Source organism: Xyrauchen texanus, chromosome 20, assembly GCF_025860055.1.
Source record: "Xyrauchen texanus isolate HMW12.3.18 chromosome 20, RBS_HiC_50CHRs, whole genome shotgun sequence".
In the NCBI taxonomy this organism is placed as follows: domain Eukaryota; kingdom Metazoa; phylum Chordata; class Actinopteri; order Cypriniformes; family Catostomidae; genus Xyrauchen; species Xyrauchen texanus.
This window is the reverse complement of record NC_068295.1, coordinates 11,999,562-12,219,781: the sequence shown is the minus strand read 5'-3', so window position 1 is coordinate 12,219,781 and position 220,220 is coordinate 11,999,562. Positions and strand designations below refer to the sequence as shown.

At 38.2% G+C, this 220,220-nt stretch overlaps 7 protein-coding genes and 1 pseudogene across 15 annotated transcripts in view; 5 read left to right on the top strand and 3 right to left on the bottom strand.

Annotated features, from left to right (window-relative positions):
* Positions 1-36,218: 36,218 nt before the first annotated feature.
* On the bottom strand, positions 36,219-37,893 carry LOC127660314 (piggyBac transposable element-derived protein 4-like; annotated as a pseudogene).
* Positions 37,894-39,227: 1,334 nt separating this feature from the next.
* On the top strand, positions 39,228-76,251 carry LOC127660880 (thrombospondin-2-like). The gene is made up of 22 exons (XM_052151341.1): positions 39,228-39,489; positions 40,134-40,202; positions 40,535-41,088; positions 43,394-43,478; positions 45,384-45,577; positions 49,720-49,860; positions 49,962-50,055; positions 51,863-52,036; positions 57,384-57,560; positions 59,335-59,508; positions 60,210-60,337; positions 63,453-63,605; positions 66,118-66,336; positions 66,424-66,531; positions 66,882-67,041; positions 68,535-68,653; positions 69,233-69,467; positions 72,749-72,976; positions 73,066-73,337; positions 73,675-73,772; positions 73,866-74,005; positions 75,070-76,251. Exons 2-22 carry the CDS (start codon positions 40,136-40,138, stop codon positions 75,075-75,077), a joined length of 3,528 nt encoding a protein of 1,175 aa, XP_052007301.1. The 5' UTR covers positions 39,228-39,489; positions 40,134-40,135; the 3' UTR covers positions 75,078-76,251.
* Positions 76,252-85,581: 9,330 nt separating this feature from the next.
* Positions 85,582-128,514, top strand: LOC127660676 (proteasome activator complex subunit 4A-like). Of its 3 annotated transcripts, XM_052151034.1 has the most exons (47): positions 85,582-86,041; positions 88,061-88,201; positions 88,814-88,912; positions 89,911-89,967; positions 92,609-92,653; positions 95,049-95,198; positions 96,583-96,646; positions 96,751-96,825; positions 97,018-97,140; positions 97,353-97,445; positions 99,486-99,751; positions 100,208-100,394; positions 100,770-100,859; positions 100,964-101,028; positions 101,145-101,295; positions 101,455-101,553; positions 101,645-101,714; positions 101,807-101,874; positions 104,895-105,110; positions 106,513-106,670; positions 106,827-106,922; positions 107,348-107,403; positions 107,499-107,555; positions 108,230-108,285; positions 108,376-108,474; positions 108,567-108,629; positions 109,054-109,149; positions 112,421-112,552; positions 112,759-112,968; positions 113,257-113,393; positions 113,506-113,689; positions 114,223-114,331; positions 114,446-114,599; positions 116,067-116,136; positions 116,308-116,433; positions 116,664-116,816; positions 116,978-117,082; positions 118,210-118,301; positions 118,488-118,619; positions 118,714-118,922; positions 119,080-119,165; positions 122,100-122,228; positions 122,440-122,595; positions 125,305-125,467; positions 125,642-125,775; positions 126,330-126,464; positions 126,971-128,514. In XM_052151034.1, exons 1-46 carry the CDS (start codon positions 85,791-85,793, stop codon positions 126,462-126,464), a joined length of 5,607 nt encoding a protein of 1,868 aa, XP_052006994.1. In that variant the 5' UTR covers positions 85,582-85,790; the 3' UTR covers positions 126,971-128,514. The 3 variants fall into 3 exon arrangements, with proteins under 3 accessions (XP_052006994.1, XP_052006995.1, XP_052006996.1); XM_052151035.1 differs by lacking the exon at positions 89,911-89,967; XM_052151036.1 differs by lacking the exons at positions 85,582-86,041; positions 88,061-88,201; positions 88,814-88,912; positions 89,911-89,967 and adding an exon at positions 94,628-94,671 and having other exon boundaries at positions 92,630-92,653.
* A 486-nt stretch (positions 128,515-129,000) lies between these two features.
* gpr75 (G protein-coupled receptor 75) lies at positions 129,001-131,548 on the top strand. Its single transcript, XM_052151641.1, has 2 exons — positions 129,001-129,181; positions 129,511-131,548. The coding sequence occupies exon 2, from the start codon at positions 129,625-129,627 to the stop codon at positions 131,284-131,286; it is 1,662 nt and encodes a 553-aa protein (XP_052007601.1). The 5' UTR covers positions 129,001-129,181; positions 129,511-129,624; the 3' UTR covers positions 131,287-131,548.
* A 659-nt stretch (positions 131,549-132,207) lies between these two features.
* Positions 132,208-141,270, bottom strand: erlec1 (endoplasmic reticulum lectin 1). 2 transcript variants are annotated; one of them, XM_052151179.1, is made up of 14 exons: positions 141,004-141,270; positions 139,879-139,983; positions 139,718-139,798; positions 139,475-139,552; positions 136,042-136,096; positions 135,649-135,701; positions 135,348-135,571; positions 134,896-135,034; positions 134,495-134,656; positions 133,891-133,950; positions 133,650-133,768; positions 133,470-133,547; positions 133,308-133,383; positions 132,208-133,212 (listed from the first exon to the last, which is right to left on the bottom strand). In XM_052151179.1, exons 1-14 carry the CDS (start codon positions 141,130-141,132, stop codon positions 133,141-133,143), a joined length of 1,431 nt encoding a protein of 476 aa, XP_052007139.1. In that variant the 5' UTR covers positions 141,133-141,270; the 3' UTR covers positions 132,208-133,140. The 2 variants fall into 2 exon arrangements, with proteins under 2 accessions (XP_052007139.1, XP_052007138.1); XM_052151178.1 differs by having other exon boundaries at positions 132,212-133,212; positions 134,881-135,034.
* A 3,289-nt stretch (positions 141,271-144,559) lies between these two features.
* On the top strand, positions 144,560-154,644 carry agpat4 (1-acylglycerol-3-phosphate O-acyltransferase 4 (lysophosphatidic acid acyltransferase, delta)). 2 transcript variants are annotated; one of them, XM_052151044.1, is made up of 9 exons: positions 144,560-144,710; positions 147,422-147,640; positions 148,724-148,893; positions 149,081-149,242; positions 149,501-149,654; positions 150,104-150,206; positions 150,458-150,533; positions 152,137-152,235; positions 153,969-154,644. In XM_052151044.1, the coding sequence occupies exons 2-9, from the start codon at positions 147,463-147,465 to the stop codon at positions 153,990-153,992; spliced, it is 966 nt and encodes a 321-aa protein (XP_052007004.1). In that variant the 5' UTR covers positions 144,560-144,710; positions 147,422-147,462; the 3' UTR covers positions 153,993-154,644. The 2 variants fall into 2 exon arrangements, with proteins under 2 accessions (XP_052007004.1, XP_052007003.1); XM_052151043.1 differs by having other exon boundaries at positions 152,137-152,335.
* Positions 154,645-154,793: 149 nt separating this feature from the next.
* Positions 154,794-194,663, bottom strand: LOC127660677 (mitogen-activated protein kinase kinase kinase 4-like). Of its 5 annotated transcripts, none has more exons than XM_052151038.1 (27): positions 194,463-194,663; positions 181,643-181,818; positions 178,717-180,035; positions 177,802-178,050; positions 175,749-175,901; positions 174,237-174,394; positions 173,897-174,013; positions 172,838-172,937; positions 172,674-172,757; positions 172,209-172,472; positions 169,890-170,039; positions 169,282-169,443; positions 168,869-169,002; positions 168,673-168,751; positions 167,111-167,189; positions 165,322-165,424; positions 164,881-165,009; positions 163,317-163,411; positions 163,124-163,204; positions 159,504-159,695; positions 159,316-159,386; positions 158,732-158,848; positions 158,478-158,637; positions 158,211-158,333; positions 157,629-157,735; positions 157,077-157,256; positions 154,794-155,157 (listed from the first exon to the last, which is right to left on the bottom strand). In XM_052151038.1, exons 1-27 carry the CDS (start codon positions 194,483-194,485, stop codon positions 155,137-155,139), a joined length of 4,626 nt encoding a protein of 1,541 aa, XP_052006998.1. In that variant the 5' UTR covers positions 194,486-194,663; the 3' UTR covers positions 154,794-155,136. The 5 variants fall into 5 exon arrangements, with proteins under 5 accessions (XP_052006998.1, XP_052006999.1, XP_052007002.1 ...); XM_052151039.1 differs by having other exon boundaries at positions 165,322-165,421; XM_052151042.1 differs by lacking the exon at positions 194,463-194,663 and adding an exon at positions 194,089-194,235.
* Positions 194,664-203,276: 8,613 nt separating this feature from the next.
* Positions 203,277-220,220, top strand: part of kcnk1b (potassium channel, subfamily K, member 1b) — a 21,462-nt gene continuing 4,518 nt past the window's right edge. Inside the window, exons 1-2 of the mRNA XM_052151306.1 lie at positions 203,277-203,888; positions 213,592-213,987. Of these exons, the coding sequence (XP_052007266.1) occupies positions 203,534-203,888; positions 213,592-213,987 (751 nt within the window). The 5' untranslated portion in view covers positions 203,277-203,533. The remainder of the gene's footprint in view (positions 203,889-213,591; positions 213,988-220,220) is intronic.

Here is a 220,220-nt window from a genome sequence, read left to right as displayed (position 1 = left end):
TATATATATATATATAGATTATTATTATAATTTTGGGGTTTAAATTTATAAGGCAGGGTGACCAATAGTAACAGAGCTGCCAACCAATCACGAGTGATTTTTCTTGTTTAAATGTAGTGGTTCAACCAATACTGAGTGAGGAAATTCAAGCCATTCTCTGGCAAGGCGCGCGGCGCTGCTATTCATATGCTAATTAGAGCCATTCGCACCTCCCGCAAGCTCTCCACATACGTCATGGTTCGTTTCCGTCAATATGTGGCACAGACGAACGCAACGTTCACATGCTGTAAATTGTCGTTAACTGACAAATTATGGAGATTTCCGGCCGTTTATGGGGACGAAAATCCCACTTTTCATGCAGTGAGTGGGATGGCATGAGCCCGTTTTGGCTGATTGAAGATCAGACACACTGCTGCATTCTGGATCATCTGCAGAGGCTTAATTGTGTTAGCTAGGAGGCCAGCCAACAAAGTATTACAGTAGTCCAGTCATGAAATAACCAGACCTTGGACCAGGAGCTGTGCAGCATATTCAGAATGAAAAGGTCTAATTTTCCTGATGTTGTAAATCGTGAATCTTTAAGACCGGTTGATGAAATGTGGCTGGTAAAATTAAGCTGGTCATCTACCACCACTCCCAGGTTCAGAGCTGTTCTGGTTGGTGTTAGTGAACCAAGATGAATATTGAGGTTGTGGTCAACAGATTGGTTGGCTGGGAGTCATGAGGAGTTATGTCTTGGCCAGGTTGAGCTGAAGGTGGCAATCCTTCATCCAAGCTGAAATGTCAGAGGCAGGCAGAGATATGTGCTGAGACAGTAGGATCATCAGCCTGGAACAACAGGTAGAGCTTTGTATCATCTGCATAGCAGTGGTAGGAAAAGCCATGTGTCTCAATGATCAGTCTGAGTGATGTTGTGTTCAATGAGAAGTGGAGGGGTCCAAGCACTGATCCTTGAGGAACACCAGTGGTCAGTAGGTGTTACTTGGACACCTCTCCAGGAGACTTTGAATGATCTGCCAATGAGGTATGACTCAAACCATCCAAGCACAGTTCCTGTGATGCCCAGGTCAGAGAGGATGGACAGGATGATCTTGTGGTTCACTGAGTTGAAGGCAGCAGATAAGTCAAGGAGGATGAAGACAGGATGATTTGGAGATAGCTCTCACCAGTCACAGGGCTACAGCTACTGACAAGAGGGCAGTCTCTGTAGAGAGTCCTTTTTTGAAGCCAGACTGATGTATGTCGTGTAGGTTGTTCTGTGGGAGAAAATCAAACAACTGGTTGAATACAACCCTCTCAAGAGTTTTAGGCAGGAAGGGTAGGAGAGAGACCAGTCTGTAGTTGTTGACTACTGTGGGGTTGGTGCTGCCTGCCTTGTCAAATTCCTTATAATTTTTCACATTACACCCTGGATATTTAAATAAATTCAGTCTAACTTTTTCCAGCTGTAGGTTGTACACATTGTAACCTTCAAAGTGAAAATAACATGAAAATAATTCTGAACAATTATTCAAAATGTATTAGTCAAATACCTGGTTATGATAAGTGATCAGCCCCCTAAGAGTAACCAAACTTGCTCAGTTGCAACCAATCACCTTTCAGATCACATACCTGGCTAATTGGACCCCACCTGACATCAATTGTAGTGGCTGTTCCATTAGGATTCCATTACTAGTAGTGCTCCAGGATAAAGGCACAGGTTAGGAGGAGGGTACAAAAATGTTTCAAAGGTCCCTATTCCCCTGTGTATCATTCAGGCCAAGGGCATCGTTGTAGAATTTACTTATGAATGTCCTTGTGGCTGAGATTGATCGGTCTATGTATGTGACAACAATCTCCCAAGCTTTACACAAAAGTGGCGTGTATGGCAGGATGGCACACTAAGTCTCGTTTGCAAAAAATACTTGGATGCCATGTGGCAAACTGTTTTATGGTCAGATGAAACAAAAATGTAACTTTTTGGACTGAACTCCAAGCACTGTATTTGGAGACAACCAAATACAGCACACCACCCAGAACATACCTGTGACAGGGTGGAGGGAGGGGCCGGGTCGTGATCCTACACACCCTGTCCCTTATCAGGCTAATCAAGCCTCCGAGAGGGATAAAGGCTGACTGCGGATGGTGGTGCGAAAAAGAGCAGAGAGAGAGAGAGAAATTTTGTTTGTATTGTCAAGCCGGTTCTCGCCGCCTCCTTTCCATTAATCCCTTCACAATACCATACCTACTGTGAAGCATGGTGGTGGCAACAGTATATTGTGGGGTAGTTTCTCTTCAGCAGGAAACTGGGCAGTTGTTCAGGATTGAAGGGAAAATGGATGCTGCCATGTACACTCAATTCTTAAGGAAAATCTGTGGTCCTCTGCTTAACAACTGAAGACCAATGACCCTGACCACACTGCCAAAAAAACAACAGCATGGCTAAAAGATAGGAAGTTCAAAGTCCTTGAGTGCTCAAGTCAAAGCCCTGACCTAAATCCAATAGAAAGCCTGTGGATGGACTTGAAGAGAGCAGTCCATCGCCGCTCACCCCAAAATTTGACTGAACTCGAACAATTATGTAAGGAAGAATGGGCAAATATTCCCCAAATTAGGTGCATGATGTAGATACATATCCAAACAGACTGATGGCTGTCATTAAAGCAAAAGATAGTTTTGCAAAGTATTAAATCCAGGGGCATGATCACTTTTCAAACCCTGTCATTCTAGTTTTTTGTCTTTCATAACTACGGTGGCCCAGTAGTGCACAACACAACGAAATTCAAAAAGCAAACATAAGTTCACAACACAACGGAAACAAGCCACAACACAACGAAATAGCCACAACACAATGGAATAGCCACAACACAACGGAAATGATCCCGACCACTAGGGGACAGCGTCGGCACTAAAAAGCCGATATTTCCTCAGATTTTATTTTAAAATTATTATATAGGCCTAAAGGCGCACACATTCATTTTGACTGTCTGATCAGCCTCACGTTCTGTTCCTGTCAATCATACACAAGGTGTCAACCAATTATACGGCATGAGGGAGGGGCCGAGCCATCACACACACACACACACAGCGTCAAACTCAGAGGAGAGGAAAAACACATGTGAAAACAAAGAAAAAGCAGGAAAATGAGTCAGAAGCACAGCAGCATTTGGAACCACTTTAATGATGTGGACAATGTTAAAGCACAGTGTAGAATTTGCCAAAAAAAAAAATCGCATAAAGCCGGTTCTACGCACAACATACACATAAACTGTGCACCCAACTGTGAAGCTAGCGGAGCTTCGAGAAACAGCTTTTTCTTTAATATGGGTTCTAATATGTTCAGATTGTATTTGTTTTGAATGTTGTTTCTATACATTAAAAAGTTCTAATGCAAATGCTTAATAGTATTATTTTTTCATAACATCAATGCATTTTTAAAGAAATTGTGAGGCATTGCGAGTATGATTTCATTTAATAATTGAATTAGAATTGTTTTCACACCTATCATAGAGAAAACATTTTTTTTTTAAAGAGCCGTTTGTGAGCCAAAAGAGCCAGCTCTTTTCAGTGAACTGAGTCAAACGAGCCGACTCACGAAAAAGAGCCGGATTGCCCATCACTAATCCAGACCACCAGCGATAACGCATGGGAGATTGAGAGCAATTTACCGTTTCCGGAGACCACCTGTCCCCGTAGTGGTCAGGAGCATTTCCGTTGTGTTGTGGCTATTCCGTTGTGTTGTGGCTATTTCGTTGTGTTGTGGCTTGTTTCCGTTGTGTTGCGGCTTTTTTGCGTTGTGTTGTGGCTTGTTTCCGTTGTGTTGTGAACTTATGTTTGCTTTTTGAATTTCGTTGTGTTGTGCACTACGTTACTTGAATGTTGTAAGGCAAAATTTGTAAATAAAGCTGGGGAAAAAAATGTTTTTAATGGGTTTTGATTTCAGACTGCAAGACAAAAAAGGGGACTTTTCCAAATGGGTATGATGATTTTCTATAGGCACTGTAGGCCTACCAATCCTATTTTAAGAATATATAAGCTGCTGCTTCCCTACACCAGTGCCAATTCTTCCGGCATCTCCTCCCTATCCCCTCCATTATGGACAGCCCTCCAAATCAGTTTACCTAAATGTTCTCCAGGACTATATGAACCAGTGAAATTCACAAATCATTTATCAGAACAGGTAGCTAAGGAAACATGACACATTAAGGGCCTCAAAATGCATGAAAAAGATCACAATAATTGCATGTACATGAAACTATTATTCATTTGGCTACTAAACTAATGCATATCTAGTAAGCTTCTGTACAGATACATATTGCTATGAATGATTCTGTAAGGACGAGTCAAGATGAGTGCAGGGCATTTGTAGTTGCAAGTGTGGATGTGCGGGACAGTGTGAGAACATCCTGTCTAGAGGAGAGTCTTAAAGAGATCTGTCTGGTAGCAATACTTGTAAATGAGTTGTCCTTGACAGCTTTGAGAGGTTTAACTTCCAGGTAACCAGCTGCATACAGTATGACCAAAGCAGCAGGGCTCTAACTTGAAAAACTAAGGAGGGAGTCATACCATATGTTGGTATGTTACATTTGTAAAAACTCTCTTTTTTGGTTTGGTTTTAAAAGTGCAAGCAAAACATGACTTTCAATTAAGAGTTGGTAGAATCAGTAAATTGCTGCCTCGTTCAGCATATTTAAAAAAATAAATAAAAAAAAAAAACATTTTTCAACACATATTTACTAAAGCTAGTATCAATGCTCCAATAAGACTGTGAGTCCAGCAGGATGGCATATTTTCCTGATTGTATAACTCTTGTGGCTTTGGGCAGTGGCACTGTCAATTTTCTTTGTCTCTGCTCTCAGCTTTTCCCTCTGTAGGTCCACAAATCTACACATTTTTTGGAGACACCCCTCTATATCTGATATCATCCCAAAGTTTGGCAGCCAGCATTTAGATCTACTAATGCAGGATTTTCAGCTCAAATCCACATTGCTTTTTATTCTTTAATGCAAACATTCAGAGACAATTCAGACACAATTATGTCAACCCTTTATTTGGAAGTAGAAGTAATTGTATTTGTTCTCATAACTCCGTTAACTTTTCTTTTTTTTAAAGCATATAATCTCAAAGATCGCACATTTTCTTGGTGACTTCAAGAAAATCAAGGGATTTACAAAGGATTTAAATGAAAACATGATTTTTGTTTTTTTGTTTTTTTTTTTGTTTTTTTTTTTTCATTTTAACCTGGATTTAAACACATTTTTAGGATTCAGGAAAAAACTAAACAAGAGGACATAACATGAAGAAGAAATACTCATGATTCTGCACTATTTCTTGATGTAATTACAGTCAGTTACAGTTATTAATTAAATGAATGCAAATTTGTAATATTGAGCATGTTAATTTTGTACAAAAGGACACATTTCCTTGCTTCAGATTCTTTGAAAATTCGAAAATTGTGCTGGAATAACATTGATCATCTGGTTTTGCATAAACATTTGGTTTCCCCCACTGTATCCTTAGGCTCCCTTCCTTTCCTTACCTTTTTTTTTACTTTTGTATTAATTTCCAGTATTGGAGCTACATTTTCCATAAAATGTAAAGCTTTCCTCATATGTACTGTGTATTCTATGCATATCAGCAGCATATAAAGTGGGCTGTGAATTCATTAAAATCTACACTCACTGACCATTTTATTAGGAAGACTATACTCCTAATAAAGTGCATGACGTGGTCTTCTGTTGAAGCCCATCCGCTTAACGTCAACGTGTTGTGCATTCTGAGTTGCTATCTGAGTGGATATTTGAGTTACCGTTGTCTTTCTGGCAGATCGAACCATTCTGGCCGTTCTCTGTTGACCTCTCTCATCAACAAGGTGTTTCTATACACAGAACTGCCGCTCACTGGATGTTTTTTTGTTTTTGTTTTTGGCACCATTCTGAATAAATTCTAGAGACTGTTGGGCGTGAAAATCCCAGGAGATCAGCAGTTACAGAAAAACTCAAACCAGCCCGTCCAGTACCAACAATTATGTCATGGTTGAAATTCATGATCACATTTATCCACACTCTGATGGATGATCTGATCAACTAAAGCTCCTGACACATATCTGCATGATTTTATGCATTGCATAAGTTGCATGAAGTGGTTAGTGTGCGTGTGTGTGTGTGTGTATATATATATATATATATAGGTGCTACATTTCCATATATTGTATATTAATATTTGTGTAATTAGTGTTATCAAAACCCTTAGGTCACAAGCATAGTCTGACCAAATGCTTTAACCTCTTATAAGCTATTCAACTAAATAAAATGATTCTCTTTAGAGCTAAAAACACACAAGTAAACATGTCTACAAGATGAGCGTCCATTTGTCCTTCAGCTTTCTTTCTGAAGTCTTGATTTATGTTCCTTCCTTCCTTTGCATTCAGCCAGTTCACACTGCAGTAAATCAGGTTATGAAACCTCTGTCAGAAAGTAAAAGATTTTTGAATTCTTTGATTTATTGTCAAGTTGCTTGTAAAAACCATTTAAAAGCTAAAGTAAACTCCTGTGGTGCAAATGAAACAAAGATCCAAGACATCAGGATACATGGAAAATGTAATTCTTTCCTAATAAATTGATGCATTCTTTTTTATGTAGGTTAAGATATTTTATGATGGAAACTCTTTCTGCTTTCTTCATCAAAAAAATCTGATTCCCATTTCAACTCTATTATCTCTCATTGAAATGGGCAAATGTCTTCATAAATATATACTGTAATTAATCCTTTTATACCTCACACTAAATCAAAAATGGCTGTTCCCCTTCTGTCGCTCTCTCCACGTTGTGTCGGAGAAGCGACACTAGGGGTCTCTCTTGAGCGCCGATATCCACCTCTGATCTATGAAAAAAGGCCAATGAGAGTTGGCAGCCAGTATTTGCATGTCCCGCCCCCGGACATAGGGGTATTTAAGCGGCGCAAATACGGGAGTTCATTCAGAAAACTTCTTCGGAGCCGATGGTCTGTCTGCAGTTTGCTGCGAGTTACACACCACTATAAACGTTCCTGTTTCCTCTGACGATCTGCATGCTGTTGGATCTTGACGGCGCACAACAGCGGCTTTCTCCTTCACATTGCACGGCGTGCATTGTTGCCCCTGAGCTCTTCGACAGCGCAGACACACACACACACTGTGTATTAAAAGAGTAATTTCTCTAAAAGAGCAAACACAGCGGCGTTGAACGTCCTTTTAAGGACGCGTCTTTTTCAAGATGCCTTTCCACCCCTGTGTCGTTCCTGCATGCGGTAGGGTGCTTTCCGCTTCAGACGGCCACAGGCGCTGTCTCGTGTGTTTGGGCCGCGATCACACCGAGGCGGCGTTTGTGGATGGTTCATGTTCTCACTGCGAGAACATGACCATGACCACGTTGCAGTCGCGGCTTGCTTTCAACAGAAAGCAAGCCACCCCAGCTGCACCCCGCATTGCTCCTTCTTCCCACGGGATTGAGGACGGTGCGGTTGGCGCTGGGGGCGATTTGGGGGCGGCAGCGGGTGCAGTTTCGCCGGGTAACCCCCCGCGAACCTCCCGTTCCCCGACACGCTCGATGGAACCGTCTAAGCTCGCCTCACGGCCTGGCTGTCTATCCTCCCGAGTCCGAAGCAGATGAGCTCGCCGCTGCATCGGAGAGTGCAGCATCTGATGCCGAGGACTCCCCTGGACTGCCGCCTTCGGGCCAGCAGGCTGAGGCCGACGCTCAGATGTCCGACATGCTTGCCCGGGCTGCCATGAGCGTGGGGTTGGATTGGAACCCTCCATCCTCCCCACAGCCTTCACGGTTGGATGATTGGTTCCTGGGGCGGGGCACCGTTCGCAGCCTCGCATCCCCCCGGTTCCTTTCTTCCCGGAGGTGCTCTCCGCTCGTCTAGGTGCCACCCGCTCCACTCTCACCACCCTCGTCGGCGGAGAGCGCCACGGATACGGGGCGATTCCCCAGGTCGATAGGGCAGTTGCGTACCATCTATGCCCCGGTAGCCTTACCGCCTGGCGGGGCCGCCCCGTACTCCCATCCAAGCCCTGTAGGACAACATCCAACATCAACGCGAAGGCCTACAGTGCGGCTGGACACGCTGCCTCCGCCCTGCATGCGATGGCCCTCCTGCAAGTCCACCAGGCCAAAGCACTCAACATGCACGGGGGTGGACCTGATGTGCTGCAGGAACTGCGCTCAGCGACCGACCTCACCCTGAGAGCGACGAAGGCCACAGCGCAGGCACTCGGACAGGCGATGGCCACCCTAGTGGTCCAGGAACGCCATATTTGGCTCAATCTGGTCGAGATGCGTGAGGCTGATAAGAACCGCTTCCTGGACGCACCTGCCTCCCAGATTGGCCTTTTCGGTGACACCGTCGAGGACTTCGCCCAACAGTTCTCCGCGGTGGAGAAGCAGACGGAGGCCATCTCTCACATGATGCCCCGCTGCAGACCTGCCGCTACGGGCCCTGCCCCGTCTGCCCGCCGAGGGCGTCCCCCTGCGAAGAAACCAGCTCCTGCTCCGCCTCAACCCGGGCCCAGCTCTCAGCCCCAGCGTCGAGCACCCCGCAGGCGGTGCACGCCCCCTGTCTCACGAACCCCTCCAGGACCCGGAAGGCTCCCAAGCGTTCCTGAGACAGCCGACCCAGAGCCGAAGATGTTAGCTCCGAGGTGGTAAGACTGCTCCGTCCCCCGGTGGAGGGCCGGGAAGAGAATCCTTTGTTTTTTCATGTTTCCACACCCCTGACGGGGCTGTGGTACCCACATTCTCATTAACAGAGCTATTTCCTTTGCCTCTGGGTCACCTGGCCCGCAAATGCCGTTCTCACGGCAATCTGCTTTCAGATTACGACAGTCCCGGTACACCGGACGCGGCGATCCCGCCTTCCGCCTGCCCACGACTGTCCCCCGGCCGGCCGGTTCAGACGAGTCCAGAGGACGCCAGCATCAGACCTCCTCCTCAGTCACGAACCCGCCCCCTGCCGGGTGCGCGGAGCAAGGTAAGTGCTTTGAGTCTATTCTCAGTACCTCAGCCTCGGGCCGCAACGAAGCCGCCCGACGCTGCATTACCTGTTCCGCCCCACTGCGAGGCCCCACCGGGTACGTCCAAAATACTCGTCCCTTTGGTGCCCCTAGCGCAGAGCTGGGAAGCGTGGCTTTCGCTCCCCAATGCATCACGCTGGCTGCACCGGACCATTCGACTCGGTTACGCAATTCGGTTTGCCCGGCTCCCACCCCTCTTAGCCAAGGGCGCGGTAGAGCCCGTCCCTCCAACCGAAATGAGGAAGGATTTCTACAGCCCTTACTTCATTGTACCCAAGAAAGGCGGCGGCTTACGACCAATCCTGGACTGGCGAGTTTTCAATCGGGCCTTGTTAAAACTCCCGTTCAAAATACTCACGCAGAGAAATATTCTGGCTGGCGTTCAGCATCTAGATTGGTTCGCAGCGGTAGACCTGAAGGACGCGTACTTCCACGTCTCAATTCTGCCACGACACCGACCCTTCTTACGGTTCGCGTTCGACGGCCAGGCGTTTCAGTACAAAGTCCTCCCCTTCGGCCTGTCTCTGTCCCCTCGCGTCTTCACGAAGGTCGCAGAGGCGGCCCTTGCCCCGCTACGAGTAGCCGGCATCCGCAGAGACCAGGTGCTCCGGCACCTCAGCCGTTTGGGGCTTCAGGTCAACTGGGAAAAGAGCAAGCTCACTCTGGTTCAGAGCATCTCTTTTCTCGGGTTGGAGTTAGACTCAGTCTCAATGACAGCACGTCTCACGAGCGAGCATGCTCAGTCGGTGCTGGACTGCCTCGCTTCCCTCAAGCCAGGCACAGTGGTCCCTCTAAAACTTTTCCAGAGGCTCCTGGGGCATATGGCATCCTCCGCGGCGGTCGCGCCACTGGGGTTGATGCATATGAGACCACTCCAGCACTGGCTCCAGACTCGAGTCCCGAGACAAGCATGGCACCACGGCACGCATCGGGTAAGGATCACCCCCGCCTGCCTCAAAACACTCCGACCCTGGACAGACCTCTGCTTTTTACGGGCAGGAGTGCCCCTGCAGCAGGTGTCCCGACGCATTCTGGTCACAACCGACGCCTCCCGGTCCGGGTGGGGTGCCATGTGCAGCGGGCCATTGGAAAGGGGCCCCGCTGCGTTGGTACATCAACTGCCTGGAGTTGCTGACCATCCTTCTTTCTCTCAGGAAGTTCCTTCCTTTTAGTTCGGGACAAACACGTCCTCGTGAGATCGGACAGCACCACGGTGGTGGCGTACATAAATCGCCAAGGCGGTGTACGCTCCCGCCACATGTCACAACTCGCCCGCCGTCTCCTCCTATGGAGCCAGCAGCGACTCAAGTTGCTGCATGCCACTCACATCCCCGGCAAGCTCAACGTCGTAGCGGACGCGCTATCACGACAACGCCTGCCCGGTGGGGAGTGGAGGCTTCACCCCCAGTCGGTCCAGCTGATTTGGGAACGGTTTGGCAAGGCCCAGGTAGACCTGTTCGCCTCCCAGTAAACCTCCCACTGCCCGCTCTGGTACGCCCTAACAGAGTCTCCCCTCGGGTCAGACGCGCTGGCACACAGCTGGCCCTCGGGGCTGAGCAAGTACTTATTTCCCCCAGTGAGCCTTCTTGCACCGGTGCTGTGCAAGGTCAGGGAGGACGAGGAGCATGTCACGCTAGTGGCCCCCTACTGGCCCACTCAGACTTGGTTCTCGGAACTCAGGCTCCTCGCGACAGCTCCTCCCTGGCGAATTCCCCTGAGAAAGGACCTCCTCTCTCAGGGACGGGGCACGCTCTGGCACCCGCGCCCAGACCTCTGGAACCTCCATGTCTGGTCCCTGGACGGGACGCGGAAGAGCTAGCCGGCTTACCGGCGACCGTTGTGAATACAATCAACCAAGCCAGAGCCCCTTCTACCAGGCACCTTTACGCCCTAAAGTGGCGCTTGTTTGCAGATTGGTGTTCTTCCCGAACTGAAGACCCGCAGAGGTGCGCTATCAAGTCTGTGCTCCTATTCCTACAGGAGAGGCTGGACAGGAAGCTGTCCCCGTCCACCGTCAAGGTGTCGCCATTGCCGCCCACCACGATCCTGTAGACGGCAAGTCTTTGGGCAAGCACGACCTGATCCTCAGGTTCCTGAAAGGCGCCCGGAGGTTAAATCCCTCCCGGCCAGGCCTAGTTCCCTCCTGGGATCTCTCGGTAGTCTTGGCAGGACTCCAGAGACCCCCCTTCGAGCCGCTTGAATCAATTGGACTCAGGGCCCTCTCTCTTCCCTGCTGATCGTGCTCGCCTCTATCAAGAGGGTCGGGGACCTGCAAGCGTTCTCTGTCAGCGACACTTGCCTGGTGTTCGGTCCGGCAGATACGTCTGTGATCCTAAGACCGCGACCGGGCTATGTGCCCAAGGTTCCTACCACACCATTCCGAGATCAGGTAGTGAACCTGCAAGCGCTGCCCCGGGAGGAGGCAGACCCAGCCCTTCCGTTGCTGTGTCCAGTGCGCGCCCTGCGCATTTTCCTGGACCGCACACAGAGCATCAGACGCTCTGAGCAGCTCTTTGTCTGCTTTGGGGGATGGCAGAAAGGGAATGCAGTCTCCAAACAGAGGCTCGCACACTGGCTTATCACACCCAGGCCGTGCCCCTACCCTTGCAGGTCCGAGCTCACTCAACAAGAGGTGTTGCGTCCTCGTGGGCACTGGCCAAGGGCACCTCCCTAGCAGACATCTGTAGAGCCGCGGGTTGGTCAACACCCAACACCTTCGCGAGGTTTTACAACCTCCGCGTTGAGTCGGTTGCGTCTCGTGTTTTCTCAGGTCCGAGCCCGTAGAACTCGGTAACACGTAGACCGACCGGCCGGGTGGATCGCTTGCGCCCAGCGCCCTTTTCCTGACGTCAAGGTAAAGTAGTGCGCCTTTTCCCAGGGCTCCCACTCCGAAGTCGGGACCCTGGTCGATTCCTCCCCAGCCCTCCGGGTCCGCGGTTCAGCGGAGGAACTCGCCGACCCAAGCCACTGCGGGTATCCTGATGGCTACCCTGTACTGGTATAGGTGCTCCACAGGTAAAATAGAAGGCCTCCTGCGCGGACGCCCCCTGTGCGTATTTCCACGGTTCTGTCCCCTTACGAGCGGACCCCCGTGTCTCCCTTAGGCAGTTACAGCTGCCCCGGTCGCCGTGCTGTAGCAACTCCCCCCTTCGAGGCTGGGATCTACCACCGCACCATACTTTCCACACGAGCCCTAAGACGGCCGTGTGACGTGTCTACCACTTTTCCTCCCCAAGAAAAAGGGCAGGTGTGGTCTCCGCGAGGGTCTGGGTAAGACCCCTTCCCTATATGCGTGTAAGGGCCCTGGCCGTGATTGCTCTATGCGAGAAACATAGAGAGAAAAGAGGCCCAGCCAGGCTGGCCCGTTCCCATGTTGGCAATCATCGCCTTGTTCCCCTCCCAGGGTAACTAGGAGGATCCCAATGTTCTTATGGGGCATTGGGGAAGGGTACGTGCAGCCGGGTACAGACGATGCGTGGCACTGGATGAATCCCTGCCCGCCTCTGTATCGGCAGTTCACGTACACGGTTCAGCACATGGCAAGATTGGAATGGGTCCCCTAGTGTCGCTTCTCCGACACAACGTGGAGAGAGCGACAGAAGGGGAACGTTTGATTACGTATGTAACCTCCATTCCCCGAGGGAGGGAACGACACGTTGTGTCTTTCCTCCGCCATGTCACTGAACCGAGCCACTGTTGTGGCCGGACCATTTCCGGCTTCTCAGAAAAATCCTGAATGAACTCCCGTATTTGCGCCGCTTAAATACCCCTATGTCCGGGGGCGGGACATGCAAATACTGGCTGTCAACTCTCATTGGCCTTTTTTCATAGATCAGAGGTGGATATCAGCGCTCAAGAGAGACCCCTAGTGTCGCTTCTCCGACACAACGTGTCGTTCCCTCCCTCGGGGAACGGAGGTTACATACTTAACCAAACGTTTTCTGATAGCCTAAAATGGTGTCTTAAGTCGGTAGTTTTCTCTCAATTTTAAATGTTTTCATACAAGATTTAAAATGCTAAAAGGAGTTTGATTGACTACAAAACAAAGATCTAATTATACTGATCCTCTCATTTGCATAGAGCCTTGATGTAAACATAATACAAGTTCATTCATTTTAAAAGCACAACATCTCTCTCATCTTTGTCAGAATCTATCATCTTGCACTGATATAAACACAGCATTTATGAAGTGGACAACAGGCCCACATGAGTCTATGAGAGAGAGTTGGAAGAAACTCTGAAAGAAAAAAAGAAAAAACATTTTGATACAATGCTGACTCCTGCAGAGGTAACCTTCGTGGAGTTCAATTTATTCTGATGGCTTTGTACCGCTGACTGAACTGATAAACATTTATTTGCTGTATGGAGATGCTTTATCTCTAATCTATCTCAGATATTCAAATTCTGCGAGACTGGAAACGTTTGTAACTGAATATGATTTTTACCAGACCTTACAATATCGGCCAAACAATGATTTAATTTTGCCTTTCAAATTTCTGTAAAATAACTTTCAAAAGATTTGAATGTGTCCTTAGGCAGGTATGTGAATTTTACTCTTCAGAACACACTCCAAATTGCTTCCGTGACAGTTTCTTGTCACTCTGTAAAACCTGACTGGATACAATCCCACCTATGACAAAATAGTGATGTCATTCTTGTTATCCAGAGTCTATAAACTTCCAGGCACCATGTGGTGATTTGTTCCTTCTCCCAGCAGGACTGCGTGTCACAACACACTTATGAGACTTTGCTGCTGATTTATGACTGTCAAAAACTAGAAAGAAATTAATAGTCAGTAAAAATCCCTGACCTGATGGGTGTTGGTGGGTTTCCAGTAAACAAACTGGGGTTACATGGGGTTTTATAACTAAATTGCTAATCTTTAGAAGACCGTTATTCAAAGTGCAGGATGTAAAAGTTCAGAACATTTTTATTAGCAAATATAAATAAATGAAAACCAACAACTCTTATACTCCATCATTAGGGCAGCAGATGTGTTGTAATAAAATGTAACATTTCTGTTTTGTCTGTGGTTCTGATATATTCCTTAAGAAATTGCCTGAACAGAGCATCTGATAACTTGAAATGGCACATACTTTAAGTATGCACTTTTGAAATCAAAGGGATGATTCACCCAAACATTTTAATTCTCTCATCATTTACTCACTTTCATGCCATCCCAGATGTGTATGACTTTCTTCTGCTGAACACAAATTATGATTTTTAGTAGAATATCTCAGCTCCGTTCAATTTAAGTGAATGATGGCCAGAACTTTAAAGATCAAAGAAATCACATAAAGGCAGCAAAAAAGTAATCCATATGACTCCAGAGGTTTAATATATGTCTTCTGAAATGATGCAATCACTTTGGATGAGAACAAGATCAATATTTCTGTCCTTTTTCTCTTTAAATCTCCACTTTCACTTTCAGAAAGTAAAAGTAACATTGGAGATTTATAATAAAAAGGACTTAAATCATCTGTTTCTCACCATCACCTATTATATCGCTTCTAAATTACTTTTATATTTCCTTTATGTGATTTTTGGAGCTTGAAAGGTCTAGCCACCATTCACTTGCATTGTATTGACCTATAGAGCTGAAATATTCTTCTAAAATTCTTCATTTGTAAAAGAAAGTAAGTCATACATGATTTGATTTTTGGGTGAACTATCCCTTTAATAACTGCAAACATGCACTTAAGTTAAATTGAATAAAATACCTCATACTGAACTCAGCAAAAAAAAGAAATGTCCCCCTTTCAAGGCACTGTATTTTAAAGATAATTTTGTAAAAATCCAAATAACTTTACAGATCTTTATTGAAAGGGTTTAAACAATGTTTTCCATGCTTGTTCAATGATCCATAAACAATTAATGAACATGCACCTGTGGAACGGTCATTAAGACACTAACAGCTTACAGACGGTCGGCAAATAAGGTCAAATTTATAAAAACTTATGACACTAAAGAGACCTTTCTACTGACTCTGAAAAACACCAAAAGAAAGATGCCCAGGGTTCCTGTGAATGTGCCTTAGGCATGCTGCATGGAGGGATGAGAACTGCAGATGTGGCCAGGGCAATAAATTGCAATGTCCGTACTGTGAGACGTCAGTAAGACAGCACTACAGGGAGACAGGAAGGACCACTGATCGTCCTCGCAGTGGCAGACCACATGTAATATCACCCGCGCAGGATCAGTATATCCGAATATCACACCTGCAGGACAGGTACAGGATGGCAACAACAACTGCCTGAGTTAAACCAGGAACGCACAATCCTCAGACTGTCCGCAATAGGCTGAGAGAGGCTGGACTGAGGGCTTGTAGGCCTGTTGTAAGGCAGGTCCTTACCAGACATCACCGGCAACAATGTCGCCTATGGGCACAAACCCACCTTCGCAGGACCAAACAGGACTGGCAAAAAATGCCAGAAGAAAAGACTTCACTGACGAGACATGGTTTGTCTCACCAGGGGTCAGACTCACGTTTATCATCGAAGGAATGAGCATTACACCGAATCCTGTACTCTGGAGCAGGATCGATTTGGAGGTGGAGGGTCCACCATGGTCTGGGGTGGTGTGTCAGAGCATCATTGGACTGAGCTTGTTGTCCTTGCAGGCAATGTCAATGCTGTGCGTTACAGGGAAGACATTCTCCTCCCTCATTTGGTACCCTTCCTGCAGGCTCATTCTGACATGACCCTCGAGCATGGCAATGCCACCAGCCATACTGCTTATTTTGTGCATGATTTTCTGCAAGACAGGAATGCCAGTGTTCTGCCATGGCCATGGAAGAGCCCGGATCTCAATCCCATTGGGCACGTCTGGGACCTGTTGGATCGGAGGGTGAGGGCTAGGGCCATTCCCTCCCGAAATGTCTAGGAACTTGCAAGTGCCTTGGTGGAAGAGTGGGGAAACATCTCACAGCAAGAACTGGCAAATCTGGTGCAGTCCATGAGGAGGAGATGCACTGCTGAACTTAATGCAGCTGGTGGCCACACCAGATCAATTTCTGTTAGTCATATGTCTGTGAAACTTGTTCAGTTTATGATTTAGTTGTTGAATCTTTTTATGTTCATACAAATATTTACACATGTTAATTTTGCTGAAAATAAAAGCAGTTGAAAGTTTAAAGCAGCTGAAAGACATTTATTTTTGCTGAGTTTAGTTTTATCTCCTTAAAACAAGACATTTTTATTATTAAATTATTATTCACTCTGAAACAGGATGGGGTTTTTTGCCATTCACAGCTGTTGACTGGAACACTAGATGAAAAACTGGCTTTGTCTCATCCGGCTAAATTCTCTCTTCTGCTTTTAGTAGGGATCTATACATCCCCAATGGCCTTGTCCCAAGTCCACTGATGCGGCAGACTCTGCCTAATGAAAGTCTTACCTCAGTAAAGTTGAGATTACTCTGCTGGCGTGCCACCTCTGTGGGACCTACATCATGGACAGGAATGTGTGATTTCATAATTTCCGCCAACATTGACAACCTACAGATGTGACAACCCAGTCACGCCCTGAACAACGGAGCCAAAGACGCACCCTCAGAGAAAAGCCCATGTGAACTTTACATTACAGCACATGCTCTGAAACATTCACAATTACCTTCCTTTTTGGGGTAATATGCTTCATTATATGAAATCAAAATGTTGTTTTAGATATTTTATAGTTGAATTTGTACATTGTGGATGAGCAATATAAAATTGTTCTTTTACGAAACTGTACTGTCACTTTTTATTTGTGTAGAATAAAAACAGCCCACTTTGTAGCAATGCATTGTGCTACTGTGCTCTTTGACTGAAGGAAATACCAGTGCTTACAAAGCATTGAAAAACATTTTAGCTTTTGTTTAGCTGAAATACTGCATCAGAGCCACTTTGACATTGTAAATGATATAGAAGAATGTTAGTCTTTAATGATGGGTGGGATCCACTACAACAGCTGGCAGCATTTTGCATTTAGCAACTAACCTTTACAGACAATTGCAATGAGAAAACATTCTGCACCAGTTTATATTGACTTTCCAGTTATACATTAAATATACAATCTTACTGTATGTAAATGATATATGCATAAAAGTGCCAATATACACTGCCGTTCAAAAGTTTGGGGTCACTTACTCATTCTTTATTATAATTTTTTCTTCACATTTTAAAATAATAGTGAAGTCATCAGTGTTGGGGAGTAGCTAACTATACGTAGCGACACTACTAACTTAACTACATTTTTCAGTAACTTGACTGTAGCTCAGCTGCTTTTAAAACAGAGTAGCTTTTCCAGTAGCAAACTACTTTTTCCACAAAAGTAGCGGTGTAGCATGACCAAACGCTACATCATGTTGGTCAGATTATAACTAATAGCCTTCCTCATTGTGTAGAAGCCAAAGTTTTTCCAGCAAATGCACATTTCTGTCTGCTGATCAGAATCAGTCAGCATCATCTTCATTTGTAATGGCAGATCACAAACAAAAAAAGTGAATTACTGTCTACTACAGGTAAAGGTAAATCTGAAAATGATATAAGAACACCATTTTATTCTTCTATGTAACAAAGAATGTTTCAGACACTTTGTTTTCAATATATCATTCAACAGCATATTTACCTTTTACTATTTTAAACAAAATAATTCAAAAAGTTATTATTGCCTTTTGAGGGATTAAAAATGACTTTTTTCATTAAGGAGACAATTTTGTAATTTTTGGTTGATGTATTTTGTTCGAAGGGCCATACCACAAACTAATAAATTACTATTTTCAAAAACAACGTTTTTTTAATAAAATAAATAGTTTATATTGCCCATAGACTACTCAACTAATATGCAAACAGTAACATGTTGCAATATGGAATTTACACGTGTTTGTGCGGGTTTCCCTAAAATTCATTTTACAGTTGTTTATGAAATATGTAACTTCGCTTTTTGGCTGGGTGATATGTAACAAATATTTAAATGATAATCGCATTTATAATATCGTGATATCCGATTATATGGTCAATCCCCAAGGTCAGTGAATATTTTTGCTTTATTGATTGTGCTTTAAAAATTACTTAAATGTATTGAAACACAAAAAACTTAAAAGACATTTCTAAATTCAAATTGCAGTTTAAACTAAACGAAAAAAAAGCTATTAAAATAACAAAGTAAATAAAAATTCTTATACATAAACACCTCCCCAAATCCAAAAATATACCGTCTCCAGCGACCCCATTTGCCATCACGCAAGTATCAGTATGCGGCAACAGGTGCAAATTAAGACCTAAAGGCAATTATAACTGTAAAGATAATTATAAAAATCATCATAATAAATAAGCCTAATAAATCCCCATGTGTTCCCAAAAAATGCTGCCAAATGTGTGTTCTTATCAAAAGGGATTGTATTGCATTTTGGTAACAGTTTATGCTGCCCAATTAAAAGAAAATATCAATCAATATTTATTTATAAAGCACATTTAAAAACAACCATGGTTGACCAAAGTGCTGTACAAGGTAAATGGTTATTACAAGAAAATAAAACATACAAAGTAGATGTCACAAACAGGTCACAATAATTAAAGAGTATTGAAAGCCAAAGAGAAATAATATGTCTTTAGAGTAGACTTGAAGGTTGAAATTTAGGGAGCTAATCTAACATGTAGCGGTAGACTATTCCATAGTTTTGGTCCAGTGTCTATAAATGCTCGATCACCATGTTGTTTTGGTCTAGATCTTGGCAAAGAGAGTAAACCAAAATCTGAAGATCTCAGAGTTCTAGAAGGAGCATATGGCTGAAGCAAGTTTGACAGATATTTAGGGGCCAAATTATGTAGTGCTTTGTAAACAAACAGTAAAACTTTGAAGTCAATTGAAGTCAATACTTGACAGGAAGCCAATGCAAAGCAATTAGAATAGGTGTAACTGACTAGTACTTGCGAGTCGCAGTGATAAGTCTGGCAGCAGCATTTTGTACCAGCTGTAGACGAGAGAGGGAAGACTGAGAGACATCGTAGTAAAGAGAATTACAATAATCTAAACGACATGTTACCAAAGCATGAATAACAATTTGAAAGTTGCAAGTGGATAACAATAATTACTTTGGTGAGAAGGCGAAGAAGAAAAAAGCATAATTTTACAACCGCACTAATTTGTTTATCAAATTTTAAATAGTTATCAAATTGTACACCCAGGTTTCGGACGCATTGTGTTTTATATGGGGCAAGAGAACCTGGGTCGAGATCAACAGCACAAATTTCCTTAGGCGCAAATAAAATTATTTCTGTTTTATATTCATTAGGTTCAAGAATTTATTTGCAAGCCATAACTTAAATTCTTGCAGGCAGTCCAATAAGGCTTGTAAGGCTGATTTATTATTATCATTTGTTTTAGTGGATTATAGATCTGAGTGTTGTCAGCATATAAATGAAAAGCAATAGATCAAATTTTACAAAGTATTACTTTATGATTTAATCAGTTTGTCTTTTTTTCTTTAATACAAAGATACCTGTATATATAACTGAACCTGCAGAGATGCGTTCACAATGTGTAAGAGTGAACTGCTCCTTGGAAATAAAGCGAAACTCACAGCACCTCACGGGATGTCCGGAGATCATGTGCAGCATTCTCATAGATTAGATTATTCTTCCAAACACTTTTCAGTTGAATGAAAAAGAGAAAATTGATAACTCTTTACATGTGCTTGTTTCACGAGACAGGGTCCCGTTGCACGCCTTTGAACAATAACGATCACTGACGGCTTTTCTTTTGACTGTTCTTAAAAATGTAATAAAATGTGTGGTTTTTTTTTTTTTTTTTACTAACAGCTTGTGGCAGGGCGGATTAGCCTAATACGGGACCGGGTGTGTAGGATCACGACCCGGCCCCACCCTCCGCCCTGCCACACAGCTATTGACTTCAAGCTTTGCAATCGCACCAACACTTTCTGCAGGAAAATTATCTCTAGAAAGTTTTAAACGATCATGTGTTGGTGAATAGTGAGACACCTGGCTTCATTTTTAACAAAGAGCCACTTGTGGCTTGCGACTCATAGGTTCCCGACCCCTGATCAAGGATTACCATCCGTCCACTTTTTTTGGACCTGATCAAAGCAAACAAATATTTGTAGACAACCTCTGTATGTGACCTGTAAAGCTGGCACTTGAGAAACAAGCCCTGAGTCTTTATTCACATATTATCCAAGCTAAACTTTATGTGACAAGAACAAAAAATGCCAGCCCAAGGAGAATTTGTCATAAAAATTGGATCTTTAGGGAAGTAGATACCTGGCCACAGCAGGACTGAAAAGTCTGAAGTTTATTCTTTTTATTGTTTTTTTTGTTTTTATTTTAAACTGCTGTATTTAAATTTATGGCCATTATTAAATGTATTAGGTAATGTTACTATTCATTAAATAGTATTTAATTAATATATTCATTAATAAATGTCATTAGTGTAAATTTTGTTATTAATATTATTGGTTTGAAAGTAACATAAAAAAATATATATATTATGTAGCCTCATTAAGTAGCTTCAGTGTAGCCTGCTACTTTTTCGTTTGACTGTAGCTTAACTACTTAAAATTATGAGTAGCTTGTCAAACTACAGTTTCAAAGTAGCTTCCCCAACACTGGAATTCATCACAACTATGGAATAACAAAAATGGAATTATGGGAATTATGTTGTGACTAAAAAAAAATCAAAAGTAAATGAAAAAATATGTTATATTTGAGCAACTTCAAAGTAGCCACTCTTTGCTTAGAATTTGCAGAAATTGACTCTTGGCATTTTCTCAACCAACTTATTGAGGTATCATCCTGGGATCCTTTTAAAACAGTATTAAAGGCATTCTCTTCTATGTTGGGCACGTATTGGCTGCTTTTTGGCTGATTATTTGGTCCAAGTCATCCATTTAACATTTTTTAATTTAATTAAATACCATTTTTGTTTTGTAATGAAATAAATGAATATGGTGGCAGAGTTATATTTTTGTCTACAAAAATAATGTCAAACATTTAAGCATATGCCTTCAGATCAAAAGGTTTTTAAGATTACATTTAAGAACCAGTTCAGTCAAATGACCCCAAACTTTTGAATGGCAGTGTATGCTACATATCCTAATGTCTTCTAATGTAATTCTTGTATACTTCCATCTAAGTACAGCACCTCTGATTCACACTGCACATGACAAGTGGATCTTGTTCCATTGAAGTCTTCTGGTTTATGCCTTGTGTCTGGGCTTTATCACATTGTCAGACAGTTTAGGTAATTAAATATTGTTTGAATAAAGGGGGAACCGAAACTTCTTCTGTTCTGCATTGCCCTGTTTACTTTTAAAGTCCAAAATCTTTTGATTAGAGACATAAGGGAGACACATCAGAGTGTTACCATGAATTTTACTTTAAGGATTATTCCGGGTTCAATACACATTAAGCTCAATGGACAGCATTTGGGGCTTAATGTTGATTATCACACAAATTTATAGTGATGTGTCCCTCCTTTTTTTGAAGACAAAAAAGCAAAAATCTGGGTTACTGTGAGACACTTACAATGGAGATGAATGAGGACAATTTGTAATTTTTTTAAAATACTCACTGTTTCAAAAGTAAACTTGTTAACATGATTTTAGTGTGATAAAAGAGAGTGCTTTTATAAAAATGTATAAGCTTCACTTTTCTGCCTTTATCCTCCTGTGACCTGAGCATGACAGCTGTGTGCATTTTCCATTTCCCTTTTTGATTTGTTACTAGTAGCACTTAATATACAAACAAAAATAAATAAAATAAAAAAATGTTGAGCAAATAATTTTCCTAATAAGGTATGTCAACATATGTGGACAGTGGGACCAAGTTGTGAAACTTTAAATAATATTAAGTTATAGAAAGTCACTTTTTTCCATCAAATTGTTTATGTTTCCAGGAGTGATGGTTATTCATGTTTTTGAGACATTACATCAGAAATTAGCATAATTATTCTGATTCAAAGTAATGGTCAGCATCATCCAGTCACTGCCAGCCATGTTAAAATATACATTAGGCTATCAATTCTGAAGCTATGAACTGATTACCATTGTCCCATGTCTGCCAAACATGTTGAGTGTTCCAAACATCATCTGCAGTCTGAAACTGAACTTTTGGTCAGATTTTGGAGTGAATGGACTTAGCTGCATAGAAAGCTATATGATAGGGTGCCGGGGTAGCTCAGCAAGTACTGATGCTGACTACCACCCCTGGAGTCACGAGTTAGAATCCAGGGAGACCTGAGTGACTCCAGCCAGGTCTCCTAAGCAACCAAAATTTGCCCGGTTGCTAGGGAGGGTAGATTCACATGGGGTAACCTCCTCGTGGTCGCTATAATGTGTGGTTCTCGCTCTCAGTGGGTTGCGTAGTGAGTTGTGCGTGGATGGCGCGGAGAATAGCGTGGGCCGGATTGTGGTGAGTCATTATGCCACCACAAGGACTTAGAGTGCATTGGGAACTGGGCATTCAAAATTGTGGAGAAAAGGGGAGAAAAAAAAGAAAGCAATAGGTAAACTGCCTTGCTCCCTATTTAGTGACTTAAGCTCCAGTGTGCTGTCTGTCTGCACTGGTCTTAGAACAGTTGAAATGCACCTTCATTTCAAAAGACCCTAATATTGGTTAGTACTCCATAAAAAGCCCCATAATCAGCTTTTGGATGCATCAATTGATTCTCAATGTGAAAATGCACAGTGAATATGGGAATGCATTTACTAATGTAAATGAATAGAACCGTCTTGTACAGTGATAAAAAATATATATATATATAACAAAATATATTATAAAATTAAGAAATGATGTGTTCATTTTGAAAGTTATTCAAAATAACTAACAAGTTTTTTTTAGTTTTTTTTTTCAACTTTTGAGGGAATAATGTCCCAAAATCCACATATGTGGGCATTATGTTGATCAGCATGCTTACTGAAAATGAATACATTTTTTAAAGCGGCATATCAAATGAAACTAGAGATGCTACTCTTTACACCTAAACAGGTTTCAATGAAAAAACTTAGAGCTTTCTTACCAAAGGCAATTTTTAAATGTCAGAATGGAAATTGACTCTATTCTGTTGTCATGTGACTTGTGCGTCAGACGTTTAACCCTTTAATGACAGTCTAGAGTGTTCTGAACAGTATTCAGTCAGTTTAAATTCATTTAAATTATGCATTACGTAGTGCGAAGCCAAAATACAGTGTCCACGCGAGGTCAAACCCTCAAAATATTGGCCCCATTAAATTCAATTGTAAGTGCCTCACTGTAACCTTGATGTTTGTTTTATTTTTAAAGAAAATAATGGAAGGAACGAAAATATTTTTTGTGGTTATTAGTAGGGCTGTCAATCGATTAAAAAATGTTATCGAATTAATTACATGGTGTCCCGATTAATTAATCGTGATTAATCGCATATACAAATATTTGTGAGAAAGCCCCTCATATAACAATAATTCAATATATAAAGATTATACATATTTATATCAATATATAATTATACATAGTTACCTTTAAATATTTAAAAATGATATACATATAATCCATTTCACAAGTGAATTTGTCAGTCAGTTGGAGATTTATTATGAGGGCTTGTTGAAGAGCCTGCGTCAGACGTCTCGGGTGTGTTGTGTCATAAACAGAAAATGTTTAGTTCACTGTTTCAAGTTAAATATAGTTTAATACTCAATCTTTAAACAAATCTTGAGATTCCTTAGTTTGCATTTGCGCTCCTTCAAGTGTTTGAACGCAAGAACGTAATGCAAGTTTGTGTTGTTCTGCCTACTGATGTGTTTTCTTCACTGTATAAACTGTGCATTGCTAATACAGCTGAAATTTCACTTACTTCCCTCTGGAGTAAACAGGTGGTACTACAAGCTTGCATTTCTCAGGAATCTTCCTTATTATAGTGTGATTAATTGCGGCCATAATGGCTTCAAGTTTGAAAAAAGATGCTGAGAACTTCTGTCAAAAACAACTGGCAAAACTTAAGAACATATTGAGATTTCTTGTGAATTAGCCTTAAAATATCACCAACAAATACATTTTTAGAATTAAGGTCAAGTGGTTCTTTCATGCAAAGTGTAATTGTTCAGAGACTACATATTTTGTCAGGGAGTTTTTGGAAATGATCCCATTTATCAATCTGTTTAGACATGTGAGATCCTAGCATAAGGTCATGGATTTGATTTCCATGGAACACACCTACTAGTAAAATATATGCCTCAAATGAACTGAGGATTTCATTAGTTAAAAGCATCTGCCAAATGTAAAATAATTAAATAAATAAATGTTAAAGAGTCCATGTAAAGGATCTTTCTTCACTTTGTCGGTACAGGATGTAATTCATTTATTTTATGTGTTGTCGATGGGGTAGAGTGTTGAGCGATCTTTCAAAGGAGTTGTATGCACATTAATGAAGAGAGAAAGACAGAAATAAATGTGAGGGTATGAAAATGCATAACTCTGCCAAAGACACTTTTTGTTATTTTTATTTTTTCTTGAAATAAAGTTTGGTTTTATGCATGAGATATGTGAAAACTGCCAAATCTTTATTCACCTTCTTCACTACAGCTGCCACAAGAAGAGTTCCCAGAGTTCAAGGCTCTCACAAGCAGTACGGATGAAGAAATTCACTTATTATTCATATCACCCATATGGCGCACTAAAATGTTTGGTCAGTGTACGTGGAAGGCAGCTGCGGGATGATTCTCGTAACTGAAGTAATTTGATTGCATGACCTTTTGCCACTTGTCAAGTCTAACAAGGTCCAATTTTGATACTTTAGATTTATACTGCATGCAACGCTTTGGAGAGAGCTCTGAGAACTGTCTCAGCTCTCTGAATGGTAAGTTGCATAGATAAAATGATCACCAGACTGCCAAACTGAACACTAGATCAGCCTGTTTTGCTTGCTTTCCCTGCAGACAGTGACTGACACTGAAATTAAGAACAGATGGAAGCAGCTGGGGAACATGACATGACAGGGGAAGTTCAAACAAAGATATGACCATGAGAAAGCCTATGTGTCTGTTTGTGTGTGTTTGTGTAAGTGTTCAGGAAGCATACTGTACACCAACAGGCAGAAAAGGGGAATTTAAAGAGGTTCCCTGAGGCTCAATGATAATTTGAAACAATGATTCTTGCATCAAAAATCATGACCATTTTCCACCCTGTCTGTGGCACTTAGAATTAACCTTTGCCTTTAAGATGCATGTAAACGTTCTTTGTTATGATTGTTTTGTTTCTTTGCATGAGAAACACTGTTTACTTACAGGTTGCGGGCTTGCTGTTTGGTCCAGCTGGTGCTACTGGTTATATGTAATTCAAGACCCGATAGCAGTTGCTGAACACAGACGATTGCCTCTCACCACCAATGTTATTTGATCATAATCTTGACCAAGGGCATAGATTTGGATTGAACAGTGGGGGTTGTAGCGTGAAGCATTTATCCATGTTTCCATTGATAATGGTATAAATAAAGTTAAAAAAAATTGTACTTGCTTGCTTGGATTATTGGGGGGGGGGGGGTTACCTACCAGAGTCTATCCCCCTGATCTTGACTAACTGTTTTGGAGATTTTAGTCTTTCCCATTCAAATTGATTGGAGCTGTACTATGCTGCTTATATCCATAGAATACAGCTGCCCAGCAGCATTCCCAAGATGGCCGTCAAGTGGACTGGCTTGCATTGAAAGGGACCTTTGTTTGGCTACATGAAGGTTTGGAGAAAAAACAACATTAGTTATCCTACAATAAATTGTGATTGTACATTTTTAACTTAAATAAAAGCCATTCGAAGACGTGTGTCTTGCAAGAGATGTTTTCTTACTAGATGTTTTTTTTTTACATCTTTGATTTAATTTATTAAATTCACATCAACCAGGTCAATCTATCATTATTTCAGTTTGATTTAAACCATATAATGTTGCCGTTCCTAATATAGCTTTAGGCCAACTTGCTAGTAACTGTTTCATTCACTCTGCAAAGCCAATTTTTACTCAAAGTGCTACACACAGCCAGGAACAGCACAACGTTTGGTGAGCTCCCACCCCTTACAGCTTACTCTTACTGTTACTGTTGTTGTTAATATCCAACTGGAATAATTTAATTGTCTATTAAATTAAATATTAAATAATTGACAACAATGGAATAATAAATTGTGTTTCTTTTCCTCAAATTACACAACAAAACAAAAAAACAGCTAATGCACATGCGCATTCTTGAGTTGACTGACAGGTGATGTCTGTATTTAAATGGTGATTGGCTCTTTTATCTGTAAGGTGGGACCTCCTTTCTACATCCATTGACCGTTGGATGTTCCAGTTTCTCACATTCCTTTTAAATAGAAGTAACCTGTCTCTACTAAATAGTCTCTGACCATATTTATTTTTAGCACATCAGTCTTAGGGTTTAAACATACTGAAACTTAAGAGGTAGACATCTTTGTCCTGATGTGAAAGTAGATTTGAAGCACGTTTTACAAGTCAAAATGTTTAAAAGGATGATCACTGATTCTACTCATTGCAGACCTTTTTTTGAGACCTTTTAGCAAAGCTAGCAGGATCATGTCACGTATTATTACAAAAATGAGGGCTGTCAAGTTTTATTACAAAAAATTAGGGCTGTAACTACCATATGAGGGGTATGTGCCAGATTAGTAGGCAATATTGAATATTTAGTGTCTTCCTTGCAAAGAACAATCTAGAATGACTGCTAGATCTACATCTTCTTATATAAAAAGAGAAATTAGAACAATTTGTTTTTCAAAGTATAAATGAGAGCCAACAACATCAACTTTACAATAATGACTCCCTTATGGAATGGGCAATAATGCTATAATATCAACAACAGAACTCTATGACACTGATGAAGTTTTGCAGTTTGCTTCAGGGATATGGTAGAACAAGAACAGGGTAGTACTGTGAAATGGCCTGAAAGGGAAAAGAAGTACATGTAGAACAGAATGGATTTTTGCACTGGAGTCTCAAATTCTGAGAATGCAATGCAGAGGAAGAATTCTATTGTGGACTTTGATGTTTTTTTGGGGGGGTGGAGCTGAGAGGTGCTTCCAATTCTGACTGTTAGCAATGCAGCATTGCAGCACCTTCTGTGCCCAGGGACCCAGGGCCAGAGCTCCTCCCTCTCTAAATGTCCTATTCTCTCCCTTTCTCTTTCTTTCTCACTTTCTCTCTTTTTTGCATCTGCTTTGAGCAGAGTGAGAGAGTTCAAACACAGATTAATTTTACTATGCAGTAACTCTATTGTTCTTCATAAACACAGTAACTTTCACCAGTGTTCTAAGTGTCTTCAGGCATGGATTTTTCTGTGCAGAAGAAAAAGGAAATCAACAACTGGATGGCATTAAAATTTGTTCAGCATCATGGGTCACAAGTGTGACCAATCAGCTTGACTACTTTGTGTCTCATTCTGCATATAATTGAAAAAGGCTGAGCAGCTATAGTTCTGTTGGTTAATTAACACTTTAAAGGTTTTTTATTATTTTATATGTGTTCTGCGTGGAAGAAATTGCTTTTTAAGAACACGTTGTCTTTATGGTGTTTTAGATTTTGTTTTGTTTGTGTTAAAAACAATTATGATCTAGCAGATAGATTTGGAAGATTGAAGTCTCACAAAAAAAACTGCCAAGCTCTGGTCTCTTTTAGTTTCTGTGTACCCTTTAAATTTGTTGTGCCTACAAAGCCTGTATTTCATTCATTCAGTAGATCCTTTTTCAAAGCCATTTTCCATTTTTGTGACTCTTGGAAAAGACCTGATCAGATCAATTTTATAATCCACATTATGTAAACAGTTCCTTGTGAGACATCTGGATCATTCTGTCTGTGTACTGTTCACTGTGTGGGAGAAAATCTTGGTTGTTTAGTCTGATGGCACATCATTATTCTAAGTGAAGTGAAAATCTGAGATTTGTTTGTCTCTCTTTTGGTAAAATTCCTTAATTCTGATGCTCCTCTCTCCAACATCATAATGGAACATTCCATCTCTTGCGGGTTTTGGGTTGATACTTATGTAACCTGTTATCAAATGTTCAAGTATTTGAGTCTTATATAATATCACAGATTCTGAGGGTAGAACAATGATAATAAAACACAGAATCTGTGGCTTATGCAACCTCGGCATACCACCATTTAATTAAAAGTGGACTCAGTTATTTTTTCCTCATAAAAAAGTTCAATCCCTAAAGATTGTAATTTTGCAATATGTGTAGGAAATCATGTTCACTCACTTTAAAATGAAGACTTATAATATCAGTAACCTTTTAATAGCTTTATTCAACTTGGAGGTGTCAGTGTAAATCCAAGATGACACAAAGACAAGGGGGGGGTGGGGTTCTTAACAAAATCCATTGAAATGCTTGAAATACTGAAAATGTTTCACATTGTAAAGGTGGTCTTCATATCCATTACAAGCTGTTTTAGGAAACTGTCCAGTTGAAAGACTGGGTGTAAAGTTTGGGTGGCCTCTTAGGTGGAAGAGGATGGACCGGCATAAGGATCATGTATGAAATGACCACGCAGAGTGAGACGGCAGCATCAACATACAGTTTAACAACTATTGCACCAACATAAAGAGAACTTTCCTGAGACTAGAGGATCTTAGGGAAACTCTGTCAATGTCACACTAACCCAGTTTTAGAACACATCAAACACTAACATGGCAACACACTGGTGGAACAAATGTAAACAACCAAATTGATATTCAATATGTCAGCTGATGTAATAGCGTGCATGTTTATTCTACTCTGAATGAAATATCACTCTCTGGGGTTTGAATGAAACCACATTAGACTGACAGACTCAATGTATTTTTATGACAAAATAAGCATTTTGAATCAGTCGTCTGGTGTTTCCAGAAGAAATGTTTTCAAAGATGGTGCTTTACCTAGAACAAACCAATTTGACCAAATCATTAGTTCATGTCACGCAATGGATTTACGTAATGCTCAAGTAAACGATTGCAGGGTAAACTTGTATAGCGGTGAATGGGAGACCGCAGCATATATATTTTTTGCTTACTGGTTGTTCCAACAGCAAAAGAGAAAAATCCACTATTACACTTTCATAGCTTTCCACAAAACAAAACAAAATAGACAGCGAAGAAATACAGCGAGTCAGAAGAGAGAAAGAAGCCACATTTTCTGTTACTCCATCAGCAGCTGTATTAGAAACCTCATTGCAGTTGTGGTAACTCGTTTTTTAAAACGTATTCCACGGTAATATATAGTATTGCAAAGTATAATGTTATAAATTGCAAATATAAAAAGGTTTGCTAGTTTTACGCTGCTAAATAAGGAAGAAACATGTTTTCACAGTCTGTGAAAGGGGTCCATAGATCTTGGGTTGAACAGATCGAAAAACACAGCAAATATTCCATCCAAATATAAAATTACAGATAACAATGTCAAGAGTTACGTTGATTATATGCATGAAAATATCAGCTTGAAGACATTGTGACATATAGAGTTATGTTTGTCTTCAACTGGGACCTTATCTAGGCACTGAGTTATGAAAGCCAGATTACCTGATTTACTGTTTAAGCTAATAATACGTAATAACAGTGAACGTTACGCACAAGCGCGGCATATAAAGAAATGTACAAATCAGGATGTATAGTGTACTCTCTCTCTCTCTCTCTCACGCACACACACACGCACACACACACAAGCGCGTAAACAGTGAACGTTACGCACAAGCGCGGCATATCAAGAAATGTACAAATCAGGATGTATATCGTGTATTCTCTCTCTCTCTCTCTCTCTCTCTCTCTCTCTCTCTCACGCGCACACACACACACAAGCGCACAGCCACATAGCCAATCTTTTCTTACATACCAATCAGTTTGAAATGATCGGATAATTTTTGGGCCCTTTTGCTGTACTAGTCCATCTAAGGCTGCCGTAGACCTCCCTCTTGCAATTAACTCATATTTGGAATTAAAATCGAGCTTGGAAAAATTTCTTAATTCCGTGATTACAGACGCTGTCATTTTGATTTTGAATTTGGCGGGGATTAGGCATGTAGGCTATGCTAGCTGTGGTGTAATGACGTTAGCTACGCAAATGTCCAGGAATATCTTGATTTTAATTGGTCCATGTCTGATACGTAACGGAGATGATTACGGGCATAACATATTTACGTCAAAAGGCACAGCAGATTTGTGCTTTTTGCCGTACGTGTTAAAGAATACAGGATCGAAGTGCGCATGCGCAACATGGGTTTTCCGCGTGTCGTCTGCAATGAATGGACCGTAAAAGCACTGCTTATTCTACCATTTGTTTTTAGTTGATTATGCGTAACTGCTACATTTGTCATCATAACGTCTAAACAATTGGAATAACACACATATTGCATATATAAATCACAAGAATAAAAAGTAAAAATATAAATACAAGTTTATTATTTAATAAACATTTTATTTTAGAATTTTGGCAGGGTAGGCAGTGCCTAGTTTGCCTACCCAGACCGCACGTCAGTGGACCTTATTATAGTTTATGAACACAGATGATATCACATCGTCCTAGTTTGTACTTCTCTCTTAAAAAGTTTAATACAATGTTGTAATCACATTATACAGTATGTTTAAATCAGACTTCAAACAGACCTAAAATGAAGATTGCATGCATTTATTGTGGCAATACTGTGGCTGGGTAAGAAAAAGTGTAATAAATCAAAACAGTTTGTTTATTTTGGGCATTTGGAAAAGAGGCTGGCAACTTTCCAATTGTAATCACGTATATATAAAATTATATTATTGCTTGTGTACTAAAAACAATAATAGAAAATACACACTCACTTTCCATATTACAAATGCCCCAAAGCAGCTCTCTAGTGTTGAGAGCATTGTTGAGCAGATTTCTTCTGTGGCAGAGGTCACGTACCATAAATGTGACAGACCCTTGCAAGGTGGGGGCAGGGGGGCACGAGATTACTATGGGGTTTTTGCTTCATCTCAGTGAGTCAATTCTTTGTAAAAATTTCACCAAAAAGATTCGCTCAGTTACCATTTCTGTAGATTATCTTTAAGCGAGTAGGTGACAAATGAGCACCTTATACTTAACTAGCGCCACTAGCGCCAAATAATGGAATTGCAAAAATAAACAATGTTTTCAAAACAGCTTTCCGAATATGCCTCCTATCTGCCATTGATCAACTTACGCCATTTGTTAAGTAATGTTGCTGGGGCGGGTCTAAAACGGGTCACTCAAAACAAACACAGGAATCTTTCATGGCGCCACAAAGACACACAATGCCAGCGGCTCACTTAAAGGGATGCAAACAAACATACAGTTTACAGTTTTCAAGAAAATGAACCTACTGTACATACTTATAGTTGTCTCTGCATATTAAACTGGGATAGGGGAAAGTATTTTAACACTGAAAATGTTACATACTTCAGCTTTAAGAGTTAATAGTCAGTGAATCAATGATGCAGCCGATTCTTTACGACCGAAACAATGGAAGTGAACGAGAACGATTAAGCTGCATTCAAAAACATAGATTCGTTCACTCAGGTAAAGTGAAAAAGACTTGACAAAGTGATGGAAATATGATGAAAAGTGCATAAAATACAGACTACAAAGGTCCACAGTGGCCATGTTTACATGCAATTAAATAATCCGTTTACAATCCGAATGATAGGTCAATCGGATTGAAAAGCCTTCATGTAAACACAAAAATTATCCGAAATGTCCATTCAATTGAAGGGGGTGGTGTACACCTAAAATAATCAGATTTAAAGAAAAATATTAGCCATTTGAATACGACTACTTTCTAAATCGTATTCAAAATACCTTGCACTAATCTTCACGAAGCTACAAAGCAATCACAAAATGCATTATTAAGGGTACGCGGGCTCGCACTGAATATTCTGAAGGGCACGTATGTTCTTTCATGACACCACATAAAGCAAAAAAGAATGCTGTGTGATTCTTATTAAGCAGCAGATGCAAGCCGTGTTAGCTTTTATTCATTCGCAGGATTCGCAATTGTTGAAATTAACAATTACATTTTCACTACTTAAAATTCTAATTCTTGATATCAAGAATGTAATTTTCACTAGTGGAAATGCCAATTGTTGATGTCAATAATTACATTTCCACTTGTACAAACGTGTATTTTTGTATAAACATTACGTCATCACTCACAGAAATCACATTCTTGATATTATAAATGGAATTTCATCTAGTAAAAACCATAATTCTTGATATCTGTATTTTAATATTCACTAGTAAATTTTCACACCAATATGTCATTCTTTTCTTACTAGTAAAATTTTATTTTGATATAAAGAATGTAATTTCTACAAGTGAAAATGCCAATTTTTGATATCAACAACTGAATTCCAACTAACAAAAATTTCAAAAATGTATTCTGGTAATTTGCTTTTCACTATTTTAATTTCTGATATCTGTGATGTAATTGTTACATGTAAGAAAGTCTTTTTAGATATCATTAATTACACTCCAAATTATTGATATCTGAAATTCAATTTACGCAGAAAAATCTTGTTGCTAGGCACAAAACTGGTGCTGTTTCGTGATGTTGTTACTAATGGACATCATGACTGGGAGTTTAGTCTCATATACAGCTCTGGAAAAAATTAAGAGACCACTCCAAGTTTCTTAAATCAGAATCTCTACATGTATGGCTGCCATTCCATTCCAGTGTCGGTTGAATTTCTGCTTGAATTTTTGTGCCAGGAGTGGCATAATATCACCCAACAGCAAGGTCAACTCTTCCTAAGTTAAAGCATTAGTATTGTGTGGTTTAAAAATCTATATGAATTTGTTTTCTTTGCATTATTCGATGTCTGAAAATTCTAGAACTTTCATCCTTTTGTGTGTGTGTGTGAGCGTGTATTTATCACTTTGTGGAGACCAAATGTCCCCATAAGGATAGTAAAACCTGAAATTTTTGACCTTGTGGGGACATTTTGTCGGTCCCCATGAGGAAAACAGCTTATAAATCATACTAAATTATGTTTTTTGAAAATGTAAAAATGCAGAAAGTTTTCTGTGAGGGTTAGGTTTAGGGGTAGGGTTAGGTTTAGGGGATAGAATATAAAGTTTGTACAGTATAAAAACCATTATGTCTATGGAAAGTCCCCATAAAACATGGAAACACAACATGTGTGTGTGTGTGTGTGTGTGTGTGTGTGTGTGTGTGTGTGTGTGTGTGTGTGTGTGTGTGTGTACCGTTCCAACCCACCCACTTGTGTACCGTTCCAGCCTTCATAGGTGCTCGCTAACAGCATTTGTCCCTACAGTCTGTTAAGGCTAAATGGGGGATCTTTGTCTTTGTGCGTATTTTAATTTAATTTTAATTTCATACCAAAATGTCATCAAATTATAGTTAGCAATCTTTAACAATATTAAATCAATAAAATTTTATAAATTTAAGTTTTATTAATATTAGCTTAAGATCCCTCAATTATCGTGTTATGAAATTAATATATAACACGATAATGTTGGTTATTATAAAATAATAAGGTCTATTATTTTTAGTTAGATAGCCAAGATAATTGTTAGTGCTTTCAACAGGGCTTAGAGACTAAATTCAAATTTTTACCTTAAAAATGATCAAAATTCGAAGTAAATTCAAATTTTCGAGTCACCAGATATTTAAATTTATGTTGTTTCCTGAGACCACAAGATGGCGCAACTAGACAGATAAACCCGACAGCACGTTATTATTGAAAAGAACATTCCTGGCTGTTAAATTAGTGCATTCCATTTTAAACTAAAGTGCATAAAATAATAATAAAAAAACTAATTTAGATGACATGTTAGGCTTTTGTTAGGCTTTGTAATTGAATGTTTATGGCATCCATGCACAACTAACCACGCGCCCCACCAAGAGCGAGAACCACATTATAGTGACCACGAGGAGGTTACCCCATGTGACTCTACCCTCCCTAGCAACCAAGCCAATTTGGTTGCTTAGGAGACCTAGCTGGAGTCAATCAGCATACCCTGGATTCAAACTAGCAACTCCAGGGGTGGTAGTCATACAGTGTCTATACTGAGCTGCCCAGGCCCCCTCATTAATGTTTGTTAAATGTGATCAGTGTCTGCATTGCTAGCAATTTGCCTATTTCAGTCATCTAATCTTTCTTTTTTGTGTGTGTGCTGTATCAAAGAAAAGAAGAATATAATTGTAATTAATTTTAATCACTGATGTATCTGTAAAATAACATGACATCAGCCGGCTTGCAAAAAGAAAATACACAAAATGATTTACTGTCCTCAAGATGTCCCTCCACCCAGAGAATCTTAAAAAAGTTTTTTACCACGGCTGTCAAGGCACAAAGAGGGGCGGGAGAAATCGTCATTAAAATACCATAAAGTAGTCCATACAACACTATGCTTTTATATAGCCCCAGAAAGCTTGGAATAAAGTGCACAAGTCATATGGACTACTGGTATGATGTCTTTGTACTGAACCTTTAATAACGATTTATAGTATTTGTCCTTAATGAAGCTTGATATCTCATCCTCACTATAAACAGTTATTCTATGGAATAGATCTGCTTAAAATATCTATTTTTATGTTCCAAGAAAAAGTAACCGCATATGGGGTTTGAACAACATAAGGGTAAGTAAATGAGTGAGTAAAAGTACATTTTCCATTTTTAGGTGAAATACTCCATTAACTGGTGGCTCATTTTTTGGAGCACAGACCTGAAAAGGAATGTCTCAAAAGTATGTCTCTTTTCAAAGAAGACTCTTAGGAGATTATGTACAACATTCTGAATGAATTAAAGACATAAAAAAAAATTATTTAGAAACTTATTTAGAAATTAATTAATTAACTAAAAATACATTACTGTCCTTGTCACAACCTAAAAACTCAATTGAAGTCAGAAGTCACAGATCTTACCATGTTCTGATCTGAGGGTGAAAACACTACTTTGTGTTTTATCAATAATTTTCTTTCACAATGTGAATTTTCTATAAATAAAAAAAAGAGAGAGAAAGAACAAAAAAAAATTCCTTCAAAAGCTGGCCATTACAACATTCATTAAAGTAATTAAATATATTCACACATTTACTCTTTATCTTAAGCCTGATATGCTGAAAACAGCTCCGTTAATGTTTTCACATTCACAGTTATGACTGTCATACAAATCACGTAGGCTACTGTAATTACATATTTTCATTTCAAAACTGCGAATTTCGCACAAATGAGCATAGTTTTCACCCTTGGAAATTACTTACGGTTGGTACAACATTTTATTAATAAAACAGTGTTCAAATGTTGCATGTTTAGTGAGATATTAACATCTAACATGGCACAAACACTCTTAACCCTCCTGTTACCCTCAAATCTGATAACATTTTTTACCCACTGGGGTCAATTTGACCCCAGTAATTTAAACCTCCAGAATATGATTTTTTTTTTACAAAGGTTTGTGTCTCAGGTAATTTATGTCTTTGTTGACTTCTTAAGTAACATTTTAAATTGACATCCACCCACCACCCCCCTCCCCACCCCTTATACATCCAGAATACCCATTGCACGTATATGGACAAATTTACAAATCACCATAAAATCTTACTGATTGACCTAAAATTAGAAAAGTATATATATTTTTGGTGTTTTATTTGTTTTATAATATTTCTTAATAAGTATAGATTTTTGTAATCTATAACATTTGGAAAGAAAAACTATTTATTTTATCAAGGATAGTAACACGAGTTGTGTTTGGGGTCAATTTGTCCCCGGGAAAAACAAACACAATTTCAAACATTTAGAACGATTTTATTTTTAAACAGAACATCATTACAATCAAAACATCAGTAAGGAACACATAACAGTCCTTTTTGTTATCAAGGATTGCAACATACGTAATGTGTGGGGTCAATTTGACCCCAAGAAAACAAACAATTTTAAACATTCAGAAGGATTTTATTTCTAAAACAGAACATCACTGCCATCAGAACAACAGTAAGGAACACATAACAGAGAAAGAAAGAGAGAGAAAGAGAGAAAGAAAGAAAAAGATGGATTTACAAAACCACCTCTAAAAAGTAAATTTGAGCATTTTGTCAGGAATTGTTTTATGAGACTGTAAGTGCTTTATGCAAAAACTATGAGTTAGAATACAAACAGCATAGACAGAATATGAACAGCATATTGTTTTTTTTCCTACAGATCTCCATAAGGTACATTCCAGCCTTTTGTCTGCACTACTTTGCACATGATGTGCAGGAAGTGTGTGTGTGCTCCTTGCAGATGTAATTTTTGCATTTCACACAAGTGTTGCTGGTCTTGGTGTCATTTCTGTTGGGACAGACCTGGCACCTGCCACATTTCCTGCTTGCAGTTTGAACCAATGGAGTGTGCATCTCCATTTGGATGTCCTTCACAACAGTTGCAGCAGCTGTTGATGCTCTTGGAAGGCACCGTCTTCTCTCGAACTCGTAACCCAGCTGCTCCAAGAAAATTCTCCTTCGACTCAGTTTTCCGCTGTTCCAGTCCTTGTTTATTTCACTCCATAACACAAAGGCATTGTAGGCGCTCACATCAATGATGTTGAAGAAAATGACAAGTGGCCAACGGGCGGTCATGCGTCGGCAGCTGTAGGTGGCTGTAACCTTGTCCAAATTATCAACCCCTCCCTTTGTCTCATTGTAATCCAGCACCATTTGTGGTTTTCGGTCTTCTCTAGTGCTCAGAACAGCATCTTTGTGCATAGTGCTCATTAGCAGGACATTTTTCCCTTTCTTGGGGCAATAGGAGACGACAGTGGCCTTTTCAGTGAAGGCAAACATTGAAGATGTTACCTTCCTGTTCTTCATCGCAAGAAGCTCAGAGGGAAGTTCTGGCTTATTTTTCTCACTGTCCCCAACATGGTAACCTTCCTTTTAGCAGTTCTTCACCCAGGGCGTACGATGTGAAAAAATTATCGCATGTAATGTTATGGCCATTCAGTCCCTCAGCCATGTCTAGTACCACCCTCATGCCTTGATTTTTTTCAGGTGCTTCTCCAGGGGATTTACCCGTGTACACCTGCATATTCCAGGCATAGCTGGACTGTGCATCACATGAGGCCCATATTTTTATGCCATATTTGGCTGGTTTGCTTGGTATGTATTGTCTGAAAGGACAGCGCCCACGAAATGGAACCAGACATTCATCCACCATGGTGTGGGGGCCTGGATTGTAAAGAAAGGGTAATCGCTGGACCCACTTGTCCCATACAACCCGTATTGCTGCGAGTTTGTCACGCTCTCGTCTGCCCTGTCTTGTTTCTTTGTCATCAAAGCGTATGACACGGGAGAAAACATGGAATGTCTTTAGAGACATGGTGGCTGGAAATATTGCCCTTCCAGTGTCAGCATTCCAAAGGCTTGCTGTTGCTTCTCCTTTTGACTTGTAGACTCCTGCCAAAATGAGCAACCCAATGTAGGCTTGCAAGTCAGTCACATCAAAGTCTTTCCAACCTTCCCCATACACACGCCTACCCTCTAAGTTTGTCATTTCAAGTACATCCTTTTCAATTGATGGTGTGATGAAAAGATCAAATGCTGGTTTTATATCTTGGACATGGCTGACAGCATATCTAGTGGGCCCTGGAACCATTTTGATGACATTAGCAGCACTAAGTCTACCCTGTCGTTCAGGTGGTGAGCGGGACCATGATAACTTTCCATTTTTGGAAGGTAATGGGTTTGTGGGTGGTTGAGAGACAACAGGAGGGTCAACATTAGGAGTATCATTCTCATCTGAGGAGGATGCCTCATAATCAGGGTCCTCCTCAATATTATCATCGGTCTCAGATACATTCTCCTCTATGTCACTTTCACTGTCAAAAAACTGTGACAAAATCTCATAGACAGAAAATCTTTGCTTAGATGTCATTTTCAAATGAAAGAGATGGAGAACATAGAGAGCACACAGAGCACAAAGAGAAATGGTTTAGAAGGCTTCTGCTCATGCTTTTATAATGTTTGCTCCTCCCCTTTGTTTGGTAAACCATGAGAATTATGTTTTCCCCTCCCCCACGGCACGGGAAATATCAAAGTTCTCGCAAAAATTATGTTTTCCCCTCCCCCATGGCACGGGAAACATCAAAGTTCTCATGAGAATTATGTCCCATGTCATGTGAACTACTAGTGGTTCTCGCAATACTACAGATATGGTTATGTTAGGTTAGAGCCCTAAAACAGAGGGAAGTTTTTTGAATATAATTTTGAATATGTAAAATTGTAATGAACATTATAAAATTATAACATGTTATAGTGACCTCAATAAAACAACCAAAACAAATGTGTGTGAAATTTTAATATTTCTTCTGTTTTATACAGCTAAAAGAGCCTGGGGTCAAATTGACCCCAAGGAACACCGATGCTACAAAATGTGTACAGGACATTGAAAAAATATCAGCAGGTTAATTTGATGTTTACAGAGTTGTCCCCATTAAATTAGGAAAAGTCATTAAATCTGAAGCAAAAAAAAAAAACATGTTTTTACATACGTTAAACATTGAATGGGGTCAAATTGACCCCAAAGATAATAGGAGGGTTAACCTGAACTGCTTGCTTGCGCTGGAATGGATATAAATAATCCAGGACGTTCCCATATAGCTTCTTAAACGTGAGTCCCGCCTTCATCGATTTGATTGGCTATCTCATTTGACATTGACGAGCGGCGTTAGACTACTGAGCACGTTAAAAAATGAAACTTTTTAAAAAACATTTTGTTATTCCTGCAACAACTTAATGACAATTAAAGACAGCGGCGAATGTGGACTGCAGTAGAACAGCTACAAGGATATACATCACTGGCCATATTTGATTTTGTCTATCTGTGATGTTTATTGAACCGCGGGTTGGCGCGTTGTGCTCTTTTAGAAGAAGCCTCAACCGTCTCAATACGGTAAATGTAGGACAAGATAAGTCTAATATTATGGTTACATTTATAAGAAAATACTGCTGATTTGTTGGTGAGTTGTTGTCTAGAAGCATTTCAACTCCATTCTATCCATTGAGCACTTGCATCTCAAAGAGGGTATCACTCTTGCTTAAGCATCTGCCTCTCCACACACCTCTCTGAAAGTGCTTAATGTTCCTCTTCCCTTCGCTGTGGCTTTATGGTTGGGATTTGGACGTGAAAAAGTCACGGGAGGGGAGGGCGCGAGGTTTCAGTGCTAGAGCATTGGGAGGCTACCGGCATATGATATTGTAAAATGAGAATCATGTAATTCAGCCCCCTCAGCAGGTCCAGTTTTATATCGGAATATGACTGACATGTTCGTCCAGAAGCGTATATAGGGCTCGAGTTCAATAGTTCTAATCCCATTGAATTGAAAGTCGCGAGCCGTGTGGATGTTATAGGCACTGTGGATTTTAGTGTTTGCGCATCCAATTTCTCTTGAACTTTTTTTTTTTCTCAGCATTTTCTAGCATAGAGGACATATATTTTTTGCTATTTGAGTTGGATTGCACATCGCAATAGGTAAAAGTATTTTCTGTGGATGTTGCTAATGTTTTTGTTATATTGCTTTTGTATGTGGTATTTTTAAAATAGTAATAGTAACAGTTTTCTGGGTTACAGTGGAAAAAAAACTGTGTTCCAATGAGGCACTTGCAATGGAAGTGAATGGGGCCAATCCGTAAATGTTAAAATACTCACTGTTTTAAAAGTATTGCCACATGACGTAATCAACGCGTTTTAACATGATTTTAGTGTGATAAATTTGCTAATGAATCTTTTAGTTTAAAAGTTATATCCAATTTTACAACTTCGTTACCATGACGAAACAACTCTAAAATGACAGTAAAGATTTAAACAACTTTACTGCTCAAACAATACACAAGTTTTAACAGAATAATGAATGCTCCATAAATTGGCCCCATTCACTTCCATTGCAAATGTCTCACTGCAACCTCGACATTTGCTTTTTAAAGAAAAAGAGGGAGTGAAAGTAATTTTTTGTGGTAATCAACATTATGTCACATATACTGTCTACTGATCTTAGGCTAACATGTATAAAATTATTTTTTTAGTGGCCAAATTAAACATAAAACTGTCAATGTTGAACGTCATGTTTTCACAGTTTTTACAAAAGTTAAAGTTTGTTTTTTTGTATATTTGCTAAGTTATGATATTCAGGAGAAGTCTCTGCTTGCTGCCCTTGGTGTTACTATGTATCAGAGCACTACCTCAAGGTAAATTATTTGTACATGTTCCTAAATGTAGGATAGTGCATATTTTTCTGTTGTCATTGATTTTTACCATTACATCTACACAATATTTTCTGTGTAATAATTTTGTGCTTGATTTATTAATAGAGAGTCTTTGTGGCACTGGTACTCAATGATTGTGAATGATGCTTGTGAATGATCTTGACCTGATATGGTGCAACAGTTTTCTGAAAGCTTTTTTGGGCTTACATAATCATCTTGTAAAATGTATTGCATGTTCTCACATAGTCATCTGTAATTTATTAAAACCCAATGCATCTTTACTGAAATGCAATGTTCTGTTGACCCATTCAAAGATGGCCCTGTGGAAGATGAATCTACGTTTGACCTTTTTAAAATCAGCAGCATTAGCAGAAAGACAATTGGTGTCAAGCTTTTCAAGGGCCATGACTGGGATTCACCGGCATACCGTTTCATCCGCTTTGACCACATCCCTTCTGTGAACACCCTAGCCCTTCATCAGATCCTCAAGCAGATCCAGAACAATGAGGGTTTCATGTTTGTGGCAACAATGCGACAGGACAAGGGCTCCAGGGGCACCCTGATTGGCCTGGAGAGTCCCAGTGGGAGCCGTCAGTTTGAGGTTGTGTCCAATGGGCGGGCCAACACGCTGGATCTGGCCTACATGGTAGAGGGATCCCAGAATGTGGTGTCGTTTGAGGATGTGGACTTATCTGATTCGCAGTGGAAGAACATCACACTGTACATTCATGGAGAGAATGCTCACCTGTATGTGGGCTGCAGCCTCATTGACAGTGTGATCCTAGATGAGCCTTTCTATGAGCAGCTGTGGCCAGAGGGCAGTCAGATGTATGTGGCTAAAGGATCTATCAGGGAAAACCACTTCAGGGTAGGTGCTTTTTACGATAATGGATACTTGTTGGGTATCTAAAAGAGAATATCCATTCTGTATTATAAACAATCCTTAAAATTAGTTTTGTTGTTGTAACCTTATGTATTTAGGTTGATTTGGTGATGCTTGAATAAAACCAGTTAATTTAGATGCTACCACAAAAAGTTTTTTTTTTCAGTGTTAACAATGTGCTTCATGTGGTAATTTAACATCACTGAATCAACCTGAATACATTAGGTCAGTTGTTCTCAACCTTTAATGACTCATACATGGCCCATACATTGTCTAGACAATATTCGAAGCTCCAAATGTGTGTCTATAGATCAAAATACTTATTAAAATTCATTTGGTGATGATATAGGAACTGTTATATTACATGTTTTGGGCTTTATCATGCATTTAGCAAATTTCTACATTCAAATAATGTTATTGTATTTTAATATACAGTGCATATATAAAGTATATAAATGCTTTAAATTATTAATATTATTAATATTTGCACATTTGCACTCCTAACGACAAAGAAAAAAAAATAACTTTGCAAATGTATTCAAAAGAAAAAACTGAAATATCACATTGACATATGTATTCAGACCCTTTGTTATGGCACTTGAATTTTAGCTCAGGTGCATCCCATTTCTCTCGATCATCTTTGAGATGTTTCTACACTTTGATTGGAGTCAACCTGTGGACAATTTTATTGATTGGGCATGATTTAGAAAGGCACACACCTGTCTATATAAGGTCTCACAGCTGAAAATGCATATCAGAGCAAAAACCAAGCCATGAGGTTAAAGGAACTGCCTGCAGAGCAGGATTGTGTTGAGGCACAGATCTGGAGAAGGCTAAAGAAAACAATTTGGCTGCATTGGAGGTTCCCAAGAGCACAGTGTTCTCCATAATTCTTAAATGGTAGAAGTTTGTAACAACCAGGACTTTTCCTAGAGCTGACCGCCCAGCCAAACTGAGCAATCGAGGGAGTAGGACCTTGGTAAGAGAGGTGACCAAGAACCTGATGGTCACTTTGGTTGAGCTCCAGAGATCATGTGTGGAGATGGGAGAAACTTGCAGAAGGATAACCATCACTGCAACACTCCACCGATCTGGGCTTTATGGCAGATTAGTAGAGCCAGAAGCCTCTCAGTGCAAGACACATAAAAATACACCTTGGACTCTCAAACAAGATTCTCTGGTCTGATGAAACAAAAATGTAACTGTTTGACCTCAATTCCAACCATCATGTCTGGAGGAAACCAAGCACCGCTCATCACCTTCACAGTACCACCCCAAAGCTGAAGTACGGGGGTGGTAGCATCATGCTGTGGGAGTGTTTTTTAGCGGCAGGAACTGGGGGGCTGGTCAGGGTTTAAGGAATGCTGAATGCAGCAAAATACAGAGAAATCCTTAATGAAAACCTGGTCCAGAGTGCTCAGGACCTCAGACTGGGCCTAAGGTTCACCTTCCAATAGGACAATGACCCTAGGCATACAGCCAAGACAACGCAAGAGTGGCTTAGGGACAACTCTGTGAATGTCCTTGAGTGGCCCAGCCACAGCCCGGACTTGAACCCAATTGAACATCTCTGGAGAGACCTGAAAATGTCTGTCCACTGACGTCACCATCCAAACTGACAGAGCTTGAGAGGATCTACAAAGAATAATGTTAGAAAATCCCCAAATCCAGGTGTGCAAAATTTGTCGCATCATACCCAAAAAGACTTGAGGCTGTAATCGCTGCCAAAATTGCTTCAACTAAGTACTGAGTTAAGGGTCTGAATATTTATGACAATGTGATATTTCAGTTTATTCTTTTTAATAAATTTACAAAGTTATCAAATATCTGTTTTTTGCTTTGTCATTATGGGGTATGGAGAGTAGATTGATGTGATTATTTTGTAATTTTTTTTAAGCCTTTTAGGATAAGGCTGCAACGTAACAAAATGTGAAAAAAATGCAGTGATCTGAAAGCACTGTAATTCATTTTAAATAATCTTAAATCATCTTGAGGCCCACTTGGAAGTTTTCTGAGGCCACCCAGTCGGCCCGGCCCCTTGGTTGTGAACCACTGTATCAGGTTACACCAACAAAACTACTTTCATCATTGCCAAACTTAATGGGCTAACTTATTTAGTTTGAATTTGTTTAAGTAGAAGTCATCATTCTGTCTAAGCACCTTTACATTTGAAGTTTACTATATACTGTGGTGTTTTTAATCTGAATGAAGCAAATGACCATAAATGTACTAATTTTGGCTTTGCAATGGTCTGATGAAGTTACAGTATAATCTCTGTTTCATCTCACAGGGTTTACTACAGAATGTACAGTTCCTTTTTGACACCCCAATAGAGAACATCCTGAGACAAAAAGGTTGTGAGATCGCCAAACCTGGTAAGAATTCATTCATATCACCTATGGTTAGCATGAGAAAACCACAGATGTTTTGTGGAATAGCTCTTCTGTGTCTAATGTCATGAACCATGGCTTGTTTTTGCATACGAGTGATGTTTTAGGAATCACATTATGCTCTCATGATGCCTGTACTTCTGAGCACCCCAGGTTGCAGAAGTTCTGTTGGATTCACTGTCTGCAGTTCATGATCAAATTTGTTTTAAGAGGGTTGGTATGCTTTCCTTTGGATTCAGTTTTCATTTGCAGCTCTTTTGGTTTTCACATAAGTGGGACACAGAATCTGCAGATCAGAGCTGTGGACATTTCTGACCGTATTACATCATGTTTACTGGAAACGCTTGTGTTAGTTTGGTGGTATAAGGTTCAAGCAATGTGCACATGCCATAAAGTGGATAAAGATTGTCATGCTAATATTCATAGGCAGGGACTATGTCATAATGTAAGAAAAGGTGGAAAAAATGGAAGTACATACATAATTTCATACACACGTGAGATCACAATTGGTCGGTGGGGCAGACATTTAGTGTGTTGTGCCCATTGGTTGCCTCGTTGTGATATTGGGATAGACTGAGATTTGATTAGTGAATAATCTCATCCCTTCAGCTGATTTAATTTCATTCTGAAAGCTGTTTTAGACTATGACAAAAAAATGAAGCCTTGTAGGAGCTGTGCGTGTGAGCATTGTTGTTCTTTTTTATTATAACTGAAAAAGAATGCAAAGGATATGTGCTGACAAAAAGCTTCCATTTCCCTTTGGAAAATATCTAGAGAGAAATGCGTGCCCACACGGATGCATGCCAACAGCTGGAAGTTAGGATGGCAGTGCATTGGTCCCAATAAACTCGCCAGTGCTCCAGTTTAAGAGTGCCACGTAGTACTAAATAAAATACAAACGAAACTGTATCAAAGCCTGCCTAGAAAGTCATTGAAACAGACACATGCACACACACACACTTATTTTCCCAGCGAAGACTGAAACCCTCCTGAGATTTGAACGAGTTCAGCAGTCTCTTTAAAAACGTTGAAGCCTGCATGAACCTCACAGGGACCTCTGGAGATAGCAACATGGTTCCCTGATTTAGTGTCTCCTGCCTTCCATTAATATGCAGAAAATGTACAACAATGACCCCAAAATGGCTGCAGATATCTAATGGGAGTCTTGGCATAACGGACAGCATTCCTCTGCTTTTGCTTATCCCCCCTCCTTTTTTTTTAAGAAATGTCTTGAAAAATCACTTTCTTAAATGTTATTTAAATGGTCATCTGTTCAAATGTCTGAGTAACTTCTACACATTTATTACACTTAAGTTTGAAGTGTGAAATATGGTGATGTACTGAAAGTTTAGGATGTGGAATATCGACCACACATCTGTTAAGTGATTTGTTTTTTTGCTATATAATCCATGTATCCCATGCTGCTTTATTTTACTGTTTATCATAAATGCATGACTCACACGACCCCTCAAAAGTTGTATTTGTTTGCATTTTGCTAGCTGTTTATCTTTTTTAAATATGCTCAATACTTAAAGGAATATTTCACCCAAAAATGTATTCAACTTCATGTCATTCCAAATCCATATGACTGGAACGCAAATGAGGAATTTTAAAGGATGTCCCAATCACTGATTTCAATACAAAGGCAGTTGATAGGGACTCCCTTTAAAGCTTTAAAGGCACCGAAAGTGTCATGAAAGTAGCCCATGCGACTCTTACTTAATATTCAGAGTATTCTTAAGGCATACAATATGTTTCTGTGAGGAACAACCCGAAATGGAAGTTACTTTACAGTGAAAATTTTGACTTCTGCCGGGGCTGAAGTGTAGTAATAAATATATTTTTTTGTTAAACTACCCCACAATGACCCTACTTTCTTTTCTCTCCCAGAGGAAGTCAGTGTGGTAAATGAGAGCACAGAGACCGTGTCTGTCAGTACGGCGATGACCAACTTCATTGGGCAAAAGGAGAAACTGGCATCAGACTTGTGCGAGCGCTCCTGCGAGGAGCTCAGCACCATGTTCCAGGAGCTCAAAGGTCTTCGTATCATTGTGGGAAATCTCATTGATGGCTTACAGAAAGTGGTAAAGTTGCTTATACTTAGTGATTTCTTTATTATCAAAATCCCTTGTCAATAAAGGGTTAGTTTACCCTAAAATGCCATTTCTGTCTTCATTTACTCACCCTCGTGTTGTTCCAAATTTTTATTAATTTCTTCCGTGGAACGTAAAAGTATCTGTAAGGCAGAATGTAAGAGACTGACAGCCTCTGTCACCATTTACTTTCACGGAAAAAAGTAGTAATGGATGTGAATGGTGACTGAAGCTAATATTCTACCTAACTTCTCCTTTAGAAGAACACAAAAGACATCTGTAGTCTGAGATTGTAAACAAAAATGTAAAAAATTTTACGGAAGACAATTAAAACAAGTTTACAATTTAAAATGTTGTTTTTAATCAGATCCTGTAAGATTAGGAAAAATCATGAGGCATCAACCTGATATTTTAATGTTAAGTGTATCTTTCAATCTATTAAAATGGCCTTGGGGTCTCTCGGATCTCAAACAGAACATGAGGTTCAAGCATTTTCCTTCATAGTACATTTGGACATGACTTAGAGCAGCCCACATGAGTGAGCATAACAGTATTTCAGTCATGACAACTCGGAAATATTTAGCATGTTAATGTGAGTATGACGTATTGATAAGATATTGGTTTTGCTGACTAGATCTAATACAATGCTGTTGCTGAGCAAGTACGGAGATTTGCTACTGCTAGAACATACACAGACATACTGAGTTAAGCATGTGGACATGCTGCTGCTGCACTATTAGAAAAACACAAGACATGCTTGTAACAGTTCAAGGTTGGGAGGGGAAGGAGGACACAGGAATCTTGGGACTTCAACTCAAAGGTATGACTTTAATAAAGAAACTAAAAATAGCTTTTCAGCATAACACCCTTTAGATCATAGTTTAACAGAGTCTCTGTTTAACTGGTAGCTCTCTCTCTCCTCGTCTCTGGTGTGGTCCCTTTTATCGCTCTCCCCAGTGCTGACTGTAATCAGAAATAGGTGTTTGACATTATAGTGCTCAGGTGTGTGCACGCTTACCGCTTTATCTCCGGACGAACGCTCGACCAGGCCCCCACTGCCACAATACTGCATCAGTCATTGAACAATTAGACATAAATACAATCCCCCAACAAAAGCAGGGAAGCCGCAGAAACGCATGACACAAAACACAGCAGATCTACCTCCAAGACTTGTGTCCTGTTGCTGTTCCAAAGAGCCATGTGCACAGAGTGTATTCTAGCTACGTGAGCCTTGGCCAGCAGGCTGAATGGCATAACGCTAATGACCTAAATCTATATGTGTGCTTGGGTCTGCTTGGACAAATGGCTTAATACGGCTAGTGACCTGACTCAATGTGTACATGGAGCTGGAAAGCCCAGAGCATATTTAACTAGTGGCTAGCCAAGCTATGTGTGGATTTATTTAAACTAATAACCTAAAATAGTGATGTGTGCCAGATTTGGCTACAGCTTACCTTGATAAAGACATGCTTCTATGTGTCATGGCCAAAAGCAGACCTTACCATGCAAGTTGATAGACTAAAAAGCCCCAGCAACTACCTGAGCAAATAGCATTTTCAGAGAAAACTCACAGTGCGCTGCAGGTAAACTGGCTTACTTGCAACAGAGCAAATTTAAATGATAGGCAAAGAGAGAGTATGCAAGTTGTTTGGCTGCCTGATTATATGTCAAAGGATCTATCAGCTTACACCATGTAAGCAGATTGGCTTGACATATCACATGTGAGCGAGCTGATTGGCTAACAGATTACAAGTTCAAAAGACAGTTTATGCCATTCAGAGTGTCATGCCTGAACTTAGTTATATATCCTACAAATGCCTTTAATTCACAAACAACACTTTTCTCCTGAGTTCTTTAATGCATGCTGTAATTTAAAAAAAAATGTCTTAACTTACACTTTATCACAGATGCACTGAAGGACACATTATATCACAGCAGGTGCACTGAAGGTCAGATTATATATTATCAAGCATAAAATGTGGTTTGTAGATGTTTATAATGATTGATTATGATCGATAAGATGCATTCGCGAATGCACTTGCCGGCTATGCACACCATGGTGTTTACATGCAATGCAAGATGGGATTTCGAGTTTTTGATAGTAGCGTAGAAGGTTCTAAAAACATGGCGCTCCCACTTTCCCAGCACCGGAATTGGTTAGAATGAGTGAAGGACAGAATGGGAGAAGGCTTGATTTGATTGACTAGTTTGTATATTCTTTGTTTGATGTCAGAAAACATGGCCGCAGCGCTGCATCAAAACTATGCCAATCTGACGTTAATGGCTTTAAACTTTTATTTAGCGATTGTTTGAATGTTTGTACATAAAAATTAAGATATAGTGATATTGAAAAGACTATTTGAGCAGCTGGTTCATTATGACAACCGCTTCTGTCACTCTTTTGCTGGTAAACTACAGCATGAATGCAGATCACACTGGTTTGATTGTACGCATCTGAGCCCAGCCTAGCATAATCACAAAGGTTTTATCATATGTGTGAAAGGGTTAATGACAAAATAGATGCCTATAATGTTATTAAAGCTTTGCTGTGTTTGCATGTGTGTCAATTTTGTTGATCTGAAATTTGAACTATTTTATAACGCCAACTGTTCACTTAAAAATATTGTTTGGGTTGGTTGCCAATCTGTCATGGAGAATTTAATTACAGATTAAATATTTAATCTTGCTGCTTCTGATTGAAAAAGCAAAGCTCTTGTAGTCTAAATAGTACCATTAAAGGAATAAAGAGGCAGTGGAAAACGTGAAGATGTGGGCTTGTATATAATGGCTTGTTTTAGAGGGAGATAGGAAGTGTGAATAGGAACGAGTCGTGTCTGGCAGTGTTTAAACAGCCTCTTTAGCCTCCATTGGGAGCGTCTCAGCGATGAGGGAGTCTGGGCATAATCTCTGGGAAATCCAGCCATTGGATGCTGCGGGTCCCAGAGGCTCTTCCAGACTGTGTGGTGTTCTGTTTCACAGCCTAAAGCTCACAGCTACTACCTATGTATTGTGCTCTTCAAATACACACACATTAAATCATCAGAACACATTGACCCGTGTTCTGTTTTTCTTTTCTGTTGTATGTATTTAGTGTGCTTCAATAGTTAATAATGAAGTCATGAAAAGAATGTTTCCATTTTTTTCCTTTTCCCCCCTTTCACATTTTCTTCACTTTCTGTATGTTTCTGCTTTCTCAACTCTATGCTCTTTGCCACAAATACAACTTGTAGGAGTGGCATTTAAAAAACAAATGTTCGTTGTGTCTAGATTAGGGCTGGGCCGATACAATTTTATATTGATATATTGTATCAATACAATCCTTGTACCAATATTTTTATAGATTTAAAAAAAATATATATTTTCATGTCCTACAGTTCTATTATGAAGAAGCAGGTCATCTAAATAAGATCAAACTCTGAAACCAGCTTTTCTAAGTGCAGTCAGATCACGAGACAGATTGAAACTGAATCTGCACATTCACTATTTCTTTCATGGATACGCTGAGCCTATCTTATTCGAGATTGTATTATGATATTGTGACGCATCGTGATATATTGAATATATATATATCATATCTGAGATGCTTTGGAATACTGAGCTAAAGTCTAGATGGTAGCCCTTGTTCTGCAAAATTCTTGCAAGACTGACAAGTTTACAAAGATTGAAAACTGACTTACAATCATAAATTTTTACCATTCTAAAATTATTGCATTTGAATGTAATGACATAACATTCAAAATCACTTGCTTTATCTTTGAATGATGACTAACTCGATTGGGATTTCTTATCATTCATCTGAGCCCTTGTCTTTATCTATGTGTCCTCCTCACACTGTTGATAATATGCATTTAAATCTTTAAGAGCCACAGTTTTCAAGGCTCCCCATAATTGAGCATGCGTGAGAATTTTGGAGCCCAGGGGTTACAATCCACACATGTACCAAAGTTCTTTGGTCAGAGGTCACAATGAGAAAATCGTACCAGATTCCAACTACCAGAGCTTCTTTTTGTTAAAGGCCAAGGACATTGCTGGTGAATAACTAATTCATGTTGAAGACATTGATAGGACTATTGCCTCCTTTTGACCTTTTGCATTTGTCTATCTGTCTGTCTTGCTGTGCGTCTGATGGTTAGACTGAGGAGAACACAGTGATGAAGGAGGTGTTGGGAAACATGAAGAACATCAAAGACAAGCACATGTGCTGGCAAGACGGCCGTCTCTTTGAGAATAGGGAGGACTGGGTTGTTGACAGCTGTACGAAGTGTACCTGTCAGGTAGGCAGAACTGGTGTAAGATGGATGGATGAGAAAGCGCATAGCTATCAGCTTTTTGTTTTAAATAGTCTGGCTTTATGCTTTATGGCTTTATTCTGCAGGAATCAAAGATTGTGTGCCATCAAATCACTTGTCCTCCAGTAGCCTGTGCCAGTCCCACTTTCCTGGATGGAGAATGCTGTCCGGTGTGCCTGCGTGAGTAATATCTCAGACTCTCTCTCGGTTACAGTCTCTCTCACATCGTGGCCTGAATAATGTCACTTTTAATATCCTTTCTATTCTTTACAGTCAGTTCATAAAAAAAACAACCGAAAAAGAAACACAATGGATGTGGTAAAGAAGCCGTGTGACTCCTCTCTTGTTAATATGTGCTTAACCCAAACACTGAACTGAACTGCTGCTATTCTTATAGAGACAGTACTGTTTTAGCACTTTTACATGTCAATGTAAAGAGTAAAAATTATGCGTGAAAACAATAAGATGTCACGATTAGCAGAGGCAGGACACAAACGCAGAAAAACAAGGACCAGGTGGTAATCTCACAGATGGGCTGGGCTGGGCTGGGCTGGGCTGGATCAAGAATGGAAAAACACAGGACCGACAGGACAAGTGAACAAGACGAACTGGCACAGGACAGCGCATGAGGAGACTAAAATATGGAGAGAAATCAACAGGTTAACAGGCAGGGCAGGTGAGACAAATTAACTTAGAATGGGCAAACAGGGAGGCAGGGTATGATGCAGGACTGAGAGACATGAGGCAAAACAAAAACAAAACAAAGCCACATGCTCTCACAAAACACAACACCCGACTGGCATGAGTACGTATCGCCAAGACAATAAGGCAACATTCGCCCATGCCAACCAACAGACAGGATGAGAGAATGCATGGCAACAGCAGCAAAGCAATGCCATGCACTCTCACACTAGACAAAGCCAAAACGAGTCAAGACACCTGTGCCATCTAAGACAGAACTGACCGAACACCAGCACAATGGGAAGATGGCTCGCGACCTGGACGTGCAGTGCGAAGCATGCGAAACATGAATTGCGAATCGCGCCCGTGGTTGCAAGAGATAGACAGTGTACGGATCCCGACACCAGAACCAAAACCGAACCAGACAGGAGAGTCAGGATCCATACACCACGCTCTGAACATGAAACACTGAATCGACGGAAGCGCGCACTGCAGGGATGAAGCTGTGCGCTCACACAGAGACAAAAAATTGGATCCTTTCACCACAAATACCCAGACTGACAAAGTAACAGGATCCTGACATAAGCAAATCAGATACAATCAAATCCAAACTGGAAATCTGTTTAAATATCCAGTCTTAATTTAAATCATGTTTTTGTGTAACAAAATGTTTTAGTTGAACAGTTAATACAGCAATACTAACATGATGTGTATATTATTTTACTATTATTTCACTATTCTAAAATAGTCCATGCAAATTCAATGTTTCTAGCAATGAAAAAATAATATGTTTTTTACTGGTGCTGAAGCATATTTTCAAGCTTACAGCTAATTGGAACATGGTTAGTCCTCATTTTAAGATGACATGTGGCTTCCACACTTGCAGCATAGGCAATCTCAAGCCGTTGTGTCGCCACGTATTGTCTGTCACTTCTGTTATAAACAGTGTCATATGCATACACATAAACAGGCCAGAATTCTATTGAATATAAAAACGTATACAGGTTTTAATGATACAGAACTGTTATTGTTTGCCAACCGCACAGTTTCATTAGCCATGAGTAACAAGCATTATTGTATGTTCCCATGCTCTGAAGTGGGCTGAGTAAGATGATGTCATGTATAACTTGAGATCCACGACATCAGAGACAAAGAACAATGGTGCGTTTGCTCTTTAAATATAGTAGCAATGGGTGTGGTGGTGGTGGCAAGTGGCGGTTGGTGGTTGGGGGGGTGAATTGTGAAGGTTTGAATTGTGTTTGAAGATGCCAGCACTAAATATGCTTGTGTGTTTGTGTACATACAGCTAAAGACAGCGAGGATGATGGCTGGTCCCCTTGGTCTGAATGGACGCAGTGTACTGTCACATGTGGAACAGGTACCCAGCAAAGAGGCAGGTCATGTGACGCCACAAGTAACCCCTGCAGTGGCTCCTCCATTCAGACTCGCAGGTGCAGTCTGGGAAAATGTGACAGTCGGGGTGAGACAGCTTTACTTTCCTTTTTCTTTACACACTTTTGCTGAACACCTGCTGTTTGGTTATCTACTGATTTTGATAGCTTTTCCTGGAGGCAGTATTTGTGTCTGTTTTGTCCATAGAGCCTTAAAGCAAATCTAGGAAGAAAACCACATAAGAGCAGTTTGAGTGGTAATGGTTTTGAACCCTGCTGCTTGTGGTCTTATAAATGTGCTCCGTTACTCGTCTTGGCTGATTGGCAGCCATATCACCCTGCATCTCTTTCCTGGTTGCCCACTAAAGCTAAGCAGGGTTGAGCCTGGCCAGTACCTGGATGGGAGACCTCTTGGGGAAAACCAAGGTTGCTGCTGGATGTGGTATTAGGGAGGCCAGCAGGGGGTGCTCATCCTACGGTCTGTGTGGGTCCTAATGCCCCAGTATAGTGATGGGGACACTATACTGTAAAAAAGGCACCATCCTTCGGATGAGATGTTAAACCAAGGTCCTGACTCTCTGTGGTCATTAAAAATCCCAGGACACTTATTGTAAAGAGTAGGGGTGTAACCCTGGTGTCCTGGCCAAATACCCCCCCATTGGCCCCTATCTACCATTGTATTAATCTCCATCCCTGAATTGGCTACATAACTATACTCTCTCCTCTCCACCAATAGCTGGTGTGTGGTGTGGTGCACTATGGCTGCTGTCGCATCATCCAGGTGGATGCTGCACACTGGTGGTGGTTGAGGAGATTCCCCCTATACTATGTAAAGTGCTTTGAGTGCCTAGAAAAGCGCTATATAAATGCAAGGAATTATTATCTTCACCTTCTAACTGCAAGTGCACAGTTTATTCTCTCTGTGTTTTGTTTCTAGGTATTTCCAGAGCATCAGAGATCATTGTAATAATAGACGTAATGTTCTCATCTGAAAGGGTGTGTGTTTGAAAGAGTGTAGCAAAAGAAGAGTGAGGTCTCAAATGAAGCTGTCATATTAGGCTCATTTGAGATGCCAAATGCCTCACCTTGATAGTAGTCAAGATAAGGCGGTTACAGTCAGAGGTCAAAAACGAGCCGACAAGTAAGACAATTCTAACTTATTGTAGTAGACCAGCAATGTACATAAGCAAAGACAAATGCAATATTTGTATTATTTGTTGTTGATCAAGTGGATGCAATGCAATTTAAATACTACTGCTTTTAAATGAAAGTTTGGGAACAGTTGGTTAAAATGTACTAAGATGGCTAAAAATGGCTAAGAAAAGTGAAGTTATGAGAAAACGTTTCTCATTTGTTTATAGGTGCCACTTGGTATCTGATGCACCTATTATTTCATTACCCCCACATTATTTAACTATAAAAAAGTTAAATGCATGGGAATTTCACCAAATTCTCTTACATACTCGGGTCTTTAGCGACCTGGCAGTTTTATCTAGCACAAAATGCCTAGATTGTAAAATGGAAAAAAATATTTTCAAGACAATTAGAAAATAATAAAATAATATTTTGATGTTTTATTATTCATATATCAAAGAGAAAATGCAACAGAGCAGGACAAAACTAGAACAGGATTCATTACTTTCACACTGAAATTTCATGAGACGGAAAAGGAGTGGCTGTGGCTCAGGTGGTTGAGTGGGTTGTCCACTAATCGCAGGGTTGGCCCCAATTGCAGGCGTGAATGATGGCAGCTATGCCATCATTTGTGTGTGTGTGTGTGTGTGTGTGTGTGTGTGTGTGTGTGTGTGTGTGGGTGTGTGTGTGTGTGTGTGTGTGAATGAGTCACAGTGTAAAGTGCTTCGAAAACCGCTAAGGTTAAAAAGGCGCTATATAAGTGCAGACCATTTACCATAACTGTCTGTCAAACACATATTGAGCCACATGTGACACATAAACAGGGTTGGTATGGTTACTTTTGAAATAAATTCCACTACAGATTACAGAATACATGCTTTAAAATGTAATTTATAATATATTTCTTTAGATTACTTAAGGTCAGTAATGTATTCTAAATACTTTGGATTACTACTTCTGCACTGGTACATTTTTTTCACTTGTTTTGACTCTGCCAGTACAGTAAGACAAAATACACATGTTAAAAATACATTCTCTGAAAAAACGAAATATCTTATGCAGTGTTGTTTCTAAAACAAGATAAATCAAATTGATCTTGTTTTAAGGATTTTTAGACATTTTTACAGGAAAACAATACAAAAATTATTATCAAGAATACGATTTTTGCCCTAATATCAAAAGGTCTTACTAAAAAACAAATTATGGACCAACGTGAATTTTCTTGATAATAAAATATGATCGTGCCTGGGAACATGTGCATGTAAAGTGGCTAGAAATAGCATTTTAGCTTAGCATAAAGCTGACAATTAACCTACAAGGTTTATGTCTATTTCTTCTGCTCCAAACTTACTTCTCTGTCTGCTGGTATGAATGTGCATCATAAGAAAGTGTTTCACCGCTGTTCAAATGAACTTTGGATTGCATCATTTATATGTATAAATGTTTTCCATCTGAAAGGACTAAATGTATAATGAAACAAATGACAATAAAATGCAAAGTAATCTCTTCAGTAATAAAAATACTTTTTGAATGTAACTGTATTCTAAATACCAATTATTTAAATTGTAACTGTAGTGGAATGTTGTGTTTTAAATATGTATTCCCATTACATGTATTCCGTTACTCACAAAACCTGTGCATAAAATACAAATAAGTATTTTCTCATGCACTTATTGTGTCTAAATAGATGCACAACTTATGTTATTTCAGTAGTACACCCAAATGACAATAGTCATATCATACTGATCATGTGTTACACTAAGCTATAACTTACCTCCGTGTTGTTTCTTCATCAAATAGCAATGTCAAATGTAATCAAGTGAGTAAGAAATAACATGTATATTATGTATGTGTACACGCATTGTTGAAAATTCATTGTTGCACAGAAAATCAACGTGATATAGTATTTATTTCTATGAATATAAATTTATTGTAATAAACAAATAAATAGATATCCTTTGATAGTAAACTTTAATAGATATGAAATAATCAAAAAATATATAATTTATGGAAGGTAAAAAAAAAAAAACATACTTTTGCATTACTTTTGTGAGTGTGTGTGTGTGCTACACAATTCATAAGATAGGTATTGAGGAATACTAAAGAGTAGTGGTCACAGATCCAAAAAATGGATGAGGTACAAACAAACACTCACACACACGCACACACACACACACACACACACACACACACACAGAATATTACGGATAACGGACTAACATTTCAGAAAAGAATGAAACATCACAGTTGTTCTGTTCTAAGCCAATGAGCGTTATGTTTTAGTTTGCGCAACTGCAGCCGCCATACTGTTGTAAGAGTACTTTGGCACACATCAGCATGACATGACTTCACACAGTACTGTATTTTTTTAACTGGCATTCACACAGCGGTAATCAATGGTCATCGGTTCTGTGCAGATCTTGCTTATCTCAAGTTAGCGTGGCTGCTGTTAAATAGTCAAATTAATAAAATTTAAAAATAAAATGATATAAATAGAATCTGGCTTTCTGTTATATTCCAAATTTTTACCCTTATAAAAAAAAGAAATGAGGCAATCATTGACATCAAAATGTTTAATTTATTAAACTCCCAAGTTTAAGTTAATAGAACATTCATATTTTGATTTTGTATTACACATGCAGGTTAATTGCTCTTAACTTGAAATATTGAGTGAGCTAACTCTTTTTAATGGTACTTTAAACTTAACTCTTGTCTGAACTTAAAATTACCAACTTAAAGCTCAACTTAAATACTTCACGTAGAGAGAACCCAACTAGCTAATACAGCAAATGCTAGCATGCTGAATGCATGTTTATTAGCATGGTAGATGCTTTATGAGTAAAGCAATATACTTAAATTGTACTTGTCCTCAAACTAAGCACAATCTCCACTATTCACCATAATTGTTACCTCCAAAAACTTTAACATAACAGAAACTCTTCTAAATAAAAAACAATAATTAAACACTAACACGTTTCCCCCATTCATTCATCTTGCACAAAGACACATTATATAACACTTAATTGTAACATTTACTCTCCCTATCGAGTGCCATGCAAAGCATGCTGGGAAATATAAATCCCTTACCCAGTTTCAGTTAAATTTAAGTTCCTGTAAATGTAAAAAGACTACCAATCAACAATAACTCAAAACAATAAAACAATTCAGGTTACTTGAAATGTATACATTTTGTGAACTCAAAAGAAAGAATGTTTTCAAAATACTCATCAAGGTAAATTTATTAGAACTAATTTAGATTATTAAAATTTTCCCTACTCAAAACAAAAATGTTTTTTAATTATTATTAGGGTATTGCAGATAGGATTTCAGAATCTGTGCAAAAAACTGCTTGTTTTTCAATACTGTTTCCTAGTGTTCCTTTTGTTTGGAGCTTTTAATATAAGCCAAATCAACCAAGTATCACTGATTTCCATTCCCTTGAGGAATGCAACAAAACATAATACTGACTTAATTTTATGGCAGTTGGAAGACTTAGTAACAATATGGCTGCTTTTTCCTCAACTGTTGTAAATATTTACGAAGCATATATAAGCGGATATAAACTCCTGTCCCTCAGTGAGGGTAATGAACTGCTATTCATCACTCACTCTGCAAGGTTTTAATGAACGTCATATGGCTCTTTGTGGTGTACCAATTCAGGATTGCTCTGCTAACTCTGGCCTACGGCTGACTCAAATGTTTTTTTTTTACTGAAAAATGTTCCCAGCTGGTGCTTTGGATAAGCCTTTGTTGAAATTACCACTCTACAATATTCATAAGTAGCCATACCTGAAAACATCTTTGTTTTTTGTTTTTTTGTTTTTTTTTGTTTTTTTTTTTTTTTCATATTTACATATACAATTGCCCCAAAAGCATTTGGACACTTTTTATTTGAATTAGATAAAAATATACTGTATCAAACCAAGTGGCACCTATAAACAAATGAGAAACATTTTCTCATAACTTCACTTTCCTTAGCCATTTTTTAAGTACATTTTATCCAACTGTTCCCAAGCTGATTTTTAGTGAGAGTACGAAGTCTTAAGTTTACACAGGTGTCATAGCATTGTAATCATAGGTTCATCGAATTAAGTATGGACATGTTCCATGTAATGGGTGGTTGGTCCAGGTCATTGTTTTGTTGAGTTCACTGGCAGTATTTCTCTACCATTCCTGGACTTCATGCCTCTGTACTTACTAATGAAAATGAAAGATGTTGTTGTTTTGGGTATTTTTGTTGCCTTATGTAAGCCAGTGCATATGTCTTTAATAGACATGCCAACTCCTTGACTTTCATTATAGTTCGTCAAGATGGTGGTTGGAGTTTGTGGTCCCCTTGGTCTTCATGCTCAGTGACATGTGGAGAGGGGCAGATCACACGTATTCGCCACTGTAACGCCCCCGTACCTCAGCTGGGAGGGAAGGACTGTGAGGGCAATGGAAGAGAGACACAAAAGTGTGAAGCCAAACCATGTCCAAGTGAGTACTGGGAGCCATACAGTTCTCTTTCATTTGATAAATTTTACATGAATAATGACCGTAGGCATCAATTCACTTAGCCATTAGCCTGTGTCGTAATATATCATCACATTACATTTATGCATTTTTGCATATTAGACCTTTTCTTGCATAGCTAGACTTTTGACTATCATCATAAAGTCTTGCAATTATTCTGACCATTAACTAGGGCTGGGCGATAAAACGATAACGATATATATCGTGATAAAGAAAATCCACGATAAGCTTTTTCGATATTTATAGCTTGTCGCTAAAACACAAGCAGTTTGGCTTTCTCAGACTGTGTTTCCACTGGGGTGGACGAAATCCACTCAAAGGCATTCACAGTGCTCGGAGAGAGCTTGCTCCGCACCGCTATCAATCTTACGATCCACCTTGCTAGCATGACACTCGGCTTTCATAGGAATTATTTGAAAACTCTCTCAGCTTTGCTCACAACGCGCCAGTGGTAATGTAGGGTCAGACTGGATGAACTTGCTAATGCTAGCTGCCTTGCTAACAATTAGGTTGCATCGGACACCGGATTGATTCCATCCACACCACAAGACTTCATGACGACGGTTGTGCCCTCTCATCGTCTCTAGTGAAGAGCGCGACAGAACAACAGTGACATGAACAACAGCTCTGATCTTTCTGCGCTGTAATCTTGAATATTGTTCTCTGGCACCAAACATGCATCATATCTGCCCTGTCCCGCTCCGCACACGTTGCCTCTTTCCCCTGCATTTGTGTAGACATGAAGCGCCACATGAGTTAACGTGGTTTCAAAGCACCTTTCAGACCAAAACGTTTTTCCCTTCTAAATGTATCTTTATTAATCAGCATGATACGAGCCTTTAATAATAAACCAAATGAATAAACAAATACATTTCTGTTCTAATTTTGTGAAAATTAATTAGATGTCTGGAATGGATAAGGAAAGACTTAAATTATTAGTTGGTAGACTAGTCTCTCACTTTAATGAAAATATACAAATGTTTTTTAAAGTAAAAAAAAAAAGTTTTCTAAGTTTAATCTCAGGACACCCCTGAACCCCTGTAGTTCTGCGGATGAAAATGCCATGTTGATGGCTGATCGGTGTACATTCAAAGGCTCATTAACACCATTGTCGTTGTTCAACTTCAGAAGCCAAATTTGAAGCGACCAATTACAGTTGTTTTTTTTTTTACATGTCATTTAGAAGTGGTAACAAGAATAGACCAGCATGGGAAAAAAATAGTTCAAATAATGGCGCAACAGTGTCAGTCTGGGACCAGCTGTACAGAAAAATATTTATTTAGCGGAAATGTGTGTTGACTTTGTGATCAAGAATTACTGTTTGGCCAAAATTAATAAGTACTGATTATTTCACAAACCGAAAACAATGTGGAATATACAGTCCTGCCTGTGGATGTCTAGTTTACTTGCTACTAAGTGTCTCAAACAATCCAATTTTAATATGCCGTAAATTTAAAAGATTTGATGTCACAACCTGGCAAACTTTGGCAAATCCAGTGATCCTTACGCAGATGTTTTCAGTGCTATGTAAATATGAGCCAATCAGAATGAATTGAGTGTTTTTTTGTGTGTGCAATATGCATCAGACAGTCATTGAATGGACTGTGGGTGGTCCATGGGGGTGCAGCCTGAGGCTGAGACTATATTAGACCTATTTGAATAACGTGACTTTGGAATATAATCATACATTTTTTGTGTACTTAAACTTTCCAATTGAGATGATCACTTCTTCTTGTAGTTGATGGAGCCTGGGGCCCATTTTCTCCTTGGGCAATCTGCTCTGTCACCTGTGGGGGAGGAATGAGGACCCGATCACGTGTGTGTAACAGCCCTCGACCACAGTATGGTGGCAAGAAATGCCCAGGAGAGTCCAAGGATACTGAAGCGTGCAACAAACAGGACTGCCCTGTTGGTATGTTACCAGCAGACTCTTTTCATGGCTCACTCGCTCTGAGTGTCTTGTGATCTCTTTTCTTGACCTCTGTCTCATCTGTGTTGCTCTGCCACATCGTTACCTTCTGCCTCAGCTCAATCTGGTCACAATAAAACTTGCAGCTGCTAAAAAAGACCTAACTTTATTGTCCCCAGAGGGCAATTAATTGCACAACAATGGCACGTAAAAAGACAGACAGAACAAATATAAAGCAATTAATAAAATAACATAGCAGTGAATACAAATAAAAACATAATAAGTACAGCTCATCACAGAAATTCAGCAAATAAATAAATCATAGGGCAGAAATTCAACTTCGTTTAGATGTTTATAGTTTGGGTGTGACAGAGGCAATGTAAGGCAATTTTTATATTTATGTAAGATGAAACAGACTTATCTTACCAATACATTCTATTATATAAACTTATTGGTTTTAATGAATACAACTTAGTTTATTATATATTACTGCATATAGCATTGTGTCTAATGCCTTCATACTAAAATTTTGTTTCAAACGCCACATAATATGAGTCAAGTGAAGTTGACACATAGACACACACACACACACACACAAACACACACACTTTTCAAATTGTTCCTATAACTGTGTTATATAAATATTATCTTTGTGAGGACCAATTTTAATGTCTCACCTCTGTTTCCACTCTCTGCTCTCTCAGACGGTTGTCTTTCTAACCCATGCTTTGGGGGTGCTGAATGCATCAGCGCCCCTGATGGCTCTTGGGAGTGCGGGCCCTGTCCTGTCGGTTTCCGTGGTGATGGAACATTCTGTGAGGATGTGAATGAGGTACAAAGGGGAAAGAAAAATGCAATCAGTAGTGTGACAAGCAATTGCTATACATCATTACACACAATTCAACACAGATAGCATAGCCAAACAAAAATGGTCTTTCAGCCATTTAAACAAGAGCTCAACAGAAAGAAATAACTGCTTTCAGTCTTGCAATTCATTTATATGAAGACTTGGGGACATGATATAGCATGATATATATATAAATATTCTAAGTTTTAAATGTGGTCTCAGACTACTGGTCCACACTGTACACTGTAAACAGACAGATTTGTAACCAACAAGTCACAATGACTGAGAAAGTTATTGACAATTTGTTTATTGTTCTGTCTATTGTAAAAAAAATAATGTTTTGGCCATTGTTTGTCACACAAAGCTTCACGTTGTCTTGCAAAACTTCTTAAAGGAATATTCCTGGTTAAATACAAGTTAATTTCAATTGACCACATTTGTGACAATGTTCTTTAAAAAAGCTAAAATCGAGGTTTCAGTGTGGCACTTACAATGGAAGTGAATGGGGGGGGTTAAAGGCAGAAATGTGAAGCTTATCATTTTTAAAAGCACTTACATTAATTCTTCTGTTAAAACTCATGGATTATTTGAGTTGCTCGTCTTGGGAATGAAGTTGTAAAATTGGCTATAACTTTACACAGAAAAGGTTAGTGTGCAATTTTATCACACTAAAATCATGTTAAAGAGCACCTATTATGGTTTTTAAATGTGCCTAAATTTGTTTTAAATGCCTCATACAATAGATTTACATGCATTCAATGTCAAAAAACACTTTAATTTAAATTGCAGCATTACCTTTTTTCTCTGTATCATAAACGACTAGTTTAATGATCCGTTCTTAAGCATTCATTCTAAACTCCTCCTTTCAGAGAGCCTACTCTGCTCTGATTGGTCAGATGTCCCAGTCTTTTGTGATTGATCTGCAGCTTAGTGTAGTGTTTGAGGGTGGGTCAAAGCTGTTCACGAGCAGCCAATGAAGACAAGAGGTTGGTTTTTTGTTACCAAATTACGTAGGTTAGTACAGGAAGTAAGTCTGAAATGACTTTTGGGAGTCAGTAACACTGTCGTGCACTTTTTTTACATTCACAAACAGCTACAGTCAGGTCCATAAATATTGGGACATCGACACAATTCTAATCTTTTTGGCTCTATACACCACCACAATGGATTTGAAATGAAACGAACAAGATGTGCTTTAACTGCAGACTTTCAGCTTTAATTTGAGGGTATTTACATCCAAATCAGGTGAACGGTGTAGGAATTACAACAGTTTGTATATGTGCCTCCCACTTTTTAAGGGACCAAAAGTAATGGGACAATTGGCTGCTTAGCTGTTCCATGGCCAGGTGTGTTATTCCCTCATTATCCCATTTACAAGGAGCAGATAAAAGGTCCAGACTTCATTTCAAGTGTGCTATTTGCATTTGGAATCTGTTGCTGTCAATATGAGATCCAAAGAGCTGTCACTATCAGTGAAGCAAGCCATCATTAGGCTGAAAAATCAAAACAAACCCATCAGAGGGATAGCAAAAACATTAGGTGTGGCCAAATCAACTGTTTGAAACATTCTTAAAAAGAAAGAACTCACCGGTGAGCTCAGCAACACCAAAAGACCCGGAAGACCACGGAAAACAACTGTGGTGGATGACCGAAGAATTCTTTCCCTGGTGAAGAAAACACCCTTCACAACAGTTGGCCAGATCAAGAACACTCTCCAGGAGGTAGGTGTATGTGTGTCAAAGTCAACAATCAAGAGAAGCATTCACCAGAGTGAATACAGAGGGTTCACCACAAGATGTAAACCATTGGGGAGCCTCAAAAACAGGAAGGCCAGATTAGAGTTTGCCAAACAACATCTAAAAAAGCCTTCACAGTTCTGGAACAACATCCTATGGACAGGTGAGACAAAGATCAACTTGTACCAGAGTGATGGGAAGAGAAGAGTATGGAGAAGGAAAGGAACTGCTCATGATCCAAAGCATACCACCTCATCAGTGAAGCATGGTGGTGGTAGTGTCATGGCGTGGGCATGTATGGCTGCCAATGGAACTGGTTCTCTTGTATTTATTGATGATGTGACTGCTGACAAAGGCAGCAGGATGAATTCTGAAGTGTTTCGGGCAATATTATCTGCTCATATTCAGCCAAATGCTTCAGAACTCATTGGACGGCGCTTCTCAGTACAGATGGATAATGACCGAAGTATACTGCGAAAGCAACCATAGAGTTTTTTACGGGAAAGAACTGGAATGTTATGCAATGGCCAAGTCAATCACCTGACCTGAATCCGATTGAGCATGCATTTCACTTGCATGGAGACAAAACTGAAAGGAAAATGCCCCAAGAACAAGCAGGAACTGAAGACAGTTGCAGTAGAGGCCTGGCAGAGCATCACCAGGGATGAAACCCAGCGTCTGGTGATGTCTATGCGTTCCAGACTTCAGGCTGTAATTGACTGCAAAGGATTTGCAACCAAGTATTAAAAAGTGAAAGTTTGATTTATGATTGTTAATCTGTCCCATTACTTTTGGTCCCTTAAAAAGTGGGAGGCACATATACAAACTGTTGTAATTCCTACACTGTGCACCTGATTTGGATGTAAATACCCTCAAATTAAAGTTGAAAGTCTGCAGTTAAAGCACAACTTGTTCGTTTCATTTCAAATCCATTGTGGTGGTGTATAGAGCCAAAAAGATTAGAATTGTGTCGATGTCCCAATATTTATGGAATACTACTTTTGAAATAGTGAGTGTTTTAATATTTACAGATTGGCCCCCAATCAATTCCATTGTAAGTGCCTCACTAGAACCCAGATTTTTGCTATATATATATATAATTATTATTTTTTTTTTATTTTTTCTATTTTTTTTGTGGCAATCAATTTTATGCCACAAATGCTGTTGATTGAGCTTAACTTGTATTGAAACCAGAATATTCATTGATAAGCTCACTGAACCAATTTTATCTGTGACGAAATGGTATCAAACCTGGCCCACAAAAACCTAATGCCTTAAAAAAAAAGGTACTAATGCAAAGTTAAAAAATATTCCTTTTTCAAAAATGTTTCTTAGGATACCTGTTGGTTTTTTCCATCTTATAGTGTGAAATGGTGCCTGATCTGTGCTTTAAAGTTGGTGAATCACAACGCTGCGTCAACACAGACCCAGGATTCCACTGCTTGCCTTGCCCTCCTCGATACAAAGGTAATCAGCCCTTTGGAATGGGAGTGGAGGCTGGCAAGCAAAATAAACAGGTCAGTTACGCTGTCTACATACATACTGGATCAATTATTGCATAAGTACAAAACTGTGCTATTTTCTTGTTTTATGCATATTAGCCTGCTTAATCTGACAAGCTTTGACTGTGAATCTCAAATATGTGTATCAGGCTAACCGCATGTTCTTATATGCTCTTTGTGTGATTTGCATCAGGTGTGGTAGAGACATTTAGAACAAAATGGAAACTGCATGGAGGCAGAAGTGAATGTTTTCCATTTCTTTACTTACCAATGTTTGTTTAAGTCTGGTGGAGGGCTTAAAAGTGGTCTCATTGGTGACCGTCCACAAGCAGAAGTATGCATAAGATGCATATGTGATATTTTTGATATTCTGGGCCCTATTTTAAGAGCCCTAAGTGCAGCGTTATGCCATAAGTCCTACACGCTGTGTGTATGGCCATGAAGTTTTGATATTTTCGTGCAAGCATGCACTAAGTCTAGGTGCAAGCAAATTGGCGAAACTGCGTGCCAAAGCGCTAATGGGATGGGTCAAGTGCAATTATAGGGAATTAATCATTCTAGTAATAAATACGATTTAATAATCATTTTCATCTACTGACACACAGATAATGGCTAGTATTAACACAGATTGTATTGGAAATTATTTCACATCTACCAGTTGATTTTTAAAAATTATTTATTGAAACACGGAAAAATGAAACCAAAAATATTTACTTCAATCGAAAGTAGAATCAAAATAACGAAGTTGTCAAAATATAATACCAAATCCAAACATTTTACACTCTCCAACTGCTACCTGGTATTGAAAAAATGCTAATACAAATTAGATCATAAATACAATTGAAAAATAAAAAATTACTTAAAGATAGTTTAACACATAAATATATTTTTCATAAAATGGCTACAACAGTGATCGTCATGGACATAATTTTAATTTAAACACTGTGGCACTATTAAAACACTGGTTCAACCAATGAAATGAATTTGGGGCGGGACTATCTTTAGGCCAATAGAAGATGTGGGGAGGATTCTTGCAATCTGTTTGACAACAATCATTATTTTTGCCATTCCGTTTGGTGACTCTAGTGGCACAGAAAGTACACACTTCAATTTTAAATTTAAAGGAATGTTCCGGGTTCAACACAAGTTAAGCTCAATCGAAAGCATTTGGATTGTATTTCGACTCGTTCCTCCTATTCTTTAAAAAAAAAAATTGAGGTTCCAGTTAGGCACTAACAATAGAATTTATTGGGTTTTTTTACGTTAAAATACTCACTTTTTCAAACGTATAACCACAAGATATTAAGGATATGTGTGCAAATATGATTTTAGTGTGATAAAATCACTTACCAAACTTTCTGTGTACATTTATATAAAAACTACAATTTAAACAACTTTACAGTTCAAATAATACACTCGTTTTAACAGAAGAATTAATGCGTGTTTTTATACAATTTTAAGCTTTCTGTTTAAACCCTCCAAATATTTGCCACCTTCACTTTTATTGTCCCCATTCACTTCCATTTTGCTTCTTTTTTTTAAAAAATAGGAGGAATAAGTCCAAATTAATTTGAATTAAAACTAAATAAATAATCTACATTATGCTACAAATACTGTTGATTTAGATTCATTTGTATTGAACCCAGAACATTCCTTTAAGTGCTGCACTACACAATATCCTTTGCCATAAATAATGTTCTGCTTTCATCTGTGGTGGTGTTAGCATAGTGGTTAAGATCTGGGCTTGTCACCTGAAGGTAATATTGTCAAATTTATCCCCAGGTTGCTTCAGGGTGAATGTCTCTTTTGAAAGTATTCTGCAGACCACTTTTGGCAAAGCATGTATGCTAAATTAAAAAGTATTTCCACTGCTGTGGTCCATAATGGACGCCAACCATATGGATCTTACTTTTACTCAGGGTTCTGTCTCCCATTCCTCCAGATTTCTTGGAAAGCGGACTATTTGCTTTTCTGCCCAAAGATTTCTTTACGTCCGCAACTAATACGTTTTTCACAGACCTCCAGATTAACTTGTTTTGATCCAACAAGCTAGAGTAGTACATTTACAAAGGGGCTGAAAGGAATTGTCTCATAGCTCTATATATTTCACTGATAAGATCCATTTCAAATAAACTGCCCATTTGCACAATTCTGAAAACATCAATAGTTAGACAATTATCACAATTTGAGTCTAAAGTTTGTCTCAACATACCGTTAAAGGGATAGTTAACTCAAAAATACAAATTCTGTCATCATTTACTCGCCCCCAGGTCATTCCAAACACACATGACCTTTTTTTTTCATAGAACACAATGGAGATGTAAGGCATAGGATGTACAGTCTCAGTCACCTTTCAATTTCATTTCATATTTGTTTCCATACTTTAAAAGTGAATGGTGACTGAGACTATTCTGCCTCTTCACATTTCCTTTTGTGATCTACTTTTTGTAAAACATCTACTTTTTCTACATCTACTTTTTGTTAAAATGCTATTGAGTGTTGCTCAAGTTCATTCTCCTCCCTGTAGGTTTGTGAACCAGAGAATCCCTGTATGGACAAGACCCACAACTGCCACAGGTCTGCTGAGTGTATCTACCTCGGCCACTTCAGTGACCCCATGTATAAATGTGATTGTAAAATCGGCTATGCTGGGGACGGCCTCATTTGTGGTGAGGACTCTGACCTTGATGGCTGGCCTAATCAGAACCTGGTGTGTGGAGCTAACCAATCCTATCATTGCAAGAAGGTAACAGGGGTCCTTTCTTGTTTCCAGGTCTTGGCTACAAGATAAAATGTATGATAACTAATGAAAAAAATCCCTTTGCTTGTGCAGGATAATTGTCCCAAACTTCCAAACTCAGGGCAAGAGGACTTTGATAAAGACGGTCAAGGAGACGCCTGTGACAAAGACGATGATAATGATGGAATCTTGGATGAGGGGGTAGGCAAAATCCTTAAAGGGACAGACTACCCAAAACTGAAAAATCTGTACTCTTCATCATGTCATACTTAATCCGTATGACATTCATTCTTCTGTCGAACACCAAAGGAGATGTAAGGCAGAATTTTAGGGACTAACAGTCTCAATCACCATTCACTTGAAACTGGTGACTGAGGCTATAACATTCTGCCTAACATCTCCTTTTGTCGTATCATATGGGTTTAATATGACATGAGGGTGAGTAAATATTGACAAAAATTTCATTTTGGGGTGAATAATCCTTGTAATTACATTAAATCACTCTAAGGACATACGTAAATCTCTAATCTCTTTTTTCTTTTACGCTCCAGGACAACTGTCCTCTACTGTATAATCCCAGGCAATTTGACTACGATAAAGACCTTGTTGGTGATCGTTGTGATAATTGTCCATATGAACACAACCCTGCTCAAATCGACACAGACGGTAATGGGGAGGGAGATGCCTGCTCTGAAGACATTGATGGTGATGGTAAGAAACTACCAGCCACATTCCCATAGCAACCCACATATCAACAATACTCGTGCTGAGTTAATACTAAGGTTATTATTGTTAACAAAAACATTTACTATGACAAAAACTTGTTTTTTTAAATAAAAAATGAAAAAGCTTTACTGAAAAAATAAAAGTGGACTACAATATGAATGCAAAAACTCGACAAATTTATAGAGAACACAACTTTAGTTTTCGTATTTTCAATAAATTTTGGATGATCTTATATAAATCTCTCAAGCCTGATTTCTTGGTGTTTTCCGTCAAAATGAACACACATTTGTTTATGTAAAAATAAAAATAAGTTCATAATGCATTAATTAATGTTAAGATGTACATTTTTTGGGTAAGTATATAAGTAAATACCTGTAAGTAATTCATGACAAATGACTATTTACTTTACTATTTTAAAAATAGTATCAGATGACTTTACTGATTACTTCATCCAAAAAGTAATCACATTAATAATTATTTTTATTTTAAATTACTTTCTAAACTTTTACTCTAACTTTTTCTAAAAATGTTTTTGGTTTTCTGCTCAAATTCAAAATGTCTACAGTTTCTCATTCATTGTTTCACACTTTTCAGCTTTCACAGAAACGCTACCAGACGTACATATGAATACATATTTAAATGTGTTGCTTTAGCGCAAGTAATGAACATAAAATTAATGACTGTAATAGAAAGTCAGTAACTGTAATCTGATTACAAGAATGTGATGAAGAGGAGGAGGGCGGGGCTTGGAGTATGGCAGTTAGAGTGAGAGAGAGAGAGAGAGAGAGAGAGCCTAATGCAGCTGCAGTGTGTGTGTTTGTGTTCTGTCTTTTTACATTTTCATTAAACCATTATTTTGAATGTTTAGCCAGTTCCTGGCTCCTTTCCCATTTTAAACCTTGTTACAAAGAATTTAAAATGTAATATATTACATAATTAATTTTTTTATAAAAAGTAATTTTATTACAGTAACTAATTACTTTGTAATCTGATACACACAATGCTGGCTCTACCATTTATTAGCATATCTTTTAATGTTAAAAATGTACTAGTATGTTGGAATTAACAAAGTGCTGTAAGTGATGTTCATTGTTAGTTCATGATAACTAATCTATTTGTTAACTAATGTTAACAAATACAACCTTTTTGAAAATTTTACAGATAATATTGTGTGGTGTTATAATCAGAATCAGCTTTATCAGAATCAGCTTTATAATGGATGAAAACTAAAACTATTGTAAAACTAAATAAAAAATCACAAAAATAAAAACTATTTATGGGCCATTAAATCCAAAACACAAAACAAAATAAATATATACAGTATATTTCAAACTATAATAACTTGTATACACGCTGTATACATCTCAAAATGACCAAATATGTATTTATCACTCTAGGTGATACGTTGGTCTAATACAAGTAACAGGCCTCCTCCTTTCAGTGTAATGCTATCATCACTTTTTTTGGGTGTGTTGCAGAGGTTCTAAATGAGCTTGATAACTGCCCCTACATGTACAACAGTGACCAGAAGGACACAGATATGGATGGAGTGGGTGACCAGTGTGATAACTGCCCTCTGCTGCACAACCCAGACCAGGTAGAACACACACTTAAAAAGCACTGGTGTACACAAATAGCAGGGATGATCCATGTTGTTTTCAACTGGTTTGCTTCAGGGCCCATATTTTACATTGGACATCAAGTGGCTACAACACAGTACACAATATTTATCATACAAAAGCCAACAAATGTGGCCTAAAAATCAAACATTGAAATGTTTTAATATTACATGAACAGCATAGGCCCAGCAATATGCTAAATTATTAACGTGACGTACATATTTAGTTTAGTCTCGGCCGTATGTTCTTTTAGATTGTATACTTTCTTAGTATGAGTGGATGCCATCAATACATGTAACTAATTTGGCTAGCTTCTTCCAAGTGACATACATTTTTATTTTATGCCAAAATGCCATCAATTTTGATTGGACGCATGGCCTTTGACATCTACAATGAAAGAATCACTTTCTACCCCCTTTTAGCCTATTAAGCCAATAAGCCTATTTATTTTGCTATTATTTATTTGTTATTTTCTTGCTGTCCATCCATTACCATTGAACCACAGCTATAGATGTTTCATAATGTTTATTAACTGAGTAATTTGCACATTTTGACAGTCTGACTCAGATAATGACCGGGTTGGTGACCAGTGTGATAACAATCATGACATCGATGAGGATGGCCACCAGAACAACCTGGATAACTGTCCCTACATTCCCAATGCTAACCAGGCTGACCATGACAAAGATGGGAAAGGAGATGCTTGTGATTATGACGATGATAATGATGGAATCCCTGATGATAAGGACAACTGCAGACTGGTGCCCAACAAAGACCAACTAGACTCTGATGGTAAATCATAATATTGCTCGAATTATAGTTACATGTAAATAAAATAACGAAAAGAGATTCATTTTATTTTTACACACTGTGGAAAGAAGCATTCACACTCAAACAGACGCTCCCAACAGCAGTTATACATTCACACTATGGTCCTAATAAAGTGTCTGATATGGTCTTATACTGTTGTAGCCCATCAGCCTCAAGGTTTGACGTGTTGTGCATTCTGAGATGCTATTCAGCGCACTACAATTGTTAGAGTTATTATCTAAGTTACCGTAGCCTTTCGGTCAGCTCGTCCCATTCTGGCCATTCTCCATTGACCTCTCTCATCAACAAGGCATTTCCATCCACAGAACTGCCACTCATTGGATGTTTTTGTCACCATTCTGAGTAAACTTTATAGACTGTTATGCATGATGGTTTGAGAAATACACAAACCATCCTGTCTGGCGCCAACAATCATGCCACGGTCGAAATCACTGAGATCACATTTTTCCCCATTCTGATGGTTGATGTGAACATTAACTGAATCTCCTGACCAATATTTTCATTATTTTATGCATTGCACTGCTGCAAGATTATTGGCTGATCAGATAATTGCAAGAATAATTATGTGGACAGGTGTTCCTAATAAAGTTATCAGTTAGTGTATAAACGCTAGGACTTCATATAGAAGAATTCATATCATATATTCATATTCATATCAGTTAGGAATTGTAATTGCTCCCCATTCTGTTTGCTCACAAAAGGCATAAAATCGTAATTCCTCTCAGGTCCACAACAGCATGCCTAACTTTACATCTGTAAAGTTTCATGGAGCCAAAGCAATCATCTTTGATCAATTCATGTTTTTACAAGTTCAGTATACTGTGCCACTTTTTCCCTTTTTGTATCCATTGAGATTTAGACATGTTTTCAGCTGGAAAATGTATTTTAGTGTAACCAATGTCAAGCCAGATGATGTCACCCTCTCCTGAACTCACCATTTGCAAGTAGTTACTGGTGCCTGTGATTGCACACATCTCATAAGGGCTACCTGAATTCTTTTGTGTTGGTTGGAAAATGGAAACCTGTTACAGGTACAGTTAGAGGTCAGTGTTGTCAGATACTAACATACTTTTCCCACCTCATTAGATTTTGTTTATTTGATAGAGTCAAGATGGTTCCAAGTGGAGAAAATCAACTCTTACTGTAAAAACAGACATCTAAGCAAGAGCTGGCATCTGTGCAAAAGCCTACTTTTACTTTTTCCTCATATTTTTGTGCTAGAGTCTGGTTTTAATAGATTTCACATTTGAAGTCAGTCACATGTTCATGACAATGACATGAAAAGACAGCTGAGGTTGCTTGTTGTGGAGGACAGAGAGAGCTGGAGCTTTCAAGTGTACCTCCTTCAGAGGCAGTATTTTTCAGTACTGTATTACCCACAATTAAGCTTATATAAAAAACTTACAAAACTAAAAGCAAACATAACAAATACCAAATGTTTTTTGTTTGGTGCAGATCTCCTGCCAGTATTTAGACAATTTTGGATTCTAATTAGAATGTCTGGAGGGCAGATTTAACTTCAACAGATCTACTGTTACTACATTTGCATGGACACCAGAAAACATCTTATTGCAAGAAAGCGGGTTATTGCGAGAAAGCAGCGATCCACTTTACATGGACTGTATAAGCGGTTCTGTAAAGTAAGCAGCTTTCTCCACAGCAATGTAATTTCTCGCAACGCTTAACAAACATGGCATCCAAAGAAGACTGCTATTTTATTCTCCATAACTTTCCTTTATTTCCAGATATTTCAGAGTTGTTGCTGTGTTTGTTTCCATAACTTTCCATCATGACCTGCAGCGCAGTTGCGCTAAAATAATGGGGTTTCCCTCTTACGGAAAACTTTGAGATTCCCCCAATGTACGAGCGCATATACGCGAACGTGAAGGACAGTCTAAATTTTACATTGGTGTGTATAAATAGGTATAGTTTTTTAGTCTATGTGCTTTTCCCACTGTACTCCCATCCATCCATCCATCCATCTTCAACCGCTTATCCGAAGTCGGGTCGCGGGGGCAGCTGCTCCAGCAGGGGGCCCCAAACTTCCCTATCCCGAGCCACATTAACCTGCTCTGACTGGGGGACCCCAAGGCTTTCCCAGGCCAGTGTGGAGATGTAATCTCTCCACCTAGTCCTGGGTCTTCCCCGAGGCCTCCTCCCAGCTGGACGTGCCTGAAACACCTCCCTAGGGAGGCGGCCAGGGGGCATCCTTACCAGATGCCCAAACCACCTCAACTGACTCCTTTAGACGCAAAGGAGCAGCGGCTCTACTCCGAGCTCCTCACGGATGACTGAGCTCCTCACCCTATCTCTAAGGGAGAAGCCCGCCACCCTTCTGTGGAAGCCCATTTCGGCCGCTTGTACTCGCAACCTGGTACTTTTGGTCATGACCCAACCTTCATGACCATAGGTGAGGGTAGGAACAAAAATTGACCGGTAGATCGAGAGCTTTGCCTTTCGGCTCAGCTCTCTTTTCGTGACAACGGTGCGATAGAGCGAATGCAATACCGCCCCCGCTGCCCCAATTCTCCGGCCAACCTCCCGCTCCATTGTTCCCTCACTCGTGAACAAGACCCCGAGGTACTTGAACTCCTTCACTTGGGGCAAAACCTCATTCCCTACCTGGAGTACGCACTCCATCGGTTTCCTGCTGTACTGTACCCCCAGATATATTTTATTATTTCTGCTGCATCAGGAGAAATTAAACAGAAGCTGCATTCTCCAGGAGAAACCTGGGTGTGTTAAACCGCTTTCTCTTAATCCCTTGTGTGTGAAAGAAAGCCACTTTCTGTAAAAATCCTGGAATTAACCATTTCTTAAGTGCATGTAAACATGGTCAATACAAACTGACTCAATACAAAAGCTAATTTGGCCCTATTTTCTTTCTTAATGCATGTAAATGTACTTATTGTCCACAATTCATCAGTTCACGTTATTACAAATAAATAAAAATTGTCTTCACATTACCAAATATGACTTTCTGCACCTCTGAAATGACTTTTTGGCAGACATCCCTTGAATCCCTTTACTTTTTAACCCCTCCCTTCCATACACTCATATCAGTTCTTGTATGTACAGCCACTTTTCATAATCCAATCAATTCTTCATTGATAAAATAATGCCCGCCCTGAAGTTTTCCTTGGTGAATACCCTGTTGCACTCTGAAATACGTCAGATTAATAAAGTTAAATGGGTTGGGAACAGCGCTTCATGTTGACTTATGTAATTTTGTTTATCCACAGGGGATGGAAGAGGTGATGGATGCAAAGACGATTTTGACAACGACAACATTCCAGACATTTTGGACGTGTGCCCTGAGAATGATGCCATCGGTAACACTGACTTCCGCAAGTTTCAGATGGTGCATTTGGACCCCAAAGGAACTACACAAATTGATCCCAACTGGGTGGTCCGACATCAGGGCAAAGAGTTGGTTCAAACTGCCAATTCTGACCCTGGTATTGCTGTGGGTGAGTATGGGAGCATTCAGAAAAGTCTATCTGAATATGATTTTTACTTTATTGATAAAATATTCTTCAATGTTTTAATCACTCATTAGGTTTTGATGAGTTTAATGCTGTGGACTTCAGTGGCACTTTCTACGTCAACACTGACAGAGATGACGATTATGCCGGGTTTGTGTTTGGCTATCAGTCTAGTGGGCGATTCTATGTGGTAATGTGGAAGCAGATTACACAGACATACTGGGAAGAGGAGCCTTCAAAAGCCTTTGGCATCTCAGGGGTTTCTCTGAAAGTGGTCAACTCCACCACGGGCACAGGGGAGCACCTGCGAAACGCCCTGTGGCACACAGGGGACACTCCTGGACAGGTAAGACTCATTAAAAATGATCAGGAACACACAGAATCTACATGTGTAAACACCAGTCATTCACAAAGTTCTACACATTCCCTGCCCTTTGTGGGTTATTTACTAAATATGTAGGCTAATTTGGTAATGCTTTCAGCTATTAATAAGTGTATAGTGCTCTCAGACCTGTTTAAGACATTTTGGCCACATTTAAATCCATTTTGCAGAGTTCCACAGATTTTCCACCAAAATCAGTGCCGTAAATGTGAAAGATTCCATCTGGGCCTGCTTATAATTTACATCTATTAGCATTTATGGGAAGCTTTTTTAAAAGTAATCACTGCATGCACTTTGACAGGTCCGCACACTGTGGCATGACCCCAAGAATATCGGCTGGAAGGATTACACTGCTTACAGGTGGCATCTCATCCACAGACCCAAGACAGGCTTCATCAGGTGATTAACAGAAAGGTCTTAAGGGCATAGACAGACATAGTAATCATATTAAAAAGTGTGTATAGTTGATAGATCTATGTTCTTTTTCTCCAGAGTGGTGGTTTATGAGGGGAAACAGATCATGGCAGACTCAGGACCAGTTTATGATAAGTCACTAGCAGGAGGGAGATTAGGACTGTTTGTGTTCTCCCAGGAATTGGTTTACTTCTCTGATCTGAAGTATGAGTGTCGAGGTGAGTAGATTAGCATAACAGAACTTGAGCATGAAACTGTAAGGGACCGTTCACACAGAATGTGTTTTTGCGCCTGTCTGTCGATTGGACACTGTAACAGGGGTAAAATGGGTAAGGAGGAGGTGGGAACCAGCTGAACAGTCAAAATAATTTTTAATTAAAACTTCAAAAGACATGAACATAAACATACATGGCAGCTGCGTATGGCTCTCCCTCTCTCCTAAACTGCCGCATATGGCTCGACTTTATACCTCTCCTTGGATGATTTGCCCAATTGGAGGCCGGCTGCCCGCAATATCAGTCCGGCCCCGCCCTCCTCCTCGTCACACTCCTCCCTCCTTTGCCTCAGGCCAGGGAACCCCCAGGCATGACTTACATCAGAAAGGGGGGGGGGTGTTGCCTTTCTGGCTGCGCAGGCCGGCAGGCTTTCCCCTTTCGAGACCTGGGAGGGAAACAAGGGGAGGGAATAAGGGAAAGGGAAAGAGTGGGGCGGAGCGATAGTGAGAGAGAGAGAGAGAGAGAGGAGAGGGAGAGAAAAAAAAGTGCTCGCTGTTTCCCAGACACGCCGTCGCCTGGTCCTCGGCCACTGCTCCACCCTCAGCCGGACGACAGCCGCTCCTCCCTGGACGGACCAGAGCGAGTTTTAATGAAATCTTAAAAAGACATAAATATAATTTTTTTTTAAACGCAACTGCGTGTGGCTCTCTCTCCCAAACTGCCACATCCGGCTCGGCTTTATTCCTCTTCTCGGCTGATTAGCCCAATTGGGGGGCGGCCGTGTGCACTCACGGCCCGGCCCCGCCCTCCTCCTTGTCACAGACACTTTCACTAATCTTAAAACCTCAAAAACGAAGTGTTGGTAAGGTACCTTGTGTCTTAATCAGTGGCATAAGAGACAGGGTTTGAATTTGTTTCAACATTCATTTTTAAATAATACATGTTGCATATTTGATATTATTATTAGGTTGACAACTGCTTTATGAAAACAAGGCCTGTATTACCAAAAAATAGTCTGTTTATTCAATATCATCAAACTATTTTTTAATTATTTTTCTTCCTTTCAGATAACTGAGCAAGAAACGAAACAGAACCTGTAAAAGACTATGGCACAACAACACACTTGCACACTTTCTGACCAAACACTAAAAACAAGGACTTTGGAGGACCCCCAGCCAAAACTATCCTATAAAGGAGAAATAGTGAGCATATAGTATCAGACGCACATTTATAGGGATTCATCGGATAGCTGTTTCGTGCTGTCACTTAAGGTTTAGAACCCTTTTTAGAAGCTATTTGAGCTCAATCTTTTTTTAGTCAAAGGATGGCTTGTTTAATAGAACAAACAAACATACAAAGAATTTTTAGGATAACTAAATCTGTTTTACTTGCACAAGATTTTTGGACTTCCTGTGTATTGTTACATTTTGCTGAATTTTTCTTTGGATTTGCTGTTGTAACGGATATATCTTTTTCTACAACCCTTGATTCTAACAGGGGCTTTGGGTTTGAGCATATTGATGTTTTAGAGAGCTGTGAGATGAAGATGTTTATATTAAGACTGTATCATAATTACTTGTGTAAAGTATTTATATGACTCTTGCATTTCAGTACTAAGTTTGTCTAGTTTTTTTGTAGTGCTTTCAGAACCTAGACATTGTAAATACTAATTTATTTGTTTACACTTACAAAATTTGACTATTGCAGAAATAGAGATTTAAAACATTTTAATCGCTGTGCTTCTAGACATTTACTATGCAACTTCATGCCTATGCAGCTTTGTATCTTTCAGTAATTGATAGAATTATTTTCTAAATGTGAGATGGAAATGTGAGTATTTCTTTTTTGAGATATCACGCTGCACACTGCAATTGTTACTTTCAACACAAACTTGGTGGTCTTGAACCACTTTTTCATTTAGTGTCTTATTTTTATCCTTTTTATCAGAGCAAATGTCATGGGAGTGCATATGAAACTTCATAGGACAAATTGACTATAGTTTATATATCAATACGTACATATGTAAATTGTGTTATTCATTCAGTCCAGAATGTTGTTGAGCCTTCAGATTCATCAATGTGTTTGTCTTTTTTTTTCATAACCATATTTCATATTTTGTAAAAAAAAAATAATAATAATAATAAATAAAAAAAAGTTCAATGCCTTTTTAAGCAACATCTCCAGAAAACCTTGTAACGTTTTCTATAATTGTTCTTACCATTTTACTGTTGTTCTTAAATAAAAGGTTTACACACAGTTTTTTCCATTTAGGACTGGTGCTTTGGAATCTTTCTAAATACTGTAATGTACATCATTAACAATACAATTTATGTTCTAGCAATTACTTTCTACATTCACTCTCATAATTTAAAACAACTGCACAAATTTTCCTTTAAGGCTACAAGTAGTAGTAGGGGGCTGACAAATGGAAAGCATAAAAATTGTTTCCCTAACATGTGGAATCAGTTTTATTGCAAAAATATTCTTGCATTATTGAAAGGCTCCATACAAAGACAACTGTTACTCAACAACCTACTGTACTGACATTGTCCGGATACATTCCCATTTTTACATTGCATTTGTATAACATTTTTTCTGCATTTTTCTTTGTAAACCCATCTCAATTTTAATTTTTTTCTTACATTTAAGTGTTCCAAGTCTTTTGTGATCTCCAGGCGTCACATTCTCAATGTCCGCCTGGAGATTGGCACTGATTGGCATTTTGGGACTTGCAGCTGCTCTACAGCAGATGCCAAGGTACCATTAATATGCTGTAAATACATTAAGACCCAAGAGTGGTAAATGTGCATGTTTAAACAAGCCAGAAACTGGCTTCAATAGATAATCAAGTTAAAGGCATAGTTCACCCAAAAATGTTAATTCTTTCATTTACTCACCCTCATGCCATCTAAGATGTGTATGACTTTCTTTCTTCTGCTGAACACAAATATTTTTAGAAGAATATTTATTTCTGTAGGTCCTCACAATGCAAGTGAATGGGTACCAAATTGTGCAGCTCCAAAAAGCAGCATTAACGTAATCCTTAAGATTCCTTAAGTGGTTTAATACATGTCTTCAGAAGCTGATACATGATAAGTGTAGGTGAGAAACAGATCAATATTTGTAAGTATTTTTTTTTACTATAAATACTTCTCCCTGCCCAGTACGTGGCAATATGCATGAATAATGTGAATCGGCGTAAAGAAGAAGAAAGTGAAAGTGGAGATTGATAACTTAAATTGTGTTCTGTTTCTCAACCACACTTATATAGCTTCTGATTATATGGATTCAACCACTGAAGTCATATGGATTACTTTTATGCTGTCTTTATGTGCTTTGGGAGCTTCAGATTTTTGGTACCTATTCACTAACCACTTACTGGACAGGGAGGAGTAATTATAGTAAAAAAGGACTGAAATATTGAAATATAGTTTCTCACCCACAGCTATCAAACTGCTTCTGAAGATTTGGATTAAATCACTGGCGTCATATGGATTACCATTATGCTGACACTTAGTCATCATTCACTTTCATTATATGGGAAAAATTATGCAATGGAAGTGAATAGGCTGTCAGTCCCTAACATTCTGTCTAGCATCTCATCTTATGTTTCATGGAGGAAAGTCATGCAATTAAATAAATGGATGGAGTGTTCTGGACCCTGATATTTTTTATTATTTTACTTTGGGCCAAAGAAATCATCTTGCTTGTGATGTCAGCCATGTTCCTCGGTTATGTCATTGCAGACTTGGAAAGGGAAAATGCAGACTGCCCAATTTTTGAAGGCTGAAAGGGCACTTTCATTTTGCCTTTACATTAAAGCTGGATGGGTAATTATTGTGGCTATGCTTGACATTGCTGGTTGAGTTTCAGTTTGCTGTCAGAAATATTTGCTTGTCTGGGTGCAGGGGTCAAAGAGCTGCTCAAACAGTTCTGGTCAGGCTGGGAAGGGTCTCTCTCAGTGTTCTGCATAATCACATGTGAATGTGAAAACTAAAGCAGTTTCCACTGGACTGCAAGTTCAGTATCCTGGGAAGCAAGTAACAATCTGCTTTCATCTCCTGAACATAAACCAGCACCATAATGATATAGACACTAGTTACTGCTTGGGTAAACTCAGTAAAGAGATCTTTGCCAATGGTTCTCAGTTATATTAAAACACAAGGTTTTATCTTTGACATTCAGGCTTGTACTTTGACTCAATATGTGCTGAAATGTTTTGGAATTATTCTACTCACACATTGGCCTTATCAGGTTAATATTCAGTCCACCCATTGAGTTACAAATCTAATAATGAATAAATGAATAGCGGTTCAGGCTCTGTGGAAAGAACAGGGCTTCATGGAAGTTCATAAATTAGTCCTCCTAAGTTGTGGCATGCCAAAAACCCTAGTTTTTTCCAGAACTTAATTATTCTCCAACTGATTGGAGTGTGATTGGGGTTCTTTTGATTATTGGGGAGATTATTTTGAAATAAGTGTAAATAGTAACACAAAGCATCTTCTTTGCACTAAGCCCTAATTAAATACTAACATACAGTGTAACTGCAAAGTGTTTTTTAGAGTCCCATAGAACACCTTACACCTACCCTTACACATAACCCAATCTCTTGAGTATCTGTCTGGTGATCATGACACTGGTTAGGACCCAACTCTTTATGTGTCTATTCTGAACATCGATGACCGCCCCATTGCCCATTTTTAAATAAATGTCTGAATGAAACACTCTGTACACTTTTGTCCATACCGAGTGCTAATGTGAGATAACAGGGTGAAATTTAACTTCTCCAGTTAGTTTGATAGAAAGGCTTTGCAATGGCGAAATAGAGGCAAGAACTTCCTTTTCAACACAAAACCAGGGAGGGGCTCTCTCAGGTGGAAGCGACCATTGAGCCAAATGTCTGAGACCGAAGACATAATAATAAAACAAACTCTTGGGAAGGCCTAGCCCACCTATGTCAATTGGCCTATGCAGCTTACTGAAATGTAATCTGGGACATTTCCCATTCGAAATTAAGGACTTCACTATGCTATCAAATTTCTTGAAATAAGAGAGGGGGACATCTATAGGGAGAGACTGTAGCAGGTAGTTGAATTTTCGAATCATATACATTTACATTTATGCATTTGACAGATGCTTTTATCCAAAGCGACTTACAGTGCACTTTTTACAGTGACAATCCCCACGGAGCAACCTGGAGTTAAGTGCCTTGCTCAAGGACACAATGGTGGTGGCTGTGGGGATCGAACCAGCATCCTTTTGATTAACAGTTCTGTGCTTTAGACCACTACACCAATAACATTAACCTTCCCAATCATCGAAAATGTAATGAAGCCCATCTGCCCACATTGCTCGAAAACCTTTTTATTAAAGGGTCAAACTTAACTCGCACAAATCACACAAATTTGCTGGGAATAAAATACTCAAATACTTAATGAGCTGTTTGGGCCACTGAAAGGTGCCTGGCTGAAAAGCCGTTATCAGGCAGTACGCTGTCAGAGACAAAGCCTCGTATTTAGACCAATTAACTCTGTATCCCAAGAACTAAGAAAAGGAATTAGTAATTCTGTTGTGGCATGACTTAGATCTAGAAGGGTCAGAGACAAATAATAAAATATCATCTGTGTAAAGCAGAAGCTTCTGCACCACACCTCCTGCCATCACCCCTGGAAAATCATCCTCCTTTCTTATCGTGGCTGCTAATGGTTCCATGGCAACACAGAACAATAATGGTGGAAGAGGGCAACCCTGCTAGTAAAATAATCTGAAATTAATTCATTTGTTTGTACCGCCACTACCGGGTGTCTATAAAGTAACTTAATACATCCAATAAATGTACTCCAAAACCCATAGATTTCCAAAATCTTTTTACCCTTATCTCTTCTATGATATCAAATGTGTTTTCGGTGTCAAGTGTGATGGCAGCGACCATCAATAAAGTCTGATCATTCACACTGACCACATGATACTGATCATAGACCTTTTTAAGGATCAGACTGATCCGGGCTTGCATCATGGTTGGCGGAAGCTTTCCATTCTTTAATGATTCCATATAAACTTCTAGCAAAAGTGGAGCCAATTCTGTAGCATAAGATCTAAAAACCTCACCAAGCTCCTCCAAGGTTATCTCAGAATCAAGATCATTTTTTTTGCTCAGCAGTCAGTTTAGGGAGTTCTAATGGTTCCACAAAGTTTCTAATATCTTCATCAGTAGATGAAGACATGGAACTATATAAGATTCTTTAAAATAATCTGTAAAAATTTCACAACCAGCAGATTTCACTGAGGGAATGGTAGATAAAGACTCTCTCTGCTTTATATATCTAGCCAAAAGCTTCCCTGCTTTGTCCCCTGACTCAAAGTATGTCTGTCTTGCCCTGAATAGCTAAAACTCCACCTTCTGCAACAAAATAGTATTACACCTGTATTTCAATTGGGTAAATTCTCTTAGGCCATCAGATGGCATTTGGCGCTTCAGCTCTGCCTCTGCACTTTTTATATTCCCTTCCAACTCTACGAGTTCTCATGCTTTTGATTTTTTTCATCAATGAGGCATACTGTATGATCCAACCCCTAAGAACTACCTTAAGTGCCTCACAAGCCACACCCACAGAAGATACTGAGGACCAGTTGGTCTCCATATAAACATTGATTTCAGCCTTTAACATTTGTTGGAAATCAGGATTTTGCAAAAGGGATGCACTTAAGCGCCAACTATATGATTTATTTTTCTCTGTATGTGGCAACATCTCTAAACTCACCAGGGAGTGATCTGAGACTATGATATTTCCAATTGAACAGTCAGCAACAGAAGAAATGAGCGAATTAGATATAAATAAAGAATAATAAATCTAGAATAAATCTTATGGACTGATGAAAAGAATGTATATTCCCTACCAGATGGGTTCAAAAGTCTCCAAATATCTGTAAGACCACTATTTTTACACATCCTGTGAGCATCAATGTTGCTCTAAGGGGCTTACACACTTTTTCTTCACTATGATCAAGGACTGAGTCCATCAATAGATTACAGTCTCCTCCCAATATTATATCATGAGGGGTTCCAGTGGCCCACTCGGCTGCAACATGAGAATCACACAATGGCTTACTCATTCCATTGACTTTTTGAAGGACAATGCTTTTTGGGGATATGTAAATACTTCACGGACATCCTTAGCATCTATTCTCAATTTGGCCGGGAACAGCAGTGCAAAAGCGACCTTACGTTGATGTAAGAATTTCTTGTATTCGTAGAATCGATCATGTTTCTCTCTTGTTGAATTCGCAAAGTCTGGGAACAAGAAGGTTCTTCCAAGAAAGACTTCCTTTACTCCTCACCTCGCATGACACAAAATCTTTATCAGATGATCCAGAAATTTGTCCAGAATTGATCAGGCATGTCTCCCTCAGTGGATTGCTGAGCCGGAACTCTATGAGCTCGCTCGATTTCCAGTATATGGCCTGTTATGTCGAACAGACTCGGAAAGAGTCCGTCCAGAAATTCCACCATATTCTGACCCGCTGCTCACTTAATAATTCCAATAATTCTGACGTTGTTTCACCGGTTACGATTCTCATGGTCTTCTAACTTTTCCCAAATGTGTTCCAAGTCCACCTTGGTTGCTAGTGGTTTAGCAGTTAATTCCCTCTACGATGACTCCAGATAATATATCCGTTTCTCAGCATTCACCACTCTTGTAACCACCTCAGTGAATGAGTCCGCAACGAACTTGGTCAGGATTGCCGACATGTTCATCAGTTGATGCCGAATCTCTTTCACCTCACTGGCCAAATTGAGACCCGGGCTTTCGGCCTGCTGCTCGGGGCTTCAGCTTGAGCATGTAAGTGCCTTTTAATGTCTCCAGAGCTCAAGGATTTTGAATTCTTTGACATATTGTCTTCCTAGAACAGCTAAGAATCAGGGTATATCGAATCTCACCGGTTTATGACATAAAAAGTATTAAAACCAGCAAAGTGCACATAGCTCACCGTTCACAAGTCCGAACCTCGCATGGCACCACACAACTCCCTATATTAATTTTAACAATTATTTTAATTAGTATTAAAGGAAATATTAAGAATGGAAACAGGAAACATTATGGGGAAAAGTGGGACTAAAGTGGGAATTGAATCCCTGTTGTCCGCATAAAAACAAAGCTGAATTACACCATCTTTTCACACTGCACCATTGCAGCAACTGTAAAGGGTGCAGTTTGTCTTCAATTTCTGTGTTTCCACCAAATATTTTGAGTGCAAATAGCAGCACCTGTGTGGCAGGTGCTATATACACATATTGTAAGAAAATTGCTTTCTTATTTAAGAATGTGTAATCTGCTATTGCCCATTTACATTGTGGCATTGATAAAAGTATCTTTATCTAGATTTTGTGATGCCTTATATGCAGGGTTGGGAGAATTACTTTTGAAATGTATTCCACTACAGACTACAGAATACATGCTGAAAAATGTAATTTGTAATGTATTCTGTTAGATTACTCAAGATCAGTAATGTATTCTAAATACTTTGGATTACTTCTAGAAATTATGATCCAACGTGAAATTTCTTGTTAAAAAATATGATCGTGCCTGGTAACGTGTATGTAAAATGGCTAGAAATAGCATTTTAACTTAGTGTAAATATGACAAGTTACACAAGGTTTATTTCTATTTCTTCTGCTCAAACTTCAAACTTATTTCTCTGTCTGCTCGTATGAATTCAACACATCATAAGAAAGTGTTTCACCGCTGTTCAAATGCACTTTGTATCGCATCATTTATAAATGCTTTCCACCTGAAAGGACTAAATATTAAATGAAACAAATTACATTAACATCCAAAGTAATCTCTTCAGTATCAAAATACTTTTTGAATGTAACTGTATTCTAAATACCAATTATTTAAATTGTAACTGTAGTGGAATAAAGTTACTTATATTTTGTAATTTAAATACGTAATCCTGTTACATGTATTCCGTTACACCCCGGACCTGCTTATATGCCATTAATGCCTGTGTACATATACAAATTGACAAAACAGACAAATAGTCACTGTATATGTAAATATATTAATGAATATGATACAGATACATTCTCGTTTCATGCTTTGTGATAAAATAACGAAAAAGTAATATCATAATTCTGAAGACACAACTGATGGTCTAACGCTAACAGATAAGAATTCAGTTTCATAGTATTAATGACATTTGTACTAAAAGTGTGTTAAGGAATAGGTTACCTAGCACACTGGGTCAGTTAATTGGAGGATACTGAATAAAGAACATCGCTGGTTGTAAATGGATGAATGAACTTAACAACACTGCACTCGTCAAAGGAAACAACTGCGCTTGAAAATTCCGTGAATGTGAATGACGACCTCTACTGGTATTTCTTTCCCGTATAAATATGTATCTGTGAATGTGTGTAAAAGGCTTTTTACCTTAAGAGGCTTGAAAATACTTATTTTATTTACCTTATTTTCTGGCACTATTAAATACAGGAATACAATGTTAAAGTGTGGTTGTTGTCCTGTCTTTTTGGCTTAGAGACTACTGACTTTCGTCGGTATCAAACCACATTCCTGTTTTATGATGAAAACAAATAGATCTACAGAAGATCTAAATGTGCAGACCAGTCACGCAGAGCCTCACATGCCTTCTTATTAACTTGTTGACCTTTCAAGGGGCTTTTTGAGACCTTGTTGTTTACAGATCCCATGGACTGAGCTCTTGAGTAATCAAACTTTCGCACAGATGTCACTAAACATCACAGATTATAATGGCTACGCAATCATGACCGAGTATTAAAGCCAATACTTAGCTACTTATTTACAGCAAACAACATTCCTAATTGCCCAACAATCATAAAATATAAATACAGTTTGAGATGTTGAAATAAAACTACAGAATACGATTTCTTGTCTTTTGTTAGGTGTCAATTGTGCCATATCGAGAAACGAATTTATTAATCCTACCATGGAACAGGTTTTGAAAATTAATATTAATGACCCCTGCCATTCAATTGAAAGGGAACCAAGAATCGTCAGCAAACCCTTATCAATATTCATGTTCGAAACATTCCGATAGGAATGTGACGAAAGCGACGTCAGCAAAACCGTACTGATTTTCATAAGCAAATCTTGTGAATTTAGAAAACGTACAGTGCATATACAAAAAAAATAAATAAATAAATAAATAAATATATATATATATATATATATATATATATATATATATATATATATATATATATATATATATATATATATATATATATATATATATATATATATATAGGCTACTTATACAGCATAAAAAACAAGTGAACACAACTCAACAAAAATAAATAAATAAAATTGAAAATATAAAAAACACAAATAAATAATTACACCTTTAGATAACCCATATGTTTGCAATAAGTCAATACTTATTTTCAATAAAAAATACGTTTTGTTCGCTTCTTGTTTGAAGTAGAACCCAGGGAGTCAAAAAAATTATAATTTTAAATCATTACAGAAAGCCTTTTATAAAGTTGGGTTTGGAATCTTGCATTTCTGGATATAAAATTTTCCACAAAGGGTTTAAAGTTCGCTCACCCAAAAATGAAAATTCTCTCATCATTTACTCACCCTTATGCCACCCTAGATATGTATGACTTTCTTTCTTCTGCTGAACACAATCGAAGATTTTTAGGAGAATATCTCAGCTCTGTAGGTCCATGAAATAAAAGTTAGAAAGCACATAAAGGCAGCATAAAAGTTATCCATATGACTTCAGTGGTTAAATCCAAACCTTCAGAAGCGAGCTGATAGGGGTGGGTGAGAAACAGATCAATATTTCAGTCCTTTTTTACTATAAATTGTCCTCCATGCCCAGTAGATGGTGAGATGCACAAAGAATGTGAATCACAGAAAGAAAAGTAGAATGTGAAAGTTAAAGTGGAGATTTATTGTAAAAAAGGACTTAAATATTGATCTGTTGCTCACCCACACCTATCATATAGCATCTGAAGACATATATTAAATCACTTTTAATACTAATATATTTTTATGCTACATGTATATGCTTTTTGGACCTTCAAAGATCTAACAACCATTCACTTGCATTGTGTGGACCTACAGACCTGAGATATTTTTCTAAAAATCGTTTTTTGTGTTCAACAGAAGAAAGAAAGTCATACCCATCTAGAATGGCATGAGGGTGAGTACATGATGAGAGAATTTTCAAAAATTTAAAGTTTGTTCTTTGAAAAATCAAAAAAGAAAAAAAAAACACGTTTTTAAAACTAATTTGCATAAACATGATTTATTTAATATACATGAGCTTTGACGTCTCCATAGTAGGTCTGTAGGATTTGTTATTTGACGGTGGTGACAAGTTTTAAAACGCTGTTCCTGGATCTGTGCTTATGCACCATATACCCGGTTATGTTAGTTTCTGTATTTTGTATTGTTTATATGGAAATAAAAAAATGTGCATCATGTGGTGTGCGCTCACGCGGTCAGGTGGAAGTGACGCACTGTGTGAGGAGGGTGGAGTGTGTGTTTGAATGAAACGGATACATGAAGCGCTCGTACAGAAATACGATGCATAACAACAAGCTGTTCTCCTTAAAAGAAGTGCACATTTTCCTCAAGCGTTCAGAATCGAAAAGAACTTACAACAAGAAGATATCAGTGCTCTATTATGGTTTTGACATTTACGATATTTCTGTATAATTTATAATATTCTTGTCTCTTAATTCTCATTTTAGAAGCTCTTCTCTATTTGGAATATTTGCTTTTGTTTGTTTTTCATGACCGTCTCTAATGTAATCGAAGTGGAGGGGCCACATTTGGGGGAGTGTAATATGAAAAAGGAGGCATCCGAATTATTAGGGTTTGTTCCTCAAAAAGATATTGTTTACAACGAGCTTCTGCCTTACCAGGACAAATTAGACGAAGAGTCTAATGAAATCTTGGCACAGATCAAAGGAAACCTCAGCCGAGCCGTCCAGCTCAGGGAGGTATGGCCAGGTGTCTTATTCTGGACGAGGAAACTTTCCACGTAAGTATTTAGGAGGCATTAACGCGTCCAACATTATACACTCACCCGGAAATGATGTGTACCAAAAAAAAAGTGTTTTTTTGTGTTCCTAGATTGTGTGTAAAGTCACACGCTTAAATGCTCTGTTTCGTTTTAACATAATACACCAAACATATTATGTTCCTATTTAAAGTCAATGTGAGTGGAAACACTGAATTACCCCTTTGTATTTAGACTAGGTTAAAATAACTACATTGCGTTTTAAATAGTGCGCTAATCAAAGTCATTAACGGCGCAATTTGTTTCACTGTGTCATTTATTTTCAACTATGTGTCGTTGTTCAAACAAAGAAAAACTATTGGGTGTTCGCTTTTAGAATGATACACGAGATTTTAACCTGGGGTTATCCACTATCTTTTTTGTGTATAGTTGTTAAAGGGACAGTTCACCTAAAAATGAAAATTCTGTCATTTACTCACCCTCATGCCATCCCAGATGCGTATTAGTTTTTTCTTTTGCTGAACACAAATAAAGATTATTAAAAGAAAACCAGTCCATTCAATGCAAGTGAATGGTGACCAAAACCTTAAAGCTCCAACATCGCATAAAGTAAACAATAAGACTCCAGTGGTTTAAAACATATCTTCATAAGCGATTTGATAGGTGTGGGTGAAAAACATATCAATGTTTCATTCCTTTTTTTTACCGTAAATCTCCACTTTCACTTTAAGATTCTGAAAGTGAAAGGGGAGATTTATAGTAAAAGATTATTTAAATATTGATCTGTTTCTCACCCAAAGTGATTGCATCGCTTCAGATGAAACATATTAAACCGCTGGAGTCCTGTGTATTATTTTTAATGCTGCCTTTATGTGATTTTTGAAACTTGAAAGGTCTGGTCACCATTCACTTGCATTGTATGGACCCAGAGAGCTGAGATATTCTTCTAAAAATCTTTGTGTTCAGCAAAAGAAAGAAAGTCATACACATCTGAGATGGCAGGAGGGTGAGCAAATGATGAGAGAATTTTCATATTTGGTGAACTATTCCTTTAATAAATTATTACAGATTAGTGGCATAAATAAATTTTACCTTGACAACAACGTGATGTTTTGTTTTTTAACCCATGTGTGTTATAAAATATGCATTCATTGATGTAAGCTCTCATTGTGAGAGAAATTGACTGGATTGTAACAAGACATATTTGTTCAGTGATTGCAAAATGACTTGTCATGTTTTCCACACTCAATGCTATTTTAAGAGCACAACAAGCACAAACTGTTACTGATCAGATGACGTGTGACTCTGTGAGATGCAATACAGGGCTCTGTAAACAGTAAACAAACATGCACAGCAATACTCTACTGTATGCCATTCCAGCCACATGGGTAAAACAAGACACTTTGCATTCTTCCTTAGAAAGTGATTAATCGAATTTGTGGATTACATCACTTAACATCACAATCACTCTCGATGAATGTTTCCTTTGTAAATCCAGCATTCAATCCATTCCCATGTTTGTAAATGTCATGGCCTCAGTGCTGGCTGTGGTCTATGTATCTGTGCAAAGGTTAAGTGTTTAGGAAAGTGCTTTCTTCATCAATGCCATTCCAGAGAACATCCCAAAAACACACACTTGAAAGCCACAAGCATTGCCAGCCCGAGCACTGAAATTATGGTGTCTAGGTCTGACCTTGATTATGCTATTGTGTCAGGTTAGCCATAATAGCAATTTCCTTTTAATTGGAAAGCAAGCTTCAACAGCTAAATCTTGTAATTAAAATGATTTACTTAAAGTTATCACATGTTGCTTTTATGTATATACCTTTCAACATATGTCACAATAGTAAGTAAATAATCCAAAGCTTTCTTTTATTCATCAGTAAACTTGATGAATAAGAATTGAACTACCTATTTGTTTTTACACCATGTGCCTCGCCATCAAATCCGTCAATGGCGGTAAAGTGGGATACACAAAGTTTAAATGAAGGTTTTATCATTTAAATACTAAAACCTCTGCAATACTTCCTTGTCTTTCAGGTACATGAGATTATATGGGAGGAAATTCAGCAAAAAGGACCATGTGCTCTTGGTCAAGCTGCTGTACGAGCTGGTCACCATCCCCAAACTGGAGGTCAGCATGATGCAGAGCTTCACCCGTCTCCTCATCAACCTGCTGAAGTAAGATTGAATTCTTGGGCACACTTGAGTCCCCTGGGGATGACATCAAGACATGTCATTTTTATTTGTATAGGGCTTTTCACAACCCATGTAGTTTCAAAGCAGCTATACAGAAAATTAACCTATAATGTCTGTAGTCTTAATGTCCTCATTGTGTGGTTTGATGAAAAATGTGGTTGTAGATTATGCCCTATTATTTAGTATTTAGACCCCCAGTGAGCAAGTTTAACCTTGGGGGAAACCATGCTCACTGTGGGGGCCAGTTCCTCTCTGGTTAAACAGCATTAATATAATGCCAATGTTAGTCATCTATGTGTAGTACAAGTCATGATATAAATTAGTAAACTGAGTAAATGTTAGTGGACAGTGTTTAAACAAAATCAGAGATTATGTCACTAGTGTGGAGTATTTCTGTAGTAATATGAAAATTATTTAGCCATGCCTATAGATGTGACAAAATATTATATTATTATTCTGTCATTACAAAACGGACGGTTACGGTCATGGATGTTGATTAACTTTTAATGTTGTGTACTACAGTAAATTAGTCATGACTATATTCACATTATACTGTAGCATGATTAAAATCATGTAAATTGTTTTGTCTTCCAGGAAGAAGGAGCTACTTTCAAGAGATGATTTGGAATTGCCATGGCGACCCCTGTATGAGTTGCAGGACAGGATCTTGTACTCAAAGAATTGGTTTCCCAGGTATGTGCATTTCCTATTTACAGTAAACCATTCTTTATTTAACTTTATTAAAAAGTGAATTAAAGCAGCAATATTTTAACTTAAAGGGTTAGTTCACTCAAAAATGAAAATTCTCTCATGATTTACTTACCTTTAAGCCATTCCAGATGTGTTAGACTTTCCTTCTTCAGCAGAACTGAAGTAAAAAAAATTGTAAGCACATTTCAGCTCTTTTTGTCCATACAATGCAAGTAAACGAGTGCCATTAGACTGCTGGCCATTTGATGGTCCAAAAGGCATATTTAGGCAGCATAAAAGTAATCGACACAACTCTAGTCGATGAATTAATGTCTTCTGCAGCAAACCGATATGTTGGTGTAAGAAACAAATCGATAATTAAAACGTTTTATAATTTAAATCGTTGCTTCTGGCCTGTGCTGGATTCTGTTTGAAATGAACTAACTCTCACATTACATTCGTTCCTCTGTTGTATACAAAGCTGTCAAACATCACCTGTTTGTTTAAGTCAAGTCACTTTTATTTGTATAGTGTCTTTCACATCACACATCTTTTCAAAGCAGCTTTACAGAAGATCAGGCATAAACAGAAGATAGGACTGTAATATCTATAATGTGTTAGAGTCATCATTGTGTAGTTTGATCAAATACGATTGTGAATTGTGTTTAAAAATAAGTACTTAACTAATAATTGTGTTTATAATTAATAAATTATCAACAAGATATTATAAATAAATACAAAATACAAAACTACCCAATTGATTTGTTAACTGCATCTGTATTTCTACTGTATAAAACAGGCTTACCAGCAACACATGTGTTAGTCACATGCGGTCACCTTAATAACTTCCATTCCAACTGATTGCCTGTCACAAGTAGCATGCTCTGTCCTCTTAGTTCTTTGAACTGGTGGTGTTGATGTTGAGCATTACATAAAGAAATGTAGGCTTAGCAGAGAGGAAGTGCTGATTGTGCCTGTGTTTTCTTTCCTCTCATGTTCAGTTCTCTGCGACCACGTTCTTCCACTAAGTACATAATCGTTAAACTTGCTCAGAGATGGTAAGGAGCATGCTACTTTATGTCAATATATTGAAATGTGTACTCAGTAAATTTTTGGTTTATATTTGTTTGGCTCTTTTCGTCTTGGTGGTGTTTGACTTTATACTGACACCTACTGATGTGAATGCACAAAGTTTTTGATTATTAGGTGCTGCCACTTCACATTGAAGTTATCTGTTTGTCTTTTGTTTGTTCCTTGTCATCCGTCTATATTTTCCTGTCTATATTTTGTTTTTATTAATTAATACATTATACATTTATATAATATATTATGTTAATGCATTGTAAATTAAATGAATACATTAAAGGAATGGTTCACCCAAAATTAAAAAGTCTCTCTTTATTTACTCACCTTCATGCCATCCAAGATGTATATGACTCTTTTGCAGAACTTAAACGAAGATTTTTAGAAGAATATCTCAGGTAAGTATAGCTCAGGTTACTACAATGCAAGTGAATGGTGGCCAAAACTTTGAAGCTCCAAAAAGGCAGCATAAAAGTAATCCTTTCAACTCAAGTGGTTTAATCCATGTCTTTTGATGTGATTTTATTGATTTTGGATGAGAACAGACCAAAATATATTATTATATATATATATATATTTCACTATACATCTTGACATCAGCAATCTCCTTGGCAATCATGATTTCAAACTTGATTACACAAGCACTAGAAAGTGTAATCGAGCTTGAAAACATGATTGTGCTTAGAGACTGCAATACAAGATGTAACATGGAAAAAGAGTTGCATTTTGGTCTGCGATCCAAAACCAATTGGATAGCTTTGGAAGACATGGTTTAAACCACTGGAGTCTTATGAAATACTTTTATACTGCCTTTATTTGCTTTTTGGAGCATCACAATTATGGTCATCATTCACTTGCATTGTTTGGACCAACAAAGCTGAGATATTAAAAAAATCTCCATTTGTGTTCTACAGAACAGAAAGAAAGTCACATATCTGGGATGGCATGAGGGTGAGTAAATGATGAGAACATTTTCAATTTTGGGTGAACTATCCATTTAATACTTAAACAGATGTACGTATAGGTAGCTAGCTTCCTTTTACTGCTAAAGCTTCTGTGACGTCACAAACAAATGACAAAAATTCTGAGTTACAAACTTCCAATTACGAGTTCAACAAAGATGTGTTTTGAACTTAATTGAACTTAAATCGATCAGCCACAACATTAAAACCACCTGCCTTATAATGTGTAGGTCCACCTCGTGCCAGGCTAAACAGCACCAACCCGCATCTCACAATAGCATTCAGAGATACTATTCTTCTCACAACAAGTGTACAGAGCGGTTTTCTGAGTTACTGTAGACTTTGTCAGTTCAAACCAGTCTGGCCATTCTTTGTTGACCTCGCTCATCAACAAGATGTTTCCATCCACAGAACTGCCGCTCACTGGATGTTTTTTGTTTTTGGTACCATTCAGACTAAATTGTAGAGACTGCTGTGTGTGAAAATCCCAAGAGATCAGCAGTTACAGAAATACTCAAACCAGCCTGTCTGGTACCAACAATCATGCAATGGTCAAAATCACTGAGATCACATTTTCCTCCATCCATTCCACATGGTTGATGTGAACATTAACTGAAGCTCGTGGCCTGTATCTGCATGATTATATGCACTGCACTGCTGCCACACGATTGGCTGATTAGATAATCGCATTGATGATTGTTGGTGCCAGACATCTATGCAGAATAAATTGCCTTTTAATTAGGCTACGGATATGACTGTATGCCATTTAAACATATTTATCCAGAGAGATGTTAATTTATTTTTTAATAAAATATTTTTTAATGCATAAAAATAACTGAATGCACTTTTAACAAATAAGATGCACAGGCTGTTGGACATAAACTGTGAAACCCAATGCTGTTGTGGCTCGCTTCTGTCTGCTCTCACACCATTCAATAACACGCAAACACCTTGTATTGTACATTGGTCTTGAGTGCTCAGTCTGGTTGTAGCATCTGTTTCCACCCTGCTCCTAAGTGTAGACATCTGATACTCCAGAGTCTTTGCTGGATTCCACTACATGGGCTGCAGCAGTGAATCCCTGCTGAGGGTCACATTCTTTCCTTTTTCTGAGTCTAGAGGTAAAAGATTTCTTTGGCCCGTTTGAAATCAATGACAATCTGATTCAGAGGCCCTGTATGGGTGTCAAATATCTGCAGTTTTTGGTGGCACTTATTTACATTTGTTTGCTGTGTGATTTTTGGTGGGTTTCATGTGAATATGATTTGATGAATTAACCCCTGCACTTTAGATGCCGTAAAAGAGTGTTGATAAAACTTAAAAAGAACATTGTTGACCTGCTTCTAACCAGCATTTAGGTCACAGATTGGCAGTCAGAACCCAAAATGTCCATCCTTGCACAGCTATGATCGAAGATAACAAACCCAAAAAATTTAAAACTCAATTTCCCAAGGATTCCTCTGCCACTGGTCTCACCAGTACTTCCCCTTATGATGGACATTAAGATGGGTTTATAAAAAGAGAGATTTGTAATGCATGAATTGGTCTATCTAACAGCACTAGTATATTGGTATTCGTAGAATCGTTTGCATGGAATTTGAAACTGCTATTGTATTAAACGCTAGTCACTTTAAAGTGTCTTTTCCATTTTCAGCTCAGTGGAAGCAGTTCTAAAGGCCTTAATCAAGAGCTGCAGGCCGTAAGTACATTCTTCTGTTTCATTTTGATATGCCAGACACATATCTTAATGTAGAATTTTACAAATTTACTAGATACTAGATTACTAAACTGATTATTAGTTTACAGCAATATAACAAATTATTTCAAATCCATGGTTACTGTAACCAACACGCTCTGAGTATCGCACACTTTTCTTTATTAGTTGATCTCGATATGAGATTTAAGGGGTCATATACATTTTTTCCCCCTGGGGATCTCTAATATTTTAATGTAATGGCTAAAGTGTGTTTTTTTTTTTTTTTTTCGACCACACCCTTTTTCGACCTATAGAATTAACATAGTTTAGTGGCTGTGCCTTTAAGACTCCTATGTAAATGTTTTCATCTGCCTGACATCAGAAAGTTGCTGAAGTACAGAACAAGCTATTTTGCTGCTTAGTTTCAAAATTAGTTTTTCCAATTTTGAGTTTGGAAGTATGTTTTCATAGTACAATGAACACTGTTATAGGGATAGTTCACCCAAAAATTATGCCATCTTAGATGTGTATGACTTTCTTTCTTCTGCTGAACACAAACAAAGATTTATAGAAGAATATTTCAGCTCTGTAGGTCCTCACAATGCAAGTCAATGGATGCCAAAATGTTGGAGCTCCAAAAGCACATAAATGTAGCAAAAGTAATCTAAAAGTCTCCAGTGATTAAATCCATATCTTCAGAAGAAATATTATATGTGTGAGTGAGAAACACAGTGGTTCCTGTTCCTAGAGGCCCCCCAACACTGCACATTTTGTATATCTCCCTTTTTTGACACACCCAATTCAGGTCTTGGAGACTCCATTAAAGATCTGATAAGTTGAATCAGGTGTGTTTGATTAGGGAGATATCCAAAATGCGTAGTGTTGGGGGGCCTCCTGGAACAGGGTTGCGAACCACTGCTAAATTCTTCTTCCTGCCCAGTAGGTGGCGATATGCACACAAAAATGCAAATTTCCAAAAACAAGCAAGAATGTGAAAAGTGGAGATTTGAATGATAAAGAATAACGTTTTTTTAAGTCCTTTTTTACTAGAAATCTCCACATTCACTTGAACTCTTTGTTTTTGGCAATTCGTATTCTTCGTGCATATCGCCATCTACTAAGCAAAGATAAATATTTCTAGTAAAAATAACTTAAATATTGTTTCTCTCCCACACTCATATTGCTTCTGAAGACATGGATTTAACCACAGGAGTCTTATGGATTACTTTTATGCTGCTTTCATGTCCTTTTGGGGCTTCAAACATTTGGTACCCATTCACTTGCATTGTGAGGACCTGCAGAGCTGAATTATGCTTCTAAAATTATTTGTGTTTAGCAGAAGAAAGTAAGTCATACACACCTGGGATGACACATGTGTGAGTAATTGAGAGAATTTACATTTTTGGGTGAACTATCCCTTTAAACTCTCAAAAGATCAGAAGTCAAATTTGATTCTTTATTAAATGAACCCTTACATTTATTTTGCACATTTTCAATTATATTTTTAATTTTCATGATGTTTCATTACTTAAACAAGCATGCTTTGATTTTTAAATTACATCATGTCAGATATTGCCAGTTTCACTAGTCACAGCAAAGGGTGAAATAAACCCTAAACAGTTTTAAGTAGGTTAATCAACATTGTGTTGCACCATCACAATGGTATACATAAACACTTGTGTGTTCCCTATAACTCTTGAGTTTGTCTGAGGCTTTTAATCCTATTAAAAATTATAATTTGGATTTGTGGGAGTTTCCTGTCTCTGGAAGACAGACCCAGGACCAGTGCCATCACTACCTGCATGAGGTCAGAGAGGACTGTAATGTCCTCCAGCATTAGATTAGTGTAAATGGGATAAAATTGTGCAATACTGCGATATTTTTCCTCTATGGTGTTTTTTATTTCTAAGATAAATGGAAAGAGATTGCCAAAGACATTCTATATGGTGTAATGGCTTTGTTTCCTCTTTAAAACAGTCATTTTGAAAGACACTCCAGCAGCCATGTGGAAGTTATCTTGGGTGAGTCCATGTGAGGTTGCATGCCAAAAGCTTCTCTTGGGCTCATCTGGGATTAAAGAAAAGGTTATCATGTGTCTTGTCAGTGAAATCCATACTCTCAGAATGTGTAATTAAGATACTATTTTCAGATTGATAATGGGCTGCCCAGTAGATGATTGACTGAAACCACTGTGTGTTGTGAATATCTGTTTATTTTTGGGAGTCTCTATGTGGCTTAGACTGACGGACTGTAATACTTTTACAAAAGCAAATTAACTAGTTATCCAGTTAATCAATTTGTTGATGCAGCTTACAGTTTCACAGGGTTTTCAGCTACAAGTCAGTCTATGGTACGTCCTTATTTAAATAGCCAAGTTTGTGTGTGTCTGTTTGCACAGATATTTCCCAGAATCAGCAACACAGGAGATGCTGGATGAGTGGAAACCGCTGATGTGTCCATTTAATGTCACCATGCAGAGGGCAATGGGATACTTTGAGCTCTTCCTGCCCACCACTCTCCCCCCAGAGCTGCATGAAAAGGGCTTCAAGTGAGCACTGCATGAACCACATGCATACTGTGTTACCTCTCACAGTCACTCCCATTCATCTGTCGACTTGAATTAACTTTTCACAAAATAAACATTTAAAAATGTTCATTTTATCATTAGGATTTAATCATTTTAGATTTTTAAAAAGTACAAATTCCATGTATTTTAATAAATATGACATATTGGAATTGCATATATTATATTGCATAGATACTGTGTGTTTTATGACGTTTATTGTTTACATGCATAATTTGTACTATTTACAAGTATTTTCATTGATATGTTGAACAAGAGCTAAAATGGTACTCTCAGTTCAACCAGTGAGAGCGTATTAACAAGAGAGAACGTGCATGTTTGATTACAATTAAAGTAATAGTTCACCCAAAACTGAAAAATCTCTCATCATTTACTCACCTTCATGCCATCCCAGATGTGTATGACTTTCTTTCTTCTGAACACAAGAATGGTGAATGGTGACCATACCTTTAAAAAAGAACCAAAAAGCATATAAAATCAGCATGTAATCCATATGACTACAGTGGTTAAATCCACATCTTTAGAAGTGATATGATAGGTGTGGGTGAGAAACAGATCAGTATTTAAGTCCTTTTTTTACCATAATTTTCCACTTTCACATTCTTCTTTTGTTTTTGACGATTCACATTTTTCATGCATATTGCCGCCTACTGGGAAGGAAGGACAATTTATAGTAAAAAAGGACTTAAATATCTATCTGTTTCTTACCCACACCTATCATATCACTTCTAAAATAGTGGAAACTTTTACTCTCAGCAGTGAAAAGATCTCATAGAGTAAAATATTGATATCGAGATTCTTCATTTGAACAATGCGATAAAATGAAATCAATATTTTTACCCATCCCTTATTTTATTTTTATTTTAAGCCATAATTGTGATTTTTGTTAGGTTCAACATAGCAAAATCCAATTATTTTTATGTACCTTTTGAACCTGCTTGGGAAATCACTGAAATAGCCTATATCATGAAAAAAATCTTTATAACAGATATGAGGGACAATCATGATATATAGTCATATAGAATGATAAAATAATGCATATGTTTGAAGTTACATTTTGATAGGAGTATAATATAGTGATAAAATACAGACATTCAGAATATAAACTAAAGACCACAAACAATTTCCCTCTCTGTATAATAATAACAAACAATACAGGATATCTGATTTACTTTGTTTGACATAATCTCATATTTCTCTTAAAACTTTCAAAATAGAGGATATAAAAGTTTGATGGGGATTGTTCATAAAAATCAGCAATGTACCTGACATATATTGCATTATATGAGTTCATGGTCTTCTTGGAACTTTCCGTCACATACGTTTTGCTGTGTTTGTGTTTCTACAGACTTTGGTTTGATGATTTGATAAGCCTGTGGGTGTCTGTGCAGAATCTTCCAAGCTGGGAAGTGGTGAGTACAACTGATTTTGTCACTGTCAACTTTGAATTCCATGGATTTCTGCCCAACTCACTGATGTCACTATTTCAGTTTTAACCCTCTTTTATCTGTTCCAGCATCTTGTCAATCTTTTTGCACGACTGGCGAATGACAACATTGGTTACATAGATTGGGACCCGTATATACCCAAGGTAAGATGGTCATATGTTTAATACTTGCTGTGAAGGGAAAATATTAGTAGACTTTTTGTTTCTGTTCAGACTCTCATATGCACTGCTGGCTCTTCAGTCTAGATCTGATTTAGTGTTTGAAGGAGCAATGGTACTTTGTATAGCTTTCTTATTGTGATATTCAAATACGTTTCTTTTCCCCTCTCTCCCCAGATCTTCACTAGGATCCTGAGAAGTCTTAATCTTCCTGTGGGATCTAGCCAGATGCTGGTGTCCAGATATCTGACAAATGCTTATGACATTAGTCATGTGGTTATCTGGATATCTGCTTTGCTGGTCAGTGTAAAATTTCAGCACCTTCCTTTGAACATTGTGCTTTTAATTGCTATTAAAATATCTTTAGTTCTGTGACAAAACCAATTATTTAATGAATTTGCAAGTGTTTAACATTCCATTTCTATTCTGGTTGGTAAGCAGAAATTTTATGTGTGTTTAATTGTCTCATGTGCTGTGATCTTGGCTCAAGTATGAATGTTTGTGTATTTTAGGGAGGGCCTAGTAAGCAGACCCAGACCCAGCTCAGTGGCCTTTTCAACAGTATCGCCTCGTTTTTCCACCCCTCTAACCACGGCCGATGGCTGGTGAGTTACACAACAGAGAACTATAAAAAATAATTGTAGTGTTGTGGAATCAATGCAAAGCGAAGTGTAGCTATTTAGAGTTGCTAAACAACATTGCAATTAGAATTTAACTGAACTGCTAATTTACAGCAGCTTCGAAAGTGGCATATATTGCAGCATTCACGTCCTCTCAGAATTACTGTAATTACGAGATGGCAATTTGGAGATTCTACATGAAGCTCTTATTTTTTAGATGGCAAATCATAATGGCAAAAGAGATCCTTGTGTTGCTTTATTGTTGATGACAGTAAAATATTGAATCATTATTCTCTACTAATTAATTGACCTCTATATAAAGAATGTGCTCCAGGTAGCACTGGTTATAATAAAATTGCATGTATAACAAATATGTTTCAAGGTGAAGTGCTGTAGAAGGCCTACTTGTAGTTGTCAATGAACAATAAACTGGGATAGTAGAGTGTATTTTGACATAAAAAATATTACATCACCTTTAACTACCTTTAAATATTGAGGCCACTGCCTTACTTGTTCTTGTTTTCAAGAGTTTACTTGAAATTACAAGTTCTACGAAGACATGAGTGGTTTTTATTAGTCGTAATGTAGTAAATATGTTAATTCCGACTTGCCTTGAAGTTTCACTTTTGTTTTAAGCTCAAGTGTTACATGTTGCTAAGCTGTTATTGCACTGATGCCAGACTTCTCGTTAATTTGTTAGGAAATATCTTGTGTTTTCTTTTGCATCCAAGTTCGAAATTAAAAAGAGAAAATAATGAAATGAGTGCCTTTTATTTGTAATGTATGTAATTAACTAGATTATTCTTATATCAAATGGATGTATACCATTTTAGTCACTGAAACTCCTGCAAAAATAACTATATTGGGATATATACCATTCCGTGGTAATTGATTTTGTTCACACACCCCACCTACACATCAAAATGTAAGCATAAGATTTGACCAAGGTAAGAGGAGAAAAATGCTTGTGGAATATGCTGGAAAAGGATGCAAAACAAAAGATAATTGTGTGTTAGCCAACAGTCATTGATTTTATAGAACAAATATTGTTTTACAACATAATGATGTTAAACTGTTGAATATGAATATGTCAAAGTGATTTTTCATATAATTATTTTCCACTGGTCTTCAGTTACTATCTAGATTATCTCCCAAAATGTTTTAAAAGCCTCAGACATGAGACCCTGCATCTGTGTCTGTTTGAAACACAGCGCTGTTATCAACAATGCATGCCATTCTTTTTCAGATACATCATCTAACAGACCACAGGACAGCTTGTGTTTTTCATGGAAACGTGTTTTCATTGTCTCAGGGAGACATTAGTATCTGTTTTGAATATCAAGGCCCTGCGAAAGATTGTCCTTGTGTTGTTGTCATATTGTTGTGTCGACATTTTGTGCCCCCTCTCCGCCTACGGTTGATGAGATGTCATGGAACATCTGATTTGTTTTAAGAAGCCTACAGAAAGTGTTCTTCCTTTGATGCAGATGAATTGTATGGTTTGTGGTAGGCATCACAAGGTACAGAAAGTTTTATGGGATGAAGGAATGTGTCAATGGTCAACACACTGTCTCCTATGGAGATGGATTTGTTAAACAGGAAACTGAAAGTTGGAACAGTCTACAGAAGTCCTTCCTATTTTCTGTGCCTTTGATCAAATGGCATTTGTAATGGAGTTTTGACAATAAAAGCTCTGTAGAACAACAATTTATTATAACCCATCCACAAAATAATGTTTGCTTTTATTACTTGCAGGCCTTAATGACTCATTTGTCTCCTTAGAAAAATAAATCCTACATTTACTGACCCATTACCTATGTGCATGCAGAACGTTTGCTCAATCAGTCTGTTTCCCAGTTGTAATAATATCATTGTGGTTGGAGCCATGACAGAGCAACAAATGAAAATAAATAGATTGTTGAATTTTTTTATTGCAAGAAAAAATTATTTCCATAATATCTATCAGTTACAGACCTTTACTCCAAATCGATTTTACGGTTTTAAACGATTTTACTCCATCTCCAGATGAAACTCATGAAGCTCATTCAGCGTTTGCCTGCCAGCGTGGTAAGACGTCTACATCGTGAACGTTACCAGACACCGTCGTGGCTGAGTCCTGTTCCCAAGAGTCACCACCTGAGCGAACAGGACATCACTGACTTTGTGGAGAGCATGAAGCAGCCTGTCTTGCTGGCCATGTTTAGCAAAACTGGCAGTCTGGATGCTGCCCAAGCACTGCAGAACCTCGCACTGCTCAGACCTGAGTTGGTCATTCCACCAGTGCTTGAGAAGTAAGCGTTTGAGTGTTTATGAGATGTTGATGTGTTCATTGCTGAAAAAAACCCAGATTTAAACCAGCCTAAGATGATTGCTGGTCTTAGTTGGTTTAGATTAATCACAAGAAAGCTGGTCAACTGGTTTCCATACCTGACCAGCTGAAAACCCCAAAACCTAATTAAAACCAGCTAACAGACCAGCCTGACCAGGCTGTGAGACCAACTAAGACAAGCAAACCAGCTTAGGCTGGTTTAATCTGTTTTCTTTTTTTCAGCAAGTTTTTGAGTAAAGAATTTTGAAAGCAAATTCATTTTAAGAAAAAGTTTTGAGTTGTTCTAGATATGTGCCATCCTTAATCTTTATTAAACCCAATATTAGATTTTACAAATGAGTTTTATTTGGGGCTAAATTGGATTTGAACGGAGTCCCATACCTCATGGCATTACTCTTTTATCCTGTCTCATTTTAAGGACATATCCCGCCATGGAGACCCTAACTGAGCCTCACCAGCTGACCGCCACTTTAAGCTGTATGATCGCTGTGGCGCAGAGCCTGGTGACCGGGGGACAGAGGTTCCCAGAGGGCCCCACACACATGCTGCCTCTTCTCATGAGAGCCTTGCCTGGGGTCGATCCCAACGACTTCAGAAAATGCATGGTGAGTTTTACAAGATAACAAGATAATGGGCAAATAATATAATTTCAGTTAGGTAAAACTATGTAGATAAAAATTAATGAAAGTTTAGACTTTAATAAAGTCTTTTAGTCTCCTGTAATCTTAATTTTGTTTGTCATTTTTATTTGAAAGATTATTATATAAGCTATATTTTGTGTCTTGTTTAGTGGTTAGTGTTTTAAAAGCAAGTATGCACTTTTGGCACAAGTTATGCTTTTTGGCACCAGTTTTATATACATTTTATATACGGAGTACTGTATGCTCCAGTAAATCAGGGTGGTAGTGAGGACAGTATACCACAACAACATATGATCTCAAAGATGTCTGCATGTTCTCGATTTGTACTATTTCTTTCAGATAACATTCCAGTTAATAGCAACTTATGTTACTCTTGTGCCATTGGTGGACTGTTCTGCTGCTGTTCAGGGAAGAGATGACCTCACACAGGTGAGAGCCTGATGTCCAACTGTCATCTTTGTGTATGCAGTATATTTATTTATGTATGACTCTGTTCATTGATTTTCTGTTCTCTCTGTTTTTTTTCTTTGCAGGTGGAAAAAGAGCTGTGTTTAGCCTCAGCAGAGTTTGAGGATTTTGTTCTTCAATTTATTGATAGGTACAGAGCTCCGTGTCACATTGTCATATGTTGTATTTTAATACGTTCTTATACGTTGTATGCATTTGTATCTGCGTGTGTATCTCTTTCCCATTCTCCTTATGTTTTTTGTGTAGGTGTTTTGCACTGATTGACAGCAGTACTCTGGAACAGACCCGGGAGGAGATGGAGACAGAGAAAATGACTCATCTTGAGAGTCTGGTTGAGTTGGGCCTGTCCTCAACTTTCTGTACCCTCCTAACACAATGCTCTATGGAAATATTCCAGGTTAACACACACACACACACATACACTTGCACACAAGCAGACACACATTTTCCATACCTAAACTATGCTTCATAGAATTAAAGCCATCATCATAACACACATTTCCATAGTGCTATGACTATATTGTTACACCTGAATATATGTCCATCATTTCCACAGGTGGCTCTGGAAAAGATCTTCAACTTTGCCACTACAAATATTTTTGAGACTCATGTGGCTGGACGCATGGTGGCAGACATGTGTCGAGCTGCAGCCAAGGTCAGTGTCCTCAGCTTAACTCATGGACATCCACAGCTGACACTTTTAAAAGTTTGGCTAATCATTGTTTCTTTTATTCTTTTCCTTTCAGTGTCACCCAGCAGAGGCTCTCAAACTCTTTGTGCCTCACTGTTGTAATGCCATATTATACATCACAGCTAGTAAGTTCCACCTGCATGAGTGTGTGTAACTGTTAGTGTATTTGTTGTCCTTTTTGTTAAAGGTTTCTCATTAATGTACCATGCATTCTCAGATGAAGAGGTGTTAAATGATGAGGAGCTGGATAAAGGACTGATGTGGAACCTCCAGCTGTTGTCTGAGGTCAGTTCACCAAATTCTAGAGCTTTAAGCAGTAACCCTCATCAAGAAACACATCTACAATCTACACCTGGAAGTCCAGAAATCTATACCTAGATTTTTTTTTATTCTATACCTATAAATATTGAACACTATTTATATATGTAGAAATGTATATCTGGAAAACTATACCAAGAAATCCAGAAATCTATTTCTAGAAATCCATGAGTCTATAGTATATCTAGATACCTAGAAATGTAGAAGTCTTGTCTAAAACTCTATATGCAGAACTGTAAATCTAAAAATTATTTCCTAGAATATATCTAAATCTATGTTTAATCTATATCTAGAAATTTTGAAATCTAAATCTAGAAATTTAGAACTCTGTATTGAGAAACATTTGTAAAAATCTATACCTATAATTCTTGAACTCAATTCCTAGAAATCTATTTCTAGATATTTTGCAGTCTATACCTTGTCTAGAAATCTGTAAGTATACATGTAAATCTAGAAATCATCTATACCTAAACATCTAAAACTCTGTATCTAGAAACATATGTGTAGAATTCTATATTTAGAAATATGTACATAAAAATTCAGATATCAATATATAGAAATCTATTCTTGAAAATCTAGATATCTACAGTTGCAATCGAAATTATTCAACCCCCCTGACCAGCAATACATTCTGGTGATGTGAATTAAAACACAACTGAATCACATCAACTAAAGTTTTTAATAGACATTTGAGTAATTTTGAGAACAAAGATTTCAGTTTGCCCAATTTCTAAAATAAAAAATAACTAATTCTCTCCACAAATGTCATGTCAAAAATATTCAACCCCCAAAGTCAATAATTTGTGGAGCATACTTTATCCTCAAAAACAGCAAATAAATGTATCAGGTAAATGTTCTCAGGCTTCAGACACCTCTCTATTAGAATTTTTACTAATTTCTGATTAGCAAAATCTTCCAGCTCATTGACATTCTTTGGTTTCTGTGCTGCCACTGCTTCCTTGAAATCCCAGCAAAGGTTTGCATTGGGATTTTAATGATGGACTGAAAGGGCGATTTAAGTACATTCCACAACATGTCCCTGAACCAGATTTTGGACAACTTTGATGTGTCCTTGGTGTTATTGTCTTGCTGGAAAGTCCAGTGATCACCGAGCTTCAATTTACATACTGAAGGCATCACATTTTTCATGCCAAAATGGCCTGATACCTGAAAGCATCCATGGTGTCAGTCACATAGTCAGGATAGCTGTTTCCTGCAGCCGCAAAACACCTCCATGCTTGACTATGGGGATGGTATTGTTCTTGTCATCACCTTGTCATCTTTCTCCAGATGTACTGCTTACCCATGTGTCTAAAACTAATTTTTAGTTTAGTGTCATACGTCTATAGGGCAGTGGTGGCTCTGTGGTTAAGGCTCTGGGTTACTGACCAGAAGGTTGGGGGTTGAAGCCCCAGCACCACCAAGATGCCACTGTTGGGCCCTTGAGCAAGGCCCTTAACCCTATCTGCTCCAGGGGCGCCGTACCATGGCTGACCCTGCACTCTGACCCCAGCTTAGCTGGGATATGTGAAAACTAATAAATTTCATTGTATATATGCAAAAGAACTGTGTGTATAATGTGTGACCAAAATAAAGGATTCTATTCTATTCTATAAAACCTTCTTCCAGGACTCCACTGACCTTTCCTAGTTACTTTTTGAATATTCAGTCAACTGGAGTCATCGTTTCCCTTGAAGTTTTCCTTTCTTCCACTCATCAAGAAGTTTGCTGTTGTACCTTATTTAAAAAAGAAATTATGAATGGTCCTGCCAACTTTGTCGTTTGGAAATTGAAGTGCCTTAGAAATGTCCTTTTAGCCATGGTCTTTTCTTTTTAATGAAATAATCTCCTCTATTAGCTTTTGAGACAGCTTATTTTTATTGCATGTTTTTGCATAGAAATAAATTTTTGCTTACAACGTTAAACTTAAATTTTAAAACTTAAATTAGTGCCATTGCAGATTAATGACTTGATTTTGTTTTAAATCAATGACTTGTGTAGCCTTACCTATTTAAGAAACAGCCCCATGCAATAGGGGTTGAATAATTATGACATGGCTGTATTTGAAAAAAAAATCCTACTATTTAGAAATATTAGGTTATATATTCAGACTATGACTTTGAATGTGTCACTCAACTGATAAAGTTTAAAATTCTGGGTCATCAACAAAGCTTACCTTTTGAAAATACTTACTCTCTTGGGGTGGGGGGGGTTGAATAATTTAGCATTTTTACAGTCACAATCGCAACTGTACATGCAGAAAGTAAATCTAGACATTTTTAAATCTATATCAAGAAATTTTGAAATCTAAACCTAGTTCTAATCTAGAAAAATATATGTAGAATTCTATATCTAGAAATTTATATCTTTTTTTTGCAATCTATATCTACATATCAATATTTAGATATCTAGAACACTAGACTAGAAATCTGTAGGCAGACAGGTAAATCTAGAAATAATTTCCTATAAATTGATCTATGTTAGATTTATATCTACACATCAATTTCTAGAAATCTGTACATAGAAATCCAGAAATCTATATATAGTAATCTATTCCTGAATTTTTAGATATCTTTTGTAGAACTCTAGTCTAAAAATGTACATGTAGAAAGTCTATCTAGAAAGTCTATATCGAGAAATTTTGAAATCTAAACCTAGTAATCTAGATCTGTTATCTAGAAACGCATACGGTGTGTAGAATTCAAAATCTAAAAATCTATACATTTCTAGGAATCATATACAATTTCTAGGAAATATATATTTACATATTTTGCTGTATATACCTATATATCAATATCTAGAAATCTAGAACTGTGGTTTATAAATCTATGTTGATATGTATATCTGGAAATAATTTATTGGATACTTTTGAAATCTATTGCTTTAAAATCTGTTCCAAGAAATCTAGAACTCATTATCTTGAAATCTAATAAACTGTATCCAGAAATCCACAGTTCTTCTCCCTCTGCACACTTTGTTTTCTATAGGTGACCCGTGTGGGTGGTGATAAGCTATTAATCTACAGTTCTCAGTTGGTTCAGATACTACAGTTAACTCTGCATCTGAAAAGTAAGCAGGGCTACAGTCTGGCCTGTAAGCTACTCCATCACATCCTGCGCTCCATCTCCCTCATCTACCCCACTGATTACTGCAGTGTGCCTGGTGGCTTCCAGCAGCCCACTGACAAATACCTGCCAATCAAGGTCAGTCTCCAGTTGAAAATGAGACCATCGATTCAGCCATTGACCCTCTCATAGTGACACATGCCTCAGCTGTGCTCAGAATAAGATATGAAATATGATACTGAATGGGAATCAAAACTTTAATGCTGTATATACTTACTGTAATGCTTTTGACTATTAATAGTCAGAATACACGGAGTACTCCAGTGTATTTTAAATCATGTCTTTTAATTTGTATTGCCCGCTGCAATGTGGTCAACCAATAGAATGACAAATTGTTGCAATATATCCAGTGGCATAAAAATCAAGTTTGTTAATATTCAGAGTCTGGGCTGCAGAGCCTTCAGCCTGGTTACTGACATTCTTTTGGTCACACTACTCCTCTTGGAAACGACATTTTAATCAAGAGATTTTAGGCCCCTTGTACACCTGGTGTTAACACATGGCTGTACTGTATATGGCCACATCACATTTGTAGTGTGAGAGCTAATGCATCCTGATCCAACCCATACTACATCAGAAGGACCGCCTGCTAATGTGACAGATAATAATTGTCAAAACAAAGGTTTTTAACATTTCTTTGTGACACACGTTAATAATACCAGGAAAAACTGTCAGTCTGTATTGGCTGACCAGTCTAGAACAATATACGTGAATGGTATGTTGTCACTAGAAAAACAATGTTATTTTGGGACTAAATAAAGCTTGAATGTATACTTAAAAATGGCAAATAAATTTGAAGGTTTGGCTTAGTCTATAATCATTTTAATTACATGCTTTATTATAAGAATTAATCTTAAAATGTAATCTCAATTATTAATTACTTAAAAGGGAAGCCCCCACTAGAATATATTGCATTGTGTGTGCATATACTGTGGAGCGGTAGTGTAACCTGGCGACCCGAGTGCGATTCCCGCGTTATTACGCTGCTAATTTGAAATTTGCTCTGCTTGATAGTATTGTATTTGTTTGGAAAAACACTAAGCAATACACAACCAAGAAAATGCATATCCCTGCATCACAAAGAATTTCTGAACACCTTTTTATTTCCTTCTCTGAACTTTATTTATCGAAACTTGTTTAAAAAATAAAGAGAGATATACAAATATCAAAGAAGATTAAAAACATTTTATAATCTTGTAGTTTGTGCTGAAATTACTTCTTAAGATGATTTTCCTTACCGCTCCCTTTGCCATATACACTAGGGATTTGTTAGGCACAATTGTTTTTATTAAATCTTCTTTGTAACAATGTGTATTATGAACTGTGCTATACAAATAACTTGAATTGTATTCTGTATTTGAGACTAGATATTACAGTATCTGCCCAAATAAAGTTAATAACCATTTGTGAAATAAATCCTGTCATGGAAACTGATGTTCTACTGATTTTCCTCTCTCTCTTTCTGGTCTCTCCTGATCAGGACTGGGGTCGGCCAGGAGACCTGTGGAACCTGGACATCCAATGGCACGTGCCTAACATAGAGGAGACAGAGTTTGTCTTCTACCTGCTGGATCTGCTGCTGAAGCCTGAACTCCAGCGGCTGCAGAGACACACGCAGGGAGTGCAGGACATCAGCAGGTCAGACACAAAACACAAGGATCTGAGATCTTTTTGTTTCTTTCATAGACGTGGAAATATCATTTGATTTGATTGATCCACAAAGGAACTTTCAGGAATAAGAGAACAAAAACAACAATATGAGGACAGCTAATTTATTTTGTGTTGTCTCTTCAGGGATGATGTTTTGCAGAGTCTGTCTATTGTTCATCATTGTCTTTTGGGAGCAGGCAGCCTTCTGCCCTCACTGCATGGAGAACCAGTGCCGGATCTGTGAGTCTCTCTCACACACAAAAAATGCTACAATTAAAAATTAACTTTAGATTTTGCATCCCATGTGTGCCAAAAGTATGTTTTGTGCTCTTAAAATTGTAGTTCATCCAAAAATCCTGACCTAATTTACATTGTAGGTTGTTCCAAACCCATAATACATTCATCTATGTTAGAAATGTTAGCCTAAGTCACCATTCACTTTTATTGTTTGGAAAAAATATGGATGCATTGAAGGTAAATGTAATTAACATTTTGCCTAATATCTCCTTTCATGTTCCTTGGAAGATAATCATATGTGTTTGGAACAACATGAGGGGGAGTAAATGATGACAGAATTTTCATTTTTGGTTGAACGATCCCTTTAAACATTTGCGTTTTATTTTTTCATTTGTTTTGATTATAACATTGTAATGTTTCTCATATAGGATCAACAGTATGATTCAGCTGTATGAGACTAAGGTGTACACCGGAGTAGACTATGGTAGGAGAACCTCTTCTCGTTTTGAAACTCTGCACTGGAGATGTTGTATTGATTGATGATTAATCAATGGTCCATAATTATTTATTCTTTTGCAGACCTGTCTAGACAGAACTACAGAGAAGACATCTGTAAGGCGATTAGACCCCTTCTGCGTAAGAACTCACTTAAACCTTGAAAATTTTACAAACTCCAATCCTCTTCTTAGATGAGTGCTAAAACTTATATTAAAATCTTTTGTAATTCTAACTGTAGGTTTAATACAGCAGTTAGTATTTTTTAAGAAAGAAAGATTATGAAATAAATCTGACTGCTTAGTGTTTTTTTGATCAACCTTTTAACATTTAATTGGGGCATTTTTAAATAAAAAGGATGACATGCATCCAAACGTTTCTGTAGACTGTCTTTCAGGATATACACCAATCAGCCACAACATTAAAACCACCTTCCTAATATTGTGTAGGTCCCCCAGCGCCAACCCGCATCTCAGAATAGCATTCAGAGATACTATTCTTCTCACCACAATTGTACAGGGCAGTTATCTGAGATACCGTAGACTTCGTCATTTCGAACCAATCATGCCATTGTCCAAATCACTGAGATCGCATTTTGTCCCCATTGTGAAGGTTGATGTGAACATTAACAGAAGCTCCTAACCCGTATCTGCATGATTTTATGCACTGCGCTGCTACCAAACAATTGGTTGATTAGATCATTGCATGTATAATTAGGTGTACATGTGTTCTTAATAAAGTACTCAATGAGTGTACAGTATGTACAAGGTAGAGTATAAGATTCTCTTGAACTTGTTTTAATTTTGTCTCAACAGACCACACACTGGAACATTCAGAAGATGACACCAAATCCCTTTTCTCTATTATTACGGTAAACAGCATTTATGTCAGGTTTTCTCCAGCAAATATCAAGCTGACTTTTGTGTGAACGTGTACACTTGTCACTGTTTTCTCTCCATAGATTATCAATGACCTCCTCCACTTTAAAGGCACACACAAACATGAATTTAATTCTCGCTGGAAAAGTTTCAGCCTGGTCAAAAAGTCCATGGAGAATAAGGTGAGGTTGCTCAAGGAAAACACGTTTACTTTCTGTGTTCTAATCATTGACATTTACCATGTAGTTGACTCTTTTTCTTGCTCTCTTTCCAGCTTCATGGCAGTAAACGGCACATTAGAACTCTGCTAATAGACAGAGTCATGCTGCAACATGAGGTAACTGTTTATATTGACGTCTGGATCACATTTCACCCCCAAATTAAAATGTATATTTTTAAAAATTGTAGGAAGTAATTATATACCTTGAATTTTTTAAGCAAATGTAAATAAAAAATAATTACAGTAATTATTTTTACAGTTGTGAGAATAATGGGAAGTACAACAGCCAGACACATAATAAATAATGCAAATCTTGGTGGTCCTAAAATAGACTGTAAATTATTTTTTTAATTTGATATTTGGGGTGAAGTGTGACCTGAGGTTCACCATTTTATATGATGTAAAATATTTTTGGACACCTTTTCATATAAGAGTGTCTCTCACCGTCACATTCTAAGAACATTCCAAAGTGTTGTCAGGCTCTTAGTTGTTTTTGATTATGTGATTTCAGTTGTTAATGGATGTTATGTGCATGTTTCAGCTAAGAAATTTGACCATGGAGGGGTGTAATTACATGAGAATTCACCAGGACCTGATGAATGATCTGCTTAAACTGTCTACCAGCAGGTACAGTCAGGTATGATGAGGTCATAAACACACACAGACACGTGTATAAATATATATATAGACACTAATGGCTTTATTCACCAAATTGGCATTCAACTGATCACAATGTATAGTCAGGATATTAATAACATTTCTTTTTGTTTTTCTGTTTGATAAGTGGCTTTTTCTTTGCAATTCTTCCCATAAGGCATGCACCCCTGAGTCTTCTCTTTACTGTTACAGACAATGTTAAGCTTCATTTAATGAACCAAATAAATTTTCAGCTGTGTTTGATATAATGGCAAGTACTTTGCTAGTACCAAATTAGCAATTTAACATGATTACTCAAGGATAAGGGGTTGGAGTGATGGCTGCTGGAAATGGGGCCTGTCTAAATTTGATCAAAAATGAGTGATGAGTTTCAAATAGTGATGGTGCTGTTTTTTTACATCAGTAATGTCCTGACTATATTTTGTGATCAGTTGCCACTTTGGTGAATTAAAGTACCAATTTCCCTCCGAAACAGCAAAATGTGTACATTATTCCAAACTTTTGGCCACCTGTGTGTGTGTGTGTGTGTGTGTGTATATATATATATATATATATATATATATTTAAGCAATATCACACGAACAAGAATGCGATATGGCACTACATCAGAACTGCTGTGATTCGGCCGTAGTCCGAGTGCCGTAGGTAATTACAGCAGTGCTGATGTAGGGCCCATATAGCAGTGTGTGATATTGCTTATATACAACAGTTCAATGAACAAGTACATTTTTTAAAATTAGGGAAAACTGAGTATGGTCATAAAAAACGCATTTGTGCATGGAACTACTTTATTATGCGACCGATCAGAATCTGCCATTGCTGGTTCAAAACAAATGATGCGTCCAAGCCTCCGTTAGTAATTCAAAATGTTCACTTCAGAAATAGTATCATGGCTGGTGCTGTTTCTAACAAGTTATTGGATAAACAAGGATAGACACGTGCGTGTGTGTGAGAGAGAGAGAGAGAGATGGGAGCGTGTGCGATCACCTGTTGCCACACCCAATCAGAGATGCTTACAGCTTTTTCTCAGTGGAATATAGACGTCAAAGTGTGGTATTCCTCTCTATTTCGGGGTAGCTGGTACGCCAATGTCATTCACTATAGAAACAACGATGTCCTCTGCCATTTTAAACAGTATCCAATGTGGAAACTCACAGAGTGCTGTTCTATGTAAACAATGACAGATTCGCTTTAGGTCACCAACTGACCTAGGTCATTACACACAAAAATTGTCTTTTGCCACCACCTGCTGGCTAACATATGTAATTTCAAAAATATAGACAGTAACTCCTAACACATATGCACTACACTTACACTTTAGTTTAGAACAGCACGACAACAAGCGGAGTGATACACACAGTGAAGCATCTGAGTGCTGATGCTGTCACAACATCACTGCTCATGGAACGTCTCTCGTCCAATCAGATTCGAGGACCGGAAATAACTGTGGTGTGTTTTTATATATATATATATATATATATATATATATATATATATATATATATATATATATATACACACAGTGCATCTGGAAAGTATTCACAGCGCTTTACTTTTTCCACATTTTGTTATGTTACAGCCTTATTCCAAAATAGATTAAATTCATTATTTTCCTCAAAATTCTACAAACAATACCCCGTAATGACAACGTGAAAGAAGTTTGTTTGAAATCTTTGCAAATTTATTACAAATAAAAAATGAAAAAAAATCACATGTACATAAGTATTCACAGCCTTTGCCATGACACTCAAAATTGAGCTTGGGTGCATCCTGTTTCCACTGATCATCCTTGAGATGTTTCTATAACTTGATTGGACTCCACCTGTGGTAAATTCAGTTGATTGGACATGATTTGGAAAGGCACACACCTGTCTATATTAAGGTCCCACAGTTAACAGTGCATGTCAGAGCACAAACCGAGCCATGAAGTCCAAGGAATTGTCTGTAGACCTCCGAGACAGGATTGTATCGAGGCACAGATCTGGGGAAGGGTACAGAACAATGTCTGCAGCATTGAAGGTCCCAATGAGCACAGTGGCCTCCATCATCCGTAAATGGAAAACATTTGGAACCACTAGGACTTCCTAGAGCTGGCCGTCCGGCCAAACTGAGTGATCGGGGGTGAAGGGCCTTAGTTGGGGAGGTGACCAAGAACTCGATGGTCACTCTGACAGAGCTCCAGCGTTTCTCTGTGGAGAGAGGAGAACCTTCCAGAAGAACAACCATCTCTGCAGCACTCCACCAATCAGGCCTGTATGGTAGAGTGGCCAGATGGAAGCCACTCAGTAAAAGGCACATGACAGCTCGCCTGGAGTTTGGCAAAAGGCACCTGAAGGATTCTCAGACCATGAGAAACAAAAGATTTAACGTTTTGGCTTGAATACAAGCACCATGTCTGGAGGAAACCAGGCACCGTTCATCACCTGGCGAATTTAATCCCTACAGTGAAGCATGGTGGTGGCAACTTCATGCTCTGGAGATGTTTTTCAGTGGCAGGAACTGGGAGACTAGTCAGGATCGAGAGAAAGATGAATGCAGCAATGACAATCCTTGAGAGACATCCTTGATGAAAACCTGCTCCAGAGTGCTGAGTGAAGGTTCATCTTCCAACCGGACAACGACCCTAAGCACACAGCCAAGGTAACAAAGGAGTGGCTACGGGACAACTCTGTGAATGTCCTTGAGTGGCCCAGCCAGAGCCCAGTCTTGAACCCGACTGAACATCTCTGGAGAGATCTGAAAATGGCAGTGCACCGACACTCCCCGTCCAACCTGATGGAGCTTGAGAGGTCCTGCAAAGAAGAATTGGAGATACTGCCCAAAAATAGGTGTTCAAGCTTGTAGCATTATACTCAAAAAGACTTGAGGCTGTAATTGGTGCCAAAGGTGCTTCAACAAAGTATTGAGCAAAGGCTGTGAATACTTATGTACATGTGATTATTTTTTTTATTGTATTTATTTATTTATTTTCATTTTTTTTAAGATTTCAAACAAACTTCTTACATGTTGTGATTATGGGGTATTGTTTGTAGAATTTTGAGGAAAATAATGCATTTGATCCATTTTGGAATAAGGCTGTAACATAACAAAATGTGGAAAAAGTGAAGTGCTGTGAATACTTTCCGGATGCACTGTATATTAGAATCAGAATTGACTTTATTGCCAAGTAAGTTTTCACTTACAAGGAATTTGCATATTACCCAACAACAAAATTATAAGGTAATTAATAAAGAGTATCTTTCTAACCTCAGGTGAGGAGTAGAGCTCAGAATGTGCTGTTTACTGCTTTGGGAACCTACAACTTCTGCTGCAGAGACATAATACCAGCTGTGCTGGAGTATCTGGACCCACACCGCACTGATGTCACCCATCAGCAATTCAAAGTTAGTATCACATACCGTTTACAATGAATACTTACCAAAGAAAAGACAATTCTGCTTTTATGACACAAAACCTCTGTTAAACATCAAATGGGAACACATTTTGTCTATCTTTTTTTTTCTTTTTTTCTGTTCCCACCTCTTTATTTCCTATAAACTATCTTATTCCCCCCTTTTCACCTTCTCCCCACTTCCTCACTTTTTTTCAGGGTGCCTTGTACTGTTTGTTGGGGAACCACTCTGGGATTTCTCTTCCTAACTTGCAGTACTGGGATTGCATATCTGTGACATGGCCTGCCATTGTGCATTCTGGCATGAGCCCCTCCATGTCTCTAGAGAAACCATCAGTAGTCCGGCTCTTCGATGACCTGGCTGACAAAATCCACCGCCAATACGAGACCATCAGCATTGACTTTTCTGTAAGTTCAGAAAATAAAATTCACCTACAGTAAGCAAAGGAGGAATTTTAAAGCAAAAGAATTTAAGAATATCAAAACATTATGACCGATCAAACTTCATGGTCTCTCTGCATAAACTGAAATACGAGAGAGGATTTTTACAGTGAAAGATTACACACTTGAGCTTTTGCACACAAAATTATGAGCAAAGGCTGTTTTAATTAACATTTCCCATAAAAGGAAATAGACTGTTACAATAAACAGAAGTTGAAGTATTTTTCTTTACATTGATCTTTGTATTGTTTCCAGATCCCAGAAAGTTGTGTAGAGGTTGCTCTTGAACTAAATAAATCTAATAACCCAGAACCGACCCCTCGTGCGGCCTCTGGACAGGAGGAATTGGAGGGAATTCAAAGACAGCAACAGAAGAATAAAGACTCTGTGCAGTGAGTAAACACACAAAAACATGCATGCAACTATGCTCTACATGTTCATATCAAGGTAGACAGTCAATATACAGAAATAGACTTTTTTTCGGGGGGTTTTATATCCTGAAAGGAAATATGAGAAGCTAGTGGCGGATCTTTTGGACTGCCTCTACGAGAGAAACATTCCCTGGAAGTTTGAGCAGATAGCTATCGGCTTCCTCTCTCTGATGCTGAGAGGTGATCACCCCCTGCCATCCTCTGCTGTCCTGTTTTTCGTCCAGAGCCTCATTCACGACTCACTCTTAGTTCGCAATGTATGTCTTTGCATGTGTATCTCTATGTGTCTGTGTATATGGGTCAAGCCTACATTTGGTCCGCAGAAGGATAGTAAATCAGCCAACACTGGTTTCTTCAAACAAATTAATAAAGTGATAGAAAAGTATTATTTGTGTGTGGAACATTATCTTATTGTATAATGTATGTAAGTTTGATCAATGCACCTACTGAACATGAAGCAAAAAAATATCAGAGATCATGGTGTAAAAATCAGTTCGAATTTGACCAGTCAACACTCCCTATGAGGAAAGCAGCTTAATAATGCAACTACATAATGTCTTAATAAAAATCTAAAAATGAAAAAAGTTTTTGTGAGGGTTAGGTTTAGGGGTAGTGGATCGAATATATAATTATCTTACTATAAAAACAGTAGTAGTCAATGTCCATCCATGGTGGAAAACATTACATGTTTGTTTGTGTTTATACATATTGTCAAAATTATACTTACAAACTAAAGAGCAAGGAAAACTACAATTACATTTAATTCTGTTGTGTGCTGTTTATTTCCCAGGTTGCGATATCAGCAGTGAGTTCAATTCTGAAGCAGCTTAAGATACCTCACAAGAAAGTGGCAGTGAATCCATATGACATTTCTGAGCTCAAAAGCTCCCTACAGTTACGTGAGTACCCCAAAAACAAGAAAGAAAGAAAACAATTGTACATAATCTCACTAGTTGGACGGACTATTGCATGGCAGTTCAGTGCTGTAAATATTGTCTCCTATTGTTTATAAGGTAATGATGTTGGTCTAAGATGTTTGATGGCTGGAGACAGGCCTGATAACCAGTGGCTGCAGTATGACAGCAGCAGATTGCCGTGCTCCCAGCAGGACTGGGATGAATGCTGCTTTATCGAGAAAACCCACTGGGGTTATTCCACATGGCCACGGTACACGCATATACAATTTATATATTGAATTAGGACTAAAGCTGTTCTCAAGGCAAAGAATGGTCATATGTATAGTGTCAAGAGCATTATACATTATGCATTTACATATGAGACTAATCATAGAATTGCTTACTAAACTTGTCTGTGCAAAACTCAAATAACATACATTTTTGTACAGAAGAATTCATATAAGCTCTTTAATAGGCAGAGAAGCTTCACATTTTTGCATTTTAAAACCTTTGGTGCTCAGATGCCGTTTAACCCTTTAAGCTCTGGGAGTATTTTTAAAGATTTCCTGTTTCAGTGGCATACCCCAAATTAAAAAAACAAGGAGGGTCAAGTGTTTGGTATCATTGTAAAGAAAACGTTTCACATTTTTTAATTATATTAATTATGAGAGACTCAGCCTAAGCAAATGCTTAAAAAAATTAATTTCTGATTTGTTTTGTTCCAATGATGTCAACTTTAACTGAGTAAAGAAAAATGGTTGATACGACAACGCAACCAAAATTTGTAGCATTACAAAAAAAATTTATCTTAGTGTCCAAAAACATCTCCAAGTGTCCAGTTGCCTCTTCAAGCTAATAAAACATAATAATTAATTATACATGCAAACACAACAATGACGAAAGGTTTACATAGCATGCAGACATGATTTTAGAGATTTCACAGAATAGGTTTAATTCTGTGCCATCTGAGCCGTCTAGTCTGTGTCATGCACTTGGCGCCATCTCCTGGTGGTCATATGTAACAGTCACCAATCACATGTCTTTGTCCAAATATGGATGATTTTAGCACCGATTTGAACCCAGTCAGATTGTTTTAGCATTCCATGATGCTACATAGTTTCCGTTGATGTCATCTGATCCAGGAATGCTAACGTGCTTTCTGCACATATGCACATTGTGCATTCGTTTGAAAAGATAATCGATGGCGCTAAGTAATTATGTTATATTTAATTGTTTATTTTCCGTGAATTTATAAGTAGAAATGTGGCATATGAGCAACAGTAAAACAAATATTCTGGTTGTATTCTACTCTTTGAGGGCTTTCCAACAACATATGACACATGGCTATTTGATGACATTGATGTTTTTACAGATTACAATAATATGTACAGTGCAAATTCTGTAGTAAATTATCAAAATGGAACACTTCTGATTTGTCTGCATATTTCAAAGCACTTGTTCAGTTTTGGTCATAATGTGCTTTGTGAAGTATAACTTTTAAGCTTTCAAACTATACCTATTTTGCATTGGTCAAGACTAGTTTTTAATATTTTGACAAACAAATTTCTCACGTGCCCATGGCATCTTTTCTTAAATAGTTTCAAAAAACACTAAAAGTTTTCCAAATCAAATGGAATCTGAGCTGCTTTGGATACATATTGCATCAACCAGTTTGATCATTGGATTCTAAAAACTCTTTGTATGTCATGATTTGTTGAGGGGTTTTCTCTCTCTTTAGGAAGCTGATGCTCTATGCTCCTCCTGAGGAACAGCCCAAACAGGGCAAAACAAGAGAAGAGATGAATGAAGTAAGCAAATATTCAAACCTACCAACATCTACATCCAACAAAAACTCAATAGGCACTCTGATCTCTTTGACCAGTCAGATTTTTTTTCTCATCATAATTTCAGCTTTTAATTTTAGGTTGGCTTTTCACCTTATGTTTTAGGTTTGTTTATGCCTGTTTTCTGTGTTGTAGAGTGAACAGATCATATACGATCATTTCTTAGACCAGTTGTTTATAGATCAGCTCATCCAGTATTTATCTCTGGAGGACAGGAAGGGGAAAGATAAATTCAGCGCACGACGATTTTGCCTCTTTAAGGTAAGAGTTTTTAAAGACACAGAGCTAAACTATAATTTTTTAAACCCAATGACAGTAATGAATTGTAGACTGTATTCCAAGTTTATAAGGCAAGTCTTTAGCCCTGTTCACACTTACTCAAATGCCAGATTTTCTCTGAAAAATGTTTGGTTGCCTTATACCTGATAAATGCTTTTAGGAACTTATAATACAGTATTTTCATCTCTAATAATATCTTTTTGTTATAAAAGGGTATTTTTCGTCACTTTGATGATGCATTCCTCCCACTGCTGAAGCCTCATATGGAGCGTCTGGTTACAGATTGCCATGATAGCACCCAGTGCTGTGTGGCTGAGATCATCTCTGGTCTAATCAGGGGCTCCAAACACTGGAGCTACAGCAAGGTACACATGCACATAAACCTTATAGATTCTATACATTTAAACACAATTAAAAAGATAGGTAGGGGTCAGCAGTGCCAACATTGTCTTCTGTTTAGTGGTGGTGATACATGCCTGATAAACACTTGAACTTGACTCTGTATGTATGTATGTTTTTGTTACAGGTGGAGAAACTTTGGGCTCTACTCTGTCCACTCCTCCGTACGGCCCTCTCCAAAATTACCGTAGAGACATATTCTGACTGGGGCACTTGCATTGCCACTGCCTGTGTAAGAATACCTCCATCTTCCTCTCTTAAAAACATTCTCCCTTTTTTATCAGGGTTAGGTCTGTTCACCTGCTATCACTGTGTTGAAATCTGAGCCACTGATGCCAAGTACATTCAAAATAATTCATGAAATAAAAATGTAGATAATGAATGCATGTAAAAAATGTCCACTAAATAAACTCAATGAAGAATTGTATTTAATTTATAATAAAATTACTATAATTGATATGCACCAATACTCTAATACATTTTTTACCTACATATATTTTTTGATATTTTTTTTTAATGAATAGGGTGTGCAAAAAACTCACCTTTGGAACCCAGATTAATATTATTTGTTATTAAGTCAATATTATTATTATAATATGATATTGAATTATAATTGTTTTGAGGATTTTTTTTAATACAGTATTTCTTTCATATTTACTTCACCTGGAGCTTTTACTTTGGCACACATTGATAGTGCAGTTCCAAACTCTATTTGACAGTTTACAGTGTTCCTCCTTACAAATCTGTCACTTTCTGTCTGTGATACCTTGTTGCCTTTTTAGATTTTTATAATATCTTTAAACTGGTTCAAATTTTCAGAATTGCGTGAATGTGTTAACCTGCAGCACTTTGCCTCCACAATGCATGTAAACAGCTCAGAGACGGCTGAAATCAGCGTAACCTTGCATGAACACAAAATAACACGTCACCAGACATCCGGGGACACACGCAATTGCGTGGTGGTTAACACCACTACTGTGTCTGTGACTGTCATAGTACAGAATGACTAAGATGATTTTTTTATTTAAATAGATTTAGAAAAAACTATCAGCCGATTTATGTGTTATCTGCATTTCCCACCTCCTTAGTTATTGGTATTGGCAAGTTCCATAATCGGTCGACCTCTACCTGAAACAACTTAAAAATAACTGCACATGTTACAGCTATTAACTGTTGATATCATCTGTTGTTACTATCATCTGTATCTACTACCAACTGATGAAATCTTGCCACTCTTACTTGTGGGTCAACAGACAATGAGAACTCCAAATGTATCTGTTGGTTGTGATTGTGTGCACTAACTCATACGTAAATTAGGCTAATGACTGAAAATATGTGAAAATATTGCCCAAAAAACAGGAGAGCCGAGACCCACGAAAGCTACACTGGCTGTTTGAGATGTTAATGGAATCACCGGTCACTGGAGAAGGAGGCTCCTTTGTGGACACCTGGTATGACATCACGGTCACTACACACCACACTTCAAAATGTCTTTAAAGAATAATGAACAATTTTTGTGTTGAAGTTGAATGTCATGCATGAATATGCATAAACATTTTCCAAATTCCAAAAATGGGTACAATGTACCCCTCTCTCTCTCTCTCTCTCTCTCTCTCTCTCTCTCTCTCTCTCTCCAGTCGTCTGTATGTTCTGCAGGGAGGACTTGCTCAGCAGGAGTGGAGAGTCCCAGAGCTGCTTCACAGGTTACTGCAGTGCCTGGAGCCCAAACTTACTCAGGTCTACAAAAATGTACGGGAACGCATCGGAAGGTATGTGCTTAAACATGCATATGCACTCTAAATTCCATTTGTACATAAACGTAACAACAAAGCAGCCTGAAGTCTTTCCCCTCTGATTTCTCAGTATGCTCACCTACATCTTCATGATCGATGTGAATCTGCCTCACACTCGGCCCACCACGTCCCCGCGCATCGGAGAGTTCACAGAGCGTGTGCTGGCCAGACTCAAGCCATTAACGGAGGGAGAGGAAGAGATTCAGAACCATGTGATTGAAGAGAATATTGAGGGAGACCAAGATGAGAGGACACAGGCCATCAAATTACTAAAAACAGGTATGTTTTATCGTATCTTTATGTGCATGTAAGCTTGTTTGAGAAAATGCAAGAATGTGTGCATAAGTTTATGTTTTCCAGATCTATGTGGTTTCATTGAGACTGAAAAGTTTCCAGTTTACAACAGAGTTACAACAGTGATTTTTTTGTGTTTTAGTGTTAAAGTGGCTAATAATCAGTGCTGGACGCTCCTTCTCTTCTGCTGTCCCAGAACAGCTGCGCCTCCTTCCTCTCCTCTTTAAAGTGAGCGCCATTTTTGTTTGTATCTTCCTCAATTGCATGAAAAAATGTTTTTAAAGGGATAGTTCACCCAAAAACGAAAATTCTTATTATTTACCCTTATGCCATCTTAGATGTGTTTGACTATTTCTTCTGCTGATCACAAATGAAGATTTTTAGAAGAATATCTCAGCTCTGTAGGTCCATACAATGCAAGTGAATGGTGGCCAGAATTTTGAAGCTCCAAAAAGGAGATAAAGTCAGCATAAAAGTGTAGGATTCCAGTGGTTTAATCAATGTCATCTTAAGCGATCCAGTTGGTTTTGGGTGAGAACAAACACAATACACTCTACATCTTGCATTGCAATCTCTAGGCATGATCATGATTTCAAGCCCAATTACACTTCCTAGTGCTTGTCGCATGCGCAGGGTGCTAGATGGCACAATAGGAAGTTTAATCGACCCCAGGTGGTGCTCGTTCATAGACTGCAGAGACCGAGTTGGAGCATAGACCTGAAGAATTGAGTTGAAGAAGGAGGGTGTGGTTCCATTGGCTGAGTGAAATAGGGTTGTGTACAGAGAATTGCAGTAGTCCAGTATTGAAATTACCAGAGCTTGGACCAGGAGCTGTGCAGCATATTCAGACATTAATGGTCTGATTTTCCTGATTTTGTAAAGCATGAATATGCAAGACCGGGCAGTTGATGAAATGTGTGCAGTGAAATTAAGCTGGTCATCTACCACAATTCCCAGGTTCCGGGCTGTTCTGATTAGTGTTAGTGTAGTTGAACCAAGATGAAAAGTGAAGTTTTGGTTGGGTTGGCTGGGATCCCAAGGAGTTCTGTCTTGGCAAGGTTGAGCTTAAGGTGTCGTTCCTTCATCCAGGCTGAAATGCCCGAGAGGCAGGCAGAGATACGAGCTGAGACAGTAGAGATATTCTTCTAAAAATCTTTGATTGTGTCCAGCAGATGAAAGAAAGTCATACACATCTGGGATGGCATGAGGATGAGTAAATATTGAATTTTCATTTTTGGGTGAACTAACCCATTAAAGACTGAAAATGTAATAATTTACTTACCCTTATGTTGTTCCAAACCTGTTTGACTTTTGTTTTTTGTGAAAACAAAAGCCAGAATGCGACTGAAAGCCTCAGTCACCATTCACTTTCATTGAATCTTTTCTCCATAAAATGATAGTGAATAGTTACAGCTGTCAGTCCCTAACTTTCTACGTAACATCTCCCTTTGTGTTCCGTGGATTAAACAAAGTCATACGAGTTTGGAACAACAAATGGTACATTTACATCTACAGTGCATCCGGATAGTATTCACAGCGCTTCACTTTTTCCACATTTTGTTATGTTACAGCCTTATTACAAAATGGATTAAATTCATTTTATTCCTCAATATTCTACAAACCTCTACCTCATAATGGCAACGTGAAAGAGGTTTGTTTGAAATCTTTGCAAAAAATAAAAAATGAAAAAATCACATGTACATAAGTATTCACAGCCTTTACCATGGCACTCAAAATTGAGCTTGGGTGCATCCTGTTTCCACTGATCATCCTTGAGATGTTTCTACAACTTGATTGGACTCCACCTGTGGTAAATTCAGTTGATTGGACATGATTTGTCCAACAGTGCATGTCAGAGCACAAACCAAGCCATGAAGTCCAAGGAATTGTCTGTAGACCTGCGAGACAGGATTGTATCGAGGTACAGATCTGGGGAAGGGTACAGAAACATTTCTGCAGCATTGAAGGTCCCAATGAGAACAGTGGCCTCCATCATCCGTAAATGGAAGTTGTTTGGAACCACCAGGACTCTTCCTAGAGCTGGCCGCACAGCCAAACTGAGCAATCGGAGGAGAAGGGCCTTAGTTAGGGAGGTGACCAAGAACCCTATGGTCACTCTGACAGAGCTCCAGCATTTCTCTGTGGAGAGAGGAGAACCTTCCAGAAGAACAACCAGGTGGAAGCCAATACTCAGTAAAAGGCACATGACAGCCCGCCTGGAGTTTGCCAAAAGGCACCTGAAGGACTCTCAGACCATGAGAAACAAAATTCTCTGGTCTGATGAAACAAAGATTGAACTCTTTGGCCTGAATGCAAGCATCATGTCTGGAGGAAACCAGGCACCGCTCATTACCTGGCGAATACAATCCCTACAGTGAAGCATTGTGGTTGCAGCATCATGTTGTGAGGATGTTTTTCAGTGGCAGGAACTGGGAGACTAGTCAGGATCGAGGGAAAGATGAATGCAGCAATGTACAGAGACATCCTTGATGAAAACCTGCTCCAGAGCGCTCTGGACCTCAGACTTTGGGCGAAGGTTCATCTTCCAACCGGACAACGACCCTAAGCACACAGCCAATATAACAAAGGTGTGGCTACGGGACAACTCTGTGAATGTCCTTGAGTGGCCCAGCCAGAGCCCAGTCTTGAACCCGACTGAACATCTCTGGAGAGATCTGAAAATGGCTGTGCACCGACGTTCCCCATCCAACCTGATGGAGCTTGAGAGGTCTTGCAAAAAAGGAATGGGAGATACTGCCCAAAAATTGGTGTGCCAAGCTTGTAGCATCATACACAAAAAGACTTGAGGCTGTAATTGGTGCCAAAGGTGCTTCAACAAATTATTGAGCAAAGGCTGTGAATACTTATGTACATATTATTTATTTAGTTTTTTATTTTTAATAAATCTTTAAAGATTTCAAACAAACTTCTTTCATGTTGTCATTATGGGGTATTGTTTGTAGAATTTTGAGGAAAATAATGAATTTAATAAATTTTGGAATAAGGCTGTAACATAACAAAATGTGGAAAAGTGAAGTGCTGTGAATGCTTTCCGGATGCACTGTATATATATATATATATATATATATATATAAATGCCAAAAGAATTTTCATTTTGGGGGAACTATACTTTCAAGCCTCTCTCTCCCTCTGTCTATCTAGATTGCTCCTGTAGAGAATGACGACAGTTATGATGAGATGAAGATGGACGCTAAGACCTGTCTGTCTCTCATGTCTCAGGGACTGCTGTACTCTGAACAGATCCCACAAGTCCTCAGTGCACTGGAAGAGGTGACTGTACAGTTCTCACAAACACACGTACTAACATTGGCATCGTTTATAACATCTGTTCTAACATACGTCTCTGGTGATCTGATCACAAATGAACAGCTTGTTAGAGCCACACTGCTAAATGCTACACTTCACAAATGAGTCATGTCTCTCACCTATAAAGATGGTGTAATGTTTGATCTGACCAGGAGATGGTGCTGTGTTTTAACAGATCTCAAGGAGCAGCTCATGGCACGCACGTTACACAGTTCTCACCTACCTGCAGATTATGGTGTTCTACAATCTCTTCACTTTCCTCAGTGATGCCAAGGCTATCAGTGACGTAAGAGCGCTGGTGCTACGCCTGCTGGAGGACGAACAACTGGAGGTGTGTGCATACACCTACATACACACTTAAACATACAGGTTTGTTTCAATGCATTCTGAGAATGTTGACCTCTATTGTTTTTAAATTAAGCAAATTATATTTTTCAAAATCAACACCCAAGGCATTATTTGTGCCATTTATGAACCTTTTTTCCCTCCCGAGTGTTGAAAAACAAATGTACAGACACGCACACATTGATACACAACCAGAACCATTTTTTGCACAAGGGGCTGTTTACACAGGGTGCATTTAAAAACTCTTAGTCTTAAAGCTGTAGTATGTAATTTCCTCAACACTAGTGCCACCGAATGGAGTTTCAAAACAGCATTTCTGAATACGCCCCCCCTCCTGCCCTCAGGTCAAACAAAGAGATAGTCTTGCCCCAACTCGTGCCATTTGTAATGTTGGTGGGCAGGGTATAAACTCGCTCAAAAACTTTTTTAAGAAAATTAACCTCTCAGTTTCTTACTTCAGCTGTCTCTGCATATAAAGCTGGGATAGGAGGAAGTATTTGAACACAGAAAAATTTACATACTTCAGCTTTAAAAATGTGGGACTCATGCCATTGTTATACAATAATGCTAGACTGATATATCCGCTGATATTTGGCCATTTTGTGATAATCGGCATTGGCTGATAACCATGTTCACTTTGCTGATTAACATAAGTGTTTTCAACCCTATGTGACTCTTTCAAGTTTTTTTTTATTTATTTTTTTCAAGTGAATAGTGTTTTTATATTGTATAAAATAAGTGTTCGTTTCAATAAAAAATTATGTACATCTGATTTTCTGTTGTTAAATTGTATTATGTATATTAGCATTTCTATCTGTCATCGATATTGATATCCGTATCGGCATCGGACATTGAAAAACCTTTATCGGTGGATCACCAGTGATCATTTACATACAATCTACAAGCAAATTCTTTCTGTTTGTGTTGCCTATTCACACTTAAATTTACACATATTCCTTACAGACAATGCAAAGCTCAGACACACTGCTTGTGCTTATTTCTGTACTCTAGACAAATCTACGCAATTGTCCTTGAGCTCGGAGTCTGATCCTACTGATTTCATTTCTAGAATATGTTCATATTAACACCCATTCACGCTTGACCCCAGTGAATTAAGCCTGATCACTGTTAAGTATCATATACCTGATCAAATCCTCAAGCAAAGCAGCTGTTTGTGTGTTTATTCAATTCTTTCAGAAGGAAGGTCTAAGCTGAATCGACTACAAATAAGTGTGACCTACTGTTCATGTGTGTTTGAGTGTAATCGCTAAGGTTAAATGTGTCGAAGCACAATTACGTAAGCCACTGTGGTGAAAGAGTTCTTTCTCTCTTTTCAGTGATGTAGCACTCTTGTATTCCTTTCTTCTCTCTTTCTCTTCTTTTCCTTCCATCCCTCTTACTGTTACCATAGCAACTCCCAGGTGCAGCAGTATTCTGTTTCCATGGTGATAGATGTTCAAATTCCAGGGAGGACAGGAAGGGGAGAGATGAGGCTAAAGGGAGAGTAGAATAGGGTTGCAAGTGGAAGAAAACCACTTTTAATCATATAGCCTATTAAAGGTGGAGTACGTCATTTTAATCCAATACACTATTTGTCAAATTCCATGAATATCTCTTCACTGTCCAATAACTGTCCGTAATGTGTGTGCGCTGAAAAAAAATCTGGTGTTTGTACACAGCCCTAGCTATGTAAATGAGAAAATAAACAAAGTGGATTGGACCGATCCACACAACACTATTTCACGTGCATGAATTTTGGGGGGGGGGGGGGAGCTTCTTCTGGGGTGCCAATCCTTAAACATTAAAATATTCACTGTTTCAAGTGAATATAATATGATATAATTTCAAGTATAAGCACAAGACGTAAATATATGTGTATTAACATGATAACATTGCTTATTAACCTTTTCCATTTACAGTTGTATACAATTTTACAACTTCCTTGACATGACGACGTAATGTTGTAAACCCTAAAACCCTACAAAATAAAAGTTTTAATTTGCAGCTCAAATAATAAATTAATTAGAAGAATTAATGTAAGTGCTTTTATAAAATTATAAACTTAATATTTCTGCCTTTTTTTAAACCCTACAAAAATTGGCCCCATTCACTTCCATTGTGTCACACTGACCTCAAATTTTGCTGCTTATTTGTTTCTTTTTTTATGAAAAGGAGAGGTGTTTCAAAATGTTTTTTGTGATAATCAACATAAATACTGTCAGTTGTGCTTACATTGTATTAAACCTGGAATATTCCAATTATTATATATTTTGGGTAATTTTATTGTGCTTTCAGCTACTAATAAGAGTGTAGTTTTCAGCTCTGTATAATACATTTGACCATGTTAACATGCCGGTACATTCAACAGAATTCTGCAGACCAACTATGCAGAATTGTATTTTACAGAATTGCATTAATGCTGAGTCAGCTTGCTAAATTTGCTTATGCTCTCTTTTCAGCATGACTGGGGTCCTAATCTGGAACACTGTGTTGTGTTCTGTGATACAGATTGCATTGTTCTTCTATTTGACAAATTTCCTTGGCTTCTTTTCTTCAATCCCATCTGTACTTTATTTTAAGAAAATTCCCCACCCTTTGAATAACTGTCTGAATATTGGGCCTCAATGTTTAAGCCTGAATTGTACACATTAGTTTTTTTTGTCTTTCCTTATTTCTCTCTTTCTCTGTATTTTAGGTTCGGGAGATGGCCGCCACCACTCTAAGTGGATTCCTGCAGTGTAATTTTCTTAGTATTGATGTACCCATGCAGGCCCACTTTGAGTCCCTGAGCAAGACCCGTCTGCCCAAGCGCAATAGGAGAGAGCTGGGATCAGTGGTGGACACTATCCCTTCTGCTGGTAACACGTACACTTTTATACAGTGTGTGTGTGTGTGTGTGTGTGTATGTATGTATATATATACTTTTTGTCATTGAGATGAATGGCAATGGTCAAATTTACCTTAAATCACCCCATGTGTATTGTTATATATTATGGAAATAATTCTAGCTGAACCTGTTACTTTACCTGTAGACCTAGTGCGGCGACATGCAGGTGTGTTAGGTCTGAGTGCCTGCATCCTGTCCAGCCCGTATGATGTGCCCACCTGGATGCCCCAGATTCTGATGGACCTGAGTGCCCACCTCAGTGACACACAGCCCATAGAGGTTAGCACTCTCTCATTTACTTGTATGTTCTGCTGATTGCAGTAGTCAGGCGGTCCAGGCTTTGACTTCTTTGAAGGTCAAAGCCAAATGTATTCTTTGCAGTTGCAAGAGGCCAATGTTGAAACATGATATTTGATTGTTTCTGGATGTTCGATATGACTCAAACAGCTGTATTTTTGATGCACTCAAGGAAATGAACAACTGTGGTAGACTAGCAAAACAAAGTGCAATAGTCATAAGATAACTTGAGCTAAACCGAAGGCTGTGTGGTATAGGGGTCAACAAAGGGTAATTTTTTGTTTTGATTTAGAGCATAAAGTAATAGGACCAGACAGTTGCCTTAGATCTGGTCAGCAAAGGTCAGTTACTTATGAAGGATGACTCACAGGTTTTAATGCACCTTAAGGCAACAATTGTGGGAAGAGTTCAAATAGATGTAGAGAAATGGAGTTGTTGACTGTGGGAATGAGGTCAAGAGAAACCATCTTTGTTGCATCCTTGATTCCTTTTCTTTTTTCCTGTCTTATCAGTTTGTATATATTTGCACTTTCTAGATGACTGTGAAGAAAACCCTCTCTGATTTCCGTCGCACTCATCACGATAACTGGCAGGAACACAAACAGAAGTTCACAGATGACCAGCTGCTGGTGCTCACAGATCTGCTGGTGTCCCCTTGTTACTATGCTTAGGTCTGCTATAAATAAACACACATGCTCTGTTCAACAAACTAGTGAACTGCCTTGCTGTCTACTGCCTACATGGGCTCTTTACATACGCAGCAACTCTGTGCACCAAACAAATAGCACTCCTCATGCGAAACGAACAAGGGAAACTTGACTCACTATTGAGTTTAATAGATTTTAATAGATTTGTATATGTGATGCATTTTAAATAGAATTTAAAAATGCATCACATATACAAATTTTTTGAGTTGCGTGAATTACATTTATAATCCAGGCTTCGTTCATAATTTTAGGATACATGCAATGAATTTGGTCAAAACAAGGAATATTATTAGAAGGTAGTAAAATCAGTCATGCCTGCCTTTCGGAACTGCCATTGTGTCAGGATCATGACTACGATTCCTTAAAATGCTGCCAGCCTAGGCAACTCACTAGGTTTTGCTCAGGTGCACACATTCATAAATCTTTCATCTTCAGCCCCTTCTTAAGATCATATCTATTTTCTCTTACAGACTGATGCTACTGTCTGGTGAAGGGGAACTGTTTCTTACATTTGTCTTGATGGAAAGGCAAAGCTTATTTGAGTGCTTGAATCCTGAATTTGTTTGTATGTAATGTATGTGGGGTTTTTTTCACTCCGAATGTCTGGGATCAGACAATGTTACATATCTCAGACTGAATGTTTTTGGAGGACAGAATGTTCATAGTTTATTTTTGACTTTGAAGATAAAACATAAAGGGAAGTCGACACAAATGGGTAAACTAACACAAAGAAACAAATGGTAACATAATCAGAATATCAGTAGCCAATTGTGTCAGTCAGTTGTGATGTGTGAACGTGAAGTGTTGTATCAGTGAGTGTATGGATGCTCAAAATAAACAGCCAAACTGAAGCAGGGAGCTGGCAGACTGCCAAAGCAGCGGCCACCACTAGTGGTAGCACAGTGTTTAAATCGGTCACCGCAACAAGGCTCAGGTGTGCACAAACCATGCCCCAATCACATCAAATGAACCTGCATAGAAGAAAAGAAAACACAGACACAGCACTGACTGGATCGTAACAGGATATACTTAATATTTAAGGGGAATCTATTGCAGGTACCACTGGCCTGCATTATGTAATGTTATTGTACAGTTTGCAGTTTTTGCTTGTGTGTATGTGCAAAAGAGCAAGTGTGTGTGTGCAGAAGAGAATTTCTATTGAATATTATTGAAAGTATGGATTGTTATAGTCCATTTATAATGCAGTATTCTGCACTGATTTGCACAAGTATTATAATACTAGTAGTATACAATTTGAGGGGTAATCTGTTTGAAATCTATACATAATGTTTGTCAATGTTACATGTGTTTTAGCTCTCAGCACAATTAATTGCGAAAATTTTTCCTGAGTACATTTCCTTTTTGAAGTTATGCTCTACTTTTTTCCATGTGTATCTACATACAGTAAATGAGAGAGACGGAGAAAAAGTGAGATGAAGATTTGTATTTCACTTGCCTATAGTTGATCTTTTCAGTCAAAAACATTTGTATTTATTTATTTAAATTTGAACCAGTTGTCAGTTTTTACATTTAGGGTTTGCGCTTTGGTTTCCTGTACTGAGCCAGGTGTTTTCAGGAGATTCTATATGAATGTTTTTAAAGAAACTGTACAGTATACTGTCAAAGACACCTAGAAAAGGCACTTTGCATGTTAGTTTCCAACAGGAGTTACCAAGAGTTACTGTTTACATGTTTGCTCTCCTGCACATTTTTTTCAATAGCTACAGTTACAGATGGAACTTTTAAAATGTTTGACAGAAAACAATAGTTGACGAGTTTGCATAATAAGTGTAATTAACGCTGTCAAAATCATGTTATAAGCCATACAGAATTGAACTTTGGTCAAGTGGCAAAAGTTGCATGCCATAGAGGACACTTGTGTTGGTGTACTCTGAGATGCTAATGTTTGACTGATTCATCAGCAGTTGTTGTTTTTGTCATGATGTTCCTTATATAAATATTTGAAATACAAAAGTAAAGCCAAGAAATGTTTGTAATAAAGTGTGACAAAGCGGCATATATTATTGGTCTGTCTTTTTTATGCTTTTCCTCTATTGTTGCTAATGAACAATTTATATGTTTGGTCTACAACTGGATATCTTTTTACGTGACAGTTACACATCAGGTGAACTGACAGACTCATTTACATTTAGTTTCTCCTTGATGAAACAATACTATTTCCAAAGTGTCTTTATGAAGGAAGAGTCAATAGAATGACTCAAAATCTCTGTTCTTGTTTATTTATTTACAGTAACAAAGATATAGTTATATATTTAGAAAAATCCAAGCCATAATTATTATTATTTTTATTTAATTCTGTATCAATTACAATAAAAAATATTTATAAGATATAATACAAATATAAAACAATTATGTAAAGCATATCATAGTTAAATACAATTAAATAGAAAAACTGTTCACTCCTTTAGTTACCTTAGTGAGCGTCCTGTTCTCACGAGCACGCGCTTGCTGTCTGTTGTCGGGCTTCAATATGATTTCAGTGAGGCGCGCCCGCTCCTCTACTGCGCATTAAATGTACTCGATTTTTCATATTCATCATATCCTCTGATACAGAAGACGACTCTATTTGCAATTAGGATGTTTTTGACGTTCATAAAACTTGGATATTCACACAAATGTGGACAGCACGACGTAAAAATGTCAAACACAGAGAATGCATGGTAAGAAAATCATTTTTCTTCAAATAGAGAGAAGAGAGTGTCAGGGTTATTATAGTTGACGCGATCATTGGTTTTGAGAGAAACAAAACGGATAAAAAAACAACCCTAAAATTATGTGCAAATTGTTGCAGACGCGTATTAATTTATCGATAGATTTGTAAGTAGATGACGGGAGCGCGCGCACAAATGAGATAAGGAACAACAGACATCCCGATGCTGCATGTATATTTAAAGAGACTAGAACCGTGATCTTTTTAATTTGTAATATACTTAAAGCCTCATATTATCTATTACTGATCAGCTCTTCTTCATCCTCTTTGTCCTTGCAGTAGTCCAAAGAGTCTACCGTGAGGCAACCATACCATGGAAATGTCATCTCATTCTTGGGTGACCTAAAGGCGAGCTGGGCAAAGCTCTGAGGCTGTGACCACTTTGCGTCCCCAATGTGTACAATGAACAGCACTGCCTGGCCTTTGGACCTGGCTGAGTTTGTGAAACCTCGGGGCTTCAACAGCTCCCAAAGCCAGTCTGCTTCCACCAGCAGCTGGGCCTTGATCCACACAGCCACCCTTGCCTTGTGCTCCCTTATCTTGGTCCTCATCTTTTGTCTCGGTTCTTATGGCAACCTGGTGGTCTTCTTGTCCTTCTTCGACCCCACGTTCCGCAAGTTCCGCACAAACTTTGACTTCATGATCCTCAACCTATCCTTCTGTGATATGTTCATTTGCTGCATCACTGTGCCCATGTTCGCACTGGTACTCTTTCTGGATGTTGGAGATGCTGGTGGTGGAGTATCCAAGGGCTTCTGCTTTGCCTTCCACCTCACCAGCTCGGGCTTCATCATTATGTCCCTCGAGACAGTGGCTGTGATTGCCCTGCATCGCCTTCGCATGGTCCTGGGTCAGCAGCCCAACCGTACAGCCTCTTTCCCCTGTACTTTGGCCCTTACAGCACTCTTATGGACCACTAGTTTCACGCTGGCAGCATTGGTTACCTTGCGAGCATATCCCAAGAGCTCTGGGCCCTGCCTGCCCCACTTTGGTATTACTGGCAACAAGGCCAAGGTAGTATTATATGTGTACATTGCAGATTTTGCTTTCTGTGTAGGTGTGGTGTCCATCTCATACCTCATGATTGCCCAGGCGTTGCGGAAGAACGCACAGGTACGAAAGTGTCCCATTATCACAGTAGATGCAAGACGCCCACCTGCTCCTCACCCACCGTTCATAGCTGCTGGTTTCGAGGGCATGCAGTGTACAGTCCAGGTGCCCTCGCTTTACCGCAACCAGACGTACAACAAACTCCAGCATGTCCAGACGCACTCCTTCACCAAGAGGACCAACCAGCCCATAGTGCCTGGGGCTGCCACTGGAGCAACCTGCTGCCAGCTGGTTTCCACTGTAAACCTGGCAACAGCCAAGGACTCTAAGGCTGTGGTGACATGCGTGGTGATCGTCATCTCTGTGTTGCTGTGCTGTCTGCCACTGGGCATATCCTTGGTGCAGGATATGGTGTCACCAGAAAGCAGCTTCATTCATTACCAGTTTGAGCTTTGTGGATTCGCCCTCATCTTCCTCAAGTCTGGCATCAACCCGTTTGTGTACTCCCGGAACAGCGCAGGTTTGCGACGCCGTGTGCTCTGCTGCCTCCAGTGGCTGACCCTGGGCTTTCTATGCTGCAAGCACAAGACACGCTTGCATGCAATGGGCAAAGGGAGTCTGGAAGTAAATCGCAACAAGTCCTCGCACCACGAGACCAACTCAGCTTATATGCTCTCACCAAAGCCCCAGAGAAGGCTGGTGGATCAGGCTTGTGGGCCCAGTCACTCCCGGGACAGCATGCCTAGTCCTGTTGCCACAGCTGGACGCAAGCCCCGGCCCCCAAGCACATCTACGCCCATCAACACACGTATAGAGCCGTACTACAGCATCTATAACAGCAGTCCGTCAGTAAGACCTAGTTCCCCCAATTCCCTGCAGCCGGTCAACTCTCAAACCACTGCCTTTGCCAAGAGCTACATTGCTATGCACTACCACACCCACCAAGAGGTGCTGCAGGACTTTGACAGCACTTCGGCTCATCAGATTCCCATCCCATCAGTCTGAGTTGCCTTCTACAGGAGCTTCAGAACATTACACTACTTGCTCAGCATCCAAAAGGGAGCATTTAGTATTTGCTTGTGGTTTGCTACTGTTGTTTTGCTCAAGTGACAAAGCATATAATTAGGAGGTCTAACTCAGACTTTTAAAAGAAGTAACAGTCACTTTCCCCAAAGTGTTATTATTGCTGTTTTCTGGATTCAAGGGTGTTATATTTTTACATTGACACAGCATTTTAATGTAATGGTACTCACTCAGATAATGTATTTGTGGAAACATCAATTTTATATTTTAACTAATTAAATGTGTGCAAGTTCATCTTGCAATTTTCCATTTCTTTATTTTGAAATGAATCATTTAATAATGTACCACTGTTGTTTGCTCTGTCAAGCATCTCTTTTAAGCAAAGGATCAGTTTATTTTTTTAGAGCTGGACTACATATTCTGTGTGAACAACTCATCTAAGGGCTGCTAGCGCCATCTAGGTAAAGTCCCTTCTACTAATAAACACAGGCCTTATCAATTTATTTCTCCACAAGAAACACTATTTCTAATGTTATAATGACTACTGCTGCTGTAATGATTTAACCCAAGACAATATATTGCTTTGTGTTTCATTATAAAACTCATCCACTACTTGAAATATGCTTGGCAAACAGAAGCTTGCATGCAAAATTAATGCTAGTCATCCCCAATGGATAGTTCTCCAAAAAGTAAAAAAATATAATCATTAACTCACCTCATGTTGTTACAAACCCATATGAGTTTCTTCTGTGAACCAAAAAAATATGTTACGCAGAATGTTCGCTTCAGTCACCATTTACTTTTAATACCTTTGTCAATATAATGAATGTAAATGACTGTGGCAGTTTGCTTAGATGCTCTCATGTTCCAGAAAATAATGAAAATTATCCATGTTTGGTTCAATCGGAGTGCGAGTATGATGACAATTTCATTTAGGGTAAAAATGACCATTTCTGAAACTATCAAACATGACAATCATGTTTTATTAATTTGAACACATTTACAGACTGAGCAACATCCAGAATAGGTCAACGCAACTAAATAATAATCCTTCTTTAAAACTCTCTGCAGTTAAAACCTCTCGTTAAAGAGCAACCCTTCACCAAACATATTTTATTGTACAACAGGTGCAACCTGAAAAGTGAAAACCTTGGAAACAAGTCACCCAGGTTTAGTGGTTAGATTAAAGGGTCATCACAATTTCTGAAAAAAGACACAATGCTTTTCAAAGACCAGTTTAGTTACATTCACTTTCCTGTGCATAAAAGCATTTCCCCATGCAATTTGTATTTTCATTAATAGCTTCTTCAGAACTAAATCACTGCTTTTAAAAGCAATCTTTTTTTTAAACCATCTCCAACAGCACAGTGCTAGATGGCAGGCATTGAATTACCAGACGTTTGCCCAAATAAAAAAAAATGCATGGTTAAAACAGCTGAACCACTCATATATTGACTGACTCGAACAGAGCAAGTGAATAATTTGATGAGTGAATCAAGAATCTTTCCCATGGCAAAAACATGAAGAAAGTTGAAATAGTATTCTTCAGCAGGTTTGACATTTGTTAATAAAACATTGAGAATTCAGTCCCAGCTGCATCTCCAGGATTAAAAGGGTTTCATCAAATCTCCACCCTGTTTTAGTCTTCAAATAAAATAAATTGCAGTCAGTGAGGGAGTTGTCATTGTTCTCAAATTGAGCTCTGAGTTTCAGCATGTCGATCTTCATGATCTTTTGAGTTAGACATTAGCAGACAATCCCTCCCATCTTTCTCCATTGTATTGTTTGTTCTTCAAACTATTATCCATTCCTCCATCACAGTACCAATGATGTAGGCTAGCTAGGGAGAGAAAGAAGTCCATTCTCATCTGCAGTGTCCAGGATCTTGCATATTACTGGCGACTCAACCTATGGCAGAATGGTAAATATTAGAAAAGTTATTGTTAACAAAACACAATGTGCTTATCATGGATCTCATTAATGCCACTGTATTTGCCGCTCACCCCAAGAATATATTGACAGGTCTGAGGTTCCAGCATGTACACTGTAACAGCATGAGGTGACTCTGATTCCTTACACCTGAGACAGAACAAGTGAGTGTTATTGATAGCATTTACAGAAGAAACCTGAAAACATCATTGCAATATAAATTCTGAGTAGCTTACTTAAGCTTGACTATAACCTGTCTTGGTTTCCCTGTTAAATCACATACATCTCCATGGCCATAGAAGTGAGACACAACTCTGTTGAAGTATCACCATGACAACATATTATTTGACGTATTACTAAAATCTGTAACATTTATTTAAAATATCTGCTTGTATGTGAGAGAAATGTAATCATACTTCACTTTCGCTCCATCGTCTTTTGAATAAGATCGCGCCACATTCTTCTTGACCCAGTTCAAATGATCCTCGCTATTCCAGCTGCCTACCACCACAGTGTTCTTCCTCTGCTCTTTATCCTTCAACCAAATGCACAATATGGAATTTAAGGTCACTCAAAATGTTATGCTATACTGGAATTTGTTATATTATTTTAAAATTGTTCAACGATTTTACCACAAATTTGTTGTGTTTCTCATACCTCATGATACTGGTGGATGTGCTTTCCATAACAGAATTCATACTTCCACCATCCAACACCCTAGAAAAACACAAATGTGTGTAAATATGTATAAACTGTTAAAAAGAGAAGTATTTTTGGACATTTAAGCCATCCATAGAAATGTATTAATGTCACTACATTAGAGAGCACTATATCAAACCAAATGACTTTCACTTCCATCACTTTCATGCCATTCCAGACAAAGATTTTTAGAACAATATTTCAGCTCTGTAGGTCCTTTCAGTGCAAGTGAATGGTGACCAAACCTTTGAAGCTCCAAATGGCATCAAATCACATCTGGGATGGCATGAGTGTGAGTAAATGATGAGAGAACTTTCCTTTTTGGGTAAAGAATCCCTTTAAACAACCACAAAAAAGTTATTTTGAATATCTATATTTTTATAATTAAAAACCAAACAATCGTCTTTCTGTGAGATGTTTTGCTTGAAAAGTGTGCCATATTTCTTTCAAATAAATTCCTATTGGTTTGATATTTTGTTATCTAATGCAATGACATTAATGCAATTTCAAATGTGCCTTAGGAGTCCAAATACTTGTTGGGGCCAAATCTATCAATCCTCACCCCATGCAGACAGTATGAGCCACTCAGGAACTCCTTGATCAGCTGTTCATCAGTAAGACGAGAGATATGGGTGGTGCCAACGGTGACCTGAGATTGCCCGCCTACTGTCAGGGGCTTATGGGTGGAGGTATAGGCCTCCTCCTTCACTGCAGATGTGTCCTCCTTAGAAAGAGACACAGAGGGAAACGATACGTTTTTACTTATGTTTCGAATATGTGCAATGTTCTATTATTAACCAAGTCGAATGGTTTAGTTGCAGACCAAGTTTAACTATTAATAGTAGCAGTTTTCCCATTTCCGCCCCCTTTTCCCGAAGCAATATAAAACTATCCCACACAAACTCATAGTATAAATGTAGAGGATAAAGGGCATGTGTCTTTGCTCACCCTGGATCTCCTCACCTCCCTCTCTCTGCTTGAGCTGAACGGTGGTTTAAGGAGCTCTTCCTGCTCACGATCCATCTGGGAGAGACTCTGTGGCCTGAGAGGCGATTCACCCAAAGACTGGCAAAAGATGTCGTTCACTGGGGAGGACTTGAACCTGAGGAGAGGTGTGCGGGTTTAAACACAGAGGTCTATACTGTAAATGTACATAATTATGCTGCCTTCACATCGGGATTACATCTATGATGCCTTAAAATGCTGCATACTGTATGTACTGAATGTATGGGTTTTGAAACAAGAAGAGGTTGAGTAAAGTATAAGAGAACATTCATTTTTGGATGAACCATCCAGTTAAACTCCTGCTTATTCTTTTGTTCAGAAAATTATCTTGTTATTGATAATAAAAACATTTAGCTAGACATTTGTTTTGCTTAAACCACAGATTGAGTTGAATGTATACATGTGTATACCTGTATTTCGGATGAGGACAGAGTAGGGGCGTGAGCACCACCACCTCATACTGACAGGTGAGGACCTCAGCGATAGTTAGTATCTCATGTTTTGCCTCCGGGTGACAGACGTACAGCACTGTGGTGGCGCGAGGCTGATTCTGTCTCAGAAGGCATTCAGTCCCATGTCCCATCTCTACAGGATAGTATGGCGTCAGCTGACCCTCTATATTCTTAGTTGGCACCTGGGGACCCACGGAGATGTGTGAGTTACAAAAACAAAAAAACCTCGTTCTTACCTTCATATCTAAAACTCACAAACCTCAGTGTTGGTGTTTGATCCATCTGATTCAGAGTCCTTGGCTTTTTCAGCATCTGAAGAGCAGATAAGAGAGAAAACATTGCTGACAGAAGATGTAAAGCAAAATAGTCACTGAGAAATGTAAAATGAAATAAAAAATGTAACATTTTTCACACAAAACATGAACTGTCATCATTTACTCACCCATGTGTTGTTGAAAATCCATATTACTTTCATTCAACAAAAAAAAAAAAGACATGCTAGACAGAATGTCAACCTCATTCACTAACATTCTGCCAAACATCTCCTTTTGCTTTCAGAGAAAATAAAAATCATGGGTTTGAAACAACATGAGGCAGAGTAAATAGTGACAGAATTTAACTATCAACTCTAAGTATATAAAAAATGTCCAACCTGCACCATCATCTTTTTTCATAGTTCCCAGATAGTATTCCTGAGCACTGATCTTCTGAGGGACCAACAGAGAAAAAAAATCAGGTAGGACCAAACATGTCCATTTGCAGTAGGGCTGGGTACTGACAGACTTCCTGATTCGATTGCAATTCACAAGCTCTCGATTCGATATTGATTTACACTGGTGGCCAAAAGTTTGGAATAATGTTCAGATTTTGCTCATATGGAAAGAAATGGCTACTTTTTTTTTTTCACCAAAGTGGCATTCAACTGATCACAATGTATAGTCAGGACATTAATAACATGAAAAATTACTATTACTATTTGAAATAAAATGTTCAGAACTTCTTAAACTAATTCAAAGAGTTGTCTTCAAAAAATCCTCCATGTGCAGTAATGACAGCTTTGCAGATCCTTGGTATCCATGCTGTTTTTTTTACATCAGTAATGTCCCGACTATAATTTGTGATCAGTTGAATGCCACTTTGGTGAATTAAAGTACCAATTTCCTTCTGAAACAGCAAAATCTGTACATTATTCCAAACTTTTGGCCACCAGTGTATATGGATATATTTCAGTTAGAATGTCCCTTTTGCTTACATATGAAATACATTCTCTCCCAGCTAATGCTGTTAATCATACAGAGGACTTTTTAACTAGGTACATTATGAAAATATAAATTTGACTAATTATATTATATAATTTGTTCAATGAAGTCAGTGTATTCAATCAATAAATATAATACTGTATTTATCAAGCTAATTTAGTGCCAAAACAAAACCAGAACATTTTGCAAACAAACACAATCTGCTTTGCAAAGAAAGTCTCAGCTCTCAAACAAATAGAAAGTGATTTACAAATACAAAGTGAAATTTGAGAGAAAATTGAAGGATAGTTGTCATGTACCACTAGCTTAACAAAGGCACTGTGTTTAACAAACATAAAAAAAACCAAGAAAATACAATCTATTCTACAAATTCTACACAATGACTGAACAAATCCACACCACTTGTGTCACATGACTTTTGGCACAATTTTCTCAACTACTGTTTTGATTTTCTCACAAATGCATCAATGCAGATTTTTTCACAAATGGGCCGAGCAATCCTCTATCAAAACAGTAGAGGGTGCAGTGCTGTCACAAACATACTCTTTTCTTTCACTCAATTATGTTATTACTAGATATTATATGGTAAAAATATTATAGTAAAAACGAGATCCCCGAGAATGAGAAGGAATTATATCATAAATAACAAAATTTTCTAGTAAAAATATATTTTCTAATAAAAAACACATCTGATCTAGTAAAAACTAGAAAGGTTCTAGGATCCTTTGTCATTTTAACTAGATGATTTTGATGTGACAATGAATTGAAAGCTTATTAATATGCTTTATTCACTTATGTCAGTGGTACACTTGCTGCTCAGTATGGAATAACAGGAAGTGAAATCAGTAACAGCATTTGTAATCATCACAGCATTGTTAATTGAACTGATATCTTTATACTTTATAAGTTAAACCATTAATAAATGTTAACAGCTTCAAGTCTAAGGCTGGGTTTACTGATAAAGTTGCAACTTCTGCAACTTCAACACTGCATGCTTTTAAGGTAATTTAATGTTGTTCATTATTTACGATACACAGTGCTTAGTCCTGAAACAGATGATCAATGAATAAACAAATTATCTCTAAATTATGTGGAGAATTGGTGTAGTTCAATACAACACTGAGGCTCATCATTGTAATCCTGTTCTGTGTTCATCTGCTTCCATCCAAAGGAGTGGTCACTGAAGAGCCCATTATAACAATTAAATAATACATTTTATTAATCCCAATATAGCGGAGCATCAATACATATGAAACTTGTCTTTACCAAAGCCATAATTGTTTATTTTATTAAATAAATGTTTAATAACGTTAATAAGGACCTATACAAGATGATGTGCAATTTCCATGTTTGGCAGCATTATTATCCACTTTTCATGTTGAGGAGACAAACTCCTGGATATATTGTTAAAAGTTTCAGCTGTAGTTCAGCACCTTTGGACAAGACAGCTTGTCCACAGATTTTATTGGTGACAATATGTTGTTAATACTAGAAAGGATCACATTTTTTATATACAATTAGTGCTTAATAAATCCTTTAATATGTTTGTGGCAGCACTGCACCATGTAATGTTTGATAGAGGATTGCTCAGCCCATTTGTGAGAAAATCTGCATTAATGATTTGTGAGAAAATCAAGACAGTGGTTGAGAAAATTGTGCTAAAACTCACGTGACTCAGAAGTGGTGTGGATCTGTTCAGTGATGGTGTAGAATAGATTGTATTTATTTGTGAAATATGACGTGTGCTCATATCGAACAATTTTTATATTTGTAAAAACCTCACGTTTGTTAAGCCATTGGTACATGGTTCACTTTGTATTTGTAAATCGCTTTCTATTTGTTTGAGAGTTGAGATTTTCTTTGCAAAGCAGATTGCATTTGTTTGAAAAATGTTCTATTTGTTTGTTAAGATTTGGCACTAAATTAGCTCGATATATATTGCATATATTATATTTTTGTGATGAGGAGGAGGGTGGGGCCGGGCATATGCATGCCCAGTCCCCAATCGGGCCAAAGAGAGGGATAAAGACGAGCTGGATGCAGCGGTTCGCGAGAGAGAAACACACACACCAGCTGCATGTGTTTCTCTCCCTCGAACTGCCGCATCCGGCTCAGCTTTATCCCTCTACTCGGCTGCTTAGCACGATTGGGGACCGGGCATGCAGACCCTCCTCCTAGTCACAATTTTGTTACATGTTTATGGTTTAATTGCATAATTTGAACTGTTTACAAGAAGTTACATTGATTTGTTGTACACCTGCTTAAAACTGGTATTGTCTCTTTAAAGAAACCTGCTGTTCTGTAAAGAGCATCAGTAAATGAGAGCATATTAACAAGAGAGACTTGAATGGTTTTATCTCATCTGTGCTATGCCGATAAGTATTAAATGTTTATTTTTTGTTGTTTTTTATTAATACAATTGATTGTAAAGAACAGAAAGAGTTTTAAAAGAGACATTATTCAATGACAAATTGGTTGTGTGGATCTTGTCTTTGGACACACATGGAACAACTTTTACTCTCAACATGCAGTAAAAGGATCTCACTGCTGATTACTCCACAACTATACCATTTATTAATTCACTGGTGAGTGAAATCTAAACATTTACCAGCCAAATATATCCGTCTAATTGAATAGTGCAAAATTTGGTTGCAAATACGAGTGGATTCCTCTCATTGTAGTAGAGGGTTGTGCATGGAGTAAAAGATAGATCTTGGGATTAAAGAAACGATTATGAGATTGTTCAAATGAAGACTGTGATGCATCGCAAAATCAATATTTTATCCAACCCTAATTAGCAACATGCATCATAAAATGTTATTCTACCTGCCCCGTCTCCTTGTCCTCATGGTACTGTCGTACATACTTCCCGTGGCACACCTCATATGTCCAGTATGACTCAATCTGCAATGCACAGATGATTAAAAGTCAGTCGTGAGGACAAACTATGTAAATGTAAATGTAGTGCATTATAAGTATTATATCAGAATACTGGCGTTTAACTGAAATCCAACATTTTATTTGGAATGTAAAATAACAGGTATACAGAAACTGAGACATGAAACTCACTCTGTAGGAGCAGCTGCTCTGTTTGAATAACGGCTCCAGCAGCATGGTTGGGCTAGGCCCGCTGTAATCTTTCTCATTATCCTTCAAAAGAAACAAAGAACAATTAAACTAAAATAAAGTACAAACTGAAACAACACTCAAAGTAATAACTCTAACCATACCTCCTGGGTGCTGGGTAAAGACGGCAATAGGCACTTGTACTTCTCCTTTTCTGCAGTTGTCATAATAACATAGTCATCTTCTTTGTACAGGGCCCCTGACATTGGCTGTGAAGTAAGGAATACTATTGAAATCAAAGATGTAGTGCACACTTTATTTTGCATTGACAGTGGGGTCCAAGATTCTGAGACCACTTGTGAAAATGCACAATATAATACTAACATAATACATTTACGTCATTAAACGTTATATTATCAGCATAACAATTGTAGTGAAAAGCAGAAATTAAAAATTATTATTTTTAATTGTTTTACACATTTGCTTTACACCATGCACTGAGAATGGATTACACATATCTTGTGCAATTTTGTTTACATTCTATTGGTGCCCTAGAAATACTGTATAATCTTAAAAATGTAATTATAATTATTTATATTTTTTTATTGATGCCGACTTCCACCCCTGGTGTCATGAGTTCGAATCCAGGACATGCTGAGTGACTCCAGCCAGGTCTCCTATGCAAACAAATTGGCCTGGTTGCTAGGGAGGGTAGAGTCACATGGGGTAACCTCATTGTGGTCACGATTAGTGGTTGTCGCTCTCAATTGGGTGTGTGGTAAGTTGTGCTTGGACTGCAGAGAGTAGCATGAGCCTCCACATGCAGTGAGTCTCCGTGGTTTCATGCACAACAAGCCACGTGATAAAATACACGGACTGACGCTCTCCAAAAACACAAAGGCACTGGAGTCATATGGATTCATTTTATTTTTGTGTCCATGTGCTTTTTGGAGCTTCAAATTTTGGTCACATTCCACTTGCATTGTGTTGAACTACAGAACAGATATTCTTCTAAAAATATTTGTTTGTGTTCTCCTGAGTAAATGAAGGTGAATAAACGATAAGAGAATATTTTTATTTTTAGATGAACTATTCCTCACTCAACAATGCTGTCGGAGAGAATACCTATGCTTGGACAATAAATATACAACACACCACGAGAAATTCGGACTTAATCGAGTTACTGACGTATCAAGTCTGAACCCAAAACAAAACCGGACACATTCATCTGTAATGGAGCAACCTCAGCTTGTATTTACATCTGCCATATAGGTGATGATTTCACTCACCAGGGTGACGTCTGCCCCAGGCCAGTTGATTTTGAAGGGGATTTCATCCGAAAATACCGGAGATCCTGCACGGTTAGCAGACACTCCGACCCAAATGAGCCCCCAAAAGCACCGCAGAAACACTTGCATCGCTCCTACTCAGCCTCTAAAACCACTATCGGGTCATTAGAAAAAAGATAAATTAAAGAGAAGGCTCAAAACACGGTTTGTGTAGGTGACGGGCAGCTGACTGCTACTACTATGACAAGAGTTCAAACAGGAAGTGCATCAGGAGCTTGTCATTTGCCACGTCCATTTCCGGCATCAGACGGAAATTCCCCTCATCCCAAAGGCGTGATGGGGTACGGCAATATTAATGCTACAAAATTACTTGATTACTAAATATTAAAGACAGTTGCGGATCTACAAACGTGTAGCCTATGTCACACTCAATAATCGACCAATTAGTTGAGAAATCGTAAAACTATATTTATAAATGGCCGTTGTCATTCTTTTGGCTGACGTCATATTATGATAATTCATTTCCCGATTGTTAAATTGTTCGTTATTGTATCTGTTCAAACGCATGTTTAGAACGAGCTAATCATTTATTGTTTAATGGATAAATGGATTTCTCAAATGACTATTGAGAGCCTCCCAATAAAGTCTCCAAAAACAGTTTAAAAAGTGAAATAATCACTCAAATTAGCCTGCCTTGTACAACCCTTTATTACAAAAAATTACCATGGTAACCAGTCTCCACCAATAAACATAGTTACTAGAGTACAGTTGTAACACTTTTTGATCTTTTTTTTCCACATGAGATTATCAGTTTACCAACAAAAAAATATCAAAAGCAGAGATGGGCATTTTCAGGTCAACCCTTTATTACAACAAATTACCATGGTAACCAGTCTCCACCAATAAACATAGTTACTAGAGTACAGTTGTAACACTTTTTGCTCTTTTTTTTCCACATGAGATTATCAGTTTACCAACCAAAAAAATATCAAAAGCAGAGATGGGCATTTTCAGGTCTGCAACAAGCTGGCTGAGAAGGCTTATCCTTCTTCACCCTTCCTAAACTCACCACTTTTATTCCGGTGGGTTCAGTGCTACTCTTCTTCAATTTGGATGCACGCTGTAACATGTAAAGAGAAATATGAATTGAATATTTCCATAAAATGTCCATGTAAACAGCTTAATCTGAACAATGCATTCTCCAGGCACAGTCAATAGTGGGATTATTGCAGTCAAGTAAATGTAGCCGCTGCCCTAGAATGTTGTCAATGCCCTTATTATTAATTTACTTCATTCATTAATCAATCTGAACAGTTATACTATTGATGAACCATTTCTTGTTGCCTCCCCCATTTCTCCACACAAAGGGTTTGTTCAGTTTCTGATTCTGGGGAAAACTCCCAATCACTGTTAAAATAGCAGACTCAAACTGAAATAGGAATGACAAGGATGACAGAAGCCACGTGGACAGTGGATGCAGTGCCATCCTCCCTGGAGTGGTTGTGTCCATGGACATTGATTTAGTCCAGTGTAACTGGGATGTGTGCCATGGCCAACGACAAACCTCTCAAAACAGTTTGAGATGTATAGAGTTTGCAACAGGGCGATAGTTATTGGGGCATAATACACAACACTTATTTTGCACTGGGATGATGAGTGGTAAAGCCTATGGGGACAAAAGGGAGGTTACATCTTGTTCAGTGTCGGTATGTGGATCCTTGATTAAATCATGTATTTTCATAACAGGGGTCTTGCTGTTGCTTTTGATGCAAGTGGAGAGACTGGTCCTGGCAACATTTAGAGAATGTCAAAAGAAATGAAAGCTGAACTGAGAGCTATGAGAAGATTTAAGTTATTTAAAAGAATGGTTCACCCAAAAATTATTTATATGCACAATTATTTACTCGTGCCATCGCAGATGTTTATGACTTTCTTTCTTCTGCAGAACACAAATTAAGATTTTTAGAAGAATATCTCAGCTCTAGGTCCTCACTATGCAAGTGAATGGGTGCCAATATGTTAATGCTCCAAAAGCACATAGAGGCGGCATAAAAGTAATCCATATGACTCCAGTGGTAAATCAGTGTCTTCAGAAGCAATATGATAGGTTTGGGTGAGAAACAGATCAATATTTAAGTAACTTTTTGCTAGAAATTGTTCTCCTTGCCCAGTAGGAGGTGCATGCAAGAAGAATGTGAATCAACAAAAACACAAGAAGAATAATGTAAAAGTTAAAGTGGAAATGGATCCTGTGTTCCAAACGCCGAAGGGCACTTTGAAGGGCCATGTTGAAGGGTCGTTCCTAACTGAAGGGCTCATAAATAGCTCCTTCAAAGGGCCGTTTTCCGTAAGGTTCAACAGATGGACACTTCGCTAAAAGCAGACCAGAACCAGTTCATACATCACAAATATGGAGGTTTGCCAAGTGTAATTTTGTGTAAATTAAACCAGTTGCAACTGCAATCTGTTTCTATAAACAAAAACATGTAACATCTCTTAATATCCATAGTCTATAAAAGCTTTTAATTATTATAAAGATCGTTTTTAAATTATTTTAAACCCCTTGCGTTTTTTTTTTTTTTTGTTTTTTTTTAACTGGTTAATGCTTGTGTTATTTTAATGTAAATTTGCTGGATCAGTTATTCTTAAGGAGTTTAAATAAAATAATAATACAAAGTCTATTTATTTAATAAGCAATTTTTTTACTATAAATCTCCACTTTCAGATGTAAAGGGAAACAGACACCACATGTGACTTTCAGTTGTGAAAGAGAAAGTGGAGATTTATATTAAAAAAGTTAATTTATTAACTTAAATGTTGATCTGTTTGTCACCCACACCTATCATATTGTTTCTGAAGATGTTGATTTAACCAGTGGAGACATATGGATTTCTTTAATGTTGATTTATGTGATTTTCAGCTGTGATTGGAGCTTAAAAATGTTGGCACCCATTCAGTTGGATTGTATGGACCAAAAGAGCTGAGATATATTTCTAAATATCTTCATTTGTGTTCTACTGAAGAAACAATGTCATATAGATCTGGGATGGCATAAGGGTAAGTAAATGAAGAGAGAATTTTCATTTTTGGGTGAACTATTCCTTTCAGTCCTTTGTAACTAGAAATGCTCCTCCCTGCCCAGTAGGTGACAATATGCATGAAGAATGTGAATTGCCAAAAACAAAATAAAAATGTGAAAGTGGAGATTTATAGTAAAGAAGGACTTAAATATAAATCTGCTTCTCACCCACACCAATTATATTGCTTCTGAATATTTGAATTAAACCACTGGAGTCATATGGATTACTTTTATGATGCTTTTATTTGCTTTTTGGGCTTCAAAATGTTGGTACCCATTCACTTGCATTTGGGTTGTAAGCCTCACGTTATGGTGATGCCATCCAGTTGCCAACGTGCTTGGTTGGCAATTATATACAGCTGCTGGTCAAAGCGAATAGTGGAAAGCAAGCTGTGTAAGGACATTCTGGGGAGCGTTGGCTGTGGATAGAGGAAATGACATAATGAACGTCCCTGCCCACTTTCCAGTTGCTGTTCACGCAACGTCTTGGTGCCGGGGTGTGGTATGGTCTCACTTTCCACTACCAACTCTGGAATCTTAAAACACAATTCATTCACATCTCTCGGTGATCATTTTGGGCGACGCTCTATAGTTATGACCAGACGTCTGCACTTCATCTAAACAAAAGGTAAAATTTACACCTCGGTTTTGTCTTCTGGTGAAAGATGAAGTGATGTGCTGTGCGTTGTGGGCGACTTACAAATCAACGTAAAAGTGTGTTCGAGTTTTGTTTTCAGTAAAGTGTCTGTTCACTCTTGATGCTTGAGACATAGACAAACATAATTAATAATTGGACTGAAATGGGCATAAGAGATTTGTCTGCTGCCACAAATTGTATTTGCAGTGTATTTTAGAATGACACTCTTACTATTAGTGAGTAAACATAAATGTAAAGGAATAAAATGATTCGTTTTAAAGTTTAAATTAGGTCCATTTGGAAGTTTAAACAAGGCACACCCTGAATTGAAACCAATAGTACAGACGTCTGAATAAGACGCGTTTGTGATAAGTGCCATTCAGACCGAACACGTTCTTGCGCTAAAAAGTTAGACGCCACGCAACGAACTGAACGCAGGCGTCTCAAGTTTTTAAAAGCTGAAGTTCTTTTTAGCTTGGCACGGCGTTTAAAACAACGCGGCGCTCCTGCGCGAGAAGTTGAAAAAACAACGAGACGCATTGCAACGCATGTTTACACAGAAAACAAAACTGGATTAACGGCGCTGACAGACGAAAAACTAGTTTGGTGGGAACGGCCCCTCACGCACTTAACAAACGTATGTCATAACGCGCGCTGCGACGTCTAAATACGAGTTTTAAAGTAATCGTAAAAGTTGCATGGATTATTATAAACTCAGTGCGTGTAAAAATGAATTTATTAATATGAAGACAATGTGGGCACCCTAGAATTTGTATGCATTTCTTATTTGTTTTTCTTAACTAAGAAATAATCTGGTTCATTCTTTGTGTGAACATTTAAAACGTAGGCCTATGCACGAGTTCACATAAGACTTTTTAGAAGAAGAGGATATGATGGCCATGTTTGTTAATAGCTCACTGTTATGTGTGCAGAATACCTTTTTAAAAAAATCTGTATTTACTGAGTATTCCATATGATCAACATTTCACCCTAATTAATGGCCCATTAGTTAAAAAGTAGGACATTTAATAAACTAAGGGGATATCCTGTGGTTTGTACAAATGTTTAAGGATAGAATTATCTTGCTTTTTAGTAGATGGTGAAATGTTGACACACTATAGCCTAGTAGGTAAACACCACAAAAATACACATTGTGTCCATGGTTCAATAATTTCCCATAAATTAGACCTTGCCATCACCAGTAGCTGAGAGTATATGGACAACATTGCAGCCTCTTACTACATGTGCAGCTCTGTTCTGATAAGGTCACAGACAGCAGGGAAACTGTTAAAGTACAAATAATAAAATACATCTATCTTGCATAGATAAGATTTAAAAAATTGGACTTAAAAAAGGTAGGACATCCCATATCTTTTGTTGCTGATGTCAATTCTGCATTCAGTCAAACTCAAATAATCATAGGGATAGTTCACCAAAAAATGAAAATTCTGTCATTTACTCACCACCATGTCATCCCAGATGCGTATGACTTTCTTCTTCACACAAACTAATGCAATGCAAGCGAATGGTGACTAGGCCTTTCAAGCTCCAAAAATCCAAAAAGGAAGCACAAAAGTAATCCATAAAACACCATTGGTTAATCTATGTCTTCAGAATTGATAAAATAGGTGTGGGTGAGAAACATACATTGCATTCTGAAAGTGGAGATTAATAGTAAAAAAAAATAAAAAGGATTGAAATATTGGTTGGTTCCTCATGTGATTGCATTGCTTCAGAAGACATGGATTAAACCACTGGAATCATATTGATTACTTTTATACTTGCTTTATGTGATTTTTGGAGATCGAAAGGCTTAATCACAATTCACTTGCATTGTATGGACCTACAGTGTTGAAATATTCTTCAAAAAATCTTTGTTTCAGCGGAAGAAAGTCATACTGGGATGGCATTATAGAGAGTAAATTTGAATTTTCATGTTTGGGTCAACTATCACTTTGTGTTTAGGCTCAAATTCATCTGTCACTGGGATGTCATGATGTGCCTTCATCCTCAAAAACCATGAACAAAACTATGCAAGCCATTAGAAAATACGACCAAGACTACATTAAATGTAGGTTCACTGGCAACAAGGAAAGACGTGGTTTGTGCCGAACACAATGTTGTGTTGCCACTTGATGTCCAATGTAAATCCTGAAGTCCTGAAGCAAAACAAGTGGTCTAGCACTTAATAGCTACAGTACCATATTTCTTTAGGGAATATCTATTTTCTTGATGTTATTTTGATTATCTTGATTCTGATTCTAGGAAACCAGAAGAATAACAAAACGTTACAGTTGTGGAAGTTTCTAGGTATTTGACAGGACATTTAATTTAAAAATAAACCCTTTGATCAGGTTTATACAAAAAGCAACAGGACCAGTGGTTTTGGGAAATGTAAAAGTTAGTAAAACCAAAATATAGAAAGCTTAAAAAAAAATATCAAACCATTCCTACAACTTTCACATTGATGGGCAAAAATGGAACCGAGAAACAATATGAACTCTCTTCCCCTTTGCTGCAACCATACTATTTGAATACTGGCTTGGGTAGATTTTCATATTTCAAATACATTTTTTATTTTTTTTTTACACGTGCCACATCTTGGGAGATGCCATCTACATTTATTTATGAAAACAAGCCTCTGTTTAATAGGATGAAGTCACCAAACTGAATGTATATTTATATATTTTCCCTCTGCACAGGCCTCTGTTGAGACAAGGGACGTCAAAACTACACTATAAGGATGGGAATCCTTAAATTGCTGAAAACTCAGTTCCTGTGCCATCTCATTATCTGTTATGTGTTCCTGGTCAGTGGGTTTATAATCAACCTGCTGCAGCTTTGTACTCTTCCACTGTGGCCCATTAACAAGCAGCTTGCACGCAAGATCAACTGCAGATTGGGTTATTCCATTACTAGCCGTAAGTCCTGCAAAGTGGCCACCAGCGTAGTAATATTTCTGTCTTTACTAAAAAGCAACATATTGAGTAAAGCAACAATCAGAACATAGTATCAGATGTTTTAAAGACCCCAGGAAATTAAATTCAGAGTTTTCATGTCTGCTTGCTTTGAGGGCATCCAAATGCTATTGTATTGTATAATATCAGCACATTGTTCATACTGTACCACGAAGCTAGCTTAAAGGAATAGTTAATCCCAGATGTATATGTCTTTCTTTCTTCAGCAGAACCCAAACAAACATTTTTTTTAGAAGAATATCTCCGCTCTGTTGGTCCTTTCAATACAAACGAATGGTGGCCAGAAATCTGAAGGTTCTAAAAGCAGCATAAAAGTAATCGATAAGACTCTGGTGGTTAAATACATGTTTTTAGAAGCTATATGATTGGTGTGGGTAAGAAACAGATCAATATTAAGTCCTTTTTTACTATAAATTTCCACTTTCAGATGTAAAGGGAGACTAAACGGACGCCACATTTGACTGTCAGTTGTGAAAGAGAAAGTGGAGATTTATAACAAAAAAAGGACTTAAACATTGATCTGTTTCTCACCCACACCTATCCTATTGATTCTGAAGACATGGATTTAACCACCAGAGTCTTATTGATTCCTTTTATGCTGTTTTTTTTTTTATCTGTTTTTTTGGACCTTCAGATTTCTGGTCACCATTTACTTCCATTGAAAGGACCAACAGAGCTGAGATATTCTTCTAAAAATCTTTGTTTGTGTTCTGACGAAAGAAACTTCTACACATCTGGGATGGCATGAGGATGAGTAAATGATGAGAATTTTCATTTTTGGGTGAACTATCCCTTTAAGGAGGCACACAATATGAAACAATTATTTCCTGTTTAAAAAAACAGCACACACTGAGAGTGACAAAAAACAGGAAATTGTGATGGTTCTGGATATTGCAAATTATCTCAACGTCTATTTACATTCATTTTGAATGGCTGATAGAAGAAAGATGCACTTTTTTAATACCTTCTGCATTCCAAATAAATACATCATATGTTCAGTTGTCTTCTTTTTCTGTGTTTCCTCAGAAATGGTGGCACTGTTGGAATGGTGGTCCGGAACAGAATGTACACTTTACACAGATCCGGAAAGCTATCATCTCTATGGCAAAGAAAATGCCATTGTTGTCCTCAATCATAACTTTGAAATCGATTTTTTGTGCGGTTGGACCGTCTGTGACCGATTTGGTATTTTAGGGGTAAGACAAAAACAGCCCAAATGATAATAAATTGCCCTCTCTCAACACAACTAGTATTGTGATTCCAAATGAAATTTAGCTGCGATTTAAGTACAGTAGCTAAAAATGTATTGAACTAATACTAATTTCCATATTGTAATTTGACTGCTGTACTTTCACAATTGTTTTTGTCACATTTTTATTGCAGAGCTCAAAAGTGTTGGCAAAGAAAGAACTTTCCTATGTTCCTGTGATGGGCTGGATGTGGTACTTCCTGGAAATCGTCTTCTGCAAAAGGAAGTGGGAAGAGGATCGCAAGACAGTAGTGCAGAGTCTGCGCAACCTTTGGGATTACCCCGAAAAATTTTGGGTATATTTGTGAACTTGTTGTACAAATTGATGCCAATGGGATTTTACTAGATCTTTATTTTTTAAAACCACAAATTAAACGAATCATTTTTAGTTAAATGAGTAGTTCATGCCTTTCGAACACATATTCTGTTGGTTAACTATTCTTTTCACAAGTACCCTATATCCTTGTTATGGTTGACACATTACCGAGTCTTTGACTTTCCTTTGCTGTATTTGATTGGTGATGACAGGGCATGTTTACTTGATATATCTATAGTTCCTGTTGCACTGTGAGGGTACACGATTCACTGAGAAGAAGCACAAGATTAGTATGGAGGTGGCAGAGAAGAAGGGTCTCCCCAAACTCAAGTACCATCTTCTACCTCGGACCAAAGGCTTTTGCTTAATAGTCCAGAACCTACGGGGAACGGGTGAGAGCTACTTGACCTTTGAGTAATGAGGAATCTATAGGCTTTTTATTGATCCTTCAATGATTTTGGAAAATTAAGGCAAATCCCTCGGTTGATGGGATAAATCATAAATTAGTTGTCTCAAATTAGATGTCTCATAGTCAGAGAGTAAAGACGTTGACTACCACACTTGGAGTCATGAGTTAGAATCCAGGGCATGCTGAGTGACTCCAGACAGGTCTCCCAAACAACCAAATTGGCCCAGTTGCTAACGCGCTCAACAAGCCTTATGGATTGATGGTCTCAGACGCAGAGGCAACTGAGATTCGTCCTCGAGTCACTACACCACCAAAAGGACTTGGAGCGCATTAGAAATTGGGCATTCCAAATTGGGGAGAAAAAAAGATGAAGTCTTGATGACATATGTAGCCTGTGTGGACTCAATGAGTTGGTTTGTGTCTCCTCTGTAGTTACTGCTGTGTACGATTCTACACTTAATTTCAGAAACAACGAAATGCCAACTTTACTTGGAGTGCTCAACGGTAGGAAGTACCATGCTGATTTATATGTGAGGTAAGATTTTTTTTTTTTTAATAATAGAGATGTTCACCCTGCCGTTTCGGCAATATTTAACAGCATATTGTTCATTATGTGTTCTTTTGAATACTTTTCCTGATATAGGAAAGTTCGATATGCAGTCTCCATAGTCATATAAATATAATCAAATACATAAAATTTCACTTATGGCTTACAATATAAGTGTTACCAAGTCCATTAAAGAACTTTGCTCCTTTGCAAGATAAACCTTCATTTGTGTCTGTTAGGCGGATTCCTCTGGACTTAATCCCAGAGGATGAGTCGGAATGTGCAGCCTGGCTCCACAAACTCTATCAGGAGAAGGTAGGTGTAGGTTGAGGTGTTTTTGAAGTGGCATTACATTGTATTTCAATAGGACTTCTCCCTCTTGAAGTCTAGTCAGGGTTTTCAAGATCATAGAAAACCTGGAAATATCAGGAAATTGAAGTCATGGATATTGATACTGACCTGTTGATCAGTAAATCATTCTTTTGCTTCAGTTCTTGTCAATAAATGAGTAAAAAAATAAATAAATATCCAGTAATCAAAAACGCCTAGAAAAGTAATTGAAAAAGTTACGGAAATGCATTTGTCAAAAAGCATGGGAAGTGGGAACCATGTCTAGTGCAAGTACATCAGATGCCTTTGAACAAGAAAAGTTTAACCAGTAAATTTCCATGAGTTTTGATTGTCCTCCGCTCCTTAATTATACATCATTATGGCTTTCAAGTATTACTCTATGCAAAAGCAATTAATTGCAGATAAAATATATTTAAAAGCATAACTTGAAAAATGTGTATTTGCAACAGAAATATCCATAACTTAAGCTTTTATGAATATTCATGACTTTTCCAGTTGTTCATGATTACTTAAAGGGATAGTAAAATGAAAATTCTCATTATTTACTCACCCTCATGCCATCCCTGATGTGTATGACCTAATTCTACTGAACACAAACTAAGATTTTTAGAAGAATATCTCAGCTCTGTAGGTCCTTACAATGCAAATGAATGGTGATCAGACCATTTGAAGCTCCAAAAGTCACATAAAGGAAACGTGAAAATAATCCTTAAGACTCCAGTGGTTAAATCCATATCTTTAGAAGTAATATGATAAGTGTGAGTGAGACACAGTTTAAAAATCTACGCTTTCACATGTGGAAGTGAAAATAAATAGGCACCATATGTGGCTTTCAGATGTAAAAGTCGAGATTTAGAGGAAAAAAAGGACTGAAATATTGATCGGTTTCTCACCCACATCTATCATGAGTCATATGGATTACTTTTATGTATCCTTTATGTGATTTTTGGAAGTACAAATGTCTGGTAACATTCACTTTTATTGTATGGACCTACGGAGCCTAAATATTCTTCTAAAAATCTTAGTTTGTGTTCAGTAGAATTAGGTCATACACATCAGGGATGGCATGAGGGTGAATAAATGATGAGAGCATTATTTTATTTTTTGGTAAACTAAAACCCTTTAATATAGATTTTCTCCAAATATTCCAATTCAGATCAATTTGCTTATGAATCATTCATTCGAATCTGTGAATCAGTTCAGCTAATTCATTGAAAAGAACCAACTCAAAAGAACAATTTACCCAAAAATTGGACATTACTCTGCCTTTCAAGAAAGACTACATTACAAACACTACATAAACTGCACGAGCAATTTTTAGTCAATGAAAAGCATAGGGCATACTAGAAAAATATATATTTCAAACATTAAGTCAAAGTTTAGCAATTGGAAAACTAAAATAATTTTTACAGGATTTACATGACTGTTGGAACTAACCTTTTTGTTTTTTTTACCTCCTGGCTGATAATGGCTGTAATGTCACTTTACATTAATGGCATCTGTGTAACCACAAGTAATTATTTAGAATGTGGAAACTAATATGTTGTTTTTGTGTAATTTCTCACAGGATCAATTCCAAGAGGATTACAGACAGACAGGTCAGTTTCCAGGACCCACTATGAGCCCCCCACGCCGGCCTTGGTCCCTGCTGAACTGGCTCTTCTGGGTCTGTGTGCTGGTTTACCCTCTCTGCATGCTTCTGCTACAACTACTGCTGTCAGGGTCCACCTTCAGTATCATCTCTACATTTGTAATTTGTGTGGCAGGTACTTGGGGAAAAAGACAGTGGGAGGGTATTTTTATTTTTTTTTCCCCCCCTTGGTTATAATTAAAGCTTGTATATTAGCAAGAAAAATAAGGAAATAGATATGGAATTTAAACATTTAAAAGGCTAGTTTACCCAAGAATAAAAATAAATCTTCTGTGGAACACAAATGATGTTATGCAGAATGTTAGGGAAATTATTATTTTTCTTAATTAATTTAAAAGTTTGTTGTATCAGGGTGTGTTAACCATCCCTTCAAGATTGGGGTCTTCTGTGGTTGAACAACTAAGAAATTATGTACTGCTATTTTATTTCAATCTGGGGTTTTTTTTCCTTCAAAAAAATGTAATACATAAACGGAGGCTGAATAGGTGCTATAACAGTAAAGTATAAAGTATATCAACCACTTTTATGTATTGAATCTGGATCTGCATGTTGCTCTTCATAAGTGCATGGATGAATGGCACATTCACAAGTTTGCTCCAGCTGTTTGGAACTACTGGGTTAATTTTTTTTAACCTAGTACAATTTGATGTCGTTATATTTTAAAACCAGCATAACTAGAAAAATTGGTCACACTTTACAATAAGGTTGAATTTTAAGATTAGTCAGCGTGAATTAATAATGAATGGATACTCTTGCAGCATTTTTTTAATTTTGGATGTTCATTTCTACAAACTAATGCATTAACATTAAAATTGCATGTTAACAAGAACAGTAGTATATCAGGGTTCCCACTCTTTTCAAGGCACATTTTTCCAGGAAATTTACACCAACAGCTGTAACATTTAAACAAAACACACACACACACACACACACACACACACACACACACACACACACACACACACACGAGAGGTCATGTATATTGTGGTAATTGGATGGGATTTTTTTTTTTCTTCTGAATTCCATTTTCGAAAGTTTGAATTTCATTTTTAAATTAGACATAATTTTAATACTTTAAATCAAATGAATATTATTTACATTTTTCAACATTAAGTGCTGCACAACAGAACATAACAAATGTAAGCGATTTGTCCATTATTATAATATTACAGTAAACATGTTATTGTATTGTTCCACCCCCATTTCAATCTTTTATTTTAGCTTTTCAGTGTGTTTTTGGTAATTTCTCGCCTCCCGATAAGCAGTTCACTACATGACCCAGTGTGATTTAAATGAAACCTCAAAATGCTGAGATTGAATTAAATATATAGTTTGTATGTGCGGTGCATCTGGTAACAGCGCTATAAGCGAACTCGAATCATCTTTACAAAACAATGTTAGAATTAAAAAAAATCACCGTATATTTATATATTAAAAAAGTTTAATGTTCATCAATATTTTTTATATTGATAAATGCTGTAAAAATGGTTTGTTCATGATACCTATGCATTAATGTATTGCCTTATTGAAAAGGGTTACCGAAAAATCTATATTCACTATTAATTTTTCAGGCCTGGAAAACAAATTTTCAGGTTTACCATGCCTGTGGGAACTCTCTTTTGTCACTGATATAACAATAAATGATATCATGGACATTAGTGCTTTCAGACATTTTTAGTTATAAGCAGCATGCTAATGTGACTAGCTGTTGTACTGTGGCACTGACAAATCTTTCCCTTCATTTTCAGCATCAGTTGGTATGCGCTGGATGATCGGACAGACAGAGATTGACAAGGGTTCAAACTATGGGAACAAAGCTGTGCAGATGAACAATAACTAAGGAATTACTGGCATCCCAAAGCAACAAAATCATGCTACTGTGATGAGCTATTTACCAATATGAGGGTATTTTCACAACACAAGAAGTGGCAACACTTGCAAAGTGAAATTTGAGGAAGAATGAGGAACTCGGAAAAGTGATCCAGCCCCTGTGTATCTCGAGAGAAAGTCAACCTTTAACACACTTTTGACTCGCCACATATTCATGAACGAAACATGGAGGCCATTAAAAAAAAAATGGTCTGTTTATTAATATATTTTTTTTTTTTTTAAATATTGCAAACACTGTTGAAGGAGCAGAGTACCAACAACGTTGATGCCTGTGTAGAAGCTTGTTTTCTTTTTGTCCGAGTGTAGCAGCAGAAGGCGGAGTCAGACTGGCCTCTTCCCTCTAATTAATTGGTTATGCTCTCTCACACCCAGATCGTAAAGGCACACCATTGGCCAGCAGGAAGCTGGGTTGATGCAGCACCACTACTTATAGGCTTAAATATGTCTTGTTAACAGTGGGCTCTGCAGTAAGGCAAAATAAACACAAAAATACCATATTTTAACAAAAAAATTAAATCTCTACAGTGACTGTCAGTCCCAGGTCTGTATACTTTCTTCAATGAACACTCATTAGAATGTACGTACATACAGTCAGTCGATGTATTGCCAAACTCTAGCTCCATTCTCTGATGCTTTGTGCTGTCAAAGGAGAACATGTTTCTACAAGTCCCTTGAATTATGTAGTCTCCTTTAACTTGTATTCCCTGTGACTCAATCAACTAAATTCCTTTACCAGCAAAAAAGTGGCTATTAAACTTCAGCTTTACATTATGCTTTGTACAAAGTCCCTAACCATATTCTTACAGTATGTACAATACAACCCTCTTCTCCAAACAACCTTTTCATTCCATCCGCTCATGTGACTGTACATGTAAGACTTGCCCCCTTTAAGCAGATATTTTTTAGCAGATCAAGCTAAAAACCAGTCTTTTTCCTTTGTCTTTCACAAATCCAGAGTTCCTTTCATGCTGTGTGAAGTAGTGCTAGCATTTTTGTAAACGTTAAGATAATCCGATGACCTCCAGATCACTCTTCATCTGTGCAGACCTGTAATTAAGACATGAGATTGACGTGTGTCATTACTAAACTCATTCAACACTGTGTACACCTCATAAGTTTTTACATTTTTTTTGTAATCTGATTACATATAATCCATTGCTAACCAGCACTAAATAGGAGTGGTTCTCCACTTATAAATCCCAAACTGATTGCATTAGTGAAGTTTTAGTTCACAAATATAACTGGTCTGGGCTCCCCAATAATGCTGTTACTTAAGCTTTTATGATCATCTTAACGAACGTTCCTCGTTATTTTACGATGGAGCAATGCCTGTTTCCTAAACCAGCACGTAGCTTGCTCATTAAAAAAGTAGAACTTAAATGCTTTGTTATAGGAGCTGTCCAGTCCAAAGTTGCTGATCACTTTTGTAAATATGTTTGTAGCCTTGAGGCACCAAAATGTATTAACTATTACAGAATTTAATTACAGAAATAATTATGCCTTTAGTAAGATGGATTTTCAGATGGATTAATGAAAGTGATGCAAAAAAATGCATGTAACGTGAATCATAAACGACTGCCACGTAGCCTAAAGATTTTTGGCTGAAAACTGAAATGTACACAGAACAGGACTAAAATGACATTTTGGAATCAGTACTGAAATAATCTATTAATATTTAGACAGGTCTACGAGTATCTGGTTATAGTTCAAGGCACCGTGTACTTGTAGCCTTACTGCCATTATGCAATTTGTTACTGCCTTGTAAAAAGACTATATTTGAGCAGAGGAGGAAGAGAGAGAGAGGGAATATCTCATGGCACATTCTTACTCTAATCTACTCTAACTAAATTGTTATTATTTATAAGGCATATTTACGTTTTAAACTACATGGTCACATTACATTACTTATTTCTTAAATAATCTGTTTAATAAGAACATATCACCTTTCTATTGCAATTATACTCATCAAAGAAGGCTAATATAAGTTATTCTGTATTACATGTCTTGAAATTTAGAACGATCACATCACGTGCAGACTGCAGAGACTGCCTATTGATTTAAATCCATCCATCCATCCATCCATCGTCAACCGCTTATCCTGTGTACAGGGTCGCGGGGGGCTGGAGCCTATCCCAGCTAACATTGGGCGAAAGGCAGGGGACACCCTGGACAGGTCGCCAGTCCATCGCAGGGCCACACATAGACAGACATACACTCACCTCCACATCCACACCTAGGGCAACACCAATTTGGAGACACCAATTAACCTAGCCTGCATGTCTTTTGGATGGTGGGAGGAAGCCGGAGTACCCGGAGAGAACCCACGCAGACACGGGGAGAACATGCAAACTCCACACAGAAAGGCCGGGGCAACCAGGGTTTGAACCCACGACCTTCTTGCTGTGAGGCGACAGTGCTAACCGCTGCACCACCGTGCCGCTGATTTAAATCCAATTTCTTAAAAAAAAAAAATACAAATAAAAAAAGTATCCTCTGAAATTGTGGCTTTCCAATGATCAACATATATCAATGCAATTTATTAAATGTCCCATTGTCTTTGATAAACTGTGAAAGATATGTTAATTTATAAACATTTTACAAACTACTTAGATAATGATGCTTTTGGGAAACACGCTTAGAAATTAAGTACTATAAGTGCTACTAACGTCCCACTTAGTGCTTTGGGAAACCCAGCCCTGCTCTGTTACCACACATGGATACCAAAATTGCAATAATTTTTTTTATTTGCTGTTTAGACTACAAAAAACTAAACAGATGAGTTAGTTGTGCAAAAAATAGAAAATGTATATTCTGCCTGTCTGAACCAAGCCTAAAATTGCTGAAGGCAACAACGCCTGGTTGGATCTAATCTGGGCTCTGTTAATTCAAGTGACAGATTGGAAATGTGACCCTGTGAAACAGCTGAAGAATGAAACTAGCTCTATGTGAAGGAAGAATGTTCAGACCTTGACAAAGGGGTGGTCCAGCAGGGCACTGGCGGTCCACCGACGCTTGGGTTCACTCTCCAGGCAGTGGACCAGGAAGTCCTTCCCCTCTGTGCTTAGCTTTTCAGGAATGGGCGGCTTGTGGCCCATACCCACTTTGTACATGATCTGGAAGTTATGCTCATATTCATGCCAGGGTCTCTGAATAAAACAAACAGGATGGGGAAAAAAAGAAAAAGTTTTCTTCCTTTGGTTCCAAAAATTATGTTTTTCCACAGTTCACAAATTAAACCGTATAAATTTTAATACTGATGTCCAACTCCAAACTGAATCCAGTGTTATCATAATTTGTAGAAATCTGATTTTTCTTTTTTTAAAGAGCTATATCAGGCTGTCATGACATGGTTTCATTTTGTGTAGTTTAGGCATGTGGGCAAGCTCAAAAAATTCCTTTCAAAGATTTTGAGTTGAAAATGTCATGAAGCTGACATGTTTTTAAAGCAGTGCACAAGACAACAATGATGTTACAAAATAGTTGTCCATGAATGAATAAAGACCAAACTTTGTCTTTACCTTCCCAGTGACCATCTCTATTAAGACACAACCAAGGCTCCAGATATCAGCAGCACGGCCATGACCTACACCCTTTGCCCTAGTGATGACCTCAGGGGCCATGTATGCTAGATAGAAGTGACAGAGAATAATTATTTTGCTTTGGCAAATCATCAAAATGCTACAGATGCTGTTGATAAAGTTTAAAGGGATGGTTCACAAAAAATTATAATTCTCTCATTATTTACTCTTTACCCTCATGCCATCTTAAACTTGTATTTATGGGGTCCAAAATTTTCAAGCAGCATAAAGGTGATCCATACAACTCAAATGGTTTTAAAATGTCTTTTAAAGTGATACAATTGGTTGTATCGGTTCAGAAAACATGGATGGATTACCTTTATGCTGCTTGAAAGCTTTGGACTCCATTGACATACATTGTATGGGGGACCCCACCATGTGGGAACCCATATATAGAGATTTACAGTGAAGATTGTGGTTCAGAACAGTGTCCCTTTATTATGCAATACCAAAATACGATTCTGAAAGAATGAGATGCCCTCTTGTGTTTAAACCTGTGAACTACAACAACGACCCTCTCACCTGCAGTCCCCAGTGTGCTGTTCACTTCTCCAGGCATCGTCTGAGCATTGTTCTTCAGCTTCACTGAACAACCAAAGTCCCCAAGCTTTATCAGGCCCGATGACGTAAGGAAGATATTGGCTCCTGGGAAGTAAAATAACACTGCATTTCCAAATTTGTGTGTACTTGGTCATTGTAAACTGATCCAATAATGGCATTGGGTCATGTTTGGTAAGGAAAAGAGTAACTTAAGAGAGGAATCTTGAAGGATGAAGGATAAATGAAGACCTTTAATGTCACGGTGTACAATGCCATGTTCATGCAGAACGTTGATTGCTGTCGTGATCTGCTTGCTGTAGAGGCGGATGACGTGTTCCTGCAGGCCCAGTCTAGACACCTCCTCCAGTGTCCCCTCATCACAGTACTCCATGAAGATATACATCTCTTCCTGTAGGAGCCAATAAAAGGAACAAAGTGGAATACAATGCGGAAACTACCAAGAAACTTCAGGTTAGACATTGACATGAACGCAACTGTTTTACCCTGTGCAACTCAACACCAAAGTAGCGGACGAGATTGGGATGCTTGATTCCTTCAAAAATCTTCAGCTCATCGGCCGTTTCCTTTATGGTTTTGTGGTCATTGGGCTGAAACCGAATCTGAAAGCATATGTACAATTAATAGACTGTTAATCGTACATGTACAATAAAGTATGCTTTCGAACTAGTACATTAAAAGACCCCAAGAATGGAGTTTTGTGGCTTTGAATCCCTGTCTATTAGCTTTTAAGTCAACTATATGCTAGTCTATTCCTAAAAGTTGACAAACTGGGGAAAAAAGACCAATAATATTGCTAACAAAGATTTTTGTCCAATCAAATGCTCTCTAAAATGAGAATACCCCTCACCCAAAACCATTTGCAACTGACTACCTAAACTAAAGTCCATTTTAAACAACAAGCCCTTCGGAATGCCCCACCTTAACTTTCTGTTTAAAAGGTAATATGTCAACAGGATCTGATGAGGTCTTTAAAATGAACTTGACAGAAATAAAAGGAGACACTCGTGACAAATGTCTATACTTTGTCTCATGGAAACCACTGAAATGTCACAATTCCAGCAATTACCTCCTTCATGGCCATCAGTTCACCAGTGTCCACATTGATGCACGTGTAAACCTTTCCATACTGCCCTTCGCCTATCAACAGACAAAGTTTTCAATTCCAAATTTGGATTTCCAGATCAATTTCAGAAGTTTTCAGAAAATCCTACAAGGCCTCTGTTGCATGATGCATGGATACTGATAAGCACTCACCAATCTTGTTGCCTCTCTGCCATTTAAAGGTGACCTTGCGTAGGCCCACGTGCATGACGTTGTCATAGGACTTGGGGGTGTTGCACACCTGGCCGATGATGTTGCGCTGCCTCATGAGCGCATAGTGCTTGTCGTCGAATGCATGTATGGAGCGCCATACTGTCTCCATAGGGCTCTGACGGGCTGCTGTGTCTGATGGAAAATCAGAGTAAAGGGTCTCACATCAGAGAGGCAGTCATAATACAACTCTAATATAACAGGAAAATGTAACCGACTAATAAACTCTTGTCTTTTTATTTCTTCATTTTTTTCTTTTCTTCTTACATCATTTTAAAATAAACTTTCAAGTTTAATTTACATTTTCATGTAAAGCACTTTGAATAACCACTGTGTATGCAATGTGCTCTATAAATAAACTTGTCTTGCCTTGCCAAAGAATAACTAAAATGATTTAAGATTTACAATTGATAAAAAGTAACGGTTAATGTGAATATCATGATGATTTGAATGCACTTCTTATATGGCCAATAACTTTCATAAAGATTCATTTAAACTAGTGCCGCTGTCCATCCTTGTATCGCAATTTGCAAGTATAATAGTGTTTTAATAGCACCTTTAATTTAAACTTCCACAGCAAAAATAGCAATAGAGTTGGTAGTTCAAACTGTTGTTTTAAATGAATCGATTCAAAACTTTGATTCAATAATTCGTCCAGTCTCAGCATGCCATTTTTCAATTAAAATGTAGTCAAAAATATATGTAGGTATAGGGCTGTCACGATTATGAAATTAGGCTTAATTGTCAAACAAATAATTGCGATTATGGAGATTAATTGTCCGTTTTAGGGCTTAAACGATTATGTCCATTAATCGTCATACAAATTGTCATGCTTATGATTTATTTGTATATGTGCTTCAAAAACCTTTAGTCATTTATTCATATTTAACTTTTACATGATTTCCTTTAAGGCTTTGAAAACGTATTAATGAAATTTAAAATATTTTAAATATCAAAATATTTCAAAATACATAAAATATCTGTCTCTTTAGTCTTGGTCCATTTGGCATTTACACTGCTGTTGCAAGAACCCAACCAACCTGAATAGCTATTATATTATATTACATTATATTAAAATACACAATTGTAAAATATTTACTTCCATTTCACCCAGTATATATAGGCTCTAGGATTAAACACACGAGCCCTTATTTCAAATGAAGAAAGACCTTTGAGAGTCTGTTTCTTCCTTCTATCATCTCAGGCTCCTCAGTGTAATTTGCCGTGTTTCCACTATTGGGCCAAATGAGGGCATGCTAATATGTGCCAGGGCCAGTTGCTTTCCTCTGCACTTCTGGGGCTTCACTGTGCCTCCTGGGGCCAACGGCCATTGGCCCACCGATTACCCTTATACAAAACAAGGCTAACCGGGGATTGAGGTGGGTTCAATGACAAAGAAATGGCTTTCCATAGTTCTGTGAACTTTCATAGATGGTGTGTTGGACACTGTCTCACTGTTAGTGGAGAGACCACTCGGTACATCATGGCAGCTACAGTCGATGAGTTGTTATAAGTAATTTATCATGCTAGCTAGCTAATATTTACATTCAATATAAACTCGATATTCTAGATAACATGAAACTTCAGCTTGAGGCTCCCATTTGCTTGTGAAATGGGCAGAATGTATGATGTTGGCACCAGGTCGGCGTATTAAGGGTGGGTTTTAGGGCAATGCTGCGGTGCTATTGGCCAGATGGTGAGAAAGCAGATAGATTTTGGCCTTGCGGCTCGAGGTCTGAGGCTACTGGCCCTGACTGGTCAGTTGATAGCCTTGACTCGCACTGGCACGATAGTGGAAATGCGGCTACTGTGTCATTAAAACTACATATTAAAATTGCATGTATGAACCCACAATGACAAATAACATTTGCCATTACACGATAATTAAATTAAAGTGAATCCGGAGCGCTTTGCATTCACTAAAATCCTTGTTTATATTTTTGCGAGAACCTCCGCAGATGGCCCATCACAGCACTTCAAGTCTGGTTTAGAAGCAGTGCTGTAGTACTTGAGTCCGGCTCGAGTCACGAGATTCACTTGTTACATGGACTTGTTACAACAGTTAACTTTTGCATTCTGCCCTTTAATGGCATGAGATCACATGCACCATGTGCTATATATATATATAAAGAAATACTCATTGAGCTAGCCAGGCCCCATCGACTCACATTAGTAGAAAACTTACTGCACAAGTTTGTCTAGAACACACAAAGCATTTTTCAGAATCTATGTGGCAGCACATATGTAGAACATTTAAAAATATGTTGAACAAAATTGTAAATCATTATTATGAGTTACAATTATAATGGGGACATAAGATCACGTTGACCCATGTTCATGCATTTATGACAGGTGCAGTTTTACGTAGAGACGGAGACTTGCTCGTATGATGCCAGTTTATCACAAATGTAGGCTAAAACAGTTAAGCAATCCCTTGTTAAAAGGGCAAATATCCATCCATCCATCCATCCATGAAAAATCATGTGCATTGCTCCAATGGCAGAATTATAATGAATTTTAATAATATAACACTAGAGGACAATATCTGAGAAAATAAACAAACAATAAACTTCAAATAAATGGCAAGACGACACTGTTGTTTACAGTGGAATGTTTCTGACATCTAATAATTTTTTTCCTTATTGTATAGGCCTAAATACAACATTAGGATGGATGGATACATAAGTTCTCAAGTAATTATAACAAAGAAACAACTGAAGAAAACTGCTTAAAGTTTCTAAAAGCAATATCAAACATTCAAGTAACATTAAGAAAAAAAAACCTAGAGATGGTATTGTTAATATTTGTATAGTTTCTTGTACAGTAACCTTTGAAAGGCTGAATGTGTGTGTGTGTGTGTGTGTGTGTGTGTGTGTGTGCCAATACATTTAAAATGGCAACAGAATTGTGATTTTTTTTTGCTTATTTTATGACAAAGACAAGGACTCGTAACTCGGACTTGTATGCATTTATTGGCGACTCAACTTGGACTCTACTCGGACACAATATTGGTGACTTGGGCAGTGAGCACTCGACTCGGACTCGAGATCTAGTGACTTGACTTACAACACTGCTTCACACGCTCTTCAGGAGCTGCACAAGTGAGACAGTCAGAGTTCAATTGAATGAGACACTCAAACCTGCCATTCATACCTTTATTTGGACAGTAAAATGTTATTGGAATTTAAAGCTCACAATAATCATGTTTATCAAATCACCATGATCAGACGATTATTTGATAAATGCGACAGGCATATGTAGGTAAATATTGTTTATATAATAATATTATGTATTGTTATTATGGTGTATATAAATGAAAGATTATTCAATATTTACAATATAATTAATAATAACTGAATTATTTTCTGAAAAACATGGCTTCATTATTTTTAAACAGATTTTTACTGTATTTTGGTTCCTCTGATTTTAAGTCATTTCAGAGCAAATACATAAACATTGACATATACCATACATCGAATATTGCCAAAAAATATCAGATATAATAAATAAGATATCAGTTTGCACTGCAGAAATGTATTATTATTAATTTTGGTGTGCCCTACCTTTTGACTGGCTGATAAAGTTGCGGAGCTCCCAGCTGCGACGCGCAGTACTGTTGGGGTCTCCTTTAGGATACGAGGGTTCTGTAATGGCAACAGAACAAGAGAATTTGTTTACCCAAGACACTTTTTAATGGAAGGTCAGGTAAGCATAAATACTGAAAAACAGAGTAACGTCTTAAATGTCAAAACACACCTTCTCTGTCATCTGTCGGACTGGAGTGCCGGCTAAGGGATTTAAACTCTGCTGCCACAGAGGACAGACGGTCGTTCTCATGTACACTGGACACCCTGTGAAGTAGATAAGTCATGTTACAGATGCTACCTACACTCAGACGAGAAACATTTTTAGAAAAATCCACAAAGCAAGCAAGCAGACACATACTAGTTATATTGAGCATGCTTAGTCTAATAGCATTACAACAGCGAATGGGAAAGCCAGGTCCATTAGAGTGCAGCAGTGTAGAGGTCACTATAAGCAGCATTAAGCTCTTTCAAACCACATACAAACACCTCTGCCTTTGTGAATGATAAAAAAAACAAATATTCGAAACTGATTGAATGGGCCACCTGTAAACGCACGTCAATCGAACATAAGAGCACATCAATATATGGGTAGTTGACATGAAATTTTAAGCAGTGACAGCATTGACCTGTGGTGTGACATGCTATTTGCTATCTGAAACTTTTTAATTAACATTTCTCAAATTCTTGTATATTTTCATGCATGCTGTCTTTATAACCTCTAACAGACTAATATTTATTCCTAATTCTTTGGCATCCCACCATACTATTTAAGTTAACTGCAAAAGTGAACAAAATAAAAGCTTACTAAAAATAGTTATAAACCTTTCATATATGGTGACACATTCATATAAAATGTAAAAAATGACTACAAATACCAATTAATAGCTATTAATGCTCGGCAACCATAAACAGCCAACATTTAGGCTAATGAACTATATTACTAGCCTGTAAAATTGTTTATTGTGATTATGGCTTTGGGACTGAGTATAAACCAATGATGCATGCTTAAGCACCTCAACAAAGGCTATTTACAGTGAAACATTGGACACTATTCAAACTGCAAATGTCATAGTTCACTAAACTCATTTTACTCCAAGCAATTCATCTGCAAAGGTCTTAACCAAATATTAATGTGCATAGTCATGCAGCATCCAAATGTAATCATGATTATTTTGTGTTTATTTACAGTTTACTAGTAAGGAGTTTAAGGAGGAGCACTATTACTTGCAAATCAAACGTAATGGGGTCAAGTCATCTATTTTGTATTACATGTTTCTACTTACAATGTAAGTAAAGTTTATTTGCACCAAAAACATCATAATTTAGTTCAGAGTTCTGAAAGTTAAGGTAGGTTTTCACATAACATCAAACACTTTTATCTTAAAAGATTAAGTACATTTTGATTCCTTGTGATATGGCCCCTTCAATATTTTTTTATCCTGTGTGAAAACAGCATTTCTAGTCAAAAGCGACATGGTTTTCTAATGGTCTTGGGTGACAAAACTAAATCTTTAGAGAAGGATTCTGGGGTTTTCAAGGAAGACTATCTCAAGATTTTCTGTTACACATCATTCTGTTGCTGGCATAAAGCATTCTATATTTCAGATTTTGGTCAATTCAGTTATGAATCTCAAAACCCATGCAAGCTGCTTTTCTCACACGGATGTAATGCTTAAGCTGTTGAAAATGTTGCAGAAATCCGTTTAGGGTGGAGAAGGGGTGTTCCTGGCTACCTGATGTCATTGGGGGTGCTGCCGGAGGATTTGTTGGCTTGGCTGTGTTCCCCTGGGTGTAACGGAGGGATGGGGCGGGGACCAGGGGGACACAATTGGGTACGCAGATCACATGGGAGACTCCTTGAGCTGTGGTGGAAAAACAAACTGACTGCCTCAACATTGTGCTTTGGATGTGAAGAGGTGAAGAGGTACGTGAGCGATTGTGTACATTAAATAAGGCAGAGTAACATCAACACACAAACACACCAATATGAAGCTCTATGTTGCAGCACAGATTTTGGTTACAGCATTAATACAAGCATGACTCATTTAATTACACCTTTCTCCAGTTTAAAAAATAAAGCACTATTGCATGCAAAAGAGGGCAATATTCACAAACATAAAAATGTTCAAACTAGTTGTACTAGCTGTGCTGTGAAAACCCAGGACTTTGCCTACCTGAAACCCTCAGCATGAGATGAAGGGATGAATAGACATGGGTTCGGAGGGTCGCTGTGGCAACGTGGCACTTTGACAGGTCGAGGGCTGTTACGTGGGCCTGCTGGAAGAATTACACAAAATGTTGTCAGAATCGAATGCATTTTAGTGAAGTCAAGCTCTTTAATGTCAATATACACTGCCTGGCCAAAAACAAAGTCGCCATTTGGATTTAAATAATCAGATACTTAAGAGCCTATGACTGGATCATTTCTGCAGTGATTAATATGTTTCAGCTGGCAACAATTCTTTTAACCCTAACTTTTGCAGTGTGCAGCTTCTCATTTCTTAAACAACCATGTCAGAAGACAAATCCCGTGGTCATGGAAAAGCTGTTACTGTGTTTCAGAAGGGGCAAATAATTGGCCAGCATCAAGCAAAGAAAACAACTAAGGAGATTGCTGAAATCTCTGGAATTGGGTTAAGAACTGTCCAACACATTATTAAAACCTGGAAGGATAGTGGAAAGCCGTCAGCTTTGTGGAAGAAATGTGGTCAGAAAAAATATTGAATAAAGCGCTTGAAGTCACATCATAAAAAAAAAATTAAAAAGACAGTAGAACCCCATTCCACTGAAGTGGAACTGTAGTCGACAGTAGAACTCCAGCATGTGCACACGTACAATGCGATGAGAACTTACAGTATTGGGACTAAACATCTGTTGCCACAAGAAAGCCATTTGTTAGTGATACTAATCAGAAAAAAAGACTTCAATATGCTTGGGAGCATAAAGATTGGACTGTGGAGCCATGGAAAAAGGTCATGTGGTCTGATGAGTTCAGATTTACCCTATACCAAAGTGATGGGCGCATCAGGGTAAGAAGGAAAGTGCATGAAGCGATGCACCAGTCATGTATAGTGCCCACTGTGCAAGCCTCTGGAGTCAGTGTTATGATCTGCGGTTGCTTCAATTGATCAGGTCTAGGCTCAGCAATGTTATGTGGCAATAATATTTTAATAATTTTCTTTCCTGACATCACAGGCATATTCCAGGATGACAATGCCAAGATTTATCAGGCTCAAATTGTGAAAGTGTGATTCAGAGAGCACGAGGAAGCATTTTTACACATGAATTGGATACCACAGAGTCCTGACCTTAACCCCATTAAAAGTCTTTGGGATGTACTGGAGTAGACTTTACGAAGCGGACCAAATCTCCCATCATCAATACAAGATCTCGCCAAAACCGAATGCAATTCTGTATGGAAATAAATGTAGTGACGTTGCATAAGTTTGTCGAAACTGTTGAATGAATGCCACAATGAATGCACGCCGTAATCAAAGCTAAAGGCAGTTGAAGGAAGTATTAGTGTATGCAACTTTTTAGTAGTGTAGTGTATTAATTTAATACTAAACTGTAACAGCTGCCCAACATAATTTTTTTTAAAGTGATTTAAAAGGTGAATTGCATAAGATTAATGCAAAAAAACAAGGACAACATTATCAAACATTACTCCCTTCGGTCAATGGTGGAAAACCAGATATTCCCATCACAAACTTGCGGCATTGGTTAAGCAAATGGTTGGGATGCTCAAGCAAACATAGCAATGTTTTGATGAGTCATAGTGTTTGCGCTATGGCTTACGTAAAGTTGTCTCTGCATTTTAAGCTGGGACCAGAAAGTGTTTTAACATTGAAAAAAATACACTTATATAAAACTCAAAAGACTGAGAAACTAGGAAAAAACTATCTTTTGAAAAACAGTTATGGATGAACCGGATTTTAACGAATGTTTAAGGAAAACACTTACCAAAGTACATACTGCTGACTGGACTGTGTGGTTTCCCGATAACATGTCCGATACACTCATTCATCAGAGCCTGCAGACTCTACATGACACAAGTTTAAAAATGAAATCAATTAAACTAAATCTGAAATGAAATTCCAAACAATTAACATTGAAAAATAAAACTAAACTTTACATAAAAACTCTGAAACTGTCCAGCATTGCATCAAAACTAACCAAATTAATGATCATAAAATATTAAAATTTTTTGCTTTAAATGACTTGACATTTGCCTGTTACAAAATGTATCTTATAATCTCAGTTTGTTGCATCGAAACATGCTATATACTGGCCATGATTTTTTGCAGGAGAAACCTTGTGGCAGGAGACGCCAGCTCCAGGGTTTGTCAAATATTTTGCACTGACTGATAAATCTAAATCCCTAATTGTTTCTTGCAATAACAATTGTGGCATGTATCTAAAAGGGAAAATCCCAACAAACTTGAAATGCATCATGCACAATGAGGTGTTCAAAGATATGGAACACTGTGGGGCTCAGCTAATTAGCTGAGGCACGGCAGTAGCTATGTTTCCATAAAAGTTACTAATTTAACTTGTGCAAAAAACTTCAATTTTGCGAAAGCTATTTGCGAATATAGTAGTATTTCCATCCCATGTGTAACAACAAAACTGTCAAGACAACAAAACTGTCACTTCCGAGGAAATTGGCGCAAAATAAAATGACAATTGAAGTTAAAGCCACTGTGGCTCTTGTATTATATTTTATGAATTACTTACGGTTTAGATCATGCAGGCAAAAAGCATCATGCTTGCTAGCGTTCAGTGGCTGATGCCTTATGTCTGGGAGTAAAATGGTGTCAGACAGTTCTGGGACGCATTAGTACTAGCCAATAATTTTGATTACAGACTTTGAGTCCAGCATTTCAGAATAACCTTTGAAATGCTATGCAATGATATTGATGATATTCTCTGAGCAAATTATGTATTCACTAGGCTTGTTGATACACAGACACATGACATTACTGATGAGCATCTATAGTACTAATTAAATGATATTCTAGGAAATATATTCAGTAAATGTGTTTCCATCGTAGTTTCTGCGCATGTCTTCACATCGAATAAAAAGAATATCCACCTCAAGCGAGCGTATGCGTTTTTTAAGTGCATTTTGGAGATATCATTCGCATCTTGGTGATTCCATCCAGCACTTTTATGCGATCTCCCAAAATGTGCATAAAAAGATGTGGATGGAAACACAGCTAGGGAGATGGGTCATCTCAACTGTTCGACCAAAAGATGTTGTTCATGTATCGCTTACCCCCCTGTGATAATAGAAATGGAAATAAATCTAAAACATATCTATAGACTAAAATAAAACAAACTAATTTAATTGAAAAACTAAAACTGACAAACACACTTTGCAAAATAACTGAAACTAAACTAAATTATTATTTAAAATTCAAATGAAACTGAAAACTAGATTTAACACTCAAACTATAATAACCTTATTATAAACTCAATTACAACTCATTACAGATATTGAAACAACAGATAAGATATCTCACCAGAAAATCATCTTCTGGCAAGGCTGATATAAACGCTGCCTCAATTGCTTGAAGAAAATCAAAGCCCTGCGTTGCCCATCTGGAGATGAAACAAAAAAATATTCTCAAATAGCAAAAGTGGTGATATAATTCATTTAGCAGGCAGCTGGAAACATTTCCTGCAGATATAAATATATTTGTAGGAGGAAACACTGACCGTGGACGAGTGCCTCTCCCGCTTTCACACTTTGTGAGGACAAAGTTCATCCACTTGCGAGCAAAAGCGATGTAGCGCTCCCCGATCCGCCGCCTGAACTCTCCAGACATCAGACGCACAACCTCTTTATGGTACTGAAGGGACAGCACAAACATGCTTTTTATTTATGAATAGAATGTCAGTAGTGCCCATGTAAAACTCACCTCCACGATGCAATCGTGTCATGGGTGGATGCCAGGGCATAAATTTGCAGTTGCCAAGTGGTTTTTACTATGTGGATGCTAGATGGTTACATACTAGCCCAAGTTAAAGAAGGGAAAGGACACATTTGTTATTGTACTTCTGGGAGGAAACTGCACACTGTGCAGCTCTAACATATTTTTTTTGCTGGGGATCATTTGTATGGCTCTGACCTCAAAGGCAAAGTTGTAGCCCTGGATCATGGCCTCTCTGTAATACTGCTGCAGTGTTGCCTTCTCAGTCTCCTCCACCTCTGCCTCAAACTCTGATGTGAACATGTATTCCACACGGTCGATTGCTGTGTTGATCTTGATGCACAGCTGGAGAGCCTCATTCTTAAAAAAAATAAAAATGAAAAGGACAACATTTTCTTTAAAAGAGCAAATTAATACAATGCAATCCAAATGTACTGATGTTCACTTTGCTGAGACACAGCTATGGGTATTCAATCCTTTGCAAAACAAATATAACTTTTGCCTTTGAAACGAAACCATCAAAAGTAATTGTGCTCCTTAAAGCAGGACATGCTGGTGTGTTTGTTGCAACATGTCTAGTTCTCATCTCCCTAAAAGGCAGTGTATGAGAAGACTCTACCACAATTTCCATTTGTTTGCTAAATCAGCACTGAATGACACAAACTGAAACCTTTGCTTGATGTGATATGAAAGTGGGTCTCCACAAACTCCAATGACAGACAGTAAACAAGTTGAGAACTGCTGATGAGAAACAAATAGAAGGAAAGAAGGATGTAACCACAAGATAATAGTTTGTGTTTTTTCACCTTAAGTTGTTCCAGAGCACAGGCGATGAGTGGCTGGCTAGATGTCTGTTCTCGGCTGAGGGTTAGAAGATCTTCCATCGACTGATGGAAGGCCTTGCGTTGTGCCACCAGGTGTGCAGACTGCATCACAATTAGCAGGAGATTGTCCACCTGGGAATCAGGAATGAAATAATGTAACATCCTCAATTTCAATGGGGACAAATATTAATTCTACAGCATTCAAATGTCATTCTAAAAACTTTCAGACACCATTTGAGAAATAATTTGTGACAAATTCAGACAGCCATGTTCCGACCTATTGTGGAACATCTTCCCAGAACAGTGGAAGCTGTTAGAGGAGGACCAACTACCCAGTAATGGCCATGGTTTTAAAATTAAATGTTCAACAAGCACATATGGTGTGGAATTTGGGTGTCCACCCACTTTCAAACCTATAAAATGTATTTGAATCTGTGGAAGTCTTTTTTTAATCAGATTACATTACAAAAAGAAATAATTACATTCTATTAACCTTTTCAACTCTGCGGACTTGCCGGCAGGTAAGTTTTTACGTTTAAAAGCGATAAAGTCTGAGTGGTCGTGGCATAATGGGCTAAAGCACAGCACTGATAAGGTTGCCGGTTCAATCCCTACAGCCACCATCATTGTGTCCTTGAGCAAGGGACTTAACTCCAGGTTGCTCTAGGGCAGGGGTGACCAACCCTGCTCCTGGAGAGCTACCTTCCTGCAGAGTTTAGATCCAACCCTAATCAAACACACCTGAACCAGCTTATCAAGGTCTTTAAGATTACTTGAAAATGACAGTCAGGTGTGTTGGAGCTAAACTCTGCAAGAAGGTAGCTCTCCAGTAGCAGGGTTGGTCATATAATAGGGGGGATTGACCATATAATAAGTACACCGTAAGTCGCTTTGGATAAAGGCGTCTGCCAAATGCATAAATGTAAATGCAACTCTCAGAATACATAAATCAGGCATATGAGGTATCATTTAAAAGCTTATAATCTGAACCTTTCAGAAATAACCATTATTTCTGCATTTATGCTACATGAAATTACAATAAGGCCTGAAAATTTTCACATCACAAATCAGCGCCACCTAGAGGTCATATTTGGAGTGGTGGTGGGCTAAATAACATAACTGTTAATCAGGTGGCATAGTGGGCTAAATCACATAACTGTTAATCAGAAGGTTGCTGGTTCAATCCCCACAGCCACCACCATTGTGTCCTTGAGCAACGCACTTAACTCCAGTTGTTCCTGGGGGATTGTCCCTGTAATAATTGCACTGTATGGATAAAATGGATATGCTTTGGATAAAAGCGTCTGGCAAATGTAAATATTGTAGAAATATTAATATGAATATAAAAGTTCTTACAAATAGCACATAAAAACACAAATTATATCAAATGAAAGCTCTCTTTCTTAGTAATGAGACTAAACAATTTAATTTGTTGCCCTAATAACACAGTTTGAAAGATTTTCAAAAGAATTACAGAGTGAAATATGATATCTGTAAGACATCAAATGCAAACATTAAGCACCGATCACTGCTGCCCCAAACAGATCATCTGCTTTTACCTTTGGCGGTTTTCTAAGAAATTAAATATTAAATTTTTACCTGGTAGTGAGCTTGATTGTGTGAATAATCCAAAAGTTATATCTTAGATTTGCAGAACAAAATATTCGGTCCAGAATGAAAAGCATGCTAAACAAATAATCTAAAATATATGTTATGAACTATTGATGATAAAATGTAATACATCATCGCAAAGGGGAGGATCTCAGATTTCAAATGACACCTAGATTGAGCTTGTAGTCCACTCAGTGATATTCAATGAAACAATGGGTGGTGAACTGAAAATTAAGACTGAATGTCTATGGACAAGCACATCTGTGAGGGCTAAAATGTGTTTTGGGGGACACCAGCATTTCAGATCTGCATTTTGATTCTAGTACTGTCTGCCAACTTGTGGAATAAAATAAGACTTTTTGGAGAGGGCAAGAAGGAACAGAACCAGAATTAATATATATATATATATAATGTTTTATTATTCTATTCAAAATAAGATTGTTAACATGTAAAATATTATTTATGAGTAATTGGAGTCTTTTTTTTAAATAAAAATTAGACCAATTTTTGGCAATTAGTCCACAGTATGTGTAAATGGTGAGCTTTTAAATACAAGTGTGACAAGGTGGGAGCCTAAAAATTCCCTAGGGTTGAAGAGATTATTTACTTGAAATGGTTTTGTACACAAATGAAGCAATTAGAATGACATGAGTTGACAACTTCTGACCTCATGCAAATCCAACGTCATACCTTCATGGCACGTAACGTGTCCACCGTCTCCACTTGAGGCACCAGTTTAAGCACACTGCCGTCCCACTCGGCACAGCTGCCATCAGAGTCCCCGATTCCATGCTTGCTCATGAGCAGGTAGGCCTCATCCTCCGGGTTCTCATCTGGCTCTTTTGAGCAGTCCTTTCCTGCAGCCGCATTTAGCAGCTGTAAGATGACCAACCGCTGCTCCGTCAGACCACAAGGGACAAACACCTGCAGCTCCTCCAGTCCTGGGATTTGAACCTAAGTAAAAAACAGAAAAACAAATCCGTTTCATATCTCTTTAAGCCCAAATCTCAAATGCATTGGGATATTATATGCTATGTTATCAACATACTGTAGTAATATATAAATAGGATCCAAATCAGTTAATACAGTGATACAAAACTGAAATAATCAGGTGTCATAACGGTTCATCAATATCACAGAAAAATATGTCATTACCTTGACGTAACTCTTGGCCTTCAGTGCCTGCAGGAGAGAGGCTACTCCACTGGTTAAGCTGAATTCTGCTGCAATCTCAAGATCCTGAGTGGGAATAAAACAGAAGGTAAAAACTGTCCATCACTGTGCAGAGATGAGTGGAAGTGGGTCTGTAGTACACTTACTTTGCGCAGCATCTTGGCAAAGCCTAGCGCTTTAGATGCTCTCTCTCTTGCCTCATGGAAGAGCTCTTTGAGCGAGCGACTCGTCTCAATCACAGAACGCCTGTATGGAAAGAAAAACACAGGGATGATTGATGCTGAAAGATGCATAAAAATACATTATATAAGACTATTAGGTCTAGGGATGTGCCAGGGTGGTCAACTAATTGACCTAAACTGACAAGGATTTTAGTGGGATCGACTACTAATATTTATATTTGTATTGGTGGTGGTTTTAACGGGAGATGCAATTTTAAAATTAATTGAGAAACACAACTTCTTAGAGACTGTTTTGCAAGATGATAGCTTGCTGTGCTTAACAGCAATCAACAAATAATTTCAAGACGATCACTGTCATACGTTTAATCATCTGCTTTGAATAATATTTCCATATTTGTGAGGTGCTATGGAGAGATTAAAGTATTTTGCTGATTTGGTCTGACTCTGTTTAAAAATATTGTTGTAGTAAAAAAGGTTTAAACTGCTTGACGACATAAACTTATGTACCCACAATATTACCTTGCAGTTCTGCACTTTTGAATGTGCAGCGAGGATCACCCTGAAGCACACTGGTTACATTGAAGCATGTCATTCTCCATTTAGGAAGTGCATAAGAGGTTTTTCGCCACTTTCTATTGGACCCTCTCTCATATTTCTTCCTTTGATAGTTATTTTAACCTATTCATTTGTTGAATATCCGTAAGTCACTACACTGAAGTGCTGAACTTCGCATCCCTCTATCCCTCTAAAAGGCATCTGATCAGAGTCATGTAAACAGAATGGAGCCTTATTATAATATATAAATAATATATAGCCTTATATTATCTTTAACAGACTAGTTGTTCAAACAACTGACCAATTAGTTGTTAATGAAAATTGGTAGTTTTCCACATTCCTAATTAGGTTATGCAATCTGATCAAACCTGAACAGTCAAAATGACCAAAATATACACTCCTAATTTGATCAATTTAGTGCTGTGTTCAGAAAGGTTAATTACTCATGAGGTATTCTCTCAAACACACCTGATTTCATCTGAAGCAGTGCTGTCATCTGCACACTCCCAGAACTCGTTGCCACTCTTCTGAAGGCCCGCATCCAGGAAGTCTCCAGTGGATTTTAACAGCATTCCAGCAATATCACTAAAAACACAAGAATACTGCTGAATCCATATTCTTAGCTGTACCGTGTATAGTGACGCTTATATTGTGCACTTTCATTTTGATGTAGTAACAAAAAATATTTTTGTTTATTTCCTGCATCAATTAACTTCATTCTTTAGACAATGTCACATATTGCTATTCGTTTAACACAATGAATGAGGAGAGAATTTGAAACAGCCAGTGCACCAAATGAGAGACGAACCAAAAGAGCTTGCCGGACTGGGCCTCTCCGCCTCGGATGTATGGAGTGATGACTTTAGTGAAATTCCACTCCTCCTCCAGCAGGTTCTTCAGGCTGTGGGAGGCTTGAGGCAGCTGCTGTAACATCTGAATCCAGCTGCGCATGTAGTCAAAGTACACCTGCATGCACAGATACACACAACACACCAATGGCGTGAAGCAGGCTGAATGTTATTAACTCAGTTGCGAAGTCCGATTTGCCTCATTATGACAGCTCTTTCAACAACAGTTAAAAAACGATTCAGTGATTCATTTGAGTCGTTAATCAAAAGTGTTATTAGACGTCCATGCGTGGTATTTTTACATGTTCAATTTTGTAGTAAAGATATTTACTTAAATATTATTACTCATCAATACAATGGGTTAAAGGTGAAGTTTTTTTTATCCATTTATTCAAATAATACAAGAGAAGGGAAACTTACAGGAAACCAGTTTTATTTTTGGAATACCATTTGATGACGCTAAGTGCGCAGCAATTACATACTTTACATTAAAGTTACATAAATTAGGATGTTTTTAGCTGCATTTAGTGTGTTTGTGTATGTGTGTGTATGTGTGTGTGTGTCCAGGTGGTAAATGTCACCCTAATTGAGATCCTGATCGTGTTAGGTCCAAATAAACATGATTTTTAACGACTATTCAGTGAAAGTTTTCTGTCAAATGTAATGCTGCTTTTGGTTTACCTTGAGATGAGAGTCCCAAAGAAATTTTTCACTGCCTATCCAGTGATTACAAATAACTTGATGATCAGTGATGGAATCTTTAAAAAGGACCGTTTAGTCATGACGACACATATACAACTCCTGCGCATTAGGTAAGCATGCACCATACTTTTCATACATTTGAGTTTCTAGCTTATTTTTCAACTTTTTCTACAGTAACCACTTCTGAGATAACTGCCGTCCAAGAACTCACCAAAACATGAGATAACACAGAAAATTAACCACTCAAATGTCATGCTCCTCTCAACAACACCTGTACCAGATAAGAATAAAGGCACTTTATAGATTCATTTCAAAGCATTTGCCTTAGCTCACTTTTAAATATCTCTAGTCACTGGCATCCAGAATTTATATTAAAGAATTTTTTTTTGTCGAATCTTTGTGACAATTTTATCAGGAGATTTATCACATACAAAAACAAAAAATGCAATAGAAGAACAAAGCAGAGCTGGGCAAAAAATCCATGGAACAAATTGGCAGCCAGCAAACACAGAGAACCACACCCACTGAGTCACTGTGACGGAATAGTACTGTTAATCTAGATGTCAGTAATATCCTTATTGGGTTTGTTAATTACAAACAGTCACGCATTCATGCATATTTGTCAAGACAAACTCACACCATGCAAAATCTGGGTCATATAACACTGAACTTCTGGTGGTAATGGTGGACTATCTCAGATGGGATCTGTACTTGAATTTTGTGTACATATCTTCAGGCTAAATTCACAACACTAGAAGGTAAAATCCCACCTCTAGCATTTTGTGAAGATCCTCCTCAAACTCGTCAATGTTGGCATTAGTCTGTAGACCCTGGGGGTCAGTGACGACACCACGGAGCATGCACTGGTAGTACTGTTTCATCAGCAGCCCTCCTTTAAGAACCTCTTTACACTCACGCACCAACTACAACACACGCACAAACACAAAAATAAGTATTTTGTAATGACTCTAGGAATTCAGTTCATTAAGTTGTATGGAAAGTGAAAAGTAGGGCTGGGTATAAATGTTGATTTTCCCATGCATCATAATCTTCGTTTGAACAATCTCAAAATCGATTCTTAAATCGCAAGATCGATCATTCACTTTATGTGGCAACCTTCTATAATGAAAGTAAATCACTCACATATGCCACAAATCTCACGCTATATGACTAAAATTCTATGATTATCCACGGGATGGTAAATGTTCAGATTTCTCTCACCAGTGATTGAGTAGTATAGTGAAGTAGTTGTTATTAGCACAAAGATATTTTCAATGCAAGCTGAGAGTAAAAGTGTGGTTTATCTCATTCTGTGTGTTCAAAGACATGATTCACGGATCCATATGTCATTGAATAATGTCTCGTTTAATACAGTTTCTGTTCTTTACAGTCAGTTGTTGATTAAAAATAAACATTTACTTCTAAATCACACATGTGCTACAGATACCATGCACGTATCAATATAAATACTTGTAAATAGTACAAGTTATCCAAGTAAACAATAATCATGTAACAAAAATATAAATGCAACATAATATACCCTACCGGTCAAAGGTTTTGAAACACTTATTCTTTATTATTATTTTTTTTCTTCACATTTTAGAATAATAATAAAGTCATCAAAACTATGGAATAACATCAGTGGAACTATGGGAATTATGTTGTGACTAAACAAAATCCAAAATAAATCAAGCTGTGTTATATTTTAGCATATTCAAAGTTATCCTTTGCCTAGAACTTGCAGACATGAACTCTTGACATTTTCTCAATCGCCCTGGGTTGCTTTTTCAACAGTATTGAAGGAGTTCCCATCTATGTTGGCTGCTTTTCTTTATTATTTATTAAGTCATCAATTTTCCAAAACTTTTTTATTTTTATAATGAAATAATTAATATGGTGGCACAATTATATTTTTGTCTACGAAACAAAATTTCAAACATTTAAGCATATGCCTTCAGATCAAAAGATTTTTAAGATCATGAGAAACATTTCAGTCAAGTGTTTCAAAACTTTTGACCGATAGTGTATGCAATTTCAACACATTAATTGATGGGAAAAAATTTATTTGAGCTTTTTCAAAAGGTAAAATGTGACCAATTTGATGAAAAACTAATGATAAAATATAATTTGTAAAATTAATATATTTGAATTGTACCTAGAAGGGTTTCCTAGAAGGTTCCTTTATAATTAAGAGCATTAGCTGAGAGAGAATCAAGAGCTTGTGAATAAGAACCAAATTAAATTGGGAAATCTGTATCAATACCCAGCCCTAGTGAAAAGCTCTTATTGGTTCAGTGGGAATCACCAAACACAGACGGCATGAAGCATCTCAGTAAAAAATCAGTGTAAAACAATAATAGACCAACAAAGTGCTAAAAATAATGAATGAGTCTAATATAAATAAATAAAAATAGTTATAGACTGATATATCAACTAGGCCAAATAATCAGTCAATATTCTGACAATATAAGATTATCTGCACGGTCAAAATAGAATACAGCAAATTATTTAATTGGCCGATAAAATTATATTATCCAAGTATAACATAATAATAATAACATTTTAAGTTGATTTGGTAAATACTGTATAAAGCTAGTGTTCCATTTGTGTAGAAAAAAAACAATGTTGGCTGACAACAAAATTTAAACTTAAATATAAGACTTAAAAACAACAATGAAGTTGGGTTAAATTTACAATCATTATCTATCTCAGAAAGACTAAAGAAAAATAAGATAAAAACCTAGCATTTTTATTTACACATTTTGGGTATAAATCCATAGCTAAAGCAGTAGGTAACACAAATGTAGGTTTGTAAGTAATGACCTGCTTGATGCTGAGCAGGGACGGTTCCCCTGCAGGCCTTTGCTCGAGTCGCAGTTTGAGGCACTCGTGAATGACGTTTAGCAGCACACGACAAAGCACCAAGAAGGCCGGCCGGAATGAGGGCAGGTCCATGTCCATAAGCTCCTCCCATGATACCCGTCCTGAACCCGCATCCTCCTGACCGCCCAGGTGACGGGATAGCTCAGGAAGGTAGTCACAGTGCAAAGAACATCCTGGGATCGCCGACAACTACCAGGAACATTGTAACGAGAACATGATTAAAGACATTTTCTTGTGAACATAAAAAAAAGAAGACATCGACCTCAAAGCCAATGCTCAATATTACATATGCATATACAGATGCATTGCAATACTGCTCAGTAATGAAAGGAAACAAAGCACATGAGCTACTGTATGTTTACATGCACAGATTGGTCAATTGATATCCATTTAATATTTAATAAACATAAATTACACATTTTCATACCTCAAACGTGAATTTGGAAGCCGTATTGAATTGCATTATTGCTCTTACTATAGTCTAAAGCTGACTACACAACAAAATGTCCAAGTATTGTCACTTAAGACCTTATTTTCCTCATAAATTCAAAAATCCCATTATAAAAAACACATAAGAAAATCCTGAGGGAACCCGTGTTGAATTTGACATCAGGGTTTACCTACAAATTGATGTCAAGGCTGAACAGCTCTATTGCAAAGGAAATGTTATTTGTATCAAGCTCAATCAGATGCATGTAATCATAGTTATGGAATAACATCCACTCAAACATGCATCCAAACAACCAAAATTACTATTAAGCCAAAAGAAACATCTCCCATCTTCCTCTATGTCTCACATTCAGAACCAAACCAATGTCCTTCCAGGAACTAGAAGTTCTACAGATGTTCTCTCACCTCTTGAGCCGACATGTGACTCAACAGTGCAGTTCTGGACCTCTGTAGCGATCGGTCCATAAGCTTGTGCAGTCTGAGGATCAGTTTACGCAGTCCCATTTGTTTAAGTGCCTTATCCACAAATGGCCTATAGATGGCGGTGGGACAGTACTGGGTCTCACTGTCCTGTGGGAGGAACTCCTCTTCCGACATGAGGCGTGAAAACTTTGGCGTGAGGCAGGGCGACTGCTCTCCGTTGCTAGCTGCCCCACTAAAGGTCCTTTCCTCCCCATCGTTTTCCGTGGTGAAGGTAGCGGTAGACTCAGTCTCATCCTCATCCACATCCTCGTCCTCGTGTGAGCATCGAGGTGAGGGGATCTCAAAGACAGGCCAGCCGATGCGGGAAAGTTCCCTTAGGCCCAGCACGGTGCCCATCACTCGCAACTTCTGATTGAGGTCCTGAGTAATGTTGAGCCACAGGCAGAGCGCCTGCACTCTGCCCTGGAAATCTCGGGCAGCATACTTCTCATAGTCTTTCTGCAGTGTTTGCAGAGATGGGTACAGAGCTTCCACCGACTCCAACAGCGACATGACTCGCTTCACCTGATCAAAGGCGATTCGTTGCCTTTGCAGGTGCTCTCTGCACTCCAATGCTGAAGAAAAAGGAGCAGCAGCATCGACCTTGCCCCACGATGTGGAGGAGGTGCTGAAACTAAAAGGATCATTTCTGCAGTTGGTTTCTCCAGGACAGGAGTTGCTCTGTTCTGTTGTGAGGTTGCAGTCATGCTCGACTAGGCTGCTATAGTCCACTTTGAAGTGCAGTACCTCGTTGATGATGTCAGGTATGGCTTGGCGGGCGGTGTACAGGTACAGGTCCTGCTCCGTGATGCTACGGCGGGCGTGCCAGGCTTGTAACTCCAGCCAGATAACCTCATTGTTCTGGCCCATGAAGGCTGTGTTCTCCAGGCCTCTCTGTTCCTTCTCTTTCTTCTTGGATGACATGGAAGTGAGTTTGAGCAGGAGCCGCAGGGTCTCAAAGAACTTGAGGCGGTCTGCCGGACAGTCGGTGCGAGAGGTCTGCCGGTGGGTGCGCACAGGGAGCATGCCCAAGCTCAGGTAGGGCTTGCGGGGGTCCATGTTTCTAGAGCCAATGGTACTCGATTTAGAGACTGATTCGAGCATAAAGGAGCCCTCAAAGGTTTTTTTGCTATCTCGCTCGTTGGAGCGCTGGTTGAAGCGCTGCTTCTTCTCCTGCTTGTAACTGTGCTCCTCGGGAGGTTCAGCTGATCGGGCTCCCTCACGTTCTCTTTGGGACAATGGGCTGGAGGAACAGGGCTTCTCTGTAGATGACAGAAGAGATGCAAATTAGTGACCAACAACCAAACTAAACTGTTTTTTTAACAATTTTTAAAAGATTATTTTCCCGGTCTCATTTTACTTGGCATATCTCATATATGTCCTTGTTGTATAATGTGAAAGCAATACAAAAAACATGGCCAAAAAACCAAGACGTGGAGCTTTACAAAAGATTTATTTTGATATGCCTATGAGTCATAGGCCAATATATCAACCAGGCCGACGATACAATGCTCACTTGGCTGAAAATGTCACATGCATCAATTTTAAGGTCTTGAATGTACAACAGGTCATTTCAGAACCTTGGCTGTGCATCGCTAAGGTTAAAAGACATGCATATAAAGTAGGGCAGCACGGTTATAGAAAAATTTGAGCATCTTTTAAGCATTATATTGTATTGTACTTTAGATTGTAATAATGTTTGTTAAGGCAAATTATTAAATGTATATCTATGCTATACAATAAATGTAATTATTGCTAAATTACTGCTTAAATTATTAGTCCACATAAAGTAAATAATGTGGCATATTCAATACTCAAACTTATTAAAAGCAGATTTAAATTGACCAAGTTAATCTAATTTTTTGCCTCAAGTGATTACACTTTGGAAATTAAAAACAGTCATTTGCTATCAGAGTTTCTGTGATTCATGAAAATTTTAAATCTACCAATACCAGCTGCATGGCAAATGGGTCTTATTAGAGCAGACGCGATAACGATGACTGTGATTCCTGAAATATGCTATTCATGCCATATTCTTTGTTGGCTACACTTAGAACAGTGAATTACTTTATTGCTATTTTATACAAATCACATTGGCCTACTTATTAACACAACAAAGCAAAACTGTTAAGTTTTTTTCTAAATTGTACAGAGAACTCGAGCAACGTGACAAACTCTCCCATTACAATGACTGCTGTCGCTCACTGTAGGTTTACGCTGAGAGCAGCATTTCGACGCAAGCTTATGACACTCCACACAATGTTCTGCACTCTTGCAAATGTTCTCATTAAAAACAAAGCTGTCTAATCAGCATAATAAATCAATTATTTACACCGCGTCTGTGCTTTGATTAGAACGGGAGCATTTTAGTTTTGTCCTGTTGCTCATTTGCAGTGTATTTAACATCTATGTTCAATCGGTGCAATATGCAATGAATAAAAGTGCTTTTCGCACTCGTTCTACAGCTTCTTTTCGCGTGTCAGGTGATGTTTTTTCAGTATTAATTTTCGTGTGCCACGAGAACAGAGCTAGGACATAAAGCAAGCATCTGGGCATTAAGACTGGTTAAAGCTTGTGCATTAGGACCAGTTGTCTTTACTGATAGGACAGAGGACTAATCGAAGCGGCTCTGATTGGCCATTGCCATATCATTGCTCAACGGACATGTTCGTGATTGGTTAGAATACTCAACCACTGTAAAAACACATTGTAAACAGAAACCATTGATGCAACATTAGCAGACTTAAATTGAACACTGTAATTGTCCGTTGTCACGATTACATAATCGTGGCAGCCATAATCATAATCCCAATTCGTTTTTCGATTAATTGTGCAGCCCTAAAATAAAGTTTCAAAAAGGTGCATTTACCTTTGCTCTTTGACACCTGGCTACTTCTCTGGTGTTTGTTGGACATGCGTTTGATCAGCCGGGGAGTCCGGGGAGGGGAGGTATCGTACAGAGTCTCCTCTTCCTGGCTGGGCTCATCCCAAGACTCATCCACCTCAGTGTTCTCCTGGGACACATATTTGGATGAGTTCCCCGGCCTGCACAGGAAACAAATGTGACAAGATTATGCCATAATGCAGCAATGAACTTAACAGGCACTCCAGGCTCAGCATGTATTTGCCAAAATCCACTGTGTAAACCTTATGCTACATGGAGTCTACACTGGAAGTGACTCACGACAAGCTACAACAGCCTGAGATTATACATACTGCAAGTGTTCAGACTGCATATCACTTAAGAATGTTCACTAACCACAAACCAAGCAGCTGTAAACTCGAGGCCAGACTTCTGCACTTTGTGTGTGGCAGTCTGTTGCAGCTGTGTAGTTTTTTGTTTCTTTATTTATTTCTAGTCGCCTTCTCTCATATTCCTTTATTGTTTTGTGTTGTATAAAAAATGTGTTCTACGTTTCTGCTGTAACACTTAAATTTCCACTTGGGGATGAATAAACTAGTATGTGTCCTACTTTTATTTTTAACAGACACACTAAAATTGACTTCACATAGTCCAATTCAAAATAGGAAAACAAGTAAACATAATGCTTATAAATATATAAGTTCATAATGGTTCAAGTAGTATGCCACAGATCATAAACATCACTAGCTGGCTTTGATGTAATGGTCAGATGTTACTTATATTTGTGACAAATAAATCCATATCTAAATATATGTTAGGCCTAATTGTAAGTAAAATCCCATGAAACCTTTTATCCCGCAGACAAAGAAACCAACCAAATGGACGGCATTTGCTAGTGTGTGTGTGGGGGGTCTAGTGAGGGATCACTTTCACAATGGGGTCAGACTTTGGTTGAGTCAATCTGGGATTTCACTCACAAAGTGCACAGAGCAAAGCCAGAGTCATCCATCTGCCCCTTACACACACATCTGTTCCAAATCCCAGTGAGCTTTCTCTGGAGGCAGCATTTTAAGACATCACAAGCACGCTCCCAACGCAAAGGCAGTTCCAAAACATAGGTATCTTAATTATGCTGCCTCATAAGTTACCTCGTTTTGGACAAATTTTAAGGTAGCATCGTATCTATCCTTCCTTGGTTAGGCGATCCCAGAATGCAATGTGATGAGCTCGATGGAAAAATAAATCCAAGATGGTGGACGACAGATGACGTCACTGTGAAATTGTTCCAGATCGCTAATTTAAAATTGATATAAGTTTGACAATTTGTCTACGGTGGGTAAGAGACCATCTGAAAAGTCCACACATTGTGCAAAAATGTGGGGGATATGGTTAGGGGCTGTGTAGAGGCACCTATGTAGAGCTCCTCTACACAGCAGAGTCTCTTATGAGGCATCATTTCAGTAAGGATGCTGCCATTGAAGACAGCAGCCTATGTAGGCAGGAGACAGCAAGGCAGCTCACTAAGTTTTGGAACAGTGCCATAAAAATCACCAAGTCCCTCAGGGAGTCTCCAGACCACCCCCAAGTCTGTCAGAATTACTGCATGCCAGAACATTCAGCCCGATACCACCATCACTGCTGCCATTTAACATATGGACACCACCCAAAAACATTTACATTTCTAAAGGAGAACGTAAAAGGTTTCTGCACCATTAATCCAATATGGATGTGCAAAACTACTTTTCAAAATCTACTAGTTGCTGAGTTGCATGAATGACTAGTTGGTCCTGTATAATTAGAACCAACTAGTCATTCAGTCAACCAGTTTCTGGTTCATCTGGCCCTGATCAGCCAGATTAATTGGGAGGCTTTTTATACAAGAAATGCAGCAGTATATTATTTAAGGAATGTTCGGGCCCAACACAAGTCACTGTTACAGTAAGACACTTACAATGGAGGTGAAGGAAGCCAGGCCATAAGCATTCAATTACACAGTTTCAAAAATACAGCCACAATATTGTGATGCACATTCGTTAGAACTTAGAACAATCTCGATTCTGATTCCTAAACCCCAAAATCAATCTTACAATTTATGCAGCAACTCTCTACAACGCAAGTAAATCACTTGCATATGCAGATATTTTTCACACTATGAGACTAAAAATGCCTGTGATTAGCCACTGACTGGTAAACTTTCAGATTTAATTGACTAGTTATTGAGTAGTATTGTGGCAAAGAAGTTCATCACAGAGATCCTTTCACTGCCTGATGAGAGTAAAAGTTTGGTTTGACTCATTCGGTGTCTCCAGAGGAGACACCAAGCAATACATATGTCTTTGAATAATGTCTCTTTTAATGCCCTTTCAGTTCATTACAATCAGTTGTTGATAAAAAAAATAAAAATAAAAAAAAAACCACATTTAATTAGAATCACAAATAGCACGGATGCGCTAAAGAAATAGTGTGCGTCCTCTCTCGTTAATGTGCGCCCACTGGCTGATGGTGGTAGTTCAAAAGACACCATCTTAAGACATCAGATTAAGCATGTGTCTACATATCAATGTAAATACTTGTAAATAGTACAAATTATGCATGTAAACAATATATATGTAACAACAAATATGCCATTTCAAGACATTTATTGATGCAATAGACTGAATTTGAAAACTTTTCAAAAGTTAAAATGTGAACAATATGACGAAAAACGAATGAAAATATAATTTTCCAAATTGTATCAAAAAGGGTTACCTAGAAGATCCCTTTATAATTAAAAGGATTACCTGAAAGAAATTTTCTTTCATATATAGGCAAAATGGACATTGTAACCAAAATATACCCATATGAATCGAAATGAAACCAGAATTAAAAATCCTGCATCAATACACATCCCTAATCATGACCCTTTCCTATTATACACACTGCATGGTCACACTGCATGTAATTTGATGGGTGTCCCTTTTCAATAACAAACATGTCAATGACATCATTTCCAAAGGTTCAACCACTGAGACTGCTGGAGTAAAGTCCAAATACCTTTGCAAATTAAGCACTGATTGTGTAATGTTCCCATAGCTTCTCTCTGAGCAAATTCTACCATAGGTAAATGATGTCTGCAAAGAAAGCAAAATAGTTGCACGCATGCTGCATCATTATTGTGCAAAAATGTAGTTCAAGCAGCCAAGTGAAATCCAGAACAACCTTCTGGGAGAGTGACAGACTATTTGTGTTTGAAGGCGCAGCTCTGGGCAGAGCCTAACTGTGACCAAACCCTTAAGGAATGACAGAGGAAATGCTGAAATCACTCCGGCACTGGCTGTTTGTTTTGTTGTCATGACGCATCATCACTGAATGCTGCTTAAGCACTTGAGCGGAAAAGTCTAGAGAATTCAGCCTCAGTGCTATCAGCCTGTTGAAAGACATCCAACCTGGGGGAACATCAAGCCCTTACCACACACAAAAGCAACAGGGTGTTGATTTACGATAGCATATGGAGCTCGGGTCCACTGCATAGCGTGTCTAAGTTTATCAAGAATGGACTATACAGCAGTGGAATGTAAAAGCCTTTGACCAGGGCCATAAACAGTGCTGACCACATCTGTCTCGCTGCAGCAGTGGCCAGTAAACTCTGACCCCACCCGCCACTGGAGTCATTGTCGGAGCTTGCAGTGTTCCATTGTGTGCGAGCAGCATGTGGTCGAGTCTCGGCATCCAATGGCTGGTTGCAGCTAGCGAAAGGCTCTGTTAAAAACATAATCTCTTCATACTTTCACCATTTTGAAGATATTTGTATACTCTTAGATGTTTATGAATTTACCCTTAAATTGCTTAAAAAGAATAAAACAAAGTTATGTGCATTTTCTAAGTACAGGCTAGGTAATGATCATAAGCAGAGAATGGAAATAAACAGATTCATTTTTCAAAGGATGTTTCAAAGGAGGCAAAACCAGAGAGAACACCATGTCACCGACAGCATGGAACAAATAATCCGTCATGCCACTAACTTATGTAACTTTGACATGAGGCCTTGCTACCACTAGCATGTGCACACACATTCACACAATACTTTCACTAAAAAAATTCCCTGATGAGCTACTGATTGATTCATTGATTGAGGCCCTGCAAGACACACTTAGGGCCTGATTGGAGAACAGTGCCTCTGTCTCCATTCAGTTACTAACATAGCTCCACACATGACTTTTTCCCCCAAGTACACTGAAAATATGCCCAAAGACATTGTTAGTAACCAACTTCTATTGCCTATGATGTACTCTAGAGTTCATGATGTCATGTAATTGATATTTAATATTGCCTAATAAGACAAGAGGCTTCAATCTTTTTAAAGCACAAGTGCAATGGCTCTGGATTCACTTGAGCCTAAAAACTAATTTTGTTTGTTTTCAAAATAGGGAATATAGTTAGGGAATATTTCCTATTATACAACAATTAGTTTAAGTCCTCGAATCTTATTGGGGCGAGAGACGTTCCATCATGAAGCACTGGGACACTTTGTGGCGTTCCAAATTTGTAAGAACAGATAGATGATTAATCCCTGTGATGTTAAACATTTGAGCCAGCAGGTGGCAACAAAAGACCATCTTGTGAGTGCTAGGAGAGAGTTGAGCAACTGTGTGTCATCAGTCAGTGTACAAATTTCTTTGAAATCACCCGGAATTGTCTCACACTATGATCGCTCAGATTACTACTATCCAATAGCTGAGAAACAGAGTACAACTAACAGCTTCAGCATTACTGCTGATAGTACTGACAGTGTAATCAAGCATGCTCAGGGCGCCTAGCTGATATGAGTTGGGAGAAGACATAAAATTTCAACATGCGGGTGAGATGTGTAGGTGTCAAAATAAGTTTCACAAGAAACTGGCATTCTCCATGTAATCTCTTCAACATCAAAACACTTGAACGTGCATGAAATACTGGTAGGATAATTCAGATAGCACATTTGGCAGCATCACTCCAAGATTGGAGCGTATTACTATCACACTACAGCTGAGGAATAGAGTTAAACTATCAGACACAGGTAATTACACACTCAGTCACTCACTCACGCACTCTCTCTCTCTTGTACACGCACGCACGCACGCACGCACGCGCACGCACACACACACACACACACACACACACACACACAAACACACAAACACACAAACACACAAACACACAAACACACACAAACACAGGTCCTTGTTTCTTCAATAACTTCTGAGAAACAGCCAAAGCTGTCATTACAAGGTCTAAAGTGTGGTTTTCAAAATTAGTAACGGAGGCTTGGGCACATCTTTCAAACTAGAAATGCCAAATAGATCCTGTGGTGTAAGTAGTTCAACACACAAGAGCCAGTCCTAAGTAGGTCTGAAACGATTAGTCGAAGTTATCTGCAACATTTTCATTGTTGAATAGTTGTTTGATCTCATTTAACGTAATATGAGATCACATTAAACTCTGATGATGTGCGAGAGCAGCACTGAAGCTCGCACCTGACTGAGGAGAGGAAGAAAACAGCTCACAGTCCAGATGCACTCTAAACTTTCAAAACAGCTTCAGGTGATGTAGATCGCAAAGTATTAAGGAATTATAATGCAAAAATACAAAATAAGTAAATACAGAAGCACTCTCGTTGTGGAATAAGTGGAGCCAGAGTTCTAAAGGAAACACCCCGGTGCTACATCTTAAAAGAAGTTATATTTCATGTGTTATAGCTTTATAAAAGTTCAAATAATATGGAAACAGATCATGTAAATAAAAAACTCAGAAACTGGCATTTTTCTGTGCAGTCAGCGCCTCTTCTATGAGTTGTGCAAATGTCCCGATCTAAGGGGAGAGATTAAAATTGTAAAAAAAAAAAAAATTGGATTTAAAGATGGATTGAAGTGAACAAAAAGGTGAGACAGGGTAGTCTTCACCCCATTATACACTGCAACAAAATATGTTTTTGATTTGATTTTTATCTGAGAATCTTGAATATAATATCAAAAATATAAATATCTTAAAATCCATGCATTTAACTGACAAGCACTTGCTTTTAGAGAATAGATCTTGAATATAAGTACATTTTGTCTTTACTGCACTTGCAGAAGTATAACCAAGTGAAAAAAATACACTTTTATATAAATATATCTCATATGTTGATTCTCAAGTAAATGTATCTAGTTAAGGATTTTTAGACCATTTTAAATGGAAAATAAGACAAAAACCTTTGATAACAATAGGATTTTTGCAGTGAATTTCTTTACTGAATTAAACGTAATAAAGTATTTTTCCCTTTAATTCAGTGAATGTCATTTAGAGGTATTTTTAAAGGATGATTTTGTCCTCTTTATTGTTAGTAAGCACGTTTAATACAACCTTTTAAGTCGGGACACAAGCTGAATAATCGGTTAAGAGCTAATGATTAATCGTTGCAATAATCGCTGAATAGTCTAATAATCGTTCGATTAATCAACTATCAAAATATTTGTAAGTTGCAGCCATGGTCCTTAGTAGCAATTAGGATTTTTACAGCCGATGATACCGATCTTTTCACCTTTTATCAAGATCTCTGTCATAACTGGCTATATGTAAGCTTTCTGTACAAGGTCACTTTTAAATTAATGTTCCTCTTCCTAATAATATCACTTTGCCTAGTTTTTGTTGACAAAAAGAATTTAAAAATGTTTTAAAGGCTTATTAAAAAAGCCTAACTTAAGTATAGGCTAACAAATTATTCTCTATATAAAGACAGATAGCCCTATAAAACTCAGAGTCAAACTGATAACCCACAGGTGCAAATAAATTCCTTCCCTACGTTGTCATTTAGATGGACGTTTGTATTAATAGTTTATTTTTCACTTGTTGCTGCTTGAACTATAATGAGGGAACACATGTTCTCTCACTAGGGCAAGAGATGAAAGAGTGCATGTTTCTGGACTCTACAGGTGCTACTTTTGTTAGTGTCGTTTAATCGGGAGATATTTAATAAATATGTTTGAAATACACCACATCTTGTAACTCGCATTATTACTGAGATGTCTATGCACTAAAAGTTAAAATTTTTCCCTGCGTGCATTTTCTTTGGGGTTTCTGAAGGTTGAAGCATCCAGGATACATATGCCAAACAACCATTTTAAGCAGTACACTTCTACAAATACAAATCTACAGCAAAGACAATTAAACTTTTGTACAGCGCCCCTTCTCAAACAATTCCTGTCTATTCCTACACGTGACGCGTGACTTTACCAATGAGCTTACGTCATCCCTCTCATTAGCGCAGGTCACAGAGATGCACGGAAGTGAACATTTGTAGTTATTGGTTTGTTTCATTTGGGTTCAGAAGAAATGTATTTGTCGACAGAAGTCGTGTGTGTTATTTTGATGCACTCTAAATATGCATTTTGGACCGTCCAAAAATGTAGTACATTCACTTTATCGTTTAAAGGAGGAATCCTGAAATGAAATCCTAAAAATCTTAAATTGTATTTCCTGTGATCAAATATATACCTTTTATGCACTGCATGATAAAAGCATCTACCAAATGCACAAATGTAACCATGTACACTGGTTGCCCTGACCTAGCAAAATCAAATTGGAGACACCATTTACTGATCGTACATCCAATTATCAGCCAGATTCTGTCTCCACACCAAATCCAGAAACTATTTTGTTCCTGTACATTTTCCTTAACTGAAAACTCCTCAAGTACTGCACTTTGAGGTTTCATCATGTTGCCGTGAATCCTTATCATCCCAGTGTTTGTGCAGTTCCTCATACAACACACTGCAAAGAAAGCCTCAGCAAGAAAACATTGTCTTCACGTTGCCTTTAATTGCATTGCTCAAACTTGATGAAATTACTTCTCTTGTAAATTAGTCTCTTATAAAGGCTGGTCACTTGCAAGACCTCTATAGGCACATTTAGGTCTATGATTCATTGCTGTAATTGTAGCCTATATAACCTAGGGAGAGTGAATGCCATGCTCTAATTTTAAAACAAACCACTTCCTTTGCTCTATTTTCCATCACACATCATATGTCACAGATTCATAAAGTATCATTTCCTGTGTCCACATAATGACCATTTGAGGCCACAGGACAGAATAAATGTGTGTGTAAGTGTGTGGGTGGGTGACAATAAGCCATACACATGCAAAAAAGAAAGGAATGTGTGTGTTGCATGAGGGTCCAATGACAAACCTTGTCTAGCCACCTTCTGCATAGAGGACTCAACAAGGGCAGCTTTTCTAATCTCCACCCCTGGTGCACACCCCAACAGTACAATTGAAAGCATAATGGAAGGTATTATGTGAGAAACAAAAGTTCTAGTTTTGGGAGTTTGGAAAAGCAATCGCTTCAGGTTGATGTGTTACATCTTCCTGTAGACAAGCTGAAAAGGGGACAATATGGGCTGAGCCTCTGCTGGGCAAAGAGATACAGGTGCCTGGCTAACATATAAACCCCAAACATACTAACTTCATAGCCTAAATAAAGAACTTAGTGGAAAGAGCAACCAGAACCATGAACAGAAAGGAACTAGAAACCCTTTTAAATTCAGTTTATATCTGTTGTTAAAAGGGATGAAAATTCAATGAACATTCTATTATTTATTCAGCCCTCATTTAGTTCCAAACACAAAACATCCCTTAACTTCTACAGCTGGGTGATATATTGCATTTTTAGGATATATTATAGATTATTTAGCCCAGTTGCCAGTATGAGATAAACCTACAGTGTGAATTTTGATTATTAAAATTTTTACCCACTCCTTATGTCACGACTCGTGAATATGAGATTGCTAAAACAGAGAAAGCCTATTTTAATAGTGTATCTTATTTAAATCTCAAAACTTTGATTCATTTCTGCAAATTGGTTCTTTCGAACTCTTGATTTCAGTTAATCGGTTCAAAGCGTAAAGATTAATTTGTGCCATCACTCAAAATGTTTTACTGAAGTCACTGTGTGACATTTTACATGCTTTTAAGTGTAAAGTATATAAAAAACAAAAGGTAACTTGCTGTTTATTAAAGGAATAATTCACCCCAAAACTAAAATTCTCTCATCATTTACTCACCCTCATGCCATTCCAGTCTTTCTTCAGCAGAACACAAACGAAGATTTTTGGAAGATTATTTCAATTCTGTAGGTCCATAAAATGCAAGTGAATGGGTGCCAATTTTTGAAGCTCCAAAAAGCACATATAGCCATCATAAAAGTAATCCATATGACTCCAGTGGATTAATTAATGCCTTCTGAAGCAAAACGCTAGGTGTATGTAAGGAATAAATATTTAAAACTTTTTTTACAAAACAATGTGGCCTCTCGCGTGACGTGAGGCCATTGGTCAGTTCAAGTAAGAACTGACATGTGAAATACGAGATAATACGAGAAAATACGGAAGCAGTGTTGTTTACAACAGAAGAGCATAGACATTCATATGGAGGCCTCATTCGGCTGCTTTGAATACGTCAACTGCGGCACCATCTTGGAATGGTCAACAAGGAGAGCTGTTTGAATCGGTTTGAATGCAAGTGAATGGAGAAGATGCCTCAGACCAAGCTCCTTGCTCAGACCACAGCATAAACTGCTTTTGGGTGGAACCAGTATTGTTGTCCATAGGAATAGCTGCTAATAAGGTATCTACATATTAATATATATTCTGAGGAGGCATACGCGCTTATGTTACACGAGAGGCAGTTTGAACTTCACTCTCATCAATGAGCTGGCCCGAAGCAAACATTTTGGTAAAATAAATGTTTTATATATTGATCTATTTCTTACACACACCTCGCGTTTCACTTCACTTCAGGAGACATTCATTAATCCACTGGAGTCATTGGATTACTTTTATAATGGCTATATGTGCTTTTTGGAGCTTATAAAATGTGGCACCCATTCACTTGCCTTTTAAGGACATACAAGGCTAGGATATTCTTCTAAAAATCTTTGTGTTTTGCTAAAGAAAGAGAGTCATACACATCTGGGATGATGAGAGAATTTAACTTTTTCGGTGAACTATTCCTTTAACTATACTATGCATTGTTACATAGGTGCGTATAAAAGAAAACTATTCAATATCATCATCTTCATTGTGATCATTTAGTGAAAATTTCACATATCAAAATGTGGGAAATATTGAGGTAATATTAAAATTAGAAAGGACAATCCAAAGATTTGCATCATGGACTATGCAGAGCAATAAATTTATGAGATCCAGTCATAAGTGCCTCCAGGATGCGAGGTCAACATTCTTTTAGTGTACCACATCCTGGAATTGAGGAATGTTTGCGGTCATAAATGAACAGGGATGGGATTTACAGCATGCAAAACAATGATATAAAATGTCAAAACCTCAGTTATGCATGTCACATTATGCAGCCATAATGGTGACAGATGATATGCTTGTTAACTGCAGAATAATGAAAAACAATCAATAACATTGATAATGTCTGATAACATACATCACAAAATCATACCTGTAAGGATTCCAATGCATTTGGAATCAACAACCATGAACTGATATACACAAGCTCTTAGGGTTGCCCTCGAGTCAACACACAAGGTCAAGAAATACTTTATTGCCACAGCGTGCAATTTCAACCTCTAAATGCCATGCACACTGATTTTAAAGCCCACCCCATGTTGATCCAGTTCACATGAACTGTACAGACAAGGGACATCATTGTCACCCTTATGCTGTTCCAAACCTGTATGAATTAATTTCTTTAATAGAACACAGAAGGAGATGTTAGGCAGAATGTTAGACTGCAGGCAACATTCATTTTCAATGTATGGAAAAAAGATGCAGTGAAAGTGATTGGTGACTGAGGCTAACATGCTGCCTTTTGTGTTCTGCATCAGAAGGAAAATTGATGACAGAATTTTCATTTTTGTGTGTAATATGCCTGAAGAACCCATGATAACATTCGTCATTGTGTATTCTAAAGAAGTTATCTCTGCCCTTAACACTTACTACTGAATTCAGCTTATTATGAAAATTGACTAGAAAAGCGAGGATGGCAGGAAAAGACATAACAAAGCATTCTTGAGAAGCTGTCTCCTGGGAGTTCAGAGTAAACACAGTCTGTGATGTTGCGTGGGGTCATAAGTGAAAAGACTATGAAAAAACACAATAGAAAACATTCTTCAGGCCTTTAAAGCAAAGTCTCATGCACAGAGCAGGGTGCAAACAACACTATCTGCCTCTGATCTGAAAATGAAGGACTTAAAGGGACAGTTCAACCAAAAATGAAAATTCTCTCATCATTTACTCACCCTCATGCCATCACATATGTGGATGACTTTATTTCATCTGCTCAACACAAATTAAGATTTTTAGAAGACTATTTCAGCTCTGTAGGTTCATACAATGAATGGTAGATAGACCTTTAAAGCTCCAAAAGTAATGAACTGTCCTTTTTTCTGTAAATCTCCATTTTCACTTTCAGAATGTGAAAGTGGAGGTTTATAGTAAAAAAGGATTTAATATTGATCTGTTTCTCACTCACAACTATCATATCACTTCAGAAGACATGGATTTAATCAATGGAGTCTTATGGATTACTTTTGTTCTGCATTTATTTGCTTTAGGAGCTTGAAAGTTCTAACAACCATTAACTTGGTTGAATAGACCAACAGATTTGAAATATTCTTATAAAAATATTTGTTCTGTGTTCAGCAGAAGAAAGTCATACACATCTGGGGTGGCATGAGGGTGAGTAAATGGTGAGATCATTTTAATTTTTGGGTGAACTATCTCTTTAAATGTAGAAGCTAAGATTTGACAGTAGGAGAGTGAGATAAAACACTAATTTATGACAGTACAACATGCACTGCAAACAAGCATTTGGCCATAGGCCACTCAAGAGATATGGGGGGATAAACTGCCAGAACAAGCTTTGCACTGCACCTAGGTCAAGGGGCAAAACACCAGTTCATAAGCAATATAAAAAAAATACATATAAACATAAAAATTACTCGACTACAACACTAGTGTTCCACGTCAAATCCGATCATTCCCGCTCAACTGTGCGCAAATTGGTTGTTTCTGGGAATTGCAAATCAAACATTTCCCCATCTTCCCAGTTGGTTGTGAGTGTGTCAGTCTGATTAGCAGGGCTCTTGATGAACCTGCTTGATATTGTCCATTCAATTATGTCTGTTGCTAACGGCTCAACGTCCTACTTTACTCGTTAACTTCTGAGTTCAGTCGTATGCGTGATATTTTGAGAATTCTGTGCAGAGTTTCTGAGAAATTATGCAGACAAACTTGAACCGATAACAAAAGTTTATAGTCTCACATAGACAATAGGACTGGACAGATTGTGATGCATCCATGCAACGCTGCCTTTAAACAATATACAAATCAAAAATGTTAGTAGTAGGATGCAGAAAGTGAAAAAAGGAACACACACACATTCCCGTAACTCGCGCGCTAGCTAAACACAATGATCTTGCAGACAGACGCACCTTTTCCACAGGTCCGTTTATTTCCATTAACGTTGAGCTTTTCCCACAGAAACAGATGCAAACATGCACACGCTTTCTTTGATGCAGCGATTTTCAACGCTTGGAAAAAGTTTGCAACTTTAATGTGAATTCTTGCTTAGTGTTGCACTGCAAAGCGGGCTCAATTTGTGGCAGGAAGCGGGTTGGAGCGGTTTCGCGCATGCGCACAAGTCGTACCCACTATTTTATCGATAGGAGCACTATTTGGCAGCGTGTCCAGATCCCGGCTGTGTAGTTGCGTAAAAGCATACAGACAGACAGAGACACATACATACATACTAAAAAAACTCAAACACGCATATGCACAAGCATTGGCTCTGATGCGCTTCTCGTACCTCATTTCATCCGGAGGCTCCATAACCGGTGCCGAATCGACTGAATGTTTCTCCTTTCACCAGTGCATGAATCAGAACATGTCCAGGAAAATACAGCTCGACTTCGCAAAGACAGGTGTGTGATACGAGTCCCGGTGCACACTTTCTTTCTCTATCCGTCTGCAGAGTTGAGGCTCGCCCGTGTGTGCACTGACGCCATGTTTCCAGCGAGCCGCTGATGAGGGAGTGACACACTCTACGGCAGCTCGTGCAGTACACGAGATCCGCCGCACCGCTGCCACCCACCGGATCACGGCCGCCCCGGTCAGTCGCACATAGGAACTGCAGAAAAACAGACCCCACAAAAGAGTAACGTTCCAGTCCTGAATGTGGCAGATCTGTATTTTTTGTTTGTTTTTTTTATTATTATTTTCTTATTTTCTTCTAGGGCACATGAGTGAAAGATTGATTTGTGTATACACACGGCAACATATTATTGTTATTATTGCTGCTTTTGTTGTTGTTAAAACATTGAATTATTAATAATAATAAACATTTATTGAGAACATTTAAAGAATATATTTTAAACTATGTGTTAAGTTCTTTTGTTAAGTGATTTGCATAAATTTGTATGAAATAATAAAATAATATTAGATTCACAGATATGAATTTTTTATGTCGATACGATTTTAACAAAAACATATGGGCAGATAATAATACCGATACTGATATTTTGTTACTTGGCTTATTTTGTCATCAGATCACTGTTTTACTTAGGAATGCTTAAAAATGTACAAAGAGGTACAAAAGCTTTTGCAATGTTCTAACAATAAATAATGTCCATTAAACATTGATCCATTGATTCCATTGATCTGTTGAATACATGACTGTCCAAAATGTAAAAAAAAAAAAAAAAAATACAACATTTAATAAATTGATAATTTTATGACATTTTTTTTTTTTTGTACTTCTAAAACATTTTTGCACTTCTATTTTTGCAGTTTAAAATGCAGCATTTTAAAGATTAGTCATCGCACAAATCCGTATTGCAATTTCAATCTTCATTTAATCAGTCATGCAGCATTAATAGATATTATACCGATATCCAGGGTTGGGGAGTAACGGAATACATGTAACTGGATTATGTATTTAAAATACAAAATATAAGTAACTTTATTCCACTACAGTTACAATTTAAATCATTGGTACTTAGATTACAGTTACATTCAAAAAGTATTTTGATTACTGAAGAGATTACTTTACAGTTTATTGTCATTTGTTTCATTTAATATTTAGTCCTTTCAGATGGAAAACATTTATACATATAAATGATGAGAACCAAAGTGCATTTGAACAGCGGTGAATCACTTTCTTATGATGTGTTACTGAGCACATCTTATGATGTGCATATGAGCAGACAGAGAAGTAAGTTTAAAGTAAGTTTGGAGCAGAAGAAATAGCGTAAAGCTAACAATTTACACAAGGTTTATTTCTAAGCTGAAATTTACATGCTCATGTTACCAGGCACCATCATATTTTTTTATTCACTTTGAAAATTCACTTTGGATTCTTTTTTCTTTTGGATTCTTTTGGATTATTTTGATATTAGGGCAAAACTCATATTCTTGATAATAATCTTTGTATTTTTCTTCTGTAAAAAATATCTAAAAATCCTTAAAACAAGATCAATTTGATTAATCTTGTTTTAGAAACAACACTGCATAAGATATTTCGTTTTTTCAGAGAATGTATTTTTAACATGTACATTTTGTCTTACTGTACTGGCAGTTTTTATGTCAAAACAAGTGAAAAAATCTACCAGCGCTGAAGAAGTAATCCAAAGTATTTAGAATATGTTACTGACCTTCAGTAATCTAACGGAATACATTACAAATGACATTTTACAGCATGTAGTCTGTAATTTCAAAAGTAACCCTCCACCGATATCTCAGAAGTCAAAGTCTGCTGGTTTCAAAGTGTTTTGGATGATTTCCCTCATCGTGTAGCTTATTTGTATGCGCTTTCACAACTGTCACATCCATTTATGGTGTTTTTTCCACATTAACGTGAGAATGAGCACCAACGCTTCATTGTGTCTGTTATTATTTCTGGTTTTTACAAAGTATATTACAAATGAATTATAAATAAAACAATGTTTTTTAATATCAGCGATATCATACTTATTACCAATATGCTGATGGTTTTAATTTGCTCAATAATTGGCCAATAAATATCGGTGGCCAAAACATCAGTGCATCCCTAAAGTTATAATAATGATGAAAGTTCATTTCAGATAAGAGTCACTTTATTATTTTAAACTGTAAAGGTATGTAGGTAACACTTTACAATATGGTTACATTTGTTAGCATTAGTAAATTCATTAGGTATAAGGAACTAACAATGAGCAATGCATATTTTTTATCTTATGTTAATTTTTGAAAACACAATTGTTTATTGTTATTTTAATTTATTTAATGTATTATTTATGTCAACACATATAACATGTTTTAAAAACATATATGTATACGTTGCAATTAACATTAACCAAGATTAATAAGTGGTATAAAATTATTGTTCATTGTTAGTTCATTTTAATTAATGTTGTTAACTAATGTTAACAAATGTATTATTGTAAAGTGTTACCGATATGTTTTTAATTTTTTATAATCATTTGTATTACATAGTGTTAAACACAGATCATATGATTTTCAAGACAACAGAAAAGTTAGAAATTGCAAGAAAACGTATTTTGTACATGAACTGCTTATCTGTTTTATTATTATGTCATATTTGTCAATGAAATATATTATGGAGTGTTACTTTAAATAATTTTCAAAAGTCCTCTAGATTCTGTTACTACAGTATATGTGTGTTTATATCTTTATGTGATTTTTCATTGTTAGACATATACTCAAAGTGTTACTGAATTATCAGGAAAATCAGTAGTTACAGAGAACTATATCAACTTTGTAGGAAGACCAATTGTCAAGATAGACAGCACAAAATAATGGATGTGATGAATGATGGAGGGGCAGCTATTCATACAAATGGCATGAAGCTGTGCCTAAGAACACAGCCTGATCCTGACAAGAACTGCATAGGTTTTTGAAAGTCAGTTTATGTCTCCTGATCAAGATTGAGGGAATGACATAGAAAGAAAGCAGCAGGAAGTTAATGTGTTTGAAAGAAATTCTCAAGAGTTCAGGAAACTCACTGAACCATGCTAGAGATTGATTAGGTGAGTGTTGTGTGCAAGACACATGCAGACTAGAAAGCCTACACAAGTGTGTGTAAAAATAACCATTTAACTGCCAAGAATAAACAAATGTCACACATGAGCAATAGCTATGAACAATGGAAAACTTTACATTCCATGGGTCAAAAAAATACATTCCATGTTTGCTTCATAAATAGTTCTGCAATAACTCAATGTATTTAAAAGTTAAATACATTGACTTTCATTTTATGGACATTCACATTGAAAATATATGCATGTGTCAAACATGTTCATTCCAGTAGAGCAAGAATTCCTGCTTCATTAGGACACCACATCAAAGGCAATTATATTATTGTGTTTTGAATTTAAGTTTGAAATTGTTCAGGAAATGCATTCAAATGACCATTTGATTTTCACTAAAAATTTCAAAAGAATTAATTTTCTTAGAGCCTACAATACATTTTACCTACACCCAAAATTAGTGTAAATGACTTTTTGTATCCAATATGATAGCATATTTCCAACAGTGATGACCAATCGCCACATTTATGCATTTCCTGGTGTAAATAAATAAAAAAGATTGTTATGGGACTGAAAGAAGAAACAATGTGGTTAAGTGTATGAAGCAGAATGGATTGCAATAATATCTTTATGTCTAAAATAACAGCTTGACAATGGCTGATAACAGTTTACAGGTTATTTTAGGATTAACTGATCTGCCATTGCTGGACATTACTGACAGTAAGAAACCACAGTGAATTTCAGCAGAGGTGATTTTGTTATATACAGTATGTGATAAAAGGCTAAGGAGTATGTATCGAAATACATGTCCAGGAATTTGTTTCAGACACAACTGTGTTTTTTGTATTTATTGTTTATTTGTGTTTATTTCTGAAAACATACAGCATTTAGCTATAGTTTCAATATTTTTTGAGAGCTCTTGTAATCTTGTTAATATCTTAAAAACAATTTCTTAAAATATGTATTTCGTCTAATTGGGTTTCTAAAAATGTATGATTGCCAAAGTTTGTTTGTAATGTCAAGTTATGACATTCATAATTGTTGTGGGTGGCACAAACATTAGATACCAACGAATGATCAATAACGTTTGTCCCACCAAGTGGCGCTATTTTTCTATGCTGATATTTTAACACATTAGTTATAATGCAGTTTGAAGCAGACTGTATTTATAAGAAACTCTGTTCCAAAAACAATACAGATGAGGCTAAATTAAAACCATCAAACCTTCTGCAAAATCAGAAACTCTACAGGGACATATATCTCCCATATGTCTTATTTGTTGGCATAATTATTTTCCTACAACACACATATCCAATTTCCCTTCTTGAGAGACTCAGAGTCCCAAAGCTGAACCTTGACATAACACACCATCTCAGAACATTCTGTGCAGACTATATTCTACTCTTTTGTGTTTCTCTAATAAGTTCAAAAGAGATCGTCATGAGTTTGAGGCACCATCATTTTTGATGGACATGTGTCCACTCTCTCTCTTTTAGTTATTTTAATGTAGATATAAAGTCCAAAGATCAAATTATTCAATGGACTAATTAAACAATGTTAAAGGGATAGTTAACCAAAAATAAAAATATTTAATCTCTGTTGGTCCTTTCATTGCAATTGATGTCCAGAAATCTGAAGGTTCAAAAAGCAGGCAAAAGCAGTATATATTAATCCATAAAATTCCAATGGTTAAATCCATATGTTCAGAAGTGATAATGATAGGTGTGGGTGAGAAACAGAACATGAAACTAAACATGTGAATGTGGCAGCGGAGGCATGGTCAAGTGCCCGTCCGGAGAGCGAGAAGTGGTAAGTTCACTTACACCTGAGCTAAATTATGTCTAACACCTGTCTCTAATTCCAGCGAGCATGGGGAGAGCGGATAAAACCACCCATGCCACCAGCAGTCAGGAGAGAGATTCTGGGGCCTGAACGTTTATTGTGAAGCTGTAAAAGTGTTATTGTGAAGCTGTAAACATGTTACTGTGAAGCTGTAAAAGTATTTTTGTGAAGCTGTAAAAGTATTATTGTGAAGCTGTAAAAGTATTATTGTGAAGCTGAAGAATCATTATTGTGAAGCAGTGAGCACTGCGAGGAGCAACTCGCCTTTCGTGTCCCTCTTGCCCATCTAAAACTTTACACTGACTTTCAGATTTTTTGTAAAAAAGGAATTCAGTATTGATCTGTTTCTTACCCAAAGCGATTGCATCACTTCAGAAGATATGGATTAAACCACTGGAGTCTGATGGATTATTTGTGCCTTTAATGCTGCCTTTATCTGCTTTTTGGAGCTTCAAAGATTTGGACATCATTCACTTACATTGTAAGGATGAAGAGAGCTGGGATATTCTTTTACCAAAAATCCTTGTTTGTATTCTGCAGAAGAAAGAAAGTCACACACATCTTAGATGGCATGAGGGTGAGTAATGATTAGTGAATTAAAATTTTTGGGTGAACTAACGAAAAGTTAATACAAACAGTCAACAGTACAGAGGAGATGGAAAGCAAAGCAAACTACACTGCTGAAAAGACCAATTTATGCTGGTAAATACTGGTCTGTATGGGGCTGGATTTGCGGGTGGACAAACTGGTATAGGTAAACCAGCATGGTCTTTCTGACAAAGATAATCTCAATGAACCAGATTGATATCTGTAACAAATATGTTTGAAAGCAAACAAACCCCATTCAAATTCATGTAGGAAACAGGCTAATAGATGATTCATCATCAGATCATATAACTATTTTCCATTGCTCAGATTTGCGCTGCTACTCCACGTACAAGTGATCACACGCCCAGAGAATGTGGCAGGGCATCCAGGCCATCACCAACTACAGCACAACATCAGTTGCCTGTGACAAAGATGCCTCCATTCCAGATGCGCTGAACGACTTATACGCACGGTTTGAAGCGCAGAACAACGTGGTGAGGAAGACCACCCCTCCTCCCAACGACCAGGTGCTCTGTCTTACCACGGCTGATGTGAGGAAAACTCTACGTAGAGTCAATCCACGGAAGGCCGATGGACCAGACAACATTCCTGGCAGAGTGTTCAGAGGATGTGCAGACCAGCTGGCAGATGTGCTTACCGACATCTTCAACATCTCTCTTGAGCAGCGCCGTCGTTCCAACTTGCTTCAAGGCCACCTCCATGTCCCCATGCCAAAGAAATCTTCAGCGTCCTGCCTCAACGACTACCGTCCCGTCGCACTCACACCCATCATCATGAAGTGCTTCGAGAGGCTCGTCATGAGGCACATTAAGACCCAGCTGCCCGCCTCACTAGACCCACTGCAGTTTGCGTATCGTCCAAACCATTCAACAGATGACGCCATCGCCACCACCCTCCATCTGGCCCTCACCCACCTAGATAAAAAAGGACTCATACGTTCGAATGCTGTTCATAGATTTCAGCTCAGCATTCAACACAATCATTCCTCAGCACCTGATTGGAAAGCTGAACCTGCTGGGCCTGGACACCTCCCTCTGCAACTGGATCCTGGACTTCCTGACTGGGAGACCTCAGTCAGTTCGGATCGGGAACAGCATCTCCACCACCACCACACTGAACATTGGGGCCCCCCAGGGCTGTGTGCTCAGTCCACTGCTGTTCACTCTGCTGACTCACGACTGTGCAGCAATGCACAGCTCGAATCACATCATCAAGTTCGCCGATGACACGACCGTGGTGGGTCTTATCAGCAAGAACGATGAGTCAGCATACAGAGAGGAGGTGCAGCAGCAAACGGACTGGTGTAGAGCCAACAACCTGTCCCTGAATGTGGACAAAAAAAAAGAGATGGTTGTTGACTTTATGAGAGTGACCACACTCTGCTGAACATCGACGGCTCCTCTTTGGAGATCGTCAAGAGCACCAAATTCCTTGGTGTTCACCTGGCGGAGAACCTCACCTGGTCCCTCGGTACCGAAGCATTCGGGCCCTCACGGCCAGACTGTGTAACAGCTTCATCCCCCAAGCCATCAGACTCCTCAATACTCAGAGACTAGACTGACACACACACAGACACACACACACACACACACACACCTGTACACCATCCAACTTTTGCACATGTCCAGAGTTGCACTTCAATTAATTGTCACTTTACCTGGCTGCTACCTCAATAACTGCTATGTCCATAGAACACTATTTCATAATATGTTATGTTTACATTTGGCATTTTTAGAAAGTGTAATTTTTTTGCGCTATTCAATACAAATGTGTACTGGTCGGTGCTGCACTGTCTCTTACTGTGTCTATTGTCCTGTTCCTTTTAATAATTTATTGTACTGTCCCATACTTGTTTGCACACGTTTGCACGTGCACTTTATGTAGAAATATTATGTAGAAATGTAATTTAGTCTGTGTAGTGTCATATGGTCCTGTGTTTGTCCTATGTTGTTTTATGTAGCACCATGGTCCTGGAGGAATGTTGTCTCGTTTCGCTGTGTACTGTACTAAGTGTATATGGTTGAACGACAATAAAAACCACTTGACTTGACTTGATTTATACTGAACATCTCTGTGTGTTGGCCTTAGATAAAAATGGCTTCCTACCTGCAGCCCTGCTGTAGATTTCTAGATTTCGGATGCTCACAAAAAACAGCTCTTGTTGAGATGAATGAGTCAATGAGCAGATTTTTTTCAATGTGGTCAGTTTTGAGCAATTTAGTAACTTTCCGGTAAAGTTTCTGCCAATCCCTTTTGGTGAACTTTAACCTGTGAACTTTAATCTGCAATCACTTTAAATCACTCTGTGCTGGTGTGCTACCACTCTGTCAAAGTTTGACAGATTCTGTCATTACTTCAGAGATATTTTTTTCTTCTTCCTTGACCCATTTAACACAACCCCTTTGCAAATGCATATGTAATTGTGACTTAGTTACTCCCAAGTTACTAAGTTGTTACTCCTGATTCTTCAATGATTCGGCTTTTTCGTCCAACCCTCTTTTTTAGAGGAAAGTTTATGAGGAGGGGATATTTTTTCCAATTGGCCTATCAGATTCAACCAACTGGCCAACTTTGCACAGGCTGTTACCATGGAAACAGTATCTCGTGTGTCTGTATTATGTCTGCAGGCCTGCATCTAGAAGGAAACAAAGCCATGTAAAGGAATGAAAATGACAGTAATACATGTAGAAATGTAGGCCATATTTCTGAAATGTGACCATTTAGAGGAAGTTACCAGTAAGCCTAAATAACTTTATTACCTCTCAGGGTTAAAGTTTAAGCTAAATGATGAAATGGGAGGTCACAGTGATCATAGTGTGATTTCATTCTCAGTTTAGTCTTACTTCAGATATGCAAATGCATTTTGGCTGTTCAAAAGTGAACAACATATACTGAATATATTCGAATACACTGGATTATATATTTGAGATTGATTCAGTGTTTGAGCCTATTCACTCAGAAACCACATATAACAAGGTACGTCGATTTTATCCTATTTTATTTTATTTAAGTCGTCAATCGTCATTTGATGCCCTTTTCTCTTTTGACTGTTACCTTGTGGGCGTGAGTAAGTGAGTGATTGAGTGATTGAGTGAGTGAGTGAGTGAGTGAGTGAGTGAGTGAGTGAGTGAGTGACGTCACGTCCCACGATTCGCTCTGAACTCGATCTCCGCCGCCACATCATCCGCCAGTCCACGCAGTCTGAAAGCAAAAGAGCCTTTACTGCCTTACTAAACGCGCGTGCTGCGATATATCTGCATCGTCGTGTCATTGGGGGGTTGGGAACGAGCTGTGCTCACTAATGGTGCATTCGGATCAACCCGCGTAATCAAGGACATCATCAACGCATCTAATCGACACAAGCCTGTAATCATCATTATTTGATCTAATCGGAACACTGAAGATGCTTCAATCCCTCACCAGTAATTCGTGCGTGCGCTTGATCCAGGGCAACAGATCGGCATGGTATTTCTTGTTTCTTGTGCTCGGGTACATTCTGTACCTCGTATTCGGAGCGGTGGTGTTCTCCTCGGTGGAGCTGCCGTATGAAGATCTCCTGCGCCAGCAGCTCCGAGGGATCAAACGGCAGTTCCTCCAGGAGCACGAATGTCTGTCCGAGGAGCGACTGGAGGTGTTCCTGGCCAAAGCGCTGGAGGCCAGCAACTATGGAGTGTCCATCCTCAAAAACGCATCGGCCAGCTGGAACTGGGACTTCACCTCATCTCTGTTCTTTGCCAGCACTGTTTTATCCACCACAGGTGAGTGATTGCCTAAATAATAGCATTAACTCAAATAAATGTTCATGTGGCATCTCTGAGACTCAAATATGATCCATAATTGGATGGGTCTGAAGGATATTTGCAATGACCAATATTTAAAAGCCAAGGCTTTTATTTCTCTCTCTCTCTCTTTTTTTTTTTTTTTTATACCCAATTTTTACCTTAAAGGGATAGTTCACTAATAAATACAAATTCTGTCATCCAAACAAGGGCGTAGGTTTGGATTAAAGATGGGTGGGACATTTGCAAGGAGGATAATATTCAAAATGTGGGTACTAAGGAAATGTGAGAATGTTAGTCTGGTGGTATTTTCAAAATAACATAATTTTCTCATATAACAAATCTCATTTGACCATTTCTGAAGAATAAACAGGTTTAAAACTGACTTAGGGCTGCACAATATGATGGAAAAATTTTATATGTTATAGGGCTAGGTATTGATACTGATTTCCCGATTCGATTCCGATATTGATTCATATGGGTACATTTCTGTAAAAATATCAATTTTGATTACATATAATAGAAATGTTCTTTCTGCTAATACTCTTAATTATAAAGGAACCTTCTAGGAAATCCTTCTAGGTTCAATTTGAAAATATACATTTTACAAATTCTATTTTATCATAAAGTTGTCATCAAATTGGCCATATTTTAGCTTTTGAAAATGTTTCAAATTCAGTCTATTCCATCAATTAATGTCTTGAAACTACATATACAGTAATATGTTATATATATATATATATATATATATATATATATATATATATATATATACAGTAATATGTTATATATATATATATATATACAGTAATATGTTATATATATATATATATATATATATATATATACATACATACATATGATAAATTTTTATTGTTTACTTGAATAATGTTTACTATTTACAAGTATTTATATTGATATGTTGAACACATAGTTAATCGGTACCGTTTCTTTAAGGATTAGCAAGAAAGCGCATATAACAAGACAAAAACTTGCGTAAGTTCTTTAACGCATCCATGTGTGATTAGAGTTACATGTTTCTTTTTTTTTTTTTTTATCAACAACTAACTGTAAAAGAACAGAAAGAGTATTAAAAGAGACATTATTCAATTACATATGGATCTGTGGATCTTGTCTTTGGACACACAGAACGAGATAAACCACACTTTTACTCTCAACGTGCAGTGAAAGGAGCTCTGTGCTAATAACTTCTCCACTATACTACTCAATCACTGGTGTGTGAAATCTAATCATAGACATTATGTTATATTTGTTTGCACATGCTTACTTGCTTTATAGGGAGTTGGCACATAGAATGAAAGATCGATCTTAGGATTTAAGAATCAATATCGAAACTTGCTGGATTATGCATAGACGATGTTATGCGATTAACCTATTATGTGTCAAAATGAAATTCAATTGTCTTCAATAGATCTACATCAAGAATGCATTGATATCCAATGGACATAAAGTGACATTCTGTAAAATGTATTATCCAGCAACAAATACCAAAAATCTATACCAAGGGTGGGACAAATTAAAAAAGCTACATGTGCAAAAAATGACTTTGTATATTAGACAATTTATGGGGAGAATGGATTATTGACACCACTTTACAAATTGAAACCGTCCCATCGTGATGCATCATGCCACGATAAACTGTATGACTGACGTTGTTCAATGGAGAACAAGGTGATCTTTTCAACACTATGAGAGTGAATGGTGACCGGGGACTGTCAATCTTCAAAAAGCACCATAAATATATCCTAAAAGTTGTCCATATGTCTTCTGAAGCCATGTGGTAACTTTGCGTGCGTAACGGATAAAATTTGTTGCTGTTATTCCCTGAAAACCCTGCCTTGAAATTAAAAATCTAGCTTAATAGCTGTGGTCACATTCACTTTCATTGTATGGAAAAGAACAGCTTTGACATTATACTACAAGCCCAGTGTAGTCACATGCATTTTCAACCACCTCGGAATGGGCTTTAAGTGGACAAAATTTTCTGATCCTGTTTACACGTCTCTTTTGCGTCCTCGGTTTCAAGCGGATCACCCCAAAACGGATCCTAGAGCTTTTAGTAACACAATTTGTGTTCCACAGAAGTTAGAATGTCATATGTGTTCGAAATTAAGTGGTCAAATTTCGTTTTAGCTGGAACTTTCCCTTTACTTGCCGATTATAGAGAAGTTCCTTTTGTTCTTGTTTTTCACCTTTTCTTTGTTCTTTTAGGAAGCTGTTCTATCTGTGTCATTTAACACCTGGTTTAACACAGCAGTGTTGTTACCTTACAGGTATCCTATACTCAAACGTACCTGCAATTTTATAACAGACCTTAACAATTCGGCCTTAAGCAACAAACAGTAATGTAAGTTATTTAGAGATATAGGCCTGCATGTTCACATATGAGTAATTCCAAACATAGATTTCTACTTCCAGTGTACATTTTTTAAAGCAGATGCCTACTATTTCCCAGACATTAAATTTTAAAATAAGTCACCTCCCTCTTCTTTTCATCTACAACTATCAGTTCATGCCCCAGCATATCCTGCTACATTCAAACCAGTTTTGCAGAAAAGAAAATCATAAAGTATGTATTTCTATCTTCCATTATTACCCTTATAAGTAAAACTACAGACTTAATTTACCAGGAAAGAAGAATTTGCATCTATCTTATCTTTTAAACCTTCAACGTAATATCTAGTCACGTAAGACCCTTGTACACCCCTCTGCATTTATTGTATGTATGTTGCGCCAAATCTTCTTTCTATCTACCAGAGAACTTTGAGCATGTCGCAGGGAGATAGAAAAGGGAATAAGGCCTTTGCAGTAACCACACTTTTTCCCTTCATTCGGCACAGGTGCAGGGAGGGGCTTTTATTCTCATGTTTCTCACTATGTTAAAAGTGAATGAATAGCAGGTGCATTTATCTACATACTGTACAAAGTAGATTCAGGCTTGCTCTGTTGTTCTCTTAAAACAACACATTTTACACAGAAATGTTGAGGGGGGTGGACAAGATTTCTACTGGGTTCTAATCACAAATATTTCTGTACTAGCAGATGAGTTGAATTACTTAGTGAAGAATATCTATAAACATTTGAACACAGATCAGTAGAGCTTTAAGAGTTTATTTTAGATTTTATGTGTCATGTGTCAAGGAGACTGCTGTTTAATGTTGCTTTGGTATTTTTTGCAATGTCACACCACTGTATTGGATATTTAAATTGTTAATCTTGAAAGAGTTTGAAGAGAATATTGGTGAACAAGAAAGGTAAAGTCAATTTATTCATAGCAATTTACCTAAATGTTAACAAATCCAGTTTAAATGAATATTCCTGTTTATTACAAGTTAAGCTCAATCAACTGCATTTGTGAAATAATGTTGATTACCACAAAAAATTAGTTATACTTTTCTTAAAAAAAAAAAGAAGAAGAAGAAGAATAAGCAGGGGCCCTGGGTAGCTCAGCAAGTTAGGACACTGACTACCACACCTGGTCGCAAGTTCGAATCCAGGGCGTGCTGAGTGACTCCAGTCAGGCTTCCTAAGCAACCAATTGGCCCGGTTGCTAGGGAGGGTAGAGTCACGTTGGTTTAACCTCCTTGTGGTCGCTATAATGTGGTTTTCGCTCTCGGTGGGGTGTATGGTGAGTTGTGCGTGGGTGCCGCAGAGAATAGCGTGAAGATTCCACATGCACTAGGTCTCCACGGTAATGCGCTCTAAAGCCACGTGATAAAATGCGTGGATTGACTGTCTCAGATGCGGAGGCAACTGATATTCATCCTCCGCCACCTGGATTGAGGCAAGTCACTAGGTCACCACGAGGACTTAGAGCAAAAAAGAAGCCAAAATCGAGGTTACAGTGAGGCACTTAAAATGGAAGTGAATGGGGCAAATTTTTGTTCAGTCAGAAATGTGAAGCTTATCATTTTATAAAAGCACTTACATGAATTTTTCTGTTAAAACTTGTGTATTACACTCACTGAGCACTTTATTAGGAAGACCTGTACAACTACTTATTTATGCGATTATCTAATCAGCCAATTGTGTGGCACCAGTGTAGTGCAAAAATCAGCAGATATGGGTCAGGAGCTTCAGTTAATTTTCACATCAACCATAAGAATGGAGAATTTTTTTTTTATTTGAACGGTGGCATGATTGTTGGTGCCAGATGGGCTGGTTTGAGTATTTCTGTAATTGCTGATATCCTGGGATTTTCACACAGTCTCTAAAGTTTACTCAGAATGGTGGAAAAACTAAAAACATCCAGTGAGCGGTAGGGCTGAAACAATTAGTCAACATTATCGACAATGTTGAAAATAAAAAAATTGCCGACAAATGTTTCATTGTCGAATAGTTGTTTGATCTCATTTAACACAACATGAGATCATTTGAAACACTAATGATGGCACAGAAGAGCAGCACTTAAGCTCGCACTTGTTTGAGGAGAGGAAGAAAGAACAGCTCACAATCCAGATGCACTCCAAACTTTCCAAACAGATTAAGGAGATGTAGATCACATATTATGAGGGAAATATAATACAAAAATACAAAATAAGTAAATACAGAAGTAGTGCTGTTGTGACGTCAGCCTTACCTGACATTCCGCTTGAGGAAAACTTGATAGCTGCAAGCGACAGGAGACTATTCATTTTCAATGAGAACTGGCAACTTCCGGCGACACGAGCAACCGCAAACGTTGGCAAAAGGTCAAGCGACAAGACCGGCTCATTTGAGATGCCAAGCGCCTCGCCTTGAAAGTAGATGAGAGTAGACAGGTGCAGTCAGGGGAGGAGTGAAATAAGAGCTGTCAAGTCGGACAGTTCTCACTTCTCGTTTTTCTATCATTACCTCATGGCACAGCTCCTTCTTGATTGAACGAGCGTTAGAAGAAATAGTTCCCATCTTGCACAAGTATTTTTCACTTTGAAGCTTATGATATACACTGGCGGCCAATTCACCAAAGTGGCATTCAACTGATCACAAAGTGTTGTCTGGACATTACTGATGTAAAAAAACAGCACCATCACTTTGAAAAAAGTCATTTTTGATCAAATCTAGACAGGCCCTATTTCCCGCAGCCATCACTCCAACACCTTATCCTTGAGTAATCATGCTAAATTGATCATTTGGTACTAGAAAATCACTTACCATTATATCAAACACAGTTGAAAGCTATTTGGTTCATTAAATTAAGCTTAACATTGTCTTTGTGTTTGTTTTTGAGTTGTCAAAGTATGGAATAGACTGGCATGTCTTAAGGTCAATATTAGGTAAAAGAAAAATGACAAAAAAGATACTGCTTTCTCTAGAAACACATCAGTCAATCATTGTTTTGAGGAATGATATACAATTCTTGAAACTGTCAAAAAACTGAAGATTTCATACAAAGGTGTACACTACAGTCTTCAAAGACAAAGGACAACTGACTCTAACAAGGACAGAAAGAGATGTGGATGGCCAAATGTACAACTAAACAACAGGATAAGTACATCAGAGTCTCTAGTCTGAGAAATAGACGCCTCACATGTCTTCAGCTGACAGCTTCATTGAATCGGACAGATTTCTAACCGGCGTGCACCTGCCGCTGATCGTTTCTGCGCAGAATCATCTCAAACGAGCCTATTGTGATTGCTCGCGATGTAGAGAATCATAATATAGAGGTCAACCGATTAATCGGCCGGCCGATTTTTTGCATTTTTTACATAATCGGCATCGGCCAATATCCACGCATATCAAGCCGATTATTAGGCAGGCACATCTCTGCCCCTAGAGTCATTTTCCAGCAGAGTGAACAGACCTCATCCAGCTAAGTTCCTTGGAGAAAACAGTAAGGGTTAAATTTGTATAACTTCTTTAGATTTAATTAAAAACTTTTGATACGTTACTGCCAACTTCAAGAAAAAACGTGACAAACGCGATAGTTGACATGACGGTCGGCTACTTTGGATATTGATAGCGTAGTTGAAGTTGCATTATCACAGCAGAAGGGTTGCTATCATGTCACAATAAGCAAGCAAGAATTTTGCAATTACAGACAGTGAATCTGAGACTTTTATTTGTTCTGTTTGTGTGTCTTATATTTGAGAGGGTTGTCACTCAATGCAGATAAATAAGTAATAAAAATATACCAACGCAGTATTGAAGGACTGGCTTTGGTAAGCTCGGACGTTACCGGTCCTGCTGTCGGTACTGGAGAAATTAAGAAAATACATTCTTTATTGCTATAAAGAGAAAGTTATTTATATCGCCAGCCATTTCTATGTATAATAATATGAAACCATTTGTCTGTGATGCAATTTAGCTATTCGCAGTGTGAGAGAGAGAGAGAGAGAGAGAGAGAGAGAGAGAGAGAGAGAGAGAGAGAGAGAGAGAGAGAGAGAGACGCTGTACAGCGAGCACAACACGAGCCCAGCATAATGAGTGACAGAACTAAACATTCAAACATAGCCTGGTTTAGATATGTGATTATTAGTGTTATTTTATTTTAGATTTCGCCTTCCAAAGATTATAAAAAGAATATTTATACATAAGCCGCATTCTGTCTAGCACAACTTCCTTCCCTTCACAGCGGTGCACTGACATTTCTCCCTAAAACTCAAACTTAACGTCAGAATCAGCACGATCGGTGATTGTTGTAAAATGCAGTCTAGCTACTGTTGCTAAATTGCGGGACGCGTTTAATAATAAAAGAGCGCAAGAGATAGGCTATCGTTCCCAAGGCGGCGCGCGCTCCGAAACAGACAGCAACGAGACAAGCAAAGTATAGGCTACTTTGGGTTTCATGCGTCTAAACGATCAACTATACACAAAAATATGTCAAAACGACCGGCTTGGAGATTCACTTAAACACAGTTTATGTCTTAAATGAACGTAGTTATGGAAATAGTTGGGGAGAAAATATGCTGCATCAGGAGCCTATTAGATCTGAACTCGGTCTTAAAGGGGAAGCTGTCTATTAAACGTGTGACGATTGAGTCACTGCGAATCAAACAACAAAAGGCAAAGAGAAAATCACTTACAGCTCTTGAATGAATAACTTCTGCATTAATAAGGATTAATCTATCTATGATAAACTATGCAGTGTTATTTTACAATTGATTACTTTATTAGATTTCTTTTGACCACACCTGAACAGTAATGTTAGTAGACCTTCCTGAAATAACATTTTATATATATATATATATATATATATAAAACAAAAAGAACCGTTAAGAATACCGTTAAAGTACCGGATCGATAAGCAGTATCGGTAAGATTGTAATACCATTAAAACCTTAACGATACCCATCCCTAGTTATGCCTGTGCTTCTCTTGGATGCTCTGAATATTGGATTACGTGTCTGGATTGCCCCTTAATTAAAGCTGCATTTGGATCTCAACCTTCGTGTCTCGGAGCAGTTCGTAACACCTGCTTTGTTTATTTAATATATTTGTTATACATTATTTATACAATATGTTTTTACATTATACATTTTTAATTTAAGTGTACAAGTGCAGATTGGTCAAGTGTTCAATAAATGTATTTGTTCAGAAATGTTGTCTATCTTAAGTAATTATGTGTGTTACAGTTTATCTTACAAACCTTTCAAATAAAAGGTTCAAATAAGAGGTTAAAAACAAGCACATATCGGCCAAATACCGGCCAAAATAAATCGGAAGCATTAATCGGCCATCGGCCGACCCGGATTTCAAAAGATCGGCATCGGCCTGAAAAACCAATATCGGTCGACCTCTATCATAATATATGTATCACGGTGTCTTTCTTATCTTGAAGAAAATCGGTGATACGCAGCTCTATTAAGAAGAGAGATGGACTGAAATCAAGTGAACAAAAAGGTGAGAGAGTGTAGTCTTAGCCCATTATACAATGCCAAATTTTTTTTTTTATTTGTCACTTTTGGTTTGTTTTCCAATATAGCTAAAACTCCTTACATACATTTACATTAGGAGCTGTACTGTAGAAGAAAAAATGGTTATCGGAGAATGAGGAATATCATATTTTAAAATATTAAATATCTAAAAATCCTTAAAACAAGATACATTTACCTGAGAAGCAACATAAAATGTTTAGATTCGTTTTTAAAAATGTATCTTGAATGTAAGTATATGTTGACTTAACTGCACTGGCAGAAGTGTGAACAAGTGAAAAAAATACACTTAAATACAAATACACTTATATTCAAGATACGTTCTCTTTCGATAATTTTAAATGGAAAACAAGACAAAAACACTTGATAACAATAGGATTTTGCAGTGAATTTTGTTTTATGAACTAAACAATCAAAATCCAAGGATCCCCCCCACCCCCATTTAATTCAGTGAATGTCATTTAGAGGTATTTTTAAAAGATGATTTTGTCCTCTTTATTGTTATTAAGCACGTTTAATACAACCTTTTAAGGTGAGGCACAAGCTGAATAGTCATTTAAGAGCTAATGATTAATCGTTGCAATAATCGCCTGTATAGTCGAATAATCATTCTATCAATCGTTAGATAAGTCGATCATCAATATAATCGTCAGTTGCAGCCCTAGTGAGTGACAGTTCTGCTGATGGAAATGCCTTGTTGATGAGAGAGGTCAACGGAGAATGGTCAGACTGGTTCAAGCTGACAGAATAGTAACGGTAACTCTGTTAACTACTCGGTACATCTGTAGTGAGCAGAATAGCATCTTGGAATGCCCAACACATTGAACTTTGACGCAGATGGTTCTGCTACAACAGCAGAAGACGATGTCGGGCACTTTATTAGGACCACAGTGTTCCTAATGAAGTGCTCAGTGAGTGTATTTGAGCTGTGAAGTTGTTTAAATCCTAATTTTATTCCATCTTAAGTGGAAATATATGAGCAATAGTAATAAAGATACTTGCCTTAGCAAACACTCATAAACATTTTATTCACATCACACAAATATGCATGGAACAAGTTTTTACATTTGAAATTAATATGCATTTTGGGTGATCCGTTCACAAGTGGTCAGCAGTAAATAGGCCTACAGGAGTAAACGGTCTATAAAACCACATGCAAAGGTATCAAAAGATGTGAATACATTGCATTTGAGTTGTAAATCCATCCTGAACAGCATCGAAGCACTACCCTTTACCTGTTGATCAACCACTGTGCTAAAAAAAGTTTAAACTTTCCTTGTTAAGAGTGGCTTTAAAAAGAAAATAAATTAAATAGCAGAACTGGACTAAATGATAGAATTTTCCCTGATAATCCAGGACTGGTCTTAATCTGTGTCTGGCAACAACAGTCGCCTTTTGTTTTTTAGTGAAGAGAATGCAATGAATGCCTCCTGGTGTAAGATAGTAGTATCTCATGGAAGAAACTCTCTAAATATGTATGTTATGTGAAGTGATAGTATGCCCAAAAATGAAAAAAGTGTCATAGTGTAATCCCTATTACTTGGAATAGAAAACGAGATGTTAGGCAGAATGACAGCTCAGTCACCATTCACTTTAATCATATGTAAAAAAATATACAATAAAAATAATTTGTGGCTGAGGCTGCCATACTGTTAACATCTCTGCAGAGGAAAGTATGTAATGCCAGTTTGGAATAACATGGGGGTGTATAAACTATGACAGAATATACATATTTAGAGTGAACTATGAAGTTTAATTATCGTTTAATATGCAGTAATTTTACATTTCTATTATCTTGTATTTCACAGGATATGGCCACACTGCCCCTCTCTCAGATGGTGGTAAGGCATTCTGCATCATTTACTCTGTGATCGGCATCCCCTTCACCCTCCTCTTCCTCACGGCTGTGGTACAAAGGATCATGGTTTTCAGCACATGGCGGCCAATTATTTATGTGCACACTCGCTGGGGTCTGTCTAAACCCCTTGTGGCCCTCGTTCATGCGACCCTGCTGGCCATCGTGGCAGTCTCCTGCTTCTTCCTCATCCCGGCCGCCATCTTCTCTACCCTCGAAGAGAACTGGAACTTTCTGGAATCTTTCTATTTCTGCTTTATCTCACTTTCGACCATTGGTCTGGGCGACTATGTACCTGGAGAGGCCTTTAACCAGAGGTTCCGTGAGCTCTACAAACTAGGCATCACTGGTAGGTGTGGCTTAAATGTTTTAGTTTTTTTTTTGGTGTGTATTAAAACCACTTCAGACTTCAAAGGTTGGATTTTATCTGTTGAATTTTGTAGAAAAATCTTCAATTTCAAAAAAGAAAATTGTAAACTGAATTTTAAATTATCCCTATTGTCCTAGTTTACAGATACGTTAATAGTGCCATTTTGCATTACAATTATGCATTTAGCAAACGCTTTGGAACAGAGCGACTATAAGTGAATTTATGCATAAGTTTTATTAGTTTATGTGTTTCCTGGGAATTAAACCAATTAATTATTTTGGACAGAATTGAAGAAAACAAATTATACCTTGATTGTTTTTTTTTTATTTCAAACAAACAAAACATTTCTCAGTGGTAAGGTTTGGAAATGCTCTATAGCAAGCATGTTCTGTGGTGTATTTCTAATATAAACTAATTGAAACCTTTCATACCCTGCATCTATTCTAATGGACACCACTTTTCTTTTGAATTTCTTAACTTTTTTGTTATTTAGTGCCAACCATATCACAAAGAATTATTATATTAGATAGTTCTAAGTGAAACTACAATTAAACATTTTTATCTTGAACCTGAAATAATGCATGGTGGCATATGACATAATTCAGAACCAATGTCTATTGTAATTGTCGCCAGACATAATTATTAAAACAACCATAAACTGATTCTTTTGTTTTAGTATTCAATCAACAATAGTCAGTTTTAATTTCTGTGGTAGCAAGGAGGATTTCTGACTACCTCCTGAACAATGGATACATGGACACAAACTGCCAGAATGCAGGTGTCCCAGTTTTTCCTGTGTATGTGAAGCATGCGTCAATAATATTGGAGCAGATCCAGACTGCCAAGAGAGACAAGAAAGAGCCTGGCTGGACCTGGCAAATGCCTTTTGATAGTTTCCACACCAGCTCTTTAGCTAATTCCTGGAGTTTTTCCATGTACCAGAGTATATTAGGAGCTTGGTAGACAGTTTCTATGGGCACTTGAAGATGCAACAGAGGACAAGTAGATTAGAACTGGTTGGCAGCAACAGGAAAAAAGAATAGCAATGGAATGTTCAATCTCTCCCACCCCATCCTGACCACATTTGAGGTCATTCTAATTGGATAGACAGATGACCTAAACAATAATGTCTGGCAAAGTCTGGGTTGAGATTGCCAGATCTACGCAGCTCTATGGACGACGTCATAAGCATTCTCCAAACTGCTACATGTGCAAACTGACTACTGAAATGCTAGAAGAGCTATTGACCCTGGTCAGTAAACTAACAAAATTGTGTAAACTTTTCCTATTCGGAAAGGAGTTTGGAACGATCAGATATTGTTCAAGGTGGGTGAGGAAAGAATCCCGGTGCTGGCAGAGCAGCCTTTTTGAAGTTTAGGGAGAGAGAATACACAGCAGATATTTCATGTTAGGCAGGGTTGGTCTTAAAGTAGCTGAGAGGGTTGGTCTTGAAGCAGCTGAAATAGGGCATGGAAAAGATGGAATATTTGTCATCTCCCAGTCAAATACAAGGTCTGTAGTTACCAATTTACACTGTACCACTGTACACTGTGATGTGGCCACTTACAATTTGTGAGAATACTTCAGCAGCAATGGCAAGGATAAGACTCAGGCCAACAGTTACATCAAAAAAGTGGCTGGGCATGCCACATTGTCTTTTAGATGTATAATTGTTTGAAATCAATTCTTTACAACTACCACTAAAGTCCACCACATTGAACTACGAGCAGAAGAAGACCAGGCTGTTATGTGAGGGCTGGTCAAGTCCAGGTCAGAACAGGTCAAGCTTGGAAGGCAGATAAGGTTGTAAACCAGGTGGTTTCAAGGCTGAAGCATCAAGAGATTGATAGAAGAACCCAGTCAGGAAGATCAGGCCTTGGATGGAGAGCTTCTGAAAGCCCAGGAAAGCCAATGCAGTTACAGAAGAATTGGAGGGTACAGCTCAGAGCTTTAGGGTGGGCTGACCTGTGGAAGGTACCTAAGGCCAGGCTAAGTTTTGTAATAAGATCCACTTATGACACTTATGTTGATTGGACATGGTTTGGAAAGGCACACACCTGTCTATATAAGGTCCCACAGTTAACAGTGCATGTCAGAGCACAAACCGAGCCACGAAGTCCAAGGAATTGTCTGTAGACCTCCGAGACAGGATTGTATCGAGGCACAGATCTGGGGAAGGGTACAGAAACATTTCTGCAGCATTTACATTTATGCATTTGGCAGATGCTTTTATCCAAAGCGACTTACAGAGCCTTTATTACAGGGACAATCCCCCCAGAGCAACCTGGAGATAAATGCTCAAGGACACAATGGTGGTGGCTGTGAACCAGCGACCTTCTGATTACCAGTTTACCAGTTATGTGCTTTTGACCACTACACCACCACCACTCCTTGAAGGTCATTTAAGGTCCCAATGAGCACAGTGGCCTCCATCATCCATAAATGGAAGAAGTTTGGAACCACCAGGACTGGCCATACTGAGCGATATGGGGAGAAGGGCCTTAGTCAGGGAGGTGACCAAGAACCCGATGGTCACTCTGACAGAGCTCCAGCATTTCTCTATGGAGAGAGGAGAAACTTCCAGAAGAACAACCATCTCTGCAGCACTCCACCAATCAGGCCTGTATGGTAGAGTGGCCAGAAGGAAGCCACTCCTCCGTAAAAGGCACATGACAGCCCGCCTGGAGTTTGCCAAAAGGCACCTGAAGGACTCTCAGACCATGAGAAACAAAATTCTCTGGTCTGATTAAACAACGATTGATCTCTTTGGCCTGAATGGCAAGGGTCATGTCTGGAGGAAACCTCATCACCTGGTCAATACCATCCCTACAGTGAAGTATGGTGGTGGCAGCATCATGCTGTGGGGATGTGGGCAGGAACTGGGAGACTAGTCCGGATTGAGGGAAAGATGAATGCAGCAATGTACAGAGACATCCTTGATGAAAACCTGCTCTAGAGCACTCTGGACCTCAGACTGGGGCGAAGGTTCATCTCCCAACAGGACAACGACCCTAAGCACACAGCCAAGATAACAAAGGTGTGGCTGCTGGACAACTCTTTAAAATTCCTTGAGTAGCCCAGACTTTAACCTGATTGAACATCTCTGGAGAGATCTGAAAATGGCTGTGCACCAACGCTCCCCATCCAACCTGATGGAGCTTGAGAGGTCTGGCAAAGAAGAACGGGAGAAACTGCCCAAAAATAGGTAGCAAATTTGTAGCATTATACGCAAAAAGACTTGAGGCTATAATTGGTGACAAACGTCCTTCAACAAAGTATTGAGTAAAGGCTGTGAATACTTATGTACATGTGTTTTTTTTATATTTAATCATGTTGTCATTATGTGGTATTGTTTGTAGAATTTTGAGGAAAATAATTAATTTAATCCATTTTGGAATAAGGCTGTAACATAAAAACATTTGGAAAAAGTGAAGCGCTGTGAAGACTTTCCGGATGCACTGTACATCATGTTGTGTAGTGAGGTAGTATGTCACATGGAATCGGAGGGACTGAGCACAAATTAACAGTGCCAGTCGGGCTAGCGCAGCCTTAGCCACCAGGTTGGCTCGCGTGATCATATGAGAGGTTACGTCATACCTAACCGGGGCATTCAGCATGCATTATCAGTGCCAGTGGCGGCTTGAACAGCCTTAGCCACTGAGTTTACTCATGTGGTGGTAAGGGAGGTTATATGCAGGACAGTGGGGATGTTATAGTATGTGCAGCAGATGTCTTCATAGCAGAGACCTTGGTACTAGTGGTGCCCCACCAGAGGAGGTAAGGGAGGCTGAGCCTCCACAAAAACATATTCAAAATGATTGTAACAACAAAGGTGATCAAATTAACAGTTGTTTTAATCAATTGTCCAAACTGTTGGCATAAATCTTCCTCTCGTTAGTAAACTGACCAATCAAAGTGGATATTCAAGTCATGCAGCATCATCTGCAAAAAAGGCTAAATTAAATGCCTCCCGCATTCCTCTCTGAAAAGTCCCTCATGGACCACCACTGCTTGGTACATAGGGTACATTGGTCATTCCTTGTGGGTGGGTCATTGAACCTTGTCTGGATAAGGCCTTAAGACCAAAGTATACTTCAGTTGTCTGCATTGATGATTGCTCCGCACAGTATGCATGATGCAAATTTCATCATCAGCACAGTTTTTCTGTGTCTGCCCAGATTTTCTCAACATGCGGACAATCCCCATCTGTGCGCATTGTCAGCACATGCACCTACCACTTACTGTACTAAAAGAGTATCACAAAGCAGTCGTAGTGCGCATGCATCAAACACGTTCCTATTCACTCGTGGTCAAAAGATACTTTGAAAAGCAAGGTATTCGACTGGGCACGATTCGATCCGGAATGCAGAAAAATTACGTTTTGGGAGGGCAAGAATGAGAGGCAATGCAAAGAATCCGGTGTCCAGCTGTGGGTGTTTGCAGGGAGACATTCTTGACCACTGCCCCACCACCAGCAGAAGTACCAGAATTATTGGGGTGAAACATCAGTGAAGGGGGGGGGTTCCTGCTGATGACCCCCCAGGAGGTCCTGAAGGTACTGGCGATAACGCCCAGCAGGTTTTGACAGCTACCTGTGCACACGATTGGCTGCCTTTAAAGTAGAAATAAACCATGATCATATTAGTGTCCCTGGAACATAATTGGGGTCTGAAAGGGTTTATGTACATTTTTCGCTTTAAAGAATCCTTACAAATATTTTAAGTGAACACGAACTGTTCTCAACCCATTTTATTTACAGAATGTGAATTTCAAAGTATATGATAATGATAATAATATAAAAATAATAATATACAATGTACAGTATACAATACTCACAATATAGAATGCACAGTAAACAATAAAAAATAATGTATATAAAATATGCAGTAATATTGTATAGTGTTGCATTGACATTCAGGCTGTCGGTTGATAGTCAGTTGCCAGTGTGTTGTTAAGAGAAATATAATTTATGACAGTCCAGTGTGAGATTAATAAAGTGCAGTGCTGATTGATCATGAGAGATCAAGAGTTCAAAAGTATGACTGCTTGGGGGAAGAAGCTGTCATAGAGTTGGCTGGTGCGGGTCCTGATGCAGCGATACCGCCTGCCTGATGGTAGCAGTGAGAGCAGCCTATGGGTCGGGTGGCTGGTGTCTCTGATCCGCCAAGCTTTTTTCACACACCACCTGGTGGAGATGTCCTGGAGGGAAGGGAAGCTGACCATGATGTGTCTAGCTGTTCGCACCACCCTTTGCAGGGCTTTGCAGTTGAGGGCGCTGCTGTTGCCATACCAGGTAGTGATGCAGCCAGTCAGGATTCTTTCTACAGTGTTGGTGTAGAACCATGTGTGGATGCGGTGGTTCATTCCAAACTTCCTCAGCCATCTCAGGAAGAAGAGGCGCTGGTGAGCCTTCTTCACAATTGCCTCTGTGTGGATGGACCATGTGAGTTCCTAAGTGATGTGGACACCGTGGAACTTGAAGCTGCTGACCCTCTTCACCGGTGCTCCATTGATGGTGATGGGGCTGTGTTCTCTGTCTTTTCTCCTGAAGTTCACAACAAGCTCCTTGGTCTTGCTGTCATTGAGGGAGATGTTGTGCTCGTGGCACCAGCATGTCAGAGTGTGTACCTCCTCTTTGTAGGCTGTTTCATCATTGTCAGTGATCAGGCCTACCATCGTCGTATCATCAGCAAACTTGATGATGGTATTAGAGCTGTGTGTTGCCACACAGTCATGTGTGTACAGGGAATAAAGCAGTGGGCTGAGAACACAGCCCTGCGGGGCTCCAGTGTTGAGGATCAGTGAAGAAGAGATGCTGCTGCCCATTCTGATCACCTGGCATCTGCCTGACCGGAAGTCCAGGATCCAGCTGCACAGTGAGCTGTTCAAGCCCATAGCCCATAGTTTCAGGTCAAGCTTGGAGGGCACTATGGTGTTGAATGCTGAGCTGTATTCCACAAACAACATTTTCACAAATGTGTTCCTTTTTTCCAAGTGGGGAAAAAGCAGTGTGTATTGTAAATGAAACTGCATCATCAGTGGAGCGGTTGGTTCTGTAAGCAAACTGTAGCGGGTCCAGTGAGGCAGGCAGTACAGAGCAGATGTGGTCTGTTAAAGTAAGCTTCTCAAAGCAATTGCTTATGATGGGAGTTAGGGCAACAGGATGACAGTCATTTAGGCAAGTTATCTTTGACTGTTTCGGTATGGGCAAA

Bases quoted from the DNA above. Each gene is read 5' to 3' on its own strand.
- LOC127660880 (XM_052151341.1), top strand. From the start codon at position 40,136: ATGATATTCAGGAGAAGTCTCTGCTTGCTGCCCTTGGTGTTACTATGT. The intron at 63,606-66,117 runs GTCAGTTACGCT...TCCTCCCTGTAG, and splicing joins CTGGCAAGCAAAATAAACAG to GTTTGTGAACCAGAGAATCC. The intron at 73,773-73,865 runs GTGATTAACAGA...CTTTTTCTCCAG, and splicing joins CCCAAGACAGGCTTCATCAG to AGTGGTGGTTTATGAGGGGA.
- LOC127660676 (XM_052151034.1), top strand. From the start codon at position 85,791: ATGACCGTCTCTAATGTAATCGAAGTGGAGGGGCCACATTTGGGGGAG. The intron at 109,150-112,420 runs GTATGATGAGGT...TTCTAACCTCAG, and splicing joins CTACCAGCAGGTACAGTCAG to GTGAGGAGTAGAGCTCAGAA. The intron at 113,394-113,505 runs GTGAGTAAACAC...ATATCCTGAAAG, and splicing joins AAGAATAAAGACTCTGTGCA to GAAATATGAGAAGCTAGTGG.
- gpr75 (XM_052151641.1), top strand. From the start codon at position 129,625: ATGTGTACAATGAACAGCACTGCCTGGCCTTTGGACCTGGCTGAGTTT.
- erlec1 (XM_052151178.1), bottom strand. From the start codon at position 141,132: ATGCAAGTGTTTCTGCGGTGCTTTTGGGGGCTCATTTGGGTCGGAGTG. The intron at 139,984-141,003 runs GTGAGTGAAATC...CTTACTTCACAG, and splicing joins CTGGGGCAGACGTCACCCTG to CCAATGTCAGGGGCCCTGTA. The intron at 139,799-139,878 runs GTATGGTTAGAG...TTTCTTTTGAAG, and splicing joins CTTTACCCAGCACCCAGGAG to GATAATGAGAAAGATTACAG.
- agpat4 (XM_052151043.1), top strand. From the start codon at position 147,463: ATGGGAATCCTTAAATTGCTGAAAACTCAGTTCCTGTGCCATCTCATT. The intron at 148,894-149,080 runs GTAAGACAAAAA...TTTTTATTGCAG, and splicing joins ACCGATTTGGTATTTTAGGG to AGCTCAAAAGTGTTGGCAAA. The intron at 150,534-152,136 runs GTAGGTGTAGGT...AATTTCTCACAG, and splicing joins ACAAACTCTATCAGGAGAAG to GATCAATTCCAAGAGGATTA.
- LOC127660677 (XM_052151038.1), bottom strand. From the start codon at position 194,485: ATGGAGCCTCCGGATGAAATGAG. The intron at 163,412-164,880 runs GTAGCCAGGAAC...TCTACTTCACAG, and splicing joins AGCACCCCCAATGACATCAG to GGTGTCCAGTGTACATGAGA. The intron at 157,257-157,628 runs GTAAAGACAAAG...TGTTTTATTCAG, and splicing joins TAGAGATGGTCACTGGGAAG to AGACCCTGGCATGAATATGA.